This window comes from Diceros bicornis, chromosome 20 (genome assembly GCF_020826845.1).
Source record: "Diceros bicornis minor isolate mBicDic1 chromosome 20, mDicBic1.mat.cur, whole genome shotgun sequence".
NCBI classification, from domain to species: domain Eukaryota; kingdom Metazoa; phylum Chordata; class Mammalia; order Perissodactyla; family Rhinocerotidae; genus Diceros; species Diceros bicornis.
This window is the reverse complement of record NC_080759.1, coordinates 28,473,470-28,758,472: the sequence shown is the minus strand read 5'-3', so window position 1 is coordinate 28,758,472 and position 285,003 is coordinate 28,473,470. Positions and strand designations below refer to the sequence as shown.

Sequence of the window (285,003 nt, the reverse complement as noted above, 5' to 3'; positions counted from 1 at the left end):
CCCACCTCCTCTATTCTACTAGATGCTAAACCTGTAGCAGTTATCTCTGAAGATAATTTCACATCTTTTCTACCTCTACACCATGTCTATGGCTACAACTCCACTTCCAGACCCAATGAACTCACACCTTGAAGATTGCATCCATGGCTTAACTGGTCTCTGAGCCTTAGGACTCCTCCTGTAATTCTTCTGAAATGACTCTGCCAGGTTAGTCATTCCAGAGCTCGCCTCCCAGCGGCATAATACTACTCAAAATCTCAATGTTGTTCTTTTCAGAAGACCACTGAATTAGGAAAAGAGCCCTAATACCTAATATTTGTAACCCAAGCAATTTGATCCTACATAACCTCTGTAGATTTATTTACTCTCTTTCCTTTAGTATACTCCATCATCCAGCCAAATTGGATAACTTGCTGTTCTTCAAAATGGGCTACAGTTTCTCCTTCCATTGTATTTCTTGAAACTTTTTCTTCCCCAATTCCAAATTCTGAAATCTTAGTGTATTGTGTATCTGTTCTTCAAGGGCTGTTCCAATAAACACCTTGACCCTTAAGATCAGATCCTGTATGATTCCTCCATCCTTTAAGCTTACATAGTTCTTTTTATCTCTTATGTAGAACTCACCTGATATTGCCAGGTATTATGATTATTTGTATGTTGCATTATCACCTACTCTCTATTACTCCATTTAATATATGTTCCATTAAGTTCCTTAATGACAGGACCTGAACAGTATTCATATTTATAATTAATTAACTTAGAAGTAAAATAAATGCTGATTGAGTTGAGTTGTCTACACACAATGAATTTGCAAGAAAATTGCTGAAATTTACATTATACCTTTATATACATGCCCTTAGCTAAAACTACACTAAGTAAATTCTCACTCATTTGGCATAAGAGGCAATGATTTTTCCTGTAGCAAAGTGCTCCAAGAATTGTTTTTATTTACATATTTGCTAAATTGTTGAGTGATGCATAATTACCATAATAAATTGAATAAGCCCTTTGGCGATTCTTTGGAATGAAAAGAAAGTGAACTGCTATTTAGGCTCCTAATCTAAAACCAGTTTAACATAGACATCTATGTAATAGAAATCTAAATTAAGATTAAAAAAGGCAAACTTCTGCAAATTCTTGTCTCTTCTAGGATTATAGAGAAACCTGGATTAGATTTTAATTCAGGGCCTTCTGGGAAAAGGCAACAAAAAATGCCAATTGAGGTCAAATAAGTCTTGCCTAACCTCTTGGGTCAGCTTCCTAGTTTGTTTCTTGATCTCCAGTTACCCCATGCATCTCGACCACTGTTACCAAGGTAATTTTCTGTCTTATTTTGTTTGGACTACTGAAACAAAAATACCATAGACTGAGTGGCTTATCAAAACAAAACTTTATTCCTTACAGTTCTGGAGGCTGGGAAGTCCAAGATCAAGGTGCTGGCAGATTCAGTGTCTGTTGAGAGCCCACTTCCTTGTTTATAGGTGGCCATCGTCTCTCTCTAATCTCACATAGTGGAAAGGGTGAGGGAGCTCTCTGAGGTCTCTTTTACAAAGGCGCTAATTCCATTCATGAGGGCTCCACTCTCATAAGCTAATCACTTCCCAAATGCTCTGCCTCCAAATACCATCACATTGGGGATTAGGTTTCAACATATGAATTTTACGGGGACACAAACATTCAATCTATAGCATTTTCCTAAAGCTCCACTATGATGAAAATAATCGAATACTTGGGTAGCATTTTATGGCTTGCAAAGTCCTTTTCAAAGTGCCATGGAACCAATAGTATCTATTCACCTTTTCTGATCAATCCATAAATAATCACTGAGCACCCATTATGCACCAGACATTATGTTGAGACTTGAAGATAAAAAAATGATTAAGTTTGGTTAGTTCTTTCAAGAACTTTAGTTAAAAGATAATGATAGTTGGATAGAAAAAATGAATGTGAGAAGTACTAAAAATTATAAGAAATCAATCACAGGAATTACAACCTCCCTCATGCATGCAGTCGTTTATTCTCTTGTCTGTTAGGTCATATTCACTATAATTATTATCATTATCCAAAGTCTTTATTCATTCATTCAGTAAAGATTTACTGCACTGAAACAGTTAACAAAACCAAAAAAGAATATCCTGCCTTCATGGAATTTACAATCTATTGGGCAGAGGAGAGAGGAAAAAACCAAAATAAATATGCAAATTATACAGCTTTTTAGAAGCATTTATTTAATATTTATTAAAATATTGTATTTCTAAAAATGCAGGTCATTCTTTGTGCCTCTATTTTCTCCTGCCCCTGTGTTTTTTTAGAGGAAATCTATCCAGTCTTGTCTCGGAAAATCTCATCCTATAGGACCTGCTGAGTTGGCTGCAGGTCTCATGATTCCGCCTCTTGGACAAGGCTCGTGGGCCAGGATTGAGCACAAGTCAATTCATTCCATGTGCTAAGGTTCCAACCTTAGACATAATGGAACTTACTTAAGTCATATGCAAGGAGAAGCAGAGAATGCCTTTCTGCAGAGAGAAGGAAGAATGAAGTGGGAACTTGAAGAAATGTGCCCAGAGAGTGTAAACGATGTCCCTAACGGGGCCCAGCTGCACTCTCTTTCCTTGAATTTCGTAAGGTACACCTCTTCCTTTCAATAAATTACGTTATGGTTATGAAACTTTGAATATATTTTTGTTACTTACAAACAAGTGATGTTTAAGACAAATTTTGCAATTTTCAAACAACTGCAATTTCAAAGAGTTTCAAGAGAGATATTGGAAGACTTTCACAACTGTATGATATGACACTGCTCAATCAGAATGAACCCTGTCCAGTTCATCCAAGCCATGTATCCCAGCTGATGTCAGCTCTGAGCCCTTTCCACAGTCAAGTCAGTGTTGCATATTGCCTGCTTTCTGTGAGTGTCATACAGCCACCAGCAATTGTAGAAATTAGTTAAATATTTACTAAAAATGATTTACTCTACCTCTTAGGGTAGTGTGGAAAGAGGAAGCTAGAAATTGTGCTTTCAAATCAAGACTGCTTCCTTGAGGTAGGGTCATCTAGGATCCATCTATAACATGGAAGGGAAGGGGCTGAGAAAGAAAAACCATCCGAAGTTCAGGTGTGGCTGTTGAGAGAGCTTGGACCGGGCTCTATTAGACACTGCTTATCCTCTGGGTTGTGAGTAGCTAATAAATGAGGCAATAAAAGCAATGAAGGGAGATGTGAGGTCTTTGAGATAGTTCTGACAAAGGGCTTTGACGGGAAATTTTTATTCTGAATTCTGAGGCTGTGGAAAACTACTGAGAAGCTAACGATAGCAGCAATGTCACCCTCTGGGCATAGAGCAGTACCTGAAGCATGAACAAGGGAAGAAATAAGTCCGAGTCAGAGATCACTGGGGTCTCGGCTAGTTTTGTGGCTATGAGGCTAAGGAAGAAATGCTGTGTTGGGTATTGTAAACAAAGCCAAGTTTTAACAACAGTCTAAGAATAAAAGGCAGAGATAGAACACATCCTCTCTTTGAGACTTGGCTCACACAAAGAAATATCAATTTTTTTCAAGTTCTCCAACGGGGGAGTTGTTTCAATCAAGGGCTTGGAAGTTTAACAAGCCCATTAACAGCACACGTACGGTGTATTTAGCCCAACAGTGGAAGACAGCAGCTCCCAATTGCCCTGCTACATATTACTAGGTCTGCAAGTCAAAGCAGCAAGGAAAATGAAAGCAATGGAACAAATGGAAAAGTGTTTAGGGAGGTCACTTTTTAAGATAACAAACTCTGATGAATAGTTGTATTTTCTATAAATGATGACAAGAGTCTTACAGTGACAAAACCTCCACTTCTGTTGACATGGGATAGTGTGTGTGCAAAGATAAAGAGTTTCCTAATTTCTTGATATGTTTTTCAAACACTTGCAAAAATGAGACTAATGGTTTAGCTGTGTTGTTTATTCTTTCTATGATCTGATAAAAAGCCACTTTTTCTTACCAATTTATCAAAGTTCAATCTTAAGAGAGTTGATAATGAACTCAAACTATTTCCCAACCCACCCTCAATTTGGAAGTATTTTAAAAAGCCTGTTTTCCGGGTTCATTTTGGAAACATTCGTAGAGTGCCTCCTATATATTAGGAAATGGATTAAACCCTAAATATAATTGTGAATAAAACAGATATAATCCTTGTTCTCATGATCTTACTTATAGTACACTGGGTAAAACTGATATTAAGCAAATGCACACAAAAAGTATATAATATACAACTTAAAGTATATAATATTTTTAAGTAATAATTTTAACAGTATATAATAAGATATGATAAGTGCCATAAAATAATAGAGTGCTGTGAGAAAGTATAAAGGATGTGGAATTTAGATTTGGAAAGGATGGAGGACAAACATTTGAGCTGAAGTTTATTAGATGAAAAAGAGTTTAGTAAGTTGAGTGGAGGGAGACAGATAAAGAGTAGGAGCTATAGAATTATTTTCTTCAATCCAGAAAGGACGTTGAAAGCTTCACTGCAACAGCCATCATTTTTTTTTCAGCTTTATTGTGGCATAATTGACAAATAAAATCATAAGATATTTTAAGTGTTCATTGTGGTTATTTGCTGATATAAGTTTACATTGTAAAAGAATTTGCACCATCTAGTTAATTAACACATCCATCACCTCGTATATTTCTTTCTTTACTTTTTGGTGAGAACATTCAAGTTCTACTCTCTTAGCAAATTTCAAGTATATAATACAGTGTTGTCAACTATGGTCACCATATTTTACATTAAATACTCAGATCTTACTCATCTTATAGCTGAAAGTTTGTACCCTTTTACCAAACTCTATTTCTCGCGCCCCCGCACTCCTGGCAACTGCTTTCTACTCTCTGTTTCTAAGAGTTTCACTTTTTTTTTTTTAAGGTTCCACATACAAGTGATATTATGCAGTATTTATCTTTCTCTATCTGGCTTCTTTCACTTGCATAATGCCTCCAATGTTCATCCATGTTGTCACAAATGGCAAGATTTCCTTCTTTCTCATGGCTAAACAACATTCCATTGTATGTGTGTATATATATGTATATATATGCCACATCATCTTTATCTATTCATCCATGATGGACACAGGTTGTTTCCATATCTTGGAATATTGTGAATAATGTTGCAGTGAAAATGGGGATGCAGATAGCTCTTGGAGATCCTGTTTTCATTTCCTTTGGATATATACCCAGAAGTGGGATTGCTGGATCATATGGTGGTTCTATTTTTAATTTTTTGAGGAAACTCTATACTGTTTTTCCATAATGGCTGCACCAATTTACATTTCTGCCAACAGTGCACAAGGGTGCCCTTTTCTCCACATCATCCTCAACATTTATCTCTTTTTGACATTAGCCGTTCTAACCAGTGTGAGGTGATATCTCATTGTTGTTTTGATTTGCCTTTCCCTGATGATTGGTGATGTCAAGCACCTTTTCATGTACCTGTTGGCCATTTGTACTCCCATTTTTATGCAGGTAAAGTATTATTAGTAAAGGAGAATCTAAGGCCCTGGGTAACTTTAGTGATTAGCCAAGTTAATGCAACAAATAAATGGTAAAAAGAGAATTAGGGGTCTTCTGCTCTGTAGTGGAACTTGTTTCACTTTGTTCCTTACTATCTTTCAGTACTCCCATGGCCATCCCCAATCATTCTGTTATGCTTATTTTCCTTTAATAAACTTACTAGTGTTTTGAGTGTAATCAGAAAAAAGTTCTTTTTATAAACTAGTTTGAAAAAAAGGGGCAAGGATCTAATAAGCATTCTTGGCAGTTTACTTTTAATATTTCATTAAAACATTTTCTTTGTTTTATTAAAGCAATCTATTCATATAGTTAAAAAAATAGAAACAAAAGTATTAAGGCAGCAAACCAAACTTCACCCTTTCCCACTTCTTCAGTCTTCTCTCCGGTACCAGTCACTTTCAAATTAGAGTTGTTTTTTTTTAAATTTTTTATTTTTTAATCTCTATATTTCTTAGTACTAGTATATAGTACAGCATAAGAGTTTATTAAAAAACGTCAAACTCTATATAACTGCATTTATCCTGATCCCAGGTCTTTATGCTGTAGTTTTCATGTAAACTTCATAATACACTGTTATAATTTCTGCTTTAAATTATGCTTTCACAACAGAGATGACATTGCCCTGAAGGGGATGAAAATTGGTGGGGGCAGTGAAAAATTCTTAGATATTACAATAGTCTGTGGCACTGTAATGCTTAACCCTACCCAACAGAATCTTTTCCCTTAGAATTTAATTTTTCATTTTGGGTTTTCCTGGGTATCACATGAGCATGACATTGAGTTCATGGAAGATACACAAAATGTATATAAGATCAGTGCTAAAAAACAAACTACGGTGAGTAGATGGCTTCCTTTCTTCAATTGTTTGCTCTATCTTAAGCATATTGCAAGGAGTGGCCTTCTTATGTCTATTGGCTGCCATTGATTGCTTTCTAGATGTTGTTTATGTGTGTGTGACTTGGGCTTTTCAGTGTTTTTGTGTGTGACTTGGGCTTTCAGAGTTAAAGAAAAATTGTTCATATTTTATTATTCAGTTCTGTAAAAGTTATTCAACCCATCATGTCAAGTGCTGAAAAGAAAAAAATGATGATATCCAAATGAATATCTAGCAATTATTTAAAAATTATTTTCTTGGGGCTGGCCCCATAGACTAGTGGTTAAGTTTGGCGTGCTCTGCTTTGGTGGCCTGGATTTGGTTCCTGGGTGCAGACCTACACCACTTGTCAGTGGCCATGTTGTGGCTGTGACCCACATACAAAATAGAGGAAGATTGGCGCAGATGTTAGCTCAGGGTGAATCTTCCTCAGAAAAAAAAAAAAATTATTTTCTCATATCAAACAAAAATTAAAGGAGCCAAGAATATATAATGGAGAAAGGAAAGTCTCTTCAATAAACGGTTTGGGAAAATTGGACAGTCATGTGCAAAGGAATGAAAGTAGACCCTATCCTACACCATACACAAAAATTAACTCAAAATAGATTAAAGACTTGAATGTAAGACCTGAAACCATAAAACTTCTAGAATAAAACATAAGAAGTATGCTCTTTCACATCGGTCTTAGCAGTAATTTTTTGAATACCATGTCCACTCAGGCAAGGGAAAGAAAACAAAACAAACAAATGGGACTACATTGGACTAAAAAGCTTCTGCATGGCAAAGGAAATCATCAACAAAACAGAAAGACAGCCCACCAAATGGGAGAGAATATTTGCAAGTCATATATCCGACAAGGGGTTAATTTCCAAAATATATAAAGAACTCATATATCTCAATAACAAAAAAATGAACAACCTGATCAAAAAATGGGCAGAAGATCTGAACAGACATTTTTCCAAAGAAGATATACAGATGGCCAACAGGCACATGAAAAGATGTTCAACATCACTAATTATTGGGGAAATGCAAATCAAAACTGCAATGAGATATCACATCATACCCATCGGAATGGCTATAATTAACAAGACAAGAAACAGCAAGTGTTAGATAGGATGTGGAGAAAAGGGAACCCTCATACAAGGCTGGTGGGAATACGAACTGGTACAGCCACTATGGAAAACAGTATGGAGATTCCTCAAAAAATTAAAAATAGAAATACCATATGATCTAGCTATTCTACTACTGGGTATTTGTCAAAAGAACTTGAAGTCAATAATTCCCCTATGTTCATGGCAGCATTATTCGCAATAGCCAAGCCATGGAAGCAACCCAAGTGTCCATCAACAGATGAATGGATGAAGAAGATGTGGTATATGTCTACAATGGAATACTACTCAGCCATAAAAAAGACAAAATCGTGCCATTTGGAACAACATGGATGGACCTTCCATGCGTATGTGGAAGATAAACAAACAAATACCTAGATAAGGAGAACAGATTAGTGGTTACCAGAAGGGAAGAGGGTCAGGGGAATGGTGAAAGGGGTAAAGGGGCACATACATATAGTGACAGATAAAAGCTAGACTATTGGTGGTGAACATATGCAGTCTATACAGAAACAGAAATATAATAATGTATACCTGAAATTTACACAATATTATAAGCCAATATGACCACAATAAAATAATTTAAAAATATTTAGTCATTCTGAACACTGCATTAAACAAAAAGAATAAACTTTATATCTTTTATTTTTATATATAAAGCACAGAACTATAACATATAAATAGGTATTCAATATATCTTAGGTAGTAAAATTTTATTGGAGTGTTGGTGAGTAATTAGGAAAAAACGTCTAAAGAAGCTCCTAGGGAGTGATAATGAAAAAAAGGTTGGGAAACTGATTTAAACTATTATATGTATTTTAAAGAAATTAAGTGGAAAAAATAGTTTATTTTTATGTATAGCCACATATTTATCTTTTCTGATGTTCTTCATTCCACCTGGAAGATCTGTTTTTCCAAGCCTAGGGTCTCCTGCTGGGGGAAGATGGGGAGGAGGTTGTTTATCTTGAGTGAGATAACCTGGTGCCTCCAAGTGCTTTGTCTGCAGGTGAAAACTGACTCTCTTCTCTCTAATAGTCCCCTCTGAGTGCCTTTTAGCATATAGCTTTCTCTGCCCAAGCCAGGTACTATTCTTCCATCTGCTTTCTACTTTCCAAAAGTTGTTGAAATATTATGTCTACTGAGATTGCCTCTATTCTCCTTGTCCTCTTGGGTTTACAACATTTTATTTCTTTCATATTCTACTGCGAGATTGATGAAATAAGTCTACATGGTCAATTGTATGTTCAATAGAAACTCGAGTAGCCTTTCAAATGAGAATAAATTTAATCTGTTAACCACATTCATTTAACCAGATACTTTCTCCATTCTCCCTCCCCATCTTAAGAAACTAACATAGATAAATTCTTTTGAATTTTTATTGTCAATTAAGCTTTCCAAACTGTTTTGATCACAGATATAAAGAATATAATTTATGAGAATGTGAAGGAAAGATTTGCATTCAGCCTGAAGCTGAACTTACTTCGGGTACTATTGTAATAAACAATGCTTTGGTTTTTATGGTTTCTCCTATAGCTGACATTTAGGGATTAGCAGATATTGTTACCCTGCTGGGTACTGGGGAGCTGTATGTCAGAGGAGGCAGGAAAACAAAGAGAGCAGCAGAGAATTAGTCACAAAACTGTGATGATTTCTTTATTCTAGAAGGACTAGATGGTTGAATGTAACTGTGCCTGAGACAGCAGAAAGCTCTAATGTGCTGCCTTTTGTTAGGACTCTGGCTCATTTCACTCATATGTCAGAAAATTCCTTAAAAGGAAAAGCGGCAGAGAATTTGTCTTACTGCAATGGGTTTTCCTTTTCTCAGATTTCTTGGTTGCTAAAGTAGTTCTTGCCTTGGTTATTCTCTCTCTCACTCTCTCTCTTTTTTTTTTGGTGAGGAAGATTAGCCCTGAGCTAACATCCGATGCCAATCATCCTCTTTTTGCTGAGGAAGATTGGCCCTGGGCTAACATCCGTGCCCATCTTCCTCTGCTTTGTATGGGGGACTCCTGCCACAGCACGACTTGAGAAGTGGTGCGTAGGTCTGCACCCAGGATCCAAACCCACGAACCCTTGGCAGCTGAAGCAGCGCACGTGAACTTAACCAGTATGCCACCGGGCTGGCACCTGGTTATTCTCCTTTTAATTTTAGCTTTTAGAGTTGCTTTTCTAGGGGTTCTGGTCTGATAGGAAGAACTCTGCCAGAGAGAGAATTAAAAGTCAAACACACATAGTTTCTGATTGGTAAAGTAATACCCAAGTTTTATAGAAATATGGGAAGTCAGAAAAGTAAAAAGAAAAATTAAAAAATCATCCAGCATCTTCACTTCGTTGATTCCTAGTCATCTTTCTGTTTTCAGCCTCAATTAATTTCTTCAGAGAGTCTAATCGACCCTCATTTATATTAAATTAGATGCTATTCATAGCACCTTGTTTTCTTGTTTACACTTTTCACAATTGTTATTATATATTTATTTTTATATTTACTTGATTAGCATTTGTCTCTCTCATTGGATTATTAGTTCTAGTATGGCAAGAATCATGTATGTTCCTCTCTGTAAACACAGTATCTATCACAGCCTAGAATATAGCTGATATTTTATATTTATAAAATGTACTCTTCTACCAGTATTTCTTCTATGTGTATATGTGTATATTTTTAATTAATATTCTGTTATGCATATAATCTTTATCTGCACTTTTTATCTATACTTTCTGTATTTTTAAAATTCATCTGACAACATACAAACATTTATCCACATGAAGATTTTCTTCTAATACCAGCTCAGTCACCAATTATTTGACCTTGGGAATGTTAATTAATATTTTTAGGGCTCAGTTTCCTTATCTGTAAAATACGGAAATGACAGTTGCTCCAACAACTCATTCTGATAATTGTTGAAAGTAAATGAGACCACTGATCTGCAAGGAAATTGTGGCACAAAAGATATTGAACATGAAATAGTTCAACGATGATGCCCTAAACTGTTGCTACCATTGTTGCTTGATGGATGGTCTAGAAAAAGTGTAATTGGGCTATATGATGTGAGAGATCCATGTTCACGTCAGATCTCTAAGGAAGGTGTAATTCTTTCTATCGACATCATAGATGGAGAAGCTCTTTACACACAGAATATTTACATCATGGCTGAGGGATGAGTGTCATAGAGCAATTCGGTAAGAAAACAACATAGAGCTAAAACAAGATGCAGCTATTCCTATTACAGAAAAGTAGGCAATTAGCTTTTTGTAGAGCACTTTAGAGGGAGGCAAACACATCTGCAGAAATGTAATAAACACTCAGTTGCTTCTAAGTAAGTGCATGAGCAAAAAGAAATAATTGCAGTTATTAATAAGGGATGAGAAGGAAAAACAGCTCTCCCATCTTAGAATATTTGAAAGAAGAGCACTGTGAGACAAACAACAAAATCCACATGAGACCAGATCATTTTTTCTAACTATGCTGGATTATCGTCAGGTGATATGAGAACCTCGTCTGTGTACACATTTACAGTTTAGTTAATTCTTTCATTAAATTGATTTCTTATTCTCTTTTGGTTATAATACACACATGGCAGCATTATCACTATTGAATATTGCTTCAGTAATTTCCACAAATATTTCTGTTTCCTTGATAAATCCCTGAGATTAAATTAAAACCTTCAAGTATTGCTATATATACATGATATCTAGATGAGTAGACTTCACTTAACCATTAGAGTCAAGATTTGGTAGCCAGAGTTTGCGAAACTAGGTGAACAGTGTCACCTATGGGATGCTTTCCCACAAGCATCTTTCTTCCCAGGTGAACTTCACATTATTTCTTTTGAAGGATAAAAGTAGAACACTGTAACTGCAAGGTATCCATATTGATGCCCTCCAGAGTAACTAGATTCTTTGTCTCAGTCATAGAAATTTCCCATAATGTTCAGGGAAAAATTCTAGCATTTTCCCATGAGTGAAACTTTGTTATTCTAAGTTTCTTTTGCTTGGAAAATGTTGCATCACTCAGGGAATTAGACTCATTTTATCAGAGAATTTGGCAATAAGTATATTTCCCCAATGCTTGTTCTTTTCAATTCTATCTGGCAAAGTGGCCATTCAATCAACAGATGAGAAAATAGAGATTTAGTCTAGAGCTTAATTGGCGTAGGACTGAGTGTAGGAGCTGGAAAAAGCTGAAATATTCATTAGTCTGAATACTTGAAAATATTCATTTCTCCCATTTTAAAAATGATTATTAGTGACTAATGAAGCAATCTCCTACCTCCTCCATATCATTTGTGGAAATAGAAGTGCAGAGAATCCTCTACTTTGAGATTGCTGTACTAAGGTGATTCCATTTGTTAAAGATGTCAAGGGAGCACAATTACTCATGTTCATTAATTACTAGTTAAATTAAATCAACTTTATTACCATGAAAACTAAGAAAGTTATGAGGAACAAAGAATGCCAAGGTGGTAAAATATGGAGGCACATTTGTAATTGTGAATTATTCAGAACTCAAGATAGACCATTATTGCTACTTGTGGCTATAATAAATCCTCACTAATGGGACCCTATTAATTGGAGTTTGAGATGATGTGGAGTCTTGGCTGAGATTTGTCCTTTTATTCATTATGAATACGGGGTTTGAAAAGCAAGTTAGTAGTCAAGCACTGAGGGTAATATTTTTTAAAGTTCAGGTTCTCTGCTGTTCTTCTTTATTAGATGCTATGACAGGGAACACGTGTTTCATAGTGGGTGCTAGCATAAAACCTTAAAAGACCAGATGGAAAGACTGGTTCAAGATGAATACCAGTTGTGGATGCTTAGTAACTAAGTAAGACAAAGCACATCACAATGACGACCAGCATGGTGTGAAATGACAGTCTGTGGATCAGTGGCCCCATCCCACCACCTCTATGAGTATTTGGATGAATTCTGAAATGAAGAAGGTAGAATAGAAACCCTAGGACAGGGCAAAAACAATCTTGATAGAAACTTTAAATTTTGAGCTGACTGAATATTTACCTTGAACAATAATATTAATTGAAAATTTTAAGATGTTTTTCTTCGATCATTGAGTTAGGGGCAAGAAGGCAAGAAGAACTCAGAAAATAAAGTGACATTTTTGGGGTACATCTGAGTTCTAGCAGGTGAATTTCAATTCCCCTATAGTTAGCACACACTTGTAAGGAGAATATTTCCTTACTTAAGAGAAGAAATTTTTCAAAAATCTCTCTATAAGTTATTTATTTAAAACAATAATTTGTAAATTTTGTGTCATTCCCAAATAGATTTCTGGTCAAGATTTTCCTTTAAATTTCTGTCTCACATTTGCAAAAGTCTTAAGAACTCCCATGTTTGTGCTTTCAGTCACCTCCAGAGCAATGTGTCTAAATCTGAACTTCTTATTCTCCTTTACCCCACCAACTGATTCCACAACTAACTCTTCTGTATCTGATAGTGGTGCCACAATTGTTCCAGTTCTCCTAACTTATGACTTTGGTGTAACCATTTATTTCTTCCTTTTCCTAGACCTGTATTCCCAGTCAGTCAACAAGCCCTTTCAATTCTGTCTTCATGGTGTCTCTTACATCTCTTTATTCCTTCTAATTCCTTCTATCTGAATGATAATCCTAGTCCCTTTTATCTCATGTTTAAATAACTAGGATAGCCTCTGAGCTGATCTCTCTACTCCTCTCTACTATCTCTCTGCTCCTCTTTCATCGCTCTAAAAATGATGTTGGTGTTATCTTCCCAGTAGCCTTCTTTCATCATATGGACACTCTGCTCTTAACCCACAGTGGCTCTCTATTGGCTCTATCATTGAGTCTAAATGCTCAGCTTGGCAATCACCGTCAGCCAGTTTGCTGTTTGTAACAGAGCATTGCAAGTTTTTCCTACTGCCAACTGTATTTATTGGCAAGCAACTTAACCTTTTTGTTCTATTCGCTAACTCCCCACTTGTTGGCTCATTTCTCTCTCCTTCCCTGCACTTCTCCTAAAATTCCCTCATCTCCACTCATGAAAAGCCTGTATTCTCTCAGCTAAAGTCTACTTCCTCCCCTAAACTTTCCTGACTTCTCCAGCCCACAGGAAGAAGTTCCAGCTCAGAATATCTATAACATTACAATCTGTAGCATACAAAATGTCATTTGATTAGACATTTTTTGTTCTGACCATTATTTATTTCACATTTCAAAATAGATTGTAAAGTACCTGAGAACAAATTTTAGATTTCCTTCTTTTATATTCTCCGTAACACTTAGCATAATCTTGGGCATATGTAGCAATATTTTAAAAAATTTATTTGAAAAGCTAATTACAATAATCAAGTAATATCCATTAAGTAAATCTTATTGCCTTGGTTTGTTGCAATATACATTTAAGGAATAACATTTTAATTCCTTTAAGGATATTTCATTAAGTGAAACCAGTCTAAATTGAGACGTTTACATGCAAATGGACTTTTTTAAAAAAAAACCTAAAAGTATAATATGCTATGGATTAGTACTATGTAGTTTATTTTTGTGATTCTATTTTTGTCAATATGCTTCGTTTTATCATAGGAAAATAAAACTACCGACCCAGAGAGGAAGTCAAGATGGCGGCATACGCAGACTCTAAACTCACCTCCTCCCGCAGACACAGCCAATTTACAACTACTCGTGGAAAAATTACCCCTGAGACAGAACTGAATACTGGATAAGAGGAACTCCTGTGTCGGGGGAAGAGGGAGAATCTCCCTCTGCCCTTTCCCTTAAGGTTGTTCTGGCTGGCCAAATAATCAACAAGACAGGTTAGCAAGAGAAAATAATACCAAGTTTAATAACATGTATACATGGGAGAAAGCAGGGACACTGCGTTTCTCCACACAATAGCAGAAATTCTCGTCTTAAATATCATTTTCAGCCAATGACAAAGGAGGATTTTGGGGGTGGGGGAGTCAGTTACAGGAGATTACCACTAAAGCACAGTCAACAAGAGTAAGGTTTATTATACAGCCCCAAGGCCTCATCTTCCACATTGATAAGTTACTAGAAATGAGCTCACCCCCCCTTTTTCTCAATACAGAGAGGGAGATACCTTTACAAATGGAGACTTCCTTTGTAAATGATTGTCTGACAACTCCTCGCAGGGCCATCCAAAGAATGTGGCCAGAGAGACAGGACTCCCGATAAGATGGGCTTGTTGGTGCCTTTTCTATTGTAACCTCTATCCTAAATTATCTTTTATAGCAGTCATGATAATAACCCCTTCCTAAAACAGATTTTTTGGTTTTAAATTCTTTAGGCAGTTTGGGAGGGGAAACTCAAATATTTTTCCTGAGCTCTCTGAGTCCTTATTGTCTTCAGCTGGAAATAATCCGCATACCAGAGTGGTGCTTCCTGGGGCAGCTTGCCCTGAGCACCATCACCTGCAACAACGGACAATCCTAACTGAGGTAGAAGAGGCAGAAACTCCCTTCTGGAGAGAAAAATGCCGCCTTCACCAGCCGCAGCGCCTCACGGTCACCCGGGAGCAGCCCAAAGGTCCGCAGCCCTACCTGGAGGCGCGGGGCCCTGAACCGGGGAGCACCCCCACTGGGGGCATTTTGTGGACCCAGCACAATCGAGACGAGTGGCATAATATCTGACTTTGCCTGCTACTAAAACATTGGGGAGTACCCCCAGAAAAGCTGGCTCACAAAGAAATTAAAACCGGCTCTTAAAGGGCCCAAGCACAAACTCACCCGTTTTAGATAGCATCCTAAAATCACCAGACAGAAAGGTGCACGGTGCTTTGGTGAAAAGAGACTCATCTAATAGGCCCTGAGTGCATCTCGGTAAGGGGTGAGACCTCTCCAGGGACTGGGACATTGGCGGCGGCCATTGTTGTGGCCTGGTGTGGGCGTGCTGACACAGACGCCATTGGAGTTCTCCTTGAGGCCTGCTATCCCAGGTCTGCCCCACCCAGTAGAGTACTGATTTAATCCAGCTCAGCCAGGGCAGGCAGCCCACCCTAGAGACTGGCCTCACCCAACAACAAGCCCTCAGGCAACTTGTGGGCCTGCATAGATTGGTGAATGGATTCTCTGCAGCCTGGCAACTGAGCTGACTTCAGCGGGGCAGGGTGTGCACAAGGAGCGGGTGGAGAGTGTGGGGCGGTGGTGGAGTGTGTGAGGCTCCTGCAATGGAGAGACTGGGTCCGCTTCGGGAGGTCAGGGCATGCACACGGGGCAGGACTGTGTTGACTGTGTGTGGACCTGTGGGCGGCAGGGCTTGTCAGCTGCAGAAGACTTGTGCTTCTCAAAGACCCACATAGGGGGTTTGCCCCACCTTCCAAAGCCTGAAACAATTGGGTGCTCCTGTGCCTGAGGCCAGCCCCACCCAGCTGCAATCCTCAGAGAGCTGACAAGAGACCTAATAGGCTAGAGGCTTACAGCAATTGTAAGGCCCTGAGCCTAACAACCTGCCACGCTGGCGGCCTACTCACTTAAATACTGCAACACAAATGAGGTATTAGAACTTGCAGCCAACTGTGCTGGGGCTCCCCACACCTCATAAAGAGACTGAAGGGCCCACAACAACTACAAGCAGCTGAGCATTACAACAGCTGGCCAGGAGCATAACTCGGCCTCCCTGGGCACCTACAGGGAGAGTAAACAGGCCACAACAGAAGGACACACGTAGCCCACATAGGGGTCACCCCTGGAACATTGAGAACTGAGGGAAGCACATTGGAAGCCTCCTAAGCCATCACTTACATAAGGTCACCTATCCAAGAGCAGGAGACGTAGCTGACTTACCTAATACGTAGACACAAGCACAGGGAAAGAGGCAAAATGAGGAGACAAAGGAATACATTGCAAGTAAGGGAACAGGAAAAAACCCCAGAAAAGGAACTAAGTGAAACAGAAATGAGCAACCTACCTGACAGAGAGTTCAAACAAAGAGTGTTAAGGATGCTCACTGATCTGGGGAGAAGAATAGATGAACTCAGTGAGAATGTCAACAAAGAAATGGAAGATATAAAAAAGAACGAATCAGAAATGAAGAATACAATACTGGAAATGAAAAATTCACTAGAGGGACTCAAAAGCAGAGTAGAGGATACAGAAGAACAGATCTGTGAGCTGGAAGAAACACTAGAAGAAATTACCCAAGCTGAACAAGTAAAAGAGAAAAGAATTAAAAAGAGTGAGGACAGTCTAAGGGACCTTGGGACAACATCAAGTGCACTAACGTCCGTGGTATAGGTGTCCTGGAAGGAGAAGAGCGAGACAAAGAGGCAGAGAATCTATTTCAAGAAATAATAGATGAAAACTTCCCTAACCTAAGGAAGGAAACAGACATCCAGGTACAGGAAGCACAGAGAGCCCCAAACAAGATAAACCAAAAGAGGCCCACACCAAGACACATCATAAACAAAATGTCCAGAATTAAAGATAAAGAGAGAATCCTAAAAGCCACAAGAGAAAGTCAAGTTACATAAAAAGGAAACCCCATAAGGCTATCGGCTGACTTCTCAGCAGAAACCTTACAGGCTAGAAGAGAATGGCATGATATATTTAATGTGCTAAAAGGAAAAAATTTACAGCCAAGAATACTCTACCTGGCAAGGTTATCATTCAAAATGGAAGGAGAGATCAAAAATTTCCCAGACAAGCAAAAATTAAAGGAGTTTGTCACCAAGAAACCAGTGCTACAAGAAATGTTAACGGGACTGATTTAAGGGGAAAAGAGAAGACTACAAATAGGAAAAATGATCTATTTCCATGATAAGAGGGTAATGGATATAAATGCACAAAAAAGAGGTTAGATATGATATCAAAAACATAAAAGGAGGGAGGAGGGGCGTTAAAGAGTAGAGCTTTCAGACAGAGGTCAAAGTAAAGAGACCATCCATTCTGTATAGAAGAAGAAAGGAACAGAGAAGGACTACTAAAACACTGAGAAAAAAAAAGTTAAAAAATGGCAGTAAGTACATACTTATCAATAGCTACTTTAAACGTCAATGGACTAAATGCTCCAATTAAAAGGCATAGGGTGGCTGACTGGATAAAAAAACAAGACCCATATATATGCTGCATACAAGAGACACACTTCAGACCTAAAGACATTCACAAACTGAAAGTGAAGGGATGGAAAAAGATACTCCATGCAAATGGCAATGAAAAGAAAGCTGGGGTAGCAGTACTCACATCAGACGAAACAGACTTTAAAACAAAAACTGTAAAAAGAGACAAAAAAGGACATTACGTAATGATCAAGGGAACAATCCAACAAGAGGATATAACACCTGGAAATATCTATGCACCCAATGTAGGTGCACATAAATATATAAAGCAATTATTAATACACATAAAAACAGAAATAGACAGTAACATAACAATAGTAGGGGACTTTAACACTCCAGTTACACCAACGGATAGATCATCCAAACAGAAGATCAATAAGGAAACATTGGCCTTAAATGACACACAGAACAGATGGACCTAGTAGACATATACAGAGCATTCCATCCAAAAACCGAAGAATACACGTTCTTTTCAAATGCTCATGGAACATTCTCTAGGATTGATCACATATTAGGCCACAAAACAAGTCTCCATAAATTTAAGAAGATTGAAATAATACCAAGCATCTTTTCTGACCACAACGGTATGAAACTAGAAATCAACTATAGGAAGAAAATCAGAAAAGCCACAAATACGTGGAGATTAAACAAAATGCTACTGTACAACGACTGGGTCACCAAAGAAATCAAAGAAGAAATCAAAAAATACCTGGAGACAAATGAAAATGAAAATAAGACATGCCAGAATTTATGGGATACAGCAAAAGCGGTTCTAAGAGGGAAGTTTATAGCAATACAGGCCTATCTCAACAAACAAGAAAAATCTCAAATAAACAATCTAACAATGCACTAAAGGAACTGGAAAAAGAAGAACAAACAAAGCCCAAAATCAGTAGAAGAAGGGAAATAATAAAAACCAGAGCAGAAATAAATGAAATAGAGACCAAAAAAACAATAGAAAAAATTAATACAACCAAAAGCTGGTTCTTTGAAAAGATCAACAAAATTGACAAACCTTTAGCTAGACTCATCAAGAAAAAAAGAGACAAGGCACAAATAAGTAAAATCAGAAATGAAAGAGGAGAAATTACAACAGACACCTCAGAAATACAAAAGATTATAAGAGAATACTATGAAAAGCTATATGTCAACCAATTCGACAATCTGGAAGAAATGGATAAATTCTTAGAATCACACAACCTTCCAAAACTGGATCAAGAAGAAGTAGAGAATTTGAATAGACCAATCACCAGTAAGGAGATTGAAACAGTAATCAAAAACCTCCCCAAAAATAAAAATCCAGGACCAGACGGCTTCCCTAGTGAATTCTACCAAACATTCAAAGCAGACTTAATACCTATCCTTCTCAAACTCTTCCAAAAAATTGAGGACAGGGGGGAAGCTCCCTAACACATTCTACGAAGCCAACATTACCCTGATACCAAAACCAGACAAGGACAACACAAAAAAAGAAAATTACAGGACAATATCACTGATGAACATCGATGCAAAAATCCTCAACAAAATACTAGCAAATTGCATACAACAATACGTTAAAAAGATTATACACCATGATCAAGTGGGATTTATTCCAGGTATGCAGGGATGGTTTAACATTCACAAATCAATCAACATGATACACCACATTAATAAAATGAAGAATAAAAATCACATGATCATCTCAATAGATGCAGAGAAAGCATTTGACAAGATACAGCATCTGTTTATGATAAAAACTCTGAATAAAATGGGTATAGAAGGAAAGTACCTCAACATAATAAAGACCATATATCAGAAACCCACAGCTACTATCATCCTCAATGGTGAAAAACTGAAAGCTATCCCTCTAAGAACAGGAACCAGACAAGGATGCCCATTGTCACCACTCCTATTTAACATAGTACTGGAAGTCCTAGCCAGAGCAATCAGGCAAGAGAAAGAAATAAAAGGGATTCAAATTGGAAAGGAAGAAGTGAAACTGTCACTATTTGCAGATGACATGATTTTATATATCGAAAACCCTAAAGAATCCACCAGAAAATTTTTAGAAGTAATAAACGAATATGGTAAATTTGCAGGATACAAAATCAACATACAAAAATCAGTTGCATTTCTATACACTAACAATGAAGTATTAGAAAGAGAAATTAAGAATACAATCCCATTTACAATGGCAACAAAAAGAATAAAATACCTAGGAATAAACTTAACCAAAGAGGTGAAAGAGCTGTACACAGAAAACTATAAAACATTGCTGAAAGAAATTGAAGAAGACACAAAGAAATGGAAAGATATTCCCTGCTCTTGGATTGGAAGAATTAACACAGTTAAGATGTCCATACTTCCTAAAGCCATCTATAGATTCAATGCAATCCCTATCAAAGTTCCAACAACATTTTTCACAGAAATAGAAGAAAGAATCCTAAAATTTATATGGAACAACAAAAGACCCTGAATAGGTAAAGGAATCCTGAGAAAAAAGAACAAAGCTGGAGGTATCACACTCCCTGATTTCAAAATATACTACAAAGCTATAGTAACCAAAACAGCATGGTACTGGCACAAAAACAGACACACAGATCAATGGAATAGAATCGAAAGCCCAGAAATAAACCCACACATCTATGGACAGCTAATCTTTGACAAAGGAGCCAAGAACATACAATGGAGAAAAGAAAGTCTCTTCAACAAATGGTGTTGGGAAAACTGGATAGCCCCATGCAAAAAAATGAAAGTAGTCCCTTACCTTACACCGTACACAAAAATTAACTCCAAATGGATTAAAGACTTGAATGTAAGACCTGAAACTATGAAACTTCTAGAAGAAAACATAGGCAGTACACTCTTCGACATCGGTCTTAGCAACATATTTTCAAGCACCATGTCTGACCAGGCAAGAGAAACAATAGAAAAAATAAACAAATGGGACTACATCAAACTAAAAAGCTTCTGCACAGCAAAGGAAACCATCAACAAAACGAAAAGACAGCCTAACAATTGGGAGAAGATATTTGCAAAGCATACATCTGATAAGGGGTTAATCTCCAAAATATATAAAGAACTCATGCATCTCAACAACAAAAAAACTACCAACTCAATTAAAAAATGGGCAAAAGACCTGAACAGACATTTCTCCAAAGAAGATATACAGATGGCCAACAGACACATGAAAAGATGTTCAAAATCATTAACTATCAGGGAAATGCAAATCAAAACTACAATGAGATATCACCTCATGCCCGTCAGAATAGCTATAATTAACAAGACAGGAAACAACATGTGTTGGAGAGGATGTGGAGAGAAGGGAACTCTCATACACTGCTGGTGGGAGTGCTAACTGGTGCAGCCACTATGGAAAACAGTATGGAGATTCCTGAAAAAATCAAGGATAGAACTACCATATGATCCAGCTATTCCACTGCTAGGTATTTATCCAAAGAACTTGAAAACACCAGTGCATAAAGATACACGCACCCCTGTGTTCATTGCAACGTTATTCACAATAGCCAAGACTTGGAAGCAACCTAAGTGCCCATCAAGGGACGAACGGATAAAGAAGCTGTGGTATATATACACAATGGAATACTACTCAGCCATAAGAAACGATGTAATCCAGCCATTTGTGACAACATGGATGGACATTGAGGGTATCATGCAAAGTGAAATAAGTCAGAGGGAGAAGGTCAAATACCGTATGATTTCCTTCATTAAGTAGTAGATAATAACAACAATAAATAAACACATAGAGACAGAGATTGGATTGGTGGTTACCAGAGGGGAAGGGGGGAGGGAGGAGGGCACAAGGGATAATTTGGCACATGTATGTGGTGATGAGTTGTAATTAGTATTTGGGTGGTGAACATGATGTAATCTATGCAGAAATAGAAGTACAATGATGTACACCTGAAATTTATACAATCTTATAGATCAATATTACTGCAAAAAAAAATAAAAAAAGAAAACATTTGAAGTTGAGCTTGAGAAATCAATGGAAAATATATGTATGGAGAAGAGAAAGAGCCTTCCTGTAATAACCCTCTATGGTAAATAGTGGGAGCTCAAAAACTTTGTTGAATGAATAGGTGCCTGCTACATTAACCACAGCATAAAGCACCCAGTTTCTGGACGAAGGAGCTGAAAGGCCATGAGAAGAGGTATGTGAGGGCTTTGGAGGGAAGATGGGAGAGTGATGAAGAAGCCAATTTTTAAAAATTATTATTATTATTTTCTAAGGTGGTTTTTCATTTCCTTTTGGCTTGCCTCATTTCTTTTGAGATGTCTATAGTAATTCTTTTCTTCATTCCTCTGTATGTACCATGTCTTTTTTCCTCTGGCAAATGTTGTTAATTAAATTTTGAATTAAAATTTCAAAAAATAAAAAAATAATAAAACTACTGTCCCGTCACCAACCTATCAACCATCTGTTTAGTTACTTTGCAATGCAGGATTGTGTATTGACTGGTTTATTCATTCACTTATTCAGCAAATGTAAATCAGACACCTGTTTTATGTCAAGCATGAGTCGAAGACCTAGGGATGCAGCAATACAGGTATAATCCTTTCTTTCACAAAATTTAGAATCTTTCGAGAAGATAAACATTAAACAATAACAAAAAAATTAAAATACAATTAAAAAATTAAAATTAAAATATAGTGGAGCAGTGTGGGTAGGAGAGCAAGTTGTGGAGTTAGGCTTCTTGAGTTTGATAGCGGATCGGCTCAAGACTTTCTAACTGTGTGATATTAACAAGTTTCTTAACCTCACCAAGCCTCATTTTCTTCATTTGTAAACTTGCAATAAATTTAGTCATCATGAGAATCAAATAAGAAAAACGTAAATTGCTAGAACATAGAGGCCATCTAAAGTACTGACAGTTAATATGTATAAATAAGTTAGGAATTTTATTATAATAATCATTAACAGTGTAATGAAGGAGAAGTACAGGATGGTAGCTAAGGGGCAGAGAGTCTAGAATCAGGGAGGTTTTCCTTAGGAACTGAGAAAAGGATTGGCCTAAAAACTAAACAGTGGGGTGGGAGGTTGAGCTAATCCACAGAGGAAGACAGAATTTTACAAGAGCAAGAGTTATGACCTGGAAGAAGAAGGTAGGGGGTGAGGAGTGCAGGAGAAGGAGGAGAACATCTACCTCTGTTTCCTGACCTTCTGGTAAACTTGGTGAGTAGCAGCTACTACTAGGGAAAGGTCAGAAGAGAGCCAAGTTTTATTAAAGACATCAGATAAAGAAATTATCAAGGCCATAAGAGGGCTTGTTTAAAGTGGAACATATTTTACCTATAACATATGAAGGACTAATCTTGAGTATGGTGTCAATGAGTGATGGAGCAGGAAGTTGCTCAGGCTTCCGGCAAACAACTAGAGTAAGTGTCATTTAAAAAAATGGATTGGATGGTTTTTGTGTTGATACTTACATCTTATGATTTATGAGTGTATTGTTTTTCTTTTATTTTGTAGCATTACAGGCAGTACAAATAATTGTTCACTTACTGATCCATTACGTTAAAAAGTTCTTGTTCTTGGCCTTTTTAAGCTTGTATAGTGCTTCATAATAGTGCATTATGATTTTTAAGTAGAATTTTTTGAATTTAATTGCTATATATATATATATATTTTAAAGTGCTTTTTGATTTATAAAGCTCTTTCAGGAACAACGGGACTAGTTACTGAATTAGACTGTTATTTAGTATATCTCCTATCTAGAATGTAGGTGTAGCAATAGCTATGGGTGGCCTGCCATATCCCCTTAGCTCACCTCTACACGCCAAAGCCTGCTTCATGATGTCTCTGCTACTCTCTACCTGAGGGTTCTTTAATGACCCTGAGGAAACTCTTAGCCTATGCAAAAGACTAGCCAGAAATGCCAGAGAGTTAATGCTGCTGGAGTAGCCCTCAATCTTGGGCAGTTGGGGAGTTGGTGGAAAGATACTCTCACTTTCTCTCCTCACAGTTGAAATAACTCTGAGATGTACCTCATTCTTTCCTAGAGATTCACAGTGGAATTAAGTCACATTTACCCACACTGCTAACCAAGGTGATAATCATGTAGTTACCAAGGGCAGAGAACCTTGATTACTCCATTCACAATACCTTCAGAATTATTTTAATCATTGTCTGATGGATCAGAAATTATCACTGTGTATTTTAGCTCAGTGTGAAGGTTAAGATCTTCCCTTTAGTAAGGAAATCATAATGCAGTTTTGGAATAGACTTTAATCAATTTTGTAACATTAAATCCTCAAGGATTTTTGACTGAATAACAGCTACAATCCAGAAAGAAAGATACATAAGGAATAAATGGTGACTAGTCCTGTCATGAGTTTATGTAATTTCTGCTACTTTGGGTCTCAGTGACAGCATACAAATGGGTAGACAGGTATAGAAAGATTGCATCACTTTGGATTTTACAGGAAATTGGTGAAGACCTAAAGTTTCAATACACAGACATTCATGTTTGTCTCTGGTTATCTTTATCATCTTCCCAGAGAAGGGATGCTTTGAGGGGCCAACCAGAAATTATCTTTAACGAAGGATCAATATCATAAGATGGCACCAAAGGATCCACTTTTATTATTTCATACTCTCAGTAGAAGGGAAGTTGAACTCTTTTGGCTGCAAGGAACTGAAACAATGGCTTAGTTAAAGGAAATTGTACATAATGGGACAAAAGTGTGTCATGGAATCAATGGCAGCCATGAAACCAGTGGACATCTCCACTTCTCTTTGCCTATAGTGTGCATTCTTATATCTCCATTGACTGGCTTTTCCTGTGTGTAGTCTATGAAGGGGAAGAGAGCATTGTACAACTGAATATACATGCTACAAGTCTATCAAAGGTAAAGACAAATTGGCAGTCCCAGTCCTCCAGAGGAGAGAATATGATTGGCCTGCTTGGTCAGGAGTTCACTCATAGTCCAATGGGAGATTACATTACTGTAAAGAGTCCATCCTTATGGATTAGTATGTGCAGAGGGAGCAATTCCCAGAGAAGGGAAAAATCATTGTGAAAAAGTGTTTAAGCATCTACAAATTGAGATGTGTTAACAAAAAGGGAGAGGAAGTGTTACATCATCAATTTGGAAAGTTACTATCACGAGGATGCTGTGCAGTAAAATCAAATAATCTGTTAAATGTGATTTGGGGTTAAGAATCTTAGATTTCTGCAAGCCTCAGACTGGACTACATTATACAGACTGCTAAGCTTCTCTCAACTCCCACTCCTTCAGTAACTGAAATCAGAGGGCCCCACTGCTGATGAAATTTTGTGGTTTGGCACCAGCTAATCTGTGTACCATACACTGGGGTTTCTCAGTCTTGGATTTAAGTTGTCTGGCATAAAGCTTGCCTGGTTTTATGCTAAGATATCATGCCTCTAGAGATATCAATGATCTCACCAACTGCAGCATATTCCACACCAATCTTCTTTTTTCTTGAACTTCTGAACCTATGAGCTGTTATTAGAGAGGCTGAAGGCCAACCAATCCTTGATAAAATGGAGCAGGTTCTACAAGTAGATAAACAAACAATTGCCTCATGATGTAACATCAGTGGGAGGTACCAATACCACTCCCTGCCACCCCAACTCCACCTTGGCTTTTTTTGGTTATCTGTGTGAGCTAGGCTTTCTGCCATTTAAATGAAGGCTTTCGTCTTTGCTACTCTATAAATACTACACAAGGTAGTACTTCAAACTTTTAGTGGTTATTATACTTTCATATGAATGAAGTATCTGAGAGATGGCTTCTTTAAGTGTAAGGCAGAGTTATCACCAAGAAAATAAAATCCATTAGCATAGAATGTCCACAAACAACTACCACCATCTCTACTCGCCGATCTGCATCTGCGTGCACATAGCTCTCCCTGCTATTGATGGTTTTAACTATCTATTCTCCCATCTAAGGCCAACATGTGTACTGGGTTCCAACCACTCTTGCTGAATCGGGAAGATTCCTCTGACATAACTCCCTTCTGTTTTGTTAATGATCCAATTCTCTCTCTCTGTTGGATGGTCGCCGTCACCATATATGCATGCTCTCATTTATCCCATCTTAAACCCAAACGAAATAAAACAAATGGGTAACCCTATTTCAGCCTCCAGCTACCGTCCCATTTCTCTGCTTATATCTTCAGAAAAACTTGAAGTCATCTATTTTTATGCCAGTTTTTCTTTTTTCACCATTTACTCTCCTCTTTTTCTTTGACAGATACAATGATTTTTCAAAAAGAAACAAGCTAAAACTATTAGCATAAAAACTTTTTAATCAAGTTTAAAACCATATAAGAAAATATTTTTCCATAAATGTTAATATTTTTTTCTATAAAGCACTATGTTTCTACCAAATCATAAAACTCAATATGACTTTCAAAAAAAAAAAAAATGAAGAAAAACACCAGGGGATGGTCCTTACAACTAAAAAATTAAATTGCTTTAATTCCCCTGATCACTCTATAATAACATATTTGTGGTTATTATATCTTGATTATATCAACACTATATTAAATCTTGATTTAAAGTTCTTACTAATGTATTATTACAAAAGGAAAGATAAAACAAATTTGAAAAGTATTATTTTTATATTGTCTCATGTGTCTAAAAATCCAAAAAAGACCCATAAAGTCAAATTTTATAAATTTCTTTATTCTATGTGGACTTGAGAAAAATGATTTTGATGCTTATTCAATTTTTTTTAGGTTTAGATCTCTGCATTATAGAAGTTTCATTTTATTTAATGCTTTTATTAAGTAAAATATGAGAAGATCACATTTAAATGAAAATGGGAATGTCAGTTAATATTATAGAAAAAGCTCCAAACTGAAAGGTGGATCTGCCCCTTTCCAAATGTTAGACCTTGGGACCCAGTTGTAAGGAAGGAGGGCATATTCTTCTACTCTCTAGGTTATTCTGGCTGGAATTAAAGAATTAAATTGACATGAGACAGAATAACAGGAGAAAATCAAACTTAATAACATGTATACATGGGAGAAACCCAGGAAAACTGAGCAACTCACCAACAGGGCCAAAGCCACCACCTTAAATACCATCTTCAGCTAAAGACAAAGAAGGATGTTGAGGGTGGTGGTTTGGGACTTCAAAGGGGAGGAAGACAATTCACGTGGAGATGGAAAAGCAAATGCTTGGTAAACAAATGTTTCCCATGCCTTGCAGAGACAATGGGACATGGAGAGGACTTTGATCAAAGGGGCCTTGCTAGGTTCCTCTCTGCCTATTGTTTATATTATACTATAGTTGTCTACAGTGATAGCCCCTTCCTAGAACAGGCCTTTTATCTTAAGTTCTTTTAGGAAGTTAGGGGGAAGTTCAAAGTTTCTTTCTGAGTCTTTTGTTCTTAAAAATAATGAAGCCAAAGAGACACATTTTGGGGTGGAAAATTCTGATCCCTCACACAGTCACTTAAGTGCTCTACTGCTGTAGTTTGGGGATAATACCACCAAACCTAGATGGTTGTTGTGAGAATTATCTAAGATAATGTCAAAAATTTTTCTAACATAAGACTCCAGTGTAATAGCCTAAACTCAGTCTAAAGTCAAATAACGTTTTCTTTTATTATCTACTTTACTCTCTGGCAATAATTCAAAAAGTTGAAAACAGAAATATACAACTAAAACTCACCCTCACCACAGAAGACTACAAAAATGTTTTTGAAAGCTTGCAAGGGAGTTATTTATATTTGACAAGTCTTAAAGCTAGAGACTTGTTGAATGAAAGTAACCATGTCTATACACATGCAACGAAATTAACCAAGATGTTCATGGGTTTTAGTTCAGTAATAAAGAACTGGACTCTGGGTCACTATCACAAATGAGAAATTACATCTTAAAAGCTTAAAAAAAAAGAATGTCATAAATTGATGTTGCCTTTAGGGGATATTTCTCTAATAGACTGGAAAAAATTAACTTAAAAATCACTAAATCAAACATTTAATGAAATTTAAAAAAAGATATGATTCCAGCCTTAGTTCTTTTTAATGGAGAAAACAAAGGATAAAAATGTTTAATTGGTAAAAATTGAACTAAATACATGGCTTATTTTACTCTCTGTTCCTTGGTCCATGTGTGGGTTTCTGGAGTGTCTTATGTTTATTCCATCGTCAACATAAATGATGTCTGTCTGGGCTCTTAACAGGATTAACTCTAATTTTAAATCCTATTTTTCAGGTCCAATGCTATTAAATATCCACAGTTGTCCCAATTTTGAACACTTGCAATTACAAGAAATTTTTTGTTTTCTGAGATAATAGCACTATTTTCCTATAAGATTTAAACAGTTTCCAGCACATTACCACCTTACATAAAAACAGCAAACCCCTTGGCATAACCACTGAGAATTTAAATTACCAATTGCTTCCAGTGGGTGTTAGCTATAATTTTAGGAAGAGGAAATTTCTGTTTCCTAATTAGTTCATTTTATTATTTTATTGGCTTGAGCTTGCACTGCCGCAAAAAAAAAAAAAAAAAAGAAGATGACGACTACCCATTCTAGTTTGCTAATCCATCCCATATGTCATATCTATTAAGAATAGGGACACCATCAGTTCACAACAGGGATGCTATTGGCATTATAATGTGAATGACAGTTCTTCATTAAGCCAGAGCTTCTTGTATGCATGGAGGGTTATTCAGCATCTCCGGCCAACACTCACTCAATGCCTGGGGCTGTCTCCAGTCCTTTTGACAACCAAAGGCCTCCTCCACACATTTTCAAATGTCCTCCAAGGAGCAAACCACCCACAGCTGGAAACCTAAACCTCACAGGAGGAAGAGCTAATTTTTTTTTAATATGTCTGTTTATTATCCACTTACGGATAATGATTTCTAGGTTATTCACAAGTTCTAGCCAAAGTTTCCTATAGTTTAATTTGCTTTTCAAAAGTAATTCAGGCTAACATTTTGTTTTCATTTCACCACAACCTTAATATAAGCTTTAAAACTCAAATATATTTCAAATTCTCAGTCTGGGCAAATGAAGTGGTTACCAAGTGGCAAATTTAACTGGCACACACACAGAAAACAGCTTTCTGATTCAGTTATGTCACTTTTTGCAGGAAAAGGATGTGCTGCAAATGTTTAAGAAACTGAGTTTCAAACACATAATATCAAACCTCTTAATTACTACTTTCAGACTACCCCTTTCAGTAAATTCAGAATTGTTCTGTAAAACAAAGCACACAAAACCCCCACAACTTCTCTAGTCTTAAACACCAATCTTAAAGATGAACAATATGAATAAGTGAAGCAGGGTCCCTATACTGGAGATATTCAATAAGCAATTTTCTGTTTTCCTGTTTAACTTGAGAGGTGACTCAGGGGTCTCGAGGATTTGTGAGCTTGCTTTCCGGAAGAGAGAAAATGCCTTTGGGGAGGTTGTAACCACCAACGGCCAGCCTCGAGCAGCTATGGAGGCTGAGAAGTCAGATTGCACAGGGGCTTTTCAGGAGTGACCTCTTGGTTTCTCCCAACCTCCTCCTGCTAAGCCCCTTAGCTCTATAAACCCCCCCTTGCTTTCTGCTCTTGGGAAGTTGGATTTGAGTGAACCCGTGCTCCCACCCTTCTCATTTTGGCCAATTTGAATAAATTTTTCTCCATCTCCAAGCACCGATGTCTCACTGTTTGGTTTGCTGCTCATTGGGCAGACGAGCTTGAGATTAAGAGGTTCGGTATCATAAGGAGAAACAGAGTGAATAAATGAAAATATTAAGAAGTTAGGTTTGACACAAGATTGCACTTCAATGAGCAATGACAAGATACTACACAAAGGTTTACTTCCCAAATGTGTAAATCAAATCTCCATTAGCCTCACATAGACTTTGTCACCTAGAAATCACGTATTATAAAAGACACTGTGTAGTAATGAACTATACAAAATAGTCTGTAAAACTTAATTACTGCCTTAGTAAACTTTCATCTAGAAATCTTTTTTTCAAACCAGCCATTCCAAGATACACAAACCTCACATGCATTCCCAGCAATAAAAGAAAAAGAATAACAATAAAGTAGAAATCTTACCACTTACATATGACTTGAAGAAATATCAGCAGATAATTCAGGACAACAGCCAAGCCCAGAATAATTAATTTCATATTTCTTATTATGGACTCTCATTAGGAATCTCCATATACACTGTACTGAATTGTTTAGGTCAGAAGCATTTCTCTTCAAAAGCATTCTAGGTTTTAAGACTAGTTTCAGAATAAAATTTAATAAGTCTTAGGTGGAAAATAAACAAAATTAAGAGAGATGAATATATTTTAGGGAGAAATTTCTATATACTCTAAATCTGATTTAAAACGTCTATATTTTTAAGTTTTCTTTTTAAAAGACATTGATAATGCAAATAGAGGCACAACTATATTGTTCTGTTTTCCTCCCACCATTTTTTTAACGATTACAAATTAAACATGAAATAACTTTCTACTTCAATTTTTAGAAATCATGAATTCAGGAAAAGAACATTGGAGTTGCATCTAAACATTTAAAATCTATCTTACAATTAAACTTTTTAAATGGTCAAATTTTTAAAATTGTTTAATGGTCACTTACCAGTCCAAAAAATTTTAACAACTTTTATTTAATTTTTTTTTTTTTTTTTTTTTTTTTGTGAGGAGATCAGCCCTGTGCTAACATCCGCCAATCCTCCTCTTTTTTTGCTGAGGAAGACGGCCCTGGGCTAACATCCGTGCCCATCTTCCTCCACTTTATATGGGACGCCGCCACAGCATGGCCTGCCAAGCAGTGCGTCGGTGCGCACCCGGGATCCGAACCAGCGAACCCCGGGCCGCCGCAGCGGAGCGCGCGCACCCAACCGCTTGCGCCACCGGGCCGGCCCCTTATTTAATTTTTAATGAGATTTTTTTAAATAGCAGTATCACTACAGCAGAAGGTGGTAGTTTTTCCTGCTTTCAAAATACTTTTCAAATTCTTCGTTTCTGACAGGCTTTTGGAATAATAGGAATTGAATTAAAAACATTCCATTGAATTAAACATACTAAATGTTGTGAAAAGCAAGACACACTCTCTTAGGGTGAGAAAAACTCCTGGCAAAAAAAAGAAAAGGGGCCGGCCCTGTGGCATAGTGGTTAAGTTCAGTGCTCTCTGCTTTGGCAGCCCAGGTTCACAGGTTCGGATGCCAGGCACAGAACTACACCACTCATCAGCCATGCTGTGGTGGCGACCCACATACAAGAGAGAGCAAGATTGGCATAGATATTAGCTCAGGGCGAATCTTCCTTAGAAAAAAAAAAAACAAAGAGAAGAAAAACAATCCATCAATGTATGATAAGTGAGCAGGCAAATTCTTTCTCTTCTTTTTCTTTCTTTTTCTTTTTTTTCTTTCTTCTCTTGTTTCCTTCCCTCCCTCCTTCCCTTCCTCCCTTTCCTTCCTTTTTCCTTCCTCCCTTCCTTTTTTCCTTCCTTCCTTCCTTCCCTTATCTCTTCTTTTGTCCTTCCTTCCTTTCAAAATCTACTTTTCCTAAAGTATGTTTCACAAAACTAGAATTGAAGAACTAAAGTGGGTAGGGAGGAGGGGGAAAGTACAAACAGAAAATAAAGAGAGATAAAGTTGCAGCAAACAGACAATTTATAAAGTCTATGGTCATACTCCAAGGCGGTAGAAGCTGCTGGAAGTGCTGTAATTTGAAATGGAGCAGGAGTTCAGGTCTGTAATGTGGTGGGAAGATCAGGGAGAAATTCACCACCTGAAACCAATTTGTCTTCCCATTCCACATTCTGCTTCCTGCCACTTTCCTCCACAGGAAGGGCCTATATTCTATTGCTTCCCTCTCTTGGAGGACTTCCAGGCACACGTAGTGGGCAGAAAGTTTGAGTTTTCTGGGATGATTTAAAAGACCATTTCTAAGACTGTGCACGTGTCTGGATGGGGCCTATAAAACTTATTTGCCAATTTTGGGATGAAATTCAATATTTTTTAATGTGTCCTTTCTTAGTAATCACCAAAAAATTGGAAGGCATTCTTCGATTTAGGAAAATTGAGAGTATTATAAATTTTACTTTTCTGTGTACTATGACCCATTTGATCATGACTGAACTTCCCCTGTCACTGCTGCTTGGAGTCACTCTAAAAACAGGATTTTATGAAAAGGCTTAATTAACTCAGTAATATGAACATTCAATAGAAGGTATAAATGCAAATTAGTTTTACCCACTATCTGAAAAGCATTCCTTCAAACAGAGGGATTGTCTAAGTTGATTTTTTACCCATGGATCATAAGGTAAAATAACCAGTTTTATTTTTCAAATCATTTTGGCTAAAGTGTTTTCCTCTTTTCTTGGCTACAACCTAAGGAAGAAAGTTATTGTAACATGAAAGGCTAGAGTATAGAAGTCAGTGTTCCTTTTTGTTTTTGTTTTTGTTTTTGTAATTGGGATTGGATTGAAACATGAAGTTATTAACAAGGGTGTAAAGTGACCAAGATGCAAAATTAGCAGTGGAGCAGGAGACTACTTCATATTTCCCCAACAATCACCATGGGAAGTACAGACAGTTCTTACAGTGACAAATAGAACAAGTGACCATGTGCTGGTAATTCATATGCCGATAGTCCCACTGTTTTATTTGAAAAGGATGAATCCAAACTTCAGATAACTTCAGATAAGCAAGATGTTTGCTGTTTAAAGATTGACTTGTTTTTTTTGCTGAGGAAGATTCGCCCTGAGATAATCTTCCTCTTCTTTCTTGAGAAAGATTTGCTCTGAGCTAACATCTGTGCTCATCTTCCCCTATTTTACATGTGGGACGCCGCCACAGCATGACTGCCGACCAGTGGTCTAAGTCCTGACTGGGGAACTGAACCTCAGGCTGTGGAAGTGGAGCGTGCCGAACTTAACCACTAGGCCACGGGGCCAGCCCCTTATTTGACTTCTTAAAAAGTCTAAATACAAATTTCAAGTAATATATCTGAACAATATTTACTCTTTTTAAGGTCATTTGATTTCCTCAAAGTTCACATTCAAATCAAAGGTGAGCTTCACTCGAGATCTGCCTTTGGCCCTATTTTACCTTCTCTCTCATCACCATCCTCCTGCCCAGCTTTGCCTATAGTTTCCATCCTCCTGGACTTCTCAGTTGTTTCTCTTTGAACATTGCCTAGGCACTCAGACTTTGTGGGATAACCCCTGAGTGTATAGTGTCCTTACATTTACCACTTACAAAGATCTAAATTTCTCAGAAATATTTCTCAACTTCCTTCTGTATCATAAAATCTTGCCTCTCTTTATGGCTTTGGATTCAAGCTACCTAATCTTAACCAAACCTGCTAAAGTGCTCTTTGGGGGTCAGTGTGTCCCCCTTCCAGGTAACATTCCTATGTTTTGACAGAGGTCACCTGGAGCCATAACACATAAACTTAAATACAGCTGGGAATCCCCTTGCCAAATATCATGATGCAAATACATGCCATTGGTCTCAACAAGGACCGACAGAGACAATATAGATGGTTCTGTCATCCATCCCCATCACTGGAAAACAGCATGAAACACCTGTGTTTTCTGATGTATGGTTGGGAAGTTGTGGGGTAGGGGCTCAACAAAAGCATTCATAGCAACAAAAGGCAGACTATTCCTTTTCCTTTCATAACATGAACCAGAATCAAGTCGTTGGAAGCCAATTTTGAATCTGAGGCAGATAATGTTTCCTATATCCTGCTATTATTTTTCTCCCCAGCATGTGTTCCATGAAGATAAGTCCTGTGAATAATTCTCTGACTGCATAAAACCATTAGGCCAGGTTCCAGTGAGTTTCCACAGCTGTGCAAGGGACCAGATAATAAAGAAAGAACAACGCTTAGGGCTTTTCACATCATCCATCTCCACCATGAATAGTGCAGTGGAGAGAAGACAAGGCCCAAAGTGGAGTGGTCCCAACTTCTCAGAGTAGGCTATGAGACGCCAGGGGTATGGGAGCCGGCAAGTGAAATCATCTAAGAAAAGAGCCAAGAGAACTGTTCTAGGCTATGTATCTCCTAAAACCTGGAAATGGGGATGGTTCTTTTAGTTTCTCCCCATGTGGAAGGGAGGCAACCAAGATGTTCTAGTTGACTTTAGCCTTTAAGGTAAATTCAAAGTGCAGGATGAGCTCAACAATTCAGGAGCATATACTCTGAATTCTTTCTCTGGAAATGATCATGGTAGGTTAAACCAAATCAACTCCTTAGAACATGTATAATTCTCTCCTAGAAAGGGCTAGGAGTTGGCTAATGTTCTGCTGCCTATATTGCCTCCTCTGATCAAACTGCAGAGTTTTGTTTATTTAAGTAATGGTCTTCTCCTCATTAGGCTTGCTGCCACAACCAGATGGAGATTTCTCAGCCTGCCAAAGAGATGAGTCTGGCCTGTTTACCTACGTCTGTGAGGCTAGCTTTTTGCTTTTTCTCTCTAATTTTTTAAAAGCCGTCTTAAAGACATGACTTCAGGCTATATTAGAACTGGAAGAAAATATCAGCAAATCCCCTTAAGAAGAGTAAGTGAACAGCTCCAGGGGTTTGGGCTCCAAAGGTCAGATTCAATCTAATAGCATTTCTATTTGGGAGTTAGAATCAGGATATTTTTGAAAGATCTAGTTGTTTTCTTCATAATTAGGTCAGAAGACATAAGCTTATTCCTGGGAGTCTATTTTTAAAATAAACTAAAGACTTCCTATCCAACTCAAAATACAGGTAGAGTTCGGCTATGTCTATATAACATCAATACATAGAGAATAAAAGTGAAATATGCATTCTTTCTCTCAGATGATTGGTTTATGTGAAATAAACACTTGTGGTACCTAAATATTGTCCTGTCTTAGAATAGATTTGTAGTGGTACCTGCAAAAACAAAAAAAACAAAAAAACTTCAGAAGGACCATAGAAAGATAAGAGGTAGATGTTTAGAGAGAAGAGTGAGCAAGAGATGAAGAAGACTTAGACAGCAAGATTTGATGGTCTTTTGGGGCTAAATGAAGAGAAACAGCAAACACACTGATACACCACTACTGAGCATAAATGTGCTCACCACTGCTGTGAGGAGTGGCTCTCTCCCACTGGTTTCTGCTGTGGTTTATAATATGTCCACACAAGTCTTGGCTGAAGTTAAAGGAAGATCTAGTTTGCACAAATATTTATCCTTAAAACAGAATGTTAACAATTCCTTAATTTGGAAAATTTTGAGGAAACCATCTGCGGGCAGAAAACAATGGCTCAAGGAATTTCCACAGCAAACAATTTTGATATCAACAAAAAAACCATTGAGGCAAACGTGGAAATCTCATCTCTTTTGTCTTACTTTCGTTAAGACAAACTGAATGTTTACCTGTTATCCAGGGCATAACTACATAGACCAATTGAACCGCTTCGGAAGAAACGTCTTTGTGAATGAGAGGGCGGGAGAAATTTGAAAAGCTTTTCTCTGATATAGAGCAAATACTAGCATCTCTTTTGAGAGAAGAGCTTTAATTGCATTTTTGCATTTATCCAAAATGAGAATATAATTATCTGAGGATGCTCCAGCAAGGCTCTTTCATTTAGACGTAGTCATTGCCTGGGAATCAGAAAGCTGGACTCTGGTTTAAGCTCTAGTGACTGTCTATGGGATCTTAGAAAAGGCTGCTAACCCACCGGCTTCAGCATTCACATCTGTAAAATGTAGAGATTGACTTGGAGATATTCTAAGGTTTTCTAAGATCTCTTGTAGTGCCAGTATTCTGGAAATCTGTGCTTCTCTCTGACAGCTCAGAGAAAGGAAAGAGCTCATAGAAACCATGTCTCTAGTGCATGTCTTGTTGATTATGAGTAATAAAAAATCAGGATAATATTGTGGTTTCAGTAATGAAGAAATTGTATTTGTGAACAACTGTGTTTTCTAAGCTCACTCCAGTTAGGAATTATAGAGCAAATGGAAATGGAATTTGTAACTGTATGTCTTAGCGTGTATATAGTTATGGACTTCCTCCGTGGCCAAAGAAGTACGTGCCAACATATCACTATATCATTTCCAAAAGTTGTGAAGTAAACAGATGAAAAATTTCTTCACCAAAACAGCAGAAGAATTCTGGAGATGGTAAACAAAATGCGATAAAACTGACAGTGCTCTGGAATTTAGCACCTCAGTGGGCAAAGAGATACTGGACTAAAATGTCTTGATAGACAAGCAAGTCTGTGAAGTATGAAACATGTTTGCCTGGGCTGCCTTTGCCAGTAACAAGCTGTGTGGTGTAAGACAAGTGCCTTAGTCTCTCTGTATCCCAGTTTCCTTGTCTGTAGAAGAAAGGTTTGGAATGGATGCATTTCTAACCACTTTTAGTCCTAGAGCCTTAGGACTCTGTAAGAAGAGATTAAAATAAAGTCAACTACAAATTAATAATATAAACAAATTGTACAGATACATATTTTAAATCCTTAAGAGAGTAAGTTCTTCAAAGATGTTCATTTACATGTAAATTATTTATAAGTTAATTAAAACTCATAGAGTCACATAACTTTAGACATAAAAGAGAACTTAGCAATCAGTACCAATTGTTGCAAAACTGCATCATAATTCTTTATGAATGTGCCCCTTTCCTTGTGCATTCTTTGAGAGCATAAATACTTTTGTGTTTCTTTGTATCATCAGTACTTGGACCAGTACGGATATAGAGTAGATACTAAGTAAAGATTAATTAAATAAATTTTGCAGATAAAGAAACAGAAACCCTGAAAAGGCCTGCTAAGCTGCCCAAAGTCATGCAGGTAGCTAGAATGGAGCTTTTGCCACTTCTGAGACTGAACATAGGGAGGGCTAGTTCTTCTTTAAGGCCAAATTGAGAGTTTTTCCCAAAAAAGCATCATCAGCAATGGCCTCTATTTCACAAAAACAGGCCTTCTAAGGACTTTAAGACAGGCCAAATAAAACCAAGCAGAGAGTAAGGCACACAATAAATATTCAATAACTATTCACTGATTGATTTAAACCTGAATCAAATTACCCTGTCTTAAAAGCAATAAAATTGTATTTCTGTGGGAGCTGTCCGCAAGACAGCCACCTTTATTTCTTCTCTGCCTGTATCACATGCCACTCCCCCATCAAAGAATGAAGTCTATTCCTCCACATCCTTGAATCTAGCCCAACCTGTCACTGCTTTGACCAGTAGAGTACAGCAAGAGTGACACTACATCACTTCTGGTCCTGATCTCTAGGAGGATAGCGAGTTTTGACTGTTGCCTTGGTTTCTTCAAGGCTGGAGCTGTCATATATAAAGTTCAGCTTCACTGCTGAAGAGGTCCTGAGACTACATGGAGAGGGAGAGGAGCCCAGCTGAGCCCAATCCTCCAGCCATGCCAGGCACCAGGAATGTAAGAAAACCATCTTGAACTGTCCAGAACAGCTCAGCTTTTAGCTAATATCACAAAGTGACCACAGTCAATGACACATGGAACAAAAGAATCACACAGTTGCATCCTACTTGAATTTGCAGTAGATGAAATATTGAGATATAATAAAAAATTGGTGTTTTAGGCCACTTAATTTTGGGGTAGTTTATTTGCAGCTATAAATAACTAAAACAATTCCTAGTTTAAAAAGTACATAACTCTACATTTGTAATTCTGCATTTTCCATAATTGAAACTCTTTTCTTATCTCATACTCTTATCCCAGATTAACACAAGTTAGAAAGATTTAACGGTGCTAACCAATTTCAAACTTTGCTATGTTAAGAATTTGCCCAGGATGCCAACATTAGGAAAAGCTACAGTTAACTGTATTTTATAGAAAGGAAGTTCACTTTAATGGGATCCATGGTATAAAAGCTATAGTATCAATTTCTTTCTCCATAAATGTAGCTCTATTTTTTATAGAGAAGTTAATTGAAGCAGCAAAAATTTGCCTAGCACAGGTGTATGCGTTTGGCAAAAGGCATCCAGAGACAATGACTGTCATTTGTAGACTAAGTACTATCATTTCCTTTCTTCTTCTTTTATTAATTCTTGACTTACCACTCCCATTTTCACTTAGAATACCTCATTCACTTATGTATGGATTCTTTCGGAAAATGTTTCTTGAATCCCTGCTGCATTCCTGACATATTCCTAAGCACTGGTGAAGAAACGATGATGACTAAGAGGTAGACATTTATCTCAAGGGGCATGCATTCTGTTAGAGAAGATAAGTGTATTAATAAATAGGGCCCAGTGGGTACAGTAATTACTAAAATGGAAGTACAAAGGAGAATGGGAACTTAGAGATGAGCAACAGTGCCTACAACAGTAGGGAAAGTTGGATCTTAAAAGATAAATTTTGCAGACAAAGAAATAGTAGAGGACATTTCAGGCAGAGGGAATGATCTCTGCAAAGGCATGAAAAAGTAAGGCAAAAATGGCAAAACTTCCATTATGGATATAGCAAAGGATTTATGGGGGAGGGTGGGGGACTAACAGAGTGAAGAACTCTTAGATCATGAACTGACAATCAATTAGTCTTTACCCAGTGCTCCCTAGGGGGCCTATTGAGTGGGTAGCATCAGACCAGCATCCACAACTGATGAGACCAGAAGTGGATAGCTGGCCCAAGTCAATCCATCTTTTGGCTGGATTGTGACCATTCAGATTCTCTATCTCAGATACTTGCCTTAAGAGATATGGTCGGTGACTATACCTGACCATACAGTACTGTACACTGGATCAAATACTCATGTAGACATGGGGTCAGCTCTGACCTCATGGCAAGCCAGAGCCACAAGCAAGTTAATACTATGGGGCAGCAGAAATGCTACAGGCCTTGCAGAGTCTGTGGATAAGGAAATGGAGCTGTCATGTTGAGAGAGGCATAAATGAGGGGGTGTGCAATCAGAGTGAAAGTGAGAGTGAGAGAGATGTAGATGGAGACTCACTAAAAGAACCTGGGGAGAAAATCATTTCTGAGAGGAGAATGTGGGATCAGAAAATTAGGCCAAATGTAGAGACATCAGCCAGATGAAGATTTGGTTTTATCCATTGGATTTGACAATTATTACTGACCTCAGAAAGAATGCAGTCTCAGGGAACATGTGGCTAGAGTCTAGACACTATTACAGGAGTTCTGATTCTTTATGGAGTGTCTGGGAAATAAGGCAAATGAAGTATGATGGATACTGATGACATATCCTATTAACTAGTGAGGCCGTGGGAGATGGCTGGAAGGATGAGGAAATTCAAAACATGTTCAACAGACCACTCACCTCTAAGTCTATTACAGTGGGATGATTTTCCCTTTTCTCCACTCAATTTCTCCTAATTTGAGGAGGAATTGAGGTCTGCATTCTTCTGAGATCTGTTGTCTTCTCTTTTTTTAATGATCACAACTAACTTGGTAATGTTCCATCGACTTCACCTATGTAGAACTTAGCTAGCTCCCACTTTAGTCTGACTACTGTTCATAAATTGAAAGATTGAATGCAGGACCTCAGAAAACTTTACCTTTCAAAGAAACTCGTGTAGCCTGGGGCCGTGGAGAGATGGAATGGAGCGAGCTGCGTTTTGCATTGTGATTTTTCTACCACTGGGATCCTCAGAGTGTGGCTACGCTCCATGTAGGCTGTGGCTGCAAGTCTAGTAGAACGCCCAAAACATAAGACTTATTTTCTTGTTGCTAGCACAGCAATTGATGCCTTATCCACAGCAGTCCCTGGTTTCTCTTTTATCCTGTGATACTGTTTCCCAACAAAGAGCAAGAAGAGTGGGTGTGACGAATAGTTTATAGGAGCATCAGTTACCTTTAAGAGGGTCCATAAGCCACTTGAGAACCACTGCTTGTTGTAATATCACATTCCCATTAGTTTCCCTCAAAGGATCTAGGACCTAAAGTCTTTCAGGAAAACAGCTCTTGCTTTTAGAACAGCAGTAGAAATGCTTTACTTATTTTCCACGTCAGTTTTAAAGGAGAAATGAGAAAAAAAAAAAATGAGTGATGACCAAAGGAAGCAAAGAACCCAACAACAAAAGAATGTCCTCTGAGAAACCTCAGAGTTGAGTTATATTTGTTTGTTTATTACTGACTGAGATGTAAAGGGAGTTAAAACAATAGAGCTGCCGTCTCTGGTTAATGTATTAGCCAAATATATCAAGTCTGACCGTCCTTTGCTAACCACCAGGGTGCACCAATGTACACATGATTCCAAACTTCTAAAGAGATCAGCGTTTGTTAACCCTTAATCATTGGGCTGAAGTCACTTTTGAAAAGAACACTGAGAGGGTGGACCTCCGAGTCACTGTTTATCATAGCACAAGTCTCAAATCCTCTGGGTTTTTTTTTTATTATTACATTCATGGTCTGTTCTGCTACTACATGTATTTTTCAATGAGAATCAACTCATATGCAACTGGTAATTAGAGGAATGAGGTCAACATAACACAGAGGGCAAATTGGAGCAAACATGATTTTTCCCAGTGTGTTCATTGTTTGCAGCAATCAAAAGCAAGCTTTTTTGCAGTTAAATACAAAAAATTTTAATATTTGAAGAGCTTTGGAAAATAAAAAGGAGCTTAAAAGTCTCCAAATGTCTTCGTTTAGTGCAAGCAAGTGGCTAGTTTAGTGGCCTTCGGACCTGCTCTACTGTCCATTATGCTAAACTACCTGAGGAAACGGGAAATGCAGATTAGGAACCAAGGCAGACATATCCCTGTTCTAAAACAAGACAATAGTAACAAAAAAAGAACAAATTTCAGGATCATATTTTTATTTTGGATGTAACTGTCCTGTATTAAAATGAGTGTTATTAAAAACCTACATCTCCACGAGGGAAGCTTGACTTCCAGGGTTTGAGACATCAAAGGGCAGACTGCCTCAGATTTTCAGGACAAAGGCCAGTGGAGATTTAACTCTGCTAGCATTTTTAGGATTCTTATTGTTTTTGTTAGTGTCCTCAGACTAAAAAGCTTCTGCACAGCAAAAGAAACCATCAGCAAAATGAAAAGACAACTTAACAATTGGGAGAAGATATTTGCAAACCATATATCTAACAAATGGTTAATATCAAAAATATATAAAGAACTCATACATCTCAACAACAAAGAAACAAACAACTTGATTAAAAAATGTGCAAAAGAGCTGAACAGACATTTTTCCAAAGAAGATATACAGATAGTCAATAGGCACATGAAAAGATGTTCAACGTTGCTAATTATTAGGGAAATGCAAATCAAAACTACAATGAGATATCACCTCATGGCCATCAGAATGGCTATAATTAACAAAACAAGAAATAAATGTTGGAGAGGATGTGGAGAAAAGGGAACTCTCATATGCTGCTGGTGGGAATATAAACTGGTACAGCCACTACGGAAAACAGTGTGGAGATTCCTCAAAAAATTAAGAATAGAACTACCATAGGATCCAGCTATTCCACTGTGAGGTATTTATCCAAAGAACATGAAAACATGAATGCATAAAGCTATATGCACCCCTATGTGCATTGCAGCATTGTCCACAATAGCCAAGACTTGGAAACAACCCAAGTGCCCATCAAGGGATGAATGGATAAAGAAGATGTGGTATATATACACAACGGAATACTACTCAGCTATCAAAAAAGATGATATCTTGCCATTTGTGACAACATAGATGGACCTTGAGAGTATTATGCTATGTGAAATAAGTCAGACAGAAAAAGTCAAGTACTGTATGATCTCACTCATAAGTAGAAGACAAAAACAACAACATCAACAAACAAACACATAGATAAGAGATTAGATTGGTGGTTACCAGAGGGGACATGGGGAGGGAGGAGGGTGAAAGAGGTGACAGCACACATGTGTATGGTGATGGACGGTAATTAGTCTTTGGGGGGTGAACATGATGTAGGCTACACAGAAATTGAAATATAATGATATATACCTGAAATTTATATAATGCTATAAAGCAATGTTACCTCAATAAATTAATTCATTCATTCATTAATTTTTTTTAAAATTAATGGTTTTAAAATTAATAGGTTTTGAGGGATCTGCTCCTAACCCTATTTTTTTCCCATGAATGCTGTTATGTTTAGTGTGTGATTTTGCAAAAAGTGAAGAATGTGTATGTATAGTGGTATGGCAGAAACAGCTGTGCCTAGTATTGTTTTTGAACAACATTTGTATAAGACCTACAAAATGTCAGACATTTTTCTAAACATTTTATATGCATTATCTCATTTAACTCTCACAACTTACTGAGGTTGAGTCTATTACTATCCCATTTTTACAAACAAGGAAACTGAGATTCAGAGAGAATAAATGGAGAGCAGAAGAATCAGTGTTTTAAGTGGATATGCATCTGGTTGGGGGGGTGGGGGAGGTCCTATTCTTTAAGTTATACCAGTGGCAGGGCTCTCCTAAAACGGGATTTTGCTGGGAAATATGATTCTGTTAGAATGAGGCTATCATGTAGAAGATAGCATATAACCTTACTTGATGAAAACTAGCTTTCAAGATTTGCCACATATGTTTGTGCGCATAACCAATTTTCCTTTTAACTCAGTGAGGCACATATTATTCATTACAAGCTTTTAATCAAGTTGTCGATTGATATTCCATGTGAAGCAGTGTTGTGTGCAATGGACTATAGTTATTGCACAGGTTCATATCACTAAACTGGTTATTCTGGTCACTTGGAGTTGATTAACTGCGACTTCCCATTTTTTTCCTTCCTCTCTCCCTTCTTTTCTTTCCTTTTCCAGATTGGATTAGCTACCGAGATTAGTTCAGCACAAAATCAGGCCAGGCATGGAAAATGGAGCCCCCATCAACCTCTTGTATCCAAGCTTCTAAAAGGCTCAGCTGCTCACTTCTCTATGTATGAAATTGCTGCCAATAGAGAAATTCTTTCAGAAATTGATTTAAAGGGAGTAAATGAAATTTAATGGTAAACAGGCATTGTGTGAGCTGCCTAAGGCACGGGCTTTGGGCACTAGCAGAACGTAGTAGGAGATGATATTATCCTCAGCTGCCTTTCTGTGCATCTGAAGATTAGTAAAAACCATTCTGGTTTTCATGAGTTCATAATGCAACAAGGTACTGCAGGAGCTTGCCGCATCACCTGCTAATTGTATTCTGGGGCTCTGAAAGGATAATATTTCATCATTGAATTAACATTTTATTTGAAATTTCGCAATGAGGAGAGAATGTATAAAAATGGAAAAAATAATACCTGTAAATTTATAAGGAAAGAAAAATGTGACATTGCCTTTTATAATTTTCTCTTCCATTCTCTTGTAACAAAAATATTCTTCTGACTTTTTTTCATATTTTCTTTCTGGGGCCAAGTGCCCGAGGCTTAGTTATGGTTCCTCTTTTGAGAACAAATTTGGATTTTAAAGCATTCTAGTAGATGCAGATCAGTGTTGAGCAAAGTGTGGGCTAGGGACCATGCCTATCAGAATCACCTGAAGTGCTTGCTAAAAAAATGTGAATTCTTGGACTCAAAACTTGTTTACTGAATTAGAACATTTGGGCATAAGGGTCTAGGCCTCTACATTTTTAACAAGGTCCCTATCGCTTTTACACACCCTAAAGTTCAGCGTGTGTAAAATTGAGGTTTAAATCACTGATTTAGAAAATTCAGAGAATTCACAGTTCATGCAGTTATTTCAGCCAGGCAAAACAGCCAGTGATCGATTGACTGATTACTATAGATCCCAAGTTTTTTTCTGACATTTTGAACAGGTTTTGTTTCTTCATCCAAAGTGAGGCAAGAGAATCAAATAATCTACTTGGTCAGTCAAAAGCTGAGAACCAAGTCAATAAATCAAAATCCAGTTGTATAACCAATCTCAGAAGTCTTATTTGACTGAAAAATGTCATTTAAAACACCCCCTACACAGAGTTTGTCAAGAGAGTCAAATTGATTTACGAGTGCAGAAACAGCCTTAACACAACCACCACCATCAAGATCATAGCTATGTCTAGGTTTATCCTAAAAATCTTCAGTTGCAAAGATTGATACATGCAGGTCTCTCAGGACCCGTATGTTGCTAAATCTAAGACTCTTGACTTACCTTGCTTGACTTCTCAGCAGTCATTTGACATTGTTGAATACTCCCTCCTTTTTGAAATAGTCTCTTCCCTTGGCTTCTGTGATTTCACACTGTATAAGTGAAGGTAACGCTGCTACTGCAGTAGATAAACCCCTAAATTTTGGTGGCTTAACCAAAAAGAGGTTTATTTGTCACTCATGTAAAGTTCAATAGTATTTTCCCCCAGGAGATGAGGAAGCTTTCTGGCTTCCTCTGGGGGTTGACATTGAACCACAAGATGAAGAAGAGAGTGATCATTATGGGAAATTTTTTCTTTTTTCTTTTGTGAGGACGATCAGCCCTGAACTAACATCCATGCCAATCCTCCTCTTTTTGCTGAGGAAGACTGGCCCTGGGCTAACATCTGTGCCCATTTTCCTCCACTTTATATGGGATGTCGCCACAGCATGACCTGACAAGCAGTGCATTGGTGCGCGCCCGGGATCCGAACCCCGGCCGCCAGTAGCAGAGCGCGTGCACTTAACCACTATGCCACTGGGCTGGCCCCCTCATTATGGGAAATTTTTATGCATCATCTTTGAAAGTGGCTTTCATCTCTTTTGCTCCCATTCTATTAGAGCTCAATCATATGGCAATACTGAACTTCCTGGCAGGCTGGGAAAAACAGTCTAGAAAGAAGAGAAAGCAAATTGATGCTCAGATAACAATCTCTGCCAAACCAACTCTCCTTGTTCTCTCTCTACCTCTTTACATGCTCTTTCTCAGATGCATTTGTGACTCTCTTCTCTACCCAATCGTAGAACACTGATTTTCCTCGTGGCTCTGTTCTAAGTCTGCTACTCTTTCCAATATCATTCTTTCACATGGCTTTAATGTACATCTCTAGCCCAAGGAGCCTCCAAAGCAAAGTCAAATCACTACTGGAACTCTACCCCTCAATGTCTCAAAGGTGCCTCAACCTCAAATGTGCAAAAGTGAACTCGTCAGCTCCATCCTGAATCTTCTCTCCTTCCAGCCTTCCCCGACACAGTAAATGGCACTAATCTCCACCTAATTGTCCAAATCAGAGACTTGGGAGTGCTCCCTGACTCCGCCACCCTTCCGCTCATCATCCAATCAATCATTAGGTGCTCATTATGCTAGTTGCCATGTATCTCTTAAATTTAATCATTTTTCTCCATCTCCATCTTTCATATCTGAATAAAGTCCATCATCATCTCTTTCCTCCTTCCTGGTTTCTACCCACAGTCTTGCTCTCCCTCATCTACTCTCCACACAGCCACCAAAGTCATTTTTAAAATTAACTTATGTTCATATCTTTTCTCTGCTTTAAATCTTTGAATGGCTTCCCCATGACATCACAATTAAGTAAGTCCAAGCCCTTTAACATAGTTTACAGTGTCCTTCATGATTTAGCCCCTTTCTCCCCCTTGACTTCTAACTCCTCCCCACTCACTATTGCCCTTGAACATACAATGTTCTCTTGGCTATTTTCTAAAGTATACCATTCTTTCTTTTTCATCTGGACATTTGCACATGCTGTTCCCTTTACTTAGAACACTTTTCCCTGGCTTCTTTGAAAGTCGAAATTCAACTCATTTTTCAGCTCTCAGCTTAAATGTCACTTCCTTTTGGAGATCTATAGAAATTCCTCAGTTTAGATTAGAAGCCCTACTTATGCTCCTGTGACATCTTGGACTTTATTGTATTTTCGTGGTCAAAATGTTTATTTACCCAACTATTCTGCAGTCTCTGTGAAAGAAGTTGCTGTATCTGTTGTACTTACTACTGTTGTACTTACTACTGTTGTACTTACTACTGTGGGCCCATAGAAATTTGTTGGTGAATGAGTAAAGTTATGAGAAACTCAGCCAGCTGCTACCATATTTCTGCATGTACTAGGATACAAATGCGTGCTTATATGTCACAGATAAATTCTCTATGAAACAATTTTCCAGAAGTACAACTTCTGATGGCATCTTGACATAGCACCTCTGATTGCCTTCTTTGATGGGAAGAACAGGACTGCTCTTTGTTTGCACTCACTTGTTCATTTCCATTATGATCAACCTCCTCAACGAACTCGGGCAAAAGGAATGATTTCCACACCACCTCCCGGAGGAATACAATAAAGGAGATCAGAGAGACATCTGTGCATTGTTTATACCTGTGCATTGTTTATACCTCCACTAGCCTTTTCTGAGTTGTAAATTACTTGGCAACAGCTGGGTAAGAGAGAAGGGAGAGCTATTCTACTTGAACAAGGGAGATATGAACATGACCAATTCAGCTCTTTCAAGTTTTATCACCTACAAAGTTATAGAATTTTTTATTACCTAGAGTTGGTAATTATAATATGAATCAGGAGACGTCAACATTTTGAATACATGCATAAAGCTAGTAAGGACAGTTCTAAAAACACGGATCAACTTTGGAAAATTTAAATGGAAAAAAGTATAACCTGTGTAGATGCTAGTCCATGCCACTCTGATCCCCTGCCAGCACTGAAAGACTTATTCCCCCACCTTTGGAGAGCCGTCTGCCCTCTTTCAGGATTGCCTTGACTGAAAAGAGCCAACCTCGCCCAGGATCACAGCCCTTTCCCAGGGCAGCTTGCTCCACTGACTGGTTAACTTGTGGAAGTGATGGCCTGGGCCTATTGACTCAACTTGAAACAAATCTTAAGGACTCTCAGCTAAATGTGGGGCTTCTAGTGGTTGGCTGAGGCCTTGATTTGAAAGCATCACAGCCCCCATTCTCCCTCTATCCAATACTGATTCCTTCTCTCTCCCCTCTGTGGATCCCAGGAACACTCCCTAATAAACATCCCACATGGAAATCTCCATCTCAGATTCTGTGCCACAAGCCATCTATTAATAGGTTGGAAATTTAGTCTCAGACACGAATTTGATTACTTTGTTATCCACTGAATTCTGGATGGTATACTTGGGACATTAAATATTGTTTGTTCAATGAGAGCAGCAAGGGAGTAAGACTGAATTTGGGGGTGGAGGTGGGAACTGGAACATGAGACAGAGGACAGACTGACTCCCAGAAGCTTTAGCTTCAGTTTGGTGGTATTATTTAACCTTCCAAATGGCCTGTGAGTTTTGCTCTGAGAAGAAACCTCTGACCTATAAAGAGTTTGTTGCTATTCTTATATGACTTCCCTTATACTGCTAGTTTTCTGTTCTTATATAAGTTTACTGTTTACTGTTACATACTTTACTGTTGTTTGTCATTCAAGATTTTTTAGGGTAGAATCCAGATATTATATCTCATTATTCCTGTAGAGTCTCTAGCTCAGTATCTTGGATGTTCTAATAGCTTAATATTAATAAGTTGTTATTGGATGAAGCTTCTTAAAAATAGATATCTAGCTAGTCATGCCTTAGTTATTTTTCCTCAGCCTGGCCCTTCCATATTTAATTTTTTTTTTTTTTTTTGCACTCAATCTGATTTTCAGATGTCATCAAAACTACTTTTCAAGGCAGGTTAAATATAATGACTTCTCCTTTATCTACATTTCTTTGTTTATTGGCATGTCTGAACATAACAATTCCCATTATATTATAAAACTGATTCCATAAACTTCATATGTTCCAAGGACTGGGTAAAATCCTCTATGCGCAATCTTGAAATACTTTCTGGATTTTGAAAAAAATATCTGCACAATGTATTTTTTCTATCTATTATATTTTATTGTACTTAAATTCCTTGGAAATTGGCAGTCCATTTAAGGACTAATTAGACTAATCTTTCTTAATTAGCATAATTGATTAATAACAAAGTCTCATGCCTTAAAGGCACCATGAGACAGGATGGCAAGTGCATTGTGGAGTCAGGTTTTAGGCCCTGAGTGCTCTGCAATGTGACCAGGTCTTGTGGGAGAGAGCCATTCATGCCAGCCTGCTGAATCTTCTTTGACATTTTAATAGCATCCTCTATTTTCATTGCCATTGGAACTACCTTTAGTTTATCAAGGAAGGAGTGAGTTAGTTCCCCACTCATTCAAAGGGAGAGGAGCAGTCCGAAGACCAAGAACCACATCAAATTGAGAAAGAATAATATAATTAAACAAACACGAGTGGCTTGGAGAGGAGAATGTAGAGGGGGATTGTAAATCTTCAGGTAAAAGAATAGATGAGGTGTGGGTATGAGCAGATCTCTTTTTATATAAAAAACAGGGAATTGGCAAGAGGGTCTGAAATTAGAAACTTGTTTCATTTCGGCGTTTCTTGAGTCCCCACTATATGAATTCCTGTCACTGTGCTATATCCCTGCCCTAGAAGAGTCAACACTGGGGACCAATGGATACAAACACAACATCACTACCCTAAAGTAAGTCCTGACCTGTGAAGTGAGGGGGTCAATACAACTCTGGAAACTGAAACCTATGTCCAGGAGAAGTTAAGCCATTTCTCTCTCTGGGCTTTTAAAAGGTTATTTCAGGATATTTTTTAGGGGGAAAAAAATACCCTTCCATTCTTCTATTGTGTTATGTTTTCCAAATAATCTGCTTAAGAAATTCTTTGTGTTTAAGTAGGTGATTACCTGAAGGAAATATAACTTCATTCTCATATTTATAGCAAGTTGACCAGAATCGTCTAATCATCTATCGTGATTATCTACCCGCAAAAGAGATCGCAGTCAGAAATATGTTCTAATTAAAACAAGGCTTCTCTTTTCTGCATTTATTGATACAATGTGGTGAAAATCACCCCACACTTCTCTCCACTGTATTTATACCTATAACAAGTCCCTGAGGATGTGAGAAGTTTCCAGAGTCTCAGAGGAAGCAAGAGGAGAACAGGTGGGGGAGGCAGGAGTTGTGTCAACATGAGGTCACTGATTCCAAGATGCCTGCACTTCAGACCAAATGCAGAGGTGCAACTGTGGAATTTGTATGGGTCTGTTTTCTATCTGTTCTTTCTAATTAAGAAAAAAATTTTTTGAAGAGGTAAGGAGATGGTGGCTGTTAGTAGATTACCTTTTTCCTTTTTTTTTTTTGAGACTGTGCCTTATAAATAATTATTTTCCACATGTAGGAGCCAGTATGGACAGAGGACAGAGGATTTGTGTGCACACAGACCTGGGTTTGGATCCTGGCTCTGCCACTTACTAGCTGTTATCAGAAAAAATGATTATCCAACATCAATTAACTCAGGACCTGTAAATAGCCATGTCTTGGTTCCTGAGTTCCGTGTATGCAAAGGAAGCAACAGCATGAGAACTACATGTACAACCTGAATTGTCTTTGTAAATATCATAGGTCTTGTTTGGCTTTGATTTATTTGGTGAGCAGAGAGAGAATATCCTTCAGCTAAGGGAGACTGAGTAGTTTTAGGATTTAGATATCATTGATTTGTCACAATTCTCTTTTCCTATTTTATTCCTTTCTAAAATGCAATGTCATCTAATCAGCAGGTCATATTAAATCCTGTGATTATATGTTTTTAAAAATACTTTTCAGGAAGTTTATAAAGATATGCAACTGGACTATCTAAACGGAGGTACGCTAGCAGAAGATGTGGGAATGGGTCAGGCTGGGGGTGGCAGGGAGGGATGGAAAACATTAAACCAGCAGCCTAGGGCAAGAGTCATTATTGCCAACAACCACTAAATTTAACTCTGCTCTTCATGGTAGACAAGGCCAAAAATAAGCAAAGGCAGTGAGATATGAAGTAAATCTAATAGGGAAGAAGTAATCCTTTTTGGCACTAAACTCTACAAGCAATTTACATGTAATACATATCCTTATATAAGAGACAGACGGTTAGATTTGCTGCATGAATCAGGAAAACCCCAAGTAAGAATAGTTTAAACAAATTAGCAGCTCTTTCTGTCCCATATAAAAGAAGGTCAGACATAGGGAATTCCAAGCTTGTTCAGAGAATCTTCATGGTGTCACCAAGGACCCAGGCTCCTAGTTTCTGATCCATCGTCCTCAAGATTTGTGGTTTCCATCCTCACAGTATCTTTTGGTCCAAGATGGCTGCTGGAGCTTTAGCCATCACACCTGAGTTTCAGGCTGTTAGCAAGAAGGAGTAAGCCCCCAAAGTTATTTGTCCTTACCCATTTAAGAAAACTTTCTAGAAGGCTCACACAACATTTCTGCACCTATTTTATTGGCTAGAATTTAGTCACATGCCACATTATGTAAGGTTGCAGGGTTAGCTGAGAAATGTAGTCTTTTTCTGGGTAGTAATTCACACCATTAAAAATATTTGATAAGCAACTGGTACTCTCTGCCACAGACAGGGAATAACAAAAGGGACAATGTCTTCAATGACCATTTTACAGAAAATTCAAATATAGATTTTTATAGAAATGTGTTGTCAGAGACAAAGCAACAAAGTCCTATGACCACAAAATGTTGGTCCGTCCATATCACCTTAGCCCATGTCTCCAGGCTTTCTCCAAGAGAACTGAATGCTGAAGCTCCAGAGAAAGAACAACATATTTAACATTTTGTCTCTAGTTCAAGCGATCACTTCTCTAGGGACAAACCTACTTTAAAAAAGTGTTCTTGTGGAGAAAACAAATCTAGTTCTTATTCAGGAGATTTAATCAATGCATAGTCTTATATTCCTTTAGTCTTCTAAAGATACACAAAACTTTTGCCTGTGGTTTCTATAATAACTTAGTTGTGGGGAAAGTGCTTTGTTCAAAGCAAATATTTCTGTAATCTGGATGTCTCACGTTCTCCCTAACCCTTCAGGTCTAAAGAAGATTGATCTGAGCCCCATTCCTTGGACTGTGGAAGACCAGAGCCCTTTCCAATATTGCCATGAGCTCCAGAGAGACTTGTGTTTTCATGGTCACTTCTGGCTTTGGACTCCTGTTTCCACCACTTGGCTCTGATTTTGAGTTGACTTGCTGTCTTGCTCAGGTTATTCTTCTTCTATACTGTGTCTACCCAGAGGTAGGACTTAGATCTTTTCCTTATTTTCCATGTACACACACCAAAATGCAACCCTCCCCAAAAAATTAACCAACAAAAATAAACATACTTGAATATAAGGTAATTTTGTGTGAGTAGAAGACTTTCTTGAAATATATCAGAGTATAGATTTACATAACATACACATGAAAAAATTCGAATTAAACTGTAGATATCAGTGGGATGAAAAGTCCTTTAGCCACCACACCACTTGGGCCATTTTCTTGGCATGTTCATTCTCATTTCTACTCCCTCTAATTCCTTCTCAGCCCCACATAACTTTGCCGGCTTCTCTGCTCTCAAAATATAGAGTAGTAAAACTCTCTTTGGCCCTTATTCTCAAAGTTACCTTTGCATATTCAAGTTCCACTGGACTGCACAGCTGGAGGGCAGATGTGACTGCTTGTAGCAGGTTTTGTGGATATCATACTTGCACTGGACTACCTTTGGCCCATGACTTGTTTTTAGGATTGTAGCAGTGGCAATGAGATCCCTTGTGAGGACGAAATGAGATGATGAGTGAATGTAAAAGGCGAATCACAGAATCTGGAAGTAAGTACCTGGTAGTCATAGTAGTCATTTAGTAAGTGTTAAGTATTAGAGTAACAATCTTTGTTGACACTGCTTTTCTCATTGAGAAAAATGGTGAACCTTTCTATTCTTCTCGTGCAGAATAGTTTTAATTTGAATATAGAGGCCTCTAGGAGCTGAATTTAGGGAATGAGCCTAAGTCAGGGGTGATGGCCAGCTGGTTCTCAGGATAGTTTGGTTCTTGGGGTGATTTCATAGGAACACTGGGCTGCTGTTTCTGTTAGCATCATTCAATGGTAGACTGTAGCCGCTAACCATCCAAGAGTCAAGCAGGTGAGGCCTGAACACTAATTCACAATTCATGCTAATTAGCTAATTCTCCAACAAGGAAAGGCGATAACTATCCTTTAAAATATCAGATAGCTGACTAAGCTGATGAACGGTCATTTACTCTGAGCTTCACAACCCAAATAAACAATAAAAATATACAACCAACCAACATCTTGGAAATCTCTACTCCTTTGTATCTTCATTTCTGCCCTGTACGCTCCTTCCTCTTACACCCTGTGTTAATTTCCTCCCTTAACTTGCCCTGTTTTTCTCCCCTTGACTTCCACTTTTTTATTCTTCTGCCTCTTTAGATCCCTTGCTTTAATTGATCATGATTTGAGAACTACAGTAGTTTACTTTTCCTTCAAACTTTTACACATATTTAATAAATAACCATTTTCACTTTCCAAAGTGGATATAATATTTTCCTCTGTAGACAAAGAAAACCTTGTTAAGTTATTTTTTACACTCAATTGATTTTCCTAAGGAAATGGCTTAATTATACCGGCCCCAATGTTTCCCCTCCAGGCTGTATATTACTACCTCTTTGTAGTTTCTCAACTCTAGTTTCTTGAATTATTTAACAATCACTACTAAAGACTTACTATCTTACAGACACTGAGGCAGATGCTGTGGATTTAAATAAGATTTAGTTCCCATTCTCGAGGAGCATGTAGCATATTTGGAAAGACAAGACATAAAAATACACAATATATAATTTAAGGAAGAGTTCAAGACATTGTATATAAACTTCCTACTGTAGGTCCTGTTAAGTGATTTAAAAGTCAAATATACTAGACCTGGTTTAGTGATACAATTATGTTGTCCTTACTTTCCTAGCAGCAAACTAAATTCTAACAAAAGAATGCTCTTTTAAAGAAAAGCAACAAGTATATTCATTTTCTTTTAGAATGAGATCTGAAAAGGTGATACATTCACGAATTCTATTAAGCAGGAATATTTTCTTTTATTTGAGGATTATTACAATAGATTTTATCCATATCCTAGATTCGCTATCTCTGGCACTTACTCAAAATAGAGTATCATTTAAAAGAAAGTCACTTCTTTCCTGAAATAAATGACTAATAATTCATTTAAAATGTCATTTTGGGTGTAGTAGTTAGGTCCCTGGACTCAATCAAGCAATGGTAGCAGTATTCTCTATTAAAGGAACTTCAGGTAGAAAAAAGCAGCTATTTTTTTTTTTTTTGCTGAAGAAGCTTCATCCTGAGCCAGCATCCGTTGACAAACTTCCTCTTTTTGCTTGAGGAAGACTCACCCTGAGCTAACATCTGTGCCAGTCTTCCTCTGTGTTGTATGTGGGTCACCAGTGGACCACAGCATGGCTGACGAGTGGTGTATGTCCGTGCCTGGGATCCGAACCCCGGGCCGCCAAAGCGGAGCACACCAAACTTAATCACTAGGCCATGGGGCCGCCCCCTCCCTTTTTTTTTTTACTGTAGGAAGGAAAAGAATACTTTCTTAGGTTACCCACTGGTTGTCTGGGATGGGAAACAAATTATGTGGCCTCAAGAAGTCCTTAACCAGGAAGAGAGGGCATCCTTCCTTGCTGACAGCTTGGGGACAGGTGAGAGAGGCTGACCACCTTCACCCTCAAGACAATGTGTGTTTCTATGTTATCTTTGCACCTGAGAGGCTCATGGAACTGTGGCTTCACCTGAGATCACAAGTCTGTGTGGAGAGGACCAGATAAGGATAGACAACGTTTTATATGTTTTTCATATATCCACTTGGATTTCAATTTGTTTCATAAGAACAATTTATTTCTATATGGTAGGCAAGGGCAGGAGTACAGGGTAGGAGGAATCAGTGTTCATATACCACCTGCAGGTTCTCAAAAATATTGTTCCCCTGCTTAGTTAACAAGGACAGCTTCTCAGAGACTTTGAACTACCTTGGGCATGAGGAGAAAAGGGGTGGGGGTAGGGGCGCAGCAAATGAGAAGGTGGAGATTGTAGTCATGAAAGATGTTGAGAGAGATGGTGCAGAAAAAGGAAATGTCATGAGGAAGAGAGTGTTGGCTTGACCAGGAAGAGGAAATAACATAATTTCAGAACCTCTGGTTTAGAGGAGAGCTAGATCAATGAAGGGACTTGAAACTAAGTGTGAATATTCTGTTTAGTGGGCCCGAGAAGTTTCTAATCTCAAGCATACCTGCATACGTATGCATGTGTAGTGTGTTTAAGTAGGTAATATGCACATTTCAAATGTTTAAAAGGTTCACAAAGACATAGAGTAAAGATATTCCTATAATCACTTCCTCTAAGATACCCAGTTCCCAATCCTGGAGGCAACCGATATAACCATTTTTTGTGTATCCTTCTGGAGATATTTGATGCATATATGACTATATTTATTCTCTTCCATTGCCAATATGGGGGAAGTGTTTTTGAGTCTTCTGTGTTGATAGTTTTGCTTATCAATTAAGCCATGTGAAAGTTACGTGCCCCCTCTGTAATAAAAGACAAGCTCAGAGCCATTAGAATTGGGTAGAATGTCAACTTGTTTCCTGGAGAGATAAAAAAGAAAATAGAGAAATAACTTACTGAAAATGGAGCTATATATACAATTATTTTGCTGAGAGTCACTGTTAGAAATCTGTATTTGTTTGTAGTATGGAATACGTCAGGGCCCTGTGCCCTGCCTCATGTTATCGAGGAGGCATAACTAAATATGAGGGTAAAAGCTGAATAGCAATGTGACCTAAGCAAAGGAGGCGTATCCTTTAGAGCTATGTTAGATTATATTATATTTAGGTAAGTTTTTCAAAAATTATTGTGTAATATTCATTTTTAGAACTTTAGGAACTTAATTTCAAAGTCATGTCCAGAAAGAAGAAATTAATAGTCTTTGACCTATTGAGTTCTTGTTATCTATGGCTATGGTTTAACCTGTTCCCACCTTAAATTCCCACTCCTCAAAGCCAGAACTGTGCTTTATTTATCCTTGTATCTCTTACTTAGCCTAGTGCTGAGAACCTGGTAGATGCTCTATAAATACGTGCTGAATGAATGAGCAAATGAGTACTTTTATAAGTAAATCAACAAACCCATCAAACAATATATAGTTTAATTTCTGTACTTTTCAACAATGAGTATTTCCTTTTGAGATTTGATGAAAATAGAAAAAAAAAAAAAGGCCTAACAGTCCAGTTTTTAATATTACTTTATAACAACATTCCATGAAATACAAGGTGCAATTCTTATGTCAGTTTTGCTAGAGTAAGATATTAATGAAGAAAAATTCAAGAGCCTTGAAATTCTCTTTTCAGCTGCTCTACCTTCACTTTCCAAAAGGGCAAAATGAATATCTGTGTGTCTGGAACAAAAATACAAAATAAGAGATTAATTAAGCATTAAATCGACATTTTTAAACACAAATTTTAGTACTATAGATGTGGTGAAAACAATCATTTCAAGTGTGCTAGATTAGGGGGTTTAGATTTTATTGATTAGTTTACTTGAAAGCTGACTCAGTCTGAGCAATTAGAACATCAAGCAAAGAACACAGGCTTTTACAGATGAACTAAGCTTTGGAAGAATTGCCCATTAAGTGTTATGATTGCTGCAAAAAAAATTAATAACAACACGCTTTGCACAGCTTTGTTATCAGGAGCCTGTACGTTTGACATTTCGGAAGCAAAGAAAGCAAATGGCTTGAAAAGTTGAAAAGCCAATTCATCATGATGTCTGACATTTGGAAGCTGATATTATCGTCTGCAATTTAAAATTCAGGATTTATAAGGTGTGGTCATATAATACAGCCCAGCAAACAAAGGGTCTTGCTGACATGTCTGGTCTTCTCTGGGAAAACAACATAGAGTCACAGAAAGCTGCTGGTTTTGCATTTGAATGTTTATTCCTCCCCACCTCACCCCCAAAATTTATAAAATAATGAGTTTCTACTTTATGCCACAAACAAAATTGTATGTACAAGAAGATGATTTGTTATACGGGGATTTAAAAATCTACAATATGACTTTTGTCATCATGGTTAAGAGACTTTTCTTGAACATGTATCATGTGATGTTTGTTGATCATTTATTTGCTTTATTTCTAATCAAAATATGAAAGCTCATGAAAATATGTACAAAGTTACTCTGGGGATTCTGCTGAGAATACCAGTAACAGTCATGCTGCTGCTGTGTGCTTGTGCATAAGGGTTTCTAATCCAGAGAGCCCTATCTGGTAACATCAGGAGGTATTTTCGGTAACATCTGCATCAGAATATATCCAATTGGAGAAGCTGGGAACTATAGCCTCAAAAGTCACAGAAGGTGCCCCTCAGAGTCCTGGGGCCCAGATAATCTCCTGGGTCCTGAGTCTGATCATCCTCTTTCCTTTCCATCAAGGGAATCAACATGAAGATGGAGAAAAGGACATCAACCATTTTATGCTCACTCCTTTCCTTATCTGGCGCTGGCAATCTTGCTGCTCTCCTAAGGATTGTTTTGCTTTGCGTACTGTGCTCAGCTTTCTTGTGGATCAGCAAAGCAAAATATTCCCTTTCTTCCTTCCTTACAAATACTTCCAGAAAAAGCGCCCAGTGATTTGTACAACTGACAACTGCAACCATAGCTCTAGGGCAGATTGAGAAAACCTCATATTCTCTCTAACATAACCCAGAAGGGCCTGTTCATCTACCTTCTGGCAGAGGCACGCGTTTCATTGCTGCTCTGTGATCTAATTCAGAGGAGAGATAGCTGCTGCATTTTCAATTGATATATAAAAATAGCTGGTTTTCTAGACACCATCTGACGTGAATGCAATCATTAAAAAGCAGTGACCAGTCTGCAGAACGTCTCCGTGGAAGCGATCGCAGCTCAACATGCAGATACTTAAGCCATATCAATTTTTCTTTTGACAGACAGCCATCTTTGCCTGTTGTAAGGTAATTTTCATCAATCATTTAGTGTCTTTTCACTACATCATGGTGCATAATCCTGTGTAAAAGGTTAACCACATTGGAGAAGGGTTCATATCCTGTGGAGATGGTGGGAATGGACAGTTGAAGACCTTTGGAAATTTCTTAGTAGACCCCTTAATAAACTCAAGCCCACAGATTAGTTCTTATTTTATTGGTTTCCAAGCACGGGCTTTTGTGCTGAAACTTCTAGAGGTGACTGACGCCGGAAGCCACCTGACAGTAATCAGTATGGTGCCAAGGCCCACTTACAAATTCTTTCCAAGAGATGGAGCTCATACTAGCACTTACAAATTCTTTCCAAGATATGAATATCAAAATGCCAGATGGGGTCAGACTCAGGAGTTTCCCAAATCTGCTCTCCTGTAAAAAAGTTCTGCTGCCGTTGCCTCTAATATGGAATTGCTGTTCCACTCCTCACCATCAAGCTAAATTCTACGCATCCTGCAAATGACCCTGAAGGCTTGCCTAACCACTCTGGCTTCATATTGTCTTTCTCCTTCCTGGTCAAACTGCTCTAGCCCATGGACATTGCCCTAGTTCAGACCTTCATCAAACTCTTTCTCTCTCTTTCACTTTCACAAAATAATGCTCTCTTGACCCCTGTTTTCTATATCTTCACCCATCTTTCACCATACCCCAGTGCAAGCCTTCTAAAATATCAATCTGATTATGTTAGCCCCTTGCTTGACAACCATCAATGTCTTCCTATGTAAGATAAGAGCTCCCCCATCTGCATGCCTTTTAACCAGGCCAGCTCATCCACGTCATAGCCAGGGGCCAATTAAACAAATCTTTGTTTATCCAGGCCTTGGGACCCTTGATTTTACTCAATCTTGCTTTTTGTTATCCACTTATTCCCGCAACCACTTGCCTTGTGATACTCTTGACTTCTTCTTTAGTACTTACCCCTCACACTTAACAGACTTGACTTTCTTAATGTTGAACAGTTGTGTTTTTTTTTGAACATGATTTGTAATAGTCCTATGACTACTTGGGGAACCATTCTGTTCAGCCAGTATCCAGATCTCAGTCTCATGTTGAAATATGGCTCACTTCCCTCTTGGGAATAGGTCGGATACTCTCTCATTACCTGCAGGTACAGTACACAAAACCCCAATCCACCATTCCAGACTCTTCTACCAATTCCCACCATATTACCTGTATATCAGCCATGGAGCCCACTACAATCTTTCATTCTTCCATTCTTTTCCCATGCTATGTCTTATGTTTGTAAAACCCTTCTACTATTTTTCATTTGGCACATTCATCCTTTAATATCAAACTCAAACATCATTACCTGCAACCAATTTAATTTATCCTGTCTACATGTTCCCATGGAAATGCATATTTATTTCTAGTTTTTATGCTTTGTGTTTGATGTTCATCTGCTTCTTTCCCCTAAAACTTGATTTTCCCTTATGAAGCTAATATTTTATTCATTTCTGTATCTTCAAATATAGATACAACATAGATTCTGTTAAATGATGGTTCCTTAACAAATGTTTGTTGATTGAAAAAAATGAGCTACACCATATGTTTGAGTACATCTTGATTTTTTTATTGGTACTGTTTGATAATTAAATATCTTTCATTTATGCATCATTGCCTTTGATTAATCATAAACATGATGTATAGCAAGTATTTTGGTATTTGATATACCAAATACTTGCTATTTGGTATACTCTATATACCACCTAGGTCAGTGTTGAGAATTTATGCTTGATGAACTATGTTCTCTTTCTTGATATTAGCCTTGGATTTCTGTTTAATCTATACTGTGAAATTTTCATCTATGAATATGTCATTTCATACTAAAATTTTAGCCTTTGACATCTCTTAGAGCAATCAAGTTCTTGGCAGTGTTGCTTTCACATCTTCATTCCCGTTTGTTGATGGCTCAAATCCTATCCCAATAGAACTGAAACACAAGGAAGCCACTTAGATGACGGAGGATTAAGTTTGGTTAGGTCAGTTGACATGAGGGCCTACAAGGGAGAAGAATACTTGTCACAATGGATATCCATTAATGGTCTCTCCTTCGGTCATGTTTGTATCCTGCTGTCATCTTTAATACAACCTTAATAATTGAGAAGGAGCCTTGTTTTAATCCAGGTTCTGTTCCTCTATAGATCTGGAGATGTTCAACTTGTTCTTCAATTTGTATCTACAGCCAGTTCACCCAGCTGCCTAGTCAAGAAGAGCTCCCCACATCACACAGTATCTAAAATTCATTATGCCCAAAGTCTGAATTGATAATCCATTTTTCCAAATGTGTGCACCTTGGAATAACTTCCATTTCCATAATTAGTACAACAATTTCTTGATTTTTCTCAAGTTGGACACACGTGAGTAGTCTTGGACTCCCTTTCTTCCTGACCCCCATATTGAGTCAAATACTAAATCCTGTGTTTTTAAACCCACCCGCTTTTCTCCACCTCCATTACCTTTGCTCTAGTCAAAACCACTATCGTCTTTTTCCTGAATTCTTGAAAAATATTTTTATTTGCTGCTTCCAATTTATTCTCCATATAGAATTCAAGGATATCTTTTAACAAACAAATCTGATTACTTTCCTCTCTTGCTTAAAATCCTTTAATGGCATCGGATTGACCTTAAAATACAGTCTGGAATGCTTCTCAGTCCACAAGACTTTGCATAACCTCTTTAACTCCATCACAAGGTCCTCCCTCCTCAGTCTTCATAAGCCTCACTGGAATTCTTTCTGATACCTGAGCATTCCATGCTTCCATTTAATGATGTTCCCCATGATCTCCCGGAACCTTCCTTCCTCTTCACCTAGCCAACACCTACTTATCCTTTAGAACCCAATGAAAGCATCACTTCTTCTAGGAGCCTGCTATGACCTCCAGTCAGGTAATTCTTTTGTATGTACGCTCACTTACGACTTCACTTCACATATCATATCAGGTTTGTGATTATGTAATTATCTGTGTAATAATTGGTTTTAGCTTTCCCTGCTATAATGTAAGTTTTTCCAGGAGGATAATTATGTTTATACCTGTATCCTTAAGATATAGGAGAGTACCTGGAAAATAGGGGGGTTCAATTAATATATTAATTCAATCAATGAATGAATGTCTCTTCTGTATGAGAATTCAGCTATTTATTGAGATTCTGAATTTTTAATTTAGGCTTGGGTGTACGATTGACATCTCTATGGCTAAACTGATGAAAACAGGTGAAACGTTGGACTACACATTATTCTTTTTGACAAAATTGATTTCCTTTTAGCTGCTTTGGTAAGAAGCTCTTCACGCTTGAAAACAGCATGTGCAGGAAGACAGCAGGCTCTATCAAGGGCTTCTCAAGAGAAGAAGAGGTCTTGTGATTCTAAACTTGTTTTAGTTAATTGCCTAAATTGGCACATCATTAGGGAGTCAGATCTTGTCCTTTTGTTTAAATGCTTCAATAAATATGTGTTTATATCTTGTTGAGCAGACACAGGTTGTAGCTAGTCACTGAGAGCCACCACTAAGAAGCTGTCAATGGAAAAGGCAGAGCAATCAAATCAGATCAATAAGGATAGCTAAGAGTAATTGCAAAAAGAGGTGACATAGTTAAACTTCATATTGTCTGGCCTGTTTCAGGCCACTTGGAATGTGTTTTTGGCTTAAATATATTTCTTGTAACCATGTTGTTATTGGTAAGTATTTCAGGGCTCTTGGGAATAGAAAAGACTTTCCTCTTTATTTCTTATATCTTCTATTTTAGTGCAAAGAACACGAGCTTTGGAGACAGACAGTCTTGGGTTGAAATCCTACTTACAAATTTTGCACTGCTTTGAACATATTATCCTTTGAGAGGTCCTGCTTCTTCTACTTCACGGCTGTCAAGGTTAAAATAAATAATGTGCATAAAATGCTTGGCAGATAATAGAAGCTGGATAAATGTTAGTTTTCTCTTCCCACACACCATCCCTTGATTTTCCCTTTCTTTTTTTTTCCTTATCCCAATTTTTTCTTGGTCTTCCTGGTCAGTGAGGCTCTTGGTGACTTTCTTTAATTTCTAGGATATTGGCTGGATTAGAATATTGGCTTGCGTATTCTCCAGAATTCTGTAACTTAAGGATATATAAGCAAGCCTTCCTTAAGCACATTAGTAACTACTGAAAAATTCTACTTCTCTGTTTTTACTGATGAAGTGTCTGTTTCCATTGATTGAAGAGTTTGGGATCTTTCTTCAGTATGCTCTATGTCTGCAGTTAATCAATTTCTAGTTGGATATTGTGAGCTTAGATTAGCTGAGTTCATTTAGAATCTGATTAGGTTGGTATAGTGGTATAACTGTCATAGGGAGGGAGGTAAATGGCAGAGAGAAAGATGGGAAATTATAATGTAGCCTAGTAAAAAAATCATGAGATCTGTAGTAAAAGGACACGTGTAAAAATCATCCTTCACTTATTGGCTATGTAAACTTGAATAGGCCATTTAAAATCTCTGAACCTCAGTTCCTTTATTTATAAAATTGGATACTTTTTTGATGGGTTTTTTGTGAGTATTAAATGAGATAATACACTCATGAAGTTTATTTTAGGAGATAAAGCATTTTAAGTGTTGTAATTTATTTTTTCATAAAAGAAGGCAAAGTGTAGTTTCCAATTCTGAAGGCATTTTTTTGCACATGCAAAAGAGGGATTGAAACTATGTATTTGGGAAAGAATATAATAAAGGATAGCCAAATGGAAGTAGAGGAAGAGGAAGGAGATCAATATTTGTTCAATTCTTAGAATTTCCTGGGGCATAGAAATTCTAACTCATACTTCTCTGGTAGATGCCCTGGAGAGAAGGAAGAAAACTTTGGATTCATCCTGCATCATTGAAATATCCAGAATCCTCTGGATGCCTACCGGAGCAAATTGGTTCAGCTTTTTCTCAGGCAGGCATTCCAAGCAAGAAAAGCTCTGCCTGACCCCTCATCCACAGAACTGATCTGATGTCGATTGGACCACGGATTGGACAAGAAGATGGATGAGTTGTTGCTCAAAAAACTTTAAATGATAGAAACAGAGCCTACTCTTAGCCCATTCCAAGTGGCCCACAGAAAATAGAGGAATTGACTGGGCAGAGTCATTTACCTATCAGGTTCTGCTCACTCTGATACCCCTCTCTGAACTCTTCCTTCTTGTTACCATTCAGTAGTAGTAGTGGGGGTAGGTGAGATGAGAGTAGATGTCTTAGAATGAAAGAAACCTAGAATTCTTAAACAGAACGGATGACAGATGACTATTTCATGCCCTCTCCTCTCTCTTCTTACCCTTAACACCTACTAACTCATCCTTACTCTCAGCTGATGAATTTGCTTTCAATTTCACTGAATACTCTGTGGCAATCACAAGAGAAGGTCCACAAGTTCCCACACCACGTCTACCCACTGACCAGCACTTGCACCCTTATATTCTGCCTTCTCTTTTGCTGCTGAAGGTGAAGTGTCTGTGTTCCTAGTAGGGACAACCTCTTCAATTGTCCATCAGAGTCCATTCTCCTCACATTCTCATAGATATTGCCTCAGTAATTCTCCTCTCTTGCATCATCAATTTCCCCTCCTACTGGATTATTCCCACTATCTACTTATATGCTATTACTTTAACAATCTCAAATAAACCCTTACTTCACCTCACCTTTCCCTCTGGTAATCACTCCATTTCTTTGCTCTCCTCTACAGCAAAACCCCTCAGAAGTGTGGTCTTTTCTCACTACCTCTAGTTCCTCTTCTCCCATTCTCTCTTAAACCCACTCAAACTATACTTTTGTCTCTATTATTCCAATAAAAGTATTGTTGTCGACAATAAGTTCCAGTTGCTAAATCCAAAGGTCAATTCTCAATATTCATCTTATTTGTCCTTTCAGCAGTATTTGAACAAGAAATCACTTGTTTCTTTTCTTTCATTTTATTCTCTTTTCTTTCTGAAGGGCTTTCTTAACTGGACTTCCAGGACACTGCTTTCTCTTGGTTTTCGCCATCCTCGTTGACCACTCTTCAGTCTTCTTTTCTGATTCCCCTCTATATCCCTCACTTTAATGTTGCACTGGCCTGGGACTGAGAACTTGCACCTCTTCTTTTCTCTAGTTACACTCATTTCCTTCATAATCTCATTCAGTCTCATGGATTTAAATCCTAACAACACTTTGATGATTACCATCCTGGAACTTTCCCGTGAAATCCAGACACATATACGCAACTGCTTTCTTGGCTTCTCCACTTGGAGTTTAATGGGTTTACTGAACTTAGTGTGTCCAAAACTGAAATCTTGAGTTTTCCCCCATACTCTTTCCTTGTCTTCCCCCTTTCAGCCTCTATCAAATTGAGTTTTCCTTGGAGTCATCCTTGTTTCTTCTTTCTCTCTCACTCCATAGAGAAAGTCTTGATATATGTATCTTCAGAATGTAACAAGAATCCCTCACATCTCTTCAACTCTGCTGCTACTGATCCAAACCACCATCATGTCTTACTGGAATTGTTACAGAAGACTCCTAACTGGTTTTCCATTCAGTCTCTTGTTAACACAGTGCCCACGGTGATCCTGTTAAATCATAAGTCAGATTATGTCAATAACTTCCTACTTCAATCAGAACCAAAGCCCAAGTTCTTCAATGTTTCCAAGATCTTACATCATTGGTCCTCCATTATCTCTCTGACTTAATTTCCTTTTATTCTTCCCATTGCTCCAGCTGGTCTTACCACAACGACTTTCTTGCTGTTTTTCAGCTTGCCAATAAGATTTCTACCTCAGTACTTTGTACTTATTTTTTTTTTTTCCTTTTGTGTCTGAGCTTGAGCTACCCAGGAACAGAGGCATAGAGCTTATGTGATAATCGGGGAGTCAAATCCCAGGGATGAGAAGAGAGATGCAGGGAGGAGGGAGAACCAACGCAAGGACACATTGAGCTGGCTGCCATTTAGTGCAATTAGTTTTTCAATTCAGAGGACTGCACTTTGAGCAGCAGTGATCCTGGGGAACATAACGGGAGAAGAATTTATCCGCAGGATCCTCTCTTTCATTAGTTGAAGTTTATCCCCATGGACATTAAATCCCCTGCACTTCCAACTTGCTCATGTGTGGGTTTAGGTGCCTAAGCGTCTGCAGCAGTATCAACAGGAAGCCCTGGGGCAGAAGGAAAGAAATTAAATCAGAGTCCACACAGAACTGGAACAAGACACAGATGAGGCCAAGAGGCTCTCAGGGATGCATAAGCGATGTTTGATAAATTCTACCTGGAGTGTTCTTCTCCAGGTAGAACACCTCCAAGATGTTCTCTAACATCTCCAGATGTTGGCAGGGCTTTCTTTGCTACCTTCTTAGTGAGACTTTTCCTCAACTTCCCATTTAAAATTGTTGTCACCAAAATATTCCCAGTCCCCCTTCCCTGCTTTATTTTTTCCTATACCACATTCTAATATACCACAAAATTATTTATTTTATTGTCAGTCTCCCTCCCTCTAGGACAGCTGTGATTTTTGTCTATTTTATGAGTTGTATCCTCAGCCTAGCACATAGTATACATGCAATAAGTATTTGATGAATGACTTATTTATAAAAATTCTTGAAACTATTATTGTGAGCTTTCACGATATACTTGAATTAAATATATGGAACATTCTAATCAATGCATAGATCATGTGTTTATTTTGCAAAATAATCAAATATTTTAAGCGTTAAAAGATAAGGTGGAGTATTTCCAAGGTGAGTCCTAAAGCAAATTATAGAATGAGAAGATTCATCAATATCCACTGATCAACAGGAAGTTTGTTTACACAGCTTTTTTATTCTTCTAAGTTGCATTTTAATAATTTCCTTCATTGATCTGTTCCATTAAATCTCTGTGGAAATAATCACGAGGATTGGTGACAAGCTCATTCTTTGTTCCTCTCTCCCCCAGATGTTAATAGTGGATCTCTGTGAGTCAGACAGTGATAACAGAAGAAGGCTTATGAACACCAGGTTCTGAGTAAAATAGAATATGTAAACAAGAAGGTGAAGTGGAGAAAATGATTAAAGTTGGTTCCTATAAGCGTACATGATAAACATCATAAGTTATGATGTATGTTATTAAAAAATAATCATTATTGATCTGCTTTATCTAGTCTAACTAACTCTGCAAGAAGCAATAACATTCTCTGCCATGATAGCTGAAGAGAAGTGGAGCCCAGTAGTCAGTAGCAATGGTGCAACTACTTTATCATTTTTCTCTTATCATTGTATTATTTTCCCAGGGGGTTTTATGGCAGCCTGATGAGTCATTGATCCAGACATGCTGTGTCTACATCCTGGCTTAACCATTTTTTAGCTTGTATGTACTTGGAAAAATTAGTAAACTTAAAGTCTTGGTTTCTTTACATAAAGAAAATGGAGATGATAACACTTAAATTACAAGGTTAATACTTCACAATTAAATAATATGATATAAAGAAAGTACTAATACATAAAAGATTTTTGATACAGGCTAGATCCCCTAGTGTTAATATTTATCAAGAAATAACTATGCAGTCACAAAGAGTAAAAAAAGCATGAGGAGAGAAAAAAATAATTTAAAGGAGATATAATACTAATTAGACTTTTAAATTAAAATAATTCTATGTAATGATGATTTCAATTTTATTCACATTAAAGATAAAAAGCACTGAAGCCAAGCACTTAAGGTCACTATGTTGAAGTGTTACTCAAATAGAACACATCAGATATGGATGTATCTGGCCTCCAGTTTTACGGTGTTACTCTAGCATTTGTATAGTTTAGAGGAACTCTTTTTTTTCCATAAAAGTTAGTTAGCAGTCTAGAATATCTCGTTAAGCAATGAGAGTCTGCTAAAAGTTAGCAGTCTAGAACATTTCATTAAGCAATAGAGAAATAATTAAATTCAGTTTGAAAATTAAGGAAATTGATATCTAGACGTGCCAGTTACCAATTTGCAGCTTCAAATACGCACTGCACTGCCTGTCTCGTGAAAATATATCCGGGCCCTTTCAATAGATTTCCTTTGTCAGCTGGCACATGCTAAGCTTTAGGAGTGGAGGATGCTGGAGGGGAACTGGAGGAAGAAAGTGTTGTTTTCTTCTCAGTCCCTGTTTATTCCTCTTGCCAGGCTCCCGCAGCATGATTCCTCGAGTGCTGGGTTCCTGCAGGGCACGGCTCCTCCGGTGCCCAGCTCCTGCAGTGCGTGGTGCCCGGAAGCCAGAGCTTCCCCCAGGAACCCTTGGGAAGGCTCTGCAGGAGACACTCCCTGGTGGGGCACATCCTTGTCCGCAGTTTCCCCTGCATCCCCTTGTGCAACATGCGATGAGTTCAGAGGCATAACAGCTCCCTCTGGGTGGCTTTCTCCAGACGGCAGATTGCCATAAAGGTCCAACGGCACAGCGTCTCAGCAGCTCCCCAGTGAGATATGGATCTCAGCCCTGGGAACACCTGTTTTTTGGACGCTCTGTTTCAACCCTGGGGGAGATACTGCTTCTTATTTCTGCTATTCCTATATTCTTTAGAGTTCTAGTTGTTCTTACTTTATGCTGGCTGATACTCCATTGCTTCAATCTCCTGTTATAGTTAATAATTATTTATATTAAACTTTCCCTGTTCAATTACTGTGTGGTTTCTGTCTCCTTGTTTGATCCTGATGGATACAGCAGAATTTATTATTATTTATGTGGGACCACGAGACATCAAACCTATTCTGTCTGGATGTCGTTCTGTAAACAAGTTAACACGGGGCTCATTCTATTATATCTCTTGCAGTGCAACATTGCAAAAATAGTAAATAAAAATGGTTAAAAGGATTATTGATCATGTTGTCATTCTACTTAAGAAGAAGTCTACAGAGACATGTCATGGGGGAGAAATTGTAGGAAAAAGACACACTATTTGAGCAGAGTATGCCAGAACATTATTTTTTAAAGTTACATAACAATGTGAGAACATTGTTTCTGGTGTCCAGGTCTTGTGTTTCTTTGTTATATTGTCAGTACATAGGAAAAAAAATGTTCCAGATAGATTTTTACAAACTAGTAATTTGTATTTTATTTTACATTGTTTTGATTTAAACTGAATTCACTGAACAACTAACCTATTAAACTAAAGGGGAATCTGTCAAAAGAAAGATGGATAACACGTCGATATTATTTTTTAACACACTGTGGTTATTCCAGCATTTCTTTGAGATACGTACCAATTGGTAGTGGGTTGAGTAGTGTCTGCCAGAATCTGAGAGTGTGACCTAACTTGGAAATTGGGTGTTTGCAGATGTAATTAGTTAACGTGAAGTCATACTGGATTAAGGTAGGCCCTAAAGCCAATGAGTAGTGTCCTTTTATGAAAAGGAGAGGACACAGAGGCAAACACGGAGGAGACAGCAACGTGAAGGTGGAGGCAGAGATTGGAGTGATTCATCCATAAATCAAGGAATGCCAAGAATTTCCTACAACCACCAGAAGCTACAAGCCTCCAAAACTAACCAATGAATGCTGCCAACACCTTGATTTCAGACTTCCAGTCTCCAGAACTGTGAGAGAATAAGTTTCTGTTATTTTAAGCCAGCCAGTTTGTTACAGCAGGTCTAGGAAACTGATACACAGTCAGTGTACTCCACATCGGGAATTTACTGGTAAGTAAGGAAAAGACATTCGTGTCCTTGTGCGCTGCTAATCATCTTTTGGTATTTTCAATGTTAGTTTAAAAACTTATTTTTACACAATATTTTTTATTTGGAAGGCCTTTTTCCTCTTGCAGCATCTTAAGAAGTCGCAGCTGCTGACATGGCAGCCAAAATTTAGAAATGTGGCCTTGTTGGGGAGCTTGTTAGGTGGGGGTACCTAAAAGTTTTCAGGTCAATTATTAATAAATTTTTAAGAGGAAATCCTGCAGAAAATCCTATTGAGCTCCTAAACATTGACACACACACACACACACACGCACACACACACCCCACACCCCACACTCTACTTCATCCACTTTCTGAACTCAGAAATGCTTTATCTCAGGAATCAAGTAGATTTTGTTCAGCCGATGATTTCAACAGTGACCCTAAGAACTGAGTTGATCACTTCTGGATCTCTTGCGATTAGCATTGATTAGGGAAAAATGATTTGGTTCTACCAAGGCTATAATTTTCTCCCATTTTAGAATCATTAATTGACTACATTACCATCTTCTTCTGGAAATGGTCTCTCAGAAGATTAGCCTGTCTCTTCCCCCACAATAAGAATTCTAGCCTGCATCTTATTCAGACTAAACAGCCTACGTAACATCCTGCCATGTATTATGCATCTTAGGGATTTTTCTGTCTCCTCTTTATCTGTGAATCAGTAGCTTTATTTTTATATTCTTTGTGGTGCTTTAGTATATTGTGCATTCTGAATGAAGACCTACTTTGTTATATGAATGGTTTCAGGGACATAGATTTTTAAAGTTTTCAATTCTGACATCTTAACTGCTTCTGGAATGTGACTAATACTTTAAAACACACTATTTCTCAGAGGGTAAGAAACTAACATTGAAAAAAATATCAATTAAAAAAATGACTCCAAGGAAAGTATATGTGGAAGTTTTCTCCAATATTTTTGCAACTTTTCTGTAAGTTTGAAATTATTTAAAAGAAAAAAGTAAAAAAAAAGAAACCACAAAACATATCTATTTAATGTTGGTTTTTCCTTTCTAATTTCCTCTGGGATTCAGAATTGAAGTCAAAGCAATCAAGGCCAACCTGATGACTAAATAAAGGCAATATCCCCTCCATGGCATGATTTCAGAGGTGTTGGGAAAGGCTTTGTAGGGGACATCTGTATTTGTGCCTAATTAGAGTATCTTCTCACATATTCTAGTAGCAGACCTTTGATTTTCCCTGTAAATCACCATTTCCCCATTCTCAGTCCATCCTCAGGTGTGCAGTGCTTGATTGGAAAATCGACTTCAGGCCCAACTCAGACTAGTGAGACACAATCCTGTTTCTTGGTTGAAACTATCGGGAAAAATAAGTACTCTTTGGTCATCTTGATCAGTGTGGAAACACCTTGCTTAAATAGAGTCAATGCAGAGGAAAGTAAAACTGAGAGATGGAGAGAAATCAAGCCCAGATGATATTGTGTGAGATCCCAGTTATCCCCAAAGTGTCGGCTTTTTCAGTTTCAATTAGCCTGAAAAGTCTCTCCTCTTTTTTTTTTTCTTTCTTTTTTTGGCTTAAATTAATTTGAATTGGATTTCTCTCACTTACAAATAGAGAAAGTAAAAATTAGCTTGGACTGAGACAGTAAAATCTGCCTGGCCATTCATCAGGCTGGAATAACAGACATAGATCAAGCCAGCTTTGCAAAGTTAACAGAAACACTCTTTCTCCCAAGGACACACTGCAGCTCTAAAGTGTCATCATAACCCCCTTCTTGAGTGACTATGGCTATTTGAAATTCTATCAGTAAGAATGAACATCCCACTCTTGCATGCAGGATCTAAGTCACTTTGATACAGGAAAGCAGCTTCAATTCACAACCTGGGAGCAGATGTGTGTTTCTGCACACAACATTCCACAGCTATCTTACATTTGTAGGGCCATGGGAAACGGGACCCTGGGTCTGCTTTGCAGTCCATGCCCTTGGTCCTCAGAGGGGAGTAGTGACTTTGTGAACGGCATGGTGGCTGTCACTGAAATTAATCTCGGTCCCCAGCCCAAAGATGAGAGAGAGAGAGACAGAAAGAGAGAACAGTATCTAAGAGTTAAATGAGATTTTTGCTCCTGATCTTGGGTAATTATTGGGACACAAGAGCCCCTCTATTAGAATACAGCATAAAGGGAGGAGAAATGTTTCTTTACCTACCTTCACCTGGCCACAGACCACTCACCCCTTTGACACCTGACATTGACCTTTGCAGTGATGCTCACCTGGGGAGAAGCAGTGCCACCTGGCAGATGGCTGGGTCTGGTGGAGAAAGAGCAAAGACTGGGGCATCAAGATGAGAAAGTAGCATCAGGCAGCAGCCAGAGGCCATGGAATTTTTTATTAAGCACACAGGAAACATCTTCTGGGGACTCAGGAAAGTGTGGGGAAAGTCTTCCAAAAGGGTCTGTGAGCAGAGGCCTCCTGGGAGAGCAGGAGTCTGTGGAATTCTAATGTATTCATGCAACCCCACTTGTATCTACAAGCAGGTGAGGAATGGAAAATTTAACAAGAAATTTTGTTGAAACTCAAAATGTAATTCCTCCTGCACCTTTTCTCAGCTCCTTTTAAATAAATGCATCGTAAGCCAAGTTCCCCTGGGTGAATATTCTTCGCAAAGATTTAGAGTTGACGTTACAGCTAAGAGACAGCGTCTTTCTGCAGTTGGAGAGAACACCAAGCAGTGTATTTTCCCCTAAATCTCCCATTGTCAGTATTTCTCCAAGGAGTACAAGAGGCGGAGGATACTGACTCACACTTTTTTGAAGCCTCATCACACCTGACAGTGCTCAGCATGTGCACTTTATCAAACACGTGTCCACCATTCGATTGGGTCACAACCAGTCACAATTTCATTTCACTGTTTCCAAACATGTTTTAATAACTGCTGCGTCCTGGGGATATAGAAAAAGCTAAGATGTGCCTCTTACCTTCAAAGCTTAGATCAAAGATGAATAATCTTATAGTCCAATGAGAAAAGGATCATTGGTTCTAAATTAATATTTTCTGCCTTTTCCCCATGCCAAAATTGAAACCAGTCTGAGGCACATTTTTCTTTTTTTTCCAAAACGAAAGAGCACAATTTAATAATAGCTGAACAGTTGTGTTGAGGCAAAAGATTTTTTCTTAATTATTTCTCAGTAAAACCCCAGGAGGTGAAGCTTACACATTCCTAGGAGGAAAATTGCGAGTGGAAAATAAGCGTTCTGCCAAGGAGTTACTTCAGGAACTGCCAGCATTGCACTTCTCCACGACTCTCCCCTCCCTGTCACTTAGGGCACTAACTCCCACTTTCTAGAATTTAATGTGGTTTTAATGTCGTTGACATTTGCCTAATAGCTCCAGATGTTTCCAGGAATATTTCTACCCATAGGATTGAAGGATGAATAAGGTAGAAGGTGCTCAGTTACATTTAGGTTCACTTCTTGCCACTTAATTCCAGGGCGGCCGTTGTTACAGCTCGTTACTAAGGACGTATATTGAAGCACATGTTGAGAGCCAACGTTGAAACCTTCCATCTTGCCACAGTATTACTTTGCACTTAAAAAGAAATATTTCCTCCAATTCTGGCTGTTGTTTTTACTCTTTTGATCTAAGAAGCATTGCCATTTTTGCCCTTTGTAAAGGAGACACTTCTTTACTTTATAGAGTCTGCTTCACTCTATGAGGTCAGCCTTTCCTCTTGAGAAAAAGCTGTTTCATCTGAAGCTCTGGAGGTGAGGGGAGGAAGGAGAAGGGAAGGAGCCTCTGCTTTTGCTGTTTTAGAGCCAGATAGAACGTGGCCACCAGGCTTGCACACAGTGTCCTGTACACGGTGACAGGGAATGTGGCAGGGAGAGAGAGGGAAACGACTCTTCATTGTATGTGGCCACGACCAACTTATTTCCTGTAGAAATTGTCCTTTTCTTCTTAGGCTTTCAGGAATAACCACGTTCAAACAGTTTTACTATCTGGGAATATTACTTTGAAAAGTTCATTGAAAATAAATTTGTTTTTTTGTTTAGAGGACAAAATGGTGCCACCTGATAGCTCTAGTGAGAAACTACCGAAGATGTACTCATCCATTTTCCTAAGGAACATTTTAGAAATGTTTTGTGGTGCTTAGCAGGAAGCCTGTTGTATAATAGACATTTGGCAAATGTTTGATGAATAACTGAATAAACAAATAATGGCTCTGATGAAACTATAGCAATGTTATGTTAAGGACAAAGATATTATGTAGAGTATTATTTGCAGATATACACTATTTCATAAATGTAGAAATCATCACAGCTTTATAAATAGAAATCCTCTAATGTCATCAACCTCCTAGTGTATATGGCAAGCAGAGCTCTTTGGGGAACATAGGTCCAAGTCCAACCTCAAAGATAATCGTGGACTATATTTTTTTGCTGAATTGTCTTTACAATACTTGCTACAATGCTTAAATTTTGTTTTAAGGCTGATTTGAACCCAAACACACAGGGTTTATTTGGTGAAATACAAAGGCAATTTCATTTCTGAAATAGTGTTTCATGCATTGGGCATAGTGGAGGTTCAACAAAAGTAGATTTTTTTCACCCTTAGCTTTTAACCTCAAGATAGTGTTTTATAATATTAATATACTATACTGATATTGGCCTTCTTTGTGGTAATACAAGAAGCTAAGAATATCAGACATTGGAAATAACTAATTTTGATGTAATGGAAGCACTCATGGCATTATCTTTATTGGTGGAGAATATATTCATTCACAGAGGTGATCTTAATATGATGATTCATATTTTTAAAAAAGAATTATATTTTCTGATGCTCTGAGTCATGTCCTATTTAAGAGATCCACTTTTGGGCTTATAATGAAGCACTGATGAATATGAAATAAAAAAAATAAAGATAACTGGTACCAGGACTTTATTAGGCATTTCACTGGATACAAAGAAACTTTTTTACATTAAGAACACAATCTTATCAAAAAAATTCACATTTGCTAAACAGAACCGTAGGCATGTATTTTATTTACAACCACATTGTATCAATGACCAGATCCTAAAAAGAGAAGGCACAGATCTGTCTCCCTCTGGTGAATTTCCAGTGTCTTAACGGAGGAAATGTCACCAGCTCTGCAAGTTCTCATCCTTTAGAAATGAAGCAAATCAACACAAATGTGTGCAAGCAGGGGCCATGAGATGGAAATGTTATATTTACGGATGTGGATTTTCATATCCCTTATAGGATAAGAAAACAGGAATTTAGGAATTTCAAAAGAGGAGGTAGGTACCAAAAATGTTTCAAAACTCCATCCACATTCAGACTATGTAAGGATTCACTGTTACAAATCAGTATTTGAAAACTCTATTTTAAGAATTCTGATATGGTTCTATTCTCCACAAACTGTTCTAGAAACTGACCTCAGATCTCACTGTTATTCTGGGGTGTCTTGGGTTTCCAATTCCTCAGAAAAAGTGCTGGTTGTTATAATTTGCTTTGGCAAGTCTGTCTGTCAGGTGCTAGCTTCACTGTCAGGGTCCATATTCTATCCCCCACCCCCCGCTGCCCAACTCCTACCCAACCTCCTGAGGAGGTACCGACAGGGCTGTGTCTACACCTCAGACTCTTCTCTCTTCTTCCAGTAGTCAAGCAAGTTCCTTTCTATGTCAATTTTCTGCAATTCCGTAGATGGCCAATTCTAATCTGATAAAAACAATTTGTGGTAAGGTGTTAATGAGGGGAGTAATGGATTCATTTGTTACCCCTCTGAAAGAAAAAGAAATTGAATTTTAAAAGAGGCCCTGGTACTGAGTTAGAAGGTGCTCACAGTTTCCAGGGGCATTTTTAATGTGTGTGTGTGTTTTTGGTTGTCCCAATTACTAGGGAATGCTACTTAAGGGATTAATGGGGGAGACTCTGGACCTTGCAAGAGGCCAGTGAAAGGAAATTTTGAATGTGGTGGCATTACTCTTATAAAGGTACTTGCTTGATTATTCCATCTATGCTTGAGTTGGCCCTTCATAAAGCATCTGGGGGACTTGGCATGGACCAATATTTTCCTTCATGAAGGGTATTCAGATGATAGATTTTCATGAGGTATCTTAACATAGGTTACAGAAAGAGGTAGGATCTCACCTCTTATAGGTAGCCCAGCTGAAAAAGGTAGAGAGGCAGGATGGGTAGGGTTGCCAGATTAGAAAAAAATACAGGACACACCCAGTTAAATTCGAATTTCAGGTAAACAATAAATAACTTTTTAGTATAAGTATGTCTTATGAAATATTTCGGGAATACTTATGCTAAAAAATATTCATTGTTTATCTGAAATTTGAATTTCCCTGAGTGTCCTGTATTTTACCTGGAAACCTTAAGTACAGAATAAGACATAAGTGAAGATGGAGAAAGAGAGGAAATAAGAAGATTGGTTAATATTCCATAATTGGATCCCAGGCCTAAGGAAGATTCCAGAGTCTTTGCTTCGAGCATGACCACCTGTGCAGATCTTTGAATTAGTCATGAGTTTCCTATTGCTAGACTACATGGAGGCAGATAGCAAAAGTGTGTAAGAGTATTGCACACTTATTTTTTGAGAAGGGAACCATAATGGGACCACCTAATCTTGATGGGTCTTTAGTGACTCGCACAGAGCCAAGGCAGTTCATCTTACTTAGGAAGATGCGAATTTTAAAGAGTAATGGTTTGGAGAATCCATTTTTCTTGGAAAACTTATCCTTATAAGCAAAATAGGTTCCGTGTTTGGAAGAACAGCTTTAGAAGTGCACTGATTCTGTTGCTGATGGAAACGAATGTGAATTTACTCTCTGAATGATAATGAAGTTAATAAATTAATTGACATTTGAAAATTTTGAGAAGCATCAGGTGCTCCACAAGCTGAACTTATGGGAACTCATAAGTTCTGAAGCACATTCCTCATATGATATTTTAAAAAAGGCCTTTTTTAACAAAAACATAATTTCTCTTTAAATTTTAATCCCAAATTGCAACAACAACAAAAAACGGCAATGAATTAAGGCTGGTCATAATGTGCCCTTTTTCTTTAGGATAAGTTTGATTTTTGATAAGATACAATATGCTTACACACACATATCACATATAAGCACAAACTTTTGACTCGTACCAATATACATTTAGAACTAATACCTACAAAATAGTATCACAAATGAAATAAAAATTACACAATTTTCAACAGATTCAATCAACACATTTTACAAATTCTACAGAACATTTTATCACTGTCATTGGGAAAACAAACAATTTAGAGCATTATTTAAAACTGAGTGTAACACACGAGCCACCAATAAGTTATGGCAAATATAGCATTTACACCATTGTGTCACTGAAATCTAGTCGAAAAGACTAAAGTGCTATAAAATAAAATACTTTTAAAAACCTTGTATAGCATATCCTGAGGGACACTGTGCATTATTTTCTGTTGTCAATTCAAAATTTGAGCAGTCTACCTAAGGAGCTCTCGTTTGGATGAGTGACCAAAGGTTAGAAGATTGTGTCATTGAATCTGTAAAACTGTAGAACTGAAAAACTCATGAAAACATACATTTCCTGAGACTTCCAACTTTTCAGTCTGGAATCCTAACAGGGGAGAACCCGAATCCAGGTAACTGTGGCTAAAATATGTCAGAACCTCAAAAAACTGAAAACAACTTTAAGCGAAGGTGCATATTTGCTTGTAATTTATATTCAAGTCTGTCTTCAATTCTCCAGCTTGAAGTTAATTGACAATGTAGTTAGACTACTACTGCTAGGCATTTCTTATTTATGATGGTCTCATTTTTCATTCGTTTTCTAGTGATTTTTCTCCTCTTAATTATTTAAATATTTGAATTATGTTTATGCCTACTAACGTAGGAAATATTGATTCTAAGAGTTAAAATTACAATAGAATCAGGTTGATTGATTAGAGTGTGGTTTCAACTTGTATGATGTATGTGTATGGGATGTGCATGCCGTGTGTGTGTGTTTATGTGTGTGTGTGTTTGCATGTGTGCCCACACACAGGCACATACATGCAAACACTTATGCTCTAATACATTCACTATTAGGTGGCGCTCCATGAAAAGTGACTTTTCATAGTATGGCTGAAAGTGAACATTGAGGTCATCATATAGAATATCCTAAGGCTTTTAAAAGATGCCTCCTCATTGTCTGCATTCACATGATTGTGTTGTAATAAGGGAGACATAATGATAACGGCAGGAGTCTTCGCCATATTAGTCCTTCAAAATTACAGACAGGAAAGCAAACCAAAAAATGATACTTTTTGCATATTTTCCCTCATTTCACCTACTTCTTTGATTTCCTGCTGTAGATTGGGTAAAAGTTGTATTTTGTTTCTGTTTTTTGCCTTACAAGACTTGTGATGTAAAGCCTTGAGAAACAAGCAAAACAAAAAGTGCACCAAGATATATCTCCTACCATCTTGGGGCCTATTTGTAGCCCTTGCGCTCCTAGCTTTCTGGAAAGACAATGCCCAGCTAAGACAAAGGAGCATAGGCTCAGGGTAAGCTCTGATTGCATATCACAGTCCTCACTCCCACCTCTTTATTTGAGGCCCACAGCCGGCTCCCTAAGGGTGCTCCAGGGCAGGGCCAAATGGACAGGAGACAGCCAAAGGCACCTTCTCTCCATTCCTCTTTCAAAGGAATCCCTCCTAGTGAACGCTTCCTCAAACTGGAGGACCCACGGTTTACTTCCATCTGTTCCCTCCTTTAGAAATTAAGGCAAGTCCATTTACTCGCAGTGCCTGCTACATAGGTACGTATGTCCAAAACCATAACATTGGCATGAAAGTACCTTTTGTCAAACAAGGTTTCTACGTTCATATCATTAACAGCAATTAAAAGCTTTCTCCAGTTAAGAAACTGCACAATTAGTCTAATGCTTCAGGGTGTTTGTTTTTTCCAGCACCCAAATGACAAATATGACCAGGCTAGTTCTAAGCAAACATTATAAGAAAGCATCTAAGTTCAAGAAAATACAACATAGTTACCTCTATATTTAATTCATTTTTCATTAATATGTTCAAAGATCTGTTTTCTGTCATATTTATAAGTTAAATCCTTGTGTCATCACAAGTGTGCTTGGCTAAAGATCCTCCTGAGGGATGAATAATGAATAGTCAGAGAGAGAATCTGCCCGAAAAGCAAATTTACAGGACATAAATTTCAATAATCCATAGTCCTTTAAAAAAGATTCATATTCAATTGCACATAAAGAGCACATGAAAGAGATAGAAAGGCAATAAAACTGCAAGAAGAGGGAAAGCAGAAAGAAAACTATATTTGTAAATAATTAAGTCCCAAGCTAGAATATTTTCACAAAAATGTGTTGATCAGCTACTCTATTTTCAAGGTCTTATAATTCTTTTTCATACGTTGTTAAGGGTTTCAGTCTGAAATTGTTTAATATTATCAATGTCTTCACTTGAAAAGAAGAATTGTGACTGTGCCTGTCCGTATCTGTGTGTGGTTGTGTGTATTTGTATCTGTCTGTCTGCAGGAGTGGGTATATATTGGTATATTGTGTATGCCAAGACATGTACACACAACTGGAATGAAGAATATATCTGTTGCATGTGTATGTATGCTACTTGGTCTACCAAGCAAACCTATACACTTTTCATAAACATCCTCTTCAGTACAAACAATTTCTATAATCTCCCTCTGGTGGCTAATAAATACTATTTTCTGATAATGAATATTTATAATCTTGTCATCAACTCTGATTATTTATAATCTGGCCATACATAATCTTGGAATCAACTCCTTTACCTAGGTCTAAGAGATCAAACCACATGTCTTACATTTAAAGTAATTAAAAGCTGAGGGCATGCTTTTATTTCTCTATGGTCCAACTTGCATGGACTGTATTTTCCCAGAAAACTACTGAGGTGTGATTGTTTCTAAACATGAAGATAAAATAATTCAAAATTGTAAGAATTTCAGCAAATTTTGTAGATTTTTATAAATGCCTCACAATATTCTTGTGAGGCACATAGGTAAAGGTTATTGTGCTCTTTTAAGATTATTTCAGAGTTGTTTAATATCACAAAGGTGACAAGGAGGAAGCAATGCTCAAAGTTGTGTGATCACTTTTCTTCTCTGTAGACCTGGACTGTGAAATGTTGGCCACAGAAACTTTCTGTGAAACTTTTGCCCTGCCTCAATCTCAACCCTAGGATAGAATGGAACCCAGAAGTGATGAGTCAGTACCAATTTTCAATAAGTCTGCCCAGAACACATGAGTTTAAGAATCTCTTAAAGATTCATGGATCCTTGAGATTTTATGGACATAGTTTGAATAACATCGCTCTAACTCTTTCTGCTGCCTTTCCTCCTTCCTCAACTTTAAGCAAAAAACTAGAATCAAAGCTTCTCGAAATACATTCCTCAAAATCTGGGATTTAGAATTACAGATTTGGAAATTCCACTTTGGTAGGAAAGCTTGCACAATCTTTCATTTCTTTCTTTCTTCTTTCTTTTCTTCTTTCGATCAAGAGAATTGTTAGGAGAGCTTTTGTAAGAGTTCTTTGCAGAGTTTTCTGATTTTTACACACGTCATAATTTTTCATTTACTGAGCATTTCCCAGGCAATATTATTTAAGAGATTCCTGAATTAAAATGGCATCTATTCCCTCCCCCTCCCCCTCCTTTTTTCACTATGGAATTGGCACTAATAGTTCTTCCAAAAAAATTTTTACTCTATATTTATAGCTGCCTTAAATAGAAATACTGTGAAACACTATTATTTTCATATAACACAAAAATCACTGATTATAGCCTCCAATATTAGTGATACAGGGAAACCGATGTGATGCATATTTTCTACGACCAAAAGTTAGCAGTGATTGCCCAATTCAGATGACTACAGACTATTATACCAAGCCCCACAAAACAAATAAACTTCAGTACAACAATGTAATACACGTTATGTTGGGCATTCAATTGTTTTGAGATCCATACAGCATCTGATTAAAAAAAGCGAGCTAGAGAGGGAGTGGAAAGGTTAGGTTAGAGGATATAGACAGTGTAGGAGTCCTAGGTTGAAATCAGAAATGCAATCAAGTAAACACTCATCAGTTACAAGTTACAAAGACTAATTTTGAAAAACAAAATTCACGGGTCTTTTTTAATCCCTAACACTAGAAGTATATTTTACTCATCAAATGGGAAATGAAATATTTATACTAATGCAGACTATGATAACAATCACTGAAGAAATGGTTTCCCCCTTTTCCCACCCACTACCAGCCCTAATACCCTCAGAGACTCAGTGGAATAGGAAAATCAGAGTGTTTGTAGATAATATGCCTAATACAATGAATCTTCTCTATTTTATTCATGAATAATCCAAATGGTACTATCAAGTGTTGGCTTCTCCTTCATCAAAGACATAGTTGAGCTTTATGACGGTGCTGATGAAATCACCAAGTTCTACAAAATCAGCAGTGACAATATTGATGCCACTCTCTCCTGGCTTCTGTGTGCGGACCCACTGCATCATGGCAGGAAGAGCTCTGAGAAGGGAAAGAAAAAAAGAAGTCACAGAAAGCAAGATATTATTTTTCAAGCTCAGGCTTTCTATTAGTTTTCCACCTTACTAAAAGAAATGTCCCAGTTGTAGGTACAGAATGTAGAAAAAAGGCCAAACGGACACTGGTAAATTCTTAACATCTGCAGAGACTCTGCAAGAGAAATATTCACTATATTGGTCTATATTGGATTCTGCACCTTTGGAGATCTCCAGTGCTATGAGAGTTCATAGTGAAGCTTCCCTACTAAGAAAACAACATCTTTGCACTTGTATTCTGATTTGGCAGGGTATGATTGCAAACCTTGCAAAGCTATGGGGTGGTAAGGTCATAGATGAATACATGCACTTAGTCAACATTAATTATAAACCCACTATTTGCAGGAAATGTGTTAGATATTATAAATAGACGTAACAGCAAAAATCACTGCATTCAAAGAGTTCTCCATTTGGTGGTGGGCAGATGGACAAGAAAGAAAATTTTAATATAGTACAACCAGGGATCATTCCTTTAAACACATTACTGAGCATCTTTTATATCCTATTCACCATTGAAGGGACTTGGAACTAAGCTTACACTCAACTAAGGAGAGACAGACATTAAATAATCATCATAAGTAAATTATATCATTTGATAGGAGGGAAGAAGTGCTATAAAAATGGAGCAAAAAAAGGAGGATTAGGCATGTGCAGGTGGAGAGGAATGGTGTAAATTACAACTTAAATTAGGGTGGATTCATTGATAAAGGGACATTTGTGAAAAGGTTTGAGGGAGACAAAGAAGTTAGTCATGTGGATATCCGGGGAAAGCATTTCAGCTACTGCCAGGGCTCTAAAGGGGTAGCATGCCTAAGCTTGGAAAAAGAAAGGAGAGTGTAGTAAGAGACGAAGTGAGAGGGATAATGAGGAAAGGGGGACAGATCCCATAGGGCATTATAAGGGCTTTGAGGTTTACTCTGAGTGAAATGGGGATTCTTTGGAAGATCTTGAGCAAAAGAGTGGTGTGATCTGACTTTCATTACAAAAGAAGATTCATTATCATGAAAGAAGAGAGTCACTTAGCTTAGCCTGAGGAGTGAAGAAAAACCTTTCAGAAGAATGGTTCCTGAATGTTGAGGGATTAGGAAGATTTAGCTGAGTTAAGGTGGGAGGAATGGGGGCTGGAGGATGTGTAATGCATTTTCAGGCAGAGAATATAGCATTTCTTCATTGACAGAAGTATGGTATGTGTTTAGGAGTAGGGCATGCTAATAGAGAGATACAGGTGACGTTAATAATTTTGCACAATATCCTATGAAGGCATATTGAGGTGAAATCTACTATGGCCTGAGGGGGCAGGAAGGGAGGTTTCCATGAGAAAGACACAAATAAACTGAGACCTGAGAGATGACAGTGCAATAACAAAGAAAGTGTGGGGGAACACATGTGGACATTCAATTCCTGGATGAGATGGAGAGGGAAGGAAAGAGAGAAAAGGAGAGGGGAAAGAAAGAATGATGTGATTAAGAATCTCAAAGAAGTTATATCAAAAAACTTAAGGAAGTCTTAAAAATGTTGGAGAGATAAGAAGGAACCAGGCTATAGAAGGCCCTCAGAAATGTAGAACAACTGAGAGCTATTAACCAGGGAAAGAATATAATTAGATCTATGATTTGGAGAGATTAGTTTGCCTACAGTACAGAAAAATGAATGAGACAGAGCTAGACTAGGGGAAGGAATAATAATTAGGGAGCTGGGAAATAATCTAGGCCTCTGATGGTGGTAGCTTAAATTGTAGTAGCAACAATAGATGTATTTGGAAGGAACTGAGTTGATAAAATGGCAACATTTGATTAGTGTGGGATTGGGATAATAGTCTGCTGCTATTCATACAGTTTTCATGGCCAATTTTTTCCAAAGTCGGTGGCCAGGTCCTTCTTCCTAGTCTGTCTTAGTTTGGAAGCTCTGCTGAAACCTGTCCACCATGCGTGGCCCTGCTGGTATTTGAAATACCGATGACAGCTTTCAGCAGCACAGCAATACGCAGCCGCTACAGTATGACAACCGACAGATGGGTGGTGTGGTTCCCTGACCCAGAAATGAACCCAGGCAGCAGCAGAGAGAGCAGCGAATCTCAACCATTAGAACACCAGGGCTGGCATGGTAGTTAAATATAGGTCTAATATTCAGGACACAAGGCTGGTTGAGAGCCGTCACAGAGAAAGGATAGTTAGAGTTGTTAGAGCGGATAAGATTACCTGGGGAGATTTTGTATAGAGGAGCAAATTTGAAGATAGCAGCATTTAAGGGATGGGCAGCCATCCTTAATAGAAGAGAAAGAGAAGTAGGCATAGAAGATGGAGGAAAATCAGGAGCGCATAGCATCATGAAAATCAAGGAAAAAAGGGAGCCACGCTCTTCCGGGTTCGTACCGTTAAAGCCTGGAACGCAGTGCCTAGGCATTTCTCCAGATCTCAGAAAGTATAGTCTAAACAAACTCAATCCATCCAGGCAAAACTGGGTTGACGGCCTTGGATGACATTAATCCTGTAGGTAATACCTTAAAAATTCTGATCCATGCTTTTCAGCATATACATTTTTCTGTTAGACACAGATAGAAGAGGATCCAATTGCTTCTAAAAGAGCATAACGTGGATCTAAAAAGCCCAATGCCTTCTGAAAATAGACTGGCAGGTGGAGAAATCTGGCCCTCACAGCAACAGTTTCAGAAGAGAATTCTACCTCAAAATAAAAAATCTGGATCCTTAGAGCACAGACACAAGTGTGCTCAAGTTCATTAGAAAGACAGATGCTGCGGCAATGTGTGTGCAGCCACGGGCGTTTGAATTCCATTACTTTCTCTTCGGGACTTGCTAGAGCAGATGATATATCTCTGTTGTGAATGCAGTATCACCTCAGCATTCTAGAAAAGGCAGACCCTCTTCGGAAAGACTATCAGAACCAGTGCATTTCCTGGGAAGCATGGTTGTTCAACAGATATACTCACCTTGAGAGGTGAGAGGTGGAGTGGATGAGAGGGATGCTGAGGCCACTACTGATTCTGTATTAACCTAGTTCACCAGATCCCTGGGGAACTAGGTCATGGGAGGTTCCTGAGCAACAAAATTCCCATCTTAGAACCACGACCATCACAGAAACAGCTCTTCAGATGCCCTCCACTACTCTAAGATCAAAATTTCTGGGCCTGAATTTAGAACAACTAATTGTTATTCCCATGGAAAGATGTTAGCAGAACACAAGAGTGCTCTTCTCTGTTTCTCTATAAAATAGATTGTTTTGAGGATTGATGAAACATCCTTTGCAATAGCTTGTAGTCCTCAGATGAAATACAAGTTTTACATTTAAAATAACGTTTCTCTGAGTCACGAGAATATTTGTATTTTTCTGTTCAGATATACTTTCCTAAAGTCAATGTGACAAAACTAGCAATAACACCAAGTTGAATCTCAAATCCTCAGACAGTCTTAAGTAGAATTAGGTTAAACAAAAAGATTGAATATATTGGATTAAAACTAGCAAATGCTACTAAAGTTACAATGATTATTTAGAGCAGCATTTCTTAACTTTTTTTCATTACTGCTTTCCTATGAAGCCTTTTAAAATATTTTTTTCCTACTCACCCTTCTCCTCTATGAAATTTTAATACTACAGATAGGCTGTGTATCTGTTTATGTACTGTTTGTATATCTGTGCTGCATACATAAAAAGAGCAAATTTTTTATTTGCTCTCCCAAGAATCACTTTTTGCCCCCTTGGGGACAATATGGACATCGAGAATGCATAATTTAGAGCTACTTAGCAACTTCCGATTATACTTAGTATTGGACAGATAATTATGGTGAATTGAAAAGCCTATTCTGGTGGTAATAATTGGCTCAATGTAACAATTTTCTTGGTATAAGATAAAGTAGTTAAAATTTGATTTTTTAAAATCACCCATTCATTCATTCAACAAAGATATATGGCACATCTGCAGAGGACAGTGTTCTAGTTATAGCTCCCTACAGCCCTCCTGGAGTTCAGACCTTCCTCATCTCCCTTGGAGAGATGCTGCCCCCCACACTCCTTCTTGTGTCTTTTTTACACTATGGTCAGAACAACATTGCTCTCATCTGAGCGCATTATTCCTCTACACGAACAACCGCAGAATCTTCTCTCCCCTACAAGACACACCCAGCTTCTTAGCAGTGTGGCTGAGTCCCTCACACCATTGGCCACACACACTCCTCTTCGGTCTCATTTGTTGTTACTTCCTACTTGCTAATTTGTTCTCCCGTAATATTGAAATGCTTGTATTTTCCCCCAAACACACCCTGTGGTTTCATGCCTCAGTATTTTTTCAGGCCTTTCCTCCATATGAAATACCATTCCTTCTTCCAGTATGATCTGACTAATTTCTGCTCATCCTTCAAGATTTGGCCCAGGCATTATGTCAATCCCTGCCATGCAAGTCTGGGTGAAGAATCCTTTTCTTTACTCCTTAAGCTTTATACTACTCCTTAAGCATAGTTTTGTGACTCTACATTGCACATAGCATTGGGATTATCCACTTCCATGCCTATTTCTATCAGTGCCTGAACGCTTTTTAATAAACAAAAATCATATCATAGCCTTCAATATATCTCTCATCAATATATCTACTACAACCCCTGGAACCAAAAAGGAAAACAACACATTTGTTGAATTCAGATGTTGAACTAGAAAGCCTGGTCTCAGATGTCTCAAAGTCTAACCAAAATGGCTATGAACCAATCATGACAATACAACACAGTACAACAGTCATGAGCATAGGACTCTATGGGAGCAAAGTAGATGAAATAATTTATTTCATTTGGGAGAAATTAAGGAAGAAGACAGGTAACATTTGAGTTTGTCATGACTTTTTAGATAAAGAAGGATGAAGACATTTCAAGAAAAGGGAACAGCACATGCAAAAGCATATGGACTGTATTGTAGATCTCCAGAACTTAATTATCTTGTATAACTGAAACTTTATACCCTTTAACCATCACCTCTCGATTTCTCCCTCCCCCTCAGCCCTTGGCAACCACCATTCTATTCTCTGCTTCTATGAGGTTGACTATTTTCAATTCCACATATAAGTGAGGTCATACAGTATTTGTCTTTCAATGTCTGGTTTATTTCAGTTAGCATAATGCCCTCCTAACAATACTGTACTATATACTAAAATTTGCTAAGAGGGTAGATCCTATGTTAAGCGTTCTGACCACACACACATAAAAAAAATAATAAAGGAGTGGGGAGGAAACTTTGGGAGGTGATGGATATGTTTATGGCCTTAGTAGTGGTGATGGTTTATGAGTGTATACTTATCCCCAAACTCATCAAGTTGCATATATTAAATATGTACAGCTTTTTATTTGTCAATCAGACCTCAAAAAAGTGGTTTAGAATAAAAGCACATGGACATGAAAGAGATGATGTGATTAGGAAGGACAAGGTGACCAGAGAGTAAGGGCCATGGAGGTGTGGGGACAGTAGGGTGACTGACTAGAGGAGGGGAGGAACAGGAAGTTGTTTTGGCCAGATTGTTAGGGCCTCCTTTGACAGCTTGTGGAATCTGAGCTTCATTCCATATGCATTCTATACAAAGTCTACCATCTAATGATGCTGAAACTTGTATTCTCTTCACATATAAAGAGCTCACTGTCTCCCTTTGAAAGTTCTCAGATTGCTATGAGATCCAATAAAGTCTTCATTCATTCACTCATTTTACCTCCACCTTTATAGCTAAAAAGTTGCTAGCAGAAATTTGAATACTGTTCACTGATATTATGAAGGAAAATATTTCTAAGTGAAGTTATGTAATCTGAAGAGATTACTAAATTCCTTTTGAATTTGTATATTAATATTTTAGTATCTATTTATGGAATAGTCTGCTTTGGTATAGAAAGATGTGTTTATACAAATATTGCAATGTTGCCTTATAAATGCTCCCCTTTTTCTTAATCTCTCTTTTTCAATAGATGTTGGATTTATAGTGTGGATTTAGACTGTTTACTTGCAAGACCTCACTGACTACCAGGAGAATCATTTCAAGATAAATAAAAATTTAAATAAAAGCATAGAACTAGTGTCAAGTCTGTAGCCAAACTCTTTCTACTCAAGTCTCAGCATCAGCATTTATTATGAGCAAGTTAGTTAACACCACTCTAAATCTCAGTATCACCATCTATAATCTGGGCATAATAATGAGACTTAAAGTAGTTAGTGCATGTCAAGTGCTTAGATGTGTTCCTAGCTCTCTGTAAGTGGTACTATATTGAATATCCACTGTGTGACAGCTTAGCAATGTTCTGCTCCAGAGGCTACAGTCTCAAAGAAGGAAGACAGCAGGGAATTCTGAGAGCAACACCCAGCCATAATACAGCTGTGATGCAAAAATTAGCCTGAAGGATTTCTTTCCAACTTTCATGATTCCAAGCAAAGCAGAAAGGCAATGGGGATGTCTTGGTGCTTAAGTCAAGACTGGTGATGGGGCTTTTTGGAAAGTATTCGTGGAAGGGCTTTGTTTCTTGGGCACATAGTTGTGGCAAATATCCAAGCATGCTTTTCCCATCATAAATTCTATACTAAGTTGGTAAAAGAGCAGGTCCAGCACCAAAACTGGTACATAAACCCTCAAAGGCCTTCTCTGGAATGTGGAACTCTCCTGAGGAAAGGCATCTTCAAACAGATTGCAGGCTTCTTAGAAGAGAAACAGGTAAGTCTACAGGAATCAGAAAACCTCCCTCTAAGGAATCAACAGGAGGGGAGAGATGTGGAAGCCATAGATCTTCTGAAGTGCTGGCTTTGAAGATTTAAAGGAAAAGATTTAGGAGTTGGAAGTGCTGAGTTCAGTAACCCTCAATATGTTGACCTTGACTTATTAATTCATGTCACTCTTCTACTCAGAATGCTTCAATCACCTCTCAGTGCTATTAGGATAAAGATAAAAACCCTTAACTGGCCTATAGGGCCCTGAACAACGGCCGTTAGCAGCTCCTCCTGCTTCATCTCCGGTCACTCTCCCCCTCACTGAATTCTAACCACCTCCTCAGTCTTGCTCATCTTGACCAGCCTAATTTTCCTCAGGGAACTTTGTAAATGCTGTTTTGTTGTTGCTGTTTGTATGCTTTCTGTTTTTTACCAAGAATGGCTTTTCTTCGCTGCCCTTTCACTTGGCCAAGCCACTCATCTTTCAGGTAAGAGTTTAAGTGTCAGTTTTTCAAAACACTAGTGAGAATTGTAATTACATCGACGTATTTGATCAATATCTGTCTCCCCAACTACAGTGCAATCTCTTTGAGGACAAGACAGTTTTCTCACTGTTGTATCCCCAGTGCTTAGCATAGTGCCTGGCATAGACTAAGTACCTAATAAATATTTGTTAAATAACTGAACAGTTTTACTTTTGGAAATGAAAGATTTGCTTTTAGAATAGAAGTATATGCAGTAACAGAATTCATGAAAAAGCTGCTCTGTTTCCTCACTGTGGCTACTGCCATAGATTTTAGTTGGTGAATTCACTGCTGTTTTGGTGAATGAAAGTGTTTTTTTTAAACGAACTTGAAGGATTTTAACCTTTCTGTACTTGGCAAGTCTTACTTGCAAATTTTGAAATTGATCAGTCAATGTGCAAAATGACTTTCTCTGCATTATACATATAGTGCCATGAGATTCTGTGTTAATGATAATGATGGCAGTAATCACCATCACCTCTATAAGAATAAGTTCATTAAAATTAAACTTAATTCATAAGATTTCTTTTATTTATTATCAATTTATTATTAATTTTAATTATTAATTATAATTACTTATATTTAATTAGATTTAAATTTATTAGAAATTTATTAGGAATTCATGTCTAATTCATATTCAAGTGTGTGTATACGTAATACTTTTACAATAAGTGCATTTTATATATACTACTTCTCCAACTTCTCTAAACTGTTGTAATTTGTAGTTATGAATGAATGATTGTAGATAATAAAACACGTCTTTTAGTGAATTTTATTTAATGCATTTAATTTTCAATGAAATGTTTCTTTTATTGAATGAAACAGAATCTCCAAAATCAATTCCTTAATTTTTACAGAACTCTCTGATGCCCTTGGAGATAAGGATTACCATGAAAATGTTAGAGCCTTGTTACTGCCTATCCCAAACCCAGCCTTTCCTGAGAAATAGAAGTTTAGTTGATCCGCAAAGTTTAAAATAGTGATCACAGGTCTTTTTTCCCCTGAGCAACTGAGTCAGCCAGGAGCAACTAATTAAAATCAAGTCTGATATGTTTTAAAACATGATTTCCTGTCAATCTGGCCATTTCTGAAAGCTTGGGAATTTCACTTGAAAATGTAAAGAAGAGAAAGACCAAAGGAAACGAACTTCTTGCCCAAAAGGTTGGCATTTCATGCACGGAAGCATACAGTGATAAAAAGCAGGACCTTTGCATCTGTAGGTTTAAACCCTGGAAGGGGCTTCAAAATAACCTCAGGTAAACAGACAAGTGTATCTCATAAATTGTAACTTCCATAAACACAGGGCTTATCATTTTTTGCTAAACCTGTTTCTGTTCAGGAAGCAGCATATCTGATTTATGTCTGAGGAAAATAGCTCATTTAAAAAAAAGTACTTTTTCGCCTAAAATCGCACTCAGAGAAGGAATGATCATACAAATTATCTGTAAAACAATGCCCTTACAAGTAACTCTAGAGATTTTGGAAGACCTGGGCTTTCCTGAATAGGAGACTAAAGCCCTCCCAAGTCTTCCTATGACCTGTACTATGTATATTCAGAACTAAATTACTGCAACTATTTAGATGGAAAACAGAAAATAATTAAGGCACAAATAAACATATAGTTGATCCACATTTTTCCCTCAGTGGCTGTGAAAGGGAAAAATCCCTCTCTCCTTGACTTTCCCAGATTCTCTGCTTAAATCGAGTTCAAACTCCATTTGTAGCTTGATAAAGACATCTATTCAATAAATATTTGTAAAGCATCTCTTATGTCATTACCGCCCAACGTGGGGCCTTCTGCTCACCGCAAGACATGCCAGTAGTCAAGAGGCAAGGTGGTAGGAGAAAAAGGACTTTTTATTACAGCTTGCTAGCAAGAGGGAACATGGCCGACTCATGTCCAAAAGAACCGTCTTAAGGGGGCACGAATCCTTACAGCAGTTATATAGGCCATTGGGTTATAGGAGAGGGGGTTAGGAATATTGACTCTCGGGTGTTACAGACTGGGAGTCGCCACACCAGATCTTTCAGTTGTCACTGATGATGGCTATCAGCATAGACTCTCTGTTCGGGGGTCATCACATTCCTAAGGAACTCAAAAGAACGAAGTCATCATCTTATCGCAGCTGGGAGGTACATGCACAAGCAGGGGTCATAAAATCTACAGAGCAGTTAGATCTCCCGGAGAGTACAGATACAGCTGGGTTAGTTTGTCAAAGGTCATTCAAAGTTACAATAGGGTTTCTTTTCTACAATGGCTTCCCTCATGTCAACCTTGTCTTGAGCTGGGATCAATGTGCTACATATTCTGTGTGCTGAGACGTGACGGTGCTCAGGAACACACACATCCCTTGCTCTCTTGGTATATATGGTCTAGTTGGGGAGAGAGATTTACTAAAAACAAACAAACAAAAACTATCACAGCAACCGGATTGGTGTTAAGAGAGAAATTTCAGTTCTGGTCCAGACTATAGTAGTGTGTTTTATTTATAATCTTGCATAATTTATGCAAATCCAATGAGTCCCATTTTTTGGTAACTGTAAAATTAGGAATAATAACACTCAGAGGTAGACACAGCCACACACAAGATGATGATATTTATGAGGGTACTATTCAAACGTAAGGCCCCGGGTTGTTCATAATGACTTGGCCACAGCCATGAGTGCAGACGTGTCCTGGGAGCGGTGGGATAAGGAAACGAGAGCCGCTGTCACACCAGGAATGTCGGGCATGGGGCCTGAGCAACCTCCACCATCACTCTAACTATACTAGCTGCTTTAGATTTTCAAAGGGACAAATTCCAAGTCGTTAAAAATACATGGGAGCTATCTCACCTCCCTCCGACGCCAGGCAGGTTGTTAGTTGAGTTTATTTTTGTGTTTATTTAACAAAAAGCAATGCAGTCAAATCAAAGCAAAAGATGTCATCCATTTCCTTTGATGATGGCAACAGGAGCCCTTTTTATTGTGGCATGGAAGAAAACCGTTAAAAATCCATTTTCAAATAAAATAAGATCATATAAACTACAAGAAGAATGGTGTTTAGAGTTCATAAAATGTACTGTGTCCTCAGGCTCATCATTTGCTCCCAGCCAATGTTTCAGAACAAGCCATAAACGCTGCCGGGAGACATAATGGGAACACGGTCAGCCCTCCGATGGGGGCCTCCTGCTGTGCAGGGATTATTCCGTCTGCTAATTTTCTAAGGGAGCAAAGGAAGAAAGAAAGCTTTGCAAATTCTAAACAAAGAGGCCCTTCAATGTATTAAGATTTAGATCGCCAGGAGGCAGACAATGGATTTCCTTTTAAGGGTAGAGTCTCAATATAATGAATGCGTCTGTGTGGGATCAAGTGTTCTCACTTCAGTCTCCTCCGCAGTACCAGCAGCCCCTCACTCAATGCAAATACTCAGGGAATTTGGGTACTCAAAGTTCAGAAGCAATTCACTTTATTCAGAGCAAACAGTTTCTATCTGCTGGCACTTGCCCTTCCTTTCTACTCTCTGGAAAGATTTTTATTTGCTAAGAAAGAAGAAATTTTACATTTCTGTTTTTGCTTGGAACAGACATCTCGAGGACTATCTAGGTTTATCCCTTGGCTCTCAATGGTTTCCAACTTTAGAGTCCTCGACCTAGGAATATCAGAGGTGGTGATGTTGAAAGCCACGACGGAAATCAGTCACCCATGAACTGTAGTCACACAAGGCAACTGAAATGCCACTTTATTGTTGGCATTTTGTCAATTCAGTTTTAGTATTGACTACCTATTGCTTATAGGAAGTTTCAGTGGAATTCTGTATGCCTTTAATTTTAACAATGGGGAAGTAAGCTATTTCTTATATACATTTATTAAGAGGAGAAGGGCTCTGTGAGGGAAAATGGTCTAAGAGGTCTTTGATGGTGAAATCCTGGGAACTCTGGTCTCCATCACAGTCACACATTCCCTCATACTGTCAACAAATGTTTATTGAGTACCTATCATGCAGCAGTTGTTGGGGCAGCTACAGGGATGAATCAGACATGGTCTTTGCCTTAATTATGGGACTAATTCCGGAATCACTTGAACTGCTACAAATAGATATTGCTTAATTGCTCTGAATCGCCTTGCATGGAAACATTGGAAAATGGAGATGTCCATGAAGCCTCTTTTGGTCTCATGAACTAACTGCTGGCCTCTTTCTTGGCAAACACTCCAATTCCAATGGAAGTATTCCATGGACTCTTATAAATTCATGAGGCTAAATAAAAACTACTCTCCAAGGACTCATAAGTTAAGTGAGTATTTATCAAGTTTTAATGGACTGCCTATGATCAATACAGGGGCAGTTGAAAGAGCAAGAGTTTTAGAGTCAGACAGAGCTTTACTTGAGTTACTAATAATATGTGACCTCAGGAAGGTTACTTGACCTTCCAGATGCTCATTTTCCTTGTTGTAAAATGCAGATAATAATGGTACATATTTCATAGTGTTTTTGCAAGAATAAAACAAAACAATATAATATAGATGGGTGTTATAACATAGAGGTTAAGAGTGAGGATGTTGGAGCAGACTCTGAATTCAAACCCTGGCACTCTCATTCCTACTTGTGTTACTTTAGGCAAGTCACTTAACTTACTCTAGCTTCAATTTCCTCACTCGTGAAAGAGAATAAAAAGAGCGATGAATGTGAAGATTAAGTGAAATAACATACATATAAAATTTAACACAATACTTGAGAGGTGAGAACTCAATAAATGTTAGCTGCTGCTCCATTTTTAATGTTAGTGCTTAAAGTGCCTGGCACATAGTAGACAGTAAATAAATGTTAGTTACCTTCATTTTTCCTAGTTTTAGGTTACTTTACGGCCAGTGACTAAAAAAGTTGCTCATGTACAGATGTGTAGTGATTGCTGAGATGAGCTGCTCAGATCCTCCCTTCCAGATTGAGGGCACTCATTTCTGCAGCTGCTAGAAGTGTTGTTGGCTGTCAGCTCTCGGCTGGGTGTCTGTCCAAGAACTGCCTTCAGCCAAAGAGAGCCACCTCACTCAAGGTCACATACCCTCTCATTGGATGCAGGGATAACCTGCATCCAATGACCGATCTTTGGGGAGGAGCATATAAAGGCACTTGCTTCAAAGTGGGATAACTCTGCAAGTTCATCCCAGCTCCAGGCTTTCTGTAGGCCTGGCTGAGGCCTTTGTTGTGACTGCATCACAGCTCAACTTCTCCCTTTACCCAATCGTGTTTCCCTCACTCTCCCACAGGCGTTGATCCCAAGGAAACTCAGAAGGAAGCTTCTGCACACAAATCTCAGTGTCTTAGAGTCTGTTTTTTGGAGGCCCAACCTACAAGTCTCCAATTTGATGACAGGAAATTGTGTGATCAGTAGATTCTCCTTCACCCCCAGCAGGAACCAAGAGTGGTCTTTGGCAACTTTAATGAGATCGAGAAATTAAAACCACGTTTTCATTTCCAAAATGCAGACAGGGTAGGTTTAGGCTGGTTTGAGGGTGCTTTTTTTTGGTGGAGGAGAGAGGATGACTGGAGAAAAACTGCATTTATGCTTAGTGCCGTGCACTGTGCGGGCTCATGTGGGCACCTCTGCTTCCTCCGGCAAGGCAGAAAGGCCACCCAAACCAGACCACTTAGAAACAGTGACCACATAGTCTTACCTCAGTTGTCTGCTAGGATTTCCCTCTGGGTACCATTAAGCTATGAATAATGTATCAGAGGCTCAGAAAATCTAAAGCTACTTCTAAAGAAAACGTTTGTCACGGTGACTCTAATGTGAGACTTTTCCAGTCCAAACTGCCCAGCAGGAGCTGGGGCGCATTTCTTACATCATCACAGCCTTTTGTGTATAGTACTTTGTGCAACTTCAAGTCCCTGACATGTTCTTTTAAAGATGAGTGTGGTTCTAGCATCCAAATCAGATGTTCAAGTTTTAAAAAGCCAAATTCAGAAATTTCATATTCTTTAGAGAAAATGCTAACAGGCAGAATGAACCAAACAGAATTTAACTTGATCATAATATCCCAGGTGCTAATGTATTCATGTGTCTGTGGGCCCATGTAATTATGCATAATTATCAGGGGTGATTTCTTTGGCCTTTTCCCCTTTAATCAGTGACAACTGCAGGTGCAAAGGGTAGAGGAATATGTCATCTGTTCTGCAAGAGAATAATATTCATTATGCTGTTAATTCTATAATTTCCTCCCAACAGTGGTCTTACAAAGTCAGAGTCTTTAAATAGTACCAAAAGAGTTCAAACTTTTAAGTCAATTAGTCTGAGAAGAGTGTTTTCCATGGTGTTATCTATTGGTTATATCTTTGGGAAATCATGTTACCTGACATTTTTTAAATTGTCGACTTTAGCATTCTTTGACAACATGGAAAATTCCTGGGAACTTAATAACATACAGTAAATATTGCCGAACAACATAGGTGCCACATATGTGTCTTATTTGTTAATACATCCTCCCTCGTCCTTGTATATTTCCTCCTTGCTACATTTAGGAAATTATCAGAGGATATCAGGTTTGAAAATGTCCTTAAGACTTTTATAAACAGTAATCACATTCTCTATAAAAATGTTTCCTAAACTGAGTTCCATGGGACAGTGCTTCATGAGATGTTGAAAGATATTCCTAAAACGAATATTTCTTTGGCCAAATACATTTAGGTAATGCTGAAGCCTCTTTGATGTTCATAATACACATAATAGCACATTATGCATATTATCATATTAAGGACATTGAGATGTTATTGAAATAAGAACTTACTTCCCTGTTTTCAAACTGGTCTTTCCTAAACTTATTTGACCCAAGATCAGTCCCACAACTACCAACAGGTGCACACACACATACACACCCCCTTGTTATTTCTTCCTACAATTACCAATGGGCATCTAATGGATCTAATGTTCTACTGTTCTGGAATTATTACAGTATAGCATCCTCTTCAAGGGCTCAGCTCTGCCATGTTTCAGGGACTTGAAATTCTCACAGCCTCCTGAGTCAGATCTTCCTATCTTTGGACTGCTCCCACTATTAGAAGGTTCTTTCTGACCACCCACTAGTCCTTATTAGGTTCATCCAGAACAAGTCTATTGCTCTTCGACATGATATTCCTTTAAATATTTGAAAATAATTGGGACTCGCCTACACCACCATCTGTATTGCCCCTTCTCCATATTAAAGATCCCCTTTCCTTAAATAATTTAGTTTAGAACCTTCTTAGTGTCCTTGTCACTCTCTTCTGAACACTCCACTTTGTGCATACTTCCTCCAAAAGAGGTACCTGGAAAATAATGCATTTTTCTAACTTGGGTGTGGAGTTTAACAGAGTATGTCCTTCCTCATTCTGAGTACTATGGTTCTCTTACTACGATCAAAGATTATTTTGACTATTTCTCTATCAGTGCTTCCAAAGTCATCCCATCATCACCTTGTTCCTGGAATTCTTTAACAGTTTCTTCTGAAGGAAGCAGGAAGGTATTAGGCAGTACTAGTGGAAGAGAAGCAGCTCTCCTTCTAGAAGAGTCGACACAAGCTTGCTACCTTACATGTTCTTTTCCCTCTTCAGCTCACAGAATCTCCTCTCTGCTGCCAAAGAAGATACAAAGCATGCAGGAGCTGAGATCCCACCAGAATTGCAGAAAAGCCCTCAAGAGCGGTCTGAGGCTGGATAGCGGTTGGAAACTAAAGAATGGGAGCAGATGAGAAATACGGAAGCTTTAATCCTCTAGGAGGTAGCTCCAGCTGGAGGTAGCAACGGCATTGTCAGGGGATGTTAGCCATCCAGGTAAGTCTTCTCTGGGTTGTTTTAGAGTTAGGTGGTCAAGATCAGAAAAATTTGTACAGATACAGAGAAATTTGTAAGTAATATAATTTTTTTCAAAATTTGGAATCACCTATGCATGTGAATAGTTGGCCATGTAAATTATCTGCCTGCCTGCTTGAGTCTGCACTTAACAAATACAGAAGCAGACTTTGGCAAGGTGACATAATGACAATAATGCTGCCCTTCCTCAGGGCTGGTACTCACTCTAGCTTTAATTAAGTCATTAATTAAGTAGCTATTGATTCTGAGAGTCATTGAACATAGCATGTGCTATATGAAAGAGGAGCATTTTTAGCAACTGGTATCTGGTTGTATATTAGGAAAGAGTTTGAAAATGTGAACATTTGCTATACTTTTTTCTTAATGAAAATCTCCCTTTATGTTAATCTATAATGCTATTAAATTACTCCCCCAAAAAGTGAAATGAAATGCTTCTTCACGACAGACCAGTTCTGGGATATCTCAGGGGAGGTCTGCAGGGATAGTCTTTAAAAGTTGTTGTAGGATTGATTCAGGCTGGAATAGAAGGGAAGACACTGGCATAGAGAAGGTCAGAGGAGCCTTCTGGTGGGGACACGGAGAGTTGTTGACAATTCAGAAAAGAGGCCCTGGTGTGGGTGTGTGAGCGTGTGTGTCTGTTTTCTGGAATCTCAATTAACTTCGAAAGTTCTATAGAGTCATACCTACAGTTGCATTAACTATATGTTTTTATATAGCTGCTGCTCTCCTGGATCCTTCCATCAGCAGTACCTCTGTGAGACAATGAAGAAGCAGTTCCACTCAGGGAACGAGGTGACCAGCGCCCACCACAATCTACCTTCTATCAGTGCATTTGCCTACAACTCAATTTTGAACTTGACTGCACACAGTGTTGCTGAAAACAGGTAACATGATACTATGAAATTAAATAACTGATATACTGAAATATTAAAACTACCCTGGAGGCAACAAAGTATATTTTATATATAATTGATACAACATATCAATTAACCACAAATTGTAAAATAGTGTGAATGCCAGGTGCTCTCAGTTTCTCTGCTCTAGACTAGAAGTACAATTACAAACATCCCATGTGTTCCTCACCACTGTAGACTGGAAACTTTTCTTGCAAACAACCTGAGTTCAAATTTGAAAAGGAACCCACAAGGGGAAGTTGGTGGTGAATTAGCAGCAGCAGTGATGCGCATTTCCTCCGATGAATGGTGTGGGCCAGCTGTACATCAGCTTTTCCAGCCCTGCCCCCTGGAGAGGCAAGGCCAGGGAAGAAGCTTTCTCCCAAGGCGTTAAAGTCTTTTTGACAAGAACTTGTTTCAGAGGGACAGCGCTATTTTCAAGTGAAAGAATTAATGAATACTTTTCAACTAAAAGTCGAAATCAGCAGGAGAGAAACTGAAGAATGTTGCTGTTAATTTTATTAGGAACTCATGTCCCACTGGAAGTCATTAAGCAGAATTCGTTTGAAAATATCTTCAAATGTGTGGTTTTTTTAGCTACTAATAATAGAATGTACTTTATAACAGGTCTTATTCCTGGTATTTATTTTCATTTTAGGGGATAAAAAGGGTTTGATACCAAGACAAACCAACAGAAACCTTTGTTCATATCTTACTGAAGAAAGGTATTTTAAATTAATGCAAGAGATGTTGCTGTTAAAATACTTGCCATTTTTGAACGCTGCTCATTACTATCCCTGATGACAAATAAAGCAAGGTCCATAACGTTGATTTACTTTTCCTAGCTCCCTATACTGTTATATCTAGTGGAATTGAGTGAAAAACAAAATCAGTAAGATTGACTTGAGAATTGCGAATCTTTGATTCTAAACATGGCTCTACTACTAACAGGCTACCCGGGAAGACACCACCATGAATATCACATTTCTACACTGCTACATGAATGCCCAGAACGGACAGCTTGCTTTCTGACCATGAAAAGCTAGTTCTTGAAACCAAAACTGTGACCCTGCTTGAACCATGTCTGCAAGTCACGGACTCTCTCTGTGCAATGTGCAGAGTGGAAATATATCACTTTACCTCAGGGTTATTGGGATGCTCAGATATAATCATGACTGTGAACACCCTTGAAAATTGCAAAGTGCCCTACAAATTTAAGTTGTTCCAATTAAATGAATTATTTGGAATTGTGTAAACTGGAAATCCTCCTGGCCCTCAGTTGAACTTTTCACTTGTAAACGGGTTGGATTGCCATTGGATTTTCAATATTTGTTCACCTAACCTGCCTTGGCTGTGGGTCGTTCTTCTTACCTTATTAGAGGCCATAAAGGATGGTGGGGAAATAGTCAAGGTCGTGGCAGAAAAGAGAGTTTCTATCACTCTTCCTTTTTACATTTCTTAGAATCTCCCCCATGTTGCTAGTCTCGAATAACTTAAATCTAAAATGAAGCTGGAGTCATGTAGTTACTATGTAGCTAAATGTGGTAAACTGAGATTCCAGCATGCTGCTTTGGGGTCAAATGACTCAACTGGGTTGCAAAGGAGCCCGTTCTTAGCCATGTTTTCTTGCTCAAGATATAAGTCTATAGCCCTCTCTCAGTTGAAGTTGCCACCATCCACAAGAAGGCTTTGTTCCAATCATTCTAATAAATGAGACGATTAGAGGGCTGAGTGTGGTGAGCTCCTGTCTTCTTACCTATCTATTCATGAATAAATTTGAGTAGCCAGGAAGGGATCTGCCCCTTTTGCAAATGAGCACAGCAGCAAGCAGATATGATTTTAAAAGCACTGTCCCTCACAGGGTAATCCACATCTCCTCTAATTGATCAAGCCATGGTAGCATCAGCTCAAGCAGAGTATCCCACTCTGGGATCCTTCTGGCTAGGGACGCCATAGTTTGCATTCAATCCTGTTAAACCAGATGCTACTGCATGTCAGGCACTGTGCTAAGCAATGGAGGCGTTGTTTTAGGTGTTGAAGAGTGAGCTCAGAAGAGTATTGAAGATGAGACCTTTAAGTTTCTGGTTTAAACTAGAAAACTTGAACATATACTCAGAAAATGGCCCTAGTTTCACCATCTGTGCAGTAGTTAGATGTCATTGACTCTGTCCACCAAACTCCTTAACACAGTACAGAAAGTTTGGGCCCCAAAAAGCTTGAGCCAAAACGCAGTTTGATGATTAAGATGAAGGTTCGCAAACTATGTCTTCTTGAACATAGAACATAAGATGTCCAGAATGCTTCATAAATTTAACAACGATGTTCGATTATCATCTTCAACATCTCATTCTCTATCTCTGTTTAATATATCAATAATCAACAGCAACTGTTGTGAGAAAAATTTTAAAACAGAAGCAAAACTCCCAAGTGCAGTGTAAAAATAAATGTAAATCAATAGAGAAGAAGGAGCTGATTCATTCCAAAATTTAAATATATAAGATTTTGTAGTTTACTTAGTTATTTCAAAAATCTGATATCCTTGCTTTACATAGAAAGACATGAGCAATGGTGCCTCTTTTTTTTTTTCTTCTTTTTTGCATTTTACTTAAGAAGGATAATATCTGGACAAAATTAAGAATAATGGTGGATGGCTGGATGGGTCCTAGATGTCCTCATGTTCTCAAAACTCGAAAATTGGCAGCTTCAAAAATCTGTGCTTACTGAAATGTGAGTATAGAGTGAGTATAGATTTTCTTTTCATCAGAAGCATGTGAAAGTTTAATGATAATTAACTCATTACCATCAACACATCTGTGATGTTAAAGCTGCTCCAACTTCACACAAGCTGTAGGATCCTCCGAGTTAAACCCAGGCAGCTCATCTTTCTTGCCCTGAGTCCTTACCCACTTACTGGGCTTCTAAGGGTATGGGTACATGGAAACCACTTCATACACCACGATCATATAGGGAAATTGGACTAAAGATATTAAAAACATGTTTTTTCCTTCAAATGGAGGGACAATCCTTTATTACACAATATGAAGATTTTATTTACCTGAAATCTAGTTGTTTTGCTTCAAAAATCTTTTACATAAACAGGAAAGAAACAAAAAAACCAAAGCCAAAGCAAAATATCTCCAAGTAGCCAATGAAGATTTTGAAAATGAATTACTATCAGGCAAAAGGAAAATTAACTTTGTTTACATGCAAAGTAAGTGTTTTCCTTTTGGCTAAAATAAATGGTCAATTTAGTTCTAAAGTCAAAATTTCTAACCCCAGTAGGTGGTTCCATGTTGGACTACCACAAAAATCACTAAACTCAGTGTGTATCTACAGCCTGAGCATTGGATTGAAATAATTTAAAACCATAACACATGTCTAGACTGAGAATATTTTTAGTCATAATGAAAATCCAGTATGCTTAAACCTGGAGGAAATAAAGAATGACATCAGCTAATAGTGGATTCTAACATTTTTCTGATCTTAAGGAAAATGTTTTTCAATGTCAAGTCACAGTCATATTAAAACATTTTTCCCTAAAGCCCAACTATATATTTGCTATACACAAGGCAAACATTTCCATGAATTGTGTTATTTACTTGCTTAAGCTGAATTGGATGACTCGTTTGTTTGAAAAGAAAAATTCTTCTTTACACCTCAGGCATCTATTTCAATTTCAGATAAGTAATAAAAAACTGTATTGCTTTTTTACCATTTCGTATTTGCTCTAAGTTTTAAATGGCATCTGTGGTTCCCCATTTGCCATAAAACATTACTCAGACTGAAGAAGTAATCTTTCCAAATTGATGTTCTGAATTAATGGTCATGTTTAAAAGGAATGATTTCAGATGGACTTCTAAAACGTGAATAAAAAATTAATCATAAAGGGCAAGCATTAAGCTGGCATTTAAAATCATCTCCATGAACACAGGATAGAAGAAGGCAAAGGTAGTCTGTCCAATAGTTTACTGACATATTTGACCAAAAAGTGCCAAGTCAACCATCCAGAAATGCAACTTATTTTTAGAAAAAGTAGACTCAATAATTAAGGTTTTGGATTTCTTCAGCTCTTATTCAAATTCAAATAAAAGGTAGGACTTTTTATATTTTTAAGATTCTTTTCCACAGTAAAATGAAAATATGAACTCCAAATGATCACATCATCCAATGGGAAATATTTAAATCTATAAAGAAAAATCTATAGCCATTTTGTAACTTAAGGAAATGGTTATTTTTGTTATAAGTTTTATATTCAGTATAGCTCCTGTTATTTTCTCTTATAATTTTATTTTGATTCATTAGTTTGCCTGGAAATTATTTTAGATGAGAAATATATAAATGCAACTGATGCCTGTGGCTCACATCAATTAATAGCAGATCATTTATTTTAAAGAAATTACTATTCATTACTAAAAATTAAAATTCCTAAGTTCCTATTGGAAAATTTTCAGCTGAAATTTGCAGCCTGTGTTGGATATCATCTAGGAAAAGTTTCCTAATTCATACAGAGTAAGCCACACTTTAAAAATTATAAGTCTCTTTTACCTCACATAACTAAAAATTATATTTGTGTTACATTAAACTAATACATTCATTCATTCATTCATTCAATACATATGCATTGCCCACCTACTCTGGGCTCTAGGCATTGGAGAATTAATGGTGAATAAAATCATTATTCTCTTCTCTCACATAGCTTACAAATTTAGTGGTAGGTGGGTATGTGCAGGAATTAACAAGGTAATCATAAAAATAAGAATGTAATTATAAACTGTAGTAAGAGACATGTAAGGAAGTTAAATGATTCTGTAAGACTATGTAATAGAGCAACTTTGACTCAGTCAATATAGTCAGGATACTGACATGGGTATTTTCTTTTTCAAAGTCCAAATTGTAATTGATGAAGTAAGCCAATATTAGATTTGTCTCAAAATAAAATTACCTCTGCAGACATGGGTTTTCTTTAAGATTTTCCAAATTATGTCTTTGGCTAAGTTTAACCAGACAAGACAAAAGAACTTGAGAGCAAGAATGGAGTTTAGAGACCACATTGTCCCACCATGTTACTGGAGAGATGTGGGAACTGAGCAGGATGAAGAGTGAGTAGCTTGCCCTGGCATTGTTTTCAGTCAGTGGCAGAGATGAAATTGTAATCCCATTATGCTAAAATCCTATCCAGAGTGCATTCCTCTCATGCATATCACTCTGGGTCTGGTTTAGCCAATGTTATCTACTCTGGTGCATTAAGGCAATAATTGGAATAGCAATGTGATAAGAGAGCGTGGAGAATGAGAATAATCATGAAGTAACAATTGTTTTCTGAACATAACCTGTCATTCAGCTCAAGCCACTGGTGAAGAAAAAAATAGCTATGCGTACAACCAAATATCTTGGTAAGTTTCCAATTACTTATCATGTTTCATCCTTTTCCCTAAATCCTGTGTCTGTGTGTGTATGGATTTTTTCAGGTTTAAAGACACTAACTTTTATAGATTTTTACTCTTTTCCTCAAATCAAAACTGAAATTACCTCATGGCCAACTCCATATTTACTTTTTGCCCTATACTTATTTGACTTTATCCAAAAGAATATTTTTTAATAGACTCTATTTTTTAGAGAAGTTTTAAGTTTACAGAAAAATTACACAGAAGGTACAAAGAGTTCCCATATATACCCTTTGTCCCATCTCCCCACATACTCGTTTTCTCCTATTATTAACATCTTACATGAGTGTGGTACATTTGTTACAATCGATGAACCAATATTGATACATTATTAACTGCAGTCTAGAGTTTACATTAGGATTCATTCTTTGTGTTGTACAGTTCTATGGACATAACGTCTTGAATCCTCCATTATAGAGTCATAGTTTCACTGCCCTAAAAATGCTCTGTGCTCCACCTAGTCAACTCATCCTCTGTTCCCCTAAACCCTTGGCAACCACCGATGTTTCACTGTCCCTATAGTTTTTTTCTGTGTGTGGTAAAATATAAATTACACAACATTTACAATTTTAATCATTTTTTTTCAAACATTTTATTTATTCATTTTTTTCCCCCCAAAGCCCCAGTGGATAGTTGTACGTCATAGGTTCACATCCTTCTAGTTGCTGTACGTGGGACTCGGCCCCGGGTTGGACGGAGAAGTGGTGCCTTGGGGCGTGCCCGGGATCCGAACCCGGGCCGCCAGCATCAGAGCGCGCGCACTTAACCGCTAAGCCACGGAGCCGGCCCACAATTTTAATCATTTTTAAGTGTACAGTTCAGTGGGCGTTAAATACATTCATATCGTTCTGCAACCATCACCACCATCCAACTGCCTCTATAGTTTTTCCTTTCCCATAATGTCATGTTGTTGGAATTATACAATATGTAGCCTTTTCAGACTGGCATCTTCACTTATCAATATGCACTTAAGTTTCCTCTATGCTTTTTCATGGTTCATTTCTTTTTATCACTGATTAATATTTCCTTGTGTGGTTGTATCATAGTTTGTCTATTCATTCACCTATTGAAGTACATCTTGGTTGCTGCCAAGTTTTGGCAATTAGGAATAAAGCTGCTATAAACATCCAGGTGCTGGTTTTTGCACGAACATAAGTTTTCCACTCATTTTGATAAATACCTAGGAGTAAGATTGCTGGATCACATGATAAGACTTGGTGTAGCTTTGTAAGAAATTGCCACAGTGTCTTTCAAAACAGCTGTTCCATTTTGCATTCCCACCTGGAAAGAATGAGAGTTCCTATTGTTCCATATTTGGTGGAGGATTTGGTGTTGTCAGTGTTTTGGATTTTAGCCATTCTAATAGGTGTGTAGTGGTATCTCATTGGTTTTTTTTGGTGAGGAAGATCAGCCCTGAGCTAACATCCATGCCAATCCTCCTCTTTTTGCTGAGGAAGATTGGCCCTGGGCTAACATCCATGCCCATCTTCCTCCACTTTATATGGGATGCCACCGCAGCATGGCCTGACAAGCGGTGCATCTGTGCTCGCCTGGGATTCGAACCCCAGGCCGCCAGCAGCGGAGCTCGCGCACTTAACCCCTATGCCATGGGGCTGGCCCCTCTCACTTTTAATAAGTGGATATTTTAGAACTTTCCAAATTAAAATGTTGAAGAGAGGCCTCAGCACAGTTAAAAAAAAAAAAAAAGCTTCACCTATTTAAATGATCTCTGGTTCATTGTTGGCAAAGCTTGCCACCCATTAGAGTTGCTTTGATCTAGATATTTACTAGATCAGTTTCATAGGTCTTTAGCAATCTTTCACTCTAAGGCAAAATGATTGATCTCTTCTCCAAACTCTTACAGCACCTTGTTCATACTTAAATTACTTGCTTATCACACTACACTGTAACAATTTATTGCTACGCCAGTCTTTCTTTGGGGTCCTAAAGGTGGGAAGCTTGATGTACCTGGGTCTGCATCCCTGTGCCAAGCACAGAGTCTATATGTGCAGTTATCAGCTTAGAGCTGTTCCTGATTATGACAGGTATCAGTGGAGGATATGGAGACCAACTCCAACTCATCCTGGCCTGCAGCTTCACTATCTTCTCCCTAACAGTTTTGCCCTGAGTTGCAGCTGTCCCAGGCTTTCCCTGTTCTAACACTAGATCAAAGTAGAGGCAATATTACTCAAAGAACCACCGAGTAGGGGCAAGAAAGAAAAGACTGAGAGAGAAAAAACAAAATAGTCCCTGAGGGGTAACAATTCCATTAAAAAGTGAAAGCTGGAGGCGGCCCGGTGGCGCTAGCGGTTAAGTGCGCGCGCTCTGCTGCCGCGGCCCAGGGTTCGCCTTTTTGGATCCCAGGCGTGCATCGAGGCACTGCTTGACAAGCCATGCTGTGGCGGTGTTCCATACAAAGTGGAGGAAGATGGGCACGGATGTTAGCCCAGGGCCAGTCTTCCTCAGCAAAAAAAGAGGAGGATTGGCAGATGTTAGCACAGGGCTGATGTACACACAAAAAAAGAAAGTGAAAGCTGCTGGCTTATCACTCTTTCCTTTTGCTTCCCCACCTCTCCTGGTAGTGACGACACCAGCATCTCTGTTACAGCCATCACTCTTTCAGGGATGGTGGGCGATCCTGCCAATACCACTTAGTGCTCCTCCAAAGCACTAAGCAAAAATGGTTCAGAGGAGATATTTTAGACATGATCTCTGGAAGCTCTAGTGGGTATTTGGAGAAACAAATACTTTTTCCAAATGATTATGTAACACTTTATGGGATTCTGTACTGTAAAGTGTCTCTCACTTTGTCTGAAGTCACAGGAATGAGAACAGGATTTTGAGGTGATATGGGAAATTGGAAAAAATCCAGCCATGCCTGATGGTCTTTTGCAATGTCAATATCTACTGCTCTAGCTTAACTAATTAACTAACAAGACAAAGTGGCTTTTGTGAGTGTAATGACAAAGGGTCTTCCAACTTTGAAACAAATTTACTTTTCCAGAAATGCCATAACCATTATATAAAATGATGACTTACAAATAGAGCAAATTACTGGGGTTTTGGGTTTGGTTTTTTTTTTTTTTTTTTTAGATCCCAAGAGCATTTGGCCAGAGGTGATGTTGAATACATTAGGTGCTTGGCAGTCTCTCAAACGCAGGCTCACTAAGTAAAAAAGGCACTGGGAGAGATGAGGACCTGTAGGTGATCCACGAGTGCTTGGCAAAGAAGAAGACAGACTTTTAAACTGCCTGAGAATGAGAATAAGCCATCACTTCCAGAGAAAGCATAGAAATACTGAGCTCTGGAAAGACTACCAAGGGTAGTGAAAAGTGGTAGGGATTAACAAGGTCAAATAATATTCATACATCCAAGTACTTGCTCCAATTATTCAGTAACTGGATCTGAAACACATAATTCGAAATCCCTAGATGACTGTAATGGATTTACTAATCTTTCCTATGATTTATTGACAATATCCATCAACGGATAATGACTGTTAGTGCAAAGGTAGTAAAAAGATTCTACATACCAATATGTTACCAGTTTTGCAGATGCATGGAAAAGACCCCTAATTCTATCCAATAGTTGTTTAAGTGGTCAGAAAATTGTTCCTGTGTTTGTTCTGCTGTTTACAAAGCAAAATTTATTTTCTAAAAGGATGGCTGGGCTTATTAGAGGCTGTTAGGATACTAACCATAACTTTAGGAACAAACTTCAGGAGCAATCAGAAGTTCAAAGTGTTCCGTCTGTATGCAAAATGTCCTTTTGATAATTAAACAGTTCCTAAGGAGGGCTGTTATTCTCAGGGGAATAACTTCTTCCAAATTCAGAGATGTCAAGTACTCTTATTGGAAAAAGCATATGGAGTTCTTTAACCTTTTGTTACACTAAATTCTTCACAGAGTGTGATAAAAGAACGTTATCCCTGAGAAATCAACATTCCTTTAAACTGCAGCAACTGAGCACGTCCCACTTCATGGCGGGTGTGGAGTTGGAGGTGAGAGGTTGTCAAAAGCATCCCACACTTTCCCTGCATGAAATGGTCCAAGGGTTTAAAGCCGTGGTTCTTGTACCTTGAAGATTTAAATGACAGTTTAAAATGCTAGAATTTTTGGCTGCACGCTCAAAGGACTCAAAAAAGCAGAGAGAGTAATTATTACAACACAACCACATGTACCACAGGGTGTATAAATCACCTTACAGTGACGGAGCACTTGTCCCTTTGTTGTCCATTAGCATTGTGCTTATTTCACTTACTGCCCTGACTGCACTTGTCAACTCCTAAGGCAAAATTCTGGAATGTCCCAGTAAACATGCAGGTTTTACTTTTTTCCTAGTGTTCTGCACCATTTTATTGCAGAGAACTGTATCCGGCTCTACCGTGTGTTGCCTGATCTGTTCAGTTGAGCTAATATCTATCTGCAGATGACTCCACGATGGTTGAGGTTGATGGGGGCCCCACTCATGTCCCATGCCAGAAGTTTCCACTGTCCCCTGTGTCACAAAATACCATAACTCTCACATAGCTCCTGCTCAAGTGTTTAAGTAATTCCGCATAGAACATTTTTAACTTCAAGATACTAAGGAGCTTGAAAAGCCAAATCATTTTCCTCTGGGCTGAGTATCTGCTAAGTCTTTTCTTCTTCATGTAGTAAACATCAGGGGCAGTCTGCTGTTTGCTTGCTTTATTTTCACAACAAAGTCTAAATAAATTCTACACATTGATCAAAATTTGACAGCTCAGTATGTGGTTTTGCAACATGCTGGTTGAATATCCTTGCTTTAACATACTCAAGGTCATTTCCACAGTGAGAATTCTAGAAATGACTGAGCTTGAAATACCCTATGCCTGGCTTAGGCTCTCCTCCACTCCCCTTTCTTTAAGAGCCCAATTCTTTCACTCTTTTAGTTTCTCCTCTCCGTTTACTTCTTTGAAAATGAACGAGGAGTATTGATTTCAGCCAGTTGTACAGTAGGCCCCATAAAAGAGGTACTGGGAGAGTTCTGTTTGCTACAGTTCCCACCACCCCACCCCACTTCTACTGCACTCCTCGTCTCTCTTTAAGACTCTCTTTCTCTTCACTTACCCTTTTCCTCCATTTTTCTCCACCTGAAGCTGTAAGCGGAGGGGAAATAATCTTAGGATATTAGGTCCTATCTCCATTACGCAGAGACTACGAATTTTCACGGGATTCTTTTTTCTTATGGTTTAGATATATTCCATTAGAAAGACTGTCAAGGCGATGGAGAACTGGGTAACTAAGGACAAATTTCATCTTTCTTAAACTATGCTTAAAAGAACACAGTAAGGGTGATCTGAGCATACAACATGAATCAGAAAAATCAGGTGCAATCCTGTCCAAAGACAAGGTCAAGAAAATTTTGCTGAGTATCCATTCTAGAAGATTAGTATGAGAAAAGTCTCACAGAGATCTATGAAGCAGAGCAATTATAGACAATATTATTTTCCCCAGAAAATTGCCTCTTAAAGTCTGATAAATATATTGCACAAATAAATCAAAATCTCTTGTTATTTAAATTCCCGTTTAAATCTTGGTGTTTTTTTTTTTTTAATTTTGCAATTTGGGACTGGCAACCAGTTTTGATAACTTTTTGCGGTTACCACCACCTTGAAGTGAAAAGCTCTGCAAAGAGTTGATTCCTGCTCTGATAGTGGCAAAATTCACCAAGCCATACTTTATAATATTGTTTTTTGGCAAGGATTAGAAGAGCTAAATTTGGTGATGATATGTTTCATAAAGTATCAAAGAAATCCCAATTCCTCAGAGCACATACTTTTTTTGAGGCAAACTTGCTCTAACCTTTGATTTTCTTGGATTTTTAAGAAAATTAAAAAATCAGGGTAGATATCCTGACTCCCTAGGTTCCTCTGATATGTGCTTTCATCGGACCATACACCTTTCCCACTTAGCATTCCTACAGCTTGTCATTTCACATCAGTGTGACTTTATTAGTATCACACTAACATCTATTCTCATTAAAGCAGGAGCTTCAGGCTAGTAGGGGCCCTGTATCGTTTTATCCATCATTGTGTTCCCAGAACCTGGCAGAGGTCTGAGCACACGGTAGACTTCCATGTATACAAGTGAAGTGAAGCTCCCACTCTGCTTCCTGTCTGGGCTCCTTGCAGAACAGAGGGAGTTCAAACATTCTCTCAATAATGAGAGGAGACATATAATAGAAAGGAGCCACTGGACCGAGAGCACAGGGCCTGCATTTCAGGACCATCTCTGCTAAAATAGCTCTTTGACTTATGGCCCTCAGTTTTCATATATTTAAAATGAAGTTGCTATAAGAGAGCAGTTAAGATGACTTCCAGTTTTCAAATTCCAGAGTTCTCATTGTTGTCAGTGTAGTAAATTGTTTATTTATTCATTCAATGAATAAGCAACGTTAACGATATTGCTACTGCTCATTACACATTAAGGACGAAACAGATCATGGTCTTAAGATGTTAAAAGTCGAGTCTGAATTATTTTTCAGTTAAATCATATCACCTAACTTCTGTGCTTCACTTTTCTCCTTTGAAACATATGAGAAATATGCCATTTATGTTTTTGAGGGAAGATTTGAAAAAAGGAGGAAAATAATTGCAATGTTCTGGCATAGTGAATATTAAGTTTCATGGTGACTATTACATTTCAGAACTAGGTCACTTTTATCTAATTTATCTATTGCAACATTAAGTTCCGTGGGCTTAATGAGGCCAGAAATGGCCTGTTTCCAAGAATGGCCAGATCTTGAGAATTGTAATCAATGAACTTGGCTGATGATAAAACCAATCACAGTATGGACTGTAGCCACAGATACACTCTTCCTATGCATACACGTATTTAAAATTCTAAAATAAAGAACTGTGTCTCCCTTATCAATTGAAAAGCTCAGCACACAAGGGACCCCACCCGTTGTCTGACCTCTGTTAAACTTCTGGTTACTTCATCTGTCCCTCTCCCACATGAACTAAGGTTGAAGATCCGTTAAATACCTTGTGCGTCTTGAACAGGAATATTCTTGCCTATTAAACACCTGCTACAGCTTGCATGCAGCATTCCTTCTGCCTCAAGAGTTCTTTTTTCCCCAGATTCTGCTGGCAAATCCATACTCATTATAATTCTCAGATCAAAAATCACTTTCTCTGTGAAGTTTTCCTGGAAATCTCTGGGTTCATCAGGGCAGAGACCGTATCTTATTTAAATTTAAATGGACAACATCTAGCTAACGCTGGCAAAAGTGGGTGATCAAGATATGAACAAGCAATGATTAGCCCAGTCTTCCATCTCTGCCTGCTTTTCTTAATGTACTTGGTAAGAATAAAGGCAGCAATCCATTCTACAAACCACCTTTCTCTATTCAGAATTCTGCGCTAGTAAGTCTGAAATTTTTAGGACCCAGCTGTCTTCAAGTTATTGGAGGAAAAAACAAACATACATAAGAACAATTTTTGACGGTTGAAAAATGCTTTGTTTAAGGACCTTAAAATGAAAGAAATGGCTTTTTAATAAGTCATTCTTTTGGAACCATGGATTTTTTTTTTTTAAGTTTCAAGTAATTTTCTAGGAGAAGTCTAAATGCGTGAAGTTAATTTGAAAAAAGGCCCTTTGCGCCATCACTGGCTATAGAATCCTTCCCAGAGTTCGACCTATTTGAAAGAGAATCCTCTTAATGAAAAATTCTAAAGAGCAAGAAAATATGAAGATTTTCTCATATGATTTAAAGACAGTGCACACCATGGCTAAGAAGGTTTACTAGAAGCATTGAATAATCCTCCTGACACAGTGAACTCTGGATTAACTGAAACACGGCATACTGGAACCTTCAGTCAACACCAATATTTTGAGCACTCAGCTTTTAAGAGAAAGAGCCAAACAAAAGAAAATGAATTCATTTCAGGAGTTTTATATAAGTAGGCTTTCCTAGATAGGGTCTGAGGTCAGTACACCTCTGGTCCAGATGTATGATTGCTATTTTAGTCATTCAACAAATATTTATTGAGCATATACTATATGCCAGGCACTGTTCTATGCGCTGAGGACACAGAAGTGAGCAAAAGAGACAAAAAACTATACCTTTGTGAAGTTTCAATTTTATTGAAGGGATACATAATAAACAAATTATCAGGTAAAATATAGAGTTTTACTGGGCTGTGAAACCACTCACTAGGTAAGCAATTGTTCAGGATTCTTCTACTTCTGAGTTTGTTTAGATCAGAGACCTAGGAGTAGAGAGATTGGTGGAGGCACTTTTCCTCTGGGCTCTAGCAATACTTTACTTCTCTACTGCGAGCATTAGTGGCTCTGAATTATCTCCTCCTTCATCAGAATTTGAATTTCTCTGGAGAAGGACTATGTTTCTTTTGTTTTGATATCTTCAGTGCTAGAATACGTGCCCTTTCCTCTTTAAATCTCCTTTGGCCTCTGGGAAGCTGTACCCCTTGAGGTATCTTCTTCTGACCTTTGATCTCTCTTCAATTTTTCTGCAGCCACTTTTCTCCTGCCCAAACCTAAAACGTTAGTGATTGTCAGAGTTCTGTTCACTTCTTTTTTTGTGTGTGTGAGGAAGATCAGCCCTGAGCTAACATCCATGCTTATCCTCCTCTTTTTGCTGAGGAAGACTGGCTCTGAGCTAACATCTATTGCCAATCCTCCTCCTTTTTTAACCCCAAAGCCCCAGTAGATAGTTGTATGTCATAGTTGCACATCCTTCTAGTTGCTGTATGTGGGACGCGGCCTTGGCAAGGCTGGAGAAGCGATGCGTCTGTGGGCGCCCAGAGTCCAAACCCAGGCCACCAGTAGCGGAGCACGCGCACTTAACCACTAAGCCACGGGGCCGGCCCTCTGTTCACTTCTTTTTTGATTTTCATCCCCTCTCTCAATGATCTCATTATTCCCATAGCTTTAATTCCCAGCTGTTGTGATGGTAACCTCCCAAAATATTTTTGCTGTTCAGACCTCTCTCTAGAGCTCCAGACCCTTCAACCCAGGCTACCTTATGGTCATCAGGACTTCGATGTCCTACAAATCTCTCAAAGTCCACATATTTGAAGCAAACTATCATCTTCACTCCCTCAACCTGCTCTGTGCCCAGTGTTTCCAATCTCAGCGAACAGCATCTTCAGTGACTCAAGCCAGAAACCTGTGTTTATTTTGACTCCTCCAACTCCTTTCTTCCCCTCTCCCTACAAGTCAATTGTCCAGCTTTTGTAGATTCTACCTCACTAACATTTTTAGAATCTCTGTCCACCTCTGTTAATTCCTACTGCCACCATATTAATTAGTCCATTGTCACATGGTATCTAAATTATTACCATAGACTCATTCGACAACAAGCATTTATTGACTACTTACCACATACCTAGATCCTGAAAAGCAAAAACAGACAAAGTCTCTGCTCCACTGGGGATTTTGGTCTGGTAATTTCCCTTTGCTCTCCCTGCCTGTAGTATTGGCCCACTTGAACCCATTCCCTCTACTCTAGAGAAAGTGATTTGTCTAAATCCAAATCTGACCATATTACTTCCCCACATAAAACCCTTCAATTAGTTCCCAAGAAAACTCTCAAATCTCTTAGCATGAAATACAAGGAAGGCCCTTCATAATGTGCACTGTTTTTCTTTCTCTAGATTTATCTCTTGCTTTAATCCTAAATGCTATGTTACAGCACAATGAATCCCTTACAATTTCCCTTATGCACTCTGTACTTTCTCTTACCTCCAGATACAGGCAATTCTATACATCTAAAGAAAAAACTCCCAACCGAACACGGACAGACACATATCAAGCTTCTGACACCCCAGCTGTGTCCATGTTTATTCCAAGACAAACTTCACTGTACTACCATCTCTTCCCTCCCCTAACATTGGCCTGACACCAGGCATCAGTCTGCTAAGAGTGTAGAGGCAGGCAGCCTCTTAGACCTATGACAGACAGAAAATACCCTTGGACTTGTAGGTATCATATTTTAAAGTGATCAGAGCTACAAAGAGCCACACAGCACCTGGAGGAACACCTTTCCAATCAGAACAGGGATGATGCACTCCAGAATACTTTTCAGCTTGCATAATTATCTTTCTAGGCAATAAGGCACTTGTCCGAAATAACATGACAATCCACATCTACTCCAACCTCCATGCTCCTGCTTCAGCCTGAAGCCCCACCTTTTTTTGAACTCTTAACAGTCATGCCATGGACTGTTAATGCCCATTTACACTCCACCCTAACTCTTCCCCTGACAGTCCTGGAAAGGACCTCCATGCCAGCTAGGAGAGTTGGAAGACTGTGTGTAGGGATTTTTCTTTAATTGGTTTGACACATAGTATACACATTTAAAGGAAATGAGCATCTTTGCATTGTTTTCATTCACCAAGTGATGTCTTCCTCCACATCTCCGCTGCCCTAGTCACAAGAGTGGGTTGCATGTAAGGTCTGGAGAGTGGGCATGGGGGAGTGCTGGTCAGGCTGAAGTTTGGATTTGGACGGGTGAGGATAATATTAGGAGAAGAAGAAAATAACTTCTGCTCACTATACCTCAGGGCTTATTTATTTTCCCACTAGTATACCTTTCCTTTTGGACATCAAATGGTTTGTTTTGGCTTACACTTTTTTTTTTTTTTTTTTTTTTTTTTTTTTTTTTTGTGAGGAGATCAGCCCTGTGCTAACATCCGCCAATCCTCCTCTCTTTTTGCTGAGGAAGACGGCCCTGGGCTAACATCTGTGCCCATCTTCCTCCACTTTATATGGGACGCCGCCACAGCATGGCTTGCCAAGCAGTGCGTCGGTGCGCGCCCGGGATCCGAACCAGCGAACCCCGGGCCGCCGCAGCGGAGCGCGCGCACTTAACCGCTTGCGCCACCGGGCCGGCCCCTTGGCTTACACTTTTAACTTATATGACATGATTGTTTGTAAAACCAGGCTACTTACCCTTACTACCTAATCATTTCTCCTCCAAAGAAACTGAGCATCTTGACGTCCCTGAGAAATTTACTACAATGATGGGCATTACTACCAAGAGATGGCCTTGTGTTAGTGGAAAGAAAACTAGCATGAACATAGGAGATTTTGATCTAGGTGAAAATTAGCAAGTGACTTTGGGCAAGTCATTTCAGGCGTGTGGATCTAAGAGCATAGGCATCAGCCATTGCTGAGATGCTGTTAGTATCAACTGACTTTTGGGTCACTCCTTTTAATTGTTCATTAACAATTCATTAACACAAATGTTAAGTTTCTTATTATTAGGCATATCAACAATTCCCAATCCTTGTGGATCCTTGTTTTTAAAAATGAAAATGACCTTTCATTTCAATCCAGTTTACATATAACCCATGTCTGGACAAACAAACCTTTCTGCTATTAATGTATTCTGAAACACACGCTATGAACCCTTACCAAAACCTCCTGGGGATATACCTCCAGAGATAAGAGAATATTTCTCCCTTCCCATCTCTCTGCTGATCAGGCTGAAGTGGGAAAGGCTCCGTGGGCCATGCCATCTGGAGGGTCGCATGGCATTATTGCAAACTACACGGGCCGCATTGGGGTGTGGAAAACTCATACATCCCAGGGGCCCACCATTAGCTCCCGGAATTAGCTGCACAATTACCCCAGTCACACCAAGTTGTCACCAAGGGTGACAGAGATCCTAGAAGCAGCTTAATGATCCATTTTCAGTTTTACTATAACAACCATGTGTACGCAGACACGCTTGACCTCACTCTGAGATGGACATATGCTTACTTGCAACAGAATCTGCTGGGTTGGTTGATGTATTTAAATAATGGAAATGTGATTAATGACAACAACATGTCTTTCTCAGAACAGTGCCTTGTCGACATTATCCAGCTAGCCAACTTGTCAACAGATCCCTGAAGGACAGGTATTTAAACTATTTGTTAGCTGTTGATAGTCTTTGCTCCTTGGTATAAACCAATTTAGATGTCAGAAAAACACTAGAGATTAAATTTTAGTCAACAGTGTTATCAATTAAAAATTGTTATTGTCATAATTGAAGACGGCATTGGCCAATTATTAATTTGTCAGATATTAATTCATTTCTTAAAACATGCAAGACTTGGTTTCTGTTTGGAACATGTAACTTAATTTCTCTTTTATTATCTTCTATGGTATCTGACTTCCAGAACTACTCAGAAAATACTTAGTAGCTATTATAAGCCATTTTAGGGGATACAAAACTGAAGAGGTGGTGGCCCTTGTCTTCAAGGAGCTCATGGTATAGTCAATCAGTGGTTCTCAAACCTGACCTGACACCAAAATAACATTGGGATCCAGGCCCACTGCAGAATCTCCAGAAAGGGGGCTTGAACACATGTAGATTGTAAAGTCTCATTGGTAATTCTGATGCACAAGATCACCGTAACAGGTTTAGGTTTAGTTTTAAAAAGGATTACAACAAAATAAAAATAATGATAAACATAACAGAAATCTGTAATATTAGTGTTACAGAAAAGTAAATTCCCAAGATATCTGTCGCAAGATGGCCATACAACATCTGACAATTAGTGTATGGAATTGTTATGGGTGCCCATATCTACTGAAAAATCCAAATCATAATAATAAGCTCTATTACGATCAGGTTCTATTTATAGTAAACTTAATTAGTCTCAATAATAAAATCTCTTCCTGGGAAATTAGGTTCTTGAAGAGGATTATTTACTCTTTTAATTTAGAAGAGTACCATTGAGTGTCCTTACAAAACTGTTGTTGTTAATAAGATAATGAAAGGCAACATTTACTGATCACTCACTAGGTGCCAGGCATTGAATTAAACACCTTGTGTGATTATCACATTTATGCTTCTCGATAGCCCTATGAGACAGGTGTATTTTTATTTCCATTTTACAGAGGAGGAACTGAGGCTCAAAGAGTTTAAGGAACTTGCCTAAGGTGACACAACGGTAAGTGGCAGAGTCAGAACAAGCCCAGCTCTGTGTCCAGAGTGAATGCGCTGAGCTACTTAAACTATACTGGAAACATGAAAGAGATGGTTAACTGAATGAACAAGAGAACCTATCTCACTCACTTTCAGGATGGAGAATAAATAAAGGAATGAAGAAATGGATGGATGGGCTGCTTTGCCACTCTCTGTTGGAAGCCACATCTCAGGGCTATCAGTTAATCTCTAGCTCTACAATTTTTTTTAATCCACATGATACAAAAGTAATACAGTTAAAATGGATATTTCACTTAATTGACTGCTTTAATATTGAACTAATTATCACAACTGTAATATACAAACTTGTGAATCACCAAGGCTCTTGCAGATGAAAGTTAAAAACTAGAGTGGAGGTGGCTGCCACCACTTTGGGTAAGCCACCAAACAGAACACCACACTTATTTTTATGTCAGCATGTCAGTTAGTACACTGGCCAAAGGCGATAACCTGAAAATTGGATTGCCTTTTCCTCCATACCAAAGCATTGGGAATTTAAAATATTCTGGATAGGAATCAATGATACTCCTTGGAAGCCATTTTCACCTGTTGGGGAAAGCTACACTTCTGACAGGACTTTAAGTCTTTTGTCATTTAAAATCCCTGAATTTGGAAGTAGATACAAACATTTTATTCTTTTTCATTTCGCAGTTATTAGCAAATATGCAATACTTTCATGTTACTGCTTTGGGTTACATGTGAAAATAATCATATAATTTCAGAACTTAATCAAAGACAACTCAAAAGGTGGAGTTATATGTAAGGGGCAAAAAAAAAGAAACACAGACTCTGAAGTCAGACAGATGTATGTTTGAATCCCAGCTTTGCTATAGAGGCTGGGTAAGTTGGTTTACTTTGCTAAGCCTCATTTTTTCCACATTTTTCACTTCCATATAAAATGGAAGTGAAAATATCTGTATCATCAGTTGTTAGGAGGCGTAAAATGAGAACACATATTATGTGTCTATTGTAGTCATTCAAAATATATTATTTCTCATTCCAATCCTTTCATCTTACAGTTGAGAATGTTGAGGTCAGAAACTGACATCCTGAAAGTCATACAAACTTGAACCTAGGTTTATGGACATCACTCATATTTTTTCCAATAATGCATTAATTTATATAAGAAAGGATTTATAAGTTAAGTTTGAAGTACAGACATTTTCCTTCACTTTCCACTGATTGCCATTTTCCTATGATACAACAACTTCTGGTCAACCAAGGCTACCTATAGCTCATTATGTCCCTGCATGGTCCAGGAAGAAGAAAGTCAGAATAATTCATTTAGTTTATGGTCATATTTTAAATAATAAACTGTCAGTAACAGGTCAGGTCTCTCAACAGTTGATGTTCATGAACATCTAGCTGGGCATTTCTTTCTATTTTGGTAATGATTTAAATGAAACTAATGATTAGTATTTAGATATGATATGATTTGATTTCCCACACAAAACATTGTCATACATATGTCCTTAGAAATTGTCACTGTTACCATAGAATCAGAGTATAGATGCTAGAAGAGGGGGCAAAGGCTAGTCAATGTCTTCATGTTACAAGATACCACATACCACACTATGTTAAAATAAACTGTTCACGTATATGTCTCCCCGCTAGAAAGGAACCACCTTGAGGACAAGGGATTGAAGTGCAGGCACTTAGCACAGACACAGTAAAAGTTCTGTAAATGTCTGTTGTTTGATCCAAGTAACACAAACAACAATAAACATATTTAAAGAAAGACTTTTTTTCAAGAATCAAGAATATTTTCTCTTATATTATCTTACTCTATGAGGTATGACTCTAAAGCAGTGGGATTTTCTTTTTATAACAAACACCCTAGAACTTACAAGCAGAAAGTAAGCCATCATTCAGAATCGTGATCTGTGGAGATGATTGCTCACTTACCCCATCAATGGTAGGATGACTCAAAACCTTTTTCTCACCCTTTTACTGAAATTGCCTTCAGGGTGTGTTTACATGGCACACAAGAAAAATCCATCTCATTATTGTTCCACTTGGCTGTTGACTCCCAACAGCATTCATCGGCTTTGCTCACCCACCTTATTTATTAAACTTGGCTCTGAACGAGTTTAGGTTGTTTCAAAAACCAATTCACCTTAAAACGATAAAGATTTACCCTCTACTAAAACTATTCTTAAAATTGCTTCAGCATCACTTGGATGGATGAATAAATTCCCAAGGTGACTCATCTGAAGGCAGCAGACACTGGAAATGTATAAACGTGGGCATAGCCATTTAAACAAAAAACAAGCCATATAACTAAGTATTTTACGTTTCTCTAATCCCTGGGCAGTTGGTATCATCTGTTTAACAAGTAAAGAAATTGAGTTCTAGGAAAAGTGACTGTCACAAGATCTTTTGTGCAGCAGCTGCTCTAGGCCAGAGGTTTTCAACCAGGGGGAATTTTTTCACAGACACATGCCCACCCCCCAGGGGGAAATTCGGCAATGTCTGGAAACATTTTTCACTGTTATAACTCCTGGGGAGGGTGCTACTGGAATCACGTGGTAGAGGCCAGGGATGCTGCTGAACATTCTACAATGCACAGCATAGATCGCACAATAAAGAATTATCTTGTCCAAAATATCAATTATGCTGTGGCTGTGAAATCCTGTTCTAGGCTGAGAATTCTGAATACTGGTCTCTTTGGTAGCTTTCACTAGTGTCAGTGTTAATATCCCTGTGTCCTCGTGTTTCCATAAGTAAAAGTATGTACAAGTTTTTTTCTTTGGTGATAAAAGAGTAAATGTTTCCCATGCTATTTTGCTACTTGAAAATTTCCCTTTGCCTTCGGCTCCTTTACCAAAAGGTACTAAATTGTCACAGAGGTTGCCTGGAGACACATTTGGCATCTTAAAAATCTAATTGGCAGGAAAATTAAAGCAACTTAAAATGTGTGTGCTCTTTAGGGAGATGAGCTATTCCCACCCTGTATTATTAGATCTGAGAGACAGCTGGGGCAAGAACAGCTGGGACTTCCTGCACTATCGTATTGCTAAGTTGCTATAAAATTATCCCTTCTCACTGCAAAACTGAGAAGGAAGAGAGGAAAAAACAGTGCAGAGGCCAATCACACTTGTCAAAAGGTTGCTTCTCAGTTGTCTTTCAGAAGTCCCAAAGGGGGCGCCGTTGTTGTCAAGTTAATTCAATAATTGAAGGAACTTACTTCATTTGATATGTACTTTTGATAATAAAGGAATATATCTTGGCACATATGCTGTGCAGGACAGAATGTCAAGCCTAAAAAGTGTATTCTTCTACCTCAAATTTTTTTTTTTTTAATTTTTATAATTTTATTTTATTTATTTCTTTTTCCCCTAAAGCCCCAGTAGATAGTTGTATGTCATAGTTGCACATCCTTCTAGTTGGTGTATGTGGGACGCGGCCTCAGCATGGCCGGAGAAGCGGTGTGTCGGTGCGTGCCCAGGATCCTAACCTGGGCTGCCAGTAGCGGAGCGCGCACACTTAACCGCTAAGCCACGGAGCCGGCCTTACCTCAAATTTTTTAAATAAAATATATAACATGTAGTTATCAAATTTTCTCAGGGGACTTGCTGAATTTGGGGGTCAAAAAAGAACCCTTTCACATAATGGTTTTGATTTCCCCTCTCTCATAAACAGCTGTCACTAACAACAATAAGCACACAAAGTGTTGAGTGTCTGTGGCTGGGGTCTTGCAAACCTTCACGGAACTCTCACTTGTTGGCTTAGTCTGAATCTTATGGTCTGGAAATGTTCCCAAAACCAAGCATAATTTCCTACCTTAGAAAAGATGCTTTTTACCATTGTCAGTGGTTAATGATTGGACAGCCACAAAGTAGATCATATTTGAGTAGAGGAAATAGAGGTGCTCCTGATATTTGAGGGCAACATTACAATGTTTTGAGGGAAGGTAAAGAGCAGGAAAAGTCAGTGTATTACTGTCCTGAGACACTGGAGAAGTCATTTCTGTCATCCTTCTTTCTTTGGAGCCCCTATGGCATATAAAATCTACAAGCCAAAATGTTAGTACCCAGCTGCAAACTCTGTCTTGTACCTGTAGGGGAACAGAATTTTCGGCCCCAAAATATGTCTCTTTGGCTTGAGGATTATTTTGGGCTGATCATTTTCTTTTTCTTTTCTTTTTTTTTTGTGAGGAAGACCAGCCCTGAGCTAACATCTGATGCCAATCCTCCTCTTTTTTGCTGAGGAAGACTGGCCCTGGGCTAACATCTGTGCCCATCTTCCTCTACTTTATATGGGACACTGCCACAGCATGGCTTGACAAGCGGTGTGTCAATGTGCGCCCGGGATCCCAACCTGTCAACCCCAGGCCGCTGAAGCAGAGTGCACGCACTTGATGGCTGCACCACCAGGCCGGCCCCTGGGGCTGATTATTTTTAAGAACAAAAGACTCAGAAAGAAACTTTGACCTTCCCCCTAACTGCCTAAAAGAATTTAAGATAGAAAGCCTGTTCCAGGAAAGAGCCATCACCATAGATAACTATAGTAGAATATGAACCAGGTGTGGTAGACAGGGAGGAACCTAGCAAGGCCCCTTTGATCAAAGTCCTCTCCATGTCCCATTGTCTCTGAAAGGCATGGGAAACATTTGTTTACCAAGCATTTGCTTTTCCATCTCCACGTGAATTGCCCTCCTCCCCTTTGAAGTCCCAAACCACTACCCCCAACATCCTCTTCTGTCTTTAGCTGAAGATGGTATTTAAGGTGGTGGGTTCAGCCATGTTGGTGAGTTATTCAGTTTTCCTGGGTTTCTCTCACATATACATGTTATTAAATTTGTTTGATTTTCTCCTGTTATTCTGTCTCATGTCAATTTAATTCTTAGACCAGCCAGAAGAACCTAGAAGGGTAGAGGAAAATTTCTTCCTCCGCTACACCATTATACCATGCCTCTCCTGTCCCTACTCCAAACCCACTGCACAGTCTTAATATGTTCTTGTTGGTTGAGTGACCGGCTGACTCAATAAATGGATGGATTCTTGTGCTCTGGGAAAAACTACATTGGTCCACTTTGAAAAAGAGAAATTAGAATTCTCTAAAGTCATAGCATAAATAACATCCTAGTCACCAAGTGGGTTATATTATTTTCTTCCCTTCTCCATCCCACCATATGTAAGTTCTGTCTGAATTTTTAACAAGAGTTATTGAAAGACAAAAGCCCCAAAATATCACAAAGATAAGCAATGTTGGGAAAGAAAAAAAAAATTTTACAACTAAACTGCCAAAGAAATTCCTCAAGAAAAACACTAAAGACGATATGAGGTCTAGAGCAAGCTAAAAGAATATAAATGCATGTTCCAGGACAATCATGAAACTAGGTGAGAAAGTACCACATTGGGTATTTGAGCACTTGTTCTCTACCCTCAATTGGAAGATAAGGACATAGTGCCTATGAAAGTCTTCTTTCCTTCATGAGCAGGAGTAAAGCAAGTTACTCTCACAGGGGCTGAGAGAAGACTAGATTTTACCTATTTTCATTACTTCTCTCTCACTCCTTTCAACACACACACCTACACATACACAAAAACACAACATACATTTTCACTCTAAAGCTGGCTATGCAGTGCTATTTGGGGCAGAAAATGGTGGATCATTGAAAATCCTTTATTTGCACAGCTCATGTCACGGAGACATCAAAATGTCCCTGCTCATGGCATTAAGGAGCTTCCCAGTTTTTATCAGATACAAGAGTCCTTGGCCATACCCTGTTTGGGGGCTGCTTGGACACATGGGTGAAGTCTAAGCACACAGTGGCAATGAATTGCGTATGTATGCAAAGGTGTAAAATTCTTCTTCTGTTACATAAAACCATGTAGAAAAGCACGTGGCAATCTGCTCTACTTGTGAATGGCAATGAGCCAAATTCACTAAATAACCCTTTAACTGCTAACCAGTAAATGCAAAACCAAGACAGGAATGAAATTAAGTTTCCAGGGTATTTTTTAACAATAGATCCATCATGTCTCCCCTAAATCCGTAAATGGTCTCTGTAACAGATTGAATTTAGACTGAACTATGCACTCAATCAAGTTTCCCTCTCATCTATTCATTACAAGCTACTTATTACAAATATTTTATTTGGAGGAATAGGCAATCTAAATTAAACTCTTCAAAAATGAACAAAAAAAAAATCCAAAAAATGTACATTCCTAAATAAGTTGTTTTTTGTTTTCTTGACTGGTTCATTTTTGAACCTGAGCTAAATCATATTGGCAACAGCTTTTCTGTTTTGTATTCAGATAAGCAGCAGCTACATGGTGAATTCACTCAGTTTTATATTGGCCAAATCTCACATACATTTCCAAAGGGCAGCCTGCGCTTTTAGCATCACTAATGAAATCACACATTACAGTCTCACTGCCGCATACCACTCCTTCAAGATAGCATGTCACAGCTCCAGAAACAACTTGTAAGCTTCTTTTCTTTTAACAGCTAAGGCCACAAGGAAATAAGTGATAAGGGGGTGGGAGGAAGAAATATTTTAAAGCAAAAATTCAAGCTATACTTGTGATTTCTGCAAAAAAAATAAAAAAATCAATTATGAGAAGTGAATCCCCAGCTATTCTTGTCTAATTACTTTTAGTACTTTAAAATAAGTTAATTAGCAATGGGCTACAATCCCAAACATACAGAGCAAGAGCCAGAAGGTTTCTGCTGTATACAATGAAGCCAAATATTAGTGTCTGCAGTCAATGCATATAGTATTTTCTTCTGGAATCCTCCAAGGCCAGATATTCTGAGAAAATTTCATACTTCCAGCTTTTTTATTGTTGTTATATTGAGAAAATTATGGAAGAAAGCATTTTATCAACTGAATGTGATAAGTTAAAAGCTGAAATGTCATTGCCTAGAGCGGTATTAGTAAGTTATTGGAGATTTATGTAATAATTTTGTTGGGGGGGCTTACTTAAAGCAATTCCTCTCCCTTTTGTCCTTTGACAGAGAGAATTTGGCTTCTATCACCTGACAAGAGATTTTCACATATTGAGGTATACAAGGTAACTATTGAGTTCAAAACTGATTTGTCTTAAACTAGAAAGCCTGACTTATGGCCTATCAAACATATATTGTACATCTACCTAACCATTAAGGTAAAGATGCACTCTCTTAAGATAAGAAGGCATACTTCCCCTCCTACACTCTATTGGTAACGCCCAGATTAGTCCCTTTCCCTGACATCAGGGTCATGTTGACTCCCTAATTTGCAACTAAATACCTCTTTGAAACTTTGATGAAAATGTATCCTGGGTGTGTTTCATGTCAGTTCTTTGTTCTAAAAAGATATAAGACTGTACTGAAAACCATGCTTCTCTGGAACGCTTTCTAAGGCCTTCCAGGGTTATAATCCTCACTCTGGCTCAAGTAAACTCACCTTATTTCTCTTATCTATAGAATGCTTATTGGTTATTTTGCATTGACACACCTCACTTAAATAAGCATTTATACTTGTTAGAGTCACCCTTGGTAATCAGTGGATCAGTCACCCAAAGCTCTGTCTACCAAGTACACTCAACACAAACAAGCCTTCAGAGGCACCCATTCAAGGAAGGCCAAGAAAAATATGCCTCCCCACTGCAAAAAAGGTGTTTTAGAAAAAGAATTAACAGGCCTCAAATGGAGTCATTTTGCCCCCACGACAGCAAAACCAAGACTTAATTACAGTTTTAGCCCCTCCCAGGAATGTGACTGTTAAATAATTAATCTGAAATTTCCTTACTAGCACAGTGAGGTAATCTGCATGATAAAACATGGCCATTCTCTTTCTCCCTGAAAAAGATGCCCTGGCTTAAAACAATCCTTTCTTTTTCTTTGCTAATACGTTCTGGCCCCACCCTTCTTCTGCCTATAAAAACCTTCCATTTTGTACAACTCCTTGGAGTATCTCTCTGCTTGCTAGCAGAGATGCTGCCCAATTCATGAATCATCTAATAGAGCCAATTAGATCTTCAAATTTTCTCAGTGGAATTTTGTTTTTTAACAGAGGGCAAGAAAACGATTTGGTTGAAAATATGACAGTTGACCTTCTCACCTTCTGCTTCTTTGTGCCCCGAATGAGTTGTGAAACCCTGAGAAGGAAGTTGGAATGTTCACAGATATTAAAGAATCAGCAATTCCCTTTATAAAATGCTGTGTTCTTCACATTTCTTTCCTATCCCCAACCCCTTCATGTCTCCACCACATGGGATTCCTTATACTGTCAGCCAATTCCAACCCTTGCCCAATGAGACAGACAGCAACTTAAGACCACAGAAAAAGAATGTCAAATTGACTGTCAATATGGCTCAATTTGAAGAGTTTGCATTTTTAGTAAAGCCCTGGGCTAGGGTATCGGTAACTCTGATTTGCCTCATTATCAAAATGGTCTGGGCTTCTGCATAGATACAGCCTCAATTGTTTCAATGAGAAAAAGAATGACAAAGAAAAAGTACATGAAAAGCCTAATTCACACCAGAGGCTTTCAAATCAAATGGAAATAAGTGATACTTCTTCCTTCACATTGCCCTGAAAAAGGGGAAAAGAAATTAAAAAGCAACTCCTGACATCTGGAAGCTGGCCCGACACTCACAACTAGGTTATGTTATTTTCCGGTCAGATGTAAACAGTCTCTCAGAATACCAACCTCAGACAGGGTTACCCAAGGTCAGGAGAAAGTGAGATAGAAAAGGATACTTTGTAATTTTGTCTAAGCACAAAAACAAGATCACCGACAAAATAACCAAGCCTCTACCTTTCTAGACTATAATGAATGACTGTGAATTCTTTACCAATCATAGTTTATCCTCGCTCTAGCCCTATAGCTAAGACTTATTAAGATACCCGATAACAGAATTGTTCCTGCTTTCTGACAGCATCCAATCTAGAGAGAACCTCTGTTTCCTTAAACCTCCCTCCAAGTCACCCAGCCCAAGCCCCAGTTCTATAAGAAGTCTTTCCCAACACCCTCTCACTGGGATGTCCCATGGGTCCCCATCGTGTGTATTCTCCCCTGCTGCAATAAGTAATAAACTCAGCGTATTCAACTGTATGTTTGTGTCTGGTGACTTGGCAATCACAGAACACTTATGCTCTCTCTCCCCCAAGTTTGAAATAAGAAGGTCTCTCCAGAGTGGGGCTTTTCCTCCTTGGATGACTTTTCAGTGGAATGGACTTGTGCTCCCCTTCAGGAGCCCCGCCTGCAGAGGGCAGAAAGGGAGAGCAGGCTCCAAGGTCTCCTCCTTGAGGCCTTAGAATGTGGCCCGAGCTGTCCAGATCTGGTCCATTTTACTTCTGGAATCTTACTCTTACTTGCTTATCTAAGGACAATTCATGTTATGGTTCCTTTCAAATCCCAAACAAGCCTCCTTGTCCCCTCAGTTGCTGGCTGAAGTCCCCAAACTGTTAGCCACTACCCGATTGACTAAACATCCTTGCTGCCTGGACACTCCATCTTTACTCCCTTTGACCCCCATCAACTCACCTGCTCTCAGCTTTTTGCAAGCGCCAGCTACAAATACCAGGCTAGTTCCTTTTCAAACATTAAACGCAATCTGCTCACCAATTCCACATAAGAAAACTGAGATCCAGAGAGATTCACTAAAGTGGGTGAACCTCTATCCTATGTCATGCTTTTTAGAAACGTATGTGTATCTTCTCTTTCTCTCTCTCTCTTTCACACACACACACACACACACACACACACACACTCACACTCACCAGGCACTCAGTGGGTATCTGACTTCCCAACAGCTTGCAGTTCTCTCCAGTCTCTGACTCTCCTGACACAGATAATGAAAGGTGCCTGCCTGTATTTGCCTGTACTTTAATCCTACAATATCAGCAGAATGAAGGAGAGAGAGAGCTTTTATGTGCACTCCTTTTTCAAAAATTCTTGGGTCAAAAGTTCTTAAAACAGAGAGAGCTATAGACAGCCCTCCCTCCTGCCGGACCCCAGCAGGACTCAGGCTGAAATCACTCTTCTGTCACACGGCCTCATGGATGGAAATTGTTACAGAATCTTCTTTTTTACTGTTTGACATCAGAGCTGGGGAGGCCTTTGGGTTTCAAAATGCTGTAATGTTAATTGGTTTGGGGGAAAACACGGAGTCTGGAAGTTACTAAGGCTTTTTGAATGGCAATGTGCTTTAGAGCCCAGAGGAACAAAGAATCCCTCCCAGAAGACTTTGCCCTGTGCTTCTGCAGCACAATAATCCTAAGATCCAGCCACGTGACATGGGAGAGAAGATGCGTGGGAGAGAATAGCAGAGGACCGTTTTTTGGAAATCAGTGATGGGCAGATCGACCTCAGTGATAGCAAATTTGAACTTAAATCTGGCAAGGCCTGTAGGTAGAGGAGTCATAGCTTAGATTTAAGGAAGAACTACCTGAATCTAGGGTGGTGAGGAGACTGATAAATCTTAGGGTTGACTCTCTCTTTCCAGATTTCTTACAACCAAGTTCAGCTGTTGGCGGAGGTGGTTGAGGTACACACAGCTTGTCTGCAAACAGGAGCAGTGCTACTCAAAGTGAGACTCTTCCGGAGTCTGTCAGAAATGAAAATACGTTGAGCCAGACTCAAGAATCAGAAGCTCTGGGGATGGTACCCAGGAATTTGCATTTTAACAAACTCTCCATAAGCACAGTCCAGTTTGCCAAGCCTTGGGCTGGGAAAAGACTTTCTTTCTGGAGCTTCCTTCTGATTTACAAGCCAGACTCCTCTTTCTAGTGGTTCTGAAGGCCACTAGATTCTGAACTGATTAGATCCTGAATTGAAAAGACCTAGATTCTGAATTGATCCCAGCACTGGCTCACAGCACCACCTGAACAAATTACTTATCCTTCTGACCTCAGTTTCTTCAATTGCAGATTGGGAATAATATTTGTTGAACAAATGAGGACTTCAATAAATATACATTGAAGAAATGAATCTTATAATGAAAGCATCCTGTAAACAATGATTATTCTAATGCTGGTGTTGTTAAGAGCTGGGGTGTGTCCCTACTGGATGGAAAAAATAGAGTCTATTGTGTTCGTGAGGCAGAAAGAGAGAGAACCCAGGGAAGGTCAGCTCTGCACAAAATCCATGGCCCATCCCCAGGCCCAACCTCTGAGCCTTCCAGTCAAGGTTCCAGGGCACCATGTTATGTTGTGCACAGTACAGACTGAGAGCCAGCTCGCCCTTCCCTCGTGCTCCCTGCAGCCTGATATTCTCTGGCCTCCCTGGACTTCCTGTCCATCCTCTGTCCTCATTCCTCCCTGAGATGTAGAGACCCATCTTTGCTGCCAGTTAGCTCTGTGACCTTGAGCAATTGTTTAGCATTCTTCTGGCCCTAATTTCCTTACTAAACAGAAAACAGTTAAATGGGCACTAGGCATAAGGCAAGGATGATCGAGCAAGGTCACCTCCAAGTTTCCTTCGTTTCTATCATTTGATGGCAGGGCTCCCTTGGGGGCCCCCATGCCAGCATTCTAACTGGGTTTGCTTTCTTGAGGAAAAGGCACACACTTCGAACTTGCTCTTCTCATAGCCTTGCCCACCTCACCCTTGCATACTTTACCTTCCCAAACCCCTAGACCTGACTCTGCCCTCCAAGATGATAGATAATGTATTACATGCACCCACTGCTAAGAAATGTGAATTTCACATAACTTGCAGCAGTAAGCATGGGACTTGAAGTCTAACAGACCCAAATAATAATCCTGGCTTTGACAAATTAACATGGGATTTTTGAGCAAGGTACTGGACATTTCTCACGCTCAGTTTTCCATCTCTGTTGGATCTAAAAATACCTACATTGCAAGGCTGCAGGGAGGATTAAATGGGTACAATTCATATAAAGCACTTAGCACAGTGCCTGGCACATAATGTGGGCTCAACAAATGTAGTTGCCTTCCTTTCCCCAGCTGGGTAATATTGGTGCTTATTAACAACCAACCACATCCTGAAAATCCTGCCTTACTTTCCAGGCGATGACTGTGATCATGACAGTAAATGGGCAGGGCAGTATTGAACTTATAGAGAGCGCTTAAAATAGACCATTATCATCATCATCATTATCATCACAGTCGTCATCGTCGTCATTATCTAAATTGTCGGCCTGTATAAACATTGTCTAAATTAATTCAGCATCAATTTACTTGCAAAGATGCATTGCTCCTCAAATATTCTGACAGGTGGTCTAACTGAATTTTTTTTAACTACAAAAACCTATAGTTTAATAAACTTCCACAAATTAGGGAAGGACTTGACTCAAGTTGCACACCTTCTTTTTAAGAATGTGTGAATTCCGTGGGGGTGAGGTGCAAAAGCTGGTGTTTGAAAAATAAATTAAAAATAGGTCTTTAAGCAATAAAATCTGTGTCTTTTGGCATTGCTAAGATATAGAAAATGCATCTGCAGTATTTGGAACCAGTGGCCAGATTGAAAGCTGCAGTACCTAAATACAGGCTGGATTTAGTTTCCCTGAAAGCCACCGACACTTTCAAACACTGTTTTCTAAATGCATGTGCTCAGTTTTGTTGACCCAAATATTAGACATAATAAAAAAAATTATAGAGAAACTAGTCAAAATCAGGATCTTAGAATTGTAGGATTTAAGAAATGGAAAGGATCTTAGAGATAATCTAGTTCAAACTCCAAATTTTGCTGACAAAAAGATTTCAGGCCCAGAGAGGTCTTAATATTGCCCAGTGACTTCTCCTTTGGTGGCAAAGGAGAGTCTCACTACATCTTTTGTAACCACGGGCCCATTTAGAGCCAGTTCCAACAGACCCCATCTCTTATCGACAAAGTGATTAAGAATTGTCTTTCAGGGGTCAGCCCAGTGGCACAGTGGTTATGTTTGCACGCTCTGCTTTGGCGGCCCGGCGTTTGCAGGTTCAGATCCCTGGTGCGGACCTATGCACTGCTTATCAAGCCATGCTGGGGCAGGCATCCTCAAGTAAAGTAGAGGAAGATGGGCATGGATGTCAGCCCAGGACCAATCTTCCTCAGCAAAAAGGGGAAGATTGGCAACAGATGTTAGCTCAGGGCTAATCTTCCTCACCAAAAAAAAAAAAAAAAGAATTGTCTTTCAGAAAATTTGCAAAGTCAAGTAGCCAGAGCATGCGCAAAAGAAGAAATCTTGACCTGAAATGACCTTGGAACCAAAGATCCTCCTTCCCGTGGAACCCAAGGACCAGGACACAACTGGAACTTGACAGTTAGACTCTTATCAGAAGAAAGGGGTCCCTCATTCAGGAAGATCTGGTGTTAAAATTCCTTCCCCACCCCATCAAAAATGTTTAGATCCCTATCATAAATGTTTAGAACTTCATCACAAATGTTTAGAACCCTGTCATAAATGTTTAAGACCTTACCATAAATACTTGAAGCCCACCAATCAAAGCCTGTCCCCCCGGCATTCCCACGTGCCAAGCCTGTTCTTCCTAACCTCTTAAATTTCACCTCAAATCCTGAATCAGGGAGACAGATCTGAGGGCACACGCCCTGTGTCTCTCTGCAGATTGATCTCACAGAATAAAGCTAATGTCGCCCCCAAAAGCTGATGCCGTAACTAATTGGTTTTTTATTTATGCACATCGGGCAAGAGAACCCCAATTTTGTGTGGTAACCCCAGTTTTGTGTCAACATAGGACTTTCTGAATGAGTGGATTTGACACAATAGCAAGAGGAAAATGGCAGAAAAAGTCTTTTCGTGGGTTTTGTCGCTTGGTGAGGAGAGAGAGGCAATATGTTCATGGGGAGTCAAGTGTTATTCGACTGACTCTTTCAGAGGCAAGTGAATGACCTTTGCAAGGCACTGTCCAAGGGCTGACAATGACCTTTTCCTATAGGCCTCATCCATGTGAAAACAAAACAAAACCTCTGAGTTTCACATTAACACCATACTCAACTACAGGCTTTGCAGTTAGTTTAAAAGGAGGTCTTTTTAGTACTTCTAAGACTAAACTCCATTCAAGGATGCTTACAGCACAAGTATCCTGGCAAGGTTCAGATACATTTGCAAATTGTTTGCTAGTAATTTGCATAATCTTAGAGAGAAAGAGGTTGATTCTACCTATAGGGTCTTCATTTCTACTTTTTAAATTCTTTTTTCCCCCCTTTTCTTTCTCTTTTCAATGATACAACTGTACTATTCCAGATATAAAAGCCAGAGGCAAGTGAGAATTTCTGAATTAGAGCAGATGGCTGAGGAGAGTTTTTCAAAATTAATTCTATGGGCTGTTAATAAGTGTTATTTGAAAAAAAAATTAAGAACTTGGAAAACATTGTATTAGTTAAATTGAAACAGGATTCTTCACTAAAATACTTGTTAGTGCCTTTTATATGCTAATGTGCATTGTGAATCTTTTGAGCGAGTTGTATAGATATATAATTTTCAGCATTTTTCTAACTTATTTTATCTTTAGTCCACAAATCTGACTGTAGTAATACTGTACTAGAACATAAGTAAACAAAAAGCAGTTCAACTTATAACTTTCAAAGCCCTAAACTGCATGAAATTCCACATGAGAGAAAAACAAAAGTCATTTATTCCTTGAGTAGATTTTTCTTCTTGACTTCCCAAAGGCTATTCTCCACACATATATAATCAGGGTGTGGTTCTTGGCCAAATGCAAAGCAAGCATGCTATATGTGAAACCGCCAAACAGCCATTGATGATTAAGCAGCTAGTAACTATGGGGGATTGGAATTTGCCAGCTCAAGATATGTCTCTGCCTGAATGACATTTTGGCCCCCACCCCCACTAACTAACCAAAGGAGTTTGGGATGGGAGGCCTGCCCCCAGAATAGGCCATCACCATAGACATCTCAGGTGTCTGGGTGGGTCCGTGCTAAGCCCGTTCTTAGTTTTCTTTACTCTTTATAAAATACATTTACATTTGTAAAGAAAATCTCCATTTGTAAATGTATCTTCTTCCCTGTACCAGGAAGGGGGGGGGATGGCCTTACCTAGAAACTCATCAGAATGGAAAATGAAGACTTAAATCTGCATGGTAAACTTACTCATTGTTAACTGTGCTGTTAGGGCAATATGCTATCTGACTCCCACTAGGTTCCTATAGATGACATCTCCCTGGAGTCGGGGTCACCATGGTAATGGGTGTTTGAGCTATTTTTTTTAGGAACTGAACCCCTTGTCCACTTCAGGCTGGATTGAGACCACCAACCCATCAACTCGGCCCTTTTGATGGCAAGAAGTTGGAACCCCACCCTCAGGGTATGCCGATGCCGCCATTCGGTGAACATGTGTCCTGCAAAGAGGCATGAAGCCTGACTACGCTTGCGCAGATCATCTATTACCTCATCTCCCCTCACCTCCAATCATTTCAGACCACCTTGCCCCTTCCCCATAAATACCGCTGAGTCCCTATTTTTGGGGAGGCAGATTTGAGACTTGTTCTCCCATTTTTCCTCACTTGGCTGCCTTGTGATTAAACTCTCTCTCTCTGCAATCTCATCGTGGCTTTCTGGGCGGTGGGCACAAACGGACCTGGTGCGGTAACATATGGAAAAGTGTTTTCCTAAGCACAGAACTACACAACAGAAGCTAAAGCTGGAAGACAAGACACCTTTCATGCCCAATATGTAAAGTTAGAAATAAAGCTTCTTTCATCAAAGGTGTAGTGAGAATGAAGAGAATTGGAGTCGGCTGATCCCAGGACCCCTCCTGTCCTTCCCCACCTCTAGTGGGTCCTCAGGGATTCCTCAAAATCTGGGTGCTCTATGGGGTAAATTTTAAAACAACACATTCTTATGTGTATGTAATATAACTCTCACTTTTAAGTCTGTGAGAGAGGTAGCAAATTGTTATTTACCAGAACACTTAATTTATATAGAAGGTGGTGTTATTAAATAAAAAGTCCTCTTGTTCTGAGGAACACTTTGATGGGACTAGCCTAACATAGGCTTAGGGCCAGGAGAGAGGTAAAGAGTTTGGCATAACAATCTAGAGGAGAGTGTAGAATCTCCAAGGCAATATGGGGCAAGGGAAGAAAAGAGATGAGAAAAGGACAAGGAGAAGGAGGTAGAGGAGATGATTCAGTCTGAGCACTAGAGGTTGAGGTAGAAAGTGGTATAGATGTTATCAGGGAAAGATGCCCCAAGCCAGAAGATTTATAATTACAGACTAGTCTAAAATTCAATTTTAAATTATCTGCATTATTATGATTACAAGACCTCCCCTGTCTCCTCAGATCTTATGTAAAGTCTAAAAACCACTGTGGAAATTGAGTAAGAAGCAAGTTTCACATCTCAGCTTATACAGAGTGGGATATGTACAGGCCACATGGGACAATCAATCAATGATATGATGCAATCCAGAAGCAGCAAGGGCTCATACCATAAGAATGTAAGAAATCTAGACATTAGCAGAAATCTTAGGGAAGCCCTTGTACTAACATATGATGTACAATGAAGGGTTGGGATCTTATTTAAATCTTACAGAACAGGGAGATCCCAGTTAATACCTGAATAACAGAAGGAAGTAACGATTTTGCATGGAGGAGCCCAAGGCTTGTGGCTTCCATTGCCAAGAAATGCCAATAACCCCCAAATGAGTTGGCCTATATTCCTAGTGATCAATTGGCCACATCTACTTGAATGCCTTATTAGCACTTTAAATTTAACATGACCTTGACTGTGTCTTTCCCACTTTCTCCCCAAGTCCTTGTGTCTTTGTTTCCCGCCTCTGTAAATGCCTCCATCACTCATTCTACTTCTTAAGAAGAAACTTTTTCCTTAACTCTTTTTTCCTATTCACACCATATAGCTAAATAGTCACCAGATCATCCTAATTTTTGCTGTGACATATGTCCCCTTCTAGATATTCTCACTTCCTCAGTTTAGCTGGCATTACCTTGTTAAAACAGTTCTAAACACCTCTTAACTGCTCATTCTCTCTGTTCCATCTATCTTCCATGCTGTGCCAATTATCTATCTAAAATGTAGATCTATTCAAATCATTCTACTGCTAAATATCGTTTTCTAGCTCCCCATTGCTCGCAGGATGAAGTTCCCTGTAGCCTGCCTAAAAGCCTTCTTGCAAGTGTGTTCCTGCCCTACTACAAACCTCATCCCCTGCCAATCCCCACCCTATATGCTATGCTATAAGGACCCCACACTATTTTCACCTCCAGATCTTTTCTCTTCATCTTCTTGTCTTTCCCTACAAGGATGCTTGAGTCCAAGCAAATCATTCATGCTGTCTCCTTACCATAATTCAAAACATCAATTAAAGGTAAAGGTAAAAGGTCTGATAGGAATTGTATTTGTTTCTTCAGACAATGTTTGCATTGTTTAATACCTTAACTCAAAAGAACAAATAATACGTACAATTCTACCTGTTGTATCACACTCATGGGAAAGAGCTACAGAGATCCTTGGCAATTGCTCAAATTACACCTCACAAGGTAAGCACCACTCTATATGGATGGCTAGGCTTGACCAATGGAATGCTCACTCTCTAGAGAGAGATCCTTGCTTATGGTGTAGTGTAAAGGCATAGAATATAGCTTGAAAAGAACAGGGCTTGAGTCATTGTTTCATCATTCATTGTTCAAGTGGCCTTAGGCAAAACATTTCACTTCTTTGAACCTCAATTTTTATCTGTAAGACAATATCTACTCCCTATTGTTATGTAGATCAGTTGGAATTGAGTATGCAAAAGACTCTAGGAACAGTAGAGAAGGGGCTTTGTAACTTATAAAGTGCTACGCAAATGGGAAAAGGAGTGCTAAGAAAAGATAACTGGACATGGAGTCAAAATGCTCAGTACCATGGGTTGATCTGTGTCCTAAAAATATATGTTGAAGTCTTAATCCCCTGTACCTATAAGTGTGACCTTACTTGGAAACAGGGTGTTTGCAGATGCAATTAAGATAATGTCATTAGAGCGCTCCCTATTCCAATGTGACTGGTGTCCTTATAAGAAGAGAAGACAGAGACACATGGAGAGAATGCCATGTGAAGACGGAGGCAGGGATTGGGGTGATGCATCTACAAGCCAAGGAACACCAAGGATTGCCAACCATCACCAGAAGCTAGAGGGGAGGCATGGAAAAGATTCTCCTTCAAAGCCCTCAGAAGGAATCAACCTTCCTGACAACTTGATTTTAGACTTGTAGCCTCTGGAACTAAGAGACAATAAATTTCCTTTGTTTTAAGCTACCCAGTTTGTGGTATTTTGTTATGGCATGCCTAGGAAACTAATACACACGGGTGTGAATTTTAGCTCCATCACTTACCAGCTCTGTGAATTTGGGTTAAATTCCTTAAACTTTTCCCCTGATACCTTAAGGACACTTACCTTTCTGTGATGGTTTCTCTGAGGCCACTGGCCACCCCTTTGACCACAGTGCTAGCTTTGGGGGTCAGCACCACCTGAGATATAAAAAACGAGCCCTTCTTTCTTCTCTCAATGATAGATGCCTGAAGAAACTGGATCAGTTTTTCCGGGTCTGTGGTGTTGGCCCAGGGTGCCGGCATCATCTGCCCAGGCCAGAGAAAGGGCACCTCCAGAGCCACTGGACTGTGGTAGAAAACCAGCACTTGATAGTCCTTCTCCCACAGGTACTTGAGACTAACTTCCTGGGCAAAAATTGCTGGGCACATTTTATTTCCATAGATGTCTTTCAGCATTTGGACGAGTTTTTCATGGTGATATTTCTGCATCCCATAAAAATGGTTGAAGTCCAAGAATACTACCTCCTTATGGTGATCTGTGAGGAAAGCATTGATCTCCTCAAGGCCTTCACTGACTTTGGCACTGAACAAACCATGAGCAAAGTAGAGTTCATTGTCGGGGTCTCTGGGCTTGGTGGAAATTCGAAGATCAAAATAACGGATCCCAGCTCCTAGCTGACCAGTAAAGTTCATCGTTTGAGTGGCTAGCCATTTCCGCATCAGCTTTTTGGCCACAGTTCCAAACACAGAGACAAAATTCTGGACGGTCTCTGGCTGCTCAGGCCCTACTGGTGAGGCTTCGTCAATGTAGAAGCTGAAGGAATCATGAGATCCTAGAAGAATAACAAGGCATAATGTGGTTATATTTCAGTGCTTTGTCCTTCCCAACTTCTTTCCCTCTTGCAGTGTCCATCTCTCTCCCTCAAATGAGCCAAAGGAAATACTAAGCAATATTTACCTAATTCAGTCTCAAGTCTTAGGAGGGTCCTTTTTATAACCCAGTACAGTACACAGAGCACTTCAACAGCTCAAATTGATTGTAAAATGATAAGAAAAATCTCTTCTGATCAACATTTTAAAATTCAAATGATCATCTTCTACTTCTATAAATGAAGAATTTCATGCATTTATTAGGATTGGCTTTCCATGCCAGTGGCATAAGTGTCCATTCATTAAGTAGGATTTATGAGGACTTGGCAGTTCCCAAATACTTTGTCTACAATTTTGCCCTTTCTATTTTGGGTTGATTTTAAGCTTTGTTTCAATGAATAAAGAAGCCCTTTTTCACAGGCAGACGATCAGAGAATTGTTATACTCTTGGGAAAGCACAAGAGGTTACAAGAATAGAAAAAGGGAGAAATAAGACAAGAGGCCAGTACAACATCAATAGAGTGAACATCATTCCTGACCCTGCAATTGGACAACTGTCAACTTAGATGAGGCCCAGTACTTTTTACATATTGAATAAAGAGTTATTTTTTCTTGCAGGTTAACACAGCTGACAGCATTTAAAAATTAACTAATAGATTCTTCACAGATATTTCTTCTCAACAGTGAAAGCTCTATTTGGAGTTGGCTTCCAAATTTAGAATTTCTTCCTAGGAAGAACAAGGACTACCTATTTATTTATTTTTTGCAGTTACAAATATCAAAACTCCAGAAATATGGTGATGAACATCTGTATGATTTGCCTAAAAGTACGGAGTGCCATTTAAAATATTATTGGACCCAATAAAAAAAAATTACTTTGTTTTAATTTTTTTTTGAAGTCTCCTTTAATTCTTGAGCAAGACCTACTGAATAAGTGAAATTAAATTAATGCATCATGGACTTTTCACACATTAGAAAGGGCAGATGTCATCATTCCCCACCTGTTACTCAGGCTTCCTCACACCTTGTTGCCCTACTCCTGACCTGGGTCCCTTGAGGCACACCTTTGCTAATTCTTTCACTCCACCAATCCCAAAACACACACACATACACACACACACCTTATCAACCATCATCTCAGGGCGATATTTTAATTTATAGTAAGAAATATATATTTGGCCTTCGTCCCCGTTTCTGGCACAGAGCTCTTAAAACCCTTGGAAATTCCTAAGTGATGGGAGTGAAAAAGGTGTCTTTTGTTATGTTAATGAGGTGACTTTTGGACACCACCTAAGAATAGGGGCTGGTTGCCAGTGGAGCCAAACACGTGATTAGAAGGTTGGAACTTTCAGTTCCATACCCCTGACTCTGGAGAGGGGAGAGAGGCTGGAGATTGAGTTCCATCACTAATGGCCAATGATTTAATCAATCATGACTACGTAATGAAGCCTCCATAAAAACCCAAAAGGACTGGATTCAGAGAGCTTCTGGGTTGGTGAACACATGGAGATTTGGGGAGAGTGGCACACTCAGCATGAAAGCTCCTGTCCTTTCCCCATACCTTGCTCTATGTATCTCTTCCATTTGGCTGTTCCTGAGTTATATCCTTTTATGATAAACCAGTAATCTAGTAAGTAAAATGTTTTTTTGAGTTCTCTGAGCCTCTCTAGCAAATTACTTGAACCCTAGGAGGGGGTTATGGGAACCTCTGATTTATAGCTGGTTGGTCAGAAACACAGGTGATGACCTGGACTTGAGATTGGCATCTGAAGTGGTGGTGGGGCAATATCTTGTAAGAATGAACCCTTAACCTGTGGGATCTGATGCTCTCTCCAGGGAGACAGTGTCAGAATTGAGTTACATTGTAGGACATCCAGCTGGTACCCAGAGATTTGTTTGGTGGTGTGGGGAAACAACCCCCTACCCCCTACCAGACATCAGAATTGTGACCAGACCCATAGACAAGCTATTTGAAGCAATTTTTTTCCAGTGATGCAATATTTATCTTTGTCTATATTCCGTATCTATATCAATCTATATCTCCATCTATTTATCTATGTCTAGCATTAAACAGCCCATAGGAATCACAAGGGTATGGATTTCAGACACTATAGTAGGTTGTTAAGAGAAAACATTTTGAGAATACTTTGATACCTTGTGTGGGAGATCACGATTTGGCCACCCTGAAATATATCTCTTTACCTTGATTGTTTTCTCTGAGGGACATTTGACCTCCCCCACTAACTGCCTAAAGAATTTGACATGGTGGCTCCTTCCTGGAACAGATCTTCTATCATGATGGCTGTAATGATAATGTAAAATAGGTGTTACAATGGGAGGGGCACCAAGCCCCTTTTATCAAAAAAACTCTATCTCTCCCTGACCACGTTATCTATAGATGACCTTGAAAAGAATTGTCTTCTTGCCCTCTGAAGTCCCAGACCACTACCCACCCCCAACACCTTCCTTATCTTTAGCTACAATACTTAAGCAAGCAGCTTAGACAGAGGAACGAGTTGCTCATTTCTGAGTTTCTCCCATGTATACATGTTATTAAACTTGGTAATATTTTCTCCTGCTAACCTGTCTTGTTGATTATTTGGCCAGCCATAAGAACCTTAAGGGAAAGGGCAGAGGGGGATTCTCCCTCTCTCCCCACACTTGCAAATCATAACCTTTAAGATTTGGAACAAATAATGCCTCAGAATTATTAGATTTTTTCAAACAATGAAAGGTAACCCCAAAATACACGAATGTCATGTTTAATTTAATCTGGAACTGTCTGATCTATTTATCTTTAGTAGATGGTATGGGAAGAAAATATCAGCATATTCTGAATAAGCAAAACTGGCAGTTTGGATTTGACATTGGCAAATTGTAATAGGGATTTAAATTGCTGAATATTGATTTATTAGTTGCTGTTCAAGTGACTGCTATTTGAATGAAGAAGCTAAACCAGCTGTGCCATGGCTTAATATACAGAGAGTACATTTAAAGAAAGAAATAAAAAGATGAGTTGGAGAAGAGTTATAATTGAATGATCTAGGATTGAGATAAGTATAAATAAATGAACAAACCCTCAAAATAAGAGTCAAAAAAAATGACTTCCAGGCATGTGAAAGAAAGGTGGATGAAAGTAATTGGTTACTTCTATAATCTTGTGGAAGACGTGATTGGAAGCAAGCAGACAGGGAATTCCATGTGACCAGATTTCTATTTCCAGAAATGAGTGGTTCTCTGTTTTCAACATGACTTTAGTTTCATCATCCTATCATGTGGTTATGCAGCAAGTAAAAACAAAAAGCCTAGGAAATTCATCACTTTTGAAAATTCTGTAAAAGGACATTATAGTTTCTGGATAAATTATTTGTTGACATTTGAGGAAAATATATCATTAAGGTCAAAATAAGATAAAGTTAAAAATAAAAACAAAAAACAGCTAACAGAAGGAGAAACCATTGGTGCCCCCACCAATATTCGTTCTAAGCTAGATGACTCTGAGGTGCCTGTATAGCACCTGGGGGAGAATGATGCACTGCGGTGCTTCACACTGTAAGTATTATTTAGAGAGGAGAGTTACACAATAACTTGATACAAAACACTATCCATGCATTTTAAGAGAAAATATATAATCTAATGTTGGCCAAGAAGGAATATTTTCATGACTTTTAATTTCATTTGGAATAGCATTTCCTCCCCAATTTCAACATTTTCACTAAGCCATTGTTTTCCATTTTTTTAACTTAAAAAAATTTAACATTTTTCAACAAAAATATAGCAGTATTTTAGACCTTTCAATAATTGAGAGGAAAAGTCTGGTCCAGTCCTGTGTCTTTAAAACCTGGGGGCCCTGCTCATGAGCAAGATAGTGCTGGCACTATTTCTGTGCCCTTGGCTACATCCAAACCTTCCTGCCATATCTGGTCTAATATTTTGCTTCCACATTGACTCAGTATTTCTGGGCTCCTGACTTCTTATTCTTCCCTTTTCTACAGCCCCAAACTCATACCTTGGACATGCTACTTAATGTTGCTCCTCTGATTCTGAAATTAGCCTCTCAATTTTGGGTTTGATGTGTCCTCTCAGGCAAGAGCTGGCCATGCCCATTATGAGCCCAGCCCAATCAAGCTCCTTTGCTCTGGCTGTGAATAAGTGAATGGAAGAGGCTATTTTCTTTCACTTCTTGGAAGTCACTTTTATTAGTTTCTCCTCAGTCTGTTAAATCATTCCCTCATTTAGGCAGTAGACACACTTCTAAAATGGCCCCTAACAATCCTGCCCTCCTGGCATTCAAATCCCTCCCCCTGAGTGTGGTCTGAATCTAGTGACTTGCTTCTAATGAATTAAATAACACGAACATGATGGGATGCCACTTCTGAGATTAGGTTACGAAAGATTATGACTTCTATCCTGCTACTCTCTCCCTTGCTGGCTTTGATGAAGAGGACTACCATGTTAGAGAGGCCCACATGGCAAAGAATGGGGAGTGGCCTCCAGCCAACAGCCAGCTAGGAACTGAGGCTTTCAGTCCAACAGCCCTCAAGGAACTGAATCTTGTCAACCACCACTGAGTAAGCTTGGAAGCAGATCCTGCCCCAGTGGGATCTTGACTCCAGCCTTGAGGGAAACCCTGAAGCAGAGGACCCAGATAAGCCTTGCCTAGATTCCTGACCTATAAAAACTGTGTGTTGTTTTAAGCAACTTAAATTTTGGGGTAATTTATTATACAGCAATATTTAATATAGGTTATAACAACTCTTTAGGGTTAATGAGGGGGATTTGTGGTCTATAGACTCCAACCGCCTAATCTGAGAACTTGGAATTTTAATGAAGAGAAATTAATTTAAGTAAAAATTTTCATATGCATCACTCTATGCTTGAAAACTATGTATTAGGTAAGAGAAAAAAATAAAAGAAAGAGAGTTGGTTTAAAAAGTCTTCTTGAATATACAAATGCAGCTACTCCATTCTGCCTACTGCTATGGATGATCTTAGATGTCATCTAGTCTAATCAACTAGCATGAAACATTCATTTTATTAACTCAACAGTGTAATATGTGTGATCATCTTTTTTATGGTCTCTGGTAGTGTTGGACTTAGCTTCTCATCCTATTATTTGGTGTGGTAGGAAGAATTCTAGGATGGCCCCCCAAACTGCCACCCCCTGGTATAGAGGCCCTGTAGAATCCCCTCCCCTTGAGTTTGGTGAATATGACGGGATACCATTATCATGATTATGTCCCATTATAGGGAAAAGCTAATTTTTCCCAGATGTAATTAAGGTCTGTAATCAGTTGGCTTTGAGTTAACTAAAAAGAGATTAACTTTGGTGGGTCTGATCTAAGCAGGTAAGCCTATAAAATACAGACAACAAGCGGCAACAGATGTTTTTCTTTTGGTATTGAAGAAGAAAAATGCATCATTGTAGAGAAGGCCATGCAGTAGTTGAAGGGATTAATAGCCCACCAAAGTGGTATGAAAATTACTTGAAGCTGAAAACATTTGAGCAATCAGCAGCCACAGAAAGAAACATTATCTAAATTTAAGCAGAGCCGCTGAAAATACAGCTGCCATTGATCTCTCTACCAAGGATTTTCTTGATTGGGAAAAAAACTGACCTTTAGCACTAGAAAGTGTGCATTCAGCTGCTCGTTAGAATCAAAAAGCCCACAAGACCTGTCCATACTCTCCCATTGAAGCCCTGTCCCTTTGTTAAGTTTAGTATGTAAGCCTTTTCTTTCTGGTTATTCAGTGAGTTACTCATCACAGAGCACTCCTACATGTACACTGTGCTTGCATAAATAAACCTTATCTTTTCTCCTGTTAATCTATTGTCAATTAATTTGTGGAGTGCCAATCACTGGACTCAAGCTGAAGGAGGAAACATTTTCATCCCAACACAGTGAATAACGGGCAGCCTCTAGGAGCTGAGGGCCACAGTCCTACAATTCAAGGAACTAGATTCTGCCAACAATCAGCAAGCTTGCAAAAGGAGCTTCAGCCTCAAATGAGATTACAGCCTTGGCCAACACTTTGCTTTCAGTCTGGTGCAGTCTGCCTTTAGATTAAAGCAAATTAGGCAATGCAGCGCTTTGGAAGCAGCATTGAAGGGGGTGTTGAGAGACTAGGCTCAAATTCAAGCTCAATCACTAACTCACAGTTTAACACTGAAGGGTCATTAGATTGTTAACCATTTTGGCTTTGGGTTTTCTAATTTGTTAAATTAAAATACTTTCCACACCTACTTCATAGGACTCTTACAAAAAACAAATAAAACCGTGTTCATGAAAATTCCATAAAAGGACTATAAAACTTAAATTACTGTTATTTTCTTATGATCATACAGCTAGTCACAAAACATCTATTCATTTGAGGCTAAGAAAACAGTACCTAGATAAATACACATTAGCATAGTGGTGCAAGCTCATATGGAGGGAGGATAGGAAGGGAAATGATTTAAGTTGCAGGATTTATATTTGTAAATATTTTTTGAAAACAAGATTCTTATCCATCATTTGTCAAAGATTTAGCAAATGTAGAACAATCAAAATTACCCCATTTCTTGTTGCTTGGAACAGCAAACTAAATATTTATATTCTGCCATGTTAAGAAAATTGATCTGTGATGTATTCTAAATACTAACTCTCTTCCATTCAGTATCTTTCCAGTATTATTTATAAAAGCTCTTTGGGATGAACTAGTTGGTCTCTTGGTTTGGCCATAGCTCCATTTCAAGTTCTACAAAATTATGGGTTTAATAAACGTCAAAGAAAATGTATCAAGTCAATTTCATCTGTGAATCTTCAGAATGAAAAGGCCCAGTGGACTAAGGTTCCACATGCCCAGGAGTGTGCAGTTCCAATATCTATATCCTGACCTTAGCATTCAGGCTCTGACTCTGTGCTCCCCTCCTCGTCCCTGCAGAGCACTGAGCTTGCTTGCAACAGCTTGTGTACGGCACAGCGCATTTCCTTCTCCTTTCTGGTCTATTGTTATTTGCCATAGTGCTGAGGTTTTCAAGATTCCCGCTTTCTGTTAACAGGTTTCCTGCATATTTGATACCTTGGTACCTTTTGTGATAATAGGACTAACACCACAGGAGTGGAAAAGCACGTCTACCTTCCACCTGCGAACCAAAAGACTGCCAGGTAAGGAACTGAAAAGGTAGATTTAGTTTTTGAGGCCCGTCTCTGGGTGGAAGGTAGGCAGGTGACACTGTCTCTACTTTCCATGGGAAGAGATGCAGTGCTGGAGGGAAGCTTACCCCTTTGTCTTCTCCTTGTGAAAGTCTTAATCCTAGTCTTCTTTTACGACCCATATGTATTCCTTCCTCTATGGCAAAGCCTTTTCACTCCTGGTAGTCTTCCCTTTCCCTGAATCCACAGTTCTTCTGGTCTGCAAGCTCCCCCTCATCAACTAGCAATTGTTATTAGATGTTGTTACAAACACTTGTCATGTTCATTGAATTTTTTTCTGTCTTTATATCTTGCCCTCCACCTGCAACCCGCGCCTCCCCCCCCCCGAAATATACACACTTGAGTTCAAGCTAGATTGTAAGCTTCCTAAAAAGCAAATAATTTCCTGTGCCCACTACTGCATCTAGCTTTGTTAGTATAAAAAACATTTGATTCAAGTCCATGGATCAAAATTGCTCACGTGAGATATGCTATAAAAGTGAAACAACTACTTCTACTACTAATCACTTTTACAGATTAGGCTATTATTCACCCTCTTTTTCTTTACCATTTCCTCTCAAATTTTTCAGAAAATTAGTCTATACAGCCTGGCTCTCCCTAACTAGTTCCATCTTTAACCCACTGTAATCAGACTTTCACTATTACAACTCATATGAATGCTCTGTGAAATATCATTGATAATGACTAAAGAAAACCCACCAGCCACTTCCATGACCTCCTTCCTAAATCCTAGCACAGACCTTTGTAGGCATTTAGTTAACGTTGAATTTGTTAATGAGTGAATCCTGCTCAGCCTTTGTGGAACATTGGTACTGCTATACTTCCTTCTTGAAATATTTTCCTCCTTTGGCTCTTAGTACATGACTCTTTCCTAGTTTTCTACTCTCTCTGTAATTGTAGCTCCTCATTCTCCTTCACTGCCTCTTGTTCCTCATCCAACTCCTAAATGAGGATGTTATCCAAAGCTCTAGTCAAGACTTCAACTTGTTCCATGCTTTTTTTCTTGGGTGATCTCCTTCATTTCTTTGGCCTCATGCCTTTAATAGATGCACCATAAATTGATACCATCTAAGCTGACCTACATTCCAGCCCCTCTGTCTGCCTACCAGGCAACTAAATTTCATTGCTCCATGGAAACCTTAAACTTAAAATGTCCCAGATGGACCTTAGTATCTTCCCCTTCAAACCTGCTCCTTCTAATGGGCCCCCATCCTACCTAATTATTTCATAATCCTTCAATCTCATCCTTGGGTTCAACTTCAATTCTTCTGCCCTTCAAACCTCACATTCAATCAGTCTTAAAGTTAATTGTATTGACCTCTTATACCTCTCTCAGATATACCTCTTCTTTTCTGTTCCATTGCCAGTGGCCTGGTTTCCTGGTAGGACCATTGAGATAGCTTTCAGGTACTGTTGCCTTCATCCCAGCTGCACCCATTCAACTCTCCTCTACAGGCGTTACCCTGCCTTGGCCTCTAGAATGGATTTAATCTTAGGGAAAATATTTGATTCCTGCCCAATACACTGGCATTCACCAACAAGTTCCTCTTACTTTCTGGCCCATTTTCATTCACAGGAATTTTGACTTGGTAACTTATCTAGTATCCAATTCTTCTAAGGGAATTATTTGCTCGTATAACCCCCTCCCACCCAGGAGACTGAAATCCCATCCCTAAATGCTAAACTGGTAACTAGAAGCTGGTGATCTGCAGAGTCTGTCTGCCTGTTGGTAGTCCTTCAATACCAGTGTCTCCAGAGTACAGCTCCATTCCCTGTTACCTTATGTTGAATCCTTAAACACAACCCTTTGTGTGGATCCTGACCTTGAGAGACTATAAACCTGATTGATGGCATATAGGACTCTAACCTAAGCACATGATCTCCTCTGCAGGTGGATCTGTACTGCCCCACTCCTAATAGTATTTAAAATAAGTAAAATCCACACTTGGTTTCTAGCTGTAGTGGAGGAGAGAAAATACAGATTATGAAAACAACATTAGGGGGCCGGCCCAGTGGCTTAGCGGTTAAGTGCGCGCGCTCCCTACTGGCGGCCCGGCACCGATCCGGGGCGCGCACCCACACACCACTTCTCCGGCCATGCTGAGGCCGCGTCCCACATACAGCAACTAGAAGGATGTGCAACTATGACCTACAACTATCTACTGGGGCTTTGGGGAGAAAGAGGAGGAGGATTGGCAATAGATGTTAGCTCAGGGCTAATCTTCCTCACACAGAAAAAAATAAAAATAAAAATAATGCCACTTGGCCTGGCGCTGAAAAAAAAAAACAATATTAATTCTCAAATCACTTTTACTTGGTTTGGAAGTCAATTCGTCAATCAGTTCTCACCAATTATAAATACGATGCTCAATCTGACAGAAAACAACTTTAAAATTAATTACTTGGTTCTTACTTGACAAGCTACAATTAATCTCATTAATTTTTGTTTACCGCATTGATTGAACTGATCAGTTGTTTGGATTTTTTGGAGACAAAGGCCAAACCTTGAAGAAAAAGGATCATTCCTTGTTCCTGGCACATAACCCTGCCTCCATCCTCCAGCACATGAGCAGGTCTTTGTGGATAATACAAAGGATTTTGTGTCATCAGAGATAACACACACTATGTATCACAAACCAAAACACTTAGAGAAGTGAACAGATAATTAAAAACCACACACTTGTAATTTAATATCTGTATTTCGCTTGACATAATAAATGTATGGGAAATACATTTTCAAATATTAAATTAAACCCGACATATCTCGCAGAACACTGAGATTAATCCTTTTGTAAAGGAAAAATCAAAACAGTCACGCTGTGATTTCTCTTTGTGTAAATCTGTCTCTTTCATATTGTATAAAGCCTCCCTCAGCACATCTCAGAGACGGTAAGCTGAAGCAAAGGAGGCTGGTTTCCTTACTTAAGTCTTTTGATCCAGGATCTCAGATGCTAAATTTGAGAAGCCCTATTACATTGATGGCTCCCAGGAGTAGAGAAGCTCAATATTCATCACTTGCTGGGTTCTTTCTTTAAACTAATAGATGAGCTGACAGTGAATAGTTTAGAGCAGCAGTGATCCAGTCAAGAGGCAGAAAAAAGAGCCTGCTCCAATTGCCTTGCAGAAACTCTTAAACCTCCTTTTCATATGAATTTCTTCATAAGGACTATCCATAGGGCTGCCAGAAAAATAATTAAAAGAGACCCCAAGAAATAGAGAAGTCCTAAATTACTGTCAACTTCCCATAAACCAGCTCTGCCATGCATTCTCCCCTTCCACTGTGGTATCTGTCTGGACGTTTCTTCTCAGCAGAGTCCAATGGAATCACTCTCCGAGGTTCTGCTGTGCACAGTGCACTGCTAAGCCAACAATAACAGCGTCACAACCTTCTAAGCCTGGCAACACAGCATTGGCGAGGGCTGCTTCCAAAAAGGGAAGAATCCATATTCGAAATATAAAGATTTAGGAGGAAAATCAGTGGAGCAGCAGTATTTGTCAGGTAATTAGAAAGAGCAATAGACCCATCTGCTTCCCTAGAGCAGCGGTACTTAACCAGCCGTGATTTTGACCCAGGGGATATTTGACAACATGTGGAGACATTTTGTGTTGTTACAACTGAAGGGGGCTGCTACTGGCATCTAGTGGGCGGAGGGCCAGAGATGCTGTTCAACATCCTACAATGCACCAGACTGCTCCCACAACGAAGAACCAACTGGCCCAAGAGGCCAGTAGTAACAAAGTTGAGAAAGCCTACTGTAGTGGAAACCGTACAGGCAGATAAAGTAATTCCCAGAGGTAGAAACCAAACACTCTGAATTGCCCGCCCCACCACCTGTAATACACACATTTTCCCACACCTCTAACTCAACTCTCACGCACCTCTAATTGTGCCATTCTACTTTGAAGCCGTTCTAAATACTTACAGCAACTCAAAACTACCACACATGAGGCACTGCTTTTGAGTTTGTTTGAAACCCAACAGAATATGTGGCTTTGGCATTTATTTCTGCTGATCTCTTGATTTTTACTTCAAAATTTCTTTCAACTGTTCTGGCAAGTTCTCAGGATAATCAGTAAATCTTTCAGGCTAAAATTAAACCATGCAGATAGGTACTTTGTACTCATTGATCTCCATCTTTACTCCAGAAGCTTTTATGCGGCATGAGTTTCGTGGGGACAAGATTAGTCTACCTCTTATATAATTTATTAAAAAAATTGAGCACATATTGTGTGCAAGACACTGTGACAGGAATTCTATGTGTGGCTGAGAAAAGGTAGAGGATTGGGGAGATAAAAATAACAGCACTTATAAAGTAAGGGAAGGAAGGGAGTCCCTTCCATCAAGTATTTCTGACGCCTCATCCGCTGCTCTGTGGTATTAAGCCTTGGTAGACTTTTATTGAGTATCTATTGTATGCCATGAATTGGGCGGGGGATATGAAAATAAAACAGTACACAAGACTCATCTGGGCTCTGTCCTTGTGGCGTTCATATCATAGTGGGGAGAAACAGTCAAGAAAAACCACCGTTATCATGAAGTATGATAAATGCTATAATAAACCATAAGTGATACCTTTTGATAAAACAGTATTTCAGTCCTGAGCTCAACATGGTCTTCTAGAGGTAATTAATAACCAAAGCTAAAGGGTGAAAACAAAATCCCAAACACATGCAATCATTAAGGCTATCCTTTTTCAATGTTAATGTGCATATGGATCATTTGAGGATCTTGTTAAAATCTCATTAAGTTGGTCTGGGATGGGGCATGAGAGTCCGCATTTCTAACAAGCTCCCAAGTATTATCAATACTGTTGTTTCAAGGACCACACTTGGAATAGCAAGGTATTAAGGTAATGTTGGCATCTTCTTGCTCATCAACTACCCATTACAACTGCTTTCTCTGATCAGTTTTGTCTGCTTGCCCACTCCCAGTCCCTTTATCTTCACACACACACACACACACACACACGCAGACACACATACACATTGATACATACACTTCTGCTTACGTGATTTCCAAGTTTGGGGAGCTATCATAATGCCTGTGCTGTGGGTTATTGATTGAATACTTTGCAGTGTCACAAGGAAAGTCTGAACTAATCTTTCTAATAATTTAAAATAAAAAATAGTTTTAATAAATACTTTTAATAAATTTAATAATTTTTATAACACATTTATTTTGACACATTATCTGAGGTCACTTATTAATACTCATACAAACTCTGGAAGTTAATCTGCACATCTTAATTAATAAGCCACACACAAGTCCCTGGCCATAAGAATAGGCAGTAGCAGATCTGAGCATAAGTAAGCTTCACTCTTCTTATCCTTGAGGCCACTGAGCTGCTGTCTTTCGAATGTTTATATTTCCAGATTCATCATGACCAGTTTACCAGAAGCAGTGAGTCAGGGAAAAGGAAAAGGATGACTAAATAAGAAGGATTGGGGATGGTGTCCATGAAAGAGATGTGGCAAGATCAGGAAGAAAAATGGCATATTTTGTCAACCATGTTGGCCTTGGCTATTTTAGCAGAGCCTAGAGAGCAACTCAAAAGGGACATGTCTGTCGGCGTATCATCTGGGAGAGAACCAGAAGAAAACCATGCTCCTCCTGGAGTTCTGCTCTGCCTCAACTTCCAAAGGGCCTGCACAGCCTGAGAAAGATAAGAGAGCCTGGACCTAAGAGAGAGATGTGCTTTATCTAAGAGAACACAAGAAAAACTGCACAGCAGACTGTCTGGTTCTTCCCCCATTCACCGACCCCAAAGATGCTCCATAAAGTTGAAGGAAATTGGACTCAAGGAGCCGTTAGTAGTTTGTAGCCCAGGGTCCTAAGACCACTGAAGATGAATCACTCTTCCTTTGCTGGCTGGACCTCAGCTACACCAGGCTTCTTTCTGCTTATGGAATACACTAAGCTCATTCCAACTTAGCCCTTGCGCTCGCTATTCTCACTGCCTGCAATGCTCTGTCCCTGGTTGTTTGCATGGCTGACCCCTTTGCCTTCAAGTGTCAGCTTAAAAGTCATCATCTTAAGTAAATCATCCTGTATCCAAAGTATCTAAGTCATACCAGCCTCCCCTGCTGCCTATCAGTCTCTATCACATGATCAAGTTTTATCTTCTCCACAGTATTTATCAATAGCTTTGTTTCATTTTATATAATTGCTTATTTGCTTATTGTGTATCTCCCCTCACTAGAATTTAAATTCCATGAGAATAAGAATCTAATCTTTCTTGCTCACTATTGTGTCCCCAGCAAAAGGCACGGCAATTGGCACATAAATATTTCTTGTATGAAATATTTGTTTTACAAATACATACAAAGATATTGTTGTATGAAATAATATCTTCCCTTCTCTCTAAACCTTGATATCTTAATCTGTAAATGGGACTGATACTGCTATCTACATATAAAAATTATAAAATAAATGATAAGCACTAAACATGGATCACAGAAAATATGTGATGAATATTAGCTTTCATTATGACTATTAATTATTATTTCTGCATTATTAACTCTGAGTTAATAAGTGCCTGGCACATATTAGGTTCTCATCAAATATTGGCTGAATGAATGAATGAGAATTGTACCAAAAGGTTACAAACACCTATGGCTGCCGTAAGTTCTTAGAACTACTCAGTAGAAACATTGCCACAGCATCCAGGGGTGTTTTAGATAGATAAATGTGTTTTCAAGTCTTCTCTCTTTTCGAATCTCTGGATCATGAGTTCCCTCTCCCGGACCAGATGCAGCATGCTAAGCCCCATCATCTCTGGAAGTCTCTGCTCCCTAGGCACATGCCATTCCTGATTCTTACAAGTGTAGGGTCTCCTCCTGATATCCAGAGCCAGAATTACACCTTTCCCTCAACCCAGGCCACTGTAGGGGGCCCAAGTGTAGGGCAGCTTACTCTATGACCATCTCTCCCCCAGCAGTCCTATCCTTGTGACAGGTACCTAAAACTGAGCATCAACAGCGGACATTGAAGGAAGAGCAAAAAAGATTCCATGTCATATTCAGGTAACATATGTCACAAGGGAAAGGAAAAGAGCTGGGAAGAGAGATGTGATTGCCACACAGTCAGTCCAGTCTTGCCCTTTCCTCTTTAGAAGCTAATTGTTTAAGAGGTTGATGTCTTTTTAATGCCACCTCCTTCCTTCGTTTCTCCACTAGAACCTCCCTGTAGCAGCATTCCTACATCCCAGGGAAAGGAATGGGGCAGATTAGATAAAACTGAATCCGTATCATTAAAACCATGTCTTCCGGAAAAAAAAAAAAAAAAAAAAAATCTCTGCTTTGTTTTCCCTCTAAGAAGAAAACAAATACAAAACATGGCAAATAAATAGTCCAATTATTATATTCTCTTAGATTTGAGAGCCAGAAGGCCTCTGAAGCCTATTTAGCTTTGTTCTTGCATGTCTGGCAGTATTGGATTTCCTTTTATGAATAATGAAAATCTGAAATAACACAACATTACCCTTAATCATGTTTGTGCTACAGAAAGAACATCTTGAAATATAAGCCTTTGATTCTATGATGCCCTCACAAAACACCACTTCTTGCCAACAGCTGGATCTTTTCTTATCAAAGAAATGTTTGAGGCATGGAGATTATTTATTCCTTTGGTCTTCCTTCCAATCTCCCTTTTTCTTCCTCCAGCCTTGGAGTTTGAGATGTGGATATGGAGAGAACAGCACCTCTCTTGTTTTCTAAACTCAGCAGAGCTAAGATAATAATCTATGTCTAATAGTGCACACATACAGACTGGTTTCTAAAAACTAGAACATAAGTATTACTATTGGACCTAAGAAGATTCAGAATAGCAACACCTTAATGCTACATGTTATTTTGCATTATAAATCCAAGAACACATACATATTACATGCCATACAAACATTCCCAAAACACTCACCCCAAAGTACATATTTATTATAAAGCACTATTTCTTATAATGGTATTGTTTATACCATACGTATATACAGTCAAGCACTGCACAACAACATTTTAGCCAATGACAAACCACATATATGAGTGGTCCCATAAGATTAGTACCATACAGCCTAGGCGTATAGTAGGCTATACCATCTGGGTTTGTGTAAGTACCATAGGGGAGGAAGAAATTATCCTCTATCCTCCTAAGTTCTTCTGGTTGTTCTAAGAATTAAATTGACATGAGACAGATTAACAGGAGAAAAACAAACAAAAGTTTAATAACATGTATACATGGAAAAAACCCTGAAAAACTGAGTAACTTGACAAAACGGCAAAAGCCTTCACACACTCTAAATACCATCCTCAGCTAAAGAAAAAGAAGATGTTGGGAGTGAGGAAGTCAGGGACCTCAAAAGGAATGAAGGCAATTCACAGGTAGGCAAAAAGGAACAAATATTTGGAAAACAAGTGTTTGGCCACACAGAAACAGAAGAACACAGAGGGGAGCCCAACAAACAGGCATTTCTAGGTTCCTCCCTGTCTACCAGCTAGTTCATGTCATGCTAAAGTGATAGTTCGCTTCCTGAGGCAGGTTTAATCTTGATTCTTTTAGGCGATCAAGAGGGAGGTAATAAAAAAAACCTCCCTGAGTCTTTGTTTCTTAAAAATAATCATCCTAAAATAATCCTCATGTTAAAGAGACACATTTTGGGGTGGCAAATTTTGTTCCCCTTTAATATAGTCTATGATGCTCACATGACAAAATTGCCTAACGATGCCTTTCTCAAAACATATCCTTGTCATTAAGCAACGCATGACTCTATAGCATTTATCTTACTTTCAAATGAAAAACCCATCACTCTACGTTGTACCTAAAATGGATAATGGGTCTTGCTGTTTGTGAAATGAAAAAATTATGCAATGGCACTCAAATGCATTAATTGAACACTAGTTTAGTAAGTATTTAATGAGCACCTAGTGTGTGCCCTGCACCAGGTAGTAGTGGGTATAAAAGAAGACTGTGAGGGCCAGCCTCATAGCCTAGTGGTTAAGTTTGGTGTGCTCCACGTCAGCGGCCCGGGTTTGGTTCCTGGGCATGGACCTACACCACCCATTAGCGGCCATGCTGTGGTGGTGACCTACACACAAAATAGAGGAAGATGGGCACAGATGTTAGCTCAGGGCAAATCTTCCTCAGCAAAAAAAAAAAAAAAAAAAGAAGAAGAAGAAGAAGAAGACTGCAAAGAAAATTTTGGGAACAATGATACCAACAGTCTTATTCAGGGATGGGTGGCCTTGCACTAACTTCACTCCATCCTCTCTTCCACACCCAAGCATACATATGTTGTTTTTATTGGCCACAAAGCAAACATGATAACATTAAGTGATAGTTTAAAGAAAGTATGCAATTTTCCTACTCTAAGAGAGCTACGCTAAAGAAAACTATCCATTTACCCATATATCCTTTCAGTATATGTCCATATGCATTCATATTTTACATAGTTTGATCAGTGTGTACCAAACACATTGGATTATATCATCAATGTTTTTCCATACTATTACGTAGTCTTCAAACATTGTTTAAATGATTGCATTACATTGCGTATGCTAACACATACTTCAACAATTCTCCTATTGGTATGTATTTGTGAGTTTCCTCTCATAAATTATACTAAAAGGAACCTCTTCTGTTTTTCTTTTTACAATAAATTCTCAGAAACTCAGTAGTCCCATTTTTGGGGTACTTGGACAGACTCTGTCCTCCTCTTCTTTCTCACTTCTTCCTGTATCCTCACAGAGTTGTGTAACCACTTTAAGAGAAGTAAAGGACTCTAAAAGTTGGCTGTGGAAGTCATGGGAACTGTGAGTGGGAAAATGACAGTCGCAACATGCTCCTTTGCTGCTCGCTCTTGATGATGACCCTCTTCCAATCACATACCTTCCTCAATCTGCTCCCCCCCAGGACACACGCATTTCTTGATTCAGCCTTGATGCCTCACATCTCTCCTTCCTCAATTATCTTCTTTTTGCCAGTCTTTGCTTCTAGTATCTAGTCTCTCAGGATCTTACCTCAAAGATTCCCCCAATACCAAAAGGCCTTGATATTATTTAGACTTGGAAGCACGCTATTTAGAGCCCACACAGAGACAAACACATCTCAAACAATTGTTTTACTTCTTAAGGAAATTCTTTTTTTTGAAAAGCCTTTTTATTGTACCAGATTGTTTGTATCGTCTTCTGGTAGGAACTGTTCAGATTGTGATCAAATATGCATTCCATGTTCTTACTCACTTTTGGTCTCTTCAGGAAAAAAGAAATAATGAGGGGTGGGATGATTTCCCATGACAACCAGTCATTTTCTAGTGATTCCAGGTTGAGACGAGAACAAAACAAAACAAAAAGTAATCATAATAAATCCTGCCATTTATTGTATTACACTTATTAGAGTTTATGTTTGATCTGGGAGTTAACGCCAGACCACAGGAGATTGCAAACAATTAAAAAACAACTCCCTAGTTAAAAGTTATTTATTTTATACAAGCCAAGCAAATACTTTGTAAGTGAATGAGTTCAAGATTAGATTATGAAAGTCATAAATTCTGTGCAACATAGGGAAGGGATCGCTGTGAGCTGGCTCAATTTGAGTGTCAGAACAGGCAAAACAAGGGGCAATATTAGTGCCATTTTGTTTTTGCATTGAACTTGGAAGAGTCAGTTCAAATCAAATCAGCAAATACATATTGAACACCTGCAATGTGAAAGGAAATGTGTTAAACATCATGAGAGATGTAGAAATAAATAAGACAATCTCTGGCTCCAATAAACTCAAATGTGTTTAAAAGAATGGTCCTTGCCTTTAAGGAACTTTAAATGAAAAGTTTTAGAGAATACTGCCAGAGACTATCATTTACTTTCCATTATTCATTTCTAACTGTCAATGTACTTGAATTGCAGCAGATTTGGGTTACCTGAATTAGCTTCTTGGCTGTAAAAATTTTTCTATTTTTATAATTACTTTAGGCAATAGTCATCTGGCCTATGAGGTGGGAGAAGAGTTTTCAAACTTTCACTATGAGTGGTCTTTGAGTCTGAGTTCCTTGTTTCTGTACTTTACAAGATGATAAACTGGATTTTTTAAAAGTGTTTTACTCCTAGAGAAGTACATGAAAATATATTTCTAAAATATTTTATTTAAAAAATGCACAATTGAGCTAGTAAGAAAATGAGGAAAATCTCCAACGGTTAAAACCAAACCAAAGTGCAGATAAAATCCAGTAGACTAAGCCAGCCCTGAAGCCTTGGATGTCATGAGGACATTTACTGATACAAAACCTTAGGGCTCTAAGTCTTTACAGATACACGAGAGAAAGGCCTGGGCCTAAGCAAGCAGGGTTCACATAAACCTAAGACCCTCAGAGGGCTATAGTGTAGCCCTATACTCTCAGTGAAAGTGAGGCTTCCCTACACAAAGGGAATTGGCAGAGCAATTTGTCCATCTTGGCCTTGGCTCTAGATTGGGGTGGATAGGGGGAGAGAAGAAGCAGGAATTACCTTTAGTGAGAAAAAAGAAGTATCCAATTGGGGAAGGATACACTGTGGACTTCAATTGTATTGGCAATATTTTATTTTTTAACCTGTTTGGTGGATATGAGGGTGATTATTATTTTATGCTTATATTGGTGTATATGTCTTTAATATCTCTGAATCAAAGAAAAAAACGAAAGCAGCATATAGCAAACAAAATAAAAGATAGAATTATTTTCAGATTAAAAGACATTTAAGGTACAGCTAATTAATGCCAATTAAGATTAGAACTCCAGCCTCTCAACTCCAAATCCTCTGCTTTTTCTACACTTTTTTAAAAAAGAATATTTCAATTCAAGAAATCCTAGAAATTTTATATTTTATTGTGGGATGTGGCTGATTCTTGAGTAAATCATTTCCAGGAGGCCTTGTCTAAGATTAACCAATATTGTGTGGGCTCTTTGGAATAGCTCCAAGACAGGCTTTCCACTTGGTACAGCCTTGAATATAATATTCATCTTGTATTCATCTTTTCAGATTAGAAAATCCACCAACAAATGGTTCTGTGGTGTTGGGACAGAATTTATTGGCAGATTCATATGTTTAGTTGGACCATTCAGTTCACACTGACCTTGCCCATTTCTTAGAGCCCTCATTATGCATCTTAATCTCTTGGATACTCAGTTCTATTCTGCGTTTCACAGGTATATAGATTATCTCTTCCAAGAGACCTGAAGCTCCCAAGGAAGAGATTTATTTTTCAGTCCCTATATTGCCAAGCAAATTTAGAGTTAGAAGGGATATTATCTGCTTTAAACCTCTCATATTACATTTGAGGTACCTAGTCCTATGAAGTGACTTGCCCAAAATCACACAATGTATCTGTCAGAGTAGCAACAGAAAACAGAAGGCACAATCCAATTAGGATAATTCAAGTAGAGTTTATCTGTTTAATTAATTAGTTGATTAATTAATTTATTTATTTTGGTGAGGAAGATTAGCCCTGAGCTAACAGCTGTTGCCAATCCTTCTCTTTTTACTGAGGAAGATTGGCCCTGGGCTAACATTCATGCCCATCTTCCTCTACTTTATATGTGGGACGCCTGCCACAGCATGGCTTGATAAGCAGTATGTAGGTCTGGGCCTGGGATCCAAACCTGCAAACCCCAGGCTGCCAAGTGGAGCATGCAAACTTAACCACTATGCCACCGGACCAGCCCCAAGGGTAGCTTATTTATAATTAGACCATGTGGATGGGATGTAGAGAAACCACAGATTATAGTATAGTGTCTCAAGGCTTGTAACAGTTGAAGAACTGTTACCACTCCTAAGCAGCAAAGGATGAGGATAAAGAGTGTTACCAGAAGCTAATAGGATAGGGCTGCAATGAAGGTTGCCTTGAGAGGAAAAAGGACCTTCAGTGAAGGGACTCAGCCATCCTAAAGCAAGCTCAGACAGGGGTCCAGTGCAATAAATAACCTGATATCACTTTCCTATATCCACTAAGGTTACCTCCATTGTACGGAGGTCAAACCCAATTGTAAGCTTGAGAACACAGAAGCCCATTAATGAGTTCCATTAGTCAGCCTCTGGGGCCAAGGGCAAGGTGAAAGAGGGTGGAGAGATCTAGAGGGGAAAAAGAAACAATATCTAGGACTTATATAGCTTTGTTTGTAATAGTGTTCTCCTAACTCTAAGTCCACTAACAACCAGAACATAATTCTTCTCATATTGCTCAAAATGCCTAATGTATTGAGTTGAGTTCGACTGAACTGAATGAAAACTCCCCAACAAGAAGGAAGCTCTGGGCACATAGTGCTGAGTCAGGGCCCAGTGAGGGCGGGTCTCAGACCATCTCCTACTTTCAGAATTAGAATCAGATCCAAGAGCTGTACTCAGAAGCAGATGGGAAGCCAGCGTAGTGCCCAGGGCCAAGTGAGTGGAATGTTCCAAACAACCAGATCCATTCAGCATCCTCTTTTGCTAAACAGTGACACAACCTAGCATATGGCAGGCTGGACACTGTGTGAAGTGTGGGACCATAGCCAAAGAAAGATCTGGTCTGGTTTAAAAGAGACGTGCTAGTTTTCAGAATTTGAGAGTTAACTAGTGATTTGTCTTTCCATGTGAGAAGAGATCTGGTAGAGTGAAAAAGTTCAAGAACATTTGGTATCCTTTTGCTCACCCCTAAGACCCCTGCCTCAGTCAGAGGTGGAACTGAACTCCAGAAGGCAGGAGTAGAGGCACACATCTTTGTGGGCTTGAAGGCAGCTCTCCTAAGCCTCCACTACAGCAGAGTTCTAGAGATACCAAATAATCTAATGTAAACAAAAAAACACTTCCCAGGACCAATGACCAGACTGAGAACCCTGAATGCAAGGACATGATACAAACAATAGTGGGGACATTTCAGGATGAAATAGTAGATGTCTACTAGACCTCCTTCTTTACTTCTCAAATATGTAGTTAACGCTAATGGGGCCCGTTATTCCTTTGTAGACATACTTCGTTGAGCTATTATGATAATCAAGTGAAAGAGTAAAATAGCACTTTGTCAAATGTAGAGCTCTCTACATATGGCAATTGTTTTTTTACCCATAGTGGGCTGCCTAAACGTCCCAAGAGGGAATGCCCATTTCCACCCCTTAGGATGGCCACCATCTTGGAAGTGGTTCCATTGCTGATGCCTGCATTACAAAGAGAGCTTTCTCAATGCAGTTGGGTGGATAAGTAGATAGAGCATGACTTCTCATGAGCCCCAGCTGAATTCCTGGGTCAGCTTCCTCCTTCCCACACCAAGAACTAAGAGCTGAAAGCAAATGATGACACTTGGCTCAATACCCAGAGAGGGGCTCTGAATGCTGTTTTGTCAGACCTGTGAAAAAGTACTCCCTTGCCTCTTGGTCTACCTCTTCGGGCAAGATGACAGAGCTGGTGACTGAAGAATCAACAAGAGGAGGACAATCAGGCCTCTGAGAAACCCTCAGAGAAATCCCAAGGGAAGAAAAAAAAAATCCTGGAACAGAATAACGCATTAATATTAACTACTTTCTGATTAGCAGCTAATTGTTGCAAATGAGTTTACCGACCTTTTCCCTGACAATTAGAAGAGTGCTGCCATCACAAAGCTGTCAAGCCAAGGCACAGATCTGTACTGCACAAACTTGTGATGACGGGACTTCTCCGAGGAGGCCTCGAATACCTGGGTAAGGTGACCATGGACATCCAGAGACGGTGGCCAGAGAAACTTGCCTACCGTGGAGCCTTATCTAGTGTACACGTCAGACTGGCTGAACTGGCTGAGCAGGATTTTGGAGATTAGACTTACGGGATAAAGAAGAAAAAATATCCTTCAAGTGAAAAATATCATTTCATCTCAGTACTTACTAACAGTTTGGAATGATCTATGTATTGGTTTTCAGAATTCAAACGGTATATTAAGGTGTCTGAACTTGAGACTATCAAACGATTAGACAATAAATGTAATTGCCTCTTCATTACTAGAGAAAAAAATTTGCCCAGGACGGCTTGGGATAGTCTTTTCAAACTGCAATATAGGTACAGAGCAGTGTAGTGTTCTAGAAGCCAATGCATAAGCATGGCAAATATTTTGGGAACTTCAATTTAACCTGATATTTTTTAGGAGGAAGAGATTATTTTCATATCACACACACACACACACACTAAGGAGAAGAGAACAAAATTTGCTTTTGTTTTTAGGATAAAACATGAGGCCTCAAAGACTTTTTCCCTTGTGGTAAACTACTTTGAACAAGACACAGACTCACACACCGCATGTTTGGGGTCTACTGTTCATATACAGCCATTACAAGTACTTGGGTGGAAAATTCCAAAGAATTCTGGTGATGTACAGCCCTATGTAAAGGCAGAAGGATAGGCAGTGGAAAGAGCCCCTAGGGTCTTTTATAATCCTAGAAGCTGAAGACAAAAAATACATAAGAGTTAAATTAATTTTTTGAGCAAATTTTACTTAATAGTTAACATGTGCTTGGCCACATCCTAGACACTGAGTCCTGCAGTTTATGAATTAAACAGGATTGCGGGTTCCTAAAGGGAAAGTAATATCTTCTTGCTTCCCTCTCTTCTTCCTGCCACACCCCCTCCCCACATCTTCCACCCCAGCTTCCAACTGAAAACACATTCACTCACTATCTGAACCATTTGTTATTCCAACATTGACCTGGAATCTGTCATCATTTTTTGAAAGAATATGACCCCCAAATATTTTGTCATTTCCTATGGTTCACAATGAAATGATGAACGATTACACCCCCTAAGGTCACAGTGTTCATTATCAAAGTCACCTGGTACGTGGAGAGCAGTAGAGTCAGAGAGAGGCGAACGCTGAGCTGCAGGCAACAGAAAAGTTCTAGGTTCTGCCACCTTGGAGGAGTGACTGAGGCCACAGCCCTTGACTGAAAGACAATGGGTCTTACTTTGTTATTATTAGTTCCCTCTTCTCTCTCTGTGTAGATTAGAAATGTAGTTGGAAGTTTGGCAGGAGTGGGGTTGAGGAGTAATCATTTGAGGGAAAATGCCTTCTTATGGGGTTTCCAGAGAAGACAAAATAGGAAAATATAGCCAGCAGTAAGAGTCCCTTCCTTCCCAATTCTGCTCAAGATCTTATAGCCACATGTGTCCCTCAAATTAGATAAAACTCCCTACCCTCAGTGATAAAACTCCCTACCCTCAGGTTTCATGATAATAAAAAGGACATTACAAAAAATGACGGCCAGTGTCCTATACAATGCACTCATTATTTAGAATAATTTCCTGGAATATTAGAATCAAAGAGGTAGGGGAAAATTTAAGAAGTTTCCTAAGACATTATATTTTCTTTCCAATAGACAACAACATATATGGTAAGTCAGACAAATCCCTACGATGCCAAGACATAGTTGGAGTTGTGGGGAAATGGTAGCTAACATTTCACTCTATGTTTGCTATGAAGCAATTTAAAAAATTCTAAGACTGAAGCCCCAGAGATGTAAGGCAAAATCCTCTTATTTCGTTGAATAATATAATTCTATTGTCCACTAAATCATTTCACATCAATGGTCATACTGGAGACAATGACTTGGGTTCTAGAATTAGACTGCCCAGTTCCACTACTTCTTACCTATGTGACAACATGTGAAATGACTTAATCTCTTTGTGCCTCAGTTTCCTTAGCTGGGAAATGGGGAAATTCCATAGATTAACCTCACTCAATGAACTGTTGTGAGAGTTAAACGAGGTAATGCATGTAAAGCACTTAGCACAATGCTACAGTGCCAAAACATTAACTATTATGATTACGATTAGTGTCAGCAAATTATTTTTCTGAGCTTCCTTAGCAAGCTCCCTTAGTAGTTAAAGAATTCCATGTTAGAGGTAAATGGTACTTCCTTTTTTCTCTTTCCCTTGATGACTAATCTCCTTTCATTTTTTTATTTAATTATTCTGTGTCAAATATTTTGTCGCTATCATACGCTCAAATCTTTTCAAAAGCTTCCGGGGTATAAGCTATAACTCAAAAAAAAAATATATCAAGTATCTCACGTATGAGTTCTTAAATGGATTTCTTTTTACATCTAATTTCTACCCACAGAACAGAAAGAACTTTTGGATTTGTATTAATTAGAGTACCTAACAAAAGAGAATAGAAGAAACCAGACGCACGTCACGGAATATGATGTATTTGAAACGAATCCGTTATGTCTGTTTGACTCTTCCTCAGCCTTGAGGACACAGCTTTCCGAGTCATAGGGCTATTAGGGAAATCCTAGCCCAAGCCATAAAACAATCCAAAGACCTGTCGGCACAAACCCAGTGTTCCTCACCCTCCAAAACGTCAACTTCAGATGCTGCACCAAACAAGATTATGATAATCACATTTTCTTTTAGGAACATAAAGAGCAACAAGAAAAGATACAAAAGAATTAAACTGTCGGTGCCTACCTACCAAACTCCTTCTCCTGCTAGTTAGCAAACTGATTACATCTCAGGCTGGGCTATTGCCAAACCTGCCGTGTTTAGCAATCCAATTCCTCCTGCTCCTTTGAGCAAGTGGACCTCCAATGTTCAGGAATTTACCTTTGCACAGTAGGATAATTACAGATGATAGGCCAGGCCATGGAACACAGATACAGAATGACATTATTTCCTGCATTTTTAGTCTTTCCTCCACCCCCTAATTTTGTCACATCACCCTCTACATCGTCTGCAAATTATTGGTTGTTCTCACTGTACTGACTCAGGCAGTTTCTCTTTGCAATCATGTGGCCAGTTAACTCCACTATGTGAAGCTACAGGAAATCAAATCCTACTATTTTTTAAACTCATAGATTGGGACACTTTCCCCCTGCATTCCCTCTGTTCTTTCAGTTGAATCCTACCCACCTAGTAGACCCCAGATCCCCATCTACTTTCTCAAAGTGAACCGAAGGCCTTTCCAGTAACAGTATCTGATCTCTGAAGCGCTAGAGAAGTTATTTTCCAGTAACATAAAAATGGGCAAACATGTTTAATACCAAGACTCCAACACTAAAAGAGAATGTATTAAATTCTTCCCTGCTTACATTTCTGTTTGTGTATCTCTGTCATAAAATTTATTGTCAGATTCACTTTGCTCATTCTTTAATTCCTTTTTAATTGTGCTTGGACCATATCTCTTTAACTAAAATATAAGGAATTTGAGAGTAAGTAGGGTCTATGAATTATATTTCTTTTAATAGTCTCAGAGTATTATAGTGTCAGATGTTTAGCAGATCTTCAAAACCAGTTGGCGGAAACCAGATGAATGGAAAGCTTAAATACGTGCCCATTCTACTTTCAGGTGACTTTAACAAAAATTCAGACTGAAGTCAACTCAGGTGTCTTGAGCAGTGCAATCCCATGTCCTAGTTATCCATTAATAAAATAAGTTCAATGTAATGACATGCTTTTCTTCAGATATTTACTATAATTCTCAGTATCACTCATGAAATGATAAACAACCTACATTCTTCCAAATAAGTATTTTATATATTTTTTCCAATGTATATAAAAAGTTCTTAACCTTGCTTTAAGAGTTACGTATGTATATATTCTTTTTAACATGCCCATTGTATTTTTTATCCTTATTCTGTGTCTTTATAGAAAGTATACATCATTGTTTGAAGACTTTTAGAACTCTACACTTCTGGATAATTATTCATAACGTAGGTTTAACCTGGTCAACAGCCAAATCGATCAGCTTGGTCTTTCTTATAAATAACTTCCTTATCCTTGTTTTGTACATGCACACTGTCCATTTTATCAAATCCTAGATGACTTTAAATTATGACTTAAATCTCCTCAAGGAACATGGTGTGAAAGTAAGAGTGTGTACTTGGTAGCAATATGAACCTGGGTTTAATCCTAGCTCTGCCTTTTACTGAACTCTACAGTCTTGCGACATTTGTCAACCACTGTTTTTGCATATCTGGATAGAATGAGTCTCACTATTCCTCTTCCCTTTCTTGGTCCAAATTGCTTTGGCTAATCTTGGAGTTTCATTCTTTCATATGAATTTTACAATATATTAGTCAGATCCATTGACAAACCTTATTGAGATTTTGACTGAGACTGCATTAATCGATAGAACAATTTTGGGAGAATTGTCATCTTTATTATATTGAACTCTTCCCACCTTCCAACATCATACTTCTCTTTGTTTACTCATGTCTTCTTTTACATCCTTCAATAGGGTTTTATAATTTTGTTCATAAAGTTTCTATGTCCCTTTCGTTAGAGTTATTTTCAGGTATCCTATAGCTTGGTTTGCTATGAAAACTAGCAGTTTTATTTCTTTCTTTCCAATGGGTGTGTTTTATTTATTCATTTTTTAATATATTATTGGGTCCTCCAACACAGTGCTGGATAGCAGTAATGATAGTGGGCATCTTTAGTTTGTTTCTAAATTTAAAGAGAAAGAGTCTCTTTCATTGTTAAATAGAATGCTAAATTTAGATATTTGGTAGATGTACTTTATCAGATTAAGGATCTCTTTTCTATTCTTAGTTTGCTAAAGTGTGTTTTTTTTAAATTACGAATGGGTGTTGAATTTTATTAAATGCCTTCTCATATTTGCGAGATGATCAAATCTTTTTTTCCTTTTTAAATCTGTTAATGTGGTGAGTAACATTCACAGATTTTTTAATTTTAAAATATCCTTGCATTCTTTGATTTATTTATTTATTTATTTTTCCCTCTTCTCCAGAACAGTTTATATGAAATAGGGTTATATGTTCTTTGATGGTTTGAAAGATTATGCTTGGAACATAGTCTGGTCCAGATGTTATACCTGTTAGTTAGGATAGATGCTTTAAAGAGTTGGTTTTTATGCCTAATCATTATAGGTCTTTTGGGTTTTCTATTTCTAATTGAGTCATTTTTATTAAATTCTATTTTCATAAAACATTTTTTTCAAATATATTGGCATAAAGTAATTCAGGGACTTCTCTTTAAAATTCTACTGCACCAATAGTTGTGCCTTCTCTTCATTTCTAGCATTATTTTTATATTCTGTTTTTTTCTTGATCAATTTTTCTAGAGGTTAGTCTATTTTATTAGAAGAAATAGATTTTTATTTTGTTGTGTCTCTATTGTCTGATTTATAGTTAATCAATTTCTGCTTTTATCATTTTTTCCTCCTTCATTTGGGTTTAATTTCTTTTTATTTTTCTAACTTCTTGAGTTAGATGATTAGCTTATTAATTGACTTTTGAATTTTCTAATATACACATAAAATGATCTGAATTTCACTCTTAGGACCAGTTTAGCCTCATTATATAAATTTTGATATCTACTTTTACTGTCCATTACTTTTTCTTCAACCTAAGAAATATTTTAAATTTTTAATTTCCTAATTTTTTAAAATTATTTTTTCTGTGTTTTTGTTATTTATTGATTTATTTTTTGCACTGTAAATAAGAACTTGGTATGTATATTCTTGATATTTAATCTTGGTATTTGGTGACCCTTGCTATGTGACCTAATACGTGGTTAATATTTAAATATATTCCAAATGTGCTGGAAAAGAATGAGGATCTTTTCATTTGGGGGAGCACAATTCCAGATACCCATGCTATCAAGTTTGCTTATTGTCTTGTCAAATCATGCATACCCTTAGTAATTTTTTAACTGCATGGTCTAGCATGTGATATGAGAATTATGCTAAAAAATATTCCTCAAGTAAAATTGTGGATTTAGTTATTGAAGTACAGTAAGCTTATACTTTATATATTTTGAGGCTATTTTGTTAGGTGTATGCAGCTTTAGGGCTGTTTGAGCTTCTTGGTGAATTGTTCTTTTAATCATTGTATGGTAACTATCTTTCTCTCATAATAATGCTTTTTGCCTTACAGTCTAATTTATGTGATATTAACAGAGCTACATCAACTTTCTTTTATTAATATTTACTTAGTGTATCTTTTCCTTCCTGTTACTTTCAACTTTTCTGTGTTCTTATATCCCAAGTGTGTCTCTCGTGAAGATCATAAAAGCAGGATTCTTTGAAACTGTCTCCTAATTGTCTTTTTCTTTTTTAAATAGACTTTATTTTTTAGAGAAGTTTTAGGTTCACAGCAAAATTGAGTGTAAGGTACAGAGATTTCCCATTATCCCTACCCTCACACATGCAGAGCCTCCCCCATTAACAACATCCCCCCAGAGGTACCAGAGGGATACCTGTGTTACAATTGATGAACCAACATTGATGCATCATTATCACTCAAAGTCCATAGTTTCCATTAAGGTTCACTCTTGGTGTGTACATTCTGTGGGTTTGGACAGAGGTATAATAATGTGTGTTCATCACTATGGTACCATACAGAATGGTTCCACTGCCCTAAACATCCTCTGTGCTCTACCTATTCATCCCCGTCTGCATCCTAAACCCTGGCAACCACTGTTCATTTTATTGTCTCCACAGTTTTGACTTTTGCAGACGTCATACAGTTGGAATCATATATGTAGCCTTTTCAGATTGGCTCCTTTCAGTTAGTAATATGCATCTAAGGTTCCTCCACGTCTCTTTATGGCTTAATAGCTCATTTCTTTATAGTGCTAGATAATATTCCACTGTCTGGATGTACCACAGCTTATTTCTCCGTCCACCTGAAGGACATCTTGGTTGCTTCTAAGTTTGGGCAATTATGAATAGAGCTGCTATAAACATCCATGTGCAGGTTTTTGTGCAAACATAAGTTTTCAGTTCTTTGGGTATACCAAAGAGTACAATTGCTGGATCATATGGTAAGAATAAGTTTAGTTTTGTAAGAAATACCAGACTGTCTTCCAAAGTTGCTGTACCATTTTGCACTCCCACCACCAATGAATGAGAGTTCCTCTTGCTCTGCATCCTCACCAGCAATTGGTGTTGTCCATGTTCAGAATTTCGGCCATTCTAATAGATGTACAATGGTATTTTATCGTTGTTTTAATTTGCATTTCCCTTATGACATATGATGTGTAGCATCTCTTCACATGCATACTTCTCCTCTGTATTTCTTCTTTGATCAGGTGTCTGTTAAGGTCTTTGACCCATTTTTTTTATCAGGTTGTTTCTTAATTGTCTTTCAATTTGTTTCTATGCATTGTATCAATAAATTTGGACTTATTATCACCATGTTATTTGTGTCTTCTATTTGTCATACTTTTTCTGTCTTATTATTTTATGCCTTCTTTTATACTGATCAAGTTTACTTTATTTCCCTCTTTTCCTTCCACTGATTTGGAAGTTATATATTATATTTCTTAGTCCTTATCCTTCAAAATTTAACAAACATACTTAAGTGAACAATCTAACATTAGTGTTTCTATCCTTCTCTTGAAAAACATAATGATCTTAGAAAACTGATTATCCCTTCCCACTTTACAATGTTATTATTTTCTAGAATTTTAGTTCTACCTTGCTTTTAATCCTTCACTCGTATTAATTATTGTTGTTATTATTAAGTTTTGCATTTAATCTTCATTTGGATTTACATACATATTTGTTAATTTCTTTGCTCATCATTACTTCTTGCATCCCATTCCTTCTTCAAGTTTCCTTCTTTTTAAGGTAATTCATTTGATGAGAGTCTGAGTAATCAGTTCTCTCAGTTTTTGTTTTTCTGCAAATGTCTTTATTTTGTTCTCATTTAAATAATAATTTATCTAAATAGAGAATTCTAGAATGATTATTACTGGTATCATGTTTTGAAGGTATTATTTCACTCTTTTCTGATCACTAATGATTTTATTGTGAATTCTGCTAATTGATTTTATTCTTTGTAACATATCAATCTTTCCTCTCCTGTTGCTATTAAGACCTTTTTCTTTGTCTTTGTTGTTTTGCAATTTCACTACAATATGTTTATATGCAGATTTATTTTTTGTTTTCCTACTCAAGACCCACGGGGTTTTTCAAAACGAGGATTCATCTTGCTAATCAAATCTGGAAAATTCTCAACCATGATTTCTTTGAATATTGCCCATTCTCTATTCTCTCTATTTTTCTCAGGAATCCTATTAGCTTTACTTTGGATTTTCTTATTCTATCCTCCATGACTCTTACCCTGTCATTCACATTTTCATCTCTTTCACTCAGTGTTTTAGTCTTGTTAATTTTCTCAGCTCTGTTTTCTAGTTCATTAAATTTCTTCAGCTGTGTGTAATCTGCTACTTACCCAATATATTTTGTTTTAAATTCAGTGAAAAATCTTCAATATATAGAAATCTTATTTGTTATATTTTTCGTATTTCCCTTATTCTTTTAAATGACATCTTACTCTTTCCTTTTGGCTTCTAAATCTTAGTTTAATCTCTTTAATAATTTTAGCTATACTTATGTGAATGTCTCTTTCAGACAATTTGTCTCTTATCTCAAGTTTTGTGGTTGCTAATCCTTTAGCCAGCCTTACAAATTAATTATCTGCTGCCTTGTGTTTATGGTAGATAATTTCCAGGTGTGTTTTGGGACTTTTTATTGGGAAGTCATTTTAAGCAAGGATTGTTTTTCCTAAGGGAATCTTGACTCCCTTTCCTAAGGGAGTCTGGGTAGTTGAAGTGTTGCACCCAAACAGTTTGGTATTTTCTGCCTGCTTTCACCTCACGAATATCATCCACATGGGAACAACTTTTTTATTAATTTCTCCACCTAGCATTTGAAGTACTACTTAGGTAGGATAAATTTGGGCTTCAATCCCATTAAAGGCAAATGGGAACATTTTTTTTAATCTACTCAAAACCAGAAAAGAAATAAACATCTTGCATTTCTCCCAAGCCAAGTGGTGAATCCATTTAGCCCCCTTTTCTTGGGGTAGCAGTCCTTCAAGGTTCCCATCTTGTGTCAGTAATCTCAGTACGCATTTCCCACCTTCTGTGGGATCTCTTTGGGTCACATATCTCGCCTTCTATCCCTGGGAAGACATTCGAACCTAAGCTTTATTCTTCCCTCCACACTTTGTAACCCAATCAGCCATGGCTTAAATGGAAGACAATTCCTCTAGCTTTTAGCTCCCTCTCTATCTCTGGCTCACAGGAATTTCTATACCTTTCTTCTAAGTTCGAACATACATTTAACAAAATTATATTTCACCCAGCATCCCTAGATGTCTGTTATGGACTAAATTGTGTCCCTACAAAATTCATATGTTGAAGTCCTAAGCCCTAGCCTCTAACCTCAGAATGTGACTGTATTTGGAAATACGGCCTTTAAAGAGATGAGGAAGTCAAAACGAGGCCATTAAGGTGGGCCCTAATCCAATCTGACTGGTGTCCTTATAAGAAGAGGAAATTCGAAAACACAAAAAAAGACACCAGGGGTGTGAATGCATAGAGAAAAGACCATGTGAGGACAGAGGGAGAAGGCGGCCATCTGCAGGCCAAGGAGAGAGGCCTCAGAGGAAACTAAATCTGCTGACACCTTGATCTTGGACTTCAGTCTCCAGAACTGTGAAAAAATAAACTTTTGTTGTTTAAGCTATTCCGTCTGTAGTATTTTGTTACAACAGCCCTAGCAAACTAATACAGTGTTTTAGTACAAGAGTCTGTACCCTAGTCTACTCTGGTATTTTTTCAGAAATTGTTTAATTTTTTAAATCAATCCTCTCATTCTCCCTGTTTCCAACCCTAATATTTAGTGCATTTTTCTACACAAAGAAAATGCCTTATAGAAGCTTCATATGTTTTTAGAAAACAAACAGTTGGTGAGGAAAGACAGTTTTAAAAAATTGGTATCACAGAAAGATAGTTTAAAAAAATTGGTATCACAGTAAGGTAAATGGGATGGGGTAAAACAACTGCAAATTGCAATTTCAAATTCTCCCTGAGTTCTGACTATTTGAAGAGACTGGAATAGTCAGACTGTGGACTGACTTGTAGAGCTGGAAGAGAGTATTTCTACCTTGGAGAGGTACTGAATTATTCCAGTTTCCTAGAAAGTCTCTCTATATCTATACTACTCAGGCCGTACCCAGGCCGCCCAAACTTTGGGGATATTCAACCCTCAAAGGGGAAATTACTCATTCTGTCTATCACACTAGGCATGCTGTCAATCACCAAAATAAAAATACTGTATTACCTGTGAAAACTCACACCACTTAGAGAAGCCATTGGATCTGTGGTCTGTTTTCTGCTAGGGATTGCTTAGGAAAGAGCAAGTGATCTCCCAATGAAGTCAGGAATGGATAAGACTGAAAACTAAATGGAATAGGGGAAGAGAGCAAACTCTAGGGCCAGATTGTCTGAGTTTAAATCCTAGCTTTGTCATTTGCTAACTGTGCAACCTTGAGCAAGTTACTTAACCTCTCTGTGCCTTAGTTGTCTCATAGGACTGATACTAGTACTTACCTCATAAAGTTGTTACAAATTAAATGAGTTAATATTTGTAAAGCACTTTTAACAGTTCCTTGCATATAGCAAATGCTATATAAATTCTTGTCAATAAAGTAAATACATACATTTAATTAATTTTCTTTCCATGAGAGAGAAATGAACCCAAGAAATTTTTGCTGAATTGAAATGAATCAAACAGTTGCTTGAAACTCTGGGTAGGATTAGATTACAAAACCAACATAGTGAAATCATAAAGAATTAACCCGTCTGTAGTTTTCTAAGGTTAAACATGGAAACAGCACTAATTCAATTTATTGAAAACAGCTACAGCCTGAAGCAGCAAAAATTTCCACATCTTCTGATAACAGGGCTTCATGAGGCAGGAATATTTAGGAAGGTCACAAAATGCTTCACAAACCTGGTTGGGATTTCACCGCCTCGCTGCTCGAGTCTTCACCTGTCCAAAATTAACCTGGCCAGCCTGCAGGAGAATTCTCTGACCTGGGTGTGCTGTGTGCCAAGGGAAAGTACTCGTTTGTTTGTTTAGTGTCCTTCTCTTGTTTCTCTCCAGGACACCTCCAAGGGGAGGAGAGCAGTACTTCGAATTGTATAATTTGAAGACATAAATTACCCAAAAGCTTTGGGATGGGGAATGAAATATTTAAATCATCCTTGAAAACGTATTGTCAAGTGTAAAGAAAATAGAAAAGTTACAATGGAAGACAGAGGAAATTCTGGCAACTCAGAGCTCTGTCCCTCCAGCCCATCGCAACGTTTCCATCTGCTGCTTATCCAAGCTGGCTCTAGGAACTATTTTCCCCCAGCTTTGGCTGGTCAATCAGTTGTCCTCTAATGAGTATTTGACCAAATTGTCTTCACTTGGAAATATGTGAGAAAAGAACTCTCTACTGAGAAGCTTACCATCCAACGGGCAAGAGTCACCTAGCAGATGCACAAAACGTCAGAGTTAGAGAAGATCTGTGCCAACTCCCAGGGCTGGAAATCATCAATCTATATACATGCAGGGATTTTTATCTCTCACTGATGATGTTTTGAATTCCAAGCACCAGATTTTGGGTTATTACACAAAATTTTATTTAATTGAAGAATGGTCATAGATCGAATCACTGGCCTATTCTCTGGTTTGAATAAGAATGAGAAAAATAGTTATTTATGCATATTCCTCTGTAGAAAATGAGAGACTGTGGTAAGAGTTTGTAAAGGTAAAAAATACACTGAGTATACAAAATTCTTGATATTTATTTTTTAAACCACTTTCTTGAGGTATGAGTGACATACAAAAAGTTATACATACTTAATGTACACAACTTGATGAGTATGGAGATTAGTTTACATTCATGAAACCATCACCACAATCTATGCCATAAACACGGCTATAAAATTCTTGATATTTAGACTTACAAATTCTCACACATTACTTGGTGGTGACTTTTGTATTAGGTTATAGATTTATTCATATAATGCAGTCACTTTTAAAAAATTTTTATATTTGAGGTCATATTGGCTTATAACATTGTGTAATTTCAGGTATACATCATTATATATCAGTTTCTATATAGACTGCATCTTGCTCAGCCACAATAGTCTAGTTTTTATCCATCACCATCCATATGTGCCCCTTTACCCCTTTCACCCTCCCCCCACCCCCTTCTCCTCCGGTAACCACCAATATGTTCTCCTTATCCACGTAGCACAATCACTTTTGTAATAAATTTATCCTAAGTTTTCTTGTCAAGGTAGATAATTTTATAGAGAGGTTCTAGAAATTATGCAACATGACTTGGGAGGAAAATATTCATAAGATATTACATTAAATGGCTGGGTGCCTGTCTATATAGTTCACCTTTGTGTTCTTCACTCAAAAAGAAAACTAGCAGAACAAAATCTAATCATCCCTTTTGTTTGATTGTTTTCAGACTAAATGTGGAGTATATTACATTAAAACCTACAGAGGGAGGTCTCATTGACCTGGCTGTCTTGCTGAGCCATTACTTACAAATCTCTAACAGAGATAAGGTTTTTGACAGACGCTGATGACTTCAGAATTCAGATGACACTGTTTTTAGAAATTTAGGAGGGGGATAGTAATATGATTACCTCTGATTTCAAGCCATTCTCCTACAACTGGGCCATGATGGGTGCTAGGGCCATGAGGTTTGTTGCATATAGAAGAGCCCAAGGCAGTCACGTGGGACCTTGAGCAGGATGAGCAAGAGGGAGAAGCCAGTCAGGGGCGAGAAGAGGGTGGAGGAGACAGAAAGACAAAGTAGAGGTGAGCGATGCCTCTGTCTGGGAGACAAGAGGGACTTCTCCCAACTACCCAGTGTCCACCCACAAAGGATGCAACTTTCCCTTGTTACCTGCCCTTGAATGCTGTGAAATTGTTTACATTGCCTTTATAATCCAGAGCAGATTAAGGCTTTCAGAGGCCCCCAGCCTGAATAATATTACAAGTCCCCCTTCCCCTACTATGAAATTAAAAGTAAAAACACTTTTAATGCAAAAATTGCAATTCTCATACTGGTGCTAAAAGTACAGGAGTTTCTTTCTAAATGTTCCCACTGTGAAATTCAGGTAAATTTGTCACAACTGAAAAACTCTCATTTCTTTGGCTACTATCACTTCTCTGGTGTCCCGCATGGGTTTATTCAAAAGACAAAGGAAAGTAAGAAGGGAAGAGAAGGGGAGGGGAGAAGAGAGGTGGGTAGGGGAGGGGAGGAGAGGGCAGGGGGAAGATGTACGGAATTGAGGTTGTTTACTCCCTATTTATTTGATAAGGTCTTAAAAATTTCAGTGATAAATTGCATGTCATTTTTTCAATGTCTACTCCTCCAGAAATTACTTTAAAACTGTCCTTTCCAAACACAACCTGCCAGAGAAAAGCAAGTAAGACAGCTCAGTTCCACGAGGGAGGGGATCATGTACATGATGCCTGAGCACTGATCAGAATGAGCTACAGTCAGTACATAACAGAAATTTGCTAAGTAAATAAATGGGAGCAAGAAGATTCTGTTTATTTTAAATTAATAATGTAACTTAGACATGAAAACAAAAAAATGTAGTCAACCAGTTGTTTTGTCTCAAATAAATAGTCTCACTCCAGTGGCTTTCCTGATATTTTCATTGAACTGACATTTTTACAGGTTGAATTGGCTAACGTATCTTTTCTTTTCCTATGAAAGAACAGAAGGGGCTGCCTGCTCTGTCCACATCTTACTTTGCCTTGCCCATAGTTTTCTTTTAACCGAGAACCATTTTCTTACGGCACAACAACTTGACCTTATTTTCAAGGTCCCGGAGCAGCGAGCTGGTGCTGATGGCGAGGTCAGAATATTGCACACCTGAAGCTCTGTTCGATCAGCCTTGCAGAGCACAGCCTGCTCTGTTCATCAGCCTAACCGCCGAGATCCCTCCACTACATGAAGGAGGAGCTCAGAGATAACATGCTTGGCACCAGCCTGCCTTCCTTGCCTTTGTGACCACTCCTTTCCTGGAGTCAGAACACGATGAGAATTTGGACTCTGTTACTTACCAACCAGGTAACCTTGGGCAAATCTTTGCTTCTCTGAGCCTCAGAGCCCACATCCTAAGTGAAAGTAATCACACCAACCTCATCGCCCTGTTTGAAGATTATATAAAAGTAAATCCCTAATGCTCATAACCTGGAATATGGCCAGTGTTCATTAAATGATACTTATCTTTTTCCCTTTTGCCTCTTTTTCCACCTATTTAGTCATCTAAGTAGTGCTAAAGAGAAAGCCAGAAACATGGACTGCCGTTAGCTCCCCAAAGCCTCCCTATTATAAAGTATCCCACTCAATCATTGCCAAAACACCCCTTTCTTCCTTCTCAAGATGGAGGCAGCTAGATGAATTTCTCAGTAACCTCTGAGAGCAATTTTATAGATTTTTCCGTGTTTGCTCAGGCACAGGAGAAACTAGACCTGAGTTCTTGGTGCCTAGGTGTTCTATTACTGACTTGCAAAGATGACAGTAGACATCGGGAAATAAAATGCTCATCCTAAGAACGATTGAAGCGGTGTGAGTGCAGCGTGTCTCATCTCGGTTGATCTAATCAGAACCCTCAGAGTAGGGAGAGAAAATTGCTGTAATACCAAGTAATACATTAAAACCTTGTGAATCAATTCTTCAATGCATAGAAACAAAAACATGAAATGACTTCTTTCCCTTGAGGTAATATGGTTTTTCCCCCCTCCTCTAATCTCCTTCCATTAAAAGCCTAGGGATGGGAAGGGAAAAAGAATGGGTCACTTGTGCAGCTGTGATGTGATATGATCTGATTGGAGCCCATGGGATGGAGCGTTTCAGCACAAATGGCACGTGCATTGCAAACACATTCAGCAGCAGCACCAGAGCCATTCACTCCTCTCCCTCTGCACAGGGAAACAGCAGGAGACGCGCACACAGCCACTGAAGAAATAAGTAAAAGGGGAGAAGTATAAATTTCATAAAATAAATGTCATAAGATAAATGTCATGGGGATGTAATGTTCAGCATAGGGAATATAGTCGGTGATATTCTAATAACTCTGTATGATGATAGATGGTTACTAGTCTTATCAGGGTGACCACTTTGGAATGTAAATAACATCAAATCACTATGTTGTTGTACATCTGAAACTAATACAATATTGTATGTCAACATATTTCAACAAAAAATTATAACAAAATAAGGGGCTGGCCCTGTGGCCTAGTCGTTAAGTTTGGCATGCTCTGCTTTGGCAGCCCAGGTTCGGTTCCTGGGTGCGGACATACACCACTTTCAGTGGCCATTCTGTGGTGGTGACCCATATACAAAATAGAGGAAGATTGGCACAGATGTTAGCTCAGGGTGAATCTTCCTGAACAACAATAACAAAAAAATTATTATAAAATAAGAAAGATCCTGGGGGCTACTTTCCAAAAGCTGTGAATTCTCATGGTTCTACACATCTTTGCTTACCTCCATTTGCCCTTGTGAATGCTGCCCAAGTTGCTATATTACAAAGCACCCCAAGTTTGCTTTTTATGTGTGATTTTGGGCAAGTCACTTGACCTCTCATTCATTTATTAATACATTCAATAATATTTATTGAGTATCTTCTACATGCCAAACACTGTACTAGGTGCTGGGGATATGATGGTGAGTAAAAGCAGACCTGGACCCTCTCCTCACTAGTAATGAAGAGATGAGTATTAATAATGTATAATTGCAATAGGGACAATGGCTAATAATAGAAAGTTCTGACCTAGTGAAGGAGGTCAGGGAGCCCAGCTTGGTGACCAGATTGCAGCCTGGATTCTATTCTCCACTCACCCCCTCAGTCACATGCCTTATGCAGGGTACAATGAGCAGAGAGGCCATGTATCCAATCCTGTGGTATGAAATCTTGTAAAAGCAGAGTAAGAACACAAGCAATGGGGTGATTTCAAAGGCACCAAGACTCTGAGTTATGCAGGGGTCAATCTTCAAATGGGCCTGGAAAGATGGATAGAATTTTTGTGGGTGGAAATAACATGATGAAAGGGGAAGAGGCAAGTATTGCACAGAAAGTAGGAAAATAATTATCAAGGACCTGGGTAAAGTGAGCCTGGGGAGAGTGGGGGCAGGAAGGATTGTGTCTAGAAGGCTCCTGGGGTGGTGCCTGGAGCTGGTGTTAGCAGATATGTAGAGGACTAGGAGAAAGTAGGTAGGATTGGAATTGGTGAACGGGAAGGAAAGAGGTCTAATGTTTTGTTTTTCTTTTTTTTTTTTTTTTAGAGTTTATTTATTTATTTTTTACCCCCAAAGCCCCAGTAGATAGTTGAATGTCATAGCTGCACATCCTTCTAGCTGCTGTTTGTGGGACACGGCCTCAGCATGGCCAGAGAAGCGGTACGTCGGTGCGCCCCCGGGATCCGAACCAGGGCCGCCAGCAGCGGAGCGCGCGCACTTAACCGCTAAACCACGGGCCCGGCCCTGTTTTTCTAAATGAAAATAGCTTCATAGATTTTTTTTCTCTTAATTTTAATGGTAGTACACACTCATGATAAAACATTTCCAGCAGTACAAAAAATATATGAAGAAAACAAAATTCATATAATGCCACTCTTCAAAGAATTATCTATTGGCATTTTGGCATATAGGATTTCAGATATTTTTCTTCGCATACAGGCGTGCATCCACATGTACAAAGGCACATATGATTTTAAGTGATATCATACTGAGAATATTACTGTGAAACCTGCCTTTGCACTTTTTGATATGCCCTGGGCATTTCTCCAATTTAACAAGTGTACAACTTTGTCATCATTTTCATGAAGATGGTGATGCCACTGTACGGTTGTGCTGTAATTTATATAACTAGTCCCACGTTGATGGATATTATTTTCCAAATTTTGACTATTATAAGTAACCTTCTAATAAACATCCTTAGAGAAGCCAGAGTATGCAAAAAAATGTCAACCTGCCTTTGAAACCCAAGATTAGCGTCTGGTTGTAGCATCTGATTGTTGAGGTTCATTGGCTACCACTCACATGGACACTGGTCAGCTGCGGTGTGCAAGCAGAGGGATGTAGTGGTAAGAGCACTGGGCTGGATGGTCAAGATTTTGAGAACTCAAAGTCTCAGCTCTTGCCTGAGAAACTTTAGAAAAGTCACCTGGCCTCTGTGAAGCTGAATTTCCTCATATGTAAATGAGGCAGGGGGTAGGGTGTTGGCATGTGCAGGAGGGGAAGACACTTTAGATTAGATAGCACTTGCCAAAACACGCATTCTGAGCAAAGTTAGTAGGTGTTCCTTTGTAAACATAATGGCTCTGTTGCAAAATAAATTTCAAAACACTGGATAAAGTTTGGAAAATCAATTTATGGAGACTAGTTACAGGAGCAGAGGTTCTTATTCAGAATTTAGCAGAGAAAGGAGACTCTCTTTCTCCCATGAAGAAATGAGAATGATCATTCAGCATCATTTGCAAGTTATTACACAGAGCCCTTTGTGACCTCATGGTCTTTGAAGTCATTCTATGCTACCTGCTGGATGGTGTCTCTGCATCTGATAACCTGATCTACCCTGTGGATACCACTCCATCCTAACACATTGGTTGAGAGTGAGAAGTTCTTGATGTATCTTCTGAGGAAAGGACAAATATTGAAAGAGTAGTCGGAATGATATTCAGGAAGCATGCACCAGGTAAGATGTGCTGTCGTCTATTCAGATTAATTAGGTATCCATTCTTACTGAATGCCTGATACATATTTTGAATGTTACAACTGATTAGACTCATAAATGTCAATCCTAAAAGCTACCTTAGCAATTATCTAGGATAGCATTTCCTAAGATATGTATCACAGAGCACTATCCCCGTAAATGCCCACTAATACGAGGCATTGTTTAAGAGAATGGGATCTATTATAAAACTGAGCTGGGTTCAAATTCCGGCTTCATCTCTTACTAGCTGTGTGATCATTTGCAAGTTACTTAATGTCTCTAAGCCTTGGTTGACTTATCTCAAACCTGAGACTTGGTTAAATAGTTAAATTACACAAAGTTCAGAGTTTGCTACTTAATTTGTTCAATAAACATTAGCTATTACTATTACTGAATTATTTGAAAAGTTCTTATTAGGCATCTCTTTGTAACAGTCTTAGCAGGCATTCTACTAAGAAATTCCAGCAGTAGAAGGTTGTGACCCTCCAATACTACCTACCATGAGACGCAGCCATGAAATCATTCAATTCAATACTACCACCACTAGCTAAGCACTTGCTTAGCAGGTGCACAGCTAAAGGGTTTAAAAGGCCAAATTCAGAGCTTGCAGAAAGTACAAAACTACTTCACATTTCTGTGAGCTGTACTGGACAAATGATATAAACCCACTTCAGAATAGACTTTTCAAAACCAAACTTAAAGTATTGAAAGCCAAAATAATTTATCTATAGAATTCAACTAAAGTTCAGTTATTTTATTTCATGGATTCTGTACTTTGGGATATTTAGTATAGTCAAAGAAAAAGTGTGAACTTAAAAGAAAGTGTCACTTCAGTTCTTTCTGAAAACTCTTTTACTTAAGCATCATATGGGCAAGCTTTGTTACAGAATCTCACGAGGTTAGAAAGGGGAGTGATATAAAATCTGACCTTCTGACTGAAAATGACCAATTTTCTCTTTAAAAACTTGCTATATTTTTCTCTTTTATCTTTCATTTAATACACTCACTCTAGCGGGAATTTAAAGATACAATTAAATCAGAAGACATCACCCCTGTCTTTGGACAGGGATTTAGGAGCTTATAACCTAAATAAAGTGACAACATAGATGACACTAACAGAAACATGAAATACTGACACATCAAGCCCCCTGGAAAGGGCTATGAGCTAGTCAGACAGAGGCTCTGGCCACAATAAACTTTCATTCTATTAAGTGGTGGTAAACACTTAGCAAATAAACAGGTAAATGTTTAAAAAAAGGTAATTTTCAGAAAATATTCAGTATTACAGAAGACCATAATGACCAAGTCTCGTAACAGTAACTGGGGGCAGTGGGAAGTGGTAGGGGAAGGCCTTCTTGCAGAAGTGACATTTGAGGAGAAAGTAGAGCCATGAAAAGGAAGCAGCAAGGTGAGCATGTCAGGGTGCTCCCTTCCAGACCCACGACACAGCACATTCACCAGCTTTAAAGTCGGAAAGAGCACATTAGTGAGGTCTAAAAACAGAAAGAAACCAATGTGGCCGAACCCAACGGCTGCAAGATTGGAGGGGGTGGTGTGAAGAAGGGTGATAGGCCGCATGATGTCACGTCTGGTAAATACTGGCAAAAACTTTGGACTTTTTCAAGCGTTAGGGCAACCATTGGAAAGATTGAATCGGAAAAGTAGAATGATTGAATTTACTTTTTCAAAAGACTCCTTTGGTATTGGGGGAGACGATTATGAGGCGCAGAGAGTGGAAGAAGGGAGACTAACTATTGTCCATCAATGTGTGATAAATACTGCTAGCCATTCACTCAAATTCAATTTTTCCTTCTTCCTGGACACAAGGCTATCAGACATTGCGCAGCTTCTCTTGTTGCCATGTGTAATGCTTATCATCGGAATGTGGGGGAAGTAATTTGTTTGGGAAGAATTCCCTAGCCCTGGGCTTTGGTTTGTTCTGCCTTAAGTTGGCTGGAAAGGTTACCACTAGACGAATCACTACTGAGTCCCTGAATGACTACGTGGAGCAAAGCTGCCGCCAATTTAGAACACTCACACCAGACTTTTAAATGAGAGAGAAATTCAATTCCTCATTTTTAAGTCAAAGTATTTTTGGGATACTTATTTCAGCAGCTTAATCATTTTATCTTAATTAATGCACAGATGATGAGAGCAGTGTACTGACACATGCGAAAGTCTCTCCATTAGAAATATCCAAGGTTGGGGGGGCTGGCCTGGTGGCGCAAGTGGTTAAGTGCACATGCTCCACTGTGGCGGCCCAGGGTTCGCCAGTTCAGATCCTGGGCATGCACCCATGCTCCGCTTGTCAGGCCATGCTGTGGCAGGAGTCCCATATAAAGTGGAGGAGGATGGGCACGGATATTAGGGGCTGGTCTTCCTCAGCAAAAAGAGGAGGATTGGCAGATGTTAGTTCAGGGCCGATCTTCCTCACAAAAAAAAAAAAGAAAGAAATATCCCAGGTTGGGGGCTGGCCCAGTGGTGTAGTGACTAAGTTCTGTGCACTCTGCTTCAGCAGCCCAGGTTCATGGGTTCAGATCCTGGGCACGGACCTACACCACTCATCAAGCCATGCTTGACCCACATACAAAATAGAGGAAGATGGGCACAGATGTTAGCTCAGGGCCACTTTTCCTCAAGCAAAAAGAGGAAGATTGGTAATAGATGTTAGCTCAGGGCCAATCTTCCTCATAAAAAAAAAAAAGAAAAGAAATATCCAAGGTTGTTAACCTGGGAAGCGTCTTTTGGAAATTATTATTTAGTATTGAACCTATAAGTATAAAAACAACTTTAGAAGCTATTTATATCACCTGAAATTAGAGCATAAAAATTGTAAGCGATCAGCCAAATGTTTTTCTCCTTGGAAAAATACCAAAGAAAGCAAAGCTTTACATGTATTCATTCCTATAACTATAAAAGTACATTTATCAAGGTAAATCTCTAAGCAAATGAAAACAGCATCATTGTTGATTTATAGTGCTGCTCAGGGATATTTCCTGTTATACTACTTCCATAGAAAGGAGACTAGGCTGTTCTCCAGTTGTCCTGCAGCTTCTGGGAGACACTCAGAGCACATTTACATTTCTTGCTTGGGTCATGAGTGGAAAATTTTTCCATAAAAATAAAAGGTAGCTGAGAAGAAACTGACAGAAGATTATTTTCATTCCTCTTGCAAGAAAACTTACAAGTTGCCTATTTATATTCATTGCCCCCTTCCAACTTAGTACAAGAACCTTGATTTTTAGGTGGGCACATTAATGGGCCAAATAAAAACCTACATTTCCCAGACACCCCAGCTAGGAGTAGCAATATGAAAAGTTCCTCCAATGAGATGTAAGCTAAAGTACAAGCTGAGACCTTCAGGAACTCTCCTTAAAAGAAGTCTGCCCATTGAGGAGTGCCTTTCCTCTCTGCTGTCTGAAATGCAGGTGTAATATCTGATCAATATCTGATCTTAAGGATAGACACCAAGTACTAAGGATGCCAGAACACAAAGATAGGAGCCTGGTCCCTGAAACATCACAAAGCTACCATTTCAGCCCTGGACTAACTTCTTTCAAACTTCCTTCAGGAGAGAGGGAAAAAAATTCATCTTGTTTAAGCTACTATTATTTGGATTTTTTTCTGTTACATGCAATGAAACTCATACTACTAAATTAACAGTCTCCCATTTATTTAAACCTAATTTCTCAAATCTTCTATATCTCAAGTTTCCATTGACTTATGTATTGGTCCCTTATCAAGTACTAGATTCTCTAGAGACACAAAAGACCATATAACATTGTCTCTCTTTGTATATTCACTCAGGCTACTTGGGCAGACAGAATTTAGAGAATGAAGAGTGAAAAACAACAGTAACTAGTGTTAAATTGGATAGAAATGTCTGTGACCTTGAAAAAGTGGAAAAGAGACGTCAGTTGGGGCAGGTGTAGAAGGGGAAGGATTGATAGACAGGTGGGACATGGGCTTGGCTTGTATGATGGTCGTTTACAAAGAGCAGTAGAGGATAGTGATTAAGTCTATGGATTCAGGAGCCAGACCACCTGGGTTCAGGCCTTAGCTCCATTACCTATGAGCTATGCGGCCTTGAGCATATTATATAATCCCTCATGCTGCAGTTTTCCAATCCATAAAATAGAGGAAATAATATCTACCTTATAGAGTTATTATAACAATTCTATTAGTCAATATATTTAAGTACGTAGCAGAGTGTGTGGCATATAGTAAGTGCTCTATAGGTGTTAGCTGTTATGATTCTGATTCTGATTTGGACTCTTTTTCTGGAAACATCACTCTCTTCATTTTAGGAACCTGCTCAAACTTCATCATAATCATGGTACTCCTCTCCCCCCTCCCCCTCCACCTCACAGGTGAATAAGAGGACCCAAGTTAGGCCAAAGAATATCTCACCCCCTGGCCACTTTGATTATTCCAAGAAGTAGACATTTGACCTAACCTAAGACAGGCAGGATGTTCTCTAGAATTTTTAGAACTGAAGCTGAGGAGGGATTCTCCGTTTTTAGGGACACTGGAAAGAGATGGACCCAGAAACGATGGGTCTAAACTCACAGAGGAAACTGGTTTAAGAGGAAGAAGGCAATAGTCCTGAGCAAGCAGGGTCCTACACTTTAGAGTGCCTTCTTTAAGTCCTCTCTGGTATCTTGGACCAGCTGGGTCTGCCAGTGTCATCTGGGTGAGCTCTGAGCCTGGATGAGGACCCCTGTGTCCCTGGTCCCTGTTTCTTCCCTTTGCGGTGCTCTCAGGCCCGCTATCCCTGCATATAGGGTTGACTAGATGCTCTGAAGAACTTCAGGATTTGTGCCTAATTGGTCACCCCAAGGCTCCATGCCCAAGCCCTGGTTTCATACTCCTTCTGTCCCGTGTGGTATTTTTTTCACAGGATAGCACGAGATTGGGCTGTCAGAATGGGATGTGTAGGGGTGACCCTGAAAGCCAATGTATAGGGAGATGATGAAACAAAATCAGAGGCAGTTCTGGTGGTATTCCAGGCCCATGGAATCAGAGCTGCCCTGGTTATTGCAGCCCCTCCTTTAATTTTGTGAACCACCTAGACATCTTGCCACTAAATCCTGTCCACTTGTCTATTCATTCATTCATTTATTTGGTTTTTGCTTAAAACAGTTCAAGCCAAGCTTTTGGTACCTGAAAAGATGACAGACTCGAAAAATATAGTCTTGAAAAAAGGTGCAGTGAAAGGGGAGTAGGTACCTGGCAAGAAAGAAAAGCACTAGCCAAGACACAGAAGAGAATTAGTTTAGAAAACTCACTTATGCAATGTCACTGTCATTAGTCACCAAACGAGATGCAACTCTAGCAGAGACAAGGCATCCTTTCTGCCACCATTTGCAAGATCATTATTTCTCACAGAGAAAAATACAAATGCATCAGAACCCATCAGTTCTACTCTGATTTTCACCTTTCTCTTCATCCTCATGGGAAGCCAGTTTCACTTTTTATCACCAAGAGAAGTTCCTCACCTGAGATAGTTCTCTAAGCATTCTCATGGGGAAACCTCTCTCCAGGGAGGAGCACTAGGTGGATCCAAGAGATTTCTCCACAGCAGCCCCATTTGCCCACATGTACCACCACTTCTCTATGTAGATTTACATATTCTGGACCTCATCATGCACTTTTAAGGTTGTTTCTTGATTCTTTTGTCTCTCTGCATGTCTTATGTATCACCTGTGGGAGAAGTCCAGGCCAATTTTGGAGATAATCTCAATTTTACCAAATGAACATGAAGGGATCACCTCCTTATATTTCAGGTACCCTGCCTATAAATGAAAATAATAATATAGTCTATGCCATAAATGCAAAGATACAGAGTGTCTCCACACATAGGACATAGATGCGTGCTTTGATCACCCTAAACAATCAGAAAAAATGTTTAAATCTATATAAGGCCTAATTTTTGTGGAAGTCTCAGTGTCTGGATTTAAGTTACTCTTTTTAAAAACTCTTACTGTGTTTGTAAAAGCAAAATTTAAATTTTCAGTTACAGATCATTTTAGATTCTCTCCCAAGTCGATTCAATTGTTGATTTCCATTAAAGAACATTATGTAGGTCAGCAAAGGATTCTAGAGTCTTATTTAGATGATCATATTGAAATTTTAATCATCCCATGATGATTTTTCTTTTCTATGGAAAGAAATTAATTACCATTAAAAAGAGCAAATCTTTCGTAAGCCAAGATAACAGTGAAATTGACTCTTCATACATACTGGTACACTGTATGACTTAGCTGACAATATCCTACAATCTTGCAAGTTCTTTGAACCGTTTCCAGTGCCAAAGAAGTTCTTTAAGATGTTCTGGTCTGTTGGTACATCTCACCCCTTCATGTATCATTGTAATTTATTATTATTAAAATAATAATAAATATGCATGAGGACTAGGTTACTGTCAGCCTGCCCAAATCACCATGTTTCTAAGCCACAGTTTTCTCATCTGTAAAGCGGAAGAAACATAAAAGTCAACATTGTGAGGATTAAATGAGATAATGAATGTGTAAACCATATCTAATATATCATTGAGTATATACTATATACTATATTACAGTGTGCCTGAGCATGGAGTTACATTGAGAAATAACACTTTTATAACATCCAAAAATAATTAAATTAAGCAAACTTAAAAAAATTGTGTTGCAGTGGCAAAACAATGCCAAAGTGGAGCTCCACCCACCACACTGGAGAAAACTTCACAGTCTTCTTTCCCCTTCTCATTAGCTGCCCCTAAATCCCCTTTCCTCACACAAACACCTCAAACCAAACCTGATTGTATGGATTACTCTCGTCTTTTTTGTCCCTCCTTCTCTCATCTTCTCTGTCTATCTTTTCCAAGGTGACTCAATCAACTTGTCATGGTTTGTTTTAGTCTTTCCCTTCACCCTTTACCCCAACCTACACCAGTCACAAAATCGAAGACAGCAAAGACAAAATTCTTCTTAATATGAGGAGGAGTAGAATGAAAAGAGATCCAGGGAGTCCTCCTACATTACTATTTGTTCGGTGATTTAGATAGATGATGACGATAGATTAGATAGATAGATAGATAGATAGATAGATAGATAGATAGATAGATAGATGATAGATAGGTAGATAGATAGAATCAGTCATTGCAGGACCTGAAACTTGGTAAGCATTAAATATATTATTGTTGTTGTGGTTCATTATAATTATTATTAAGAGAGGCACAGCATGGAGGGTGGAAAGACTGGGCCCACCTGTTGCAAGAATGCTGAGAAGTTGAGCAGTCTGAATGAAGAAATCTGAACTGAGTTTTCCCTTTAAGGACACTTGGAATATGTTCATAAAACAAAATAATTACCTTTTTTGACAAGCATTTCAGGGCAGGCTGGGTGAAGTACAGACAGATCAGACTTAGGTATAAGTACTAGAACAGCCTGTGATTGTGCTAAAAAATAACAAATTCATCTAAGAATCCATGTATGCTATTCTGCACCTTTTAGGTTTTTTTTTTTTAACGCTATTCTGTCTTGATACTTTTCCTGAGCTATTTTGTTGGTAAAAGGTTGGAATCCACTTTTTTTCCTCGTTCAATTATTATAGGCATTCTTTTATTTATTTATTTATTTTTTTATTATTTTTTATTTTTTTTATTTATTTTTTTTTAAATTTTTTGTTTATTGCAGTAACATTGGTTTATAACATTGTAAAAATTTCAGGTGTACATCATTGTACTTCTATTTCTGCATGGACTACATCATGTTCACCACCAAAATACTAATTACAACCCATCACCACACACATGTACCGAATTATCCCTTTCACCCTCCTCCCTCCCCCCTTCCCCTCTGGTAACCACCAATCCAATCTCTGTCCCTATGTATTTGTTTATTGTTGTTATTATCTACTACTTAATGAAGGAAATCATACGGTATTTGACCTTCTCCCTCTGACTTATTTCACTTTGCATTATACCCTCAATGTCCATCCATGTTGTCACAAATGGCTGGATTTCGTCGTTTCTTATGGCTGAGTAGTATTCCATTGTGTATATATACCACAGCTTCTTTATCCATTCGTCCCTTGATGGGCACTTAGGTTGCTTCCAAGTCTTGGCTATCGTGAATAAGGCTGCAATGAACACAGGGGTGCATGTACCTTTGCAAATTGGTGTTTTCAAGTTCTTTGGATAAATACCCAACAGTGGAATAGCTGGATCATATGGTAGTTCTATCGTTGATTTTTTGAGGAATCTCCATACTGTTTTCCACAGTGGCTGCACCAGTTTGCACTCCCACCAGCAGTGTATGAGAGTTCCCTTCTCTCCACATCCTCTCCAACACATGTTGTTTCCTGTCTTGTTAATTATAGCCATTCTGACGGGCGTGAGGTGATATCTCATTGTAGTTTTGATTTGCATTTCCCTGATAGTTAGTGATTTTGAACATCTTTTCATGTGTCTGTTGGCCATCTGTATATCTTCTTTGGAGAAATGTCTGTTCAGGTCTTTTGCCCATTTTTTAATTGGGTTAGTAGTTTTTTTGTTGTTGAGATGCATGAGTTCTTTATATATTTTGGAGATTAAGCCCTTATCAGATGTATGGTATTCTTTTAAATGGGTAAATTAGTGAAGTGCAAATCGGTCTGTGGATACATTTTCTTCTCAGATTTTGTTACTCATCTCCTGGCCAGTATCTTTAAGTTTCACTCTATAATTGGTGACCTTAATTAGAAGTGAACATGGTGACAACCATATTTCTCATGTAACAGTCATTTGGTTATTTGTCTGGTGTTTAAAAAATTATGTCCCCTAGTCTCACCATAGTTTCTCTCTCAGGTTGGGATTTCTTCATACATGTTCCCAAGATCCCCCAGCTTTCTTGGGAGTACTGCTATTGTAACCATTCTGTCTAAGGACGGCAAAGTTAGAATCAAAGGGAAGAAATCCTAATGCTGGCACTTCAGGTACCAGGAGAAACAGATGGAGTCCCATTTTTGGTTGGAGTTAGAGGGATTCCTTCAGTACTTTTCAGATAGCATTAGCCAATATCTTCCACCTGGGCTGTCATATCAAATTGTCTGCCAAGAACAGCCTGTTTCCCTATAATTGAACTAATTCCTCCTGCTGAAATATAAGCCCACTTCTTCTTATTTTGTCCTCATTACTTAAACAAATGATTCAGGTCCTATAATACCAGTTAAGCTGCAGTACACGCTGGAAGGTTAATAATACATGAATTAATAAAAGAGGACACATTTTAAGTAGCAATTTTGTAGCTACAGATAATGATATTAATAAAAATGAATAATCAAATGGCCAATTCCATTTTAAATGGGTACCATAGGCTGAAGCCCATTAACTATTTGTACATCAAAGCAAATAGACACAAACAAATTACTCATAGCAAAGCGATGCCAAAGTTATTTTATTAGCAGCTGGTAGGTTTTTTGATTATGGTAGCATATAGTAAACTCTATATAAGGGTTTGCTATTAGTATGGGTATTAATTTTGGCAATAGAAGTGGTAGAGTACTTTTGGGTATTATATTTTTAAAAAGAAAAAGGGAGAGAGAGAAGTAATAATTGGTTCATATTCTCCAAGTGAAAGGAAGAGAAAGAGCCTATCCAATAATGTTTTGTCACATAGACAGCTAGCAACAATGTGTAATTATGTAAAAGGCTCTCCCTGGACATGGCTCCAGGAAAAATTCTCCATTGATGAGAATCTAAGTCCATGGCCCTGAAGAGCAATCTGTTTCTTTATATTAATGTGTGAGCACAGACAAGAAGGGGTAAGGTCAGTTTTGATTTGTGACTTTGAGAATCCTGCCAACTGAATTCAGAACAAGGCCGGTTTATTGCATTGTGGGGAGTAATTCCTGGTGACAGACTATTTTCAAGTACAAATTTATTTATATCCAATGGTCAGGGTCTCTCATTAAGGAAGGGCACATAAATCAGACTGTCCTGGCTCCCAAAACAGGAATTAGACTTATTGGACATCCTTATTACTCACCTTTTACCCAGTGAGTCAAAAGAAAACCAATATCACACCTTACGTGCATGACAGAATTTCAACAAGTGAGTCATTCAGCAGGTAAAAAATCATTAAAGTCTTCAAGACTCTTTCTATGGGAATACGGTGAATTGGTGATGCCACCAATTCTCACTAGGAAGCAAGGCTTGAATTCAATGAGGAAAGACTTTCTTGAGTCCTTCTCCGAAACTGTAGCAGAGTCTTCTTTAAGGAAAAAAATCAATGAAATAATGTCTCCAAAAAGTAAAATGCAAGACAAAGTATATTTTGGGGGAGACTGAGGAAGGTGAAACTATTATTCAGAACAATCAGAGAATAGTGTTGCGGGCTGGGGTTTGAGGATGAGCTCCATTGTTTGGTTCCTTCCTACCAGTGAATTACCACATACAAACTATTTTAAAGTCTCCTTGGCTTTGGAGGATGGATTAGCCAATCGCATTCATACCAAAGCAATTAACCAGTAATGGAAAGAATGGCTTCTATCCAGCTGGCTGTTCGTTCTGAAATTGATTGGACTGTGGTCTGACTCAACTAGTCAATGCCGAAAAAGAGCTTCACATGGGTGTTTCATACTGGCAAACAGAGCCTGTGTAAAAATCCCCATGGGATGAATAAGTGCTAGTTTCAACTGAACATGCTTTTTAATTTGGAAGCCAGTCTTCCCGATAAATGCTAAATTAACAATATAATTGCTTTATTCTGAACCTAGCTGAGGCTACATGTAGGGGTGCTCTAATAATTGTTCAATAGTTGAAAAAGCTTTTAATGTTCATAAATAACTTCCACCTACATGCCACTCATGCCAAAAGCTCTTATGCAATGACTGTAGGTCTTGGGGTGGAGGTCAGAAAACCTCATGGAACTTGGTTTGGAAAATGGGCTGGAGAATGGTTCTATTAACTTTTAGCGCTTGTAAAACTCTTAACCAGTTCCTGGTTCATGTCTGATTATGGATCAATTTGGTTGTGTTAATAGAGCTGTTGCCCTTTTCTTCTCATTGCTAAGCATTAATAAGTTACCAGAAAGGCAGACTGGGAAAGATGTGGTCATTAGCCAGGGTTAAAGACTCAGTGGTAATTGAAGTGAATGGAGAAAAAAGAATTTGAGAGAAAAAGAACAAGGCCAAAATATTTATAAAGATAAGGCCAAGTATCTGGTCAATTTCTCTTTCTTTGGGAGGTGTTAGGTTTTCATATCATATTATTTCCAGGATCCTAAGTACTGCTGGATTAAGAGAGGGAAGGAGGGAGCAAAGAGGAAAGGAGGGAGACCGACAGAGCCAGTACACTTCTAGACCCTATTTGATAACAGCCTATTGCTGCAACTCCATGGAATATGCAACTTGAATAGCCTTTTCATCTACGCCACATGGCTGAACCCCAGGGGCTGTTGCATTTAATTGCCAAGGGTGGGGGAGCCTGAAATGGCCCAAAGAACAGACCAGCACCAGGAGGCCATAACATCTGTCTCTCTCTGCAAATGGACCTGATAATATGTCAGCATAAAGCTACAATTTCTTCTTGTATCCACTTAGGAAGGCTGACTAATAAAACTAGCATAAACCTCCAAACCTGGGAGGCAAACTGTTATCTCATTAAGGCAAAGCCCACTAACTTGCCATCATCATCTGGCTGCACACTGTGCTGTGAGTAAATTAAAGGTGGATTCAGAAGCATCCTGGCTGTTGTTGGTTGACATGCAGTATAACAGTACAAACACCACCAATCATTCACACACCAAAATTAGGGGCGATAAAGAAGAAGGAAAGAAAGAAGCCTACCCTCAGACACTGGTGCAGCTGGAACTGACAGCCTCATAACAGCTTTTAAAATACCATAAAGAGTTGGAACATCGACTCTACAGGTTATATTTCCCCTGCTCTCCAGGACCAAAACAGACATCAAAGCCTTCATGAAATCAATGCATCTGACAAGGTGCTCTTGACTGGCACCTGGAGCCCATTTCTCCCATCACTCCTGGAGGCTGCAGAGCTGATCCAGGCTAGGAATCCTGTTGACTTCAACGAGCTGAGAAGGATGGAAAAGCCACCTGCCCTTGAAGAGGAGAGGTCTGGGGCCAAGCTTAGGGCAGATTTACTTTGTCTAGCTTCTTCTTACTTCCCACATCTCAAAGTGGCCACTAGCCAATACTTTAATCCTTTGAAAAATGCCTTCAGAATTGGTGGCAATTAGGTTTTCCAAAAGTAACTGAGAAAACGGATAGAATCAGAGTGAGATAAATTTGTAAGACCTCTCATGTTGTAAAACCACACAGGAATGGTATATGGGTTCAGTGTGGCCTGCCTTAGATCTTTCCGGAAAAGTTAGTGAATAACTAAATAAATACATAATTTGTCTAAAATCAAACTCAATTTCCCCTTAATTTTCCTAACTTCTCCATCATCCAAGTTCTGAGTCATCCTTGGCTCCTTCCTCTTCATCTTCTTTTCACCAGGAAACAAAACACATTGTATGCCTTTAAATAGAGCAGAAGTTCAGTATGTGTCTAATGAACAGATGAATGAGAGAATGAATGAATGCTAGTACTTTGTTCAAAAACAAAAACAGAAAAAGAAAAATTGTATTCACCTGCCAAACTTCTTAGCCTAATATTCAGGTTCTTCTTAACCTTAGGGACAAGGTATCCACGTATTTTTAACTTTAGTGCTTCCCTAAAAGAATCTTCCATTTCAGCCAGACCCAGGATGCCACAGATGCACTTTTTCCTTTCCGTACCTGTAAAATTTCCTCTAGCCCATCATGGATTCTCTTCCATGAAATTTCCCACGACTCTTTCCATATACGTGTCTTCCGCTCTGAACTCCCTCAGCATATATTGTCTCTATTTTTGTGTTATATTTTAATATTTACTCCTTGACATTCTGCATATTATTTTATCTATTATCTTTTAACTTTTTATGTTTTCCCCTATTCTCTTCAAATGTACTATCTAAAAGTCTTATAAATAGGAAAAGATATTAAATTTACTGATATCCTCCTAGCAATTTGCATTAATGCCTTTTATATCAGAGCTCAGAAAAAACTTTTTAAATTAATGACTACACAAGCTTGTGCTGGGATTGTAAAGCAGAAATCTTAGAGCAGAGGCTCTGGTCTAATTTCAAGATAATTTTCTAATAACTATATACAGATTTTTCTACTAGTATCAGTGACACCACAGATTTTCATGTTCAAAGAATAGAATGTATTCTCTATGTTTGTAGCTTAGTTTGGATTGCCCAAAAGCAGATGATGAGCCTAAGATTTTAATGCAAGTAGTTTATTTGGGAGTTGATCCCAGAAGCTCCAGTAGGAAAGTGGGGAAATGCAGCAGGGAAGGAAAAGAAACCAACGCAAGGTGCGTTAATGAGCAGGATGTCATTGTGAGAAATGGGGCTGTCTCCCACTGCAGACGTCTAGGATATAAGATAGAACACATCTCACAGCTGTCTGGCGGGGTGGTTAAGAGGCTGGGATATTTATCTACCAACTTCCTTTTGTCATTGGTTAAGGTTCTGCCTGCACCCCACCTTGCATTAACCTTCAATCAACCTTTCATTAACAAGCCTTACATTTAGAAGCCTAAACTAGAAGCCTGCTTTAGAAGTGAGCACAAGAATGGGCAGTGCCAAGGGGATATAGGTAGGACACCATTAGTGTCTGCTATACCATGTATCTTAAAGCATAAGAGTAACCCTAACCAGAGACATGGTATTCACACCAAATACTCTTATAATTTTAATTCTAAAGAGGATGTCGGTGGCATTCTTTGGAGGAGTATGCAACAATATACTAAATATATCTATATACAGAAATGGTACTCTGAAAACAAACTAAAAGAAAAGAAAGTGACTCTTTTCTATGGAACTCCACCCTTTCTTCCATCTTCAAAGTTTCCTTGATTTTAGCTTGATTACCCCAGGATCAAGATATTGAGCAGCCTGCTGAAGGTAGGAACAAAGGATAGACTTGGGAAGACGTCGTATAAAAGACTGATGCGAGGAGAGCAGAAAACTTGCTGATTTTCTTGCAAGTTGCAATTGATAGGAAATTAACATTTATAGGATCTTAGGTATAAAAGCTTCAAACCCAGTGGTAGTTTTGTTATCTCTAGACAAGCTTCTATACTCCATTTTTCAAAAGTCTCTAAGATAAAAGAATGTGGAATTTTAATTAGCAAGTTTCAATTGACAGGGAATTAAAATTTAACCTTCTATTCGTCAATAGTTTAAAGATGAAGTTCCCTGGGCACTATCTGGGAAAGTGGCTGTCAGGGGTGCTGCTGGCAGTTTACACATACTTCATAAGACTGACAACACTGATAGAAGCAGATGGAAAGTTTCCTGCAAAGACACACCTGACTTCAGGTCTCTCCAGAAGCAAAGAGAGAGGCTAATTTACGTTTTCCCATTTAACTCTCATCTTTCCAAGAACGCTTTACTTGTTAAGACTTTCTATAGAAGTTCCTTATCAGTGGCACATTTTCTAAATGCAGGTCTTCTGAATCCTTGGGCTGACTCTGGGAATGTAGAGAGGGGCAGCATCAACTCATTCTCTCCTCTCCCTTGAAGGGATTCCTTAGATGAAGAGAGAGAAGAGGTGCAGTAGGAAGGGGAAAAAGAAGGAGATAGGTTGTAGCATAGACAGTGGGGAAGATGGAAGCAGAAAAATGGAGGAAGAGGAATAGAGGCTGATTAGCAAAGCTGGAGTTGGAGCCTCCTTCTGCCTCCATGCCAAATTAATAAGACCCTGGAATGCATCTCTATGTCCTCCTCATCAACTCTCGTCTGGAGGAGGCCTCCAAGTCCGGAGCAGGTTTTCCTTGTGTATACTTCAAATAAAATAAATAGAATCTCATAAAACAACATTCTTGGTACATGTTGAACAAAGAGTTTTACTCTAGAGGAGACTTGATACGATACTGAAGGCTCAAGGGTTCTAAACACCTCAAGGTATCTTGAGCCATCTCTGTTAAAAGCAGAAATGCACATCTAAATTTTTTTATTATTTTTTGGCTCCTGAGATACACATGTAGAATATTTTGTAAGCCCATGAATTCCTTGATAGAAGAAATGTATTGAATATCTGCCATCTGATGATCTCCGGGGACTGTTATAGAAGATCTCTACTCAAGGAAGGAAAGGTGGGATTGTATTTACAATTCAATTTGATAGACATTCATGTGCCTATTATTGCAAAAGTGAGCACAAAATTGTAACTGATATCAACAAGGTCAAAGTCTAGCAGAAAAGATGGGTATAGACCACTGTGATAATAAAGGTCATATACCCAGAACACTTGTGCAGGGAGCAAAAAGCACAGCTTTGCCAAGAACATTTGAGAGAAACATCTCAGAAGAGTAGAGTGATTATTTTGTCGGGTAGAGCTGGGCTCTATTTTCTATTGGTTGTCAACCCCTAATCCTTGTTGCCTACGAAGGACCAGATGAACTCACCTAATGAAAGACACTGGAGGGAGACTGTGCCCTAAGAACCAGCTCTCCATGGGGTTCTTCCTTTTTTCACATTTGTCACTTTATCCTAGAGCTTTCAGATAGCAATTTTCTTTAAACAATATAATCAACTGATTCACTGAACAGTAAGATAAAATATTTTCTTGTTGGTTTGGAGGTTTCCCAAGGCCTGCCTGACACTTGGAGTATAATATTTATCCACCTCTCAGATGAGGACAATTTTGTGGCTGTGTTGAGAAACAGAGATATTTTGATTGCCACACTGTCAGCCAAGTCTTGCTTTTCTCTCACAGGAATTATGTACCTTATTGAAATAGAGCCAATACCCCAAGGTACTGGTGTCTGAAGGAGGAGTTGGATAGAGAAAGTAGACTGAGCTGCCCTGATTTTGTCTCTTCCCTTGGCGTTCTCTTCTTTCCATTTTTGCTGATGTCTCCTGTTCAATTGCTTGTCAGAGTTTGGACTAGACCACCTCCCTTTGGTTCTCGTTACTACCTACCATCAAGATTTCAAAAATGCAGAACCTTATTAAATACTAAGGAAAAGTAAAAGGGAAGTGATTCAAGAAAAATCCATATTCCAGAAATGAAGCTGGTTAGGTTTTCACCAAATTTGGAAGGCATGTTTGAAATGGTCTAAACTTTATAAATAGAGGCTATCAGGTTTTCATGCAGGGCAGCATCTAAAATGAGTAGGCAATCATCTCCCAGAGCAGGTGAAATCTAGTCCAAGAGACCTGTGTAACTACTGATAAAGAGATATGCCAGAGATTACAGAGCAAGCAAAACAAATATCAACAAAAATAGTGTCAAATATGGCCTCCAAATGAAAAATCTCAAGAGCAGATACACAAGTCAGTGATACACACTCGAGCTGTTCCCCACACAGGGCATCTCTGCATAGTCTACTTTAAGGTCAGTGTGGGCAGAGACATATTTATTTAAACAATGGTTAATGATTTTCTTGAGCAATGTTGGCCAGCCCAGCTAGCACCAGAAATTTAAAAGCATTTACACTTAAAGAAACACACTTCTGCGGCTCCCATAGCTAACTCCGGTCTCAAAAGCCTGTGCCATTCCATTTTCTGCCCAAGAGCTATCAATATTCTTATGCCAAAGAACTGATACAAATGTCAGACTCTTGGCTGGAAGTTTTGCTACTATGCACACTATTTTTTATTTCCTTTTCCCTACCACATGGGAATTGGCTTCCTAGACGTCTTTATTCCTTCATAGGCCTGTCCCCTCATTCAGCCACTCACCTAGAGTTTGTCCACTTTGTTTTGCTTCTGTTGTATGGCATAGCATAGACATATATGGGTTCAAATCCCAGTTCAATGACTTATTAGGACTATTTATCTTGGACAATTTTTTTTTTTTTTTGGTAAGGAAGATTGGCCCTGAGCTAACATATGTTACCAATCTTCCTCTTTTCGTTTGAGGAAGATCGTCCATGAGCTAACATCTGCGCCAATCATTCTCTATTTTGTATGTGGGATGCTGCCACAGCATGGCTTGATGAGCGGTATGTAGGTCCACACCTGGGATCTGAATTCATGAACCCCAGGTCACCGAAGCAGAGCACGTGAACTTAACCACTATGCCACTGGGCCAGCCCCTTGAGCAAATTTTTTTAACTTTCTTAATACTTTTGATTCATCTGTAAAATGGGGCTAAAATATATCTTACAGGGTTGTCTTGAAAAATAAATCAGTTACTTATGTTTTATAGGGAAGCTATTATAGCACTCAGCATGTGGTAGGTGCTAAATATATTTCCTCAATGGAACATAGATGCTTTCTCTGTACAGAGTCATATAACTCCAGACTCTAATCCTTGGACAGGAGAATAAGTGTAGGAAATTTTTATCTCAGTCACTTTTCTCCAGAGAGGTCCAGCCATTAAATTGCCCAGAGTCACTCAGCTAGTCCCTGGTATTCTAGAGACCAACATCCCATTTTCCTGACTTTGCCTTATGTGCTGGCAATGAGAAAATTCAGTTATGCAGGGCTATGGTTCAATTATGAGTCCTTTTTAGATTCTATCCAAAACAATGATCATGACTTTTAGGCTTCTATGTGTCCATATTCCAAACACCTACCTCTACACAAATTACTTCCATTGATGAGAAAAAAATATCTTTATTGGCACAGGTTTGGATCTCCCAGACATCTGCTAAATAATATATAAGAACACATCATAATACCAGCACTCCTTTGAAAGCTAGAAATGGATCACAAAGGTGTACTGGGTTACACAATATCCTTCCCCAAATTCATATCCACCTAGAACCCCGAACGTGACCTTAGTTGAAAATAGGGTGCTTGTAGACGTAAATTGTTAAGAAGACATCACACTGGATTAGGGTGGGCCTAAATCCAATGACTGGTGTCCTTACAAGAAGACCATGTGAAGACACAGACACATACAAAGGGAAGAGGGTCATGTGATGATGGAGGCAGAGATTGGAGTGATGTCCACAAGCCAAGGACCACTAAGGATTACCAACCACCACCAGAATCTGGGAAAGCGATATGGAACATATTCTCCCTCAGAATTTCCAGAAGGAATCGAAACTGCCAACACCTTTATTTCAGACTTCTAGCCTCCAGAACTGTGAAAGAATAAATTTCTGTTGTTTTATGCAACCTAGTTTGTGGTACTTTGTTACAGCAATGCTAGGAAACTAATCTACAAAATCCTTTATTTCTTTATTTTTCCACTGACTTGACTCTCTCTTTTCCCAATCTTAACAGCCTAAACCATCATTTTTTCATTTTGAATATGACTGACAAGTGTAAGTAACATCAGAGAAGGATGCCCAGTCCAGCTCTCCCAGAAAGACAATGAGATCAGATGTCAGGTACAGTAAAGGCGCACGCCTTAACTACAGAGACAATGGCTGAACAGCACTGGAGAATCCAAAAACTGAAGAGAAAAGAAACACAACTCTGATGGAAAGAGGAAACAAGAAGGAGAAAAGTGAGGTGTCAAGCCATGTGGAGTGAGTGCAGGAATACAGACTCCAGAAAAGTAAAACTCAGTACAAAATGGCATAATCCTGCGATGTGAGGGTCAACGCGTGCATTTGGAAAAGAGACAATGCCTGTTTTTAAATATCTGCTCATATTTTTAGAATATTTGTTTCTACCAGATTCTCAGAAGACTTTTGGATTTTATCAATCCCGTTATAAGCCCAAAAGGGAATTTCAGGAACCTGCTCCTACCACATTTTCAAGTACAACAATGCAGGTCCTGGGGGAAAGAGAAACTCTAAAGGTTACTGTCCCATAGCATCATTTGATTAAAAATAATGCATGTGAAAATGTGTTGCAAAATATAAAAAATTTTAAATATAAGATATTACTACTGCTACTGCCCACTCGGTTATTCCTAGGTAACTAAGCAGCATGGTACATGGTACATGGAGTCTAAAGTCAGGGAAGTAGAGATTCAAATCCTACTGTACACTTACTAAGTTATGTAGAATGGGACAAATGGGATGGGTAAATGCTGAGGGACAGTGACTCCATTTTATATGGGATGGTCAGGGTAGGCTCATAATGAAAGTGACATGTGAGCAGAGATCTGAAGAAAGTGTGGGGTTTATCCATGTAGATAGATAGATAGGCCATTGTTTATTATCCTCAATTATTCTGGAATTCTCCTGGCATCCTAGTTCTGTCTAGGTCTGTGGAAGCTACCTGAATCCTGTTTATGATCTTTGTACAAACACATAGCAAACAAAAACGCTGATATCCACCATACTTCATTAAAACCTATTGTTCCAAAATATTCTGTGTTTCTAAGGATGAAATACATATATGCAATGGCTGAGTTTTTTTCTAAAGCAGATAAGTTCAGGATAGAAAGATCTTTATAAGGATAAACAAAAAATAAAATGGCTATTCATGTTGAAAAAAGGAATACAAGTTCTCAAACTCTGGAGTTACCCCTTTTTTTAAGGAAAATCACTTTCCTATTGTCTTCTTGCTCTTTTTAGAGTGGGTGGTGTATTATGAGAACACATCAGCATCAATGGGAAAATGCACATACCCAACATACACAAATCAATGTAAGAGCTTTCTGCAAAAATATATTTGGAGAATGCTTTTGCCATTTCAGAAACACGAAAAAAAGTGAAGCAAATATAAACACTTGAAATATATAATTCAGTTTCATTGGATAACCAACTTAAGGGCCTACAGACATTCATATGACCTGGTATCCATCCTTGTTCTCCTATCAGACAGCCACTAGAAAGTGAATGGCATGAAGCTCTGTCTGAGAACATGATGCTTTCTTTCTTAAATGATGAGAAAATTAAGTACAACTATGACAATAGCCTACTAATAATAGAGGGAGATATTTATATATTTAAATTACTGTGGTAGATGTAGTCAGCTATCTACATGAAGCTCATGTACCTCGGTGATTACAGGTCACTAAGAGAAACAGACACCAGGACTTAGTCTTGGTCAAGGGAGTGCCCATTCTCCTCTCAGATGACTGGAACCCAAGAGCACACCCTTCTCCAGCATAACCTCCTCCTAAGGAACCTGTACTTATGACCACTGCCTCAGATATAATACTTACAGGACATTCATACTCAGGCCGGCTGTGTTCAAGTGACCTTCACTCTCAGAAAAGCATGACTATATTCAAAATGGTGCCCTTTATAGTGTTTCACATAAACTTTTGCCTGTTTTCATTTCAGAACACTCCCATGGGACTAGCTGTCCTAGGAGGTCCACGAAAGCTCATAATATAATGGCTCACCCATTGGGACAGGACAAAAGAGGGAGAAGAGCACCAAGGAAATGCAAAAAGACTGGGTCTTCCCCATCCTCTGTAGACCATTGTGTTTCAGCTCACTCTATCCCCAAAAATGATGTTCTGTAGTTCTAAGAAAGAAAACAATTAAACCACAGAAATATAGGGCTGTTTGTGGATGGATGCAAAGAAAAACTGTGTAGATATGAGTGGAAAGAACCAATAGAAGCAGCGAATTTAACTTAGGGAAGTACAACCATCATTATACACAATGTGTTTGAGACACAACAAAGCCTTTAAAAGGGAGGGAACAAATGCGAGTTGTCACTGGAATGATGTTTAACCAGCATGCATGAATTGTTTTCCCTCCTCCTTCTCCCCATTCTAAACAATATCCATGATGGTAAAAAGTAGGTAGGTCAGAGGCAAGAGGGTAGAGGGTAGTCAGTGCAATATTTTAGAAAACATATTCAGATATGACCCAAGTAGATGAAGCTTCAGGGATTTCATATTTAAAGAATTGAATATAGAAGGAATAAAGGACACAGGAACAGCCTGAGGATCTTTAGTAGAAATGAAAGCTTAGAAACTAAAACTGAAAAGTTGAAAATAAAACCAAAAGTCATGAAAATATAATTGTAGGGAATAAGAGGGAAGGAGAAATGTGACTAAGATGAATAAGAAATATAAACATTCATTTACCTTGAAGAGTGAAAGTTTATCAGTGACAAGGAAAGTTGGGGCAAATGTAGGAAGTATAATAGTTTTCATTCAATAAATATTAGTTGAATGTCAATCCTGTGCCAGGCTGTGTGATAAGTGCTGGGAATAAGTGGTGGACTTAAGGAAATGGCCTGGACAAAGGGTCAGGTCATTTCACAGTAATGCTGAATTCCCCAGGAATCTGAATGCTTTTGTTTGCACTGCGAGGCCAGAGAAAGGTAGGGCAGGAAGAATGGGCTGAAGTGAAAAACAAGGGTTTCGAGGGAAAACATTCAAAGGCATCCAAATAAATTGCATTTATTTCTGAAGCTACATACACATTTAACAGGGAAAGTTCCCTATCAGACCCTGTAAAATAATTTACACAAACATTGGGTAGTGTTATGCAAACATATGCTACATTTAAGCTGTACATTTTCAAATAAAAAAGATATATTTTTTCAGTGTCTGTTCCTACAACTTATTTCCTTATGAAAAGCATCTTTTTTTTTGTGAGGAGATCAGCCCTGTGCAACGTCTGCCAATCCTCCTCTTTTTTTGCTGAGGAAGACTGGCCCTGGGCTCACATTTGTGCCCATTTTCTTCCACTTCATATGGGAAGCCGCCCCAGCAGGGCTTGCCAAGCAGTGCATCGATGCGTGCCCAGGATCTGAACTGGCGAACGCCGGGCCGCCGCAGCTGAGCACGAGCACTTAACCACTTGAGCCACGGGGCGGGCCCTTAAAAGCATCTTTTGTTTAGACATTTCTATATTGTTTGATTTTTTCTTTCTTTCCTATCTATTTTTTCTAAGAAAAACAATTCCCTTAAATGCCAAGTACTTTTTTCAATGGCTAAATGGAAGAATAGTAAAGTTACTGATTAAACACTCTCTTCCTTTTCTAGTCTCTTTACTTGGGTTCAAGGCTGTAAAGACAAATATAGCTTAAGGGGACAAATGACAAAAATATATTTGCAGCCACTTTCATGTTTGAACAGGTTAGGAGGATTTCATGTCTTGATTCTTCCAAATATAAATGGCATTCATATTAGACAAAAGGAAAAAAATAGTCTCCAAGATTTCAGAATGCTATAAAAAATCACACACATCAATGTGGCAGAGTAGCTTGTTTAAAAGCCCTTCAATTAGATTTCATTGCTATAAATGGAGGTGAGAAATCAATCAACACAACCTGGCACCAAAAAATAATGCCAAGATGAATAAATACTATTAGTCTAGCTTAATCTCGATAATTTTGAAAGAATGGTAAATTCATTTGAATGAATAGGACATGTCTAACTAGCATCACACTACTTAAGTCCCTTTAGCACGCCAACGTCAAGTTAACATTCCTAAAACCACATTTATAAGGTCAATAACAAAATTTCATAGCCCTGGCTTTAAGACTGCCAACTGGTTAAAGGGATTTATCTCTTACTGCTTCCTAACATGTTCCACTCCCTTCCATCAGCAAAACCCCCTCACAATTTCTCAGTCTACCATTATGTTCTTTCTCTGCCAACATCTTCAGTCAGCGCTCTCAATCTGCATGTCAGATTCTGACCTCTTCTTACCAACTTCTTTTGTGCCCAGCTTAAGGCTTACCTCCATCAAGCACACAATCAAACAAGTGACAAGGATTGTCTGACCGTCAATTCTGTGCCTATCATTGGACTAAGGTGTCATGGAGAAGAAGGGAAGGAGGAATGATTAGATACACAAACACAAATCTTGCGAGGAGCTAATGCTGAAGGTCAAGATACAGCTTCAAGGAACAATCACAGGTCAAGGTCACATGTAACAAAGAGCTTAACTATGCAGTGCAGAGAGAAAAGGAGCTACAAGTTAGAAGACTTAAGTAACCTAGATTTTCCAACAAAATGTGCCTATAAAATATAACACGCTCGTCCCCAGTCTCCTCTAAAAGGTGCTTTGATGGATGCTTTATCTTCCCATTGTGCTATAAACCTTTCAGAGCCAGGAAAATTTCATTTTTGGCACTCTAGTGCCTACCCAAGTGGTGACTACACTGTTAGTTCTCAGTAAGGTCAGCTGAATTTTAATACATCTCACCTTTGCTCCTGCTGAATTGTACTTAAACTATTCAAAATGTGGGTAAATAGAAGTGTTAAGGTGCACAGGTAATACAAATGTGTTCCTCATCTTTTGTTAGTGTATGTGCTGCTATAGACAATGTTTGTGTCCCCCTAAAATTCCTATGTTGAAAACTAATCCCCAATGTGATTGTAGTTAGAGGCGGGGCTTTAGGGAGTTGATTAGATCACAAGGGCAGAGCCCTCATGAATGGGATTACTGCCCTTATAAAAGAGGCCCCAGAGAGATCCCTTCCCCTTCTGCCACGTGAGGACACAATGAAAAACCCAGGAAGCAGGTTCTCACCAGACACCAAATCAGCCAACAAGTTGATCTGGACTTCTCAGCCTCCAGAACTGTGAGAAATAAATTTCTGTTGTTTATAAGCCACCCAGTCTATGATATTTTGTTATAACAGCCCTAATGGACTAAGACATGTACGTCATCAGATTTACTTTTTTTTTTTTTTTTTAAGTTGAAGAAACTTTGGAAAGAGAGCTGTCAAATCCCAGCATGGAAATTCCAGGGTTTACTGCAACTCATCGGCATTTAGAACAGAGCTCCTGAAACATTGAAAAAAACCAAGCAGCTTACTTTATCACCATTTACTCCAAGTAACCAAAAAATTAAATGTGTTTTCACACAAAGAATTTTACCTACTAAGTCCTCATTACCGTGTAAGAATTAAAAGACTCATTGCTCTATTTATGACAGATTTGTTATGTATTTGTAAAATGAAATTTCATTTGAAATCTTGGATAATTAGATTTCATGTATTATCATTAAAAAGTGGCTTACAGTCTGCATTCTGTAAGTAATTTAAAATTCTTGTTTGTGAATGTGTAAAGCTATTGGAACTATTCTTTGGTTGTTTAGGAACTGTCAATTTTTTCTTATTGCTATTGTTGCCATTGCCTAAATATTTTATCTTTGATCAAAGGGATTATAACAAGTTCTGGCTTCCAAATTTGGTATAATGTTAATTTTTTATATTTTATGAGCAAATGCATTCAGAATATTCTCAGTAGTGTCAAATCTTTGTACTCTAACAATTGGTTTGCTATTTTCTGAAAGGACCAAATTTTATCTGGACTACATCTAGAGACTGAAATGGATAATCAAATTATGTAACATATTTTGGTATTATATTGGTTTATTGGTAAATAAACTAAAGCAAAATATTCCTTCTAGATATTGGAACAGACTTTTCTATATAATCCATAAATTGACTCAACAGACAAAACCAAAAGGGGTACATTAGTGTGTTATGCATTGAGAATGAAGGGAATGGGATTCTAAGTTAGAGGAGCCTACAGGGACAGTATAACACAAGACCGAAATGATTTCCTTTTTTTTTTTTTTTGGTATCTTCTTACAAAAGATCAGGAAATTATCCCTCCTACCTCAAAAATCTGTATGGGGAGGAGAAGGAATAATGTGATTTTTTGAAGTTGTAACTCCCCACTAAGTCACTGCAATCTGTTTCATGTACACTTGAGAATTTAGTTTTCTCTCCTCCATAAAGTGTGTTGCAAAACCATGGTGGTTTCTTTCTTTCTAAGACACCAGGTTACAGGAGCAGTTTTCATCACTACCAGACTTGTTAACCAACGTTGATATTTCTACTTTTAGCATTATTTTTACAGTATTTCAGAGGTGTCGATCATCTTTCAAATGATTAAGCAATCAGACAATCGAGGGAGAGAAAGGGATGGTAATACCAGTCACGGTGGTTGCCTAGATGTGGGAGAATGAAGCAGCTTATTCTGCTCCCAAATCATAGCAGCAGACCAATTCGGTGTCCTGGTCAGAACCCAACTGGATTCCACACCAATACATCAGCCTATCACAGGGACAACTCTTTAGAAAATGAGTTGTGATAATTTAGTCCCATATTTCTGTTTTCTATTAACAGACTCAATTTTAATTTAGGTATCATAATCCACTGAAGAAGTTTGTTGTTAGTGCCCTTGAGTCGATCCTGACTCCTAGCGACCCCATGCACAGCAGAGCTGAACCTGGCCCGTCTTTTTGCACCAGCCCCTCACCTTTGGGCGCTGTATCAGACAATGCTCCACTGCTACTTATAGGGTTTTCATGGCCAATTTTTTCAGAAGTGGGTGGCCTGGTCCTTTTTCCTAGTCTGTCTTATTCTGGAGGCTCCACTGAAACCTGTCCACCCTGGGTGACTCCGCTGGTATTTGAAATATCAGTGGCATAGCTTTCACCATCACAGCAACATGCAGCCGCCACAATATGACAACTGACAGACAGGTGGTTTGGTTCCCTGACAGGAAAATGAACCTAGGCCACAGTGGTGAAAGCACCAAATCTAAACCACCAGACCACCAACTGAAAAAGTAGGGGCTTCCTATTCAATAACTTTGTACTATCCACAGCCCTGAGAAACTAACTGTATTAAAACTACACCCAGTGGCCTGAGAGAGCCTCAGGGTCACATGTGCACTCAGACTACTTCTTTGGCAAGACGTTTAGCCCAGGCAGTAGCTGTCACATCCCTACAAGAGACATGCCAAGTAACAAGAGTCACCATATTCAGAAAAGCCCAAAGCTATGATGTCCACATCAGGTATGTAGATTACTGAATCCTACTCCCAGTCAAGACCCAGTTTAGAAATCCAGGGTCATTTTATCATAAGTGATTCTGCCTAAAAATATGGTTGACATTTTACTCTGATCAGATTACTTGGGGAACAGAGTTAGCAAATTAACCAAAGGTCAGATTCTGACTCAGCAAGGGAAATGGGGTATGAGCAGAACTGCAGTTTGGAACATATTTGTAATATCAATGGAGATGGCATGTTGGCAGTTGAGTAGTCCTGAAACTCAGATGAGAGATCTTGACTGGAAATATAAATTTGGGATTTATTTGCATATAGGTGGTGGTCAGTGATCTCATCTAGAGTGAGAATACGGAATGAGAAGAGAAGAGGATCAAGGAAAAAGCCTAAATCTAATGTTTAGAAATCTGATACTAGAGAAGGGCTGAGGAGGCGTGGCCAAGAGGTAGGATAAAAACTCATGTGAGTGCCATGTGTCACAAGCCTATAGAATAAAGTTTCTTCTTAAAGAAAGAGGATGTGCTCAACTTTGTGAAATGATGCTGAGATGATGATTAGAAAGTATTCATTGGCTTTGCCAGCCTAAAGTTCTTGGTGAATTAGAATGAGCATCGTTAGTAGAATAGTGAGGGCAGCAGCAAGACAGATTTGAGTAGGAAAACGAATGGAAAGTAAGATACTGGAAACAACATGTGTAGAACTCTGAGCAAACTTGTCTTTGAGGCAAGTTTATATACTGTGTACCTCATAACCAATTGTATAAAACAACTCACCTAAATGTCAGGCCCACCTCAAAAAGAATTTGTCATATTTTACTTGCTGCTACTGGTAAGAGATTCATATTTCTGGTCTTTGTCTTAGTGTTTGCTTTCCATCTCTAATCCATGTTTGCAACTTCTTAGTCATCTTCCCACACCTTGCTATCGGGGTGCAAAGGCTCCATGTTTTCCCCAAGGTGAAATTCCCATAACATAAGGCTTGTATTCCTGACCGTGGGAGGTGTCTCTACACTGCTGCTGCACTATTATCTTTAAGCCTCTGCTTAAATACTACAGGCATTGCTCTCGACACTTTCTGTCAGGTTCTTGCTGACCACCTTGACTACCACGACTGTGCTGTCCAGTTGCCACTCACAGACCAGGCCAACATCATGCCCAGTACTGAAGGCAAAATGATCATTATTCCATCTTTTTAGTCTGACTGAATCCCTCACTCTGCACTGACTGTGTTTACTTATCGGTCAGCTTTAACCTGAAGAGCTCTGTGGTCTATAGTTTCAGGACATATGAGGGTCCATTTATTGAGTTCCCACAGTTTGGGTTGAGCTCAGTTACCTATTTATCAAAGAATTTCTAAGATTATACTCTCAGGAAATAAATATCAGTGAGTTCCAATGTTTTTTGACTGTGCACCAATATCAGTAAAAAAAAAAATTACCTATGTGTGCTACGCTTTGTGTACTGTGAACAGTGTAATGCACACGGTAAACAAGAAGATGAGATGATGGGATAAAATAAATATGGGTAAAAGTTGTACTTACTTCCAGCCTTCTCTTTCAAAAGTTGCTCCTTTTAGCTTTTACTGGTCATTGTTTACCTTAGTACTCAAAAGATATTTCTAATATGAAGACTTATGTCTTATGTTCTGGGGGACTCTCAATCTTTATCTCTTTAAACATTGTTTCTCTACCAGTCTCTCTATTTTCTCCTTTCTGAATTTGTAGCACATATATGTTGGACTTTCTGAATCTTCTACGTCTCCTAACTTCTTTCATATTTCCATTTCTATATCTTTGTGCTGTGTTTTTCGGGTTCATTATTTTCTCCTCAGCTGTTTCTAGTCTTCTATTCAATGCAATTTTTTCTTTTTATTTCAATAACTATTTCACTAAGTTCTAAGAATTCTAATTGTACTTTTCAATACATTTGCTTCTTGTGTCGTTATCACTTGCTTTTGTTTTATTATCTACTATACTTTTTTTGGTGTTCCAATTTTTTTCTTTAAGTTTTTTTTTTTTTGGTGAGGAAGATTGGCCCTAAGCTAACATCCATTGCCAATCTTCCTCTTTTTGCTTGACAAAGATTGTCCCTAAGCTGACATCTGCGCCAATCTTCCTCCATTTTTGTATGTGGGACACCACCACAGCATGGCTTGATGAGCAGTGTATAGGTCTGCGCCTGGGATCCAAACCTGTGAACCCTAGGCTGCCGAAGAGGAGCATGCCAACTTAACTACTATGCCACCAGGCTGGCCCCATTCTTTACCTTTTAAAGGATATTAAAGTATTTATTTAAAAATTTTTTCAAATTGTTCAATGATCTCTATTTTGGGGAATGTAGATTCCTAAACTTGCTAAATTTTTTGTATGTTTTTCATCATATTGACCTTCTCAGGTACTCAGGGAGATCATCTTCTGTGTAAATCCATAGTAGTTTCATGGAGGTCCCAGCATTGATGGTGTAGTGCTCATACCTCAGGCCCTGTTAAGGAAACTCAGCTTAAGAATACCATTTTGGGGGTGGCCCAGTGGCGCAGGCAGTTAGGTGCACGTGCTCCGTTGTGGCGGCCTGGGGTTCGCCAGTTCGGATCCCGGGTGCGCACCGACGCACTGCTTGGCGAGCCATGCTGTGGCGGTGTCCCATATAAAGTAGGAGAAGATGGGCACAGACGTTAGCCCAGGGCCAAACAAACTTTTTCCTCAGCAAAAAAAAGAAGGAAGATTGGCAGATGTTAGCACAGGGCTGATCTCCTCACACACAAAAAAGAGAATACCATTTCATGTTCCCATACTTCAGTACCTACTTACCCCATGAGTTCTAATCTTTTTTTTTTAAGCATCTCTACTTGTGGTCTCCAGAGATTCCCCTTTCTTAGCATTTGGAATATTTATGTATTTTATTAATTTTTGTTAAGTATTTACCCAGTATTTTTTATGAGTTTGGAGCAGATGGAAGAGGATTCAGCATGTGCTCAATTCTCAATTCAGTCTCTTGAATTATAAGTCTTGTCCTTGGTCTTTGTCTCAGCCTTGCTTTCAACCAGAGGATTAAAAAAAAAAATTGAAGTTGAGTAGGGAAGTGACTCAGAGTCTGTTTAGAGATATCCAACCACTGCATATTCTAAAATGATGCTCTAAGCAGGCGTGGGGACCAGGGAGCATGTGTCTGTGGTCTGAAAACTGGACTGGCCATTACGAACATCTATTCTTAGCTTTGCTGTTGACTTTTGAAATAGCCTGGGGTAAAAGCTGCTGTCTCAGCTCCCTTATTGATGCTTCTTATTAACCTCAAAAGACCTTTCCCCTCAATTCAGTTTGAAAATATACCTCTGCTATGAGATTGGCTAAGAGTTTTTAAGCCCCTAATTTTCCTAACCCATGAAAACATGATTTTGAATAAGAAAAAAAACTACCCAATTAAGTCTTTTCTTCCTTTTCTCCCCTTATCCTTCTGCAGACACGAAAGGAAACCCATTTCTTTCATCTTTCTACTTAGATCTCATTAACCAACACTTAAAAAAGTATTGCTCTCTTGGGGCCAGCCCCATGGCTTGGCGGTTGGGTGCGCGCACTCTGCTGCTGGCAGCAGGGGTTCGGATCCTGGGCGCGCACCGACATACCGCTTCTCTGGCCATGCTGAGGCCGCATCCCACATACAGCAACTAGGAGGATGTGCAACTACGACATACAACTATCTACTGGGGCTTTGGGGGGAAAAAACAAGGAGGAGGATTGGCAATAGATGTTAGCTCAGAGCCGGTCTTCCTCAGCAAAAAGAGGAGGATTACCATGGATGTTAGCTCAGAGCTGATCTTCCTCACAAAAAAAAAAAAAAAGTATTGCTTTCTTTCATGTCCTCTTTTTCAAATCTCCTAAAGTGTTGTAGTCTCCAAATAGAATTAAAGTTCTAATAAGAATTTGACCTTAAAATACTATATAAATGTTTAATAAAAACAGATTTTAAGAGTCAGAAAACTGTTTTTAAAGATTTCATCAAAGAGTATTTTCAAATGTGTAAGAAAAGTGAGCACTGGACAGAAAAAGCACAACTAAAATTCCTTATAAAGTTAATAATTGAATCTAACAACGTGGGAAGGAAAATCATAGGTACTATAAAAAATGTATCTTAGTTACATTTTTATGAAATAGCAGTTATTATTTTTTTAAACTTATCATCAACGAAATACTGAGTGAGAAAAAAATTAGAGTATATTTTCATCTGTGCCATACTTATATATCATTTTGGTAGGAAAATGTTCTTTCTGTATCGTAACATATGCTGTTTTCATTACTTTTCTTAGCCATGTGAGTCATAAATTCATCTACCATATTCTTTCACCCTAATGAAAGATCTTAGGCACCAACAGAGCTTATCCACAGCCTCTATCTTCTTAAACACCTTGCTCCTCTTGGGTGAGATGGAAAATGAGAATGATGGGACCAAATGTGATAAGGAGATGATAAGAACTAGTTGAGAAAGAACTCAACAAAGACTTCTTCAGTGTGATCCAAACCAGCATCTCTGTCTAATGATTTTGTTAGCTAAGGCATCATTTAAAAATACACAATGTGGAATGAATTTAGGAAATACAGCAGATTAAATATGTGTGTTTATCTTCTCCATCCCCTTCCTAAACTAAAGAGAGAGAGAGAGAGATTTAAAAATAACAAGAATAATGAGAATGTAAAGGAAACAAAGAGACATCAACAAATGTCTGGAAGATAAAAAGGGGATGAACAAATAAATTACAAATGACTTAGAAGAGCAAAGGAAGCTGAAACCTAAGGGCCTGAAGAGGAGGATACTGATGAAAAGAAAGATAATCATTCCACAGAACCCTGAAAAAGCGTAGGATTTAGAAGCACCAAATATCATGGAAGATGGGATGAGGAGAGAAAATGAGGGAAGCATTAGTCAAAAGTCTATGAGTCGGAGCAGTTAGACTCATGGGTCTCTTCCTCCATCCTGTACAACTGGGCAAGGATTCCTCCCCCAAACTGGAAGGAGAACAAAGCTTTTGCTCTGGAGAAATTGCTCCAGGAGGGGCATGTGTATGGTGGAAATTGAAAGTAGGCAAATGCCACTCAACAGTAGAAATCCCAGCTCCCTATTGGCCTAGTTTCTCTAACGCTAGAAGCCTAAAGAGGCAAAAGACTAGAATATCCTTTTCTAGATAACCTGAAGAGCTTCTGAGACAAAAAACTAAAAATACTTCTACCAAACAACCTGGGGAGGTGTCTCAGTGAACAGACACAGTTGCCATCTGATTAACTTAGAGTGAATCCTAAGAGTTGAGGAACTGCATCCCCAAGATCCCTCCAACACACACATATCGTCATCAACATCATCATCATCATCATCATCATCATCATCATCATTACGATCATCATCATCATTGAATTTCCAATAAACTGTCTGGTCTCACTCTTAAATACAAGTGGACATCCAAGGATTACCAGAAATTTGAATAAAGTCTCCAGCATGAAAGAGAGAGATCAAAAACAAATGAGAAAAGGGATCTCCAAGGACACAGACTAATAGGATTTTTATAAAGAAACAAATAAACAAGAGGACAGGGAGGAATTTAGCAAAGAAGCAATAAAGAAACATTTCTGAGAGCTAAAAACATCAGTTTATAGATTGAAAGTGCCACCAATTACCCAGAAAAATAAATGAATGAAAGGAAATAATCATCAGAGTTCAAAACACTAGAGAGAAACAGGAGTTCCTACGAGATTACAGAGGTTATTTATAAACAGGCCATACACAGAGAGTGAAACTGCATTTTATTTCTTAAAACTAACACTAATGCTAAAAGACAATGCCTCCAAAACTGAGTTAAAATGATTTTCAAGACAGAATTCTATATCTAGCCAATATATCAATCAATCACGAGCATAAAATAATACTTTCTGACATGCAAGGATTCAAAATTTTACCTCCTATGTACGCTTTCACCTGTAATGAAGACATATCTTGAGAATAAGAGGCAGTATGTTAAAATGATTAAGTCTCAGATCCTGGAATCAGAATCCTGGGTTTGAATATTGACTCTTCCACATTCTAGCTGTGTGCCATTGAGAAAACTACTGAACCGCTATGTGCCTCAATTTCCTCATCAGTAAAATGGAGATAATAATGGTACCCATTTCATGAATGCATTAGGATTCAGTAAACAGTGCCTGGAACATAATAAAAGCTAATTAATATCATCATTATCTTTATTAGATCGTGGAAGATACAGACTTAGTATCCAGGGTATGGGAAATTCTACACAGGGTTAGAAAAGGTGAGTTCAGATGACAGCAGCACATCAGGTTAGAGAGCCACCCATACTAAAACAGGAGCTTGGAGGGCTCAGGAGGGAGGTGTCCAGAGAAAAATGGACCCGATGCACCATTTGGAACTGGGAGCATTTGGAAAAAATTATTATAGGCAAGTTACAAATCTTTGTGAGCATTTGAAACATAATAGCCATAAACATAAAGAAAACAACAATTTTTAAAAGTGCAATCTTTAACTTTAGGAAAAAAAACTGTATGAAATATTATCATAATGCATTACTTGGATCAGTAGTGAACAATAGTTATCTAGCCATAGGAATGTAAACACCAACTAAATAATTTAACCAAAAATGGTATTATAATTATAATGAAAGGATGATAAGGAGTGGAGGTGGGAGGCAGCAGGAGTCAGTAAGAGAGCTAAGTCCTCAAGTACTATACCAAGAAGTCAATAGATTGTGCCTAAAATTGACAAATCAGTAAGTATCAATATAAGATTATTATAGAGATATGGAGGTAAATATCAGAAGACACAGCTAAAAGGACGTTAAGTGTGGTTTTCTCTATAGGAAGGGCCTGGATGGGGGGCAGGAGACTTCTGCTTTTCTTTCTTTTTTTTTTTTTTTGTGAGGGAGATCAGCCCTGAGCTAACATCCGTGCTAATCCTCCTCTTTTTGCTAAGGAAGACTGGCTCTGAGCTAACATCTATTGCCAATCCACCTCCTTTTTTTTTCCCCAAAGCCCCAGTAGATAGTTGTATGTCATAGTTGCACATCTTTCTAGTTGCTGTATGTGGGACGCCGGCCTCAGCATGGCCGGAGAAGCGGTGTATCAGTGCGCGCCTGGAATCCGAACGCGGGCTGCCAGTACTGCTTTTCAATATAAGACTTTTCGTACTAAATAATTTTTTAACTGTTACTTTGTTTACGAATTAATTATTCTAAAATAATAAAGTAAAAACTAAAAACAGTAACTAAAGGGAATCATGGCATATAAAAATGCAATCATTCATTCAAACATTATTGAACCCCTACCATATGCCAGACATGTTAGATCCTATGTTAAATGCATAAAACAGGCCTAAGCTTAAGAAGCTCACAAACTATTAAGGGAATTCAACAGAAAATTCTTAATAAGAGACAGTTTGATAAATGTGATAAATAGGAACATGAACAAAGACATGTGGAGAACAGGTTACAAATCCGTTTGCTTTCTCAGACAGGTGAATTTTTGAAAACAATGTTTTGAATAGATAACATACACACATTACAAAAGTCAAAAGTTGTAAAATAGCATATACGGTGAAATTTAAACCTCCCTCTCATCTCTGGTCTCCAACAACTTTTCACCTCGGAAGAGAAACGATTGTTACCAATTACTATGTATCCTTCCAAAGATGTTCTATGCATTTTGAGCATGAATATAAATATATATTCATATATAAGCATTAAAAATATACTTTATAAAAATTATTGCACATAATACAGATTTCTACACAATAGTTTTTCACTTAAAATACTGTGAAGACCATTCCACATTGGACATACAGGACTGTCTTCATATTTTTTTGAATACTGCCATAGTATTTCATTGTATCATAAATTAAACAGACCCCCTACTGATAGATATTTAGGTTGTTTCCAATGTTTTACTACTGCAAACAATGTTGACACATCTTAATACATATATCACTTTGCAAATGTCAAGTATATCAGTAGGATACATTCCTAGAAGTGGACTTTCTAGGTAAAAGCAAGTTTCAAAGTGTGTTCACACTGAGAGTCACACTTAACCTGATGTCAGATTTTAATTGGATAGCTTAAGTGGACACCTGCAACAAACCCATATAGATTTTAATAAAATGAGCAAACCGATCTCGAGTCTAGATGAATCCACAAAGGTAGGAATGTTTCGTTAAGCCCATCTTTGATGGTAAATGAAAACCCCTCCCAACTTCACTAACCAAGGTCATGATGTTGAGATTGAGCTTCAACTTGCTCACTGGATTTGATCTCTCATTTATAACCCAGGTTAAATATTAATATGACTGTTTATTGGATTTAAAGATCATCTTTCCTCTTCCTACATACAGAAATACTTACTAGCAAAACCCAAATGTAGTTTATTTGTTTCCACCCAAGGGCACCTCCCTTTCACATTACTTTACTTCCTGTTCCCTTTCTATACACTGGGTTTTAATGATTAGCACATCTCCTTCACTCCTCTCTTGACAACCAAGACTCTAAGCCCCTGGCCCAATCCCAGAACAATGCCACAGCATTAAAATCTGGATCTATTTCCCACTTAAAATGTAAGTTGCTAAATGTAATGAGTACACAATTTAAAGTTTCAAATTGAGTGATATACTTAAGCAGGCCTATGGCATAAAGGATACCCTATCTGGTTACAAAAGATTTATTGTTGAGGCAGTTTGTTTCCTAATTTTTCAAACTGCCATTCCATACATTTCAGGAAGAGGCAATTAGTTCTCTAAGCATCAGTAGCTGCATCTAATCTGCCCTGCCTGGTTTCCTGGACCATTTGGTAAGAAGACTATGGCTTAAGAATAGTAATCCATTCTTTCTCTTCATTGTCTAATTCAATACCATTTTTCTCATGACTTAAGATTTCCAGGCCTACAAAACTCAGGAAGAGATTTAAGGCGATGAAGAAGCATATAAACTATATTAAATTGTACATGATGGAATTAGAAATGACTGCATTATTGAGTTTTGACCCAAGTGGATTTCTTTTCAAGTCCTTCAATAGTTAAAGCAGGCTCTTAAAAAGAAAATAATTAAACAATCTAGACCATAATTTCTACATAATAAAATAAATGAGATCTCATCCCAGAATAAGCAGGCCATGTTGCTCTGTTTCAGAGATTGACATTATAGTGGTTTAACATTCTGCTTTCTAAGAAGTGAAGATGGTTCAGAGGTTGTGGTTCTGTCAGAAAGGCACTGGATTATTAGAGAGTTGATGATCTTTAGCTTGGTATCAATTCCTCAATACTCAGGAGATTAACCAGCTGACCAAAAAAGGAAAAATTGCTCATTGTAGATACTAATACAAATCTTAAGTTATATCTCCATTATAAAAGGATAACTGTTTTATTATCTGTAAAGAACAGAATAATAATTATTTTGCTTTCTTTTAAGAACAAATGTTTTAAGAAAAAACTCATGGTTGATTCAAATATCAGCATCAATATTGTGGATAATGCAAAATAACAAATACAACTATAAGCCATCCCTGTCTATCTCCTTAACAACTTACATGATACTTTATGCAGAAGGTTTATTTTTAAATGTTTTACTTTCTAAAGCATTTTTATTGCCTAAAAAATTCTGCACATGAAGGAAAATATTCTGGATGGCAGGGGAAACTCTGCCTCATATTATACATTAGCATCTAAATTAGCCATAAAGTAGAAAATGCATTGGTGGGTAATTGAAAATTAACAGTATCTCAAAAGGAGAACTCTGACATCTTAGGCCTTTAATGAATCAATTTACAATCACTGGGACTTCCACAGCACAAAACAAAGTAATGACTTGCTCTTTCATACAAATTGCTAGTACATTTATCATCATTTCTTGATACCAATTGTGGGAAATACAATGACTCAACAACTAGTAGATCCATTCTGTACTCAGCGTACTTTGGTGGAAAGAAAGGCACATGGTGGAACAGTCCAAAGAGGTAACCTTGTCAATTACTACTGCACAATGATTTGGATGTCCCCTCCAGTCCTTTAGTGGAACCGTCAACAAAAAGTCTCTTCATCTTTGTTAATTACAAACAGATCTGCAAACCTTCAGGAGTCCATGAGCGTGTGTATCCTCCACTATCACAGGAATTCTGAACATCGGGATGATGTTGTCCATTGTGTGAGGACCTCTAAGTATCTGTTTGGCCAATAAGGCATAATACTCAAGATATTACTGGGGAGGTGATATTCTTAATTGCTACAGCTTGACAGATGAAATTAATGACACTTTCCCATGTGATTATATGAGTGTGTAATGATTCATAACACACAAATGTATCCACAAAAGTGTGCCATATCTGCAATCCTGCGAGACTTTCTCTTTATGCCTCCTTGTCTCCTGGTTAATCAGCTGAGAGTGAAATGTGCAGTTTTGTGGTCTCATTCCCCGCCAAGCATTATTTAAGCACAATACATTATCTCATTTACCCCTTACCACTTTGGGAGAATGTGTAGAAAAGAGTTAACATAACAGGCCTGACTGCTGTCCTTTGAAAGGCCTGCTTACAAGTTTCACTCTTGGCTGACATCTAGGAACTTGGATTTCAGGAGGGTGCCTACCATTCCCAGAACTGATAGAGTGGCCCACTGTGCCTAAACTATATGTGCAGACAATACGGATTATGTTGAACACCTGTTTTCCTCCAGGGTGTCTGGAATTTGATACATGCTGGGCAGAGGACGCATATATGATCAGCCCCCAGTAAATACCCTAGGTGTTGAGTCTCTAATTCACTTCTCTCGTTGGCAACATCTCACATGTGTTGTCACAACTTATTGCTGAGAGAATTAAGCATGTCCCGTGTGACTCCACTGGCAGAGGACTGTGGGAAGCTTGTGCCTGGTTTTCCTAGACTTTGCCCCATGGCCTGTTCCCTTTCCTGATTTTGGTTTGTATCCTTTCACTCTAGTAAATTACGACTGTGAGTGTAACCGTATGCTAAGTTCTGTGAATCCTCCTAGTGAATCATTGAACCTGGGGTTGGTCTGGGGAACTTGACACAGAGACTAAGTATCCTTATTATCCACATTTTACAGAGGAGAAAACTGAAGGACAGAAAGTTTAAAGAAATTCCAAAGTTTTAATCAAGGATTTTAGTAAAGGTCAAAAATTATTCTGGGGGACATAACAGTTCTTAACACTCCAATCTTCCACTGCTTTTGAGATAGTTACAAAATTCAGTTTCTATAGATTTCCTTGTCTTACCAATATTCAGTGACAATGCTGTTCCCATTTCCTGCTACTATAAATAAATAAATATATAGATAAATAAAAATATACACATATGGATACATATGTACTTCTGGACACTAGACCAGCGGTCAGCAAACTATGGACGGCAGAACAGTTCAGACCACCACCTGTTTTTCTACAGCTCACATGCTAACAATGGCTTCAGATTTTTAAATGGTTAAAAAAAGGCAAAAGAAGAATAATATTTGTGACATGAAAATTTTGAGAAATTCAAATTTGAGTGTCCGTATGTGATATTTCATTGAAACACATTCATGCCCTTTAATTTACATATCTCCATATCTCCGTGGCTGCTTTCATGTTACGTGGCAGAGATGAGTGGCTGCAACAGAGACCATATGGCCTTCAAAGCTCTTTACAGAAAATTTGAATCCCCTCCTCCAGACCCCTTATGTTTGAGGTCTTCCTCTCCCAGCCAACCTTCTGCCACTTGTACTATTCTCATCTCTCACATATTTTTCTAGCGCTATTATCCTGAGAAAACTCCCTCAATTTCTTAAAAGACAGAGGCCATGCTTTACATGTCTACTCCTGTGAACTCAGAGAAAAATCACTTCTTTTCTCTGGGCTTCAGTTTCCTTATCTGAAAAATGGAAATATTATTATTATCCTTACAGTAAAATTATGAAAATTAAATGAAATAATATAGACAAAAATCATTTAGTTCAAAGAAAGAACTCAAGAAATGGTACTTGCTACTACGAGTAGTTGCGGTTCCTATAATGGCCAAGGATCCTTTTACCTCTTAGTACAGTATAGAGCTTACTGTAGATGATCAACAAAAAAACAACATAGTGGGCCGGCCTGGTGGTGCAAGTGGTTGGGTGCACGCGCTCCACTGCAGCGGCCCAGGGTTCACAGGTTTGGATCCTGGGAGCACACTGACGCACTGCTTTTTGGGCCATGCTGCGGCAGCATCCCATATAAAGTAGAGGAAGATGGGCATAGATGTTAGCTCAGGGCCAGTCTTCCTCAGAAAAAAGAGGAGGATTGGCATCAGATGTTAGCTCAGGGCTGATCTTCCTCACCAAAGGAAAAAAAAAAACCATACTTTATTAGCATGGCATTAGGTGGTTGTCACTGGGTGGCTGAGAGAATTTGGGCCACTTTCTTACCTTCTCTTAGTTTCAGCACCCTCGTTACTAATAGGCCTGTGACATTACCTGGTTCTCATCGAAGGGCACATCATAGAATCAGGTACATCTTTTCTCAGATCCTTAGTCTGAAATGGTACTTAGGATCAAGATGTCTCTTCCATGATCCCTAACATCCAGCTCCCTTGTACCACGGTAACTTCCAATATCTGCATTTCTCAGCATTGCAGCTTGCTCCAGAAAAACTCATCTAGGCATTAGAAGTAATTTTGAAGAGGCTGTCCTATATCTCAGTGCAATTTCCGAATTATCCACTACAGACTATCCTCCGCTTTTATCAGATTATAACTGACCTAATTTGTAAAGACTCTGGTGAAAAGAGTCTCATTAAGGGCCATCATCTCTTTAGCAGCCTCTCTTTTCTCCCCCAAATGATCTAGGTCAGAATGGCCCCATATAACCAGCTGGAAAAATTACAAAGTCACTCGAGAACCTTCTGAAGGGAGCTTGCAAGTAGTGAGTCTCTAAGGATTGGTGACAGACATGTACTGGCTAGGAGTGGGTACACTCTAAGGTGAAGTCTGAGTTGTCCCAGTTCCAAAGATCAAGTAAAAGTACTTTAAGAAATGTCTGACAAAGGATAGCACCAGGTAACCACTACTCCACCTTCCCTTACTGAAAAGTTTTAAGAATCTCTAGTCACTGTACTTTAGATTGATAATACCTATAATTCAGGGGACATTTTATTTTGACCCATTGTGCTTCATGCAAAAACAGGCACAATAAAATAATTCTCAATAATAGAATCAATCAATATTTATCAAGTCTATTATGTGCAAAACACTACAGCCATGGAGGCTGTATCAGTTAGATATTCCCACAATAATGCTGCATAACAAACAACTTTGAAATTTCAGTGGCATACAACAATAAGCATTTACTACTTGTTCACAAATTTGAAGTGGCTGAGAAGACATGACTTCAGGCAGCATGTCTTGTGTGGTTCTACTCCACATATATCTCATCCTCCTCTTGGGACTGGCAGGCTACCCGGGGAAGCTACTCTCACAACAATGGTAGAAACGCAAGAGGGAGGTCTCTTTAAGGCTTAGGCTCAGAACTGGCATACTGCATCTTCTGTCCTATTCTTAGCATGTCACACGGCCAATTCCAAAGTCAAGGGGTAGGGAAGTATCGTCTGCTCATAATGAGGCTGTGCCAAGTGGATGCAGGAGAGGTAAAGAATTGGGGCCAATATCTCAATCTACTATAGAGTCATAGGATAAAACAGCCTCCATGATCCCAGGGATCATCTAGTCCAACCCTCAAAGTTTAAAGACAAGAACTCTGAGTATCAGAAAAGTTAAAGAACAACTAGCCAGAGGAAACCATTTTTTGTACCATAATGAATCACACATACCATGATCTGCCCTCTTAAGGAATAGAAGCTTAGAAAGATTGAGTGAAATCACCCATCATAAACAATACTTGGCTGTTAGGGTTTGTTGACAGGTTATGGAGCTGAGAGAAACTCAGAAGGCAATTGGAGGAAGTTTAACTAGGAGGCAAGAAAGAAAGCCAAGATAGAGGCAGCACCCTGTTGTGTCCAACTGGATAACAGGATCAATCGTGGGAACTAAAATTCAAGGCATAACTTAAGTCCTTTGGAGGATTATAGGGAAAGACAAAACTCAAGTCCTATAGAAACTTGAGCAGAGAGTGTTTGAAGGGAGAAAATTCCTTCCTCACTTCTGATGTCCGTAGCGTCTTCTGCCTACTTTCCCAGTCCTTCCCAGTAGGGTGCAGGAATGAGTTTCTCACATTTAGCATTCCCCTCCCTCAGTAGACCTCCTGCTCTACCAGAGAATGTGTTATGCTTCCCTCTCTGCCAGGTGGTGACAATTAGAGTCCCTAAGGGTAAGCCAGTCTAACGTTAGGATTCTGTATCAAGAAGCCCACTTGCTTATGAATATAAGCCACTTTTTCCAAAAGTATCTCAAATTATTTAGAAATAGAGTGCTATTTTTATCTCTTCCCCTCCCTTTAAAATCATAACATAGGGCGTGGTGCCTAGGTTCAGGGCACAATGCTATACCTTGTAAAAAAAGTCAGAGTGAGATCACCAGTTGGATTGAGAAACTAATCCAAAGCCTCTTTTACACTGAGAAATTAACGCACAGGGAAATGAAGCTGAATTAATGTTAAGTAATAAGCCATTGGGAGAGATATTCCCATTGCCCAGAGACAGTCTTGGATGACTTACCTGGGTCTGGGTACACTCTAAGGTGAAGTCTGAGTTGTCCCAGTTCCAAAGACCAAGGAATGCAGTGATATGGGATTCCCCAGACTTATTGCTGTTCTAGTATAAAGTCTCATTTGACAGTTCTCACCATGTAAGTTTGCATATTACCTTAGAATTGCTCCCTAAGCATAGGTGCAAGGATGTTTCTTTCTCAGCTCCAGCTGAAGCTCTGTCTCATTCTCTTCTAGCTCTTATCCACTGCTCTGTCTCATCTCCAAATATGTCACCTTGTGTCAAACAACTGACAATTCCTTGAATGTGCCATACTACTTGACACCTTGATGCTTTTTGCACATATTGACCCTACTGCCTGGAATTGCCCTGAGCCTCCTTTTCTGCCAAGAAAACTAATTCTTTGAGACTCAACCTTAGCATTACCTTTTATGGTAAATATCCCTTGTCTATTCTCCCCACTGCTTATACATTGCAGAGAAGCTAGGCAGATCTAGCTTTTGATCATAGTGTATTATCATTACTTTTTAACATGTGTGCTTCCTCCAGGAAACTATGAACTACTTAAGGGTAGAGGCCATCTTATTCATTTTTCCTGTGGGCATAGAACCTAGCAGTGTCTAATAAGTTCTACGAGGTAAATGGTCATTGAATGAATGAAAGAGCGGAAGGGAGGGAGAGAGGGAGGATATACTGATTTCCTGCTATTAATCCTCAGTGAAGGAGCTTCTACATTTTAGGAGAAGGACATCTTTTCCATTTTGGTTTCAGTTTTTATGAAGTTTCTAACGTAGATAATTCTTCCTGTTTTGTTTTGCAGAGGACTATTTTTCTTTTTGTTATCAAGTGTGAGAGGCAAGTGGAAATGGCAGACAAAGCCAAATGAGTCAGAATCCAAATAGACATTGGATGGAAACATGGACCCAGTGCACAAGTGGAAGTGAAGAAAAAGAACCAAGATCCAAGATAAATGTCTTGATTAGGGTTGGAGTGTGAGGTGCCTGGTACTGGCTGGGTAGTTTGGCTTGTCAAGAAGGCCAGGAGTCAGGGAAAACAATTTGCTGAAATGCTGCAGTAGTAATGGTAATCCATCAAAAGTCCAAGGATAAAGACCAGGCCATTGAGAAGTTTTCTTAGGATGACTTACATATATCATGGCTAAAGATTTGATATTTAATAATATAACAAACTGATTATTACATTCCCTTTCCATGTGGCCATGTTATTTATTTATTCTGAGTGAAATTATTGCTATTATTAAAGCCATTTGTACCACCAGTAAATTATGTTTTATTTTGTTTTTTGGCAGGTGCACAAAGGCTTATATTTGCATTTTATACCCAAGATCTAGACTCACTCAGTATATCCACACGCTAACCTAAAACTGAGCTTAGAGACTGACACAGATACATAATAAGCATCTATAACTATAAGAATTCATGAATTTCCAAAATACTTTCCACTATGGATATCATTCAATGTTTGGTCTATTATCAGAACATATAATCACATACACTTATATCTAAATTAAAGCATCTTTATTCCAATGACTATAATATCTCACTTATCTAGAGATCACCACTCCTATGATCTTAATTATCTAAAACACTATCAATAACATTCTCAGTTATATACATTAAAAGCATATAATATAAAAAGACTTTTCAGCATTCAAATAGATGTGACAAAATTTATATACTAAAGCTGATGAACTTTACTTAATTAAACATCCCTCAGAGTCTATTTACTTCTACTCTAAGCACAATTATAATCAACTTAGCTAAATCCCTCTTTGGCTGAAAGACAATAAACAGCAAAAATAAAGAGGTGTAACTAAGTAGAGAAAGTTTTCTGATGGTAGGCACACTAACAGTACAAAGAAATGGCAGCAAGAGATGAGGGATCAAAACAATAACAGATTCCCCCAAAAATTAAACATAGAATTACCATATGACCTAGCAATTCCACTTCTGGGAATATACCCAAAAGAAGTGAAAGCAAGGACTTGAACAGATATCTGTACACCCATGTTCATAGCAGCATTATTCACAATAGCCAAAAGGTGGAAGCAACACAACTGTCTATTAACTAATGAATGGATAAACAAAATGTGGTATATACACTGAAACATTATTCAGCCTTAAAAAGGAAATAAATTCTGACACATACTACAACATGAATGAATCTTAAAAATATTATGCCAAGAAATAAGCCAGTCATAAGAGGACAAATATTATATAAGTCCACTTATACCAGGTTCCTAGAGTAGTCAAATTCTTAGAAACAGAAAAACAAATGGTGGTTGCTAGGGAATGGAGGGAGGAAGGAATGGGGAGGTAGTGTCTAATGGGCTTGAGGAAGATGAAAAAGTTCTGGAGATGAATGGTGGTGATGGTTGCACAACAATGTGAATGTAATTAAAGCTACAGAACTATACACTTAAAAATGGTTAAAATAGTAAATTTTATACTGTTTATATTTTACCAGAATAAAAATAAAACTGTAACAAACACAGAAACTTAAAAACATAGATGTCTGATCCAGTAAGTGTATGAGCAAACAGCTGTGCACATACCAATAGCTGCTTCCAAATAGCTCTGTATGATACATAGCTCAATAATTGATGCTGATAATAATAACGATAATAATCCTGTATCATAAAAATGATTAAATTATATTGGTCCTTCATACTCTGCTAAAAAAATAAAAACAGAGGAAAAGTATGGTCCTATTCTGAAACATTTTGTCTAAAATAGTTCAAGCTAATCATGGTGTCATCCTTCAAGGGGCAAATTCTATAATTAAAAAACATGACTCCTGGGGCCGGCCCCATGGTGTAGCGGTTAAGTGCGCATGCTCCGCTGCTGGCGGCCTGGGTTCAGATCCCAGGCACGCACCGATGCACTGCTTGTCAGGCCATGCTGTGGCGGCGTCCCATATAAAGTGGAGGAAGATAGGCACAGACGTTAGCCCAGGGCCAGTCTTCCTCAGCGAAAAGAGGAGCACTGGCATCGGATGTTAGCTCAGGGCTGATCGTCCTCACAAAAACAAAACAAAAAAATGATTCCTGGGCCAGCCCAGTGGCCTAGGGGGTAAGTTCAGTGCGCTCCACTTCAGCAGCTCAGATTCAGTTTCCAGGCGCGGACCTATACCACTTGTCTGTCAGTGGCCATGCTGTGGCAGCAGCTTACATACAAATAGAGGAAGATTGGCAGCAGATGTTGGCTCAGGGTAAATCTTCCTCAGCAAAAAAAAAAAAAAAAAAAAGACTCTATGAGTTCATTACATACAAATGTTAGCCAATATTTGCCAGAGTATCTAACACACTGCCTAGAATATAGAAAGTAATCATTAAATACTGGTTCCATTTGCTATTTCTTTTAAATGGAGAAAAAAATTCTCGTAAAATTCATTTCTTTCGTCTAATTTTCTATTAGGGTATTGTCTTAAAGTTTGGGAAAGTGCATTTGTTATGATTACCAGCAAATATCACAAAGAAATCAAACCATTTTAGAGATGGGAGCTAAAGCTTTGTCACATTCTGTTCTGAATGCTGATAAAAAAGATCCCTTTCAGCAGCAATAAAAATGATTTTTGCCCAAATATTAGCCACGAAAAATTCCCTGAAAGCAATATTCGGGGAAAGTTTCTAAATTCTCGATAAAAAAGCAATCAAAATCGAAATGCCATCTCCCAGGGTTGAGGACCAACGCGTCACCCATTGAGAGCTCTCTGAGCTTCACTACACAGCAGTGTCCTTTTGAATATAACATTGAGATTTAAGTCCCACTTAGTTGTGAGGTTGACGTAGCTGCACTGAATACTTTTCTCATTTATAACGTTTGCTTTACTCTCATCTGGTAGGAAATGGTATGAGGATATTTTGCAGCCAGGGGTAGGGCGCAAAGTAAAAACACAATTTGGAGTTGAAGGCATAAAGCGAACTTTTAATCTCACTCTTGCTGAATTTAAGTACCATTAGGTTTGGTGCTTTTCTTGTTTAAGGATTTAAGAAAATATCTAGGTCCGTTTTTAAAGTTATAGCATAATGGAAAAGTAAGTTAAAACATTAAAATGAATACTGATTGTTTCTAAAAGGGCTCAAATAAATATGCACTTAACTACTGAAATCAGAACAAGACAGAAAAATATAATTTATAATTGTCAATGAAGAGAATCCTGGAAAAATAATGAATACTGCTATTAAAGACCTAGGAGTTTTATTCAGGATATAAGATCTAATTTAAAAAAAAAAAGCCTTGGAAACTTGACAGCTCTCTGTCTCCATCACCTAACACTTATGTGAGCCCAAGTATTTAATCTCTGTTTTCACATTTGTAAAATGGGAATAATATTGGCTGTACAGGGTTGTTATAAGGATTAGAGTTTATATATGTAAGTGACTCTCAGAAGGCAGGCCCTTGGTAAATGGTATTATATTTGGTATTACTGTGATTTCCTATGAACATACTGCTAGAGTACTTGAAGCTAGATCTCCCAGAACTATACTTCTGCCTGAGTAAGAGCTTTCCAGCCTACTGAAGATGAGTCAGATGATTCTTTTGGAATCACATACACGGAGAAAACACAACAATTGTCTTTCTATCATCTCTGAAACAACTTCCTTCAGACTTCTAGGGTACAGGGTGACCCTAAAACTCAGCAAGATCTCCAACTAGATCAACAGCTTCTAGAAGGGCCAGGCAAAAGGAGACATGCTTTCTTTCGATATTACCCTGGTAAGAGTTTGAAGTTGAAGATGCAGGTAAATAAAGAATGTAATATGATTGCAAGCAACTGTCACTGGGCCTGGGAAGAGACTGTAAAAGAAACTGAGGCCATGTGTAGAACAAAGTTAAAGGAAGGGAGGGAGGCTTCTGGTATGAGCACCTCAGCCGTGGCCTCCCTCCCTTATCCCACCTTCCAGCATGAAGATCAGGGAGTGAGCCCACAAAAACACCCCTGTGAAAGAGGAAAAGGTCAAGCTTTCATCTAGATATTTGTGACTATCCAAAATAAAGACTGAAATTTTCACTATTTAATTGGTTATTCAGGGCCCAAGCCACGTGGATAATGACCTAAGAGTGCTTACAGGAGCATATGACGGACCTCCAACCATTGTTCCTATGTTCCAAATTTTAATGTGAAAATGAAAAATGAAGTCCTTTAAGAGGACTTGTTATGACCTGGAGCTCAGATATTTCTGTAAAAATCGACCTGATTCCTCTGATTTAGGTGAATTCTTCCAAAGCCTCTTTTCTCTGTAGTTGTTTATGGTCTCTTTTCTACTACTAGAATGGAATTGCCTAATCTAGCTTGTTTACCTACATTTCCAGCCTCTAGAACAGCCTGGAACATATTTAGTGTTTAGTATGTAATTTCTGAATGGATGAATCTTGATCTTGTCCAAGTTGTAACATGTGCCACCGACTCAATCCAAGAAGAGAAATTGTCCTTGCAAGGTAACTCTGAGCAATGTGAATCCTAACATGTTTACAAACCCAGGAAGATGTTCCCAATATAAGGAATTTGAAAGCTTCCTTTATATTATTTCATTAACCCTCACCAGTAGGATACTTAAGAGGGCAAAGTACATAGCCTGATATCACACTAGAGAAAAAAAAGACCCAAGAAGGTAATGTGATTTGGCCATCTTCAATCAGTGAAACCACGAACGAACGAAACAAGAAGAGGGAAAAACAAGATCGTTAGCCTTGTAGCCAGGAGCAAAGCTAAAGAAAATGCCCTTTCTTGCTATTAGAGCCTTAAAGAATTACAAACATTGCAGAAAACTGCAAAGCAGACCTACGAGTAATTACGTCAAAAAACGTAAAACTTGATCTGACTAGGCAACTTCTTTTTTTTTTTTTTTCCAATTCTGGTAAAAAAACCCACAAAAAACAGATAATATAAAACTTACCATCTTAACTACTTTTAAGTTTACAGCTCAATGGTGTTAAGTATATTCACATTGTTGTGCAACAGATCTCCAGAACTTTTTCACCTTGCAAAACTGAAACTCTATTCAAATTAAACAACTCCCCAGTTCCCCCTCTCCCGTCACCCCTCTTTCCACTCTTAGATTCTATGAGTTTCACAATTTTAGATACCTCATATAAGTAGAATCATGCAGTGTCTGCCTTTTTGTGACTGGCTTATTTCACTTAGTATAATGTTCTCAAGGTTCATCTCTTGGACAAGTTCATTTTAAGATCATTTTCTACATATATCATTTAAACCATAAAGGATCTCAATTAAAGAGAACCTGATATGATCCTATCAAAAAAACCCACAAATCTCAAATGCTGGGGATCAAAGAGAACTTGGAAAGCAAGTACAGAGTTTACAACATGTTAGGACAATCAAAGAAGAATAACCCCAGTCACTTGAGAGATCCAGTGAAACAAACAATGAGTGAGTTTTGCATTATCAATGGGATTAAGCAGGAAGGAATACTGGACTAGGAGCCAATTGACCTGAGCTCCAGTTCTGGCTCTCCACTTAACTGAAGGAGTGAGAGTTAGCAAGCTACCAAGCCTATCCGAGCCTTGGGTCCCCATATTTCTTAAAAGATTGTTGATGCACAAATAAGATAAAATATATATTATATCTTTGTAATTTTGAAAGTGTTTTACAGGTGAAAGAGAAAATGATTTTAAAACTAATTTGAAAATTTTATTGTTCAATAAGTACAGGTTTCAGTTTTGTAAGATGGAAAATGTTCTGTGGATGGCTACACAATGATGTGAATATACTTAAAGCCACTGAACTGCACACTTAAAAATGGTTAAAATGGTAAATCCTGTGTTATGTATATTTTACCATAATTTTTAAAAAATAAATTATTAAAAATATTTATGTATATAATAGCACTAAATCTTGAAAAATGATTGCTCAATTGGATTACATATTTTGGAAGTAGATAGTCATATTATTTTCCTACTTAAATTAATAGTCATGTGTAACTATTTAGATTTTAAATTGTCATATTTTGCCCTCTTCTATCCAAAATACTATTAGCATCACAAACACACACAAAATTAAATAGTCTAATATTACTGATCCTTGTATTATTGTATACATATTGTAAAGACTCCAAATGTGTTAACATAGAATCCCTCTCCTTTTGAGAAAGCAATTATAGATAGCACCACCTAATAGGCGAGAAAACAAACACAAAGACGTTCAGTGACTTGCCCTACCCTAGGCAACCAAACTGCAGTTATTACTAAAAAAATGTAATGCTCATTTTAACATGTGCATTGTAGGGGCTGGGAAGTTGGTTCTATATGCATAAATTCCAATGCTTAATCAGGTTGACTTGGTAAATTCTTTATATCAATAAAATGTGTGATTTAAGATCCTAAAACACACACACACACAGACACTATAGTATTCTAAAATATTTACATGCACATTCATTTAACAATTGAGACCAAAGTAGGTGAGCCATGTTTAAGTTACTGTCTCCCTGAGTCACACAACTTTATTTATTTATTTTTGGTGAGGAAGATTGTCGAGCTAACATCTGTGCCAATCTTCCTCTATTTTGTATGTGGGACGCCACCACAGTATGGCTTGACAAGCAGTGTGTAGGTCTGTACCGGGGATCTGAACCCATGAACACCAGGCCGCCAAAGTGGAGTGCACGATCTTAACCACCAGGCCGACCCCATACAAATTTATTTTTGAGCAACTTTTTGCAAAGTGTTCTTACGTTTCCAGGCTTTAAGTCCAGAAGTTTTTTTTCATTCCAATCTTTCATTTTATCAACATTTAATAATCAAATACTATTGCCAAATACTATAGTGCACCCCATTAAATTCTTTAAATGCCCTTCGATGAACTGTCCATTAACATAATGAAATGTCTGAAGAGGAAGCTGGCTTTAAGGAGAAAAACATTCTTTGAAAAATTTTAAACTCAGCGTTGTCATTTTCTGCTTCAAGAACTTTGCTCGAAGTCAGGCCCTTAGGGTCATTCGGGCATCTTGACTTCAGGAAAGGCCCAGGGGATCCCAATCTGTGTATGGTAATGGAATGATTGCGGTGGAGAGTCTGCACATCTTCTATCACAGGAGGTCAGTCTCAATAATTACATTGACACAAGAGAAAAATAAGTTCCATCTACTGATACGTCAAAATATTGTTCTTAATCTAATAGCCTTGGAAATAATATTTAGGTTCTGAATTAAAATGGGCTTTGTTCCTGCTGTATTCAATTTACAGTCCAAATCCCACCTGCTAGAAGAGATTGCTGAGTCCTTCTAGGCAATTAAACAATAAGTAAAACCTTGTAAAATTTAAGGGTAAAAGATCAAAAACATGCTGTAGATGGAGGACAGGTAAGGTAGAAATAGTGATTGGTGAGAAGAATGGATTTATTCAATCTGTCAAGAGTTCATTAGGCAACTTTGTATAACTCATAACTCATTTGCTGAGAACTTATGAGGTGTCAGGCACTATGCTAAATGTTTCACACAAATTATTCCATTAATTCACACAACAATCAAATGAAGATGGGTACTATTCCTACTCCCATTTTCATACAAGAAATTGATGTTCAAGTAACATACCCCAAATCACACAGTATCTTAGAACCAGAAAAGGCCATAGAGGTCATTTGGCTCAAATGCTGTGTCAGTGCAGATGTCTGGAAGATGACCATCCAGTCTCTCTTTACACACTTCTAGGGAGGGTGAGTTCGCTACTTAAAAATCACAACAATAAAAGGTTCTTCCCCACTTTTCAGTTTGCCAAAACCTTCATCCTTTTAAATTCTATTTTTTGGTTGCTTTAATTTAGAACTCCAGAGATCTCTCCTACATGTGTGTGGAGAGAGCAACTATATTCCCATGTCATTTGGCTTCCAGAAATTTCAGAGTCAATGACTTGGTAAAGCCCACCCCACAATCCCAAATCTTTTGCTTCCCCAACACCCTGCAGCTTTCCAGAGTCTCTCTGCAAGTTTGAAGCCCAGAACTGAGCACCACGTTGCAGATGGCTCTGCCTAGTACAGGGTCAGTCAGGCTATCACACCCCTTGTTCTACAAACTGTGTCTGGCGATGCAGCCCAAGCGTGCATATACCACCATGTCATATTACTGACTTATGGTCAGCTCCCAGCTGTGTGCCCCAGGTCTTTTTGTCACAAACCATAGTTAAGTCAGGTTTCTAATCAACCTGCTCTTACATAGTTTATATTTCAATTTTTTTTAGTTCAACTCTTGTTAAGGTTCATTGGAATAGTTCTAATTAATTTTCAAGTTTATAAATCATTTAAAAATTCAGGCTCTGTTACCTAATATATCAATCAGCCTTGTGACAACTGGGAGTTTTGTCATAAATCACAGTGAGAGAGAGCTCAGCCAGGCACAAGGCATTCTGGGACTGAGTGGGAAGAATCATACAGAACTCTTCTCATCCTAGGATATGGGTATATTCTGGGGCTGAAGAACTTAATCTTAGAGAGAAAAGTCTAGTCTTCTAAGGTGGTCTCCAAAGCTCAGACTCGGACAAGTAAACTTCATACTAGGAAGTCCAATCTGGCTGAAGTTTTCCTGTGTTTCTGGAAAATCTGCTTGCAGATCTCCTATTATCTTGTCCATATTTTGGACCCTAATCCCTCTGCTGGACCAGAACTATTGCTGGTCACCATCTGCTCTGGATGTGTATATTCTCCCAATCACTTGTCACTATGTCTACCTAACCAACATCCTCTCCACCAGTGGGAAGATCCATTCCCCTCTCTGGGCTACTCACATCTGCCCCTCCCACAACAGCTCATCTTCTGTACTCAGCTGCATCAGAGAAGCTGAGCTCTCGACTCAGTAAAGTAACTGTTGAAATAGCCCTCCTCATAGTCCCTTGTTTGTGATTGGACTGGTTCTGGAGCATAGGGCAGGACTGAGCCTGAAAAGGGAAGGGAGAAAAGTTGAGAGGCTTTAACTGAGAGGAGACAAGGAAAAAGGAGCTTAAAGAGGCAAAGAACCATGCAGGCCCTGCCAGAGATCCTGTTAGCAAAGTAAATGAGGTTAAATAGACATGATGAAATAATAAAAAGAACTACATTTATTGACCCCTTACTCTGTCACAGGTATACTACATATGTTACCCTATTGAATCCTCACAACCAAGGATATGAAGTTGGTACTGTCATTATCTCCACTTTAGAGCTAAGGAAATTATAACTCAGAGAGTATTTAGTGGCTTCCATGAGTCAGCTGGTAACTAGCAGAGCCATGGTTTGAACCAAGTTTGTCCACAACATCAACTGCTATGCAGTTTTACAGATGTAACACCATAGAGCCAATGGAGTTAAGTGACTTGCCCAAGACTTGGTTGCAGATCCAGGACTGTAGTCAGGGTCTTGTATCTCCCAGGCAATTCCCTTTTCACAACATATGGTACTTCCTTATCCAGGATGTAGATTACCATCACTTCCTTTTTTAATTACTCACAAACCATTCATGTATTACCCTATAAAGTTGCTGGGATCCATTTTTCCTCTTTTGGAAATTGTGACATTTACATACCTTTATACCTCAGTTTTCACAATCTTTAGAAATGACTGTTTGGTTCTGTAATATTTAATCATTTTTTTTCCCGTAGTATGTGGAGATATATATTGCCTTGGCACAAAAGCTTAACACATTTGAAGACATTTTTTTCTTACTATTTTCTCACTTTTCTTCTGAAGATTATTCATCCTGATTGAAAACCACAAATAAAATATAAGTAGGTAGCATTGTGTTCACCAGGCACTGTTAGGCACTTTACATGTATCCTCATTTAATCCTTACAACAACCTAAGAAGTACTATTCCTAGGAAGGACTCATAATGACCTATGAAGTACTATTATTACCCCTACTCTTTAGCTGAGGAAACTGAAACACAGAGAGATTAAGTAATTTTCCTGAAGTCACAGAGCTAATAAATGGCAGAGCCAGGTATTTGAAACTAGAGCCTGCATTTTTAAACTATGCCTCCTCTGCCTGAGTTAGGTAGTACTTATTTCTTTTTTATCATCTGTTAATTTCACACTATCTGCCCCAAGCAATGATCTAGCCCTTCCCTGCACTACTTCTAGCTCCAAGCATAGGGAAGAGAGATCTTGCTACTGTCTTCATTGTTTTAATCTCAGCCCTTTCTTGACTTCAGCCATGTTGACACATTTCAGCAATTAAATGCCAGCTCTTACACGGCATTGTAAATCTATTATATTGGTTTCTTAGATGGAGCCTCTTATTTTTCCTTGTGGCTATCACATATACTTTTGTTGTATTTTAATAGAATTTCCCATATTCCTTTACAGAGGCTAACAAATAATAAAAGCATTATTCAAAATAATTGTGGGGTTGAGTATGATTACTATATTTTGGTTAAATAAGTTACTAGATAGATCATACTTGAATTACCAACTTACAGATAATTGGAATACAAAACTTAAAAAACAAAGCAGTATTAAAAATAGCATAGTTTTTTTTCTTGAAGGCAGAGTCCAATCTGATATTTATTCAGTCTTTGTCATCATCAATAATCATTAACTGTATAAACGCAGAAATTATAAGGAAACTGCTTGAATGTATAGTGCCGTAACGACTAAAAACTGCCGTATAAAACAAATTCCTATTTTACTTTGTTCAACTGTCATGTCCCTCATTCAGAAAACAGTGGGCCCAGTATAGCCTTTATTCAAGTTCATTGAGATAATCCCTTTGCTGAAATTAACCTGGTTTTGGTCAGGACTTATTAAAGAACTTGAATAATGGAGCTGACGTGAATACTTCCTTTGAGTTGCCTTGTTTTCAAATCAACAGAACAGAAGCCTTTGTGCAAGATCAGAGGCCCTCTATACTGGCTTCATCATTTGTTATCCACAAATATTTACTGCACATTGACTATAGGCCAGACATATTTGGGGCACCAGAAAAGATTCAGACAAGGTCCTGCCCTCAAGGAACTTATAGTCTACTCAGTTGAGAGATAATAAATATATAAATAAATAAAGCAGTTAATTGTTGCTACTCAAGGACTGTGAAGAAGATAAACCAAGCAATTGTTTAAAAAATGATGAGGATGGAAGTAAACTGTATTAGCCAGCATGGTCAGGGAATGTCTCCTGAGGAGAAGGCATCATACTGAAGGCCAGAAGGAGAAGAAGGCAGACTGGTGACGATCCGGAGGATGATTCCAAGCAAATCTCTAAAACAAGAAGAAATCTGGAGGGTATGAGGGCCAATACCCTCCAGATTTCTATAATAACAACAAACCAACAAACACATAGAGACAGAGATTGGATTGGTGGTTACCAGAGGGGAAGGGGGGAGGGAGGAGGGCAAAAGGGATAATTAGGCACATGTGTGTGTAGTGATGGATCATAATTAGTATTTGGGTGGTGAACATGAGAATATGATGTAATCTATGCAGAAATAGAAGTATAATGATATACACCTGAAATTTATACAATGTAATAAACCAATGTTACTGCAATAAACAAAAAATTAAAAAAAGAAAAAAAGAAAAGAATGGCTGGGATTGGTGAGTGAGGAGATGGTGGAAGGAGCTGAGGTCAGAGAGACAGAGAGGGACTGGCAATTTTAGTAAGTAAACACAGAGGGTTTAAAACAAGTGAATGATGCACCTGATTTATACTTTTGAAGGATACTCTGTGTAGAAGCACAAAAACGAGGGCAGGGAAACTGATTAGGAGGCCTTCAGAGTAATTCACAGGGGAGATGACAGCGACTAGATTAGGATTGTAACAGTGGAAGTAGTGAGAAATGAAAGGATTGGGGATATATTTTGGAGAAAGACCTGATAGGATTTACAGATAGGATGGTTTTAGGGTTTTAGGGGGGAAAAAAGAAATAAAGAATTGCTCCAAAGTGTTGGACTTGATAAACTGATGGATAGTGATGTGAAATACTTAGCTGAGGAAAACTTGATTAGGAATAAACTTGGCAACGGATGGTAAACTCAATAGTTCTTTCTGGGGCATGTTAAGTTTGAGGTTTCTGTAAATCATTCAAATACAAATGATGGGAAGGCACTGACAGGATCATATGATTTTTATCCTTCATTCTATTAATACGGTGTAGCACATTTATTGATTTGTGTATGTTGAACCATCTTTGCATCTCAGAGATAAAACCCACCTGGTCATTGTGCATGATCCTTTCAATGTGCTGTTGAAACAAGAGACTCATTTTAGGTTTAAGAACACATACAGGCTGAAAATGAAGGAATGGAAAAAGATATTCCATGCAAATAGTAACCAAAAGAGAGCAGGGGTAGTCATGCTTATATCCGACAAAATAGACTTTAGGTCAAAAACTGTCACAAGAGACCAAAAAGGACATTATATAGTTACAAAAGTGTCACTTAACAAGGAAGATACACAAATTATAAACACATATGCATCAAACATCAGAATACCTAACTATATGAAGTAAACACTGACAAAACTGAAGAGAGAAATAGACAGCAACACAATAATAATAGGAGATTTCAATACTCCACTTTCAGTAGTGGATAGAACATCCAAACAGAAGATCAATAAGGAAAGAGAGGACCTGAACAACACTATAAACCAAATGTACCTAGCAGACATAAAGAGAACATTTCATCTAACCACAGTAGAATACACATTCTTATCAAGCACACATGGAATATTTTCCAGGAGACATCACATGTTAGGTCACAAAATAAGTCTCAACATATTTAAAAGACTGAAATCATCCCAAGTGTCTTTTCTGAGCACAGTGGAATGAAACTAGAAATCAATAGCAGAAGAAAATGTAAAAATTCTGAAATATGTAGAAATTGCACAATATACTTTAAAATAACCAATTGGCCAAATAAGAAATCAAAAGGGAAATTAGAAAATATCTTGAGACAAAGGAAAATGAAAAACCCCATACCAAAACTAATGGAATGCATCAAAAGCATTACTAAGAGGGAAGTTTACAGCAATAAATGCCTTCATTAAAAAAGAAGAAAGATCTCAAACAACCTAATTCTACACCTCAAGGAACTAGAAAAAGTAGAACAAATTAAGCCCAAAGTTAGTAAAAGGAAGGAAACAATAAAGATTAGAGAGGAAATAAATAAAATTGAGAATAGAAAACAACAAAAATGAATGGAACACATCAACAAAACTAAGAGTTGGTTTTTCAAAAAGAAAAACAAAATTTTTTTTCAAAAATAAACAAAACTTGAGCAAGACTAAAGAAAAAAGAGAAGACTCAAATAAACGAAATCAGAAATGAAAAAGGAGACATTAGAACTGAGGCCACAGAAATAAAAAGGATTAAAAGAGACCACTACGAACAATTATATGCCAATACACTGTGTAAACGAGAATAAATGGATAAATTCCTAGAAACATACAACCTACCAAGACTGAATCATGAAGAAACAGAAAATCTGAACAGATCTGTAACTAATAAGGAGATTGAATCAGTAATCAAAAACCTCTGAACAAAGAAAATCCCAGGACCAGATGGGTTCACTGCTGAATTCTACCAAACATTTAAAGAATTACTGCCAATCTTTCTTAAACTTTTCCAAAAAATTAAAGACAAGGGAACACTTCCAAATTCATTTTGTGAGTCCAGCATAACTCTGATACCAAAGCCAGACAAAGACATTATAAGAAAAGAAAACTACAGGCCAATATCCCTGATGAATATAAATGCAAAACTCCTCAATAAGATACTAGCAAACCAAATTCAACAACACTTTAAAAGGATGATACACCAGGACCAAGTGCGATTTAACCCAAGAGTGCAAGGATGGTTCAACATATAAGGCAAATCAATGTAATACACCACATTAACAGAATGAAGGATAAAAATCACATGATCATCTTAATAAATGCAGAAAAAGCATTTGACAGAATTCAACATCCTTTCACGATAAAAATACTCAACAAACTGGTAATAGAAGGAAATTACCTTAACATAAAAAAGATCATATATGAAATGCCCCCAGCTAATATCATATTCAAAGCTAAAAGCTTTTCCTCTAAGATCAGGAACAAAGCAAGTATGCCCACTCTTATCACTTCCATTCAACATAGTACTAGAAATACAGCCAGAGCAAGTAAGCAAGAAAAAGAAATAAAAGACATCCAAATAGGGAAAAAAGAATTGAAATGATCTCTGTTCACAGATGACATGATCTTATATGTAGAAAACTCTAAAGATTACACTCACACACACACACACAATTGTTAGAATAAACACATTCAGTAAAGTTTCAGAATACAAAATCAATATACAAAAATCAGTCTCATTTCTATACACTAAAAATAAACAATCCAAAAAGGAAATTAATAAAACAATCTCATATATAATAGCATCAAAAATAATAAAATACTTAGGACTAAACTTAACCAAGGAGGTGAAAGACTTATACTCAGAAAACTGCAAAACATTTGTGAAAGAAATTAAAGATTCAAATGAATGGAAAGACATCCTATGTTCATGGATGGAAGACTTAATACTGTTAAAATGCCCAAACTACCCAAAGTGGTCTACAGATTCAATGCAATCCCCATCAAAACTCCAATGACACTTTTTTACAGAAATAGAAAAACTATACTACAATTCATATGGAACCATAAAGGACCCCAAATAGTTAAAACAAGTCTTGAGAAAGAAGAACAAAGCTGTAGACCTCATACCTCATGTTTCAAACCATATTACAAAACTATAGTAATCAAAACAGAATGATATTAGCATGAAGACAAACATATAGACCAATGGAACAAAATGGAGAGCCCAGAAATAAACACGCACATATACAGTCAACTGATCCTCAACAAGGGTGCCAAGAATACACAATGAAATGATAGTCTCTTCAAGAAATGTGTTGGGAAAACTGAATATCTATATGCAAAGGAATGAAACTGGACCCTTATCTTACACCATACATAAAAATCAACTCAAAATGAATTAAAGATTTTTTTTTCCCCCCAAAACCCCAGTAGATAGTTGTACGTCATAGCTGCACATCCTTCTAGTTGCTGTATGTGGGACGCGGCCTCAATGGCTGGAGAAGCGGTACGTCGGTGCGCGCCCGGGATCTGAACCCGGGCCCCCAGCAGCGGAGCATGCCCACTTAACCGCTAAGCCATGGGGCCGGACCTGAATTAAAGATTTAAATTTAAGACCTGAAACTGTAAAATTCCTAGAAGAAAACATGGGGAAAAGCTTCTGGACATTGGTCTTGGCAATAATTTCTTGGATATGACAACAAAAGCACAGACAACAAAAGAAAAAATAGATAAGTGGGACTACATCAAACTAAAAAATTTCCGCACAGAAAAGGAAGCAATTAATAGAATGAAAAGGCAACCTGTGAAATGGGAGAAAATATTTGCAAATCATATACCTGTAAGGGATTAATTTCCAAAATACATATTAACTCCTACAACCAAATAGCAAAATATCAAATAACCCAATCAAAAAATGGCAAAACACTTGAATAGACATTTCTCCAAAAAAGACATACAAATGGCTAACAGGTATATGAAAAGATGCTCAGCATCACTAATCAGGGAAATTAAAGTCAAAACCACAATGAGATATCACTCCACATCTGTTAGGATAATCATTACCAAAAAAAAAACCCAGAAAAAATAATAAGTATTGGTGAAGATGTGAAGAAATTGGAACCCTTGTTCACTGTTGGTAGGAATGTAAAATGGTGCAGCTGCTATGGAAAACAATATGGCAGTTCCTCAAAAAATTAAAAATAGAACTACGATACAACCCAGCAATCCCATTTCTGGGTATTTATCCAAAAGAATTGAAACAAGGATATCAAAGAGATATTAGCACTCCCATGTTCATTGCACCATTATTCACAACAGCCAAGATACAGAAACAACCTAAACATTCACCAACAAATAAACAGATAAACAAAATGTGGTATGTACATACAGTGGAATATTATTCCCGCCATGAGAAAGGGAAATCCTGCCAGATGCTACAACATAAATGAACCTTGAGGACATTATACTAAGTGAAACAAGCCAGTCACAGAAGGACAAATACTATATTATCCCACTAATATGAGGTATCTAAAGCAGTCAAACTCATCAAAGCTAGAAAGTAGAATGGTGGTTGCCAGGACTAGTGGGAAGGGGAAATGATAAGTTGCTATTTAATGGGTATAAAGTTTCAATCATGCAAGATGAAAAAGTTCTAGAGATCTGCTGCACACCATTGTGCTTACAGCTAACAATACTGTACACTTAAAAAATTGTTAAGAGGGTAAATCTCATGTTATGTGTTTTTACTACAATAAAAAAAGTGCCATAAGAAGCCAAAGGAAGAACATGTTTCAAGAAAAGGGGTGTAATCAACCACATCAAATGATGCTGAAGGGTCAAATAAAATGATACAGAATTAGCTTTGGCAAAATATAGATCATTGGCAACCTTGATAAAAACAATTTTAGTGCAGTGGTGGGGAAATAATGAGATTGGCGTGGGCTCAGGAAAGAAAGGGATATAACAATCTGAAGACAGAGGAGATATTTTTACAAATATCAGAGAAATAGTGCAGTGGATAGAGAGGCATGTGTGGAGTCAAAGGGAGCTTTTCTTTTTTTTAAGGGTGGTAATATTAACAAATGTTTGTGTACTAACTGGAATGATCCAGTAGAGGTAGAGAAAAATAACGATGCGGGAGAGAGAGGGGATAAATTTGGGAATAAACTCTGAGGAGATTTGAGTAAATGGGATCCAGAGCACAAGTAGGGAAGCTGGACTTAGGTAGGAGCAGGTCCAGGACTTCTAAAGAACATGTAGAATACACAGAAATAGATGCAAGTGGGTTGATGGGTTAACGGTGGGAAACTGAGGAATTTCTTGTCTGTTTGCATCTCTTTTTTTTTTCTATAAAATAAAAGGTGAAGTCATAAGTTTCGAGCGAGGTGAAAAGGAGGTATTGATTTAAGGAGCAAGAAGAGGTATGAAATTATCATCTTAGAGAAGAGAAAAGTGAATTCACTAGGGATATGCAGTAAGATTCACGGTCAGAAATTTCCAGTGAGTCAACGCATCCAGGCTGCATAAATTTTCTCCAGCAATGTTTAGCTGTTGAAGATTTCTAGGATTGGAATATGTAAAAAATTGAGATTAATTGAGTTGGAGTTTTTCCAGGTAAGCAGAACAGGAAACAGTGAGACAAGAGAATTAAGGACATTTTCAAGAATTGGACTCTAATGCTGGACCCAAGGAATCTGGCTGATACGAAGAGAAATGAAGACATGAGGTGGTGATAGAGACTGAACAAAACTTCACAGTTCTGTACCTTCCCTTCTAGCAGCTTTCAAGGCAGGATCTTTACATCCACCTGACCACCTGTTTTTTTTTTTGCTGAGAAAAACCCAGAGCAGGTCATGGCAAGAGTGTGTTAAGGGCTAGCTCTGTACTAAGGCAGCCTTGGCCCTCTTTTTCCTCTTCCACTTCCTCCTCCCCCTCCGCCTCCTCCTCCTCCATATGGCAACAGGGGAGTATGGCTTGAGACATGCATTGAGACAAGTTCCCATTTGCCCATCAGGAGTCCTTTACATGCATCTTCCTCCTCAGCACCCCACAAGCCAAGGGGCCCTCCAGGAAAGCCTACCAGGCAACTAAGATTGCCATTCATCCTAGTCTACTTTCCTTCATGAAATAAAAATTCCTCAAGTGACTCAAGGAACACAACCATAATTTATAATGTGGACTAAGGATAAACACGGCTACTTCATAAAAATTAATTCAGAGGAAGAATTCTTCTACGAGAAACATCATATTGGCTGGCGTTTCAAATAGAGAGTATAAGAGCTGTCCAGTCCCAGGATCTGTAATGAAGCATAGGAACACATAACAAGAGCACATCTAACATATTAACGGGCCATCTGTTTCAGTACCTGATCTCCGGAGGTGACTAATCCTGGCTGTTTCTCAAGAATGTTTAACCATCTCGTCCTGCCCCTCTTCCTGACCCATCTTCCTCTCCTAACAGAGCATAATAAAAGCATATGGTGCTGTAGAAAGCTTCTGGCAGCAGAACTCCATCTGAACCATGGTAAATTTCTCTCACTTTTCCCTGCCTTCTGGAATACATGATTTAGATACTTTTCCGGTCCCCCATCTTCGGAGACTGATCCTAACACTAGTCGAAGAAGGAGACAAGAGAATGTATGAGCTTCTTGAGGACATCAAATCCCATGATTATGTCTAGAAGTTCTCTGAGTGCTAATCAAGGTGACATTTTCTCTGGTTTCAAACAACTAATGCTTATGGGTAAGAAGCAGCATCATTGGTGGTAACGGGCAGAATTTCCAGATTCATAGAGCTGACCTCTCTAACCAATAATAATTAAAATGTGCGCATACATGTGCATGTGTGTGTAAGATTTAACCTATCCTTGAAGTCTCAGTGAACATCAATTACTCTACTAATATGTTTTAAAACAATGGAGGTGTTAGTGATTACTTTAGGTATGTCAGATTTACACTGTCTCAGACTGCTTACTGGGAACAATATGTACTCCAACTGGATTCCTACTCTGGACCTCTCTGGAGGTCCCACCAGAAGTCTACTTGTAGGAAAAATCAAGAAGCTTCTTGAAAAAAAAATTATCTTAAGAGAAAATCAGTACACACTCTGCTTGCACACACACACATGCACATGCACACATACACAGAGAGAGTGAGCTAACATTGAGAATGATGCAGAGTACAGAATAAAATCTATCCTACATATTGTCCTCTGCCCAGCCCCCATAAAGTCATATGTGAGCCCTAGGGCCCCTCAACAACAAAAGAATCAATACAAATTCAATGAGCTCTTTTGTTGACATTCATACAAGGCAAAAAGGTTGAAAAGTTCTGGCAGTGTTGGCACTCATGGCTTCAGCAGCAATGGCAGAAATGTCAGCAGCAGGAGAAGTTGGCATCAGCAGCGTCCATATAGGGGACCCAGCTCTGGGGGACTATGACCACAATGGCATCCAGGGCCCTTGTTACACATTAACATGCTCAATGTTGAGCCTCTGCAGATGGCACAGGCCCTGGTGGGCCTGCCAGCAGCAGTGATGTTTTGGGTAAAATACTAGGGAAGCACAGTTCCTCTCTATGTAAAAGCAGCAAAAGAGACAACTCCCCAAAGCTTCCCCAAAACAGGAAAGAAGGAAAGTGGCAGATACCATGTGGTAGCCCCACAAATTGGCTTATAAACTACACACAAGAATTTGTCCAGAGATTTATAGAACTTTTTGAAACTCCACTAAGGTGGTATCTGGAAGGAGTCAAAACTGACCATGAACAGGACTCTGATTTTACTTTTGGGCTGGCAGCGTTTAGGGAACACTACCTTTTGGGTCCCTGTGTCTTCATTTGTTAGTCTTCCCTCATGAATATTCCCTATTGTTATGGCTGATGTATGGCACTCAGCCATCTTATTCCTCCTCTTTATAATTTACTCTTTCTTTTCTGATTGGGTGGGGTTGGAATTAAATAAGAGACAACAAGCTCTAAGTAAGGATATGAGAAGCTTTCATATAAGTATGTGAACCTTAACATGTAAACATTGTGGTATTCATTTTAGCAATTTGAGGTGTTTTTTTATTTTAACTATTTTAGAACACTAATTATGCCAAATTACTAAAATTCAAACAAGTAAGTTATAACCACATTTATGCATGTTTCTAGTCCATGTAAACCATGCTTCAAATAAATGAGGCATGGTTTACAAATATAAATGATTGATCATTTTCTTTCTATTAAAAATCAATTTACTGTTTACCTTTGTTTTTGATGGCTTTCTGATGCTGATTATTACTACATTTTGTTTTCATGATGTCACTACTGCTCAAGAGCAATATTGAAAAGTTCTAGCTTATAGATAAGTTGAATGAATCCGCAACGTGTAAATATAATAAAAGTAGCTGAGGCTATAACACAACAACGAATGAGACCAAATGGACAAAGAACTAATCCAGGGATGTTTCCTAAATGGTCATTAGTGACCACTAGCATCACCAGATGGCTGATTTTAAGTGCTGTTGATGGCTGATATCAATGAGCAGCATGACTTTAAGGAAATGAGGGGAAAGGTTTTACATTTATCACAGTGACCTAATTTGAACACTTAAGTAGCAATTAAATCACATTTATTGCTCAAGGTGCATGATGAACTGTAGTGACAGTTATCAGAAATGTTCCTAACCTGGGCCATTAGCCTTGACTCAGATATGGGGTTCTGGCTCTAAGCCCGACTGCAAATTGGAACACTCATGGATGGACTGCATGGTTGAATAGAAAGAGCTCAGTCAAAGATGTATGTTTAAATTTGGCTCTGCCACTTACATCAAGGATCCCCGTAGAGATACCCTAAAACAGTGTTTCTCAAACTTTGAATGTGTACATAAATCACCTGTGGATCTTGTTAAACTGCAGATTGTGAGTAAATTGGTCTGAGGGGTGGGATCTGAGATGCTGCATCTCTAGCAAGCTCCCATGTATGCCAATGCTGCTGGTCCCTGGACCAACTCTGAGTAGCAAGGTCTTAGAAGATTATTAACAGAACATGTAAAAAGCACATGTGTACATGGGAAAACAGTTTGTAAACTTTAAAATGACATAAGTATCACTTTATATTGATTAATAATAGTTGGTGATTCATTTCAATTCACCAAGAAAAAGTCCTAGTAGAATAAATTATGTTTCTTTTTAGCAAAATCAGATTTTTTCTTTTTTAGCAAAATCAAAAACAAAACTAGGAATTGGAAAGGCAACACAAGAAATATTCATCCTAAACAATTTTGCTGCTTTTTGATTGCTTTGAAAGATTAACTTCCGTATGACTATCCTGACTAAATGAAAAATCTCTGCTTTTTAAAAGAAATTTGTACAATTAGACCCAGTCTCAGATGTGTCCTGTAGATGGTCTCATCCCAGTTGAAATAGGAATAGTAAATTACAAGGAAAAGGAAGAAGACAGTTGGCTCCAGGAACACTGGCAACAACAAGAAGAGATCACTGTGAGGGAAGAAATTAACTAATAAAAGCAGACACAAGAACACAGAAATCAGAGCTGTATAAATAGTTTTCCTAAGTGAAACTGTTCTTTTTTCACTGGTGTTGGCATTTTCTGGAAGAAATGAACAAAATCGACAGGTACAGTTATTGATTTCTAAAGCATTTCTGTGTTCCTTATCTAAAGTACAATCAACAATTCCTGTTCAAGTGTTGATTGGAAAACTGGCCCCCATACATAGAGGGCAAGGAGAGATGGAAGAAGGAGGCAGACCACTCTAGATTGGCAGATGGCAGTTTTAATAAGCAAGGGAGCTTACATACCAGGCTTGTCTTGGGCGGCCACAAGATGAGTAGATCTCCACACCTACCCACCAGAATCTTCAAAGTTTGCGTAGAGGCCTTAACCGGGTTCAGGCATGTATACCATCCAGATGGTCTTAACAAAACATTGCTCTCTCAAGGCTATCTCCTTGAAAACAGCTCTGGCTGTGGGAACGGTGGGCAGACCACACACAGCAAGGACAGGGGAAAAGGTAAGGAGCCTCTGATTGCCCAGGCCCAGCTCTCAGGTTAACCCATTGTCATACCCTCTTGATGACCTCCTCCAACATCAAGGAAACATACACTATCTCTGAGGTTCTAGTCCCACAGCATTTTGGCCAATCTTTCATTATTGCATGGTCAATTTGCCATATTATGTGAAGAAGACTCGTCACACATCAGAAAATGCATAGCAGACCAATGGGAAAAAAAAAATCCCTTCTTGATCCTTTAGATTTTGGACAGAATGACTCCCTATCATAGATCCAGATCACCAACACATTACCCAGATCAAACAACAGCTTGCTTGCTCCCACGATGGATCTCTTTAAAATGGTTCTGGAGACACCATGATTATAGAGTTAGAACTCTGCTTCAAAGATGCCAGAAATTCCTCAGACTCATCTCACCTGAATTTTATACTTTGTCTTCCTGCTTCCATCCCTGTTTATCCTCTCTCACATGCTTGTGGTGAAAAAAAGCATCATTCATAATTCGAAATGCCAAGATATTGTTAAACAAACATGTATGAATGAAAACTTAGTTTGGTGTCCTCAGAGACAGGAAGAAATAACAAATCAAACTGAAATCTGAGTAACTGTCAATATGTTCCAACAGTACCATTCCTTTGAAAAATAAATTGAAAGTAAAACTACTAATACTGATTACTAACTTAATTCCTTAGGTCAGTCAATACCAAATCATGAGGCCATTTAAATGCAAAACAGCCACTGAGAGATTTGGTTCCGAAAACACTCAAGATGCAGACACTTGAGAAATGTTTAGATATGCCAGAACTGTGCTCACGGTGGGGAATATCACACACCTGCAAACTGTTCTTTGCGACAGTCCTGAGTAATCTGGGTCAGCTGCCCCAAGGGGGTGGACTCATAATTAGGCAGCTCTTCACTCTCCAGTTGCTTCACCTAAGAAAACCTGAAGCTTTGAGGATGACTGAGCAGCAGTTCCCTTCCACAGAAACACTTGTGTGGCACATCAGGAGTGGTTTTAAATGGTGGAGATAATTACTTAATTCAAGCTGTACCAACTGGCCAAATAAACATGTAGCAGCCAGGAAGCTATTAGCATGATTTTAAGGCAATTATTCCATTAGTGTTTAATAGTCTCCAATTAGTCTTCTCTGACTATCCAAGTTTGAATACTTTTTTTCCTCCAAAAATTCTCACAATTGAGTAACGCAGAAAGATACCAAACTCTTTTCTAAAACCTGGATTTATATATATGGATCTACTAAACCAACTTTATAGAATCATGGGGGAATTCAGGGATGTAGCTTTGGTGAAATATGTTTTCTTTTTTGCTCAGAAGTATTGGAGGTGAGAATGGGAGGGTTTGCAGGAGATTCACTTTGAATATATACTAAGAGGGGTTGGGAAAGCAGTGGAATTTCCCACCGCATCCAAGGCCATCATCTTTATGTCTCTTCTCTAAGACTACCAGACTATCTAAGTCTCTGACCTCAGGTTTTCACTTTGTCCCATGGTGAGAAAAGGAAAAGTACCCTGTGCCTACTAATGCCTAGTTCCTCATCCCCTCACCCTGGTCAGTACTTGTTGCAACTGAATCATCCAGATATGAACTCCAAAGCATTTCCCTACAAAATTCCTCAGAGATCTTCCCTAAGGACCACTTTAGGGGTCAGATCACTAATCTAATAGTGAGTCATTTGCCTTCATTGAGCTGCAATTTTTATATCTGTGAAATGGTGTTAAGAGTACCAGCAATGCCTGCTTCATAAGGTTTGGGGAAGGATTATGTGATCTGGTGTTCACACTACGGCTTTGAAAAGTGAAGTAATACAGAAGTGTACTATAGATCCAGACATGGTATCATACCGTCCCTTAGAACTAGCAATGTGAACTTAGGTTTTTAATGTCTCTGTGTCCTTGGAGAGTCACCTATCAGAAAGCCGGCATCAGAGTCCTTGCCCTTCTTACCTTCTATGTGTACAGAAATGCTCAGGTGAGACCATGTGAAAGTAACTGTCTAAAAACCAAATAAAAAGGAAGAAAGAAACGATGATAAAAACGCCTATGGAAATGAGTGGAATTTTGCCAACAAAGTTGTGTACTTTCTACCGCCTCCTTCAAAAGAGCAATCCCCCGGCTCACCCAGGTAGCAGGATAAGTGCAGAGTGGAGAAGCTGGGTTGTTCTTTTCCTTGGAGATACCTGGGCTCTTGGGAAGCTACCTCTTGAAGAAGGGCAAAAGGAGACAAACCCTTCCCTTCCTGGGTTGGCGCTCAGGGTGTAGCCTGTGCCTATCACAGCCGCCAAACATCCACTTGAGCAACAACCATTGATTTGAGTTACTAATCAATTCCAGCACTGCTGGTGAGAGCCTCTTGGGATTTTCAAGAGTACCCCTCTTTTCCATTTGTTTCTTTATTCTCTCTGTTTTCTCTCAGTGGCTGAAAGGGGACGCTGAATGGGGCAGAGCAAGAGGAGGTAGACCAGAAGGTTGAACTTGAGAACTGGGCTCAGCTCAGGGCAGGGAGTGGACTACCTATGGGTAATTTGCCCTCTAGCCCCGGTCCTGGAAGAATCAGGCGTCTGCACCCTCGGCCCAAGTGAAAAGTCAAATTGGTAGCGAAGTATGGCCGTGTCCCCAGCTGTCACAGTGTTACACTGTCCTGAACGACTGTTTCCCCTGTACACCTGAGCTGGGGGCTGCTGCCCCAGAAACCTGCGCAGTCCTCTGGTCCACGTCGCGCGCACCCTGCTGAAGCCTCTGGATCCCTCCAGTCTCTTCCTCGCTTTGCCCAGGCTTGCTTCCTTCTAGTCTGTCTGGACGCCGCACAATCACCTTTTCCCTACGGTTTGCCTGTTAATCCCATCCCTCAGCCTCTGTTCACGCAGGTTCCCCTGCTCGGCTTCTGTCCCAAGCAGCAAACGCACAGGCTGCAAGGGTTTGCTTTTCTGACCCGGGCGCTATACGTTGCTAACAGCACTTGGACCAGAATCCAGACGGTGGCCACCCGGCCAGGCCCTCCGGATGCACGAAGACCAGGAAGCGGCGCCCTCCGCCCCTCGCCCCTTCAGCTCCCCGTCAAGGGCAGCGATCACGCCGTCGCCGGTCCCTGAACTTTCATCACTCTTCGGGAAACGCTTTGTCTCTTTAAAGGAGACTGGGGACGAATAACAATGACTCGAGTAGGTTCTAACGCAGAAATCTACCAAATCCGCTCTATTCTGTGACAGGATGGAGTTCGATGTCCACCAGCCGGAGCCGAGCCCTTAGGACGCCAGCTCGCGCGCACCGCGCACGGTCACCTCACAGACCCAGAAGTCGCCCCCAACCCCCAAGTCTGCAGGGAAAACCGTGGCGGGGGGGGGGCACGAGGCGCCATCCTAAAGCCAAGCCTTTCCCCTGACCCAGCCCGCTCACACAGCCTGCTTCTAAAGCCAGTGCAAAATCAGTCACCTTGACTCCCCGCGCCACGGTCCCCAGAGGTTTGGAAAAGGCCAGGAGGCCCAAGGCTCCCAGGCACGCGCTCGCCTGGCCGGAGACGCACCCCAGGAGACGAGTTTTCCTCCCTCGGGCATCGTGGCAAGTTACCAGTTAGTGGCAGATAAAGCAGGGCGGGGCAGGTGGAGCGGGCGCCAAGCGCCCCGTCGGCAGCCTCTGCGCGCCTACCTGGGATGGCTAAATTGGTGAGGGGGATGCTGTGGATGCTCTCCGGCAGAGTTGCCATCCAGTCGGCGAATTTCAGCTCATTCTTCCCCTGAGACGAGGCCATGGTGCCGGTCGGCGTGCCGCGCGCAGGTCCCCGCACTCCTTGGGCAGGCTGGCAGGTTGCTGCCGCTAATCCAATGTTTGCTCCAGCCCCGCTAGAGTTTACACTCCGCTCTGCGCCACACCCACAGGATGGCGCAGACACATGCTAATTTTAATAATTATTCAAAACACCCCATGCTCCCTTAGTGCCTCCGCCAGACTCCGCCGGAGCTTTTGTTCCTGACGTCCGCGTTCAGCTTTCTCCTCTCTCCCCTCCCTCCCCGACTCCCTCCTCCCGTCTTATCCCGCCTATGCGTCTCTGCCTTTTCTCGCCATTCTGCAGCTCTCCTTGGCTTATTATTCCTTTTTTTTTTTTTTTTAAACTTGGTTTATCCGGCTGCTTTGCCCATGGTCTTGCTCAGCCCTTTGATGTGACTTCCTGATCCTGTTTGTATAAAAGACAGTCTTGTGGTTGGACCTAAAATTCCTAGTAGACTTTGGGCTTCTATCACCTTCCTGGGTGCTGACTCGCATACTGGCTTTCAAGACTTTCCATTCTTACCTAAGAGCTTTCCTTTTTGTAAACTACAACAGGTTACGTCTTTCCTCAGCTGGAGCCCACAGCCCTGCTTATAACAAAATGGTGGTCTCTATTCACCACTTTGCCTAATTTTTGGAGTAGTTGACCAGTGTGCTGTCAGCAAAGGGCAGTAAATTCTAGGTGTTTCCTCCTTAATCACTGGTATCCTGTTTCAGACATTTCAAGGTAAAGAAGCACTTCAACCCCTTCATTTTCCCCGATCATGAGAAATCGGTGTTATTTCTATGGAGAAAGCTGCCTATCTCCTCTCTGTCATTTTCATGGCACTCAGGATCAGACAGAAGCCTGATACTAGAAGAAAATCACCACATTTCCCAGTGACATGCTGTAATTATTGCCAGCAGCATTTGGTGGAATTTATTTGGCACCTTTCAAAATGATCTTTGTGATCGTCTGAATTTTCATTCCTTGGCAGACTAGAGAGATATACCTCTCTCAAGAGAAATCACTCATTGAGCTTCCAAAGAACTGTCTTGGTCCACCTGCTCTCAGATGACAAAGAGGAGAGAAATCAAGTCTAACAAATGTGATCAGTCTAGGGGTGGCCCGAGTAGGAATGATAAGTGATGGACTGAAAATGTGCTGGGTCTTTGCAACCCAGAGATTGTAGATGCAATAAAGGGACCTCTGATCTTTGATCTAGTGGTGTATAAATCTTTTTCCTAAAGTAAATGCTACTAGGTTGGGGAAATGAAAACCAAGGTGGGAGAGAGAGCTGAAAAACAAGGAAATGATCATTTTATTTCAGTAAACCATATAGCATTAAAAACAACAACTAAAGCTTGCTTATTGTGCAAGGATGCAGAGCCCAAAGAATATTCACTCCAAATGGGGACCATTGTGGGAAAGATGGAGAGAGGAGAGAAAATGCCTTATCCATGTGATCAAATTTTCCATGGTCCCATAGAATCCATTCATAGCTTCAAGAGAATATGGTAGGGTTATCTTTAAGAATGAGAAAGAGATATGCTGGGATTTTTTTTCCAAGGCAAATCTTAATATTCTTGCTAGCACAGTAGGACCCACATATCCTTTTGATGAGACTGAGAATTTAACTCACTCTAGGATTCTTGGTCGGGAGATCCACAAACAACACCGTTCTGGCTAATGCTGGTGGTCTGTGGACATTACTGCAGGGCAGTGAGGAGAGCTCAGATCTGGGATCAGCTGCTCTGTCTCTGAGTAGTTTGGCCAAGTCCTCTAGTCTGTGTCAACCCTAGTTGTCTCCATTATAAAATGGTGATAGTAACTCAGAGCTTGTGGTGAAGCTTCCAGGAAAGAGTGTATATGACAGAGCTTTGTTACCAGCCAAGCATCATACAAAATGTGAGAGTTACATTTATTAGAACAACATTTGTGTATTTCCCTCTCTTTGCCTTTTCAATCCTTATAAAATATTCACATTCAAGAGGATGAAATAATTACTGAATCTTGGGAATATTTTTTAATAAGATACACTTTAAAAACATGCCCTGTTCAAGTGTGTTGAACTTATGTGTCTCTAAAAGATTACAAAGCATTTTTTAAAAGTGAAACCACCCTAAATGTTGATGAAAGTTGCCTCTATAAAGAATCATACACTGTTTCTTTTGGTAAAGCAGATAAACAATCTGTCCCCTGTTTTACCTGCTTTGAATGTCAGAATTTTTAATGTATTTGTTTTGCATAAAACTTTACATTTCTCTGCATGCAATCCATTAGAGAAGACAGGGCTGAAAGTTGATAGTTCTGAATTTCTTTCCTGGCCTTATAATCAATATTTTATGTAATTTTAGGACCTAGTTTCCCCATCTTTCTATTATCAGCTCTGCCACCACTTACTAAATGATATTAGGAAAATCATGTAATTTCTCTGGGCCTTACTTTTTCCATTGTATTATTCATTGCTTTCCAGAGAAACAGAACCAGTAGTGTGTGTGTGTATATATATATATACATTATATATATATATATATATATATATATATAAAAATAGAGAAAGAGAGAGAGAGAGAGATTTATTTTAAGGAATTTGCTCACGTGATTATAAGAGCTGGCAAATCTGAAAGGCAGGCCGGCAGACTGGGAACTCAGTAAGATTTCTGTGTTGCAGTCTTGTAGAACAATTTTTCTTCTTCAAGAAACCTCAGTCTTTGTTCTTAAGGCCTTCAACTGATTGGATGAGGCCCACACACATTATAGAAAGTAATCTGCTTTACTCAAAGTCAAACAATTGTATATGCTAATCATATCCACATATACCGTCACAGCAACATCTACACTAGTGTTTGGCCAAACTACTGGGCATCATAGCCTAGCCAAGTTCACACAGAAGATTAACCATCACACCCACTGGCAAACTAAACTAGAAGTTGTTACCAATCTCTAGGGCCCCTTTTGACTCTATTATTCTATAATTCTGTTTCCTTAACGATTCTTTCTCATACATGTAGCTGCTGGAAATAGTAAGAGGAGGAAGGTAAATATTTACTTTAGTTTTTTTACTCCACCCAGACAACTCAGGGTATGGATCAACGTTTTTACCACTACAACAGAGATGAGAAAACACTAATGATTTTCAATTGTGGTGTCAATAGTAACAAACTTTATTAAAAAAAAAAAAACAACTCTTTTAAGCATAAATCGAAAGAGAAAACTGATTTATTGCAGTAGCTACTATTAAAACTTATTCATGTAATTCTCAGCTGTACATCAAAATGACACTAGGCACAGTTTATAAACATTGCTACTCATTCGGAACATTTCCTTACTTCATATCCTCTTCTACTTTTAAAAATACAAGGCTCTTTGCTATGTATTTTCTTTTGTTAGTCCATAATATCTCTTAATTATTGGAGATATATATGTTTTATTTTTTCAAATAAATTGATTTTGAATTACATTCTGAAAAACAAGGATTCTTCTAGGTCAAAAAACATTAGAACACATTTCAGCTGAATAATATTTTAAAAGAGGAACTCTGTTTAAAACAATTCAGCCAAATCATTAAAAAAAACCACAGTGTTCAGAAATATACATTTATAGAGTCAAACTTTAAAAAAATATATACAAAAGGGCAATAAAGAACCTTTGCAAAATTTATTGTAGATTATTTACTATTAATAATCTATGCATTTTTACCAATCTCTACAAACTCTACCTAAATATTTCATCCAAAGAACTTTACCATATTTAAGTATAAAAATGCTGTTTTTGCTTAAATTCAAGATAGAAAACAATGATAACTCCCACTTTTCTCCATCATTTTAACCCTGCAGAGTTTACAGTCTTATCTCTCCTCTCTTTCCCTACATCTACACCTTATATGCCAGCCCAAAATAGGCTAATTAATACCGAATTAACATAATCTAGTGGTTGGAATCACAGGCTATGGGATCTGAAGGCCTGGATTCAAATCCAGGTTTTCCCAATTAATTACTGTGTGTATCTTGGTTTCCTTAACTGAAGTGTGAAGAATAATTATTTCTCCTTGCACCTGGGAAAATAGAAGGTGCTATGAAGCTTGAATGAAGTGAAGAATTTACAGTTTATTGAACAGTGTGGAAGCTCAATAAACTAGTTGATCATTATGCTTCTTGCAACTGTGCCTGTGCTCATGCTATTACCTCCACATGAGATGCGCATTCATGCTTTCATCCGTCGAAATTCTTACCATTCTAACTCTTCTTTGCAACTTCCCTTACTATCCATAAGTTGAAGTAATCTTTCCTTTTTCTGCACATCCAATGAAGTTTGTTTATAGCAGTCTTGTAAGTGTTTCTAATTCCCCAGCTAGCCTTAAAACGTTATGTGGACAGAGATGGTGTTAGTTGATACTCTACAATGCCTCTCACAGTGCCTAAGACGTAATAAGGGCTCATTATAATCATTCATTTACTCACTTATTTCATAAATATTTATTGGGTGTCTATTATGTGCTCTATTCTAGAGAAAGAAGATACAGCAGCAACTCCCTGTACTCATTGAGTTTATGTTTCAGGCAGAAAGTGGCAAATGATAGCTTAATGGCTGAGTAAACAAATGACTTGGCTGTATCGCTCACCTCAATGTCACAAACCCTTCTTTAGCATGCCATTTTTTAGCACTTCGCTAAGTAGCAGAAGTCTTATAATTTAGTTTTGAAAATATATTTTGAAAGAAAAATTGGTTCAGAATTGTTTTGCCTCTTCATACTGTCTCCCCTGATTCTTCCCATCCCTATCGCTATCTTGGAGAGTCAGTGATGACACTTGGAAATAACCAATGTACTCTTCTAGATTTCCAAGAGTCACTACTAGCAAAATGCTTGATTTCTCAGAGCACGGGGAATGGGAAGGAAGAGGAAGACTGCTTTAGGATCATGTGCAGAATCAGAAAAATCCTGAAACTATTCTACTCATCATCGCTAAAAAAATTATGACCATAATTACACCAATAGAAGTATTGTTCGCAATTGCCACAAGGTGGAAACAACCCAAATGTCCATTGACAGATGAATGGATAAACCAAATGTGGTGTAATCGTACAATGGAATATTATTCAGCCTTAAATAGAAAGGAAATTCAGCTACAACATGGTAGAACTTTGAAGGCATTATGCTTGGGGTAATAAGCCAGACACAAAAGGACAAATATTGTATGATTCCACTTACATGAGGTACCCAAAATAGTCAAATTCATAGATGCAGAAAGTAGAACAGTGGTATTAGGGGTTGGAGAATGGAGAATGAAGACTCACTGTTTAATGGGTACAGAGTTTCAGTTTAGGCTCATGAAAAAGTTCTGGAGATGGATAGATCATGGTGATGGTTGCACAAAAATAAAAATGTACTTAATGCCACTGCACTATACACTTTACAAAAGTGAAAGAAGAAAGTGCCAAAGCAGGACTGCTCTTGAACATCAAGAAGACAAAAATCATGACTACACAAGAACTACACAACTTTAACATAGACAATGAAGACATTGAAATTGTTAAAGATTTTGTTTACCTTGGCTTAGTTGTCAATTTAAATGGAGACTGCAGCCGAGAAATTAAGAGAGGATTTAGACTTGGAGAGACAATGAAAGGAGCAATGAAAGGATTAAGAAAGATTCTCAAGTGTAAAGGAAGTGTCATTAGAGACCAAGGCCAAGATTATCCACATCATTGTATTTACAATCACTATGTACAAGTGTGAAAGTTGGCCAGCGAAGAAGGCTGATAGGAAAAAACCCGATTCATTTGAAATATGGTGTTGGAGGAGATCTCTATGGATACCCTGGACTGCCAGAAAGATGAAGATGTGGGTCCTAGAGCAAATTAAGCCTAAACTATCACTGGAGGGAAAAATGATACAACTGAGGCTGTTCTACTTTGGGCACTTCATGAGAAGGCAGGATTCTTTGGAAAAAAACAATAATGCTGGGAAAGTTAGAAGGCAGCAGGAAAAGAGGAAGAGCAAATATGAAATGGATTGACTCCATAAAGAAAGCCATAGGCATCTACAGAAGCTGAGTAGGGCTGTTGAGGACAGGGTATTGTGGACACCACTCATTCCAAGTGTTGCCAGGAGTTGGAGCCAACTTGACAGCAAGTAACAGCAATATTTTATCACAATGAAAAAAAGCTAATAACCAGTGACTCTGCTGGACAAAAGAATTATACTTGTTTTATCAGTTACAAAGTTCTCAACATAACCATTTATTTAGTGATAGTTTATCCTCCAGCCAGTGACTACCAGGAACACACCTGAAATTATACAAATTGGGTTTATTACTTTTTTAGCAAAGGAGAATGCACATCATGGGAACCCTGGGATGTCTCAATAAGAGGGTGTTAGAAAGAACTTATTATGGATTTGCTCTTAGATTAGGTGATGTGGGGGAGGGTTTAGAAAGTAAGGTTTTGCTCTGATTTGGATGCTGTCAGGAAGTGGTATGGGGAATAATTCAATGAGTATCTTCATAAATCTTATCTAGAAGGAGGAGAGACTAGAATAAGGCTAGAACTGTCATAAGAAAAGAAGCAGGAGTCACTCTTAGAGTGGGGGATGTTGGATCATTTTTGTGGCCTGGACAATATTAATGTTCTGTTTATTTTCATACATGATCATAGAGGTTTCATTTTTTTTTTTTTTTATTCATCAAGGTACCAGAGTGGCCTTGCCTGATATTTATGGTCCATAAATATGTTTATGTTCAACAGGTGAACATCAAGTCCTGGCTAATAGCACCAAGAGAACTCCTAGATGTCAGGGACTATTTTTCTCTTTCTCACCCATGGTAGAAGGACACGGCACAATCTAATTTATCTGAGGTTCCCAGATTCCTAGTCTAGTAGACCTTTGCCAATGATAGATGTCATTGGGAACTTTGATATGTACTCCCCACCAATAAGATTTTCACTTACAATTTATGGCACAAACAGATTGATGCAATATTGCAAAGTACATGCTTACATATGCAAGCTGAGGTGTGTTCTTGCAAAAGTATGCCCTGCAAAACCTTTTGTATCCTCCTGCCATTGTCAATAGTTCTTCAGGTACACAGAAGCAAAGACAATTCCTGCTACAGGGTAACTCACTCAATTTGAATTTCTTTCCAGTCTCTTCTCACAAATCCCAAAGGCAATCATCTATATCTAGGGCTGTCTGACAGGCATAGGTAATGCTGTGGGACACCACTAACACCTTAGAGAAAGAGATTCTGAGAAGAGAAGTTAAATAACGAGCTTTCAGTTTAGCTCAGGACTAACCCTATTCCTAGAACTGCAGATCAGCTGTGGAACAGAGTGTCAGAAGTCTGGGCATGGTGTGAGAGGCAGGACAGGTATCTGGCTGTTCAGGGAGCTCTGAGCAATGCTCAGCACTGGGAAACAAGGAAGAATTAGAGACAATGAATATTTGTGCTTGTTCATTTTGCTGACTACCAGTCCAGCATCATTTAAGAGCGCAATTTTGCCTAATAATGGTTTACTCTAAAGATTGGACAGTCATCTTCATTAAGTACTAAACCTTTCTTTATGACTCTATGCAACCCCTAATCCCTAAGTCTGAAATTTTTCCTTTTGTTTTCATCATATAAACAAACAATTTAAAGATTGAAGCTACTCTTTTTCATGCTCGAGCTCAATGGCTCAAATGTAACCATCCCTTAAAGAAATGTTACTGTATCCTTTTTATTTGAAAAGGTTAATTCCACATCACTTAGAGTGCCTTGAATTTTCAAAATCAACATTGTAATATTTGGCCACAGCACTCTTGTCAAAGAGATTATAAGGGTGAGGGTAGGATGGGGGAAAGCAAAGCAAAATGTGTTTAAGTTTTTTCTTCATACCATGAAGAAAGATATCTGTAAATTATTTAGATTTTCAAAAACTTAATAAAGAAAGATATAATAAAATGCCCAGATCCTTTATTTGTCTTAGCAAACACATAAATTTAGGGCATCTTGCATCTAAGCCATCAACTACAGATTCTCGGAGTAGCTGTCTACAACTCTGGTGCTGAACATGAACAGACTGATAATTTGCTCTGGGCATGTGTTTATCATGGCCAGCTATTGTAAGCCTGTGACTATACTGTCCTGGTGGTAAACACTAAACTGTTTTTGTGGTTTATAGCCACAGCTTGGCTTCTGACGTGGTGTCTTTTAAAACATTTTGTCATGAAAAATTTCATACACTTGGAAAAGTGGAAAGAACAGTTAATTAACCTCCAAACACTCATCACCCAGCCTCAATAATTATCAGCTCATGGGCAATTTTTATTTATTTTAACACACCTCTCTTTCAAATTGGATTATTTTGAAGTAAATTACATATATAGTAACATTTCATCCATAATATTTCAATATATTAAGTTGGTTATTTACTTTAGTCAAGCAATCAGTCAATTCAGATTTTAAAAATCACCGATTGAATGAACTGACTGAGATTTTTCTGACTTCACTGATTGGTAACCTAGATGCAATATAAATGTGATGCTTTAAATTCTCTTTTTTAAATCAAGTTGTAGGTAGGAAAATATATACAACTTGGGGATGTTATATTTCCCTACCTACAACTTGTAGGGACATTGTAAAAAAAAAAAAATTAAAACTTTGCAAATATAGACTGCTCTAAATTCAAAGTAACCACACTCTCTGGTTCTATAAATACTATGGGCAAATGCTGTTGAAAAGATAATCAATTTCCCTGAATCAATGTGTGTCATAATCTTTGCATTTATTCTTTTTAACCTAAAGCCTTTCTCTTAAAATGATTGAAGTTTGTGTATTTTTTATCAAAATATTTGTCTGGTTTTTTTTTAAAAGCAGAAGAAAATGCATGAATTTCTAATAAAAATCAAACTTGAGACCTAGGGCTCATTTTGTCTACTATATATCAAGTAACCCACATGACTACTAAATTATTTTATTATATATCATATTTATACAAGACACAATATTTTTTACTTTCTCATATAGGGAATAATATAATTTTACTTAATTACTGAATACAGTTTGAAAATAACATTTTACAAAAATACTAAGAATATGTTTGCAAGCGTCTCTGCAAATACATATAAAGACCATTTTACAGTTACAGAAAAACAGTATATTTCAAAGACATAGGAATGCATTCTACCCAATAATTATCTAATATTTGTACTGAGTGCTAAATGGCTATAGTTGGAATCAGAGTATCTTTGAAAGCTGACATAAAGAGCTCATAAATAAACTTGCCTTTACACACACTGCAGAAAGTGTTACAAAATTTATACAACATTAAATAAGAACAAATTGTTATTAATACAAGATGGCTAAGGAGTAGCTTTCCCGGCCCTAGCAAATACAATTGTGGACCCAGAAGAGATGAATGCAAAAATCTATAATAAATCAGATAGCAACTGACAAAAAGGTTCAAGAGGAGACTGCAAATGCCTAAATGTCTTATTTCCCTGTCCGAGTGATTCTAATTTGTGAAGCACATGGAAGGAAATAGGAGCTGAGAAAATATAACCCAAGAGGACACCCACACAAATATCATTGGGGGGTGAGGAAGTTATGGCACTTCGTTCCTAAAGCAGAAAAATTAGTAATATGCAACCTCCAAATTAATGAGTTTGGCAGAAAATCCATGCAGTCAGGGCACTGAAAAAGGGTACCCTTCTCAAAGTGAGTTATGCTGGTGTGCAGACACAAAGGGTCACAAGATTAATCTTGACTTTCGTATGGAAATTAAAAAGTGCAACACTTAAAGTTATGGTTAAGTAATGTGGCCACCTGCAGGCTGTTAAACAACAAAGGAAGAATGTCCCAGTATGTACTGGCTAATAACAAGGACGTAATTTTGTATTTAAAATAATTTATAGTGAGAAAATTATAACCCAGCATTATCATATACTTTGTGTAATTATAAAACTTGAATTCTTCATACATGGCAATTGTTGGTATAATTTTCCACAAAGATATTACTCATTATACCTCATTATTAACTTTGCTTAGTGAGATCGAAAAAGAATACATCTATTATGATTATTCACGCTGGTCTTATTTTCTTTTACAAGCACTGAAAAAACTTAGATGTGGCTCTTGGCTTATACCTAAGAGACACAGGGTCTGGAAAATTCAGCATTTGAAAAGAATGGGTTTGAACCAACTGCAGTTCATTACAGTGACTTTAAAGGGGATTGGGAGGGTTTTACCTAGTCAAAAACAATTTTAAAATAAACTATACAAAATAGCTGTTGGAAACAATAATAAGGCTATGTGAAGTAAGCACATTTCCATATGCAATGTGTTTAATGATGTGATTTGATGGTGGGACATTTGCTGAAGTTAACAGTTATAGGAGCAATTAAAATATATCATAAACAATTTAGAAATTATGTGGACAGATTTCACGTGAAGCAAATATTGGCAAGTAAGATGGTGCAATGGTTTCAGACCAACAAAGAATAATTTTGAGTATCTTCCACTGATAAGTATTAATCATTTTGAGATTAGCCTATGGACAAGTCCTTATAATGTGTACTACTAGCAGTGGACAGAGAAGAAGAAATGCAGAAACCATCATAGAACGAAAGTAGGGGAAGCCAAGAAGAGAAACAAAAACAAAAATTGGATGAAAAACATGGCAAAGGGTAAAATGAGATGTCTATGAAATACATCACAAAGATTTTTTTTTTTACCATTCTCTACAACAAAAAGAAAAGTTGAAATTTGGCAATTATTCAGTTAACACAATTACTGCAGAAAATTTGACTAATTAATTTGGATCAAGATACCAAGTTTGGCACCTCTAGCTCTTGTTTATTTGACAACACTAATTAGCTTGTTTCTCTTCACTTCACTTTCTATTGTGTAGTTATGCCTAAAGCTACCCTCTTACAAAACACACAGACGAAAATGGGGCAATTCATTCAATTATTCAGATGTTGTGCCTGTATCATTAAGGCCTGAATTTTTTCTTTTTTGTTTAGGTATTTTGGCAGTATATATCATTTCAACAGATATTAGACTGAAGTAGTAAATTTTTGTTTAATCTCCAGGGACGTATACCAAGCTAAAAGAAGATGGAAAATAACATCTTAAGAATAACTTTAAATATTTTTAAAAATAGTGTCAGAAAACACACCTTCATTTGACTTAATAATTAAAAGAGAAATTAATCAGCTATATTTCACTCAGTGATCCAGACTCTTGACCACATATTTTCTGAAAATCACTACCAGGGAAGAAGGCAGGCATACTAATAATATTAGGTACAGTTACTGAGTCCTTAGTACATACTGTAGGCACTAGGATAAGCCATACATTACGTATTTAATTCTGTTATTACCTCACATGGTGATTAAGATACTTTAACCCATTAGTGCCCAAGGCCCTCTCTCTAGGCTTGAACTTTCAGTTGAATCATCAGAGAAATGCAAAGGTCCCCATGATTAAATATATATCCACTCACATTTATTTGCCATTTGGCTCACTGTAGCCATATTCCACATGTTTCTTTTGCTGATGTACTAAGTATCTTCAAACCTTCTTTTTACAACTGTAACCTTTTTATACTCCTTAATATATGTTTTTCCAATATTTTCACTTTCCCCATGCTCACTATCCTCTGATATGAAGAGGAAGGGTGTATGGGAGTCTGGGTATACCACTAAGGTTTCCAGTTAGAACTTTGCCCATAGTTTTGAATCATAAATCTGGTTTATAAACCTAAAATTAATTTATAGGTGGGTTTTGCTCTTTGATTTGATTTCTTCTTTGGTCTTCCTTTCAATCCCGATATCTTTAAGTTTGGTATTATTCCTCTAAAATTTAAACTTCAAGGACAGTCCCTCTCCTTACCTCTATATTTTCAAATCAAAATTAATTTTTTTCCCATAGAATCTCTCCTTTCTTTTCTAACTAGCATACATTATGAATCTTTTATTTTCACCATAATTCAGGCTGTTAAAGTCATTTCTATGATGGGTCAACATATTAGACAATGGTATGACTAATCTCATCATAAAAGCCCATTAAATTCTCAGTACACAAACGTTTCTTAGGGTATGAGAAAATTCTGTGACAACCCTGAGGCTCTGTGCTTTGAGGAGGAGGGTGCTGCAGAAGCATGGGCACTGACTCAAGGAGGCAGCCGGTGGAAAAGAATCTACACGCCTGAACCTACAATACATTCCCTGGATTCCTTACTACTAGCACTAGACTTCAGATTGGAACACAGTAGTATTATCCACCTTCTAGTCTAAACACACACACACTCACACACACACACACACACATCCTAGTTCAGTTTTTCCTTTTGTGGATTATTTTTCCCTTTAAACTGCCATTGTTCATTTTAACCCCACTTCAGACATACGGTGCCCTGCAGTGTCACTTGCTCCATATCCTCAACTCTTCCCACCCACTCCCAAGGTGTTATCTTTTTAATGCATATGTACTTGATTGTATTGACTTCTGGTAGATTTATATCACATCACCTCCTCCCGGTGTGTCAATGACCTTAAAGAACTACCTAGGCCATTGAAGTTTAGCAGGAAGTAGGGGAGAAGGGATGGGGGTGAGGATCTGGACATTTAAAAAAATAATGATATTAGGTCCATTAAGAGAAGTGCTCTCCTAGACAAACATCATTCCTATCTGATAAATAACCTCCTCAAAGACGGGTGTGGAGCTTCAGAAGGGGCTCTGGGTTGCTAATTAATGTCAGTATAAAACGCAGATTTAAACATGATTAAGATCACATTTCCATGATTGAAACGTTATTATTTTATGTAGAGTGCATTTATCTCTGGCAAAATATAATCTAAAGGATGTTCAAACATGTAATAAATGAGGTACAAACTGTCAGTGTGGTTTCACTGTAGCACACGTCTAGCAATTCAAATGGATAGTCTCTTTCGGCAACTTACTTGAAGACTGTAAATAGCTTATAAATCTCTCTCTTGCACACATGCACACACAGATGTGTGCATGTGAAATTTTATTAAAATCTTCACTGAGATGGACTATTAAACTTCTAGTATGAGAAATTATATAAGTATTAAATTAAATTTGGCCAAACTAAATCAGTTTTCCGCATAGTTTTAACTTTAACCTGGATTAAGCCTTTCTAATAATCCTGTATTGCATTCCTTAAAATGATTTTTCTGTTTCAAAAAAATCAAAACCAGGGGCCAGCCCAGTGGCGCAAGCGGTTAAGTTCGCACACTCCAGTTTGGCAGCCTGGGGTTCACAGGTTCAGATCCCGGCACACACCAATGCACCGCTTGTCAAGGCATGCTGTGGTGGCATCCCATATAAAGTAGAAGAAGATGGGCATGGATGTTAGCCCAGGACCAATCTTCCTCAGCAAAAAGAGGAGGATTGGCATTGGATGTTAGCTCAGGGGTGGTCTTCCTCTCAAAAAAAAAAAAAAAATCAAAACCAGTGTGAATGTCTTTTGGAGTTTGGTTGCTCCACATTAAGAAGAAAATTTGGGGGCCAGCCCGGTGGCGCAAGTGGTTAAGTGCGCACGCTCCGCTGCGGCAGCCCAGGGTTCGACGGTTCGGATCCCAGGAGCGCACCGACACACTGCTTGGCTAAGCCATGCTGTGACAGCGTCCCATATAAAATGGAGGAAGATGGTCATGGATGTTAGCCCACGGCCAGTCTTCCTCAGCAAAATGTGGAGGATTGGCAGATGTTAGCTCAGTGCCGATCTTCCTCACAAAAAGAAGAAGAAGAAAATTTTGACCTTATAATCATGTGAAATGATTTTGTTGGGAAGATGGACTTGTCTTTCTATGCCACAATGTTTCCTGTGAAAGAACCAGCATCAGACAGCCTTGAGATAATTTCTCTTCCTTCACAGCTATTCCTATCCATTTCTTCTAAGGCTGTTATCACTCTAATTTTGTACCCATTTGTTGAAGGAGTTGAGGAGTTGAATAACTGATCATAGTGGAAATGTATCAGGAAAACAAAAGTATACTAGGTATTCCAACCAGAAGATTTTTTGTGTGTGTGAGGAAGATCTGCCCTGAGCTAACATCTGATGCCAAGCCTCCTTTTTTTTTTTCTTTTTCTTTGCTGAAGAAGATTGACCCTGAGCTAACATCCCTGCCCATCTTCCTCTACTTTTATATGGGATGCAGCCACAGCATGGCTTGACAAGCGGTGCGTCAGTGCGCGCCCGGGATTGGAACCTGCGAACCCTGGGCCACTGAAGTGGAGTGCACGCACATAACTGCTTGCGCCACTGGGCCGGCCCCCTCAACCAAGAGATTTTAATGTAGGGAGTTGGTTAAACAGATGTTGGAGAAGTGAAAAATCTAAAAATGAACACTATTGTAATTATTGCAAGAAGCTGCTGTCGTTTCTAGTTGGAGAAACAGAAAATAATTAGAGGCTATCAGAAATGGGATGCTTGGAGCAGTGGCTTTGATGAGTAGAGACTCAGACCTTTGAAGAAGTCCATTGTCCATTTTATGTGGGCACCTCTGAGACTGATTCTGGAAGTGTGGCCATTCTGGAAAGGTGGAAAAAAGCTGGGATCTGCACCATCTGCTGCTGCCAGTGAGGACCATTGCTGGGGTAATGCTAACAAGAGCATCAAGTGAAACAGAAAGAATTAAGTCCCTTCTTCCTCTTCTTGCCTTCTAGTATCCTTTAATGCCCCCTATTGGCATAACCTAAGAGAGAACCAGATACTAAAGCAGAAATATAATTTTCAGAGTCCTATTATTTCAAATCGGAAATTAGAAAAGTAGATTTGTCCCCAAGGAAAAACAGCTTAGCAACTGGCATATGTGGTAGACAGGATATGGCTCCCCCAAAGTTATCCAAACCTAATCCCTGAAACCTGTGTATATATTACCTTACATGGCAAAAAGCACTTTGCAGATGTAAATATGTTAGGGATCTTGAGATGTGAGATTATCCTGAATTACCTGGGTGAGCCCAATGGAATTATAAGGGTCCTTACAAGAGGGAGGCAAGAGGGCAGAAGAGTCAGAGTCAGAGCAGGAGATGAGAAGGAGGAGAAGCAGAGGGAAGAGAAAGAGAGAGAGAGATTTAAAGATGTTGAACTGCTGGCTTTGAAGATGGAGGAAGGGGCCACAAGCCAAGGAATGCAGGCAGTCTCTTGAGAAGCTGGAAAAGGCCAGGAAACAGATTGTCTCTTAGAATCTCCTGATGGAATGCAGATCTGCCAGTATCTTGGTCTTATTCCCATAAGTCATATTTTCGGATTTCTGACCTCTTCCTCTTATTGTTTTAAGTCACTAAGTTTGTGGTAATTTGTTATAGCAGTGATAGGAAACTAATACATCATAGTATTGTTTTTTTAATTTTTTTTTTTTTTTGAGGAAGATCAGCCCTGAGTTAACATCCGTGCCAATCCTCCTCTTTTTGCTGATGACTGGCTCTGAGCTAACATCTATTGCCAATCCTCCCAGTAGAGAACCGTACGTCATAGTTGCATATCCTACTAGTTGCTGTATGTGGGATGCGGCCTCAGCATGGCCAGACAAGCGGTGCATCGGTGCGCACCCGGGATCTGAACCCGGGCCGCCAGTAGTGGAGTGCACGCACTTAACCGCTAAGCCACGGGGCCGGCCCATAATACATCATAGTATTGAATTGTAACATTTTGAAGGTAGAGAATTAAACTACTCCCCCCACCCCACCAAAGCCAAGGAAAAGTACTGAGCAGACGCTTCGCAAAAGGAAATATATAAATGGCAAAAAAATACATGAAAAGGTGTTTATCATTCTTAGTCATCACAGAAATGCAAATTAAAGCCAAAATGAGATATCAGTCACACTGAATAGAATGGCTATGCTTCAAAAGAATGACAATATCAAGTCTTGGCAAGCATGTGGAATCATTAGAACTCTCATGCATTTCTGATAAAGGTGTAAAATAATACAGCCTTTTTGTAAAACTGTTTGGTAGCTTCCAACAAAGTTAAACATATACTTTACCTATTACTCACTCTCAAGTGTACTCCAAAATAATGAGGTATATTACCACAAAGAGAATTACACAAGTATGTTCATAATAACTTTACTCATAGCATCCCTGTTACAGGTTGAATTGTGTCCTCCAAAAAAGATGCATTGACATCCTAACTCCCAGTACCTCAGAAGATGACCTTACTTGGACATAGGGTCTTTACAGAGATAATCAAGATAAAATGAGCTCATTAGAGTAGGCCCTAATCAATATGGCTGGTGTCTTTATAAAAAGGGAAATTTGGACACAGAGACAGACAAACACAGAGTGAAGACGCACAGGGGAAGACAGCCATGTGACGGAAGTGATGATATATTTACAAGCCAGGGAATGCCAAGGATTGCCTGCAAACGCCAGAAACTAGAAGATGCAGAAAAGATTCTCCCAGAGAGCTATCAGAGAGAGCATGGCCCTGCTGACACCTTGATTTCAGACTTCTAGCCCCCACAATTGTGACATAATAAATTTCTGTTGTTTTAAGCCATCAAGTTTGTTGCGCATTGTTACGGCAGCCCTAGGAAACTAAGACAATCTCCAAACTAAAATAATCCAACTGTCCATTAAGAGGAGGATGAATAAATATGTCATGGTCTATTCATCCAATGGAACATCACTCATCAATAAAAATTAACAAATTAAAGTTTGATCTAACAATAGGGATGACTCTCAAAAACTTTATGTTGCGAGAAAAAAGCCAGACACAAAGGAGCACATACTGTGTGATTCCCTTCGTAGAAGTAGAGTATATTGCAAGAATAGCCATATCACTCCTCTCCATATCCACGCCCTTTGCAATGTTTTCTCCAACCTTCCATCAAGAGTGGTCAGTTATTCATCTCCTCTTATCTGCCCTGGAATGTGACTTTTGTCAATAGAATGCAGTGGAAATGATGATGTGCCAGTTCTGAGATCAGATTGTGCACATAGCCACTTGCTCTTCGAAACTTATGCGGACACCGTGTGAACAAGACTGAGACAGTCTGCTGGAGGATGAGTCCATGTGAAGCAGAGATGAAATGCCATAGCTAAGGCCATGCTAGAGCTGCAGACTTAACAGCTGATCATGGACATTTGAGTGAGTCCTGCTGAAACTAGAACCACACAAACTAGCCCAGCACAAATTGCTGATCCATTAATAAATAGTTGTTTTAAGTTCTGAGGTTGTTTTTATGCAGCAGCGGTTAACTAATGATGTCAGGGAACAAGCAAAACTACTGTGGTGATAAAAATCAGAACAGAGATTACCCTGGGGGAAGATTAATTGTAAAAGTTCATGAGGGAACTTTCTGAGATAATGCGAATGTTCTATATCTCGATTTGGGTGATGCTTATACCTGTGTCAAAATGTAGTACACATTTGTCAAAACTTATGAAACGGTGCACTAAAGACCTATGCATTTCACAGTATGCAAATTACTCCTTAATATAAAGGGAGAGAAGACACTGGATGCCTTCTTTCCAAGTCAGTTCACTTATTCATTTTGCAAATAAGGACTTAAGAGAAATCAAGTGACTCATTCAAGGTCACAAATTAAATAAAGACAGTCCTGGAACTAGAATCGAGAACCCAGTTTCCTGATTCCTAGTCCAGAAGCTTTCTTGTTACATTCTTCTTTCTGGCTAATATTTTCCAACCTTTGTAGAAACGCTTCCATACATTCTAAGGATACATGGTATCAAGTAGCTTAGAGTTACAAGTCTAGCAAAGGCAATTAATCATGTGAAATGGTTTTTAATAGGGAAAAAACACCTAAGCTGTAGTAACTAAAGAATTGTTGCATTTTATCTCGACTTGGTGACATCACTACCAGAGCCCTCGGAGTACAGCAGCAATTCTGTTAGAAGCCAGCCATTTGGATGCTGAATAGAAGCTCACTAATTATAACTGTAACATGTACTGTATCCAAAGGAAATGAAATCACTATTTAAAGAGATATCTGCACTCTCGTGTTCATTGCAGCATTATTCACAGTGGAGAATGGATGTTGATAGATCAAGGGCCCAGCTTCCTATCCTTCAGAGGGATAATTCTGAGGTTCACTCTTCTGTGGCTGCCCATAACAGTAACCAGCTCAATAATGTACCTTTTATTGCTTTTTGCTCCTTCCCTGCCTCTCTTCTCTTGCTTCCTCACTCTACTTCCGGGAGTCACCTCCCAAATAAATTTTGCACCCAAGTTCGTGTCTCAGATTCTGCTTGTAGGGGAACCCAAATCTATATCAGACAATATTAGGAACACTTACTTGGTAGTATTTCTTTACGGGTCAGCAGTCAGCATGGAGTTGTCAAAGTAAAGCCTGCGATTGGCCTCCTGGTTTCTCGTAGGAAGAATGTTAGAAGGTAGAGAAGGCAGCTGGTGGTAAAATGCCTGGGTCCTCAAAATATTTCCTCCACCATCCATCACAGTACCTCAAATTCCTCTCCTGAGATCTCTTCCTTAGGAATAATCTCAATCTGTTTAATATGGTTGTGGTCAAAAGGAGCAACTTGTGCATTTACATTTCAGCAATCTCTGGTCTCAAGGAGGGGAAACTTCTCAAAATCCATGCTTGCCTGTCAGGGACTTTTCTCCAGAACTAGTCTGTTTAAACCACAGGGAATTTTATTTGAGCTTTGAATTAGTCAGGCCCACTGGAACTGTAGGTACCTTCAAGGCTTCTCAAAGTATGCTTTTGGTCCAAAAAGGAAGAATCAGACTAAATAAGGCATGAGGTCCTGATTTAGCATTTCTCAGCATTTGTCAATATCACTTTATAAAAAGTGGACAATGTTTCACTGGCCTCTGCTCATGGAAATGTCCATCTCTCTCTTTTAATTATGTAAGTTCTGTATCTCAGCATGATGTCCCATGCTTTCTTTCCTTGTATAGTCGTCCCAGGTAAGAACATTTCTCTAGGGTAGTTTCTTGTATATAGAGATCAAAGAGGCAAATAGAATGAATGCATGTCTTATTTTCTTTTACGCATGTAAATTCTGTTACAGACTAGTAACAGCCAGTTGGAAGACATCTCTCACCTCTATTCATAGGTCCCTACATCTAGGATGATAAATACTTCCTTCTATATGTGCTTGACCCAAGTCTCCACCTACAGGTGCGGTCTACTGAGGTCTTCAGGATGTATCCCACTTTCTAAGGTACCTCTGATCCCATTGTTTAAAAGTTTATCATTTATCATTGGGTGTTAATTATCTCAGCTACTCGTTTGAAAGAAAATGACATTTTAAACTAATTCACATCAAGTTTGAATGACTGACATTCATGTAACTCACTCAGGAACATTTGAATTAAAAAAAAAAATGAAAACTAACCTAGCTTCAGGCAATGAAGGATTTCAGGGGACAACGGGCAGAATTTCCCTTTTCCTAGGAAAATGGCCTAATACTACACTTACGAACTCCACAAGCTCAAAACACTTGAGTTTAGAAAGATTTATGTTTTCTCACATTGGATGGGATAATGGTTAAGCGTGCAGGCTCTGGAATGAGTTTGCTTAGATTCAAATTCCAGATCCATGATTTATGAGTTCTATGACTTGAGCAACGTGTATAACCTTTTTTTGTTTTGCTTTTTGTAGCTACAAAATGGATGCTATCAAGTGGTTGATAATAGAAACTACTTCACTATGTGGTTGTGAGGATGAAATGAGTTCATACATGTAAAGCTCTTTGAATCGTACCAGGCATATAGTGAGTACAAAATATGTCAGCTTTCCTGTACTTGAATTGTCCTCAGAGCATGGGCCTCATCAGTCGCACTCCATCTTTTCTCAGTACCTGGAGCTTAAGTTCTGATTTTGAAGGAAGAGGAAAAGCCAGAGAGACTCTCATCCAAGATCCTGCCTTTCCTGCCTTCCAGTTAAGCATAGGCTTAACTGCCTTTGAGAGTTTATTTACCCAGAGCGAATGGAGACCATTATAAGACTTGTGATGTTCTGAGATGCAGGAAGTTTCCTGGTGATTATATTTTATGGAATTACCAGTTATTTACTGAAACATAATGGCTGGCACTTTTTATTAATCAAAACTCTTTAGTTCTTTGAGAGTTACTAGTGGTACTTTCTAGGAAACTTTTATAAAAAGCAAAAATATTCCTAATTATGTATATATGTATGGAGGTACAGAATTGATTCATTTTATATAAGCCAAAACAAAAAGCTTAAATAAAAATTAAACTGGAGAAGGGCCTGGTGTGGTGGTGTAGTGGTTAAGTTCGCACATTCCACTTTGGCAGCCTGGGGTTCGCAGGTTTGGATCCCAGACATGGACCTGCACACCGCTCATCAAGCCATGCTGTGGCAGCGTCCCACGTACAAAATAGAGGAAGATTGGCACAGACGTTAGCTCAGGGACAGTCTTCATCAAGCAAAAAGAGAAAGATTGGCAACAGATGTTAGCTCAGGGCCAATCTTCCTCACCAAAAAAAAAAAAGACTAGACTGGAGAAGAACTTGTGTCAGACAGTGGTGCCTTTGGACTAGATTTAATAATGTAGCCTAGATCTAGTACGTATTCCAAATTATTATAATATAAGGAGATGATTTATTGAGTACCTATCATTCTCAAGTTACCTGTCATATATTTACTTCCTTATTCTTTACAGTAGTTTCTTCTTAGACTTCTGATGTCAAAAACTAAAGGTTGATGAAACTTTGTGAGAAAGAATTAAGTACGGAACAGTGTAATCTGGTTTGGAATAATTGACATTGGCCTAATAAACCTGGGAAATGGGCTTTAACCTCCACCAGTCATTATCAATATTTTGGAACATACTGCACTGCACCTAGATAAACAAAATTTGAAGTCGTTGCTTCAGAATTTTCCATTTAATAGAGCTGATTCCCTTCTTCAATAGCATCCTGTATTTCTTGTTTTCCACAGTCTTCTTCTCAAAGCGTAGTCTTATATTATTCTGTTTTCACAAAAGGAAGGAGAAGACAAGGCTGGGAAAGTCTGTTGAGAGTCAACTAAATGCTAGGCTAAAAAATTTACCTTTAGTTAAAGAACTAGGTATTAAATACTAGGAGTTTCTCATTGTAGTTCTACTCTGATTTGGGTATTATACTAGATAGCTGTAATGTTGGATTTTAGGTACATACTTTTGAGTAGTGAATAAAGTTTTTATTCTTTTAAAAACATACTCTACTAACAATTTCTCTAATACTTTTGTAATCAATCAGAGCTTTAACTCAAGACAATTTAGAAATAACACTTTCCACTCTCCTTTCCAAAGACAGGTAGGACGAAGCTTAGAGAAAATTATACAGACATTGTCCATTAAGTGCTCAGTAAATGTTGTCAACTAACACCCTTTTTACATTTCCACCACTTCCTCTAAGAAGTTGGAGTTTAATGGATTTTCTTCGGGAGAGTTCTGCCCACTGAACTGGACAACTTTGTTCCCCACAGCTAGGAGAGCAGTGACATGCCCACAATCCCCTGAGTTCTTGTGTGGGCTGATGCTTGAGCAAACTCTAGAATAGAGTCAGTGCTTAAAGAGAAAGGAGAAAACAGTCATGTGATGGCCTTGAACTTTGAAAAAGAAAATGTGCCTTTGTAGGCGTGGGAGAAATGTAAGAGAAATAAGAAAAATTCCATTGAACAAATACTAATGGAAGGGTTGAATGATTTATCAGTGGTCTGTGCCTTTTAAGGGATATGGTATTTCCTGTTGTTAGCCCTATATTTCTTTCAGCTAAGACAGTAAAAAGAGAAAGGGACACTCTTTAGAGGAAGGAATCTTGCTACATTTTCCTTTGCTCCCTCTTCATTCTTGTTCCCCTACCACTAAAGTCTCGAGTGAAGGTCCTGCTGAATATTGGGTCAGTTTTCACAGTCTGATATGGACCATTTGGAGTCTGAGAGAGAATGGGCTTTATTGTATTCACTTAGGTCTCCTTTAATATTTTAAATGAGTTTTATAATTATCAATATAAATATTATATTCACAAAGCAACAGCAGAGGACTCTACCCTGTGGAGTAAATTAAATACCTATAAATTAGCTCAGCTCATCTGCCAAGGCTGCATAACCTCGTGACTTAGATGTTTGCTTTAATTGTACATGGAATGAGTTTGAATTTCTTTGAGTTTTATTTTTATTATAAATCTCCCTATCTCCTTTTTATTCTGATATCCAATGGATAAGTATAATTTTTCATTTCATCATTTTTATCAGGTCACTTTATCTTGGATCTCATGGAAGTATTTAAGTAATGTATAGTTCCAAGAAGGAAAAAAGTAACACATGATAGTAAATCTAATTTTCAGAAAAATTTACTGAATTTTTAATGGACAAGGGACTGTGCCTCTTCAGTATTTTATAGCACTTTATTAAGTATTTTACAGTACGCTTTTCTTTGAATTCTCAGCATGTCTCTGCAGCTTCAGGAAACAAGAGCAGACCCCACAGCAGCAATCCTTTAAAAGAGAATTTTTATTGACTAACATTCTATCAAGACGAGTGTTCCCAGCATGTTAAAACACAATGATGCTCGCTATAAGCAGCAAATTTTTACTTGTCTGATTAATCATCCCTTCTTTCTCTGTGAGGTTTCAGTCCAGAATAGCTTGCCCATTGATAAAACTAGGCATCCTTACTTTATGGTCAAGTTGCAGCTAGAATCATAGAATTGTGGAATTAAACATTTCTACAAGTACAGTACAGTTCTGTAAATTGTGTTCTCTAGCAAATTTCTACTGAAAATCAGAGCAGTATTCATACAGGGGAGAAAAGTTTCACACTGGGCTAAGTCAAAAATTATTTATGAATGTGAGCTTGTGTTGTTGTCAAAGAAAAAGAAGAATAACACATTTATATATACATATATCGCTAGGGAGCTGGAGTCTACTACAGCAGGTCCCATTTTCCCAACAGAGAGTCTTTCTTAGGTCTATCTATATAACTTGGGGTATTCCTTAGCTTTATATCTTCATATCTCTACATTATGTACTCTGAAAGAATGATAAGAGTTGAGGAATCTGACAAACATGGTTTCAACTCTAAGGAAATTATTTACCTCCCTGGCCCTCAATTTCCCAATCTGTAAATTTCAGACAAATAATGCCCAAATATACATATGTTTGGTATATACACACATATCACAACTTCTGTGTTTCTTGTGTGATGGCCTGTCAGCACATTTTAGGTAGTTGTAGAAAGTTATAAAACATAGATAATATAGGATTTTAGGGGGTGATGGGACTGTACTATGTCTTGATTTGGGTGGTGGTTATACAGTTGTATGTATTAGCCAAAATTTGCAGACCTGAACAGTAATAAGGAGAAATTTTGCTGAAAGTAAATAATACCTTAATAAAACAATGGAGAAAAATAACATGGATAATATAGGAAATAGTGATAGTTCATGAATTATATTTTTAATCACTTCAGAAGCTGAGTGAACTTACAGAGAACTTAAGTTTTTAAATCCATTTCCTTCTTAGGGTTAAATCCCATATTTTACATTTTATAGAAAAATTAGAGCCACTTCTCAGGTGTTTGAGATGGCAGCTGTGCTTTTGTCTCCCTTCTCTAACGATTTTACAAAAGTTTGTCTGAAACTCTCTAAACCTAAAGCAATATGTGAAGCTTTATCTTTTTTTACAAGCTCCCTACTTTCATCATGAGTGTCTATTAATTTGGGGAAATATCACAAGATCTCCACGTGGTCCATCTTCCTTGTATGACCCACCTATAGAATGGTGATGAACACCTCTTGTATAAATGTCAACAATTGCAAAGTTTTGTTCCAAAATAAGATAGAAGGGGAAAAGGACATTTGCTAGTTCAGGCTCTCAAATTTGAGAGCTCAAAAGTAATAGATTTGGGGCTCGCCTGGTGGCGTAGTGGTTAAGTTCATGTGCTTCAGCAGCCCTGGTTTGGTGGGTTCGGATCCCGAGTGTGAACCTACACACAGCTCATCAAGCCATACTGTGGCAGCATCCCACATATAAAATAGAGGAAGATTGGCACAAATGTTAGCTCAACAATAATCTTCCTCAAGCAAAAAGAGGAATATTGGCAACAGATGTTAGCTCAGGCCCAGTCTTCCTCACAAAAAAAAACAAAAAAGAAAAAAGTAACAGATTCTATTCATGAACGTCCAGCCTCACCAATCATGGAAACTAGAGCGCAGTGACTAAAACATATGAGTTCTGGTCCCAGCCCCTTCACTTACTGAGTGACCTTGAATGGACCTCCAATGGATATGGTACCTATTTTATGGGAATTGATGAGGATCAAATAAAACAATGCGTACAGAAGCATGTTGAAATTGCAAAGTCTCATATAAATATAAGATAATTTTAGTAAGTCTGAATATGTGCTGGGCAAAGAGCTACCAATTACGATGCTCTATAGCTCTTGCAGTGCCTCATCCCTAAAAATCACTGTTTCACTTGCTTTTGAAAGCAATCTATGAGATTTCAGATGGTCAATATGTGACCACAAATACTAATGTGTCTTCCTTTACAGCTTGAGATGAATAAGAGGCTGAGGTGGCCACCATCAAACAGGGCCTTTATTTTAGTCATCAGAGTTTACAACAACAAAGACTAGAAGTTTACGATGTTTTTGGTTCAGCTCGGCATCCGGGCCAGCACCCGCACTAAGCGAGCTTAGGGCAACAGAAAGCAATGATTTAGACAGAGATCTTTGGCTGTTAATTTCATCCATTACACACAGCAAAGTTTGAGAACATGGTATGAAATCCGAACACCAGGTTTAAAATCGTCTTTCAGTTCCTGAACAAATACTTCCATCAGAATGGATTGCAAATAGTTTTCCAGTGTTCTAGAATAGATTACCTACTGGTAGTCTATTGACTCTGTCTCAAAACCCATCGTCAAAAAGAAGGTCTGCACAGAACACAACTGCGTTTTTCACGGATAACGGACAAAAAGCAAAGGGCCTGTGTCAGCCCATGCCAGAGGCATCCTCCAGGGGTCTGCTGGTGAGAAAAGAAAGGCTAAACGCCAAGTTCCCTTCTGGTTGCTACAGGCTACTGGAGTGCAGAGTTCAGCTGGCTGCCTGAGGCTGCTTCCTTCCCTGTTCTTTTTGAGGTACTAATGCCTGTTTGGGATGAGCTGAGCCTTCCACTGGAGCTGAAGGGCTGTTAGCTCTGAAGCCTGCTGCTGAGGGGGTTAGCTGACCTCCAGTGCACCTAAATCCTGCACAGACCTCAGTATGTGTTGTCTGATGTTTCACGCCAGGACGCTGTAACCTAGTAGTCTGCCTATCTCTGTGAGAATTTGGGACTTGTGTTCTTCCACCTGTCAACTTATCTTGATTATTTTATCCTATGTGATTACGTTCTTTTAACTGATGCTTTTTACTTTCACTAAAATCTAATTTTTTAATTTTGCTTACTTTTGAAATGAAGTATAACATACATCCAGTAAAGCGCACAGAATGAGCTAATCTTGACCGTACAGCTGGATGTGTTTTTACACATGCACAGACCTAGGTAGCCACCACTGAATCAAGGCATAGAATACTACCAGCATTTCCCTCATGGCTCTTCCCAACAATTACACTCTCCCGAGATAAACACTATTCTGACTACTGTTACAAATACATTGGTTTTACCTGTTATGAACCTCATGTAAACAAAATCAAAACTATGTACTCTTTTTTTGTCTGGCTTCTTAGAGCATAATTATTTTGGTATTCTTTTATGTTGTTGATTAGTAGTTAATTCTTTGTATTGCCTGTATTATTCCATCATATGAATGTACCATGGTTTTTTATCCATTCTCTTGTTGATAGACATTTTGTTATTTCTTGTTTTTAGCTATTATGAATGATAATTCTATTAACATTCTTGTACAAGTTTTGGTGAACATATGTATACGTTTCTATTTCATCTACAACTAACGGTAAAATTCCTGAATTATAGGAATTCAGGTTTAGTAGATACTGTCAATTTTCCAAATCATTTTATACCAACACTCTCACCAACGGTGTACGGGAATAAGCCTTCGTACTGAAAATCCTTTAAATTTTTCACATTTGAGTGGATGTAAAGCGTTATTTTATTGTGGTTTTAATTTACATTTTATTGATGAGTAATAAGATTGATTAGATTTTGATATGCTTTTTGGTTATTAGGATATCCTATTTTATGAAATGCCTAAAATTTTTTAAAAATTGTATGGTTTGTTTATTCTATATTAATTTGCATGAACTCTTTATATATTCAGGATACCAGTCCTTTGGCAGATATATAAATTACAAATATCTTCTCCCAGTATATGGTTTGTCTTTACATTCTCATAATGATTGATATCTTTTGATGAATCGACAGTCATCATTTTATTCTAGTCCAGTTTATTACGTTTTTCTTTATGGTGAATGCTTTTTGTATCTTATTTAAGAAATCTATGTCTACCCTAAGGTCATAGAGATATCTTCTGTTTTCTTCTTGAAGCTTTGTTTTTCTATCTTTCACATATAGATCTATACTCCATCTCAAATTAATTTTATTGTATGCTATAATATAGGCGGCAAGGTTCTTTTTTCCATATGAGTATTTAATGCTATAGCACAATAAATATATTGCACAAAAGACCACCCTTTCTTCCACTGAACTGCAGTGGCACCTTTATAATAAATCAGGAGTCTCTATATGTGTGAGTCTATTTCTGGACCCTTAATTCTGTCCAATTAACCTATGCGTCTCTCCTTGTGTAACACCACACTGTCTTGGTTACTGGAGCTTTATAGTAAGTCTTGAAATCTGGTAGTGTAAGCCCTCCAGCTTTGTTCTTCAACATTGTCTAAGCTATTTTCAGTCCTTCAATTTCCATATAAATTTTAGAATCAGCGTGTCAATTTCTCCATGAAAACCTTCTAGAATTTTGATTGGGCTCACACTGAATTTATAGATCAGTTTGGGGAAATGACATCTTAAAAACATTGAGAATCCACAAACTTCCAATCCACAAAGTTGATATATCTCTCCATTTCCTTAAGTCTTTTTTAATTTCTTTTAGCAAAATTTTGTACTTTTAGTTATAGATGTTTTATACATCTTTTGTTAAGTTTAATCCATAGGTACATGGTTTTTAGGTGCTATTTTAAATGATATTGTTTTTCTAATTTTCTTTTCCTTTTTGGCTGATATATAGAAATAAAGTACTTTTTCTACATTGATTTTTCCAGTAGATTTGCTATATTACTTATTAATTCTAGTAGTTTAGAACTTCCTTTGGATTTCTTATGTAGCTAATTATGTCATTTGTAAATAAAGGCAATTTAATTTCTTTCATTCTCTAATATCTTTATAATTTTCTCCTTTTCCTTCTACTGACTGGAACCTTCAAAACTATGTTGAATAGACATGGTAACAGTGGACATTCCCAAACTTAGGGGAAAAGAGTTCCCAAACTTATGGAAAAAGGATGCAGAGAATGGTAGATTATTTATAGATTGTAATTATTCCTGTTTCTCATTAACACAGTGACAGAAACTAGGCTCTTACAAGTAGAGTTAGGTTTTCATAAAAATTCTTTGAAACTAGTCCAATAGCCCCCAGACCAGCAAGTTGTGTCCATTTCATTATTGTACACCGTGTGTCTTGAGCTCCATCTTTCCACGATCTCCTTCAAGTCATTCAACTTTCATTCAACAATTACTGACAGAGGATGGAGTAGTGACCATCTCAAGTCCCTGCTATCACAGAATTCACGTTCCACTTGAGGAGAGAGACAATAAATAACCCTACAAAAATATAAAATGCAATGAGAGTGTTGTGATATGTGCCACAAAGAAAGATAAAGGAGGTGGCATTTGAGTAGAGAGAACTAAGCTAAGCAAACTGAGAAGCATGCCACACAACCTTGGGGTGTGGATTTCTTGCAGAGGGCACAGCAATGATCTCACACTCTTTTTCTAAAATAACTATTTTTGAAGAGGAATACTTTTTCTGCAATTTCAAAGAATCTAGTTATTTTCTTAACCACTGTACAAGCCAAGGAAGATAACGCATTTTCTTTCTCATCTTCCACAACAGCAAAGGTCAGACTCGGACAAGTCTCATGGCAGGAGAGCCTCCTTAAGCATCTAGTGCACAATCTGCAGAACAATACTATCTTTACGCCCTGTAACGAAACAAAAATTCTTAATTAAAACATGCCTCGTTCGTTGGCAGCCAAGCTCCCTGCTCAGATTGCCAGCCAAATCTCAGATCCAATCAAGTTCCTGGTTCCTTTACAAGTGGATGCTTTCCTTTAGCTGGGTGGTTTTAAATTCATAGCCATCTAATAGCCAGTTCCACCTGGTTAAGGGGAAAATTGAATGCTCAGCTGGATAACCATTTGCCATGATGTGAAATAAGAGAGGTGAAAGTAATGCTGAGGAATCAGAATTCATCATACCAGACCTTAAAGAGGAAGACAATTAAAAATAGGGAGGCAAAGTTTCCAGGAGGGTCTAATTGCCATGTCATGGACTCTAGTCAATTCATGCATATGGTGAAAGCTTTTCAAGGGAATTTGCAAAGAAACAACATTAGTAGGGCAATATTAAAAAGGTTAACTCTTGGAATAACCTTTCTCCTCTTCTACTTGATGCTTTGAAATTTGTGGGGCTGTCTATGTCTTCTCTAGACAATCAGGGGGTATTTTCTATTCCTCAAAGTTCTCAAGTGTCTCAGTGACAGGCTCTAGAAAAATGGGTGCATTTGCCCAATGGATGAATGGCTGAAAAGCACTTTGAATATCCTGTCATCAAAGGAGCTATTTAATTGAAAGGACCATTAGATTATATATTTATAGTCAAGTAAGATGAAAAGGATAATGATGGAAAGTGATACAGTAGTTAATCAGGAAGGCTGTGAATGATTACTTTTCCACAGTAATAGTTACTGTCAACAAGCATATTCAGATCATTACCTGAAAGGAGATTCTGAGGAGCTCTACAGCAGTGAGCCGAGTCTCTCTCTCACTAGATGTTCTTTCATAGTATGTTAAAATAAATCTCACCTACAGGTAGTAATTGCATTGGGAGACATAACAATAATGGGTACCATTTTCTGAAGACTGAGTTAAGTATTTTCCATGTGTATTTCATTTATAACCCACAATAAACTCTGAGGCAGGTACTCTTGATGGGAAATTGAGGATTAGTAGTTAATGACCATCCACAGCTATTGAGTCTTGGTACCAGAATTCAAATCCAGCTCTAACTCCATAGTCTATTCCCTCAAACATTGCACTATATTGCCCTAAGAGCCTTCATTTTATTTTTAAATTCCTTACTTTTTTCTCCTCCTAATATTTTCTATTTGTATTTACAGATCAGGGACGAGGTATAGGGCATCTCCTGGGTGACAGACAACATTTCTTTTTGGTGTCATTCTAAATGCTCTAAAGCATTCTAGAGAATGCTTTGTACGTTGTGCATTGCTTTCCTAAAATGTTTAGCTTCAGAATTTAATAACGGTATAGTATTGTGTTACAAAGAGAATACATTTTTCTTTAGGGCATAGTGTTATTGAGACACTTTGAGCGCTATGAAAAGAAATTAAAAGCTATTAAAACTAACTGTATGAAGAAAAAGCAAAGACAAGTAAATTTTGGACAAGGTATTTTCATAACTGTCGGGAATTCTCTGTGGTATGTGTCTTTCTATGTCCAACCAATCCATCAGCATTTTCTTCATCTAATCTGCAGGCACTTGCCTAACCCCTTTCACCACTCAGTCTGGGCACATGGTCAGCATTAGATGGGAGTCCAAATAGATAACTTCCTATGTGGTAGCACCACACTCTGCATAGTCTCCAAATTCTATCTAATCCCAAATTACTCTTTTACTATCATTAGACAGGAGCTAGAACTTCCATTTCTTGTTTTGAGTTCAGTTCTTATCTTCATGAGATTGCTTTGCAGGTTCATCCACGAAGCATTAGGACCAATCAATGTGTCTTCCTTCCTTCCTTCTTTCCTTCCTCCCTCCCTCCCTTTCTTTTTAAATTGAAGTGTAGTTTACATACAACATCCTATTAGTTTCAGGTGTACACCATAGTGATTCGATATTTATATACATTACAAAATAATCACCCCAGTAAGTCTAGTTACCATCTGTCACCATACAAAATTATTACAATATTACTGACTAAAATCAATCTTTAGGCAGAAGTCAAGTTGGATAGAACACATCAGAGAACAGAGCAATGTGGAACAGAGAGCCAGAACTGGTGTGTCCTCCCTGCAGCTTATATTACAGTGTTGGGGAGACAAGCAATAAACACAACAAATAAGTCGAATATGTAGTATATCAGATGATGTGATACATGCTGTATTAGTTTGCTAGAGCTGCCATAATGATGTATCAGAAACTGGGTGGCTTTAAACAAGGGAAATTTATTCTCTCATAGTCTGGAGACTAGAAGTCCAAAATCAAGGTGTCGGCAGGTCCACGTTCCCCCTAGAACTCAGGATAGAATCCTTCCTTGCCTCTTCCTACCTTCTGGTGGTGGACATTGATACTTGGTGTTTGTTGGCTTGCAGCTGCATCACTCCAATCTCTGCCTCTGTCAATGCATAGCATTCTCCCTGAGTGTCTCTGTCTTCCTATGGTGTTTTCTTCTTCTCATAAAGAAACAAGTCACATTGGATTAGGACTCACTCTAATGACCTCACCTTAAGTTGATTAAATCTACAGAGACACGTTTCCAAATAATATCACATTCACATGTACAGGCAGTTAGGATTTTCAATATATCCTTTTAGAGACACAATGCAACCCATAACAGACGCTATGAGAAAAATTAAGAAGGGAAACTCAACATGCCATGTGTGTAGGTGGGGAATAGGGGTCAGATGCAGTATTCAATAGAGTAGCCGGAAGAAGTCTCACAGAAAAGGAGATATTTGCATAAACATCTGAAGATGAGAGAGACAGCTAATGAATGGCTGGACAAGAGCAGATGCAAAGGCTCTGTGGAATGTACCAGGCATGTTCAAGGAGCAGCAAGGAGGCCAGCATGACGGAAGCAGAGTGAACAAGGCGTGAAGTGGTAGATGAGTCCTGAGAAGTAACAGGGGATCCAGATTGTAAAGAGTTTGGCTTTTATTCCAAATGAGATGGGAAGCCCTTGGAAGATTTTGATCAAAAGATAGCATGACGTAACGTATCTTAACAGGACCTTTCTGGTCACTGTTGAAAATAGGCTATAGGGGAGCAGGATGACAGCAGAGCTCCAGCTTAAAAGGCCATTGAAATAATCGCAGCGAGAGATGATGGTGGTTTGACAGTGGAGATGCTGAGAAGTGGTCAGTTTCTGGATATTTTTTAAAGGTAAAGCTCACAGAATTTGCAGACAGCTTGGTTGTGGGGTGCGAGAGAAGGAGAAAAGTCAAGGATGATACAAGATTTTTGGCTAGAGTGACTAAAAGAAGACAACTGCAAATAACTTAGATGTGCAGAATATGAAAATAGCTGGTACTGGAGGGAGAATGAAGATATCAATGAATATACAAGTTTTAGATGGTTTTATTTGATACCCAAGTTTTTTTGATACCAATTCCAGTGGGGAGTCTGTACATGTAAGAATAAAGTTCCCTAGCGCCAGCCCGGTGGTGCAAGCAGTTAAGTGCGCGTGATCCGCTGCAGCTGCCCAGGGTTTGCCGGTTCGTATCCCGGGCATGCACTGATGCACCACTTTTCAAGCCATGCTGTGGTGGCATCCCATATAAAGTAGAGGAAAATGGGCATGGTTGTTAGCTCAGGGCCAGTCTTCCTCAGCAAAAAAAGAGGAGGATTGGCAGATGTTAGCTCAGGGCTGATCTTCCTCACAAAAAAAAACAATAAATCTCCCTGCTCTACATCTCATCTCGGCAGGTGCTGCTGCAAAACTGGCCTGTGTTGAAGTGTGAGCAGGGACCTGAGCAAAAGGCTAAGTGGTCTGTTTGGGAAAATATCCCAGACAAAAAGTAGAGGAATTATTAGTGTTTTTTCATGATGCAACTTAAGAGTTTATTCATTTATTCAATAAATAGATATTTATTACATAGCTTGGCAGTTTTTAGAACTATATATTACGAGGACTTCCAAAGGGTGAGAGACCAAATTTACAGACCTAACATAAAAGATCTTGCTATCTTATTAGAATAAGACCTCATAGATAAGAGAGATGATCTAGCCAGAAGACAGAAGCAGCCTAGCCCAAATATTCATGGAAGGAGAAGGTGTGGTTCTTCAATAGGCAATGACAGGAAGCTCACCTTTATCCCTTCCCAGGAAGAGGGCTACCATGGGCTCTGGGAAGAAGGATCCACAAAGCACCCACAACAGGCCCTGCATTGGACCTATCCTCAGTCTGGGACAGAGCGTAGAATGTTCTCTCCAGCTTTGACTGGGGAGCAGCTCTCTTGACAAGAGGAAATGCATCTATGAACATATGCTCTCTAGGAAGAGCAATCGTTCCCCAGGCCATCAACAGCACTGATGATCACATGCCTCATTCTGCCAGGAAATGGGGCTGCAAGTACATGTGCGTAGGTCTGAGAGTTAGAGCTGAAATTCAAGCACTTATCTCAGAAAAAAGCTTCAGTGAGTTTGCAGATTTTTCTCCATACTTGGATTGTTTCTCTCCCAGGCTGATGATATAGGACACCCCAATAGAAAGGTATCATGACCTTGAGGTCCAGAGCTGGGGTCCACAGGTATTTTCAACCATGGACTCTATTATTTTTCTCTCTGTTCAACCTCAAGTCCCATACCAGGGACACAGGAAAGTCATTCAGTGTGCACACACATCTCTTCTAGGACACATTGTGGGTTGTTAGGAGATGAAGCCTTAAGTGACTTTGAAAAATGTAAAATGTTATACAGACTTTAATTAACTTCTCCATGTCAGAGCTTAATGTAAAGTTTCTCTTTCGTCTTTAAAGCAGTCGTGGAATCAATCAGTCTATTAAAAGAGTGCTAATCATTTTACAGAGGAGGAATAGGAGGGCAAACTGCTTAGCCATTTGCTCAAAGTCTTACATTTTGTTACCCATGGAGATAAAGGTAGAATCAAATCTCTCTTGATTTCTTGGCTACTTTTTCATACACTACTCAATATTTCACTGTCAGTATTATGGCTGCCAACATCTCCAATATTTGTTATACTTACAGCATCAATTTGTAGCTCTGGAAGGAGCTTTAGTGGTCCTCTTGCTCCAGGCAAATTACAATCAAACCTTCTTAAGACCTTAAAAATCTTGCCAGACACTCTGAGAGAAAGATAGCCTGGTATAATGGAAGGACCACACGTTTTGAAGTCAGGCAGCTGCCTATGAATCCACTCTGTCAGTCATTGACTTTGTGACTTAGAGCAATTGACTAAGCTTTAGGAGCCTCAGTTTCCTCCTCTATAAAGTGAAGATGATAATACTTATGCCAATTATTTTTAATGATTAATTGTGATGCTGTATTTAAAGGGTATAATAAGCACAAAATAACTGATAACTGCTGAATAATAATGATCATTGTTATTATTTTCAAAGAAAAGCTGCAAAATAAAGTGGCACTCAAGTTGACAAAGAGGTGAGCTGCAGTTATGAACTGCAAGGTAAAAACAAAAAACAAAAACTCTGTATATAAATAGATACATTAATATGATAGTGATTGCATAACTAGAAGCTACTGTGACTACAACAGCTGGCAGAACCAGGGATATTACCCAGCCTGGAACCTTTTCATATCTTATTTTGATGAGTATCTTTAGCACACTGTATCAAGAATTTTGAAAATTTATCATTAATAAGAATAATTTAGAAGAAGGTGAGGAAAAGTAAGAGGGAGGCGACTGAGGAATTCCAGGAGATAGTGGAATGTACACAGTACATAGAAATATAAGTGCCCCTCAGAACTTGTACATAAGGAAGCCTTTTGAAATTGAATAGGAAAAACAGACATACTGTCTTGGCAGTGTTCATAAAATCGCCCATTGGTTTTCTCATTCCCACAGAAAAAAAGTCTGCAAATCAGTGCTCTTGCATGGAGGAGGATCTTAGTGGGATGGGACAGTAAGAGGATCCTAGAGAATATTCGGGCCAGACACACTCCCTCCCTGTGTCCAACACTCCATCCTCATCCCATCTATGGGAAAGCTGAAGCAAAGAATCACTTCCCACCACCATTATGGTCAGAGCTAGGAGTAGCCAAAGAGCAAGCCGTCCGATCCTTTACTGTCAGTGCTACACATGCAAGATTTCGCAAAAATAAACTTTCAAAAGCTCATCAATATTATTTCCAAATAAACAGAGACACTTATGGTAAAGGGGCCACTTGGGCAGTGGTTTTCTTCCAGCTTCTCGTTGAAGTGTCTTTTCCTTCCAATTAATGCTCCTTCCAGCCAAAGGAAAAATCTAGGATTCACCCTGAAAGGCTGCACTCTCCCTGGAGTACATGATGCTGTTTTCCTCCGTTGTGGCACAGTTGGCCTTGTTAATGAGGCCCTAGGGGGAGAGTTCATGGTCACCAGGGCCTCTCTTGCCCTGGTTGCTGATTACAACCCAGCATCAGGGCTTCAGAGAATTTATTACCATATGTTCCATTTCCGTTTTTAGCCCTGCTTGGACTCTGTGTTCAGAGACAAGGTACTTCCTACTGCCTGGCTGCAGCAGTTTTTAGAAGATGACTTGAGCTATAACAAGAACACCCAGCTTTGTTGAAGACACCGTCTGGAAGACAACATCCTCACTTTCATGAGTAGCTATGTTTCAGTGCACGATTACCTCTGCATGTTAAAAGGCTCTATCAGCTAGCCTGAACAGGCAGAGTTTTTCTTGCTGTACTAAACTTAACCTCTCACACTGTCAGCCTCCAGAGTATTAAGGAAACCTGTCAAGGTTTGGATGGAAGGAAATTTCAGGCAAGCATATTGTTTCCTTGTAGCTGGAGAAACAAAATAGATTCTGCAAATTAATTTCTTGTTCATTTTTCCTAGAGATGATTTTCCAGTCGGGTCAACTGCAAATCCCATGTTACGATCGTGAAAGGAAGGTTTGTAGAATTCATATCCTGTAAGTGCTGTACCTTAAAGCACCAATGATTTTATTTATAGCCCATGTTATAAAATGTTTTACAGGCGTGGTTTGTGTATGTATTTAAATACCCTGGCCACCCCACATGCCATATAACGTGATCAAACTTTCTGAAAAAGACGTATGTAGCAGTCTTTATACCACAGGCAGGATAAGGCTACAGAAGCTTATAAATATTAACCTGCCAGTGTAGAAATACAATTAAACCATGTCTTACATATTTTTCTTTCTCTAAAACTCTTAATAGATTTCTTTCCAGTTTGTGGTCATGATTCCCAAAGGAAAATTCCAAAGTTGCCCTGGTTTCCTTAGTAACAGAATCAGGTATAAATTTTGCTCCTATATTTCCAAACATCTGTATCCAAGCAACATATTAAAGTGTGCCACCAACTGATGTATGCATAGTCTATAAGCAAGCTCGACTTTACAGAAAGAGGTTAAGAGGGAGTAATAGGCGTAAAAAGCAAAAGTAAAATAAAATCACACAGAAAAGTAGTACTGTTTTTCAATTTTATTTTATTTTATTTTTATTTACTGGCCAAATTTGGAAAAAAAAAAAAAAAGAAAAAAAGAAAGATGGTCAGGCTATTATTGCTTAATAAATTACTAATTTCTAGGGGAATTCAGAGTGTTGGATTAAATTATATACTTTACTGGATTCTTCTGTAGGCCATTCTAGCCTGAAAGGTAATTCGAGAAAGTTTCCTGGTGGTCATCAAAAGTCCTTCTTCCTTGGCAAGTAGAAGAGACTCATAGAGGCCCAAAGCATTGATCATGAGTAAGAGAGACTGTGGAGTAATAAACTCATCAGCCAGGACTGTAAGAGTAATATGTTAACTGTTCTAAAGGGTCTCTAGTATTCCAGACTCAGAGTTATATTCTTAGCACAATCCTTCTTACGTCAATGGATCCAGAAACTTAAAGCATAGACTGGCAATTCTGTCTGGAAATCCATACTTCAAATTAAACTCATCTAGACCCATAAATGCCAGACTTTAAAATTAATGACACATACCAGCTCCACACCCTTGGGAAATGTTTTTTACTTTCTTTAAGGCTTAGCTGCCTTGTTTTCAAAACAGGAATAATGAGTGTGTGTGTAGGGGGGTGTGGCATCAGAATTGGGACATTGTTTAATTAGTATAGAGTTTCAGTTCAGGAGATGAAAAAGTTCTGGAGATGGATGGTGGTGATGGTTGCACAACAATGCTACTATACCCAATGCTACTTAAAAATGGTTAAAATGGTAAATTATATGTAATATATATTTTACCATAATAAAAAAATACAGGAATAATAATAGTACCCCATGGGATTATTTTGACAATTACATAATAAACAGTCTGCATGGTGCCTAGCAGATAGTAAGTGCTCAATAAATGGTTATGATTATTGTTGTGATTCACAGTAACGCTAGTAAAACTTGACTCTTGAACCCCTACAGGAGTCGCAACCAGTATCAGTGCTTACAATTCCCTATCCCATCAACTTTCTCCTCTCCACTGCACCAGCCCACCTTCATGTCTTGGTCCCCTGTCCCTCTCTTCACTATCTCTCTATTCCAAGTCTGCACTCTCACCAACACCCTTACATCAGGCACGGTAATCACAAAAATCCAAAATATGTTTGGGAGGGTCAAGCTCTTTTACTAAAGTTGTACATAAAAACAATACTAAAAGGAAACTATTTTAAATTCTGCTGCCAGTTGAAAAAAAGGATCTTTAGAGTGACTCTAAAGCAAAGGTTTGAGAGTTGCAAGACTAGCCATGGGGAGAAATGCAAAATAAAGTTTGATTTCTGTTTTCTCCTGTCCTTGCTTAGATGGGAATAGCACCAATGACCAGCCCTTCAGGGTTTAGCGTGATTTTCACTGGTGTCCATTCATTCATTTCATCTCCTGACAGGTGACACCCCAGGAACACAGTGATCCCAAGATTATCATTCCTGACCTGGCTGTTTGATGTTGTCCTATTGCCTTTACATACTCTTGATATCTAATAGGATCCATCCTTCAAGTCTTTCCCCTTTCTCCAGACACCCAAAAACATAAGTTGTTAGAGCTAGAAAGAACCTTGGAAATCTTTCGGTGAATGTGCTTCATTTCACCAATAAAAACTCGAAGCCCAATATGATTAGATCATGAGACCTACCTTACATCTCTCTGCTCTGGATGCTACCATCTCCAGTGTTCTTAGAGACTTGCACTATCAAGTATTCCCTCTCTCTTCTGTAACTACAATTTTGCCTGACAATTTTTCTTTCACATTTGCATTTATATGTACTCAAATGTCTCCCATTTTCAAAAAAATCCATTCCTCTATCTATAACTCCCTCCAATTCCTAGTCTATGTCTCTTCTCTCATGGTCCAGTTTCTCAAAGGAGTTAGCTGCACTCACTATTCTCATCTCCTCATCTCTCACTCAGCTTCACAACCCAACGTGGACTAATGTCTACTCTTACCACTCTTCCAAAACTGTTTGCTCAGGCCAGCAAACAAGTCTTCTAGGTCTTTAGATTCACTTTTCAGTCCCATCTTGCTTCATCTTTCAATAGCAGTTGACACTGTTCAAATACTTTCCTCTGAAAATACTCTTCCCTTGACTTCCTTGTTGCCGCTCTCTCTTGGTTTTTCTCCAATTTCTCTGGTCGCTTAATCTCAGTATTTTTGGCCAGCTGCCCATCTCTGCCCATACACTAAATGTTAGAGTGCCTCAGAGCTTTATCCTGGATCATTTCTCCCTTAGTTTTCACTCTATAAACTCTTCCTGGGCAATTTTTTTCTGCTTCAATTACTTTATTGGCCAATAATTCTGAAATCATTTGCTCCTGATCTCTCTGTATAACTACCAACCTGAGGGCTCCACTTTGATGATCTGTAAGAAACCTCAAATTCAACCTGCTCAACACCATTTTCTTTCCAAAACATGCTCCTTCTCATTCTTTATTTTAATTAAAAATGTACTTAGTTCTAAGTGAAAAATCTGGAAGGCATCTTTATTCCTCCCTCCTTTTTAATCCCATGTTATATATTCATTCTTTTATTCATTAAGACAATTGAGCACCTACTAGGTGCCAGGCACTATTCCAGCAATCAACTCTGCTCCATTCTGTTTAATCCATTCTGTTACCTAAATAGCGATCTAATTTGCCAAATCATCTCCAGCATCACCTCCTTAGTTTATGCTCCAGGTCTTAACTTGAACTAGTGCAACATCTCCCAACCGACTGGCCCACATTCACCCTTGCTTTCTTTATTCCTCTCTATCTGACAATATTTAATCCTGTCTATTACCAACTTTTAATTATGAGAACTCTCAAAGAAGTTTTACAATGAGCAATGAATATGCATATACTCTCCACTTATATTCTACTATCATTAGTATTTTGCTATATATGCTTTATTTCATTCTTTTTATATGTACTATTTATATAGCATTCATATTTTGATCTGTACTATTTGACAGTAAGGTGTAAATAACATGACACTTCACCCCCGTGATTTCAGTACACACTTAAGAATATGGACAATGTCCTCTACAATCCCGATTTTATATCTAAGAAGATTAACAATAATTCCCTGATATCCTATAATACCCAGTCCATATTCCCACTTCTCCAATTGTCCCAAGAATGTCTACTATGGTTGTTCCCTCCCCCTCAATCAGGGTTCTATCTAGATTAACTCATTGCATTCTGTTGTCATATTTCTTTTACATCTGAGTTTAGAATTGTCTTCAATAATTTTTTAAATTACATTGACTTTTTTGTTAAGTTTAAGATAGTTGCATTATAGAATGTCCTACATTCTGAATGTGTTGGTTTATTTCCTCATTATTTAAAGATGCTAAATTTTACCCCTTGGTTAAGGTACTGACTGACACCTGTCTGCTCTCTTCATTGTAACTCTGCATTTTTCCCTTTTCAATTAGAAAGTGATTTGTCAGGTGACCCTCCAGCACCATGCTGATATCCTGTTCCCCAACAAGCTTTCACCCAATATTCTAGCATCCAATGATGACCATCAGCTGCATCAACTACTAAGTTGGGGTGATCTTTTCAAAATGTAAATCTGATCATCATTTCTATTTTCTACTACTACAGAATAAAGTGCAGAACATTTAGAATGCCTTCCGAGTCCCTTCAAGATCTGCTTATCCCTCCAAACTGTTCTCTCAACTCTTTCCTCCTCACTCTACACATTCTATCCAAATTGGTTTTCTTTCCATTTCTCTGCCTACATACTCCACACATCTTGTTTCTTCACTTAGAATATTAATTCCTACTCATCATTCAGGTCTCTTCTTGGATATTATTTCATTGGGAAATTTTTTCTGGCCTCTCAGACTAGAATAGCTTCCTCCACAATATGCTCCATTGTACCCCACACTGTGCTACTATCATCTCCAGAATGGCTACTGAATGTCTGTCCTACCAGCTATGCCACAAGCTAACAGAGAATCCCAGAGGACATATGCAAGTCAGACTGAAAGTTCACGTATTCTGCCTTTAGTGATGCATTTGACCTTCTAAATATCTGCTTTTCTGCTTTTTGTGTTTATTTTTTTAGGGGAAAAAGCGATGACTGGAAGCAAAGCTGAAAGTCTCTGTAAAGCCAGATAATAACATTTTCTTTTAAGCTAATCTCTTTTGCAAAGCTGTGGATCCCAAAGGTTCTGAGTAGGCAATAGAGAGTCTGATTCTTTAAAGGGATAAAATGTCCAAAATAGTTTCACCCTGATTTTTTAGCTCAAGGGAAAAGACAAGAAGTCATCTGATGCACTTTCTGTGTAACTACTATTGATAAAAAGGTTTGGCCTGAAATTTCTGCCCCTTTGCTCTCTCCAGAGGAGGATTAAAGGGGAGACAAATGATAATGTGTTTAATTTTTCTTCCAGTAATTTCAGCTTCCAGTAAATTTCACTTTTCAAGTTCTTTTAGCTTTCTGAGGTTCTTGCTGTTAACAGAAACAGTAATTGCTATTATTATTATGACTGTAATATAGCAGCTGCACTTTTATTCCGCCACCTGGAGAACATAAAATCTTAAACAACCCACTATTATCTTTTTAGGTGAGAGAACACATGTGTGGACTAACTGCCCTAGCAACAGTCAGGATGTGTCCCTCTGAAGTCAGTACTTTGGACCATTCAATCCTGCATGCCAATGGGTAGCCCTCATCCAAGTTAATAACAGAGTGGCAGGCAACTTAGGAAGTATTTGTTAAAGAAGATAATACAGTTTAAAGCAAACTTACAACTTTTCTGATATAAGATTAAGTCATGTCCATATTGTGTACATTAATAGCAAACCAACCTTTTGGCCGGCAATAACCAGGATGCTCCTCTACACAGTCCTCACTTTTCCCAGTTTCCCGTGCATCCTGAACATTGTTTTCCAGTCCCAAAGTTTACTTATCTTCCCATTCCATTAGGTTCACAAAGAGGAGTTTCTCAATTCCTGTCATCCCTCTTCAGTATAACCCTCCTACGCCTCATGATCTTCTAGGGCAAAAATCTCAGCCAGTTTTAATCATGTACTTCACATAAACTCAGCTTCTGGGGCAAAGGAGAACTTTGGAAGGTCAACCAAAATAAGCTCTTGGTCCAAAATGACTATTCTAAGTCTAGAGGAGGGCAGTCCTTGAGAAGAAAAAAGTGGAGGCCTAAGTGTAAAGGGGCCAGAGGCTGTTGGCTTTTCCTAAAAGCCATATTTCAGAGTCATGGTCTCTTACTGAATTCATGATCCTTGCAGTCTCCTCATCTCCTCTGAGCTCCTCTTGTCTCCAGAGGAAAAGCCACTCATTTACAGCTAGCAGATACCAGAGTATCCCTACTAAAATAATGAATTTTTTGTCATTTGGACCATGAAATTAACCAGTCACACAAGCGACACTTCCTCCATCATACCATTTAATCAAAGGTCACACGTCAAAACCCACTGAAGACAAAACCTATAATCAGTGAGTTAAGACATTACCCTATTGGAATCAGGTTGGCCCAAATGCTTCCATTATAAATGGTTGAAAGTACATGGAAAAGTATAGATATACTGAGTATAGAAATAACAAACTATATTCAATATTTAGAGAATACCTACAAGGTATGTGCTTGACTCTAAGGATAAATGTCCTCATACATAAGGGGCCACCAGTCTTGTAGGAGGACAGACACATCACAAATTCACAAAGCATTCACACAGAAATAACTGTGTAATAACTGATGTGGGGTCACAATGACAAAGAGATTATCCCTGGGGAAGATGGAGAAGAGTTCACAGCAGAAGTACAATATGAAAGGGGCTTTAAAGAATCAGTAGAAGTTGATTAGGTATAGCAAGAGCAATGGTATTTTAGGGCAGAGGGAAATACAGAACATATCCATTTTTCTCCTGGCAATACTTCTCTAGGCAAGTTTTTAATCTCAGTCTTTTTTCCCATCCACAGCATATGTCACCTACCACACACCATCAGGTAATTTTGGCTAATAGGTTGAAAATGAAGGTTCCATATTCATTTAAATGACGTGAGACAGGAAGAGAAATGTGCTATTCAGGAAAGTTTAACACAGTTTTATCATTTAATTTATTAATTTCCTTCTTCTTTTCCTCTTCTTCAAGGACAAAAAGGATGAAATTTCCTTCATACGTAGTTTGAGAAAATCATGCAGAAGGAAGCAGTATACTTCTGGAGGCCCGACTATATCTGGGGGACTCGACGTATCAGGAACATGTCATTGGGCCACAGATGCATAGACGAAAGAGTTGGTCTTAAAAATAAGATGATAGCGACTAGATAGCATGGGTGACAAAGTTCTTTGGGGTAGAAGAATAAGAGACTCCCAGTTTTAGGGTAGATGGGAATAGAAGCAGATAGGAGAATTTAAAATACTTGCCATGAAATATGTACTTGGACCTTTTTCATTAAGAGAGAAAGACAAGAGAAGATGAGAGTTTCTGTTTGGGCTTGACTTGTTTAGATGCCCCTGCCCTGACACTGAGTCAGGCGGGGCATCACTCCAAGAGTATTTCACACATGAAATATATAATTCTGTAGGGTTGATTCATTCTTAGCAATATAGGAAGGGGACCTTGGTGGGAATTTACGTTTATTGAACACTTGTCATCTTTATCATAATTCAGGCATTTTGTTAAACATTTTACATATGTTTCTCAACATTTCTTCACCTTACTTTCAAAGCTGACCACTCTTGGGAGCCTCTAGTTGCTATTAGCTGTGTCTGCTGCACCAGATTTGTGTATTGGGACTCCCAATGCCAGATGGATCCTCCACTCAACACGGGCCAGCAGACACATCCCATATTTTTTTAATCTCCACCAAAATTCACCTTTGCGCCAGGTCCCAGCTAGAGAATTGATACACAATTTACATATTAATGTTTTCCCATATACCACTCTCCACACGAGTGCAATTTTTAAAATGTGGTTGCATATACTGAGATTTTTCACTTGGCTAGGTTTACCCTGCCCATGCAGTGGTTATCTGCTCTTGGTCCCTCTCTACTAACAAATGAGGTGTTTCCAATTACTGAGAAGGTCCACCTCTATGTGGTCAGTTGCAGTGGCCTAATAGGGATTTGCCACTGCCTCAGATAGTTTTACAGAGTTATTCATTCTTTCTATTAGTTTCCCAGAGCTGCTGTAATAAGTTACCACAAATTTGGTGGCTTAAAACAACAGAAATTCATTCTTTCCCATTTATGGAGACCAGAAGTCTGAAATCAGAAGTGTGCCAGGGCCACACTTGCTCTGAAGGCTCTAGGGGAGGATCCTTCCTTGCCTCTCCTAGCTTCTGGCGGCCCCTGGCATTCCTTGGTATGTGGCAGTATAACTCCAATCTCTGTCCTTGCCTTCACGTGGAGTTTGTCCCTGTGTCTGTGTCCTCTCCTCATCTTATAAGGACACCAGTCAACGGATTTAGGGATCAACCTAAATCCAGGATGACTTCATTTTGAAATCCTTAACCAGTTAACGTCTGCAAAGACCATATTTCTAAATAAGGTTATATTCCGAGGTTCTGGTTGGGCATGAATTTGGGGGTGGTGGGGAACACTATTCAACCACTACACTCTTTGACATAGTTAAACCAAGGGGAGAAGGAAGGTCAAAGGAAGACAAAAGCTCCCCTGAACGCTCTCAGGACAGTGCTTCTCATTTTTCCATCTACCTATCTCATGAGGTGGCTCTGCATCATGGCAGTTACAACTCACCTGGTTGTTACCTCTTGATAGTCTGAGAAGAGGCTGCCTCCTTACATGCAGCTCAGACACTTTGCCTTCTTATTGCCTTTCATCACCTATTTTTGACACGGCCATACCACCTACCACACTCACAGATATTTTAAATTACCTTTCGACCTGTGCCTCCTGCAGGATGACTGATTTGTGAGTTTCTCACCCATTGAGAATTGCTGTTTACAGTGATTTTTCTCTAGTCCAATCTGCATTTTAATAAACTGAACTATAGATGTGGCTCAGATACTAACTCTTGTGTCCATCTTAAACATGCTCCTGGTGTTCTTTAAGTCACTTTTCACTATGTGACAGTTTCCCCATTCCAGCCAATTTGAACTAAGCTTTCCAAGTGAAAATTGGTAAAATCTACACCACTCTTGCTGTCTGAGTGTAATGTCCTCGTTTTCTGAACACTAAGCCCAGACACGTGGTCTAACCTGGATGAGTGCACTCGCTAGAACTACATATTTGAAATCCAAAATTCTCTGGAAAGTCAATTTGTCATAAGTATAGGAGTGTTCAATAAACACTAAGCCGGGGTTTGTGAAAAACATCCAACGATAGTGCCCTCGCCTTCTGAGAAGACAGAAATACTTCCAGAAAAAGAATATTCTCTCCTCTCAAATCTCAAACTTTTGTTTACCTAATTTAGAATCAAAATTAAGATAGGAAATAGAAAAGGCACTTCAGTTTTAGAATAATTTGTTAGCAAAGCAAGATTTGTCTTAATACATGCAAACTAAATATTTTTCTTAATATGTGTAAACACAGCACTATTTCGAGACTTAATAGATAATTTCCAAAATCAGTTGTCTTACCAGTGAAAACCTATGAAGATACTTAAGCTTTAGTCAATAAAGTGGCAAGGATATTCTAGACAATCAATTTAGTAATGCAATATGAAAATTATCCAACAAACTAGATAGAAGTATTCTAATTCATTGCAAAATGCAATATCCTTTTTTTTGTTTTTTAAAGCCATTTTTGCTATCCCTCAACTCCTAATTGATTTAAACATGTTCATTTTATTTTCTTAGTTAAAAAGATATTCTTAAATAAGGTAATTAGACTATAAATTCAAAATATTTGATTTCCTCCTTGTAAAAAAAGAATATTTATTAAATCTATTTACCTTCTCTTCATCATTTCACACAATTATTTTAAAACAACTTCTCATCTCTTTAGCTACTTTTGGCCAAAAAAAGAAAACATACTCATCTTCATTCATACTCTATTTCAGGTCAGGGGCCTCCTTCCTGAGTCTGCTAACAGCTCAAATGAAGTCCAGCTATGATCCTTGACGTACAGTATAAGTAAACAAACATGATTGAAATAAAACAGAATTACCTGCAGAAAGTAACTATTTTAATACCAGCAACAAACAGCTCAATTCCAAGTTCATCCAGTACTCCAATGCTTATGGTTGGTATTTTATTCTCAACAAATCTCTATAAACGGCTATATGGTCAAGATTGGGGTCTCTCTGAGGAGAGTCTACATTGTTCTTTCCTTTTGCTGCATTTACTCTGTTCAGATGGGCACCCTCCTGCCTTGCTCTACTCCTGATCTCCCGTGTTCATTCCTCACCACTCCACAATATATCTCACCTGTATCTCCTCAGCTCACTCCCAGATGGACAATCCCAGGTGACACAGGGAATCGGGCAAGAGTTGTAGATACCAACTGGGCTGTCTCCTTAGGTCACACACATTGCCTCAGAGGCCTTGCACATGCCCAGCCCCTACTTGGTAACAGGCCCCTCTCTAGTCACAGGGCTGGGCAGACAGCCCAGGCTGAGAGGGCAGCCGTAGTCTTTACCCCACAATGATTGCTGCAATTTGGCACATGAAATGATACTATGAAAGAAAACTCTTCTTCCTTCTCTAGCTTCCCACTAAAAGGATATAAGCCTTGAACTCTGTAGCTTTGTTTCCTGATGCATTTATAGCAAAAGGGAATGAGAGAAGCAGATGCAAGAGATCAGGAGTTAATCCTGCGGATCAGTCTCATGATCCAGTTTCCCTAGAGGATGGCCCCATTCCTTCTGCTGGACCCAAAAAATAAGTTCCCTCTTTTAGATTAAACAGGACTTAGTTGGATGTGTGTCTCTTACAACTGAAATAATCTTGACTAATATAAAAAGGGTCAGATTCTGGAAACAAGGTTGAACATAAGCCTTAGGCATGCTGTCAAGTGGGACCAACTGGAGATTTACCCTTTTGGAGGGGTGAGGAGGTGGTGGTAATAACAGGAGAGGGAAATACAGTGCAAGGATGAGTAAGGGAAAGTCCAAATGGAGTCCAGCCTCAGGATGTTGTTGTAAGTAGATGTCGGTCAAGCAATCTCCAGAGCTCCACGTATCAGAGGAACCTGCAGAGGCCTGAGACAGATAAGAGATGTGGGGCAGCAGGTGTCACACATTTATCTTTGGGCGACTGGGGTTTCAGTCAGAAAAAGATCTGTTTAAAGCACTGGGCTGCCAGACAATGAGTTGGTACAGGACAATGAGCCACAAGTAGTTAGGAATCGATACACCAGAATCCTAGTAGGCCCAAGCAAAAGACCAACTAATACTGATTCCTTTAGCCATTATATTCACTCTGCCTAAGGGTTTGATTGCCACCAGAATCTGGGATGAAGCAGAACAAGTTGCAAGGCCATGTATCTATAGCCTTCATCACTCTCCTTCGCACAACCACATTCAATCTCTTTTTGCAGCCTTGATTTTAAGTCATACTCCTGAGTGTAATCTTTTGCCACTTCTTCACAGACATGAGGCTCTTTCTATCAAGTCAATTCTCAATTCCAAATAGGTCAGATTCCAAATATTTGTTTGTGGGATCTGAAAAAGTAATTCTTCAAAATGTCTGTAGGCTTAGCAGGTTTTTGAAGGGCTGGTCTGGAAACTCAACAACAAAGGAAAATGTCACTATGTCAGAGAAAATGGGCTCTGAGCTAAGACACAGGACTCCAGCACTTATCTCCCCACCTCAGCTTCAAGCCTAAAGCCACAGCTACTGCAGAGAGAACATGGCAGGATCAAGAAAATCCCTTCCCTATTTTGCATCTCTAACAGCCAATGAAAAGGAAGCATTGAATGTTCTGGTTATCTATTGCTGTGTAACAAACCACCCCAAAACTTAGTGACATATAAAAACTATTCTACTATATCTCATGATTCTGGGGATCAAGAATTTGGGTAAGGCTCTGCTGAGCAATTCAGAAGAATTGCTGTGAGGTCACTTGTGCCTGGTAGACTGGGTGCTTAAGTCCTAGAGGATCCAAGAGGGCTTCACTCACATGCGTGAAGCCTCAGTAAGAAGAGCTGCGAGACTGGGCTCAAGTGGTCCCCTCTCCCTCTCCAGGTAGTCTCAGAGCCTCTCCATACAGTCTCTCCAGGAAGGTA

General features: G+C 38.5%; 1 protein-coding gene across 1 annotated transcript; it reads right to left on the bottom strand.

Annotated features, from left to right (window-relative positions):
* Window positions 1-77,624: 77,624 nt before the first annotated feature.
* Window positions 77,625-238,441, bottom strand: PLCXD3 (phosphatidylinositol specific phospholipase C X domain containing 3). The gene is made up of 3 exons (XM_058564165.1): window positions 238,183-238,441; window positions 131,184-131,892; window positions 77,625-78,492 (listed from the first exon to the last, which is right to left on the bottom strand). The coding sequence occupies exons 1-3, from the start codon at window positions 238,283-238,285 to the stop codon at window positions 78,339-78,341; spliced, it is 966 nt and encodes a 321-aa protein (XP_058420148.1). The 5' UTR covers window positions 238,286-238,441; the 3' UTR covers window positions 77,625-78,338.
* Between the last annotated feature and the right edge of the window lie 46,562 nt (window positions 238,442-285,003).

What these genes read in the sequence shown, in the direction of transcription:
- PLCXD3 (XM_058564165.1), bottom strand. Translation starts at nt 238,285, where the DNA reads ATGGCCTCGTCTCAGGGGAAGAATGAGCTGAAATTCGCCGACTGGATG. An exon ending in CACCAATTTAGCCATCCCAG is followed by an intron (nt 131,893 to 238,182) that starts GTAGGCGCGCAG and finishes TTATTCTTCTAG; the next exon opens with GATCTCATGATTCCTTCAGC. An exon ending in AGAGAAACCATCACAGAAAG is followed by an intron (nt 78,493 to 131,183) that starts GTAAGTGTCCTT and finishes TTCCCTTCTCAG; the next exon opens with AGCTCTTCCTGCCATGATGC.